Source organism: Orcinus orca, chromosome 13 (assembly GCF_937001465.1).
Source record: "Orcinus orca chromosome 13, mOrcOrc1.1, whole genome shotgun sequence".
NCBI lineage: Eukaryota > Metazoa > Chordata > Mammalia > Artiodactyla > Delphinidae > Orcinus > Orcinus orca.
Window position 1 is genome coordinate 12,342,912 of NC_064571.1, and position 243,793 is coordinate 12,586,704.

General features: G+C 45.0%; 2 protein-coding genes, 1 long non-coding RNA gene, 1 pseudogene and 1 gene segment (V, D, J or C); 3 read left to right on the plus strand and 2 right to left on the minus strand.

The window, feature by feature from the left end:
• Positions 1–70,271: 70,271 nt before the first annotated feature.
• LOC125960873 (mitoregulin-like) lies at positions 70,272–70,598 on the plus strand (annotated as a pseudogene).
• A 1,562-nt stretch (positions 70,599–72,160) lies between these two features.
• LOC125960803 (uncharacterized) lies at positions 72,161–88,101 on the minus strand. The gene is made up of 3 exons (XR_007470825.1): positions 87,801–88,101; positions 85,612–85,718; positions 72,161–72,621 (listed from the first exon to the last, which is right to left on the minus strand). It is a non-coding gene; the product is annotated as an uncharacterized LOC125960803 (long non-coding RNA).
• A 33,970-nt stretch (positions 88,102–122,071) lies between these two features.
• Positions 122,072–172,156, plus strand: LOC101283205 (immunoglobulin kappa light chain-like). The gene is made up of 4 exons (XM_033416309.2): positions 122,072–122,242; positions 122,646–122,955; positions 168,236–168,288; positions 171,637–172,156. The coding sequence occupies exons 1-4, from the start codon at positions 122,194–122,196 to the stop codon at positions 171,957–171,959; spliced, it is 735 nt and encodes a 244-aa protein (XP_033272200.1). The 5' UTR covers positions 122,072–122,193; the 3' UTR covers positions 171,960–172,156.
• Positions 123,023–236,715, minus strand: RPIA (ribose 5-phosphate isomerase A). Of its 5 annotated transcripts, none has more exons than XM_049695891.1 (9): positions 236,398–236,715; positions 230,671–230,731; positions 228,478–228,533; positions 217,834–217,893; positions 215,568–215,632; positions 214,258–214,326; positions 213,313–213,454; positions 211,705–211,804; positions 123,023–124,827 (listed from the first exon to the last, which is right to left on the minus strand). In XM_049695891.1, exons 1-9 carry the CDS (start codon positions 236,668–236,670, stop codon positions 124,760–124,762), a joined length of 894 nt encoding a protein of 297 aa, XP_049551848.1. In that variant the 5' UTR covers positions 236,671–236,715; the 3' UTR covers positions 123,023–124,759. The 5 variants fall into 5 exon arrangements, with proteins under 5 accessions (XP_049551848.1, XP_049551849.1, XP_033272198.1 ...); XM_049695892.1 differs by lacking the exon at positions 123,023–124,827 and adding an exon at positions 149,648–151,112; XM_033416307.2 differs by lacking the exon at positions 123,023–124,827 and adding an exon at positions 160,466–161,601.
• On the plus strand, positions 154,953–155,496 carry LOC105748875 (immunoglobulin kappa variable 3-11-like). The segment is given in 2 exon segments: positions 154,953–155,001; positions 155,191–155,496. Coding segments are annotated over 2 exon segments (355 nt in total).
• Positions 236,716–243,793: the final 7,078 nt, after the last annotated feature.

Below are 243,793 nucleotides of genomic sequence, written 5' to 3' on the forward strand. Positions count from 1 at the left end.
TTTTAAATGTGTCTCAAAACTTGTTATTTAAAATCGCTCTGTGGTTTCAAAATGTCCAGATATTCCACTTCTCTGGTCAGACCTCCTCCCGGCCGCACCCCAGAGAGAGAGGGAAGAAAGGTGCTGGGATGAAAGTGGGCCTTGGTGTAGGTCCCACGGACCCCACAGGCCAGTTTGCTGCTCCGGTGCCTGCCCTGTTGTCTGTAGGGGAGCGGTGGAGTGTGGAGGCCATGCAGAGACCGTCCACCCAGGCTCCCCTCCCACGGCGGAGGCAATGCTCCAGGGTGAGCCTGACGAGCCCTCAACCAAACAGTTCTGCAAACTTCAGAGCGTCTGCCCGAGCTGAGGGGCTGACAGGTACCCATAACCTTGAAAACTGCTGCATCGTTCTTGCCAATGCTTTCCTCCTGTTCAACAAAACAAGGTCCCCTCCTCCCTCCCCCCCGTTTAGCAAAACTTCTCAAAGGACAAAAACAGCAAGTTATCAAGACAGTCAGGTCCCAATTGTGAGTTCATTTTTTAAAAATTCTTTTTAATATGGAAACTTAATATGCAAAAAACACATCCACACACCTTGAGAGCACCCCTTCCCCAGACTGCAGGTGACAGCTGGTGGCCAGTAGGAGACTCCACAGAGAAGTTCTTCCAAAGCCAACAAGCAGTAAGAACACAGGAGCTCCACTGCCTCTTGGTCTGGTCCTGCTTTTTAATTACAGTGGGATTGGAATAGGACCTAATTATTTTCAAGTAAGGCCAAGAGAACGGTTATTAACCAGTATCCCAATGCTTTGCAAATGTAGATGTTGAAATGATACATATATAATTTTATATATATATATAATATATATAAAATTTAAAAAAATGCCTTTTATCACTGTTTTTTTGCAAACAAGAAAAATTCATGATCCTTTTAGTTAAGCATAAACATCTCAAGGCTTCCTTTGATGTAATTAAACTTTCCAAATACATTTAGCATCCTGGCTATGACACTCAGAGCAATGGGAAATTGAGGACATGCTTTTCAAAACGAAAACACCTTCTTCTGCCTTCTTCTCGGATTTGATGTCCGTAAGCCTTTCACGCTGAGACTATCACCTGGCAAGCTGTGATTTAAAGCCAGTTATGATTTTTTAAACTCAGTGTTTTTCCAAGAATATTTAATTCGTTGCCAGTATGAAAATAAATCGAGACGAGAGAGTAAGTCTGGTTTCCTTTAAACATTAGGCAGATCTGCCCACAGATCTAAGTGTTTCTTCGTAGAAATGAAGTATCTTGCAGTTCAACATTCAAAGAGTTTAATATACATCCCAGGTAGCTGCCTAACCCCAGTGAGTATTCTGTGATTTTTAAATTCTAAGTTGATCCACTGAAGCTTCATAAGATGGTCTTTCTTTCCACGGTTCAGCTGAAATCCACCAAACTGGTGGGAGGGTTCGTTAGGGTTGAGACTGAGGACGTTCCCTAGATGTGGGATTTTGGGTGCTAAAATACCGAACTGTCCCAGGGAAACCAGTATGAGTTGGTCATGTTAGCTGACAGAGTTGGGAAGGAAGGGGTTTGGGGTCTTTTAATGAGCAGCTCAGAGTTTACACTGTCCCTGGGCTGGGTGTTCAACTGTGCAGGTGGAATCCTGCCTCCTTCTGGATCAGGTCCTTGACCCTCCGCTTGGTCAGGGGCCTCTCTTTCCCCCTCACCTCCCTGTATCCCAGGAGAGGGAACCCAGGACCTCTTCCTCCCCTTTGATATAAAGTCTCAGAAATTTCTCTCTGCCAACTGCCCAGAGGCCAGCCCTGGGGGAGATACCTGCCCCCAACAGCCTTGGGGGAGATCCCTGCCCCCTGCTTACCTGCCATGTCACCTTCCCCTACATGGTAAACAATCCGGGACTAAAGTGCATCCTTTGGGGAGGAAACAGCAGCTCTCTACCCTGAGTTAGAAGGCAAGCGTTTCAGCCCTGGCTGTGTGAAATGGGACCATTCCCTTTCTCTGAGCCTCAGTTTCCTCCTCTGTAGGATGTGGGTGTGAGTGAGGAGGGGGGAGGGTGAGACCCCCCTCATAGCCTTGTTGTGACGGTGAATAGAATTATGATGGTAAAAGCCCTTTGAAAACTGCAGCTCTGTACAAAAGTTAATTATTATTAGACAACAAAGGCAGGGCGATACTTCCAAGAAGGGTAGAGGTGACACTCCTCTAAAATTTTGTTGTAGATGTTGGTTCCTTTAATCCTTTCCCAGCAGCACCCGTGAGTTCTTCAAACAGCTGTGTGACTGCTGGGTGATGGACAGGTGAGCCGTTAAGCAGGAAAGGGCCAGTGAGCCTGTGCTTGTGCGTTGGGTGCAGGGTGGGGGTGGGAGCTTCTGTGGGACGGGGGTGTCTGTGAGGGGAGCGATGAATAGTCCCTGGCCCAGAAAGAGGGAAGCAGAACCAATGGCGGAGGGGGAGGGCCAGACCCCCCCCCCCCATCTCACCATTTGCCGCAGGCAGAAGCGCTCAGGGCACCACCCTCTCCCCCGACAGACCTGTCCAATTGTGCCCCAGACACACGGGATCTCTACCAAGTCCCACACCTCAGGAAATGGCCGACAGCCTGCCCTGAGGCCTCCTGGCGGCTGTGTCAGAGAATCAATCATTAATTACCCCGCGCTCCTCCCCCCACCCCCAGGCTTTCAAAACACAGAAATAGAAATACAGGTCCTGGCAGGTGAAAGGAAAGTGGAAAAGCAGTTTGGAAAAAGCCACCCGTGGCATCTGTCCAGTGGCTTTTGGAGTTGGAGATGTGTCCTGGGCACAGGTCTCTGGAGATCTTTGCCCACCCCAAAGCCCCTGGTGGCTGCCACCTGGGCTGCCGTTGGGGACCTGGTATTTTCGGGGTGGAGTAAGAAAGAACCCCACTGGGGAAGCAGAGAGAAAGGTAACAGAAGGAGAGGAAAGGAGCAATGTATAGAGGGGATAACACAGGTCAATTGTTTTTCTTTTTTAATAGTTTTTTTTTTAAGTTACAAATAATGACCTAGGCCTCTTGGCAACCCATTTTGCAGATGAGAAGACTGAGCCCCAGGAAAAGTGCGTACCAGATCTGAGGTTACCCAGCTGGTAGGTGGCTGACTCGATGTCCAGATAAGCACTAGAGACCCAGGCCTGGCCTTAATGTTGGAAATTCTGCTCACCCCAGCCTAGTTCCCTCAGTCCCCAGCACCTACCCCACATCCCATCAGGAAGGAAGGTTCTGGATCCCAGGGAGTGGCCAGGGTGAGGTCGGACTCCCATGGCCAGAAAACTTTCCTGCCCCAAGAGAAAAGAGCAGCTTACCAGGCAGGAATGCCCTCCCCTTGGCCGGGCCCCTGAGTCCAGCCCAGAGCAGCGGGGGTCAGGACACAAGAATCCTCTGAGACCAATGGGCCAAGGTGCTGGAGTGGGCTGCCGTCGTGACAGCTGTTCTTGGGGAGATGCCAAGGAAAAAACCCAGGTCCTGGGCTTTGCATCAGACTCAGGGCTGGCTTTGTTCTCTGTGGCCTTGGAAGGCCAGAGGTTCCTGCTGTTGGCAGAAATCACAGAACAGAGCCTGGCAGTGTCCAGGGCCCTGATGAAAGCACCAGAGACCCTGGTGGTAGGGTGGGGGGAGACGGGAGAAGCGGAGGGAGAGAGAAGTGTTGGGAGCTCTAACCTGCCTCTTGCCCCCAGCCTTCACTGCCTGCCCCCTGGAAGGCTTCCCGTATTCTGAGCTGAGTAATCCTGGGCGACTTGCCATGCTTTAGGCCTTGGCTGGCTTCAAAACTCTCCTCCCACTTAGACCTCTTTCATTCTCCCGCAGACCCTATAGCCCCTGCCTTCCCTGCGTTTGGAGGAGCAGGGCTTTGGTCCCCTGTTTTTGTCTCCATGCTCCAGTGTCGTAGCGGTGTGGCCACCCTTGGTCCCCATAAGAGGGTGGACACACCGTCAGGTTGAGGGAACTCTAAACACGGTGTCTCCTTCTAAGAACAACAGCTACCTCTACTATTATTTACTAAGTATTACTAAATGCCAGGAACTGTTGAGTGCCTTCCGTATAAGCCCATTTATTCTCCACAACACCCAGTGAAATTGAGTTTTGAGGCAATACGGGCATAGGGGCTGCTCTGGGTCACCCTGTCGCTGGACGGTAGAGCTAGAATGGGAACTTGGACTCATCTAAGACCTGTGCCAGCATTCTCTCCACTCCCCCATGGGCTGATTACAGGCACGACAGCTGTAATAGCTCCAAGAAAGCTATTGGAACAAACTAGGGAACAAACTAGAAAAAGTGTCTTGTCAGTTTTGGGGGCCACCAGTGGTTTACTGGGAAGCTTGACATCTAGTAATGAGAGTTATCCTTCCGAGGCCCACGGACAGGCCAGGTAAATGAAAGAATGAAAAATAAAACTAAGGTGGGAGTCACAGTGACTGTATTCTCACTCACTCAGCAGAGCACAGACACAGAACACATTTGAAGCAAGAATGAGTTCGTCATCCACCTATTCATTTTCCTTTTTTTTTTTTCTGTTTTTTTCAGCAGTATTGAGGTATAATTGACAAATAACATTGTAAGATGTTTAAGGTGTGCTTTGTGGTAATTTGATATATGCACACATTGTGAAAGGATTCCCACCATCTAGTTAATTAACACACACATCATCTCATTTATTTGTTTGTTTATTTTGGTGAGAATGTTTAAGTTCTGCTCTCTTAGTGAATTTCAATTATATAATACAGTATTATCAACTGTAGTCACCATGTTTTACATTAGATCCTCAGGAACTTATCTAGAAAACAGAAATTGAGTCACAGATGTAGAAAATAAACTTATGGTTACTGGGGGCTGGGGTGTAAAGGGGGGGAGGGATAAACAGGAAGATGGGGATTGACACATACACACTACTATATATAAAATAGATAACTAATAAGGACCTACTGTATAGCACAGGGAACCCTACTCAATACTGTGTAACGGCCTATATGGGAAAAGAATCTTTAAAAGGTGGATATGTGTATATGTATAACACATTCACTTTGCTTACACCTGAAACTAACACAACATTGTCAATCAACTACATCACAATTAAAAAAAAAAAGACCTATACCTTTTCTGAAACTTCTTAAAAACTTCTTTCCATTTTTAGGTACCTCATCTTTACATAAGGTAGCATTTCCTTTTCTTTGTCCTAAACTCCTCATTTTAAACCTCAGGCCGTGCTCTGTGGGCCTGATAATTTCTGTTCGCTTCATCCACGTTCCTGATCTCTTTACAGACAGTCAGCCTGTTGCTCTGAGACTTCAGTTTTCCAGATAGAATCACTTCCCTCAAGCTCACTCCGGAGGATAGAGACCAGAGACCTGGGGAAGGATCCTTTGCCCCTTGAATCCTGGCACCTACCCCTCCACAATGCAGAGAAAGGGTAGGAGTCACCATTCTCTGTGGGGCTGGGAATCTGACGCTCAGAGCTGGAATCCTGGCACAGTCCTGCGCGGGCTGTGCGAACGTGTGCCGAGTATCCCCCTTCTCTGAGCAGAAGTTTCTGAGTCTGAGAAGTGAGACTAATCATGGTATTTCTCTTCTATTATGTTGTGATGTGTAGGTCAGACAGAGCGCTTGGAGCTCAATGAATGCTCAGAAATGGTGAGTGACTGGAAATAAAACTAGTCACAGGGACTTTCCCGGCCATTCAGTGGTTAAGACTCTGCACTTCCACTGCAGGGGGCGCAGATTCCATCCCTGGTCTTAGAACTAAGATCCCTCATGCTGAGTGGTACAGCCAAAAACCAAAAAACTAGTCACAATACAGGTGATAGAGAGTGTTGCTCATGGACCTTGAGGTGGTGTCACTATCACCATACTCAGGACCCCAGGAGACACCGAAAGATTCCACAGGACAGTGGGGCGAGGGCACTGGGGAGAAGAATTGAACTTGCCGGTTCCTGGGACAATCAGAGCACAGGGTCCCCAGGCACTTGTGAGCTGCTTCATCCCTTTCCACCCCGATCTGTGTGTGTGCACTTACCCCAGGGTCCCTGAGATTGCCCACATGGACCAGACCAGCTCTGCTCCCTGAAGGGGCTGCCGAGTTATTTAGCCTGAGAACTCTCCTCCCAGACACTGTTCCCTTGGCTCCGAGGGTGGCGACCAGAACATAAGACATCCTTCCTGGAGGGGCAGGCATGGGCCTCAGCTTCCCAGTGGGGGAAGGTAACTGCCACTTTTCTGATTCATTGAGGAGCCAGAATCTTCTCTAGTTTTCTTTGCTTTTATTTATTTTACTTTTAGCTTATACACATAATAAATCATAAATAAACAATAATGATAAATGTCTCCCTTCTTGCAACCCTTAGCCGGAGGTAACCCTATTATCTATTCAATATTTGTTCTTCCAGACCTTTTCTATTCATACCTTATGTCTGTAACTATAGGAATAATGACCTCTGTTTGGGGGGAGTGTGTGTTTTAAGATGCGTAGCAGCATTCCGGAAGTAAGTTGTGCTCTGCAAGTTGCTTTTATCCACTCAGCAATGTCTGGAACATCTGTGCATTTCAAGACATGTAGCTCTACCTTGTCCTTTAGAACTTCTCCTTCAGAGCCCCAAATGTGAACGGGATAGAGTCCAAGCAACTATCCTCCTTTGGATGGGTATTTCTCTCTCAGCTGTTCTGTTATATCAAAACTGTTCTGCGATGAACTCTTTGTGCACATACGTGGATGTTTTCCTGGAGATATTGAAAATGAGAAATGGGATTGTGGGAGCACTGGGTGGGCACCTTTAAAATAGGGATGAACTAATTGGCTTCCCTCAAGCCTAGTCTGGCTTCTCTTTTCATGACTCTTTTTTTTTTTTTTTTTTTTTTGCGGTACGCGGGCCTCTCACCGTTGTGGCCTCTCCCGTTGCGGAGCACAGGCTCCGGACGCGCAGGCTCAGCGGCCATGGCTCACGGGCCCAGCCGCTCCACGGCATGTGGGATCCTCCCAGACCGGGGCACGAACCCGCGTCCCCTGCATCGGCAGGCGGACTCTCAACCGCTGTGCCACCAGGGAAACCCCATGACTCTTGAATGTCCCTTTCAAGAGGGAAGGTAGGCAGGATGGGTAGAGTGAGAAAGTGCCTGTGAGGTTTCCTCATCCAGGGGCGGTGACCACAGCGTACAGAAGCTCCGGATGGGCATCCTGACTGGGGAATGTTTTCATCCCAAGAGCATTCTGGACTACCTCAGACTAATAAGGGAATAAAGAGAGGGTGGTTTTTAGCCCCCTGGGATCCCAAGGCCACCTTCACAGGTCAAATTGGGTGACTGAGTTTCGTGTGATAGTCTCTCCTTCAAGATTCAAGAGAGAGCTGGACTCCCATGCTTGGGACTCGCCCTCTCCATTCCGGAGCCTGAGGAGTTGTGAGAGACCTGAGTTTATGATACAGTCCTGCTCTGAGCTGTGTGACGTAGGGAAAGTCACTCACCCACTCTGATTCTCAGGTTCTCATACTTAGTAAAAAATGCATATAATATTCACGTCCTATCAGCAGGGTTGTATGAAAGTGATTTGTAAACTGTTAAGAAATGTGAGGGATGATGAATTTGAAGCAATTATCATGCTGAATATAACACCTGGATGACTTCACCAGGAGAGCCCTTTCTCTTTCCCTCGTCTTCTTCCTTCCTTCCCTCCCTACCCCACACCTCACTTCCTCTTCATGTATTTTGTTGTACAAATATTTATTGAACATCTATTAAGTGCTGAGCACAATGCCAGGGCCTGGGAACACAGTGGTGACCAAAACAAGAATCATGTCTTCAGGGAACAAATAGGTTCTGCAGGGAGGTGTGCTCCCTGCTGTGATGGGGTTGGAGTGGAGAGCAAGAGACCTGGGCAGCCCACGATCTGGAAGGCACCTCACAGAATCTTGGCTGTTCAGAAGCGACCTCTAGCAGAGCCCTGAAGGAAGAGGCAGAACCAACCACACAAACAGAGGAAAGGGAGGAAGTAGAATATTCAGGCATGAGCAGGAAAAAAAAATAACACATGTGAAGGTCTGGAGGCTGGGGGCAAGAGGGGAGATGGGGCAGGCACAGCTAGGGAACTGAATTCACTGTAGTGAGAAATAAAGTGGAACTATAAGGGGTGTGTGTGCACACAGGTATGGTGAGGACTGAGAGATGGGACTGGGAAGTGTGCGTGGTTGGATCACAGGAGTCCTTAGGCATGTTGAGGACTGCGGGACTTTATCCTAAAAAGCCAAGGGGCGCGTCTAAAGGGATTTTAGCGGGGGCGGGTGGGGGGGGAGGAATGGCCAGACTCGTGTTCTGGAAAGCTCTTCCTGGTGCAGGGTGAGAATGGGTTGGAGGAGGCCAGGCTGCAGGCTCGGGCAGGCTGTGGTACCATAATTCCCTGCGGGGTAATGGGAGCAGTCAGGGTGGAGAGAAGCTGTGATGGGAATGGGGTGGTGGAAATATTGTCGTGGTCACCTGTTGACTCTCAGTTTCATATTTGGCCTGGTGGTGGTGAGCTGCAGCCCCGTGAGGACCAGATTGAATGTAAGTGCTAGCCCGATCCTATCTTCCTATGTTTTCTGGAGGGCTCAGACCTTGGGTCCCCCGAAGTGCAGGCAGATCTGGCTCCTCTCACCTTGAAACCTCCCAATGGCCACGGGGACGTTTCTGTCTGATGACAGATCAGACAAGAGAGAATGGAGATGTTGGTCCAGGACCCAGGCTGTCATTGATGGGCTGGGGTGGAGGCATGCGTGTAAAGTTGCCCAGGATTTTGGATTTCAAATCCCACCCTGATCTGGACACAGATAGCACCCCTGTGGCTGAGTGACAAAGAAACAGTGACCACGACAAAGGAGGGGGTGGAAAGTTCCACAAGGGGTATCTGCCTCTATGTAGGACAGTAACAAAAGAGGACTGGCTGAGTCAGGAGCTGAGGGTCCCAGACGTGGGACCAAGGCTGTGGGACTTCGGGGAAGTCACTCGGTTTATCTGGGCCTTGGTGTCCCCAACTCTATAAAGAAGGACTAAGTGGGAGGTGGAAAGTGTACGGGCTTTCAAGTACCAGTGCAGAGGAATATCTCCTGCAGATGCGTCCTGAGTGAAAAACACTCAATATCTCTATACCATGTTTTCTCATTTTCAATACGAAGGGCTTAAGGACATCTTCCTTGCTAATCTCATTGACTAGCTCTTGTGAAACAGTGTACGTGGAAGCACTTTGAAACCCTAGAAGTCGTAATAATAGTACAGACTAATACAACTCTGTTTTTTTTTTGAACCCAGCCCAAACCCAGATTGGGACTCCAACCCGCAGAGCCGGGACTCAAACCCAGCCAAAACCCTGACAGGGACTTGAATCCGGCCCAAACCCACAGTCTTCCAACTGAGATCACACACCTGGTTTTAGGACTTAATGAAGCTCAGGTTCTTGATGTCTGAGCGCAGAAAGAATTCAGTGAGAGACAAAGTGATAGGTAAGAAGTGGATTTATTTAGAGAGAAACACACTCCACAGACAGAGCGTGGGCTATCTCAGAAGGTGAGGAAGGCCTGATACAACTCTTTGCAGTGAATAAATGCTACCTTATCCATTATCTCATTTTAATACCTACCTATTGCTATGTGTATCTACTGTATAACAACATACAATACTATGTATAATACATATTATATGGTATATGTTGCTTTATATAATATATATTGCTACATATTATATACATGTATATGTATGAGATTCTAATATATTCCAGTTCACATTCAGTGGCTCCCCAGCTTCTCCAGAGAAAATGACAAAATTCCTAACTGTTCTCTAAAGCCCTATTCTATTGGCACCTGCCCCCCACCACTTCCCTCATACGTCTCCTTCTCTTCCCCTCTTTTATTCTGCTGCAACCACACTGATGTCTTTGCTTGCTTCACCTACGCCAGGCTAGCTCTCACTCTGGACTTTTCCGTTGCTGGTCCTTCCCCGGTGAGCCTGGGGCTTGCTGTCTCACCTCCAAGTCCTGGCTCAAATCACCTTCTCAGTGACCTTTTGTCCAGTCCCCCTACGGCAAGCCCCTCCCCCAACTCGTTATCCTTGTTACTTTGCTTTGTTTCTCTCCGCCATCTGACGTAGTATGTGTGTCACTTATTCATTTGTTTATCACCTGTCTTCCCCCAGGAGCAGGTAACGGGCATGAAGCCAGGGTGTTCCCATCCTTTGGTGTCCTCTGTACCTAGAACAGTGCCTGGCACACAGGGGGAACTCAGTAAACATTTGTGTTAGTGTGAGTATTTGATGGGGCGTATGTGAGCAGCAGGGATAACACAATGACCTCATGGTGACAGCGTGATGCTGGGCACTGGACACACAGCAGCTAACAGGACAAAATCTGGACAAAATCAGCCGTGCGTGCCCCTCATTGGCTCTTGGCAATTAGTGGTGGAAGCAGAAACTCAGTAGCCCTTAACTTTTTCCGTGGGGATGTTGCCTGCCTCTCTCTTCTTTGTTCCGGGCAGCTATAGATCCCCTGAGTAGAATCTGGGTGGGAGTTGGACTCAGGTCCTGGCCAGGGTCAGTGGGAGGAGTACAGGGAGTGACCTCCTTGCCCCCCCATCCCAGGGGCAGTGGGAGTCAGCCAGACCCCCTTCCTCCTCTTTGGCATTCAGTTCCTCCATCGAAGGCTCCAGATCTCTGGGCAACGTCACAGTACCTCCTGCCCAGGGGACATGTGACCATGTGAGAGCACTGCTGGGTTGGAACAAGCCACATTATCAGGTTATTGTGCTAAACATGCAGGTCCCCTTGCCAAGCCACCACACCCCATTCCACCACTGACAGAGCCTTTTGGGGGCCCTAATTTACAGGGGCCTGAACTGGGGAGGGTGTTGTCCCAATGGTCCTAGGGAAGGAGGGGTCTTTTCTGTGAGACCCACGTACTCCGGCTTCCTCTGAGGTCTGGGGAGAAGGAAGCAACAAGCCCACTTTGGCTTCAGGCCCCACAAGGAGTGGCAGACGTCGACAAGACCATGACTGTTTGACTCTTGGGGACCCTTTGGCATTAACCATTGTCCTCCAGCATTTACTTTGGGTGGCAAAGACTGTCGATCACTAACTTTGATTTTTTAGGAAATCCAGAGATGTTCCTCCTGTTGCGACTGTGTCCAGGAATTCCCAAGAAGTCCCCTCCTGGAGAAAGATCTTCCTTCACAGAACTGATCCTCAGCAGGCCACTGGACAAGGATTTGGGGCTACTGGACTCTGGGTGAAGCCTGCTAAGCTCAGGGAGAGTTTGGAGGGGTGGGTTTCTGGGGAGTTAGAGCTGTCAGGGGGGACAGTCCACGTTTCCTACTTTCAAGCTGAGTGGCCTTGGGCAAACTACTTAACCTCTCTGAGCCTTAGTTTCCTCATCTATGAAATGGGGATGATAATGCCTATCGTACATGATTGCAGATGACCTTGAAATGAGATCTGTAAAATATTGACCTGCACAACGAGACTGCGTTTGTTACTGCCCTTCTAGGAGTGAGCGGTCCTACAGGGCTTTGGACCGTGGTGACACTCAGGCAAAACTCACTGTCAGATTTTATTTCACAGGCATTTAGTGACCGTGAGGGATCCCAACCTGCTTAGGCCATCTGTGGTTTTGACTATAAGTGATTCTAAGGGAGAGGGCGTAGCATTCAGCTTGGTGACTGCAGCAACCTCAATGTTAACAGGCAGGTGGATGAGGAATATTCCTTTGCTTAGTGCACTGCAGGATGCTCAAGTGCCTGGTACGTAGTGAGTGCAAAAAAGAGGTGAATCTGGATCAAGGAGCTTGAAGTCATCCAGGCCACCTTGGGTTCCAGGTATTCATGATGGGTTTAGAGATCCCAGGTCGGCTTTGTTCTAATCCTCAGCACAGAGAGGATCTACTCCTCCCTTTCCACAAAGAGAGAGGGAGAGACAGTAACCAGCATTTACCCTTCTCCATCTTACTTTTGCAGGAAAGATGTTGGTCTAGAGGCTGGGGCCCAGGTACCCGAGATATCCTTGCCCATAACCCTGGCTCTTAGGGCCCAGCAGGTGATGTCTGCATCCCATGTTTTGGCTCTCCAGAATCATCCAGGGGAGCACATACTCCCCCCGCCATGTGAAGGGAGGTCTGGGCACGGGATGAAGAGCATTGCAGTTTTTGAGCTCCTACCCTGGGAGCACAAACCTCGTGTCAGGTGCTACGCAGGGGACTGCATGTATGCCATTTCCACTGTTCTCAGTTGCCCTCACCCCTAAAGAAAAGGGCCTGAGACCTTGAACTTTGGAGTTGGTTAGTCTTGGAGGCTCTGCTCTGCCACCAATTGTAGGGCTTACACATGTGATTCAGCCCTCTGGGGCTCTCAGTGGCTGAGATGGGGATAATTAGAACACCTATATGGGTGTGTGAGGATTAAATGAGATAAGAAAAGCATATGGCCCAGGGTTTAAAAGCAAATGTTAAGGACGATGATGATGAAGATGTTGAATAGTGTGGGCTCTAAAAGGCTTCCCTAGAGGTTACTGTTGACCTCATGGCTACTTGGGATTTCCGGCCGGCAGCAGAATGGCCCTGACACTGGCAGTCCTGGGAGCCTCACTCTGTTTCTCACTTGCTTGGTCACTTGGGGCCAATGATTTCCTCCAGACAGTTTTGACTGGGGTCTGAAAGTTTGGTCCTAGGGTGCGGGGCCAGCGGCACTAAGAACTGTTGCAAAGGACAGAAAACCCCTCTCCTTCTCCAGGCGCCCAGGCCTTGGCCTAAGGCGGCAAGGTGATGCCGCCAGCTCTTCTGTTTGCAGAGGAGGGGCCGCGAGCAAAGGGCGAGCCCCGCATGGGCCCGTCTCCCCCGTCCCCCAGCAGCGCGGCAGACTTGCTCTCTTCCCACCGGCTGGGTCTCCAGGTGCCTTCCTTTTAATTAAAGGTACTTAGCCTTCCGCTCCACTGGCCTTCATTTGCATGGGATCCTTCCCTTTATGCAGCCTCAGTATCACAACGAGCCAGGAGGTTAACGGAGCATCATCGCGCGGTGCCCTGGAAGGCGGGACAGAGCCGACTGCGCCCCGGTTCCCTGAGCGTTGCTCCCCGGGCTCCGCACGGCGGGCGGGGAGCTGCCAGCTTTCCAGCCCCTTGGCCGCCGCGCCCGGCTCGGCCCCGGGCCAACGGAAGCAGAGGGGCCGCAACTTGCTAAGCCTGCGCGGGCGTGGCCCCAGCTTCCTTCTTCAAAGGGCCTTTACAGACCGAATCTGCCTTGGTCCCTGAAGCCAAGGCGAGTCCTCTAAGTCTCTGCAGCCTCAGGGCTGGTCCTTGGTGGGCGCATTGAATCCACGAGGAAGGCAGGTGTTTTCCAATCACCCGTGTTTGCCGGCCCCTGGACTGAGTTCCTGCGGTATCTGGGGACAAATCACAACTCCTATCCCGAGGGAACCGATCGCTGATCGGGAGAATTGTATTGGAGGTTACACAAAGAACCGTGATGTCGGGTAGAGGGTGGATGAAACTGCAGGAAGGCTTCACCTGAAGGGCACGGGAGTCCAGAGGGAAGCAGGACGTGAACCGCCAGCCAATGCCAGACACTTCCTGATGAGTATTCAGAAGAAGGTTCTGATGCTTCGAAGCACCAGGTTTAAACTCAGGCCCATCTTTTCTCAGGAAGAGAGGAAGCTCCACCTTGGAAAGACCAGACTCCTTCCGTCTCAGGTGCTTACGCTCTAGTGAGAAGACAAGACACAGACCTGGGAGACTCTAGGTCAAGGCCTTTTCTTCTGACCCCACACTTGCCTCCATCTCATGGTTTCCTCAAGACATGACGTTTTCTCCATAATCTCCCACCAGCCCGCTCGGTGCCCCACTCACCTGAGTCTCCTCCATCACCAGGTCTGTGCCCTGCTTCTCCCTCTGGATGTCCTAATGTCTCAAGGCCAGGGAAACAAGAGCGGGGTCAACCCTCCTCTATGTGGCTGGTCCTATCCCTAAAGATAAGGAAGCAGAGATGCAGAGCAGGCTTGTTTATCTCGGCTAAGTTGTTATCCCTTTTCCCAGATTGACTCTGATGATTTACCTCCCAACTTCTGTGAACCAGCTCTTCCTTTTCTACAAATCCCTTTTCTTTTCCTTAGACTGGGAGACAGACGCCGTGGCGGTGGGATACTGGGGACTGCTGTGATTTCTTCCATGTAGTGTCTGACACAGAGAAGACAACAAACAGTGAATGAATGAATGAATGGGCTCGGAATTAGACTCAGTCTTCCATGTTAAAGACAGAGGAGAAAAGAGACATAGACCAGCATGTGGAAGGGTTCAGAACCTCTTAGTCACTGGCTCGTGTCCCAATAATCTTCCCGAGTGTAAACCCAGGGGCTGTCACGACGTCAGCCCCTCCTGCGATGCTCCGGAGGAAATCAGGCAACATTCCCACTCAATTTATCATGTGAAGCTTCTGGAACTGGGAGCCCAGGGGATTCCTTTGCCTTCTGGAGCCAGCCCAGACGGACAGACAGACAGTCAACACCATTCTAGGCCCAGGGAAGGGCGGGGTAAGCTCAGGATTTCCTTTAGAGGTTTGTTTTCAGTGAAAAAGGTTAGTACCTCATTCCTCTTCCCTACCAGATGGTGAAGCACATGGAAGATAAAAGTCTTTCATTAGCGTTTTCCCAGCCATGCACCTCGGAATGGGGTGAGTGCTCCCCTTTCTCCATCTCCCTTGCCATGTGTGCCTTGCTGAATCGGGACAGGTGGGGAGGCTGCCATGAATGATGACAGCAAGCACCTCCCACAGGGCACTTTCCAGTAGCATAATCTCATATCACCCTCGTAAACAACTGATGAGGTGAGTGTTGATCTGTTTCACAGATGAGCAAAGTGAGGCTCTAATGGGCTTACATACCCAAGTCCCCTAACTATGAGTGTTGGAGCCAGGATTTGGACCTAGACCCTCTGATTCCAGAGACCAGCGGTCAGTGACCAGGGAGACTATCTTAAAGGCAAGCGGCTGGGCAAGACCCTTGAATCTCCAGGCTTTGGCCCTGAACAAAGAACGCTTGAAAGAACAGCTTGCTTGAAATGACCCTCAATAGGTGTCTCCTCTAATGAAGGCACTGTGACTCTAGAGGTGCTTGTCTTGAGAAGAGTGTGACAATGTCAATCCAAAGGCCCATCGGACTTGGTAGCAAACCCTGGGCCGTTCGATTAGCTTACTGTCACCCAAGAAGCGGAAAGCGTGACCCTCAAGGGCTAGATCTTTAGGGCAGGTACAATTTGCAGCAGATGCAGGGCTGACAGAAAGATGATAGTCTCAGGTGGCGTTCGTAATAACAGCACCTCCCAGATAAAAGTGCCGGTATTCCCTCCGCACTCCTTTTGAGTCCCACCATCCCTGGGCTGTGGGTTCAGTTCTAATGACCTTCAAAGGAGGAAGATGAGAAACAGACACAGAGGGGACCAGGGGAGCATAAAGGGACCCTAAGCCACACCTACTGAGGATGAATTAAAAGGATAGAGGATAGTTTACCCAAGAAGAGAAGATCGACGGTGAAATGGAAGGTGTAGCAAGGAGCTAAGCCCCGCCCCCACTCTGCCCATCAACAACCATGTGAAGGAAGTATCTTCCAGACCAAGTCCAACCTTTTTTTTTGGCGGTACGCAGGCCTCTCACTGCTGTGGCCTCTCCCATTGCGGAGCACAGGCTCCGGACACGCAGGCTCAGCGGCCATGGCTCACGGACCCAGCTGCTCCGCGGCATGTGGGATCCTCCCGGACCAGGGCACGAACCCGTGTCCCCTGCATCGGCAGGCGGACTCTCAACCACCGCACCACCAGGGAAGCGCCCAACCTTTAGATGACTGCAGTCCTGCTTGACAGCTTGGCCGTAACCTCTGAGCAACCCTGAGCTGCAGAGCCCCTGGATTCCTGACCCTCAGCAGCTGTGTGAGATGATAAATGTTTGCTGCTCTAAGCTGCTAAGTGTGTGGTACTTTGTTACACAGCTCTGGATAACTAAGACTATACTCATTCTTCTGTCTGCTCTGAGAAATTCTACTCTTGGCCGTAAGAGTGTTTTGTCAGCAGAAGGCTCGGAGAATATTTTCACTGCTAGAGCAAGAAAATAGAATTTCTTCTTCTTTCTTTCTTTGTCCTCAACTGACTTCATTGAGCTTTAAGCCTGCCTATAGCCCTGATGTGGAGATCTGGTGAATTAACACATCAGTTGCTTCTTGGCATTTTAAATGTAACTGTGGTCAAATTCCCAAAGGGAGTCTGTCCTCCCAGAAGCTAGTCTGGAGATATCAGGGATGCCCCTCTCAGTCCAGTAGTTGCTTTATTCTGCGTTGGCTGGACCTTCTGGATGAGACAAGGAGTCATCCTGGGGGAGAGATCACATGGCCTTTCCTAGAGAGAAGTTGGAACAAATGACAGCAATGGGGGTGGAAGGCAGTGGCTGAGGTTGGTAAGGCTCACCTTTCAGAGTCAAGGAAAAAGAGAGAGAAGGTCCATCAGGTATAGAGTCTCTGTCCCTGCTCTTCGTATCTGTGTGTGCATGTGTGTGGCCGTTCATCTTTCAAAGAATTAGAGGCCAGGACCAGCGCTGGACAATTGTCACAAGTTTTGTTAATTTCTTTCTCCTTAGTTCTGATTTCCTTTTACAGGAAATAGAGCTACAGAGTGGGGAACACAGTGTGGGTTGCGGGGAGAGGCAGGGACAGCAAACATGCCGAGTCTCTGAGGACTACGGCAAAGGAAGAAAAATGTCCAGGAGAAGCTGGTCTGGGTCTGTGAAGGAGGTCTGGGCACTTAAAGTGTCCTTCTGGGATTCCCAGACTGTCCTCTGCTGTTTCTTCCCATTGACTAGACTCTACCTGTAATTCAGGTAGATTCCACCAGGTGGAGAAGTGTCTGGATTACAACCTCTTGACTCGCAGGATTTCCCACCGCCATGGGTAACTAAGATGATAGAGAGTTGGACTATCAGGTTCAAAACTGTCCACAAAAAAAGCACAAAATGCTCATTACTGAGGAAAGACTCCTCCACTAACAAGCATTGTAAATTTATGAAATTACTTATCACTAATTCTCTCCAGGACTTTGTTGCCTCACCTCTAAAGTGAAAGAGGCAATCAAAGTGATTTCTAATGTCCAGCTCTGAAATTCTAGGATTCCAGGCACTTCCCTGGTGGCACAGTGGATACGACTCCACTGTCCCAATGCAGGGGACCCAGGTTCAATCCCTGGTCGGGGAACTAGATCCCACATGCATGCCCCAACTAAGACTCCACGTGCCGCAACTAAGGAGCCTGCCTGTCGCAACTAAGAGCCGGTGCAAAGAAAATAAATAAATAAATATTAAAAAGAAAATAAATTCTAGGATTCCATAATATAACATTTGTAATAAGGCTTATCTTAGTTATATTTGATTTCTCCTACTTCCTTAAGGCTGAGGGGTCTCAGCTGTATTCCCCACCCCTTCCTTTCCCATGGTTTACTTGAGCTATGTCTCATCAATAACCATTCAATGTCAATTTCCTCACCTTTTCCCAATAAAATAAAAACAAGGTTCTGTATTTCCATTCATCCATTCTCCCCTTTGTCTTGGTGTACAGGTGGACCTTGGAGATACTGCACGTTCAGTTCCAGACCACCACAATAATGTGAATATCACAAAAAAATGAGTCATACAAATTTTTTGGTTTCCCAGTGCACGTAAAAGTTTATGTTTATATTCTACTGTAGTCTATTAAGTGTGCAATAGCATTATGTCTTAAAAAATGTACACAGCTTGATTTAAAAATACTTTGTTGGGCTTCCCTGGTGGCACAGTGGTTGAGAATCCGCCTGCCAATGCAGGGGACACGGGTTCGTGTCCTGGTCCAGGAGGATCCCACATGCCGTGGAGCGGCTGGGCCCGTGAGCCATGGCTGCTGAGCCTGTGTGTCCGGAGCCTGTGCTCTGCAGCGGGAGAGGCCACAACAGTGAGAGGCCCGTGTACTGCAAAAAAAAAACCAAAAACAAATACTTTGTTGCTAACCATCATCTGAGCCTTCAGTGTGTCATTTTTGCAGTAGTAACATAAAAGATCACTCATCACACATCACCAAAACAATTATAACAATAGTGAAAAAGTTTGAAGTATTGTGGGAATTACTAAAATGTGACATGAGTACACGAAGTGAGCAAATACTGTTGGGAAAATGGTGCCAGTAGACTTGCTTTGATGCAGGGTTGCCACGATAATTTGCTAAAAACACAGTATCTGTGAAACGCAATAAGGTATGCCTATATTAGCCACAAGTTTTGTGTGCTATCTTGGATTCCTCCTTTCTCTTGTTTGGTGCCCATTCCATTCTGAGTCATCCCTCCACTTACGGACTTGATCACACCACGTGATTTGGTGTTTTGGCAGACAAAGACTGAATGGGGCAATCCAGAAGTTCAGGGGCGTTTGCTCACTATTGAATAAATCTTGATTGGTGGGAAATGAGAGGGGGGTCAGATAAATTCCTCTCCTCTTTCAGTGGATATTTCAAGGTTTGATTTCTCTTTGTAAATCTTACGGAGAAGCTCAGCACGTTAAGCAAACATGCCTCATGGGTGCCCCACTGTGTGTCTTCACAGCTTGTTGTGAAATTGCACAATAATGCATTTCATCAAGTGCTTCACATCTTCCCTTCCCTTCCTTCTGATTTTTCCTAAACCTCACTGTCCTGGGCTTGTACATTTCTCCTCTATAAAGTGTGAGCACTTCAATCTTTGCCTCAGGCTCTGCTTTCCATAGAATTGAGGCTAAGACAGTTGGCCTCAGAGACAGATGCCTCCCTCCCACTTTTTAAGGCCAATTCTGTCGCTTGGGTTTTCAATTCAATCTCTTTCTGCCTCCTCTACACTTCATTAACTAGTCTTCCTTTTTTTTGGAGATATAATAGTTACACTAATTCTTTCATTGTTTTGAGTTTCCAACTTCTCCCTCTCTATGGACTCCATTCTCTTAGTCTGTGAACACACTCAAGGATTTCCATGAAAAATGAGCATTCCCTTTGCTAAAAGTGTTCAATTCCGTCTCTTCATGAACAGATTCTTACAGTTATGCTCACTGCCTGTATTTGTCTTCTAAGGCTGCCATACAAAGTGCCACAAATTGAGTGGCTTAAGGCAACAGAAGTCTACTTTCTCATGGTTCTGGAGACCAGAAGTCTGAAATCCAAGTACTGGCAGGGCCATGCTTCCTCTGAAACCTCTAGGGGAGGATTCTTTGCCTCTTTCAGCTTCGGGTCACTCAGGCAATCCTTGGCTTATGGTGGCATAACTCCAGTCTCTGCCTTTATTCACATGGCTGCCTGCCCTCTGTGTGTCCGGGTCTTCACGTGACATTCTCCTCTCTCTTATAAGAGCACCAGTCATATTGGATTAAAGGCCCATCTAACCCTAACCCTAACCCTAATCCTAACCTTAATCCTAACCCTAACCCTAAACCCTAACCCTAACCTTAACTTCATCTTAACTTGATTACATCTGCAAAGACCCTATTTCCAAATAAGGTCACATTCACGGGTACCAAGGGTTAGGACTTCAACATATATTTTGTGGGGACACAAATGTTCTCTCTGCCAACTCATTGGCTTTTTGTAGTTAGGTTTCTTTCCACACCTTGTTACTCACATGGTCCCCCCGAAGGTCATCAATGTCAAATTCAATGGCTTTTCTCAGTCACTATCCTTGTGACTGCCCTGCAGTATTTGTCATGGTTACCTTTTCTCTCCTCCCTGAATCCCTCTGCTGAGCTGACCTCCAGGTACTGTGCACACCTGCAGCTCCTTCTGTCTTCCCTACTGTTGCAGGTATACCATCTTCTATGTCTTTTCCTTCTCTCCCCATCTCCAATTCAAAGTGCATTTTAATGTTGGGGCCTTGGTCATATTCTCTTCTTTCAACTCACTCTCTCTTCTGGCCTACTCCCAACCTTCATGCTTCAGTGCACTCTTCGAAGTAGATAACAAGTATGTCTCTCTGGCCCGACTGTCTCTCGAGCTCAGGGCAAGCATTGTTGCTTGGAAATCACTGAAGAGCCTCAAAGGTAATAAATCCCAAGCACAACACATTCTCTTTCCACACACACATCACATACACACAATCACACACACGTCACACACACAATCACACACATCGCCTGATCAAAGAAACAACTGTTTCTCTTCTTGGCTTCCCTGTTGCTGGTAATGACACCACCACCCTCCTGGTCTTTATTTTCCATGCATTCATGTCAGTTTCTGTGAACTTGTTCTGAGGTTTCCAGAAATACTGTGGCACTTTGAATGTGGACAGGCTCCCACAAGAGTGGGTGGGACCCATCCAGTGACATGTGCCTTATTGCCATTATTGTGACCCCAGCTCTAGACTCAGGCTATCGAGGCCTGAGAAAGTCTGGTCTACACTTGATTCTGCAGGCTGGGACTCTCACGGTGACAATAGCAAGAGCATGTGTAGCAGACAACCTAGGCATATAGATAACTCTAGGCCTGGTTTCAGATGCAATGAGGCCCAAGGGCACCCTCTCTCTCATATGCTGTTTGTTTGGGGATATATGATTTCCACACTAATTCTAAAATGTTTTCAGAATCTCTGGTAGAGAACCTCACACATTGCTCGCTTCCTATAAATGTGGTTGAACGATGGAATCTGCCCGAGCGCTTATCTCAGCCATAAAAGTCAATACACTTGCACTCAAGGATCTGTAAATAAGCAGCTGATGCTACTTCTCTACAGCTCAGCTCCCCAGAGTCTTCATTCCAGGCACAGCCAGGGAGCATAATAATGGTGATGTTTAAGATTCAGGGCTGGAGAAGACTGGAAGACCTTTGCTTCATCGACAAGGAGGCAGACGTTCTGAGACATTCAGGGACTTCCCTGGGGCCCCCTGTGTGGTCCCCTTACATGCTACCTGCTTTTATTTACTTTCTTTTTAGAAAGGATAGCATTGACCTCTGCTGACCATTCCTGGGATGGGCAGAGGGGGCCTCAAATGAGCTCACCTGCCTGCAGTGTGTTGTGGGGGGCGGTGAGGTGCTGTCCCACACTGTACCATGGAAATACTGCCTGGCAGCAAAGCATCTCGGGATAACTTTAGGGATATTGTTCCGGGGTGGATGCTTGGGGTCTGGAGGGCTCAGTAGAGGGAGGAGGGAAGGGAAGGAGTGTTCAGGGGTTGTCATGTGTTGGGAAATATAAACCTTTGAGCATGTCCCGGTTCATAAGGAGCCCAAGTATATGTTCTGTTCTCAAGGACTCTGCTGGGACCTTATGGCTTCTTTCAGTAAAGGAAGCCTCACCCAATAGCTGAAAATTTGGTCAGTCACATGTTCAGCACTTCTTTGTTGGCGGCCTATTGCTGCGCCTTTTCTTGACATAGCAGTTCATACACAACAAGACAGACCAGAAGTGCAGGCAGGTTTTGCTTTATCTGATGTAATATAATTTATTTTATGAGAGTGAGAGAGAGAGAGTATGGGATGGGTGCCTAGACGTGACCTGATGTCCAGGCTCTGCACAGGAAGCTGACAGCTCCAGGAGATGCTGTGTGGTCTGGGAAGGTCTTCAGAATCTGGGAGCCAGTGAACAGGCTTGGGCAGAGGTGGAGTCCAGGCAAGGAGGAGGCAGGCTGCGAGCATCACGGAGGAGCGGGGACCACATGTCGCCAACATTCAGGTCCCCTGTTCCATGAAGCCTTCTTGGTCTCAGTGACCTTGTTCTCTGACACTTGGTACTCACTGCATATGGCTTCATTGGACCACTGTCACCTAGGTTGGGGCGTCAGAGGGACTTTCAGGATACAAGGGAGGAAATGGAGGGTTAGCCAGATGGAATCATCTACACAAAGTCCCACACGTGGATGCAGCAGAGCCAGGGTAATACACACTGAGGCCCCCCCAAGTACACATCCTCCCCTGGGCTGCCTTGCCATCCCCTGCACCTGTCACCTGTCTCTTTCCCATCTAGGCTGGCGGTGCCCGCGGCCGCAGGGTCATTTCCTCCAGCTCTGTGCTGGAGATGAGAAAGCAGGGAAGCTGTCTGGCTGTGGACCTACTGCACACCAGGTGCTGGCTAAACAGCACCTCATTTGATCCTCCAACAGCCTTACGAGGCCGCCCAGGTTTCTTAACACTGCAGTTCAGAGTGGTGTCGCGTGTCCTCAAGTTACCCAGTCACTGGCTGGGATGCAGCTCCCAGGCGCCTGGGGCAGGCAAGTGGAGACTGCACGGCCTGCGAGTGATACATGGAGAGCGTCACCTCCTGCCTGACAGGAGGAAGATAAACAGCTCCCCGTTAAATCTCACTTAATGCTGATACTTATAAATTTATTCAGCTTGTGTTTACTGAATCGAGAGAATGCCTAATAACATCGCGTGCTTCATCTCACATGTTCCTACTAATGAGAATGCAAGCATTGCTTAATTTTTTTTTTTAACGTTTCATTTGCTTTCTATTCCCCCCACTTCTTCCTCTAGCTGTTGGCTTGGATTTTCCTCTGTTGCCAAATTCTGGAAAGTTTGGGCTTCTTGGGTGTTGGTGAGGAGAGGGCCAAAGTGGGCCCAGGGCAGAGGGCAGGGGGATAGTGCCCTGGGCTCTGGAGAGACAAAAAGAATGGTTGGAATGACCACGGGAACATTGGCAACGTTTGTGGGGTTGTGGTGTGGCTGTGTGTGAGTGTACGTGTGTGTGAGAGTATGTGTGAACGTGTGCAAGTATGTATGAGTCTTTGTAAGGAGAGAGAGAGAGACTCCACTTTTACCTTAGTTTGATCTGCTCATTATGGGTTTGTTAAAATGAAGGCCTCCCTCTGGCTGTTTATCCCACTAAGGTCAACTGTCTGGCTTCTGAGAGGGCAGTTATGGGATATACTGGGCAGCCCTCACCCAGCCAGCAGGAGCTCCAAGAACAGGGCAGGGAGAGAATGCCAGAGGTCAGCAGAGCTCAGGAGGGCATCTGGAAATGGGGTGAATGTGGGGAGAGCTGGGTGGTCTCATCTGGGCTTCCTTGGGGTATGCTGGGTGGGAGGGAGAGGGGACGGAAGGGCGAGCTGTCAGGCCTTGGTGTCCTGAGGGGAGGGGGGTGCCATGCAGAAGTCTGGAATTAGGGTGGGGTGTGCGGGGAGCTGGAGTTTGGGAGGAGGAAGGCTGGAGAGTTGCTGACGGTGGGTGGGGCCGGACCAGGAGGTCTCCATGCAGGGGGCACAGGTTGAGGGGGAGAAGAGAGGGAGATGAGTCTGATTCAGGGCACCGGAAACAGGATCTGGGAGAGGAAATGGAGAAAGGAGACGGGATGCAGGCCTTCTGGGGCCTTTCCAACTGCATGTTGCCCCAAACTGGCTGCACTCTGGTGCCTCCCAACTCCAGGCGGACTCCGCGTACTCTTAGACGTTTCTCTTCTCGGCAGAGCGGGGGTCTGGCTCGGACCGTAGCAGCTCTGGGGGCAGCACTCTCTGCTTTCCTCTCCTTTGAGAGGCTGTCTTCCCTGGGCCTGGCATCTTAGCAGGGCTCATGCCTTTTGGCATCATCCAGGAAGCTGGATGATGGGATCTCGGGAACCTGGAGAAGTCTGCGGCAAGGATAGAGGCCCCAGGTGAATGCTAGAGGCCCCCAGGCCTTCTCCGCAGGGCAGGAAGTTCCAGTTCTGCCCCTCACTGGGTTTGTACCCTACATGGAGTCCTCTTCCTGTCTGGGTACCATTTTCCCTGTCCAGTTAAAGGCAGGTGGTCACCAGCTCTATCTATGGCCTAATTCCCATGGCCATCTGCCCAGGCAGCCCTAAACCATGGTGTCCTTTCCCCTACCGCCCAGAGCAAGGCAGGCAGGTAACGTGGATATCAGAGGTCCTGGGTAGCAGACACCTGCTTTAGGAGGGAGTGGGGAAGCCCTAGGCCCAGCCTCTGCCACCTCCTCCTGTTTCCGGTCGCCCAGGTTTAGTCCTCTCCCCGTGCAGCCTGTGTCCCCCTCTGTTCTCCCACCTCCAAGGCCCATCAGGATGGCCAGCCATCCCAGGCTCCTCTCTGCTCTGCAGCTGCAGCAGGAACTTCCTCTTGACACCCCCCATGCCTCCCTCTGGGCCCAGCTCTGTTCGGGGTTCCTTCAGGAGGAGGGGGAGAGGGATGGGGGCTCATCCCTGTCTTTTGTGCTCTCTTTTCCTCCCACTTCCGCTCCCCTCGCTGCTCCGGGTGACCTTTCACCCCTCCCTTGGATGTCCCTCAAAGGCAGCTCCTGTGGTTAATAACTTCAGCTGGCAGCCCCACACAAAGCCGGGGCCGGAAACCATTGTCCTGGGGACAATGGCCGAGCAGCCCAATAATGAGGCGGCCACAGTGTTGTCTGACATCCTACGTTGCCCTGGCAAAGGAGGAGGGGCAGTGGGGCTCGCTGTGCCCTCACCTCCTGGAGCTGAATTATTCCCCTGCACATGGCAGTTCCTCTTCCCGAGGAGGCACCAGGCACCTGTGCCCTCCCATCAGCTGCATGTCCCTGTGATTGCAAGCTGGGTAGCTGTCCCCTGGTGACACCCCAACATACACCACCACTGCTCTGGCTTATTTTGCTGCTCCCATGTCCTGAGTCAGGGCACCACAGAGTTTAGCAATTGATTGGTTCTGGCAAATTGATAAGGTTGGGGAGATCTCAGCCTGTACCTGGTGGGAAGCATGACATCTGGCCTGGGTTCAAGGCCTCCTTCCTCTCTTCCTAGCTGCATGACCCTGGGGAAGCCACTTAACTTCTCTGAGTCTCCACTTACTCATCTCTAAAAGCAGGAGTGGGATGGGAGCCAAGGGGAGGGCGCTCAAAAGTTACCTGACAGGTGAGTACCTGCCACATCCAGGGGCTGCCCCGCCCTTGTCACCCCTGTGGGGGACAGTTGTGGGAGTGACCCTGCCTCAGTTACAATTTCACTTCTTTTTTATGCAGCCCCCTGTCTTGCATCTCAAACCAGATTGTAAATCACTCAGGGACATGAAGTTCCACATGCTTTTCCCCCATCTCTCCCGCTTCCTCCGTCTGCACAGTGTTGGGTACTCAGGGTGGTGTAGGGATCCCACTGAAGCCACAGAATTGGCGGCTGACACATGCAAGAGGATCTAGAGTGGTTCTCAGCCCTGCTGTCCACTACAATGACCTGGAAAGGTTTAAAAAATACCCAGAAAATTTGAACTAATTGGTATGGCCTGGGGCATCGGGACTGTGTGTGTGTGGTGCATGTGACCGGTGAGAATATTTTTAAAAACAGGTAAAGAAACACTGATTTGTCCCCTTGGAAAACATGCCACCTCACATTCATGCTTGAGCATAGCCCTTCTCTAGAGGAAGAAGTGGACGATGTCCTGAGACATTCTTGATATCCTTGAATAGTGTTCTTTCTTACAGCTTTACTGTAAGTAAAAGATTTAGGTTTAGGGATAGTTTCCTTTTTAATTCAACTTTACTGAGACATAATTTGAATCTAACAAAATATACATATTCAAAGGGCACAGTTCACGAGTTTAGACAAATATGTACCCATATAGAACCACTGACCCAATCAAGATACAGAATAAGTTGTCATCCCAGAAAGAACCCTTGTGGACGTGAGACTTTAAGACCTTCCCAGATGATTTTGGGGTGCAGCAGCATTTGAGCAGTGCTGCGGGCCTGACACTCATGTTCTGACAGTTTCTGCTTTGAAGTCATAGAGAGGTTGTCCAGGGCAGCATTACTCATGCTTCAGGACACACAGCATCACCTGGGATCTGGTTAAATGCTGATTCGGTCCTGGGAGTAGGCCTGGAACTCTGCATTCTTAATAAGCTCGGCCCATCCTTTGAGACACCAGTTGCAAGTGTCTCATTTTGCAGATGAGGCTCAGAGTGTGGATGTGGGTGCCTTGAAAACCCTGTTTCAAAGCTCCTGGCCTAATGACAATCATGTCCTTTGTCTCCCAATCTCTTTTTTATCTCTACCCAAACCTGAATCCCAAACAAGTGGCATAGCCATGATAAGGGCTCTCTCCTCTTTCCCTTTGTGTGTTGTCACCCCTTCCAGCCCTGGACACCCTTGAGTCACTTTCCTGCGAAAAGGCCTCCTACTCTGTCTCTTTCTGAATGATAGACCCACTCCTTATCAACATCTACCTTCCCCATTCTATTCCATCGCTCGATATGCATCAATTCAACTTAATGAGCAAGTGTTTATTAAGCAATATCACTGGGCCAGACCTGATCATACCTTTAAGGAGGAAGATAAACCAGAAGCTGTGATTTGGTTAACCCAGAAGGCAATTGATTAACAGCATAGATGGGCTGGGAGAGACCTGAGTGATCGCCCCTTATTTTACAAATAGTGTTTAGGAGAAGCCACCCACCCGTAATCCCAAGTGAGGAGCATATAGCATAGACCTCACGGAAGAGGAGGGATTTGGGAAGGACTTTGAAAAAAGTATAGAAGAGGCTGTGAGAAGACAAGGCGGGGTGTCCTGGCCGAGGGTAGGAGGGAGACACTGCTGATGGAAACTGAGCCCCATTTTCTAAGAAAATTGGGAAGAGGTCCTGTGGACTTGGCTGCCCAGACAGCTGGCATAACCTCAGGCTGCCAGGATGGTCATCACCGCTGGGACATGGAAGGTGACACTATGCTTCTCCCCTATTCAAGTTTCTTCCGAGCACTGTACGTGGGGTTTCCCTTCCAGGAGCTTAACCAGGGTGTGTGCTGGAGGTGGTCTGGGGATCAGGTCCCATGAGCACTGGGATCTGGGGATGCTTGGACACAAAGAGAGGAGATATTTGGTCTGGAGGTACCTGGGGTCACATTTAAACATTAGCAAGGCTATCCCGTAGAGTTAATTAGTACTGTGGACTTTGGAGAGATATGGGTTTCACTTCACCCTTGGGCAAAACTAGGTTCTAACACCCCTCCCCTGAGATAGATGGAGCCACATGGGGAGCAAGGGATCTTCAGTCCCTGAATGTGGACAGCTGTCAGACATCTAAGCTCCTCTGCCTGAGGAGCTCCTCTCTCATCTAAGCTCCTCTCCCTGAGCTTCCCCCAGGGGATGCCGGTCATTCTGGTGGCCTCATGTCTATCTTTGTGTCTGAGGTGCAGCCTGCACAGCAATCCCCCTGTGGCTACCTGGCTGCGGCCAGAGGATCAGGTACCCATTTTCTCCCAGAATAGATCCACACCCAGAATTTAACGGTTACAGGCAGGAACACAGATGACAGTATAGCTTTAGGAAAGAGGAAGACAACAGGGTTCTATCATGTGCATCTGAGGGATCTGAAAAAATAGCTCTGGAGTTTAAATAAGAGGTTGGTGCTGATCCTGAGGAAAAGGAACAAAACTGGAGGCATAACCCTTCCAGACTTCAGACAATATTACAAATCTACAATAATCAAAATAGTGTGGTACTGACACAAAAACAGACATATAGATCAATGGAACAGACTAGAGAGCCCAGAAATAAACCCACACACCTATGGTCAACTAATCTTCAACAAATGAGGCAAGAATATGCAATGGGAAAAGACAGTCTCCTCAGCAAGTGGTGTTGGGAAAGCTGGACAGCTGCATGTAAATCAATGAATTTAGAACACACACTCACACCATACACAAAAATAAACTTAAAATGACTTAAAGACTTAAATATAAGACATGACACTGTAAAATTCCTCAAAGAGAACATAGGCAAAACATTCTCTGACATAAATTATAGCAGTATTTTCTTAGGTCAGTCACCCAAGGCAAAAGAAATAAAAGCAAAAATAAACAAATAAGACCTACTCAAACTTATAAGCTTTTGCACAACAAAGGAAACCATAAACAAAATGAAAAGACAACCTACGGAATGGAAGAAAATATTTACAAACGATGTGACTGACGGGGGATTAATTTCCAAAATATACAAACAGCTCATACAACTCAATATAAAAAACAAACAACCCAGTCAAAAAATGGGCAGAAGACCTAGACATTTCTCCAAAGAAGACATACAGATGGCCAACAGGCACACGAAAAGATGCTGAACATTGCTAATTATTAGAGAAATGCAAATCAAAACCACAATGAGGTATCACCTCACACTGGTCAGAATGGTCATCATTAAAAAGTCTACAAATAACAAATGCTGGAGAGGGTGTGGAAAAAAGGTAACCCTCCTACACTGTTGGTGGGAATGTAAATTGGTGCAGCCACTATGGAAAACAGTATGGAGGTTCCTTAAAAAACTAGAGTTACCATTTGATCCAGCAATACCACTCTTGGGCATATATCCAGAAAAGATGAAAACTAATTCTAAAAGATACATGTCCCCCAATGTACATAGCAGCACAATTTACAATAGCCAAGACATGGAAGCAACCTAAGTGTCCATCACCAGATGAATGGATAAAGAAGATGAGGTATATATATGCAATGGAATATTACTCAGCCATACAAATGAATGAAATAATGACATTTCCATCAGTATGGATGGACCTAGAGATTATCATACTAAGTGAAGTAAGTCAGACAAAGACAAATATCATATGATATCGCTTACATGTGGAATCTAAAAAATAGTACAAATGAACTTATTTACAAAACAGAAACAGACTCATAAACATAGGAAACAAACTTATGGTTACTAAAGGGGAAGGTGGGGGAGGGATAAATTAGGAGTATGTGATTAACAGATACACAATACCAAATATAAAATAGATAAACAACATAGATCTACTGTATAGCACAGGGAATTATATTCAATATCTTGTAATAACCTATAATGAAAAAGAATTTTAAATTGAATATATATATTCTTTTTAATATATATTTAATATATATGTTTAATATATATAACCTAATATATAAATTTTATGTGTATATATATATAAAACCGAATCACTTTGCTGTACACCTGAAACTAACACAATATTGTAAATTAACTACGCTTCAATTAAAAAAAAAAAAGAGGTTGGTGCTGAACATACAGAAACGAGGGTTAAGACAGCAGTGAGGCTTATCTAGGAAGATCACGAGGGTCCAGATTTCTGTGGATTGAATGTCTTGCAGGGTTTGGGGAGGATCAAACGGGAGTGGAATGTGGCCATGACCAGCCTTGCGAGTCAGCGCAGCCTTGCCCCAGCCAGCTGTGTGTCCTTGGTTATACCAAGGGTAAGCTTCCTCTTCTGCATGATGGTGAGATTGCCCTCAAGATATTTAAGGTTTCTTCTAGCTTAGACACACTAGAATTCAGTGGTTTTAGGGATTCAGTCCAAATTCTCATCCAGAAGTGGAAATCAAGGCTGAGCTGGACCACCTCAGGGTAGTGGTGGGGTCCGTGTCCAGCAGTGCTGGTCATGGGTACTCTGGGAGGGCCCGGAGAGAGAGGGGGAAAGGACGATTAGGATGATGTGAGATGGGGAAGAGAGCAGTGCATTGTCCTCAGTCCCTCCAGCCAAGCACTGCAGAAGCTTTGCCTGCCCGCCAATTGTCTGCCAATCAGACTTGGAACGTCCCCACAGGACGCTGCCCGGGGTGGCCTGGCCCATGTTCCACAAAGCAGCAACAACTGCTGCTTAATTATGCAGACACAAGGTGAGGAGAACAGCTGTCTTTAGAGCCAACTCAAAAGGAGCTGCAGTTTCTGCAATCAGCTCCCGGCCACATGTGGGGAGCTGGCTTTTCAAGTCCCAGGGGAATAGATCCACAGGGCTTGTCCATCCCACACCGTGCTGTACACTTGCTCTCTGCTGGGAGGGCAGAGCTTGCTCCTTTTTCTGGCTCCATTGCCCAGGGAGGGATGGAGCAGACAGTCTGGGCTCCAGCACTTCAGCCCTTTGCTCTGGTCGTGTGTTCATCTCTCCAGCTCAGATATTCACCCCTGAAAAAGAGCCTAGACCTTGGCATGAATGCGTTCTTAGCAGGCAATGAATAGCTGGAGATCAGCAGACCTGCTGACCAGCAGACCTGAAGGATGCTAGGATGCAGCCTTCGAGATGGAAAAGCCAGGATGCCAAACACCCACCTCTCTCCCTCCCGGGTCCCAAGGCATTCTTTCCCACTGCTCCGCATTGGCCCCAGAATACGTCTTAACACATGACTCCAGTCAATGGGATTGCCACATTCAATGAACACTTGACCATCTCTGGACTAGAGGGTTAATCCTGAAACTGGCAAATGACTTTGGGTTTACTTATAGGATATGTTTCCTCTGGCAACCACACAGAATCATCTATAAATATCACCTCTGCAGGTGGATAGGTGCAGCATGGATAATATAAAATATCCGATGGTCCCACTGCCATGATACCTGCACCGAAGTAAATTCACAATTTCTTCAGAAATGGATTACAAAACGTCACTCATTATCACCTTTCTAGTTAATTTCAAAGTCACATAGGGAGGGGCTTCCCTGGTGGCGCAGTGGTTGGGAGTCCGCCTGCCAATGCAGGGGACACGGGTTCGTGCCCCGGTCCGGGAAGATCCCACATGCCGCGGAGCGCCTGGGCCCGTGAGCCATGGCCGCTGGGCCTGTGCATCCGGAGCCTGTGCTCTGCAACGGGAGAGGCCACAACAGTGAGAGGCCCATGTACCACAAAAAAAAAAAAAAAGAAAAATCACATCGGGATTCCTACAATTTGGGTTGACAGTCAAGTAAATGGCACATAGCAGGTACTTATCAAGTACTTTTGAGTGAATGAATGAAGAATGAATGAAATTAAAGCTCTTCCAGTTTTTCTCAATGTCACCAATGCTCTGTATTTCTTGCTGCAACTTTACAATAACTTTGGTAACTTTTGTCAAGTGAAAGCCTTCTCTCTATAAGCTGCAACATGTAGGTGCTGAGTTTTTGCCATGGAAACATTTTCCACCCCCGCAAACCAAGCCACCACCCTCTTTTTCTGGAAGCACATCTCTCTCAGGGTGAGACTTTGCAAGAAGGGTGCCAACCCCCCAGGAGGTGAGAGTTACAGCTGCTTTACCTCCCTGTCGCCCCACACGCCAAGATGCATGGGGACGAGGTGGGAGGCCCTACCCAGGGCAGAACATGGGGACATTAACTTTGCAAACTGACTTTTGGAACCACTGTAGTCTATTGAGGTTTGGCATGTATTCACTTAACTCTTTCCCAGTATGTGTTCTCTCCCAATTGTCTTTGCTTTGACTTGTTGTAGGACCAGGGTGTAGCTCCTGAGATGCTCTGCAGGATGAAACAACTGACTGTGTTGTGAGGCTTGATAGAAATGGACCACCAGCCGGCACACGGGAGCCAACTGCCTCAGTGCACGCTTGGACCTGCCTGGTGAGGGTTTGGCATCTAGGTAAGCAGCATTCATACATCCACCTGGAGAGAGTCACCAGCGTTGGCTAACGCTACCCATGGGTTCCAGAGACTCTGAGTGACCCTGGGTTTGCTGGCAGTCTTCATCCTCCCTTTCTTGCCATCCCTGGCCTCCGACCTGGGTTGCAAGGACGTCATCCCCCAGGGTGAAGTGTGGAGGCGACAGTTGGTAGGCATGAGGGTGGAGTGGAAGAGGAAGAATACTTTCTCTTGAAGGCACTGGATATCATAGAATTCTACACACCTCGGAGGAAAGGGATACTAATGAGTGTCCAGTCCAGCATCTCGTTTCAAAAAAGAGGAAACCAGACCCAGAGTGGGGGGGTGGCATGTGAAGTTACAGAGCTCATTTTTGAGAAAACCAGGACTGTAATCCAGGTGTCCTGAAACCCTGCTTGTCCCAGGGTTTCATGCTGCTCCAGGATGGACAGTGAATGTTCGTTTGAGGTTCTCTTGAGAGCATCTATAGTCTCTTATGAAACCCTGGGGACTCAAGTTGGGCCAGCAAACTGTGAGGCTGTTGGAATTGGCCTTGGATTTCTGGGTAAACGCCCTTCATCATCACCTTTTCAAGGCTCTGCATTCCTACTGAACTGGAAAATTTCGTGCATTTCAAAATAGTTTACAAATATTTATCATGTCATTTAATCCCTCAAACAATTTTAGGGCAGAGCTATTTCTTCTATTTTGTAGACAAGAAAACTGAAGCCCAAAGATGGGAACTTGTTCAAAGTCACACAAATAGTGAGCAGCTGGGTGGGAACCAGCCATGCGGCCTTGTTCTTCTCTTGCACGGCATCCCGCTAGGTCCCCCTGCACTTGTCAGTTGCATGAGACTTCCTATATAGATGGTCAATGATGGCTTCTCCATGGGGTCGGGGGATAAGGGTTATAATCTCTTTCAAACCTTAAGACCTGGGGCTTCCCTGGTGGCTCAGTGGTTGAGAATCTGCCTGCTAATGCAGGGGACACGGGTTCGAGCCCCGGTCTGGGAAGATCCCACATGCCGCGGAGCAACTAGACCCCGTGAGCCACAACTGCTGAGCCTGCGCGTCTGGAGCCTGTGCTCCGCAACAAGAGAGGCCGCGATAGTGAGAGGCCCGTGCACTGCGATGAAGAGTGGCCCCCGCTTGCCACAGCTAGAGAAAGCCCTCGCACAGAAACGAAGACCCAACACAGCAAAAATAAATAAATAAATAGCTGCTATTAAAAAACAAAACAAAACCTTAAGACCTGATCTTCTTTGGACTTCTCATGGCCTGAAGTAGACATCCTGTTTCTTTCAGGGAGTTTTAGAGTTCAAGGACTGATGGGGGACATTTCATCTTACGCACTGAAAATTAGAGTCTTACTGTCATACTAACGGGGTTGAGACCAGCTCTGCCACTTGAAAGCTGTGTGACCTGGGGAAAGTTATTAAACCTCTCCGAGCCTCTATTTCTTCATACAGAAACCAGCATGTTAGAAGTTTATTGCGGAGAGTTTCTGGGATCATCACCTGAGGCGGAAGGGAAGGAAGCAGGGTCAGACCTGGGCAGAAGCGGACTGCGGTGTACTGCACGCAGAGCTCTAAAGCTGGGATAGCCCCGCAGAGCTGTCCTGAGTTGGGGTGATGGGTCCAGGGCTTTAACGCCCCATATTGACCACTCATGGGATGTGGGGCTTGGCCTTGGGTGAATTTGGCTTTTTTCAGCCAGGTGTAATTCCAGAGAGATCTGAGAGATGACAAATGAGCCCTTCACTCTTGAAGGGGGATCGGGGCGATGCAATACTTTGCTGTGCTGTTCTAGGACTAAATAAAATCATGGGGATATACATAGAGCACAGGGGTGAGAATGGAAGTGTCCAGTTGACATCAAGTCCTTTCTCCTTCCCCAACCTCTTTCACTTGGTTACAGACCCTCTGCCTGTCTTCCAGCTAAACCTACAGGGGGCAGAATCCACAGAGCTCACAGAGACCTCAGAGGACCAGAGGGCAGACACCTCACTGGAGAACCTGCTTCCATTCAACAACCTGGCCTGGACTACTTGCTGTGCGGCGTGGAAGGGTGTGCATGTGCGTACACGTGTGTGCGTGTGTACGTGTGTGTCTGGTGTCTGGGCATCTCTGCCAGATTACCTACAAGCTCCCAGGACAGGAGTCATTTCTATTATTTCATGCTCATCTCCCAAGTAATTCCTTAGCTTAGTGTTGCAGGTCCTAGTGGACATTTGTAAACAAGATTTAAATCTCTTTTTTGTTTATCTGCTTCACAACATGCTATACAGCATACCTATTTACGAGAAAGGGATTTAAATGGTAGATTGAGGGCTACAATATCCAACCACACAGGTATTATAAGACCTCAATGTGGCCACACATACGTAAGCATCCTGCAAGCTGAGGGGCTCAGTGCAGTCCCCGTGAACAGGCTCTTGAAAGCCCTCAGACAATCGTGAATTACAAACCATATGGAAGACGTTATTATAGTCGGTGGAGGGGCACTGCGGGTGATGTAGTGATGGTCACAGCTACCTTGCCAGGTCCAAGGCATCTGATTTTCCTCAATCCTGAGAACCCTACATGGTGGGTGCTCTTTCTATCTACCTTATGCAGATCAGGAAGCTGCGGCTCAGAGAGGTCAAGCCACAAGACCAAGCTGACCCAGCTCATAAGTGGCAGAGCTGGGACCCCCCCCATCTAGCCTCGGGCCATCACTGTGCCCCAACACTTCTTTAGCCAGAGGTTCCCTATTTTGGGGGGAAAAGAAGGTGCACCTGGGCATCCTGTGGAAACAGAAAAAGCAGGATTGTGAGAAGTTAAAATGGCTTGTCAGCCCACAAAGAGACTATAGGGGATGGTGACCCCCCTCCTGAAGTGAGGGTGTGGGATTGGGGGCAGAGGAGAAAAAGTTTAGGAGCTGAAACGAGTTTGTAAAGAAGATTGTGGCTCTCCTTCCCCAGAGACCATGACAAATAGGCCACAGCAGCCATGGGTGGCAATAATCAGTGGTTCGCTGCTCATCAGAAACTAGGGGGGGCTGATTAAAATATCGACTGGGGTCAGCCCAGGCATCCCACTTCCAGAAGGCCTGCTTTCCCAGAACACAAGCTTGCAGCCCAGAATGCCTCGGGGTAGCTGGTTATTTAGTCGTCTTAAATTCCTTTATTCCACTCGTGGACCTTTAACAAGTGAATCTCCCCGGTGCATTTAACATTGAACTTGGGTCATTGATATAACGTCTCAGAGCCCTGACAACTGTATAAAGGTGTGTGCACCTCCATGCTCAGAAGTTGGCTGCTTCTTCCTGGGGGGGGCCGTGGGCTCTGCCTCCTTGGGTGTCCCAGTTGCCCTGAAATCTGTGACATGACCGAATACGTGTGTGCCACACCTTTCCCTGCCTTCTAGCTCCAGACCTATTGGCTGGCTTCCTGGTTATGGGCTGTCACCCCTCTGACTGGACCCCTGATAGTTTTTCTCTAGGGCTCACCTTGGCTTCCCTTCTGTATGCGTGCCGTGCTCGCCATTTGGGCTTGGTCTACTCTGGACTATGTTGTAAAGTACCCCCTTGGATAAGGAACCCAAAAATGTGCACCTCAGCCCCCAGGACTGGGAGAGACAGGAGATGCAGGGGCTTAGAGGGAAGAGGGATGGGGGAGACATTGGGACCTCAGCTCCCCTACCCAGCCTCTGTCATTTAACTTGAGTTTCCTCACCTGTAAAGTGGGGACAGTCATTCCTACCTTATGGATTGCTTGGCGGTGTTTGCAAAAGATGTGGCACACGCTTTGGAGATGCTTAATGAAAGAGGGCTGCCGTTGCTGCGTTGCATTGTGATTTTTATTAAACTGTGACTGCTCCCTTGAGGACTGGGTGGTGGTAAGGAGAGGTGGTGAGAGAGGAGAAGTCACCTCTACCCGGGAGACAGACAGACAGAAGGCTCGGGGACAGGGGTGCCCTCAGGGGGGTGGAGACAGAGTTCCGGAAGTATCATTGCTGCTGCTGCCGGAGGCTTTTCATGAACCTCATTTGTCATGGACCTCAGGCCCTGCACTGCTGGGAGCTCTGTGTAGATCCCGGACCAGAGGCCCGACATTACCAGCACTCTTTTAAAATTTGGGTGGTCTTACCTTCAACAAGTCTTTCCCGTGATCACCAGATTGCTTCCAACTTCTCAGAAGGGAGGATGAAAGTTATGAAGGAGTTCAGGCATCTGGACCTTTTGCATAGAAGAAATAGTGTTCATCTTTCGAATTCCCGCATCAGTCAATCACAGCGTAGCTGAGACCCTGCACATCTACAAGGAAAGGAGCTATCACATAATATGATTGCCATGTTAGTAACTAAACAACGCGTCTGAAGGTTGAATATACTGTATCTGCATTTGCCCTGAATACTGAACTCGGAAAGAAATAGAATTTCCTGGGGAAAGCAGAAGGTGTAAACTTTTGTACGAACTCTGGGGAAGGAGGCGAGAATGTTCGAGGACTTTTCAGGTTGGTCTCTTTATGGCATCTAATTCCACTCTCCTTTTTGTTGATTCTGATGGTTCACTTGCGCACCGCTCTTGCATTTATCAGTCATGATTAAGGTCAATTTTTGGCTCACAAATAGAATGACTAGAGGAGGAAGGGGGTAAGAAAGGGAGGTTTGAGGAGGAGGAAATTCAGATGAGAGAGGGAAGGAGAGAAACACACAGATTTCTTTAAAGACGCTAAAGTATTGCTGATTTGATCAAATGGTTTAGGGTCTTCTGCACTAGCTCCTGAAGGAGAGGGGCAAAGGGGTAAGGAAAACAACATACTCAGGACGAGAAAAGAAATGGTGGAGAAACAAGCAGGAGGTGGACAATTATTCATGCCTGACATTAGGGTGCTGTTCACACAGGACACCCTGGTTGGGTAGATCAGTGGTGGGCAGTGGGCAGCTGGCAGAAGGAATGAAATATTTGTAAGGTCAGGTGTTTATAATGAGTTTATATGTACCTGAAAATAAGGGTCATATGTTGGGGAAGGGCATATGGTGGTGGGCATAAACTGTTCTTCGATTATTATTATTATTAGTTATTAGGTGGTATCATTCCCATTTTATATCAGTTGATTGGCTTTAGTCCTTCACCCCCCACACATTAATTGGGCCTTCCCTATATTCTAGTTCTTGGGGTTCAGTGATGAGTACAAACAGTCAGCCTCTCTTCTCAGGAGCTTACAGTCCAGTGGAGGAGAGGAACACGAATGAAAGCATCACACAGATGCACATACGTCTGCATTAGTGATAAATGCGGTGCTATATGGTCTTTAACGGAAGCATTGGACCCGGCTGTTTCTGCAGTAAGGCTTCTCTAAGGAAATGATGCTTGAACTGAGATCTGAAGGACGACGGATGCCAAGTGGGCTGAGAATTGAGAAAAAGTGAGCAGGCAGAGTGGGCAGCAGGTACAGCAGCCGCGTGGTGGGAAGAAGCCCGGGGTGAGGGACGTGGCCCCCCAAGAAGGTCAGCTCCGCTGGGGTTGGACAGGAGGAGAGTGTGGGGAGGACAGAGCTTAGGAGGCGGGCCCCTTGCAGGAGCTACAGGGGAGGAAACTGAGGCTCAGAGAGGGTAAGCGGTTTGACAACTGTCCCAACTCATAAGAACCAGACCTGGGATTCCATCCTCATGGCTTGGAAAGTCAACGCTCTTTGGCGAACATTTTCACATATTAGGTACTTTGTTCAGGGTGAGGACTTGGGGAAGACCATGCATCTTATTATCCCTCATTAAAACGTTAACAGTATTATGTATTGCTAGTCAAGCATCCAGAATCCACATACAACACCGTGTGGTAATGTCTTATACTAACATGAGCATTGATTGCAAATGTATATATAAACGGTCAAATCCTCGCTTAACGTTCAAACGTAAGTTACTGGAACCTTTCTGGTTAATGATACCACAACAGAAGAATCAGCAGGGCTCCGTTAAGTGGAAAAGCACACCCCAGGGGCATGGGCAGAAGATTGCAGCCACTGCCTGCCATGCTTTGTAAGGTTGGACATTTGCAGACCTCCTCACTCTACACAGTAGACGTGTTCTGGAAAACTCATCTCTAAGTTGAACTCAGGCAACTCAAAACCTGCAGGAAGCCTGAAGAATCCCTTCTTCCAGAACCCAGCTTCAAGCTTTTACACGTTTGTATGACACGCTTCTTTCTTTCTTTCTTTTTTTTTTTTGTATGACAGGTTTTCTTAAAGCGGGACCTACCTGGAGTATTCCAGGGCTGATTGTTGAACATTATACCAACAATTTTACTGTCTTTATGTGAGAAGATGGTAGGTGTATAGATTGCAGGTCTAAATTATATATTTTCCTTTTTCAATTTATTTTTTTATTAAAAAAAGTTTATACAATTTTTAAAGGTTACACTCCATTTACAGTTATTACAAAATAGTGGCCATATTCCCTGTGCTTACAACACATCCTTGTAGCCTATATTACACCCAATAGTTTGTACCTCGCCCTCCCCTCTCCCTGTATTCTCCCTCCCCCACCTCTCCCTACTGGTATACATTTTTCTTTTTTAACCTGGTAGTTACCATATAGGGTCTCTATCTAATGATCTATACGAATGGAGTGACTTTGGCGTTCTTTGCTAAGCTGGGAGGCTTCTTGGCAGAGCTAACATGGGATGATGGAAGCTGGGTGGCTGACCTTCAAGGTCTCCTCCTGTCCAGCCACACGCAGCATCTGTAATGAACGGCCCTCCCCCTGGCAGGATGTGCCTTGTGCTAACCTCTCAGCGCAGCCTCCAGTGTCTCGCACTTGGTTTCATATGCGCTGCTGTGGCTCCTTACCTCCGTGACCTCCAAACCCATTGCTGGCCCCTTGTGGGTTTTTTCTGGGCCCTTTGACTCGCCACTGGGCCAGTCTCTCACAGCAATCAACCTCCACTTTCCTCTTGTCACCATTTCGTCTCTCCCCGTGGACAAGGTGAAGTTGTTGATAATTTACAGCTACCTATCGCATTCCTCCTTGAGGGAGGGCCAGGGTGTGAAAGGGACGGGGTCCGGATGATGCAGAAAGCACTCCGGCAGCAAGCCCACCTGAGTTTGAATCTTTGCTCCACCCATTACCTGTATATGACCTTGGCAAGTTATTTCATTTCTCCGAGCCTCAGTTTCCTTAGCTAAAAAACGGTGAGGACAGTTCTGACCTCACAGGGGTGTTGTCAGGATTTAGCAAGATATAGTATGTAAAGCCATAGTAGGTGGTAACGCATGATAGCTCTCATTTTATTAGGAACAGGGTGGCACACAATAGGACAATTTTGAGGGTGAGCTGAGAGTTCAGCAGAATCCTGGACACTTGTCAAGTCCAAGGGGCAAATGAAGAGTCCGAGCTGAGAGATGGTCCTCAAATCTAAGTGAGGCAGATACTGAGCAGATCAAGCTGCTTGAGAAAGTGTGGGGGGCGGTTTCAGATGAGGCTGGAAGGCAGACCTCAGCCCTTATTCTCTGACCACAGACTGCCTGGCCCCAGGGGTGACAGTGGTGGTCTTTTAAGGACCCAGGAGTAGCCAGACAGGAACACGCTTCGGTGATTTAATTCATTTGCAACGTCCCTTCCCTGGCAGGGAAGGTAGAAAGTTCTAGGACAAGCTAAAAATCATCCTCTATTTAAAAAGCTACCCCCAGCAGTCTTGGGGCAGGGGCTAAATTAAAAAGCAAAACAAAGCAACAGCAAAAAACCCTCAGTGATTCCTAATATGTTTTGAATAGAGTCTTGGCAAGGAGTTGGCCACTGGGTTCGTGACGAAGGCGTGGATTTTGTGTAGCATTGGGGGGAAAAGCCCTCGGGATTCCTCTTTGGGTACCAACCCTATCCCAGAAAGCCCCCTCCGCCATCTGATTGACCCGGGTTCTTCCAACCCTGAGATCGTTTCACGCGTCACTCAGTTTCTCCCTTAGCTCTTCTCATTTCAGCCCAAATAAGTTTGAATCTGTGTCGCTTTGACTAGTATGGCTCCGGCAGTCACTCGTTAGCTCCTTTTGTTTCTAGGACTGAACTTCCGCTTGTCTCCTCAGTAGCATTGGCCTGGGCAGGTCCCAAGTTTCATGCTATAAAACTGTGATGGTTTTATTGACCAATTAAGATAGGTTAATGATGATTGTTTTTATGAAAGGTGGCGGGTCACCCTCTGGACAGCGGGTTGAGCAATGTCATCTCAGTCTTAATCGTAGATCGTAAAATGTTAGAGCTGGAAGGGTCTCAGAAGTCATGTAGTTCAGCCCTCTCATTTAGCAGGGGAAGGAAGTGAGGCCTGGAGAGGTTAAACTCTGGATTTAAAAGGCCAGCCAGATAGCGTGAGTCGTGGAAGCACCAGGAAGGGCGGACTTTTCTCTTAGATGATTTGATAAAGAAGCTCTGATCTCTTTCTTATAATCACAGAACTTAGGCCTTCCAAATGCTAGATGCAAAGATGATGCTGTGATCGTAGTTGTAAGGCTGATACGTGAGGAACTGTGTAATTTAAAGGCTAGGTGGCCTCTAAGATTTTGATCAACTCCGACATTAGAGGGCATTATTTTGTATGGAATGCGTGATGCTGTATACACAATAATTGATTTATTTGCTTAATTTCTTTCTCCTGTAAATAAGCTTCTTAAAGACAGGGCTATGTCACCCATCTTTGTTTCCCTTGTAGTCTTGCTTACAGTATGTGCTCAATAAGACATTTGATGAACGAATGAATGGGTGAAGACATTTTGAACGTGTGACAAAGAGTAACCAGGTTCTTGAGTGAGTTTGAGAGCAGAGTATATTCTCGTTCAGTTGGCAACACTTGAGGAAAGACCAGAAGTATGTGGAGTGGAAGTGGAATTAGTTCTGAATTTAAATAAGGGGTGCAGCCTGAGGTTTTTCTGCAAAAAAAAAGAAAAAAAACACATCTTTCCAAATACCACTGAAGCTTCTTGGCTCACAGAGTCTGTAAAGACCAAAGATGAGGGGCTTCCCTGGTGGCGCAGTGGTTGAGAGTCCGCCTGCCGATGCAGGGGACGCGGGTTCGTGCCCCAGTCCGGGAAGATCCCACATGCCGCGGAGCAGCTGGGCCCATGAGCCATGGCCACTGAGCCTGCGCGTCCAGAGCCTGTGCTCCGCAACGGGAGAGGCCACAACAGTGAGAGGCCTGCGTACCGCAAAAACAAAACAAAACAAAACAAAAACAAAAAAAGACCAAAGATGGGACATGGGACCACCTTGAGTGGGAAAACAAGTTTTCCAGAAGAGGACAAGGTTGGCTAAGTGGTCCAAGGCCATGCTGCCAGCTCTTAGCATCTCTGACACTAGAATCCAAGCCTCTGGCAAAGTCTGCTGCCCCTTCCCGGGCTCCACTCACCTCTGCATTGTGCGGCGAATTCCCCCTTTGCTTGGGAGAAACAACCATGGGAATATGAGGTCCCCCAGTTCTCAGAAACAGAAAGAGATGTGGGAGTCCATTTCCATTCAATTGCACTTCAGCAGACTCCGTGCTTAATACCTCCGGCTCTAGACTCAGAGGCCCCACCTTCCAGCCGTCACCTGGCTCTGTCCTCACCTGGAAGCCCCACTGGCCTCTTGGCCAGAGGACCCTGGCCCCTGGCACTGCCCCTCTGCCCAGCAACCTCCTGTTCCCGAAGGAGGTTGTGCTGATGGATTTCTTCTGTCTCGCTGGATCCTGTTCGAGGTTGCTGATCTGAGCATCTTTTATTTTATTTTTAACATATTTATTGGAGTATAATTGCTTTACAATGGTGTGTTAGTTTCTGCTTTATAACAAAGTGAATCAGCTATACATATACATATGTCCCCATATCTCCTCCCTCTTGCGTCTCCCTCCCTCCCACCCTCCCTAACCCACCCCTCTACGTGGTCACAAAGCACCGGGCTGATCTCCCTGTGCTATGCAGCTGCTTCCCACTAGCTATCTATTTTACGTTTGATAGTGTATATAAGTCCATGCCACTCTCTCACTTCATCCCAGCTTACCCTTCCCCCTCCCCATATCCTCAAGTCCATTCTCTTGTAGGTCTGTGTCTTTTTTCCCATCTTACCCCTAGGTACTTCATGACCTTTTTTTTTTTTCTTAGATTCCATATATATGTGTCAGCATGTGGTATTTGTTTTTCTCTTTCTGACTTACTTCACTCCGTATGACAGTCTCTAGGTCCATCCACCTCCCTACAAATAACTCAATTTCGTTTCTTTTTATGGCTGAGTAATATTCCATTGTATATATGTGCCACATCTTCTTTATCCATTCATCCGATGATGGACACTTAGGTTGCTTCCATCTCCTGGCTATTGTAAATAGAGCTGAGAATCTTAAACATCCAAATGAGTTTGCACCTGTTACTTCTCATCAGAAACACATATTTAGTGCTATCCCTAAAGTGTTGGGTTCCACACAGGGTGCTGGGAGACAGGGGATCTACCCCGAGGGTGACAATTGAAAATTCAATCTACTCCCCAGGTCCCCTTGTCGGCACTTGGGAGGGAGAGGTGAGGTACAGAGAGCCCCCGGCTTTGTTGATAGAGTACTGTTTCCACCTGAGAACGTATCCAAATCCTCCTTCCTTCCCTCCTTCCTCTCTCTCTCTTCTCTCTTCCTTCTTCCTTTCTCTCTTTCCCTTCTCCCTTTCTTCCCTTCAACAAACATTTACGGAGCACCTGCTAAGTACCAGGGGTTAAGTCAAGGTGGATGTTGTGGAGAGAGGGGCTACAAAGGTTGATAGACACTGGCCTCTCTTCGGGAAGAATTTGCACAACTGAACTGCAGAGAGAAAGCAAAGCTGTGCACAGAAGTAAGTGTGCAAAACTCTGGCACAGAATCCACAAAGCGCCCCTGGCAGGTGTACACAGAGTGGGGTGTTTCCGTAGGAGGCGTGCCAGTGCAGGTGGGTATCAGAGCAGCTATCGGGTGGGGCATGGAATTTTAGCTGCTCCTCCAAGGACAGGCACGTTGAAGGTGAGCAGAGTTGACGGTGGTTTCTCTCTGGATTCTCCACATCCAGAAATAGCCTTTTTTAAAAAACTGAAGTATAGTTGATTTACAATGTTGTGTTAGTTTCTGGTGTACAGCAAAGTTTTCAGTTACACACACACACACATGCATACATATATATATATATTCTTTTTCAGATTCTTTTCCATTAAAAGTTGCTACAAGATATTGAGTATAGTTCCCTGTGCTATACGGTAGGCCCTTGTTGTTTATCTATTTAATATATAGTAGTAGTGTGTGTCTCTTAATCCCAAGCTCCTAATTTATTCCTCCCACCCCTGCTTTCCCCTTTGGTAACCATAAGTTTGTTTTCTATGTCTGTGAGTCTATGTCTATTTTGTAAATAAGTTCATTTGTATCATTTTTTTTTAGATTCCACATAGAAGTGATATCATAGTACGTTTGTCTTTCTCTGTCTGACTTACTTCACTTAGTATGATCATCTTTAGGTCCATCCATGTTGCTGCAAATGGCATTATTTCATTCCTTTTTTTATGGCTGAGTAATATTCCAGAAATGGTCTTTTCCTTCTCCACTGCGCTTTGTCTCGTCTCTCTGATGGCATCAGCGGGATTCTGGAGCCGGCTCTGTGGGTACCTTTCCCCTTCTTCCCGAGGCAGGTCTGGCTGCCCACCCCTGCCCCTGCCACCGGTGGCCTTCTGAGTCTTGATTCCCCACGAGTCACAGGGAACTGAGATCTGCCTCAGTGCCTAAAATGCAGTCCGACAGCGATGTGGACTTCTATATTACGGAAGCATAGACAAGATAGCATTTTAAGAACTTTAATTTTTTTTTTAGATAATAAAAATTTTATTACAAATGTTTGGCTTTTATAAAGAAAGACATCCTATCAAATGCAATTAAAATACTGACACAGAAAAAAACTTTAATAAAAAGTGTGAGCCATAGTAACAGGGAGAAAAGTCCAATTTTAAATAGGAGATAAAAATATGTCACACATAGAGAATTTCCAGATAGGAACAGCACCATTTGGGAGGGTTTAGGAAGCAGTCTTCTATCAGTGGGAGAGCTTCCTGGAGGAAGCGGGCTTTAGGGACTGAAGGAGCGGGTTTGGGCTGGAAGGCTGGGTGCTCACGCACTACACCGGAGCTCCTGGAGGGCAGAGACCATGCACACATTCCTGGTTCCTGCAGCCAGTGGGAGGTCCGGCACAGTCGTGAATGAACCATGAACTAATTGTGTGGGTGACAGGTGAAAGCTGGGCAGCATATTAGAGGAAGCTGAGAGTGAGAGTGAGTGAAAGGGGCTGAGAAGATGGTCTGGGATAGAGCCAGGCTTTGGGGGCACCTTGCTAAGAGCTTTGAGGCAGAGGGTTCTATAAGATGGGAAGCCAGTTGTGGGCTGTGAGGAACTTAATAGCCTACCAGGGCTTTGGGTGGGGATAATGGAAAGGATGGGCCCCAGGAGTCCGGGAGTCTAGCAGTGGCTCTGATGGTAGCACCCTCATGACCTTGGGCAGGTCACCTCTCCTCTCCCACCTTGTTCACCACCCCATTGTGGATGGCTGCTGTGTTCATCTCCTCCTTTTTTGTTGTCGGGCATCCTGGGAATCCAAGGTGGCTTTTCACCTTGGTCACGAGGCCAGACCAAAGTTGAGTGGGTGGTTTGCAGGCTGGGAGGAGAGGCACAGCTGAAGGAGGAGAGAAGAAGGATTTGGACTAAGGTACCAGCACTGGAACAACAGAGAAAGAGGCCAGAAGCTACAAAGTTTGGCAACTGATTTATTGCTGAGGAGTCAAGACAAAAATAAGGGGAAATGACAATCGTAGCCCTTTACTGGGTGCTAAATATACCTTATCTACCTTATAAGGTGGTTATTATTATTAACCCATTTTATAGATGGGGAAGCTGAGGCTTAGAGAGGGAAAATGATTGTCTAAGGTTAACACTGTTAATAAGCGGTGGAGCTGGAATTTTAAAACTTGTTTTTTTCATCCTACCAGAGCTCTTAGCCACTGCTTTAATCTGCCTTCTTTAAGTTGATTCACTTACGAGGCTTCATCTGGGTTTTTAAATGGTGTCGTGTCATGATTCCTCATGAGGGGCAGGCTGGGAGGCATCGTGGTCCTCAGGGCTCAGACCATGGAATTGAGGACCGTGTGCACATCGGGCTGGGAGGGCAGGGCCATCGGGAAGGAGAGCTGGGGATCTGCCATCAGGAGGAGGTGGAGAGTAAGAGGCCTTCTCATTTGTAAAGTGCTTTCCAGTTTTTGCCTTAAGGGATTCTCATGACAGCTCTGGGAGTCAGGCATGGATTTTTTTTTGCAATCCCCATTTTCCAGTTGAGGAACCTGAGGCCTGGAGAGGCAAAAATAATTGACCAGGGTCATCTAGCTGGTAAATGGCAGACGGCAGACCCCGGTTCTCTTTTCCCTGGGCTGTGCTCCTTGTCAGGGTTGGACGTGAGGTCCCCAGAGGATGCCCACTTTGCTGGAGGGTTAGAGGGCACGGGAGCAGAGCAACCGTGACCCAGGTCCTAAGAGCTGAGGGCAGAGAGGTTCTGGATTACATGACCTCATCCTCAAAGCCCCAAGCTGGGCAGAGGCCTGGGGTCCCAGTGTCTGTCTGAGAGTGGCATAGCCTGATGCCCAGGGCTAGAAGACGACACCAATGGCACAGTTTCCAGAAAGGAAAGATTCATCCCCAAATGGAGTTCCCTGTGGGGTCCCGTCTCCAGGATCCCAAGGGTAAGGAGAAGACAAGGCAGGTACCACAGGTTTGGGGCTGTCTGCCATCTCTGACCTCGGGTATCAGGAGGCCCTTGATCAACATGGGCTGTTTGAAGAGTAATGTTGATGGGCAGAATGCCTAGCGCTGGGCTGCAGTGGAAGGAATGCGTGCTTTGGAGACAGACTGCTTGGGGGTCAAACCCCAGCTCTGCCTCTTCCCGGATAGGTGATTTTGTGTCTTAGTTGCCCTTTCCATAAAATGCAATAACAACAGCTTCTTTACTGCCATAAAGCGTGAATGAGTGAATACATATTCACGATATTAGATGAATTTCATTCATTTTATGAGCCTACTATGTGCCCTGCTGTGCTAGGGGCTGGGGGTAGTTCTGTGATCCACACAGACAAGAGCCCAGCCTTCACAGTGTGGACCCCCATAGGTACCACTTCCCTCTTCCCGTCCGTAAAGGTACGCAGAGAGTTCTCCCCAAGGTTGCACTGGCGTTGGGGATGCCGTGGAGGGCAGGCAGCTCCGTGGTCTTCCTTATCTGGCTGCCCTTGCACCAGAAGCCCAGAGAGCTTGACAATGATGATCTCACTAGTGTTCAAAGCTTCCCAGGGGAGACCAAAGGCAAAGCAGAAAGCACTGGAGTGTGCTTGTGTTGACAGCTGAAGGATCAGAGTGCCTGGCTGGGGATCACAGACTGCGGGGGTGGCAAGGCGCTGCAGAATCTGAAGGCCCCACCAGGCCAAGTTCACCGACCACAGACACTCAAGGGAGGCTCCTTTTCCTAATCAACAGCCTGTACTGTGCGCTAGATGCTCTTCCACATGGGTAGCGTTTGCCAGTCCTCCCAAGCCTGGAAATAGGGATTAGCGTTCCCATTTTCTAGATTAGGAAACCGAGGCGCATAGGAGTCAAGCGGCTTGCTTGAGGCCACATAGCATCATCATAAGAGTCGGGATGCAGGTTCCCCTCTCCTCTCTATAACACACACACACACACACACACACACACACACACCACACTCAATGCAGTGACTGGAGACTTTCTCTCTAGGCTGGCTAACATAGTGGACCCCAGGATGACCTCACGTGACCTGCATCCTGCATCTGTCCACCTGGAGCAGGCAGCAGGGACAGAGGTGGGAAGAAGGACAAGGAGGGAGACCGCAGGCTCCCCGACAGCGCAGGACACAGAATGTGGAGGAGGGCAAGGGGCGTCTCTGCTCGCCATCCTTTTTCTGGTCTACCTCTTGACCAGACATCTCATGACTCCTTTGGAAATTCATTTTCTATTCATCCCTTGCTCTCTCTTTTCCTTCCCTCCCTTCTCCCCCACCCCTCCTTTTCTGTTTGTTTTTCTTCCCCGGGTGCCCCCATCCCCACCCACCCCTCCCTCCCTCTGCATCCCCACCCCCCACGCCAGGCTGCCTGCATCTGCGCCCGCAGCCCTCCCTCCGCCCTCGGCCCCGCCCTCCCCTCGCCCAGCCTCCCCCCTTCCCTCACCGCTCCCGCTCTCGGTGATTTATTACCTGCCCTGCTGCTTCTGACAAACTATTTGTAGGAAAATGAGATTTGGTCCGCGCTGGATGGCTCCTCTGGAAGGCAGGCGTGGGGGTCGGGTGTCGGAGCCCCCGTGCGGGGCCCCCCACCGGAGCCCACGGCGCTTACGGAGCTCTTTAAGATAAATGAGCAAAATTAAGAGACTCACTGGGGGAAGAAAACACTGGATGGCAGCGAGCGAGAGCGGATGGTACGTGGTTTCCTCCCAGAAATTCATCCACGTGCGCCCCACTGGGGCCTCCCCCATCTGCCGCAGACTCCAGGGAACTCCCTCCCCCAGAAGAACTTTCAGCCTCGGGGTGCCTTTCTTTCTCCCCCCAGGATGTGGCGCTGAAAAGGGCAGAAACCTTCCTAGAAGGGCACAAGCAACAGATTGGGGCTGGAGCAGCAGGTCCCTGGGGGTGCCTGGGAAGAAACCGGACAAAGGCGGAAGGGGTGGGGGGAGATGCAAGAGCGTGGGTGGCAGGTGGCTGTCCGAGGGCACGGGCGGCCTTGGATGGGTGGGTGTGCACGTGGCCACTCGCAACTGAGGTCCGGGCTACTTCAGTCATACCCAGATCCCACGGGAGCTCAAACAGCTTCATGTCCTGGTCACAGGCACCACTCGGGACAGGATAGGAGGCAGTGGGAGGTTTTGGCTGCGGCAAGACCAAGGCTTCACCTCCAAGACAGGGGGTTAACTCCTCTGGTTGTCTGCGCAGCCCAGCCGACTGTAAGATCCCTGAGGGCAGGTGGTAGGTCCTGGGTTTTCCTGCCCTACCTTAGGGCTGCCTCATGGTAGTGCCCAAGTACTATCTATGGAGGAAGTGATTGCACCAACACAAGGATGTCTTGCAAACTCAAGCCTCCATTTTCAACTCCCATGGGATGTGCACTGGGGCCAGTTTTTCAGACGATGTTTTCCCTTATTTTAAAAACAATACACTTATTAGTCTGTCAAACATTAAGAAAATAGAGATAAGCAGGGGCAAGAAAATAAAAATCACTTGTTAATTCTACAGTTTGGTATCTATCCTAGTTTGAAAAGAAAGGTCATGTTGTTTATCCACTGAATATTGTGATACCTGCCTTTTTATGATATTAAATATTCTAAGATATAATTTTAAATGGATACAGTTTATTGATTTTATGTTTGTATGTTCTGTGTACGACTTCTTTACCAAGGCACACATTTTTGTTCATTTCGATTATTTCTAAATTTTTGCTATTATAAAGATATGCCAACCTTAGCATAATCCAAATTACCCTATTTTTATAATAGTCAGTGAGAAAAGCAATGACCTCTGCTCCTTCCTGGCTTCATGAGAATAAGATGTGACATATCTTAGAAGTCAACAACTCCACTGGGCCTGATCTGAGAGCTCACCCTGGATCGGCCCTTCTAGAACTTTATAGGGTTTCAAAGACCACCGGAATCTACAAACCAGGGCGATCTGAGAATGTTCTGCCAGCAAGACAGACAAACAAGTCTCCAGCTTCTCTAAGAACCCACAAAGACACAGTATTTGAAGAAAAAGGGTTGTTTAGCTTGAATCTTTTTGCAAGATTTGCAAAAAAGACATTTGCAAATAAAATGTGAGCCAAATTAATTACGTAATTTAAAAACCTACTAATTTCAAAATGTCCTAAAATGTAAAACTTGAAAATGGTGGGATCACACTAAGAGTCTAGTATGAAGACGGTCTAGTAGCATATGAGTGGAGAAGAAGAAAGGAATTTGAGGCGTAAAGATGTTGCAGAAAATTTTGGAATTCAGTGACCCCATACAGGTGACCCAAGTGATCAGGCACTTTTGAGGTGAAGGTTCATCACCTTTCCTTGGAAAACAAGGTGTCCATCTTTATGTCCGTCGGTCAGCCTGGAGCGTGGAAGGCTGTTTTGAGGCAAAACAATCTGATCATTTGCTCTTTGAGTTCGTGCTGTCACCAGCACTTTTATTATAAACAAATAAAAATTTACATGTCCTGTAGTGACATGTCTACGGATGCAACACTTCCAATCAATCTACTTCTTGGGGCCTTTGAGGACACTTTACATCACTTGTTATAAACTTCAGTGCCCTGAGTGGCTCTCTGAGGCAGAAATATGAGGAGGGAGGAGTCCATGAACTATTTTCAATATTTGAAAAGATATGTGGATTACTTACTATAAAGCATCTCGGGCTAATACAATGTCAATTTCTCTTTGGGTTGATTTCTACCAGCTTATGATACTTCCACGTATTATCTCAAACGGATTGCTCTGATTGACCTTTTTCTAGGTCTTTGATTAATACATGGAAGGGAAAGCCAATTGTTTAATAAACTCGGTCTTTTTTCCCTAATCACTTAGGAGTTCACGGTGGGTAATAAAGGGAGTCTCTGAGGGAACGAGCTTGGGATGCAGAGTACAATGTCATCTGTGGTTCTCTGTGCCACTGCCATTGAGGCAAAACCTGCCAACACAAGAAGATACTCTTGCCGCTGCGGTTGACGACATGGTGGGGATTTCCTAGGAAAATCCATTCAAGTCTTAGATCATGAAAGAGAGAGATGACATCTATGGAGGGTGGGTGGGGCAGAAGGCATCCATTGATGACTGGGGAAGAGGCATGAATGTGACAAAAATAGGGACCTCAGCCAAAAAAGATGATTCATGGCTGATTCAATCTGGAGGCCCCTCACTTGATTTTATTAGTAGGAAGAGATGCAATGGGGGATATGGGGGTGGGGGAGAGAAAAGAAATTAAAACACCGTGGTCCCTTTAATATGGTCCAAGATTTACTCTGCATAATCCAGCCATATTTTTTATAAGAAATTCATGGCTCCTCTGTCCCCAGTAACAGAACGGTGATCTTTATGGGGCCGGCGTGAGGAAGGTGGTGGGCACAGCCCCCGTCACATTAAACTGTCTCATTGAAGAGGCAATTTGTTTGATATTAAGAGTTATAAAAATATCGGTGCAGAGCGGTTATGCCGGGGATATTGCACAAGCCAATCTGAATTTTAATGTAGTGTGAGCAATAAGCACCGTATTTCCCGTGCCTATGCCACACTCCCTCTCTGCAAATATTTGAAGAGAAAAAAATAGAGTTTTTGAGTGTCTTGCCCTTTTCCACTTCTGCCTCGCGCAGGCTCATTCCTCACCAGATGTGTGGGAGCTGGCAGGGGTTTCTGGGTGCCTGGGAGCCAGCAGCATCCTTGAAATTGATAGCAGAGAGAATTAGAAACATGGCCACGTGGACCGGCTTCCCACACCTGCTGTTCACGCCCCTCTCTCACGCAGGTGTCCATCCCGGTCCTGCTCAGGACTCAGCCCTCTCTGTCCACCAGCCTCTCAGGATTGTCATTCCAGGCATCCTTTAGTTTTCTTAATCCAGTGGAATGCCATTTCCCAAGCATCCCACCCGCCTCAATCGTCTAAATCCACACTAAAATGCTCTTCTTATCTTCTTACCATGCCCTGGTCCCATCCCCTCTCTTCAGCTAGCTTCTAGGTGCGTACTTTGACCTCTTCTCTCTGTCTCCTTCCATCAGTCTTCTCATTATTTCCATTTACTGTCATTCCTCTTCCTTCACCTCCCAGTCACCTCGTCCCTGCCTCTTCTCCCATAAATATCCATTCAGTCTTACAGATAGATCTTTCTGAAACATGCTAACCAATTAATTTCACTTCCACAGGGCACCTACTTCTCATCAGGCACTGGGCTTGTAGCTGAAGGAGACACAAACATGAATGACTCGTGGTCTCCGCTCTCCAGGGACACACAGTGCGGTTGGGAGTGGGGCGGGAGGGGCCAGACAAGCACTCTGGTCATTTTCTTTTTTTTTAATTAAAAATTTTTATTGTTAATTTACAATGTTGTGTTAGTTTCTGCTGCACAGCAAAGTGAACCAGCCATACATATACATATATCTACTCTCGTCTAGACTCCATTCCCGTATAGATCATTACAGAGCACCAAATAGAGTGCCCTGTGCTATACGATAGGTTTTTATTAGTTATCTATTTTATATATAGTGTGCATATGTCAATTCCAATCTCCCAATGAATCACACCCCCCCCTTACCCCCTTGGTAACTGTAAGTTTGTTTTCTGAATCTGTGACAATTTCTGTTTTGGAAATAGGTTCATTTGTACCCTTTTTTAAGATTCCACATATAAGTGATATCATATATTTGTCTTTCTCTGACTACTTTACTCAATATGACAGTCTCATTTGGAGCAAAATGACGTAAGATCCCCAAGAGACATCCAAACAAAAGCAACAGAGGACCTAAGGAGGGAAAATCAGAAATACGTCACAGAAGGGTTGGCTAAGCAGCTGGGCCTCCAGAGGGGATGAGGGTGACAGGTGGCGATTGGAGAACTGGGTGGAGAAGAGTATATTTCAGACAGAGCGAAGAAAGGCTTGGTGGGAGGGATTCATGGGGAATTTTTAAGAGATAGTGAGTCACCCAGTTTGGTTGAAGAGGCTCAGAGAAGTTCAGGGGTTTGTCCAAGCTAATGAGAAGTAGAGTACGATCTAGTACCTGGGGTTGTCTGATTCCCAGTTCAGGACACTTTTCAATATACAACAGCAGTGATTCTCAAAGTGTGGACTGGGACTCCGGGACTACCTGAGACCCTCCCAGGGGGCCTGTGAGGTCCACACTACTTCAGAATCGTTTGCTTCTGCCTCGCTCACTTGTTCCCGGGTGTACATGGGTTTTCTATTGTACATTTGGAAGATCTGCAGAGATCAGTGAGCTAACATTTTCCAAGTGACCAATGCGTGATGTTACAAATCACGCTTGGGTGAAACATCCACTCAGGATGCAAATCAGATCGATGCATTTAAAAGTCGGAGGGAATAAAAACCTTGTTGATAGGGTTTCAGACTCGACACTGCAAATCACCTTTAAGAAGGTGCCATTTGTTGAATTGTGAGGTCGTGTCAAAGAAGAATGGCCACGGGCTTCCCTGGTGGCGCAGTGGTTGAGAGTCCGCCTGCCGATGCAGGGGGCGCGGGTTCGTGCCCCGGTCCGGGAAGATCCCACATGCCGCGGAGTGGCTGGGCTCGTGAGCCATGGCCGCTGAGCCTGCGCGTCCGGAGCCTGTGCTCCGCAACAGGAGAGGCCACAACAGTGAGAGGCCCGCGTACCGCAAAAAAAAAAAAAAAAAGAAGAAGAAGAATGCCCACAATTACCTGAAAAGGAGTTAATAAATACTACCCCCCACCCCGTTTTCAACTACATGTCTGGGTGAGGCCAGAGTTTGTTCGATACACTTCAGCCAAAACAACATATGGCAACACTGAGCGTCAAAGCAGGTGTGAGGAGACAGCCGTCTCCTATTAAATCAAACACTAAAGAGATGTGCAAATGTGGATACTAATGACCTTTGGCTCACTCGGTTTTCAATATATATTTTCCATAAAAATATATTACCTATATTAACATGAATGAGTTTATTATTACCTTGAAATGAATTAATAAATATATCTTTTTAAAATGTGCCCGTTTTGACTTATAAGACAACAAATATTGATACCTGTAACCCACATAAACAAGGCTCTTGGGCTGCTCAGTAATTGTTTAGAGTGTAAAGAGACCCTGAGAGCAAACTTTTGAGAACTGTGGGACCAGAGATTGTCTCTGAAATTTATTATTTATCCGTTTGATTGAGTTTGGCTTAGAAATAGTGAGCCCACTCCTTGACTCCCCCTTCCCTGCCCCCTCACCCCTCTCTTGCTCTCATACTCCACCCCCTTCATTCACAGCAGCCCTATCCTTGAACCCCTTCCCTCCTTCTGGAAGTTTCCTTCCTCTCCCTTCTACCCAATTTCCCTTTCACAGCACCTCACTCCTTCACTTTCCCCAGATTCCAGGTCCAAACTATTTACATTCCTCAAGCTTGCCTCCCTTTCTCATCCGCTCTTATCTCCTTCACCTCAAACTCCCTCTCGAATCTCTCATCATTCTTTCGCAGACAAGCTCCCTGTTCCTTCTGGACATTATTGAGGCCATACACGCTCCTCGTATTTCCTCACCAGCTTCTTCTCAAAAGGCTTTATCTGTGGTTGTGAGAACTGTCCGCACCTGTGCTGAGAATAGAACGCATCAGTTTCTTTTTGGAGTCACGTGACATTCTTCCTGCTCTTCCCAGCCTGGCCTCTGGCAAAGGAGGAGGCATGTCTTGGGTACAAGGAAACGAACCCACCCGGGCTTGGAGGGAGATCCCAGCTTTGCCACATATTAACAGGATGCCTAAGAGCAACCAAATCACTCCATCTCCCTGAACTTCAGGTCCTACCTTTATAAAGTGAGGATACTACTACTCACCCTGCGGAGTTCTTTATGAAAATGAAATCAGAATAGACATACATGGCAGAGAGTAAGTCCCCATGAAGACCCACTATCATTATCAGAGTGAAACGTGACAGTAATCAAGAAACGTGACTTTTACAAACTAGTTAATTATTTGTCTTGATAATTATAAACTAAGGTAAACTATAACCTAGATCATTAGTTCTCAGACTTCCACATACAGCAGCATCACTTGGGCAGCTTGGTGGGTATAGGGAGGCGTCCCCAGAAATCCCGATTCAGTAGTTTATGGATGGGGCCCACACACGTATATATATATATATATATTTTATAAATTTATTTATTTATTTTTGGCTGCATTAGGTCTTCGTTGCTGTGCACGGGCTTTCTTTAGTTGTGGCAAGCGGGGGCTACTCTTCATTGCGGTGCGTGGGCTTCTCATTGTGGTGGCTTCTCCTGTTGTGGAGCACGGGCTCTAGGTGCGCGGGCTTCAGTAGTTGTGGCATGCGGGCTCAGTAGTTGTGGCTCACGGGCTCTAGAGCACAGGCTCAGTAGTTGTGGCGCACGGGCTTCGTTGCTCTGCAGCATGTGGGATCTTCCTGGACCAGAGGTCGAACCTGTGTCCCCTGCATTAGCAGATGGCTTCTTAACCACTGCGCCACCAGGGAAGTCCCAGGTATATATTTTTAAACGAATTCTAATGCACGCCAAGCACTGGAGCAGGTATTTCCTGAATTGCTCTGAATCTCATATTTTCTCACTATTTTGCGGCACTTTCCAGTTCTTAAAAATCTGCCCAATTTGTGTTTGATAATTTTTAAAAATACTGAATATGTTTTCATATGCATCATATTTACTGATAAAGGGGCTGGCTCAGTATTTCACCACATTCTCATAACCACCACCACTCCCCACCCCCACCAATTCCATGTTAACAGGTGTGCAGGGAAGCCAAGGCACCTTGGGTATTATTTAATGTCGCTGAACCTTTATTTCTTAGCTTTAAAGTGATGACAGCCATATCTCTTGAGGATATTGTGAGAATTACGTGGACTAGTGGGGACCTCGTGTGATGTGCTATCCAAATGATACTTTTAATTATTTCCTTTTGCGCAAAGCCCATTTGCCCATCGATGAAAAGGAGGAATTGGAGTCACCAGTCTCCAAGGCGTTCACTGTTTTTGGACCACCCTGAGCTCCCCATGACTCTGAGCACAGTGATGGCTCCGGGTGGGCTGGGGGAGAACCAGGGACTGACTTCCTGCTGCATCCTTCCTCTCCCATCCAACTCCAACCAAACTGAGCCTCTGACCAAGCACTGTCTGTACTCAGCTGTCTCAAATGTGCTCAATGCTTTGGAAGCCCTGTCGTCTTGTTTTTCTTTTCTCCCTACTTCATTCTTTGGACTTGTTTGATGTACTTCGACCTGGAGGAGTCCTTATGTAATCTGAATGCTCCTTCGCCACACTGCCTGTGGGTGCAACAAGGTCACAGTGATCCGTGTGCCTGGTTCCTGGTACTGGCGAGATCATTTCTGGGAACTTGAGGCCATCATCCCCCCTCCGCCACCCCCTCACCTTCCCATGGCTCCTCCCATCCATCTCAGGCAGTGCCTGGGGTGTCATGATGCTCTCATGAATCTCTTTGCTCTCGTCATCTGCTGACGCTGCTCGCTTCTTGGCGGCGCTCCCATTGTCACTCTGCTCAGGTGGCTTGTTGAAGTGTGGCCACCACCCATTGCTCTGGATGACTATTTGCTGAGCATCTGCAAAACAGGAAAGGAAAAGGCCCCTCTCTTCTGTGATTCCCTTACAGCATGTTGGAGCAGAGTTGCTTGAACCCTAAGACTTTGCTGCTCACTTAACTGTGCATATACACAGCCCTTTCTCTGTGGAAGAACATCCCAGCCACCAGCAAGGCTGGGCAGACTGAGTGCACAGAGTGGAGGTCTCGCCCTGTGCAGAGTCCTTTCCATCAGCTGCTCAGGTCCCATGTCCAGATTGATTCAATGGTGCCTGGAGTTCCTCACCACAATCTGGCTTCCACGAAGACCCCATCAATGTCACCTGTGTACGTCCAAATCCCAAACTGTTTTCTCAGGAAGAGTCTTAGCCCTGCATACGTCAGTCAAGATAGATAGACTCTGAGTGGTATGGAAGGGGAGAGTGCAGGGAACCCAAAGCCTCATCCTGGATGTACAGTTATACCCGAAAAGCATGCTAACGTGGGCAAAAATCCTCTCTCCCATTCTTCGTGTGAGGAGCATTTTTAGGTAGGTTTAGGGTTGGAGTTTGTGGGTGTGTGGTGGGAAAATGAGCTGGCCTTGCCTCTGGGGAGAATTTTTCCTTTCTTTTTGTTTATTTATTTGGAAGATAGCGTCATAGGATGAACATTGAAGGGAACAGGAACTCTGGAGTGTTTTCTAGACAGAGGTGAAGGAAAAAGCTGGGAAGTCCAGTAGCGGGAGAAGGTGAACGAACCAGACCACCTGTTCCCACAAGCAGGCTGTGGAGATCACCAGTGATTCCCCATCACGGCCCCTTCCGCAGCTGTCATGTGGATGCTACTCCGTGAAGGACAGTGGTCCAGAATCAGGAGAAAGGGACAGAGAGTGGATGGTGTGAAGGTAGGGGAGCAGGGATATGTTTTCAGATTGGTTTTGAGGATGAAAGAAACTTGAAGAACTAAGAAAAGCCTCGAAATTACTGTGTCCACCTTGGGAAGATAGGACAGAGAAGACCCCTCTCCCCAAGGAGAAGCCAGTGTGGGGATCATCCATCCGGCACCCAACACTCACTCTGGAACACACCTGTATCAGGGAACTGGCAATGGAGATGCCCGATGGTGTCGTGAAGGAAACCTTCTGGGGCTCCCAGCACAGAGGGTGCGCCTGGATCAGGAGTGGTGTGAGAGAACGGAGAACTCGGAGTCTGGAGTCCTTGCTGAGAAAGAACAGACAGGACCCAAAGAGGCAGTAAATGCCAAGAAAAGAGAAAAATGAAGAGCGATGACTGTGCCGTCCTAAGGCTAATTGAGCTGCCAGCAGTAATAGGGAAAGTGGAAAGGGGCTCTGGTTTGGAAGGAAAGATAACAAGCTCTGCTTTAGACAAGTTTTGTTGCAGGGGTTGGAAGGTCAAACAAATAGAGATCTTCCATGGACAATAAGAAATATGAGATGGGAGAGGGCCAAGGGGTCAGGGTTTGAGATGGACATTGAACGGCCGTAGGATAATGGGAACAGGGCAAAGCTGCTTAGATCATTCATTTCTCTGCTTAAGAAATATTCCCTGGGTGCCTACTCTGTGCTAAGCATGGATCTGAGACCTGGGGATGTTGCAATGAATCCGGCAGGGCAGGCATCTTGAATGATTTGTGTAGATGAAGAGAGTAAGGGATGTCGACTCCAGGGGAAAGAGCGAGCATCAGACTGAGAGGTCAGCCTGTGACGCAGGAGGCCAGGAGAGGAATGAATAGCATGATGGATCAGGTGAGGCCAGAGTTGACCCACATGTAACATGAAATCCAAATAAAGTGGCCGAAATAAAGCAGGGGTGTATCGGTCTCTCCCAAAGCAAGGAACGTGGATGTGACAGCGAAGCACTGTCACCAAAGGACTCCACCAAGTGACTAAAGACCCAGGCAACCCACCCCTCCAAAGCCATATTGGTAACTGCCCACATCATGTGATCTGAAGGTCAACCGTGGTCCCTCTGTCTCCAACTTCAAAACTCTATATTTCTTCCTTCTGTGGTTTAAGGCTGTGTTTTTCAAAGTATATTCCGTGGAGCCCTAAGGAAATTTGGGGGTACCTCAGGGGCAGCAGAGGGGACTGGTCCTCACACACACTTGGCCACATAAACAATGATATATGATTAGACGTATTTGACACATGCCCTGAGAAAGGAGTGTTTCCTGGAGATAAGATTGCCTGAGCAGCTCTTTTCTAGAGTAAGCAGGGGCTCATTTGCTGAGACCACTACTGCCAGAGGTGTGCTCTACCCAGGCCCCTACTGGTGTGTGTGTGTGTGTGTGTGTGTGTACACATGTGTACATGCATGCTCCTCATGCCCAACTGACTTGTGTGCACTCACCTGTCCACCTCTCAGTGCCATGTGCCTTTTCTCCCCTCAGTGACCTGAGCCCTTACCCATTTGAAACCTGGGTCTTCTTTTAGATTCTTGGCCTAAAACACAGTATCACATTGTAAATCCATTTAGGACTTGCAGTTAAGTGGCATTTGAGGTGGGGCGGGAGGAGCAGAAAGGGAAAAGGAGAAACGTAGCCCAGAGAAGAGACACAGGGTGCCAAGACATGCTTGCTTCCATAGAGGAAGTCTTTGGAGAGAGTTGGAAAAGACCTCAACGTTTGTTGAAAGAGCAAATTCTGTGCCTGACTCTGTTCCAGGGGCTTTCCCATAACTGTCTCATCTTTGTACCAGCTCTGCAAGGTAGGTGATTTTAGGCTCATTCTATAGGCAAGGCAACATGCCTCTGTTTATAGATTTAGTTACTGTGACAGCCAAAAGAGAACACACGTAAGAGAACGTTACAAACCAGAAGTGCTGTCCATGTGTGTGGGTTGTTGGCACTGGCTAACTGTCTAGTTGACCAACTTAAGGAAACTCACTCACCCTCTTTCTGCCTCTAGTCTGATGATTAGGAGAACAAACCATGGAAGGGAGAAGGCCCAGGGTGATGTCTCCAGCCCCAGGGGATAATAAGATGCAAGGGCTACTCTACGGGCCTCCAGACCAGCAGTGTAGAAAGATAGGCAGACTCGGGTTTGAATCGGAGGTACACTGTATACCTCTGGCTGCCTACTTAATCTCTCCAAGTCTTAGTTTTACATCTGTATAATGGGATCTATAATAGGACCCACCTCGTGGGGTTGTTGTGAGGAGTAAGTCAGTGAACGCATGTAAAGAACTTTGTGGTGCCTATCATATCGAGAAGTCTCAGTGGCTGTTAGCTTTGGTTATTATCGTTTACAAGTGGGGAAACTGAGGCACACTTTTTCCAAATCCCAACCTGGGAGAGGGATGCTTCAGCAGACTTTGGACTGAGATCCTTGGAGTTCAGACGGATCCACACCCCCCTTCCTCCCCTGCTTATGGCCCAGCTCACTGGAGCCCCTTCTGTTGTTTACACATGTTGTGTGGGAAGTGTCATTGTGGGAGGGCATGTGAGTGAGTCTTTATGGCCTGAGGAGGGTTTGGAGTAGTGTTTCCCATCCCCAGGTCTCATTTCCTAGTCCAGAAACATTTATTCTACTCCTCACTTTTCTCAGTGCCCCCCTGTAGTCCTCCCTGCCCTCTCCCTTTGTGAAGGGTCTGTTTCTACTCTTAGCTTTGAGACTAACAGCTGGGAAACTTTTTCCATCCCAAATTTCTAATTTTAGTCATTTATAACCATCTCAAAAGTTATCCAGAGGGATGAAATGTCCCTTATTTCATCACAGCCCCCAGATAGGATCTTTAAAGTCTTTCTACCTTTAACTTTGAAAAAAATCCATGGAACTATTTTTGAGGCAGGGAAGCATGAATGAGGGCCTATGACAGAGAGAGAGAGAGAGAGAGAGAGGTGGAGGGATATGTAAGTTTTTATTTATTTTTTTGCCGCTCTGCTTGGCATGTGGGATCTTAATTCCCTGACCAGGGATCGAACCCATGCCTCCTGCAGTGGAAGTGCAGAGTCTTAACCACTGGACCACCAGGGAATTTCCAAGTAAGTAAGTTTCTTTCTTGGCTGATGTACCCAGAACAACCAGACACTATGGATTAGAGTCAAAGTCCTCTGGGGGTGGTGACCGGCCCCAATGTGGGGAACCCCCAGGAGCCGTGAGGCTGAGACACTGACCCAAACCTGACACTGGTCAGGACATAACACAAGAGACATGGAGTAGGTGGGGTGTGTCTCTCAGGGGCACAGATCTCCCAGCAGCTTGGTCATGGTACTTTCCCCAGAACTGAAATGTGCATGTCTCAAGTACCTCCTAGTGAAGAATTTGAGTGGAACTCTCCTGCCTTGGTGACTTCAAAAGACCCCAGGAAAATGTAACCCATTTACTCATATTAGTCATTAACATTTCAACCCAGAAGAGTTTACAGAACCCAGGATATTGGAGTCTGAGACGAGCAGGAAGCAGCGGGGCTGAGGAAAGAGACGGGGCCCAGTCCAGGACCAGGTTTGGAGGCACTGGTGACCCAACGACTTGGAGGAAAGGAATGCTGAACTATTGGATGGACAGATTTTGTATGGTCTTCACGTCCTCCTTGGGCCAGTCCATTTTTTTTAAGACCGAAGGCCTGGAAACGGAGGTGGGTTGGATTGTGAAAGAGATGAGAAGGGAGAGAAATCAGGATATTCTACAAAGGTCAGTATGTTAAAAGGCAAAATCTAGAAGACATAATCCGAAGGAACTCATATTTGATAGTGAAAAGTCAAGGGTTCCAGAAATAGCACAAAGACAAAGAAATACTGGCTGTGCCCAGGCCATAGGAATAGACACTCATACACACAAAACTGGTGCCAAGCCGAGTTCTTGGCTGGACTAACCAGCGACAAGGGGTCTGCCTTCTTCGAGATCCTTTGAAATCTCTTTCTGTTGATGCTGAGGGGCCTTCCAGGAAGGAAGAACAGTTCAGACACCCTTGAGGCAGACTTTGAGCTCTGCCTCCCACTCTCACCAACTCATCCTCGGTATACTTGACTCTCGGGGCTGAAGCCAAGTCTTCCAGTTGGAACCTCTCGCCTTTAGGGGGTGGATGCCCCTCATGCAGAGCCTGAACTTAGAGAACAACACGGCTGTGGGTGTCATGACTTGCATCTGCCAGTGTTATTTTATTTTCTCCTCTCCTGGCCTGCACGATCACCCTCTGTGTTTAAACAAACAAAAAAAGTTAGAAGGACGATGACAACTACAACAACTAAAGAGAGTATTCTCAGTGTCTTGACTCTCACCTGTCTGTGGGTTCAGGTGATGACACCTTAATAATAATTTTGGAGCTTGCTAACTTGGACTCCCACTTCTCCGTGCAATCTTTTCCTTTTCTCAAACATTTCTGTACTACCCAAGGGGTAGTGTCTATAGGCATTTTAGTTTGAGCTGCTATGGTGCTGACTTCTGTTATTTTGGTCTGTCATCTCCGCTGGTCAGCAAGAGCCTTTGCTCTTCCCAGAAATGCCAACACTGGGGGCTCTGTCATCCGAAGCCACTGTTCAACCATTAATGCTCTTAGGAAGTGAGAACATTGTACCCTCTGTGCTCAGTTGGGGGAAATCTCCAAGCAGGGCTGCCTATACCCCCAAAGAATCAAAATTTACTGGAACACCTCTTTCAATTTATAGACACACAGAGCTATTTTTTCCCTTGTGTCCTCAAGGTAGCTGATTTGGGACAAGTTCCTGAAGTAACTCATGCTGCACATGATACCATGACCCTCTAACCCTTGGTGCTGCCATTGAGTCTGGCTTGCTTTGAAAGAGTTTCTTCCTAATCGTGAATTATCTTACGAGGTCCCTGTCATTGCTTCCTACAAACGGGCTTCCAGGGGGAACCACCCAAGAGCTCATCAGACATGTTTGTTTACATACAGACTCCTACAGACTCAGTTCAAGATTTTTCTGGGAACCATCTCAGCTCTGCGCTAAGCAAGGACCCAGACGGATTCTTGGGAGAGATATATTTCTCAAGTCCATCTACCAGATTGTACCAGAGTCTCTGCTCTGGCTTAACTGGGAGACCCTGTTATTCCAGTTAACAGCATTGACTAGGCAGATAGCCCAGGGTCAGAGCTTTCCTGAGGACCAACTCTGCTGAGAACTGGCAACCAAGGAGAGTTACTCTGACTTATCCTGACACCACTGTGAGGCCCAGGACCACCTTCTCTACCCATGGGCTTAATGAATCACAATGCCAGGCAATACACTCTCCCAAGTCCCTGTACCAAGTTAGCCCGTCACTCAAGATCTCCAGCCTTCATGGAAATACTCTCTTCTCTCTTATACAGAAGAGGACCTCAGGGTCCCAGAAGCGAGAGAGATGTTTGCTTCAATCAGCATGACCTAGAATGCAAGGAAGCTGTAACCATGTCCCAGAGTGGATGTTCCTAAGATAAGGCAAAGATCCCTGTCTAAGACCCATGAAGTCTCACAAAGTGCCTTCTTCTTGGTCACTTACTACTTGCAGGCCATGCATATGTCCCTCATCAGTTTCTTGTCATAATACCCTCACTGCCCATGATTTTTCCTCTCTTTTCCTTCCTTCCTGTATCCCTTCCTCCATCCCTCCCTTTCCTCTCCCCTTTCCTACTAATTAAATACTTACTATATACCATACACTCTGCTGGATACTAGAAGGATGAGAGATGGGTAAGACATTGTCCTTGCCCTTGAAGGGCAAGCACATCATACGGTGGGGAAGGCAGATGTGTACACAATTAACTATAATAAAATATGTTGAGTGATATAATGGAGTCCTGCCCAAAGTGTCATGGGAGCACAGAGGAGGGAGTGAAGGAGCTGCCTTAGAGGTCAGCAGGAAAAGCTTCACAGAGAGGGTGATTTCTGAGTTGCCTTTTGAGGAGTGAATAGGAATTTTCCAGATGAACAAAGACAGGAAGGGCATATATCAGGCAGGGGGAAGAGTGAGAGTCTGTCATGGCCAGAGCAAAGCGTGTGGATTGGGTTTGAGAAACATTTTGAAAAGATAGCTGATGATCGGGGTGTGATGGGCTCTGAGTATCATGCTGAAGAAATGGTATTTTATCCAGTATGTGCTAGAAAGCCAGGCACAGGATTGTTCTTTCCAGGACATTTTTCGGTCTGACAAGGCTGACAGAGCCAGACTCAAGGTGGGCAATGACAATGTGTATATACTAGTGGTTAATCAATTAACTGATCGAATATTTATTAATGGTCAGTGTGCACCAGGGTCTGTGTTAGATACTGTGGAAGTGCAAAAGAAGCATCATGATTAGATCATGAGGTCATGAGGGGTTCACACTTAGAAAAATTTGAGGGTAAGAAGAAGGAGTACAGTATGAGATCATGTGGTTGAATGGCTGTGAGTCAAGGGCGGGAGAGAGCAGAGAAGACTGAGTGGGTTTGAAGGATCAACAAGAGGCCATTCTTCACTCCAGAAGCCACATGGGCGAAGAGATGCATTGAGCATGGTGTGGACAGTGCAGAATCTGGCCTGTCTGGACACAGACTTGGAAAGAAGATGGATTCAGACATGAAGTCAGGTGAAGGAGGGCCTTGAAGTCAGGTAGAATAGTCTAGAACCTCTGGGTGAGGAGGAACTTTTTAAAGCCTTCTAGAAAAACTCTTCCTACCTTGCTAATCTCACACGTGGGTCTCTTTTATGATAACCCTACCTGTGATCATCAATCTTTGTTGAAATATATAAAGAGACAGGAGCAGACAATTTCATCCTTAGATGTCTCTGACTGTTGGAAAGGTCTTCTAAAATCTAGCTCATGATTTCTTTTCTTTCTTTCCCTTTCTTTCTTTCTTTCTTTCTTTCTTTCTTTCTTTCTTTCTTTCTTTCTTTCTTTCTTTCTCTCTCTCTCTCTCTTTCCCTTCCTTCCTTCCTTCCTTCCTTCCTTCCTTCCTTCCTTCCTTCCTTCCTTCTTTCCTTCCTCTCCACCACATGGCATGCAGGATCCTAGGTCTCCAGCCAGGGCTCGAATCAGTGCCCCCTGAATTGGAAGCATGGAGTCTTAACCACTGGGCCACCAGGGAAGTCCTAGCTCATGATCTCTTGTGTCCTCTGGTTCCAGACATGTCCCTCTGTGTCAATCAGCTTCTGATCCTCCTTGAGGATTTTCAAATTAAGCTCAAATGTTTAGCCTCCCTTCTTCCAGTTTGGAAACTCTCAGTTTCTTCAACCACTCTTCCACAGGGAGGCTGGAGCCTGGGGTCTCCTCCCAGTTTGGGCTGGTACATGATGCTGTTCCCCCAGGGCTGATTCTTCCTTCAGGTGGGGTCTGCTCGGTGCTGTGCAGTCTGGACACAATTGAGTAGGTGGTGACGAGCCTCTGTCAAATGACTTAGTGGAAATGTTGTTTTGTGAAGATGAGTCTGGCCTCAGAGTTCAGGGTTGGGGGCAGGTGAAACCTGGGGGACCTTGGCAGGAGTCCAGGCATAAGAGCTAGATCAGGGTGATGCTGGGTCAGGGGATGAATAGGAAAGAGTGAAGCCAGGGGACATTTCAAAACTGATAAATGGGAGAAGAGACAATGATGACTCTAAGTTTTCTGATCTGAGAGCTTGGAAAAATGGCAAATGCATGGGCAGAAATGGGGCGGAGGAAGGGCGGCTGACTGTAGGGATGAAACTGAATGTGCCCCAAGAGCTGGGCACCTATACTGAGGTGCTTAGAAGTGGTTGCCAATGTGTCCTGGGAGCCCAGGAGTGTGGTCAGACTAGAGATAGCAGTTTGGAGTCATGAAAGGCAGGAACCTGTATAGGGAGTGAAAACACAGAGAAGGAGTGAGCTCCCAAGAAAGCGCCCATAGAAAGTCTACGGTGTGTAGATGGGAGGGAAAAAAGACACACAGGAGGGATACAGGCAATGAGCTGTCAGAAGTAGAGCAGTGTCAACGATGCCAGAGGAGTAGGGGGCTTCCAGAAAGAAGTGGTCAGTGAGATCAAATGCCCAGGAGGACAAAGAAAATGAGGCCACCCTCTTACCCAGGGGGAGAAGGGGGACCAGCCTCAGTAGGATGGAGGGGGGCAGAGCAGCCCTGGAGGAGATGCAGAACGGACTGGGTGGTTACCCCCTCCTCACACCGTCACACTCAGACGTGCATTTCCCCAACTACCCTCAGCTCACCACCAGCCCCTTTGTCTACCTTCCTGCCTTCTCTCCCAGTTTCCATGCCGGCCCACCAGCAGTTTCTTAGGTGGCATGGCTGGGTCACTTCCACAGGGCAGGAAGCTGGGCTGTCCCACTGTGGGGTGCTGCCCCTCAGGCTGCCCAGCCCCGCTGTGAAAGCAGCATGAGCTGCTGGTGCAGGAGAAGAACTAAGGTGCTGCTCTGGCAATGATAGCCTCGTAGGCCCCCAGGGATGCAGCTGAACTGCCCACATCTATTTTCCTAGACAACCAAATGCTGCAGTTTCCAGAGGGCAGAGGGTGAGCTCAGAGAAGCTCCACCTCCAGCTCTTCCTGGTCAGCCCTGTCCCTCCCAAGGCTCTCCAACTTCACCCTGCCCTCTGCCCTCCCATCCCCCACATCCCCCTCACCCCCCAACCAGTGCCTCCCATTAACGCCCTTCTTCTGTCTCCCCAGCGCTGAGCAGCCATCTTTCCCCTTGTCCATCAGTTTCTTTCTGCCCGGGACGTCATCCCAGGCTATGCCAGGGGCAAATGTGTCTGCTGAGGCTAAGGGGCTATTTTCAAGTTTCCCCGGCAGAGACCCCAGAATTCTCGTGACCAGGGAGGCAGGTTAGGCCAATCCTGCTTCTCCCAGGATGCACTGGGAGCCTGGGAACCAGGAGGGAGGGAGGAGGCTCAGCTGAGGAGCTCAGGATTTAATTCTATGCATCATTAAGTAGTCCTCTGAAAGTAGTGTCCCCCTATACATCATCCATGCTTAGTAAACAGCACGCTGACATTACATTAGCGGCTGGAAATGAATTTTCTCTTTTATAGGGAAATTGAGAATCCGCCAAGAAGAAAGAAAGAAAGAAGAAAAAAACCCTCAAAACCAATTATCTAGGCATTTATGAGTTCCACACTGGTCCCTTTCTCTCTCCTCTCTCACTCAGATGCAAAGAAGCCTTTAATATTTAATATATTAAGAAAAGAAAGAAACTTTGATAGATTATGTGGAATCTGGCATTAATTCCCTCTGCCCCTCCTTACTTTCTCGTTCTCCCCTCCTGAAAACCTACGCCTGATTCTAGCTGACATTTAAATGGATTAAGGTGTTCCAATTTCCTTAATAGTGTTGACATTTTGGAAATATTTCTGCCTTTTCTCCCTCTCCTTGAAATAATAATAATAATAAATGTTGGAATTGATCTTCCCCCTCCACTTGCCACGCGGGCTCCAGCTCTGTCCTGCTCTCTTCAGTGTTGATGAAATTTACATTCCCATTCTTATTTACGAGATCAAGTATGGAGAGAAGTCAAAGTCCTCCTTGGGAGACAGAAGGGGTGAGAGTGGGATTGAGTGTGTGACTGGTCAGGAGGGAATTTCGCTGATTTCCCCTCTTCCTAGGGCTCAGGAAAATTATTTCTCTCTCCTGTCCCCTCTTTCTCTCCATCCCTGGCAGATGGCTCTTCCTTCATGTGATTGCACTGTCCTTCTTGTACGTAATGTGTGGTTTGCTTCATTTGCAGACCTGCCTTCACATGCCAGGTCTTCTCCCACTTGGAAGCATGGCCCTGTACCCTACTAGTTGAACATGAAGAGAAGGACATGAACCTGACTCTGCCTGTCCTCTGTTCCCTGGAGTTTGTGTAGCCTCTCTCGCACTGTGCTGTGGTGTGTTCCCATGTCTATCCTTCAAGGTACCCGAGTGCGGGGTCCACGTTACTTTATCTCTGTATCCCACCTCAAGTGCAAAGCTTATACGTAGTAGGTGCTTGAAAATACTCATGTAATGGAAGGCAGGCAGGAGAGAAAGGAAGGAAAAGGGAAGAAGGGAGAAAAGAGGAAAAGGAAAGAAGAAGGACCACTGACAATGGGAAGTTCTCATCGGCTGACATTCTCAAAGCCCTGAGGCGTCACGTGGTCCCCAAACAAAATTCAGTCAGTCGATGTATTGAGTTTCATGATACCCAGTTCTGTGCTGATTCCTGCCCAGAAGTTTCCCATGATTTAGTGGTGGTTGTTTTTTGCCCTCAATGTGGGTAGAAATATCTGACAATACTTGTAGTCAGCCCAGTGCTCCTTAGAGATGTCTTTTTATGAATATCAGCTGGAAGGAGATTAAATTAGATGGCCCTGGAGACAAACTGCTGCTCAGTCTACTTTATCTCTCAAGACTCAGTTTTCTCATATAGAAAATCGGGTAGTAATCCCGACCTGAGGGCACTATTATGACTGCTACAAGGGTAACGCACGTTCATGGATTAAGATAGCGCCTGCACGTAGTGAGTAGTCAACTGGCCAACAAGTTGTAACCGCCCTGTTTGCTGTTGTGAGGCAGGTCATCCAGTATCTGAACAATAACAGCTTTCACCAATCAGGCTAAACTACCAATATTTGAAAATAGTCCTGAAAGGAAGAAGGAAATAATCATCAGATCCAATTATGAGTTCTAACCTATCTCTTCCTCGAGTTTTGCCTTTCCATTTGGATGCAAAGAAGCATTTAGTGCATAAACAAAATCAAGCAACTTGGATAGATTTTTCAAAGAGGAGTTTCCAGCAGTGTGTGTTAGAAGAATTTCAACTGAGTTTTGCCTACTGCACCAGAATTACTATAGGATCGATGCAGACTGTGGCCTGAGCGATTGGAGGTGTGATTAATTCCACCCAAGGTTCACACTTCTCTGTGCATGACTTTCCACCCGCCTCACTCACCTCGCTGTATTTCTGCACGTCTTCCTGGCCTTGTCACCTGCCCGTTTTTATTTGCAGGGCGCCCTAATGTGTTTTCCAGGGATCAATACCCGAAAGAATTTTCATTTCAAATGCCGTATTTTCACAAAGCTGGCTTCTATTCAACCTTCTCAAGGTATCTCAGCCCAAACTTTATGGACCCACTTTATCCCCTGGGCTGTGTGTGGCCCAGGCTAGGTGTATTACGTGCATCAGATTTGCTTGACTTGAGAGGACTCAGCGAGACTTCAGGGCTTGGTTTAAATTGCTTTTTTACATCCTAGCCATAATCAGCCTAGAGTCTACTTTGTATTTTTACCCTTCCTTCTGACTTTGAGATCCCTACTCTGCTAATCTATTGATACTTGAGTTCTGGAGTCATTGACTTAGGTTCACTGCTTTTAACGCATATCAGGATCTGTTCATTTCAAAAGAAGTATGTGTCCAACATGTGATCTGTCAAGTGCTGTAATAGGTGCAGGATGAACAGGTGAATAGGACACACTTCCCTTCATCAAGCCTACAGCCTAGAAGGGCCGAGAAGGGCATCACGCTTGCAAATCAGTAAAGAATGTCCATAATCAAAGTGCGTTTGAAAGACCGAACAAGGGTCAGGGCAAAGCACGAGTGAGTTGGGAAAGAAGAGGCAATTCTCCAAGCCGACTAGTGAGGGTGGGGTAGTGCCGAGAGGACTGTGTAGAATTAATAGTCAGTCTTCTTTCCATTTAATAAAGAGGGATTCAATCAGGCTTAGGTTAAATTAGATGATTCTAATTTTATCTTATTGAGTGCATTCAAGAGATGAGAGAAAGGATGTTCTGGTTGTGGTTCTCAAGTCTTGTTTAGCATCCTGCTTCTTTCTCCCATTTACCCTCGAACTTCTATTAAATACCTTCATGTTATTTAGGCCCTGAGCTGGCCGCTTCATTCAGTCTTCCATCTGTCTGCCCACCCATCCATCTAATCAATCCTCTACCGTTTATTCCCTCATCAAGTTATCATTATGCATCTGTAATGATCTATGTGCCAGGCGCTGGCTGTATAGACTTCAATAGGAGAACATAGTGTTTGTACTGGGCTGAGGTGTGTCCAGAGCACTAGATGGTTGTCCACTCTGAATTATAAATATTAATATTCCTTGTCTGGGTCCTCTACCAAACTCATACTCACAATATAGCCTTTATAGAATATATAAGGTGGAAAGACTTGCATAATGAACACCAATATAAACATCACACAGCTTGAGAGTTAGAACATCACCTGTGGAACCACTGGAGACCCCAGACCCCTTTCTCCCAGCAGGGGTGACCAGTATCCTAAATTCTGGGTCCATTATTCCTCTTACTTTTCTTTGTAGTTGGCCCTGAATCTATGTATTCCAAACAATAGATTGCTTAATATTTCATAGTTTTGAATTTTATATAAGGGTATCATGCAATATGTATACTCTTGTGCAGCTGAGTTTGTTCTCATTTTGTTCAGCAGATGCTTGTGAGGTTCCTGTGTGTTGATGTTGGCATGTGTACTTTCTTTTCATGGCCGTATGCTATTGCAGTGCAGGACTATGTCAAAAGTTATTCAACCATCTTCCTGTTAATGAACATTTGCTTGGCTGACCTGTTTCCAGTATATTTTTCTATTACAGTAATGCTGCCATGGACATTCTTTTCACTTTCTTGCTGCAAGGGCCAAGTGCCTTTTGTGGTATATATCCAAGAGCATAACTTCAGGGTCACAGGGAACGCTTATCTTCCAATGTAATGGATGATGGCGAATTTTTTTCCGATGTGGCTGTATCAGGGTACACTCCCACCAGTAACAAGACTTTGCTTGCTTCACTTTTTCCACCGACACTTGGTATTATCAGACTTCTAAATTTTGGGGTGCAAAATTGTTTCTCATTGTTGTCTGAATTTTAATTTTCCTGATTACCCGTGAGGTTGAGTGAAGTTTTGTATGTTTATTGGCGACTTGCGTTTCCTCTTCTGTAAAATGATTATCCATGATTTCTTCTGACTATTTTTGTCAAATTGTTTGGCTTTTCCTCAGTGATTTGCAGAAGTTCTCTTCTGAAAATCTGTTGTTGATTATGTGTTGCAAATATTTTCTCCCAGTTTGTGGCTTGTCTTTTTATTTTCTTTATAGTGTATTTCGATGAACCCACGTTCTTAATTTCCACTTAGTCAAAGTTAACAATCTTTTCTTTCTGAGCTTTATTTTTTATATTGTGTTTTCAGATAAAAGTATTTCGTCTCCTGAAGTCATAAAGATAGTCCCCCCCAGTTTCTTCTAAAGCTTTAAATTTTACTCACCACAGATATTAAGCTATCTTAAATTGATTTTATATATGCTGTGAAGTAGATTAAAATTTAGTTTTTCTTTATGGTTTACCAGTTGTCCCAGCAAGATTTGTTGAACTGTCTATTCTCTCTTTGTTGATCTGCAACACCAGTTGTATTCTATGTGAAGCGGTGTCCATCCACATGCAGGTCTGTCTCTGGGTTCTGTAGTCTATTTCACTGGATACTTTGTCTATCTCAGCCCTGCCGACGGACTAGAAGACTCAGTGAAGCTCTTGAGTCAATATACTATGAGAAGGAGCCCCAAATAATTCATTTGGTTCACTGAGACTTTTCTTTACAGGGGTGGTATAGTGAAAGGAATATGGGGCTTGAAGAAAAGAGTTAAAATTCCAGCCCTGATAGTTATGTGTATGACTTTGGGTACATTCTCAAATTTTTCTGAGCCTCAGTCTCCTTGTCTGTTAAATGGGAATACTTATTTCAACCGTAGAAGTTTCATTGAGGATTGGATTAAACTGTGTATTTTAAAGGATGTGAAAGTGCCTGGCGTCAGGATGGTCCCAGAGGATGTGCTTTGGGAGCACTCCCAAACTAAGGCCATATGGATATTTTCTAATAGCTCCAGTCCAAAGTGAGTCAAATCTCGGAAGTACGCTACATGAAAATAAGACGTAGGCTCCCAAATGAATCATCAGTTTTAGTTCACGAAGCGCTCTTCCTCAAACCTCCTGATTTAGTTCCGAACTCATTTTAGAGGGCAAGGGGCTGTGAAGTTTCTCTGCTAAAAATGATTGAGGGTAACTGGCAGAAGGAGACTTGCTATGTGTTACTGAGCTGAGAATGGCAGAGGAGGAAAAATATCATGCAGTGATAGTCATCATCAAATGTTTAAAGTCTAGGCTCTGTAGTCTAACTTAAAGACTTTCTTACTATTTACTGGCAACATACTAACAATAATATATCGTTTGGCCATTTTAGAAGATTGGTCTGTTTTATTCTTGTAACACCACGAGGCGCTCTGAGGTTGGGTGTTGACTCTGGGAGTCTGAGACTTGCTCAAGTTCACAGAGCAAGTGAGGTTCCCAGGACTCAGACTCGGGTTGGCCAACTGGAACTCTTATTGCTACACAATGGTGACTGCCTGTATGTGCTGAACCACTTTCAAACACGTTGTCCCATCATCCTCATAGATACAATTGTAGATGAGATTGCACAGTTCAGTTTGGGGTTCAGAAAGCATTGTTACTAACTGAGCCCAGATTTCTAGCAGAACTGGGGGTGGGCATTCTTCCCGGCAACTGACAAACTCTCTCCACTCTCAAAAATGAGAGAAGCTTTTAAAGTTTGTTTGGTTCTTTTTTTTTACACAGAAATGTTTTCTAATGGATTCCCCCTCATGCATTTACTGTAAAGTTCTAGCAAGGGCCAAGGTCCTCCAGGGTTGTATTGATTGGGGGACAATGGTGAGATTGGTTAGACACCTGTTCACATGACAACATGGCACCAGGAGACCCTGGCCAGGCTTTAGTAACCTCAAGGATGTGTCTGGGCACTGCATGCCCAGCAGCCAATGGTGGACGTGCTCGAGAGGCTGCTGTAGCCGTCTGTGTTGGTGGCCTTCACCTCTGGAGTGCTCCTGGACTGGCAGGCACACCGGCTGCGGTGGCGCTACCTGGACTGGAGAAGGAAGAGGCTGCAGGACAAGCTGGTGGCGATGCAGAAGAAGCTGCACCTGGCCTGTGACTCTGTGTGGCCACTTTGCCTCAGCTGTGGGGCTCCTGCCCAAGCAAGCCTGCCCTCATACTTTCTGCCCACAGTACTGGGCTCTTCCCAGAATCACTTGTTGAAGATGGATATAGAGAACTGGGCAGAGAAAAGAAACAAAAAAAGGATGTAGCCTAGGTCTCCTGGCCCTTGAGTCCTACCCTGGCAGCACCTTGAGAGTAGCATTCTGGGAGCGAAGAGAGTTTAGCAGTTGCCATTACTTCTCCACTGAAATAATTCCAAGTCCCTTTCCAGGCCTTCTGAGGCATTTTCCAGCCCTTCTAAGTAACAGGACTTGACTTTACCTACATTCATTAACACCAAGGTTTCTCAGTTTCTGTAGCTACTTTCACCACCATGCTTGAGCATCTGTAAAGGTTTGTGTTTAACCCTCCACAGGAACCTTCTCAGTCTACCCACTCCCATGGAATTGCCTCCATTTCCTATGGGTGTCCAAGAAGACTCTTCACTCTTTGGTCACATTCTGCCATATTTGGGCACTGTCATGATTCATGTATATCTTGTGCCATCTACCCTGTCTCTGGCCACATAAAACTCCTGCCCTGAGTAGCCTACTGGTTCTTAGACACAGTGGTACTCATTAAGCTCAGAGGAATCAATGGGTGGGCTATTGTTTCTCAGGGTACAGGAGAAGACTGGAGCTGGGCTCCTTTGGACCAGTGCAAACTTAGGCTGGCTACCTTGATGCTTTCAGACAAACTTCCTATTCATTTCTCATTGACCACTTTTCTGCAATTGTGTGCTCAATCTTCTCAGCTCTCCTTAGCCTCTAACACTACTCAGCAACCCACTTCTGTTGCTTCCCTTTTAGAACATGGCCTTGATTCATGCCTTACTGAACACACTGGTACACAGAGCAATAGACTGCAGTCCTAGGGTCAGAAAAAGGGCTTAGAAGTCAGAAAATCTTGGACCTTGGGAAAGTCACTTACCTTTTATGAGCCTCCCTTGTCTTACATGTAAACCAGAGATAGTAATACCTCCCTCTCAGGATTGGTGTACAATTCAATGAGATAATAAACATGGATAAGTTTTGCACCCCATAAAGCACGAAGTGAGGGTCACTACCAGACCCCCCTTCTCTGCACCTTCAGACCTTCCAATATTTCTGTCTCTACCAGCAAATCGTTCTGTTTACCTTTCATCTTGCCTGCTCCCTTCATTTATCCTGGTTCCAGCAGATTCAATCTTCCCCTCTTCATCCTCTCTACTGAAAAACACCCCTCTTCCCACCTCCACGGCAAGTAAACAATGTTTCACGTGACCCTGTTGCCTGCCCCTATTCCCACAAGCCACTGTCCTCCTCCCTTTCCTTTTGTAACATGAAGTCACAGTGCTCATTGCCTGCTCTTTCCATGACTCCTGCATTTTTTTCCCAACTGCTCTCCCCAAGCCAGCAGATTTGTCCATCTTTTCTGTTCTTATCATCCTTAACCTCTCTTCAAAAATCTCACATTGCAAGCCATCTTCCTGTGTCTTTAAACTCCTTCTTCTCTAGGTTTTCATAGCACTTTAAACTTTTACTAGAATGTACCCTTCTTGTATCCTCCCTAACGCTTTACCACTTCATGGTTTCCTGTCTCCTTTTCTGATGCAGTATCACCCTTGTCCCCTTATAAGTGGCTTTTCTTTAAGCCTAGGTGTCTGTCTTCTGCTCCGCCTCAAACAGGGAATCATTATCTCATCTTACTCCATGCTGGTTTAACCACATGTGCAATATTGCCCTTACTTCTAGTATCATCTTCTATGAGAATTATTACAAACTCAGATTTATTCAGCAGGATGACCAAGATGGTGAGGGAGCTAGAAACAGCTCACCTTATGGAACACTTGAGAGAAGGGATATTTAAACCTCAAAAGAGAAAATTCAGCGGAAACACTCCTTGCTGTCCTAAAACATTTGAAAGGAGGTAGAAAAGGTTTTTGTCTCCTGACTTGGTTTCCCACAGAAAACAGAGAAGTTGAAGACAGATAGGTACGAAATCACTAGCAAGCAATGCCTTCCAGTCCTGTGAAGATGTTAAGAGCACAGGCTCTGCAGTCAGATGATATGGGTTCAAATCCCAGTTCTACCACTTCTTCTCTGTATGATCCTGAGAAATCTATTTCATTTCTCTGTGCCTTCATTTCATCATCTGTATAATGAGAGTAGATAATGATAGTCATTGGAACAAAGATTTATTATTCGTTGTGCTAGTTATTGTATAGGGATATAGATACAATCATGCCCACTGATGACTCACAATCTATTGGGAAAGGTATGTGCACACATGGGTCATTAAAATACAAAGCAGATCACTGAGATAGAGGAACAAAACATGATGAGAAAGGGGAAGATCACACTGACTGAGGGGATCAGGAAGGATTGCTTGGAGGAGGCGGAAGCAGTGTGAGTTAAGATCTGGGGATGAGAGAAGGCAGGACTTGTTTGAGGACTGGCAAATACCCCATCAAATTGCACCTCACTTGGAAGCCTTTGCTACGAAGCCAGTACTTTCGTGCTTGTCCTTCTCAAAGCTTCAGCATATACCTCATGCTGCCAGTCAGATTTGCATATCAAGTTAGGAGTTTTTCAACCTACCCTGCAAATAAATCTTTGTTCCCATATTACCTGATCCCAAAAGCCAAACATTTGATCCAGGGGGCAGATGGTAGAAGAGCAGGGGGGAAAAGTCTGAGGAGAGGACAGTGGAGAGCATGCCTACTGACCAGGAAGTCAACCAGAGGGAGGAGCAGGTCCAGGGCAGGCAGGAGACGTCCTTGACCTGGGCAGCTGGAGCATAGGTGCACAGGTGTCCCTCATGTTCATTGTCTAGGGCAGAGCCACGTGGACAGTGGGCTCCCCATGAATGAGTGAGTGAATGAATGAATAAATGAACATACAGCACCATGTAGGCTCTCGTGTATGTTATAGTATATTTTTACATATAATCTGGGTCAAGAAGAGGTGCAGACGTTAGAACAACCTGTGGTTCTCACTTGCTGTTTTCTGATGAAGTGCTTGGCAATCCTCACACATTGCTGGATGTTTAAGAAAATAACACCTTTGCATTCTGATGCTGTAAAATATTGTTTGGATTAAAAGGGCAGGAACACATTGATGGATCTGAAATTTTTTTTCTGTTGGCTTGGAGATGACAGGGCAATCCATCAGACAACTTCCTTGGCTCCCTGTGACATTTCAAGCTCAAATGTTATAGCTTTCTTATTTTTTCTTTTCTCTTTTATTTCACCCCCTGGCTCTCTATTGAACTGTGCCTCTAGGAAATGCATCCTGTAGATGTGGCTTCTCTGACACTTGTCATACACAGGCACTCCGTTGAGGCTTGTCAGATGAGGGCTGGGAATACTCAGACTAGCTTAGCAGGTTGTGCTGAAGTTGAGGTGACTTCTTAATCTACCGGTGATGCTGTCCCCACCTGTGCCCTAGAGCATGCGGCAAGCAGTTCTTAGAAAACAGAGCAGGCCCTAGACAATGACAAAGGATTCAGATGCCTACATAATGTGATTTCAGAAGCTGGATTGTGTGCACAGAGAAAGCAAGTTGCAATGCTTGGCTTCTTTACCTGTTTCTGCCACTATGCATAGTGTAAACTTGGAAAGGCTACTTAACTTCTCCAAGCCTCAGCTTCTCTCCTTTTGAGAGAACAAATAAGTATAAGAATAAAATGAGATAATGATCTGGATACCTTGTGAAAATATAGAACATAAGTAGGTAACATACACTCTCTGTATTAGTTATCCATTGCTGTATAGATATCCCACAACTTAGTGAATTCAAATAACAAACGTCTGTTCTCTCACATTTTCGTGGACCAAGAATCTGGGAGTGGCATAACTGGGAAGTTCTGGCTCACAGTCTGTAGAGCCATTGTCTAGGGCTGCACTCATCTGAAGGCTTGACTGGGGCTGGAGAATCTGCTTCCCAGATGGTTTGCTCATGTGATGTTGGAAGGAGGCTGCAATTCCTCAGCACATGGGCTTCTCCAAAAGACTCCTTGGGTGTCCTCATGACGTGGCAGCTGGCTTCCCAGAGTGAGTGATCCAGGGCAGAAGCCACAATGTGCTTTGTGAGCTAGGCTCAGAAGTCACAAGCTGTGATTTCCTCAATATCCTAATGGTTATACAGGCTAGCCCCCGTCAGCCTGGGAGGGCACTGCACAAGGGCATGAATTCCAGGAGATCATCTTGGAGGCTGACATCCACACCCTCTCTCAGTTTACATGGTTCGCCTGAAAAATGAAGACATTATGGCTGACTGTCTCTAAGGTCTTCACATTATAACTGGGTCCAGATAGCTCTCCTTCAAACCCGCTATGCAGCCGTTCTCCTCTCCCATCTAGCTTAGAATTCCTGCTACACTGTCAACCCCTTGTTCCACACTAAAAATTCAGTTTCAGTCTTCAATAATGTTCTGCAGAAATGGATGTTCATTGCACCTGAGGGAGTTCTCTGGAGCTGGGTTGCACTGGTTTGTCACCCGCTCACAGGTGCAGCCCACCGCAGTTTCCGGAGTGCGGTTGCATCCTCATTTCATGTGACACGGAGCCCCTTCTTTGAGAGTCAGTAAGGAGGTGACCAGTGTGGACAGTGAGGGAGAGGAGAGTCAAGGTCTCCAGCTTTGGCGATCTGCCTTGCATTTTATATTTTCCAAAATGTGTTTGTTTCTGGGCTCTCTACTTGATTCTGTCAACTCTGAAGGAGACAGAGCTGGCGTTGTTTCTTCCATTTTGTAGATTGAACAACTGAGGCTTAGAGAGTCCTAATTGAGTCATTCGCTGAAATAGGGAACATGGGAGGAAAAGATACTGGATGGTTAAAATGTGGAGTCTGGCTTTAAATGTCTTGAACTTGAGGTGTCTGCAGTGTGTTAAGTGAGGTTAATGTACAACCTTGAATAGAGCTTCCAGATGATCAACCGGGCATAGAACAAGATCTAATATCCTGATTATTCTGCTTTGTCTGCAGATTTCTCCACTCCTTCCAGCTGTTCTACTATTCTCTGTCTTCTTGGTCCCAGATGTCCCGGGTTGGTTTCCTCAAAGCCATCCTCCTTAGCTTCATGGACCCCATTGGCCTGGTGGCACATAGCCTCGAGGGCCCTGCAGGGTGACTGGGAGATGCCTTCTAGTGGGGAGGGTTCTGACTGAGGGTTCCACGAGCCCCTTGAAAAGAGAGGCAGAAAGAAGCTTCACCAACCTTCAGCCAAAGCAGTTTTCAACACATAGCTCATCCGTCCATGTGGGCCACCATGTTCTAATATTTCTGTAAGGTCCTGGGGCCCAGGTCTGCCTTTACCGCTAAGTTAGCTGCGAAGTAGAAGAATTGCAAGTAAAGGCACCTTGGGACCAACTCCCACAGACCTGGTGTCAGCTGCTGCTCTTTGCTGGAGCACCCTAAGCTGTGAATCTTAGGATACTGGAGCACCTTAAGCTGTCCCCACCCTGTCAACCCTGGCTTAGACCCCAGACCCCAGTGAACTCTGCTCCTGCCTTTAGAACTCTTCAGAGGATCCCCAGAAGTAGGGTTCCCCGAGGCCGGTCTCCCCAGATGTCCAGTCCCCCAGACCCTTCGAGCAGCTGCGTCTCCAACCTTATCTTCCCTCTGCCTCCACGGAAACCTGAGAAAGACGGAAAGGGGGAAGTGGCCTGGTTTCCCAACACAAATAACCCCGCAGAGCTTTCTCAGCAGTGACCCTTAGCCTGTTGTGTCAGCCTCAGGCTGAAGGAGGAAGGAAATAGACCTTCTATTGAGTATTTTTCTTCCCCTGTCAAGAAGATCAGAGGAGCTGAGACGAGGAAAGAAAAGGAGTCAAAAGCAGCTTGTTACCTCCTTTTTCAGGATTCGTGTTGCTCTTCCCCTCCCCTCTCGAGCTCTAAGTAAACAAACTCCCCAGTCGAGGAAGGCCCCAGGCCCCACTCCAGCCAGGCCATAAATAAGAGCCCTTCAGCCTTTCACTCTCGGGCAGCAGAGAGGGTACTTCTCAGTGGAACATTTGATAGCGGGGGAGGGTAGGGGCAGAGCGCTCGTGTTAATTGAATCCCAATTTCCTTCTCCCAGGACCGCTCTTATCTTTTTAATTATACAAGGCCTTTCATCTTCCTGAGGACTTGTCTCTGTCATTAATGCGTGATCCCGATTAGAGATAGCGGTCTGCTTGGAGTAATGGGAGCCTCGAGCGGAGGCCTTTGGAAACGCTTTTGCTTTTTTGAAACCCTCAGGTTTACCCAGGGCAAATCCAGGTGGGGCGGGAGATGCTCTGGGTTCCTCTCAGCTCTCAGGTAATCTTCCTCTGGCTGTCAGTGTTTGAGATGGTCGACTCTGAGCTTAGGGACAAGGGCCTCTTGAGGCCCGTCTCTGCTGTTGTGGCCCAGCAGGGAAGGGACAAAGGAGCCACTTGCAAGGTAAGCAGTTCAGAGGGAAATCTGTCCAACTGTATTCACAGGTTGCAGGGCACCAAGGTCAGAGACCCAAAGCGTTGGGATATTCTGTATTTCCTAAATGTCTGGGTAGCCACTAAGTGCTTGTGACTGGAAATGGGTTCTCACGGGCTTTTCCTTCACATCACAGAAATGCATTATCTCCAGGTGACAATGGCTCGGGACCCTCCAGGGTTACATTTCTCTTCCACCCCTGCGCTCCCAGCTGCCCTGTCAAATGGCTAATGAGTTGTAAACCAATACTTAGTGGTGCAAAGAACACGTCCTATTTGAAGGCATTTGCCTCGTAGTCGGTGTTCAATCAAGGTTGGCTAAACAACTTTTTACACGCAGGTTCTGAGAGCCATTCCACTTAAAACATGAATTCCCAAGTATTTATGGAGCAATTATAGCTCCTCATTGATAGCTTTAAATTCTATTGGAATTTATTTTTCTGGGCCGCATTGTGGCCTTTGGGGTCCCTTCACCAAGGCAGTCTGATATGTCACATGTGCCACGCTGGCCCCTGGATGTGCAGAAAGATGGGTGAGGCTGAGTGCCTGCAAGGACCTTAGTGCTCAGCTTGGAAACATTCTGTTAGTTTAAAAAATATGGTATAAATATAGGTAAGTAAATATGTATATATTGTATTATATATTATACAACTGTATGTATATACACACTTAATATCAATACATACAACTGTATGTATAACATACATACAACTGTATGTATATACACACTTAATATCAAAACAACTATATATATATAAATATATATATAAATACATTTATATATATATGGATGTATGTATATACATATATATAGAGAGAGAGAGAGATTCTTATCTTCAGATAAGTCAGTTATGATTTCAGCTGTATATCTATATACACACACATAACATGTACAAATATACAGTTGAAATCACGGCCGACTTCTCTGAGGAGGGGAATCCACACAGCACCATCAGCCAGCTCTCCATCCCAGGTGTGCATTCTTGCAGGTTCTGTTCTGAGTCCCGTGTCTCATCAGCTCATGCCTACAACCACCTTAGAGGTTCTGGAGGCAGCCTGGCGGTTACTGATGAAGACCTCATAACTAGGAGGTTTGGGAGTCAGGATTTCAATCCAGGTCCAACCACAGAGCTTGGCCCCCCACCCCTGAGCCCCATGGCCCAAACTTCCCTCCTTGCTTGACGCCACGGTTTGCTCCTGAAAGAGTGCCGTTTTGGTCATAAGCCCGCAAGGCTTATGGGAGACATGATGAACCTGGACATGGTCCAGAGAAGCGCAATTAAAATGCTCAAGGGGAAGGAGAGCCTTCTGTTTGAGGACAGACTTAGAAAAACCAAACAGTGAAGTTTGGAAAGAGGAAGGGTGATCAGGGATGTGATGGGAATCAGTGGGTAGTGGAGGGAACGAAGCAGGAGGAGATAGGTGAGCTTGCCAAGGGCACGCTCACTGCAGCTCAGACGCAGCGGTTTGGGGACAACAAGAAAGATCTACTTAACACGTTCCATAGGTTTGCTGCCTGCTGTGCCATCCCAAGAGATGGCACAGGCTCAAAACATAAATAGGTTCCCAGCCTACGGATGTACTGTTGTGTGTTTCCTACAGAACATCTGGTTTCCCATTGTCTGACTCGGACTACCTCAGTTTCTAATGGTCTAGACCAGGAGTTGGCAAACTTTTTCTGTAAAAGAGCAGATAGTAATTTTTTTTGGCTTTGTGGCAACCCTGTCCCAATTACTCAACTTTGCCAATGTAGTCCAAAAGTAGCCATAGATAATAGGTATAAATGGGCTTGACTCTGTGCTAATAAAACTTTATTTACAAAAATAGGCAGCGAGCTGAATTTGACCCGCCAGCTGTAGTTTGCTAACCCTGGGTCTAGGTAAATTCATAAAATTCATAGGTGGGTCAAATTATACAATTTAAAACTGGGAGGAATTTTGGGGACCACACTCTCACTTTATAGAGCAGAAGAGTGACATCAAGCGATGTCAAATGAGCTCCCCAAGTCATACAGCTAGGTACCCATAGTGGGCTATTCGGGTTCTTCGGTTGTTCTAGGGGAATATATTTATATCCTCTGGAGATGATGTTATTGAGGCTGGCAGTGAAGTGTTCTCCTGCTGGATACAATGGTCCAATTTGGCATTTCTGATTCTCATTAAGTATGTATTCATGGTCAAAGACCGCCTTTTCTTAGAAAATGTTTCAGATGTAGGAGGATCTGGAAATATAGTTTACCTTAAGAAAACTAAAGGCTACTTTTATTTATTTTTTAATTGAAGTATAGTTGATATACAATATCATATAAGTTATGGATGTACAATATAGTGACTCACAATTTTCAAAGGTTATACTCCATTTACAGTTATTATAAAATATTGGCTATATTTCCTGTGTTGTATTCTTGTAGCTTTTTTTTTTCTTTTTTTTGCGGTACGCGGGTCTCTCACTGTTGTGGCCTCTCCCATTGCGGAGCACAGGCTCCGGACGCGCAGGCTCAGCAGCCATGGCTCACGGGCCCAGCCGCTCCGCGGCATGTGGGATCTTCCCGGACCGGGGCACGAACCTGCATCCCCTGCATCGGCAGGCGGACTCTCAACCACTGCACCACCAGGGAAGCCCCTTGTAGCTTATTTTATACATAGTAGTTTGTATCTTTTAACCCCCTACCCCTATCTTGCCCCTCCCCACTGGTAACCACTAATTTGTTCTCTATATCTGTAAGTCTGCTTCTTTTTTGTTATATTCACTAGTTTGTTGTATTTTTTAGATTCCACATATGAGTGAAATCAAACAGTATTTGTCTTTCTCTGCCTGACATTTCATTTAGCACAATACATTCCAAGTCCATCCATGTTGTTGCAAATGGTAAAATTTCACGTTTTTTTTCTTAGCTGAGTAGTATTCCGTTGTATACATGTACCACATCTTCTTTATCCATTCATCGGTTGATGGATTCTTAGGTGGCTTCCATATCTTGGCAATTGTAAATAGTGTTGCTATGAACATTGGGGTGCATGTATCTTTTCTAATTAGTGTTTTCATTTTTTTCATATATATACCCAGGGGTGGAATTGCTGGGTCATATGATAGTTCTTTTTTTAGTTTTTAAGAAACTGCTATACTGTTTTCAACTAAAGGCTACTGTTAAATTCTTGGAACTCAGAAAACAAGATACTCCTTTCCCCCTCTCCTACTCCCCTGGTTCTGAGATGGGAAGACATTTTATTTCTTGACAGACTATGCAAGTGACATTGACCCTCAGAGCCGAGTCCCTTGATAGACTGGTGTCTGTAAATGGAGGTTGTAATTGACCTCCCTTTGGTCGACGGGTGTTCCTGGTGGGGCCTGTCCCCCTGAAAACATTACCCTCTCACATTTGGACCAGACTTTCCTGAAAACAGCCCCTGCTCTCCATGCTCTGTTGGCAAGAGTCAGGAACTGCCTGAATTAGATGACCCTCAGAGCCCTTATAGGGAAGACTCGGTGTGTGTGTGTGTGTGTCTGTGTAGCTGGTGGGGGGAGGGAGGGAAAGGAGCAGCGGCTGATAACACAAGAATGCATCTGTGCTCAGAAAGCCACTATTACATTTGTGGCTTGTTTTTTTTTCCTAGGGCCCATTGAAGGTCTCTCATGAAAATAACTCACTCAAGTAACCCTCTAGAAGTCCAAAGCCTTGAGCGGAGACAGACACATAGCTGTCCCAGATTTCGTGTCTAGAACTTTTGACAGCAGACTCCGTATTGCCCTCTGTGAAAGGGAACTGGGCTCTGTGCTCTTTGACACCGTAGCCAAATGGCTTCAGGTGACTGAGGCAGCAAAGGTGAGGTGAGAAGATAGGATATTTCACATGTGGATGAATTGCCTCTGAGGGTAACTTCATGCTTCATGGATAGAAAAGGAAACTATTCTACATACTTTAAAAGGGAGTCCGTCAGCTGGAGTTTTGATCCACATGAGTGCCCCCCAAGATGCCTGGTGATGGGGTGGGGGGAGAACTGCAGTCTGAGAATCCAGCTGGGTTCCAGCTACTCGCTGAGCAACTCCTGTACCAGAGAGATCGCCACCCTAGGACTTCACAAATCCATGGGAGAAACGTCTCTGTAATAAGTTGCAAGATTTCCTACCTGCTCCTTGATCCCAAGAAGGGATGCAGGCTGGGCGTATAAACAGGTGACTAGAGCAGGCCTGGCTCTTGCAGAGGGAAAAGGCTCTTTCAAACATGGGCTGAAGAGGCAGGAAGTCCTGGATTGAGATCCCAGCTCTAACTGTTACCAGCTTTACCTCATTACGGGAGTTATTTTGTTGGTAGATCTCAGACTTGGAGCACCCTGACTATAGCAGGACCACAGTAAATGTCATTTTCCCTTTTCACCGTTGGTTCCCACACTTAGCAGCCCTCTTGTTCAACCTCCCACCCTGTCCCTTACACTCGATGACAGGGAGGCCTCCACCTCATGGGGAAGCTGGTACTGAGCAGCTCTTGCTGCTACTTCATACGTGAGTCTATCGCCTATTCAGCCCACAACTGCTCTTCAAATTTTGGGGGTGGGAGGGGTGTGTGTCACGCTGTGCAGCATGAGGGATCTTAGTTCCCTGAGCAGGGATCGAACCTGAGACCCCTGCCGTGGAAGCGGGGGGCCTTAACCACTGGACAGACAGGGAAATCCTCGCTCTTCAAATTTCTTTTTTTTTTTTTTTTTTTGCGGTATGCGGGCCTCTCACTGTTGTGGCCTCTCCCGCTGCGGAGCACAGGCTCCGGACGCGCAGGCTCAGCGGCCATGGCTCACGGGCCCAGCCGCTCCGCGGCATGTGGGATCCTCCCGGACTGGGGCACGAACCCACGTCCCCTGCATCGGCAGGCGGACTCTCAACCACTGTGCCACCAGGGAAGCCCCCAAATATTTTTAATACTTCTTCTTCTGATTATAAAGATGATGCATACACATTGCAGAAAACTTGAAAAGCATAAAAAAATGGATATGAAAGAAAGATCACTGATAAATATAACATGCAGCGATAAGCACTGCTAGTACTTTGGTGTATTTCTTCCTATTTGTGGAAGAAATATGCATGTGTTTTACAAAATTTGTATTTCATTATAGGTTTTGTATCCCGCTCATTCTTTTCCCTGACATTGTGAACATTTCTCATAGCACTGAACAGTCTTCGAAGACATATTTTTAACGGTTGCCAAATTGTCTGTGGCATGGCTGTATCACAATGTGTGTGACCATTTCCTTACTGTTGGACACTTAGGTTGTTTCTAAATTTTCGATATTATAAATAACATGGCAGTAAACATCATTGTAGGAAAATCTTTGCCACGTTCTAAGTACTTCTTTGAGCTAAATTCCTAGCAATAGAAATCCTGGACCAAAGAGCATGAGGATTTTTAGGGGCCTTGGTATGGAAGGCCATGCTGTTCTCCAAAAAGCGTGTCAATTTCTATAGACGGGGTGTGTTTCTCAGCGTCCGCTGTCACACCCGGGTTGGAGCAAGCATTCTTCCATATGACTCCGCGATACCGGAAGATAGCTGTCAAATCTCCGGGATTCCTGGCTCTTCTAGGTTAAACAGCCCTTTCCTTAAAAATTCGTTCAAGGCTACTTTCTAAGCTCCTCACCATATCGTTCTACTGATTAGAGAATATTCTGGTTTGTAATTATAGTCTTAAAAATGGGCTACCTAGGGGCTTCCCTGGTGGCGCGGTGGTTGAGAGTCCGCCTGCCGATGCAGGGGACGCGCGTTCGTGCCCCGGTCCGGGAAGATCCCACATGCCGCGGAGTGGCTGGGCCCGTGAGCCATGGCCGCTGAGCCTGCGCGTCCGGAGCCTGTGCTCCGCAGCAACAGAGGCCGCAACAGTGAGAGGCCCGCATACCGCAAAAAAAAAAAAAAAAAAAAAAAGGGCCTGAAAACAGAGCACAACACACCACATATGGCCTGACCCATTTCTACCTGCTGTATTTGGGCTCTTATACTTCTGTTAATGCAATCTAAGGTTGCATTTGTTTTCTGTTTTTCTTTTAGCCGGCTGTTGGCTCAGATAAGTTTGTGGCAAGCTGACAGTTTGCGGTCTCGATGATCTGATTACTGGGGTCTCTTCCGTTTGATTCTTGTTTAGCTGAGTTTTGAGCCTTAATCCAGGACTTGCATTTATCCGACTGGTAAGGGTTCAGTGCCCCAGCCTGTTTAAATTCCAATGCTGCCCACAGAAAGCAGGTCCTTCGTGCCTCAGCTGTGTTTCCAAAACACATTGCCCACTGGACTCCATCTAGGGCTTCTGCTGGCCCTGTTCCTATGCAGAGGTCAGGAGAAGGTCGTGGGCTTGTTGAGGTCTGGGCTGCCTGGCGCCATCCTGGCCAGCAGTCCACTTGCGAGCGTTCTCAAGGGTAACTGGGATCTTGGCTTGAAACAACTCTCATGAAGAGTGCAGCTGATCCCTCGGAGAAGGACTCTCGAGTGACGCTGGGTGATTCCACCAGCAGGGTGGGCCCTCCTTGGGGGCCACGGGACTCTGCAGGTGGGGCACCCACCTGGCTGGGCTTCTCTGGCCGGATCTAGAGGCAGGCCCTGAGACTTGGCCACGACTCTGGCTTTGCCTCTCTTTCGCCTCTTTCCCAGTACAAATAGAATATAATTCCTCAGGTTTATGGGCAGGCCTGGGGCCCAACTTGCCCTCCCATCCCAGCTCTGACCTGAACCCCCAGGGGCTTTGCACACCGATGTGTGGCTGGCCTGGTTCCGTTGCAGCCCTTCCCCGTAACAGCCGCTGTTTGGCCACCCACCGGGCGTAGGCATGTGTATTGGAGCATGGTCCAGGTGGGCAAGGGGCTCCCGGTGGGCTTGTCTCCTTAGCCCCTCAGACTCTTCATCTCATGGGAAGACCCATGGCTTAGGACGCAAGGCCCTCGGAGTCAAAGGGCTTAGGTCAGGGGACTTGGTTGTCCTGGGGTCGAAGGCGGTATTGCTCGTGGGTGAATGGCATTCAACCAGCTTTCCAGTCCCTGTAGATGTCTGTGCTTGTGTGTGTGGAGGGCACACCTGGGTAGATGGCTGGAAGGAGCAGTTGCACAAGTGTAGACAGAAAGCCCAAACGGGAAGGGGCTGGGTCCACATCTAAGATGCTCTGCCGTACCGATAGCGGGGAAACTGCAAGGCCCTGGAAGGATGTTGAGATGGTGGGAAGGACGTTGGCCAGGGGTCAGGAAGCCTGAGCTCTCATTCTGGGACTTGGTCACCAAATGTTCTGACTGCAGCCCCAACGCATTTTGGCTCACCAGAGTCTAGGCTCCCGGGTACAGAAGACCACGTCTCCACGTGGCTCCAGGTCTCCTGAAAGCAAATATTCTCCACGCACAGCACTCGGCATGACACCCACGCCCTACGCTACTGTGCCGTCCACTTCTCAGTCCCTGGGGACAGCCTTTCTCTTTCATCTTTGGAGTCACTGGGCTTCCCCTCCCACCTACATTCAGTGTTTGGTTTCTGTGAGTAGGGATAATGCAACTCTTATTTAATTCAAATCACTTCCATTCCATCCCATTCAACTCTCTCCCGTCAACTACACGTCTGTCTTTTATTGCAATCATCATTTGCTGTTTTGAAGGAGATAAAACAGAAAATATAAATATATGTTAAAAATCAGCCCCTGTCTTATACTTTATATTTGCAAACTGCCTTCACATAAAGTATTTCGTTACAGACTCAAGCAGCTGGCGTCATGAAATATGGTCTCGGACGTAGAATCCAATGAAAATCCAATGAAAAGAAATCCTGAGAGCAGAAGGGAGGAGAGAGCAGGTTCACCAGGCCTGCTGCCCCATTCCTGCTAGGCCTGGGCCATGACTGGGTGCCTGCCTGTGGCCACAGCTAGGTCATCTGTTTGGAAATATCTCCCCTTACTTCTTCAAAAATTCTCCTTTATTTTAAAATGTCTTCTTCCCATTTACGTACTTCTTGGAAATCAGATCTTAAAACCTCAGAGCTGGAAGAAGCTCTATAGTCATCACCTAGACCAGCAGTTCTCAGAGTGTGGTCCCTGGGTCAGCAGCACCCGTCCCATCTGGGAACTTGTTCGAAATACAGACTCAGGCCCCACCCCTACCTGTTGACGGGGTAGGGTCCGGCCACCTGTGTTTTAACAAGCCCACTAGGTGATGACTCTGGTACCCACCCAAGTTTAAGACCACTGGTCCTGACCAATTTCCAAATTTCAAATGGAGGCCCTGTGGGCAGAAGGGCCACTTTCCTTGCCCCACATGTAGTCAGCTACGGAGCCCAAATGAGAAGCCGATTCCCAAACTCCATCCTGCACATGTTGCCCTGCCGCCACGGGCCCTCTGTGGAGCTCTGGGCCATCTCCTCCACAGAGCGGTCCCTGCAGCCTGCTTCCCACTCCACGTCTGCGTGCACAGAAGATGAGCCAGGCTGGTAACCAGTGTCCCCCACGACATCAGACACCAGTGCTTCTTACCAGGCTCATGCCCCGCAACCTTACTGTCCTGGATGGCATGGGACGTTGAAAGTCACAACCTCTGAGGACACCCGATTTCTGAAAATCAGCATATACGTTCCCACCTGCTCCTGGGCCTCCTTTGATCTTTTCCCCGAGACTCCAGCGCTTCCCACTGACCCAGCAGAGTCCCCCCGTTCTCCTCCCCAGGGCTCTGGGTCATCACTAGTATATTACCTTGGGTTATAGGAGCTGAGTAGGCCTCCCCCTCTTCAATCCCTGCCCTGACATGGAGTCCAAAAGATGGCAGAGCTGTGGGCAGCTCGATCCCGGACACCAGCATTCTTGAGGTGGTTTTGAAAACAATAAAAAATATTCCGCGTCAACACAGGGCATGAGTAAGGGGGTGTTTACTGAGCAGCTACGCTGTGCCAGGCTCCACGATAGGCCTTGCCTCTCCCGATCAGGGCTCTGGGTCAGTGGGTCTGCAGGCCTACACTCAGGCCCACTTCTACTCCCATGATGCCCACATCCTCCACCTCTACCCTCTCCGTCCCCCTCCCTCTCGACTGCCCACAGCTGTGCCATGCGGTCTGTGGGTCATCCCTCATGGGATGTGGAGAGGTGCTCATCGAGGAAGGCAAAGTCACCTGCCAGAAAGGAAGGCTGGGGTAGAATCAGGCACCCTGGGAAGCTGGAGAGGGTTTGGGGCAACTCAGGTGAAGAACGTGCTCAAAATGGACACGAGACGATTAAAACTGCCCAACTGAGGAGGGAAAGAGAAAAGGCATGATGGGGCATTTGGTGACGTGACATGACCCAGGGTTTGCAGACAGAGTCTATGGATTTTCGAGAGGCAGGGGTTCCAGCGGGTCAGGGAGGATGGTGACGGGCCTGACCCTGAGGGCCCGGCTGGACAAGACTCAAGCCCAGAGGACTGGGTGGTGGGTGGCCTAGAGTGGTCGGGGAGCCCAGTGAGGGTGCAGAGGCAGTGGGTGGTTGTCAGTGAGGCTGGGAGGAGGAAAGCACGGTGGCCAGAGTGAGGGAGCTCTCGGGGTAAGGCTGCTGCGCAGACGTTACACCCCAGGGATGAGAGCTGGTCGGCAATGATAACTGTGGTAGCAACGTTCATTGAACCCAGGTATCAAATTACCCCGTGATAAGCATTTGGCATGTATTTTCTCATTTACCCCTCATGACAATTTTTCCAGGACCCGTAATGTGCCAGATGCCACCCAAGGTCCTTCACATCCCCATTGCCATTTAGTCCACGTTACGACACCCCAGGTGACAGATGTGGAAAGTGAGGAACAGAAACGTTTTGTGACTTGCCAAGGGGCCACAGCCAGCAGAGAGCTGAGCTGGTCCTAGACTCCAGTTCTGTCCACTGAAAAGCCACAGCTCTTCTGAAAATATCTCCCCTGGCTCTCCTGCTCAGAGAAGCTAGTGAGAGTGACAGCTAGGACAGCCTAAGGCAGATGCCACATGGGCCCAAACTTTCGGTTCCTCCTGCAACCCGTGCAGGAGAAAGGAAGAAGGGAGCAAAGAGCTGGCACTTGTCCCAGAATGCATCAGGCAGAGCCCCTCCCCCTTCCCCTGCATCCCCATCACTCCAAGTGTGGCAGCGTAGAGAGCTCACACGATTGTGCTCAGAAGCTAGATGCTCCCAGATGAGCCTTTTGCATATCTTGGATAACCGCGTGTGCCACGCGGAACCCTCAGTGATGCCATGAGGACCAAAGGAAAGAGAGGCTGCTTGAGGGTGTGACTAACCCCATACAACCCCATATCCCCTCCCTCAATTCGAAAGATGGTGGCTTGTATTTGTTCATCTGACAGGTGTCTATGGACCACCTGTCAAGCCATCATATGAGTGCTGGGGCCAGAGCAATAAGTCGAAGGCGAATCCCCAGTGACATCACAACAATAGCTAAAGGGTGACGAATGCCACAGTTCATGACTCCCTCAAGTCATTTGTAATCCTTGAGTTCACCCCGTCCCCCTCGTCCTAACACTCCAGTCGCAGATCCTGACCAGTCGATACTGCCTTGATTCTTCGATTAAGCTGATTTTACCTGGGATCAACCATCCACAGATGGGGGTCCTCGAGAGGTGGTCTTTTTCTGTAGCTCAGGCCACCCTGAAATAGCCCTGGGGGCAAGCCTGGGGCCTCCCTGCCTTTCCTGCTGATACCCACTGACTTTGCGCTCCTTCTAGAAGAAACCTCACATCTGCCCCTTGTAATAAGACTTCCCATGACTTAAATGACCTCAGGTGTACACACCTGGCAGGGGAAGAATAGTTAACTCTTGCACAAGTTGGGCTATTTAGGCAAATAGAGGAGAGAGACTTTCTCAGCAGATGTGCTCTTACCCGGTCCTGTGTAGTGATCTGGAGAGAGACTTTCTCAGCAGATGTGCTCTTACCTGGTCCTATGTAGTGATCTGGAGTGCGTGGACATTTTACCTAGCCATGAGGCTCCGTTCGTTCTTGGTGTGCACCTTCATTATCCTCTGATTTCCCAAGAAGATGTCCATTCTGGTCCCAGCTCCTCCACCCTAAGGCATCTGGATCCCTTGCTGGAGTCCTGGGCAGAAACAGAGAAGAACTTGAGTTAGAAGATCTGCTGTGTACTGTCCGTGGGACTTCAAGCCAGGCACTTAACTTCTCGAGTCAGAGTTTACTCAACTGTGAAACGGGAATAAAAATATTCAGCCAGGCTGTGTCAGGGTCAAATTAGCATCACCACCAACCCTCTTACCCAAGTGAACGTTGGCCCTGGCCGAGGCAGCATTTATGTGCATTATCTCATTTAATCCTCACAATTCTGATACAGATGCTGGCAGTAATTTTACTTTTTTAAGCGAGGAAATGAATTGCAAAATGCTTAGATAACTTGCTCAAAGCCATGCAGCTAGACGTGATAGGGTAGGAATTTGAACCCAGGCTGGCTGACTTTAGGGACTGAACTCGTAAGCCTCTGTACCGCTTCCTAGGAAGCGGCCTTTTCCTGATTCCCAGTCACTGTTGAATCGTCTCATCTTTTTCTGTCTTCTGCCTTCCATTTGGCTGACTGGATTCAGTTAATACTTCTCTGGATTCAGAGAAGCAAGGTGGCATCTCTTCCGTGCACCTACTTTTTTTTTTTTAACATCTTTATTGGAGTATAATTGCTTTACAATAGTGTGTCAGTTTCTGCTTTATAACAAAGTGAATCAGCTATATGTATACGTACAACCCCATATCCCCTCCCTCTTGCGTCTCCCTCCCACTCTCCCTACCCCACCCCTCTGGATGGTCACAGAGCACCGAGCAGATCTCCCTGTGTACACCGACTCTGAGCAAACTGCTTTAAGCCTGGGACCACATTCAATATGGTGGATACCTGGCTCTTGAGTATCAAATAGCTGGTGAGGGTCACGACTGGGCCTGAGAACAGGAGACAGCGTCTCGTGGAATGAACTCAATTTGCGCACTTTCCCAGGGCATTGGGGAGGAAATGACAGTGACTTGTTGCTTGGGAAATGCCGATGCGTGGCTTGGTATCTTGGGAATGTGCTCTGGCGACCAGGGGATGTTTTTCCAGCCTCTCCTTCTCCTCCCCGTTCCTAGGGTGGTACTTTGGACTCTTCACCACTATTCCCAGGCACAAATCTGAGTCTACCGTTTTTTAATGCTCTTAGTGCTGGTTTAATAACCACAAACCTCTCGTTGCGTGTCAGTGTGTGCCTGATTCAGTGCGAGGTATTCCATGCTGTCTAATTTATCTGCAATTCTAAGAGGTTGCTATTACATGAGGAATCAGAGAGGTCAAGAAACGTCCCCAGAATCATAGAGGTAGGAATGATGAAACCAGGATCCAGACACAGGGTCTGGACTCTTAATCATTAACTTACAGTATTATGACTCATCAGAGTCACCAGGGGCACGTCCCCACAGAGGAGGCGCCCTCCCGGGATGGGCCCTCTTGCTTTTTTGCACGGAGCTTGGTTCTGTGTAAGGTTCCATCGGTTGGTGTCTGGCCGGGGCCAAGTTATCTGGCCTCTGGTCTGCCCATGTGTAACGCCCACGGTCATTACCCGCAAGGACTCATCTCTCAGAGTCTTTGCGAGAATAAGTCAAAGGAAGGTGATGAAATACACTTGCAACTCACCAGGCATTTATTCAGCTCCAACTATATCTGGGTGCTAAATAGTAATGCAGGAAGTGACTCAGGCACAGATCCTGACCTCTAGAGAGTGTCGATTGGGGGGAACTAACAGTATGAACTCAGTAGCTCAGATCCAAGGCAGAGTATCCTGAACTCAAATAAAATACTTAGGAGAGGTGGAGGAGAAAATAATCCCAATATTGGGAAATATTTGGAGGACGCAGTCTGAGCCAGGGCTTTGAAGGGAGGATGATAAGATACTTCCAGATCATCAGGCTAAGAGGAGTGGGGACACGAGACGTGAACGGGTGGTGTGTGTACAGGCACCATGACTCTGTCTGTCTGTCTCTGGGCTGATAGGATAAAGCAGTGGCCAGTCTATGAAGGTTTTCAAGCCATGATGAAGACTTCAACATGTACATTCGAATAAATGAGAAGCTCTTGCTGACTTTGAACAGGGGAGTGACATGATACCATCTATTTGGGGAAGACCCTTTTGGGGTTTCACTAGAGGCTGGGAGGTGGGTGATGGGAACACTGCAAAAATCTAGGCATGGGGTGACGAGGACCTGAGCGAGGGCAGTCTCAGAGGGGATGGAGAGGAGGTGAGGGGCACTGAAGACATTGGAAAGGAGGTGTACAACACTTGGGCAGGGAGGAGAAAGAAAGGGCCTTTTCTGACATAGTATAGTTAATCTCCACCCTGCGGCTCACAGCCAGCTTCCCCCGTATGCTGGGAAGCGTACAGTTGACACCTCGCTCAATTTTGCTGGCCTTCTAACTTTGCTCAGAGCCATACAGCCTCTTCCTCCCTCTGCTTTCCACATACGGATGATTTTCCTTAGAATGACTGTCATAGTCATAACTATAACAATTACGGAGGCAATAATAAGATACTGAATCGATCGAGAGCCTTTTTCCCAAGGATGCTAATTTGTGTGAGGTGGGGTGGAAGGAGTCCTACCAGAAATACGATCAGATCCAGTTTGGTGGAAAATAACCGTTAGCCTTGAGAGGATGTAGCCGTGAGGGAACTGTATGTGGGCTCTGCTCCTGAAGAACTCACCTCCCACCGTAGTAAGGGTAAACTGTGCTCCTGCTGCCTGGAGAGCTTCCCCTGGGGGCACATCTGCTGGTCGTGATGGAGAAGGTTGCTTTGCAGCACTTTGTCTTCCCTCCCCATCTCTGGGAAGCCTTCCCTGGGACCTCTGGTGTACAATAACCCCTCTGTTCCGACTACAGGCTCTCTTATTATTCGACCACACAGTTAGGTTCTAATAATAATAACACATAATATATCCTAGCATTTTATGAATTACAAAGCCCGTTTGAATCCATGACTTCATTTAATTCTCACCACCACAGAAACTAGTATTATTACGATCACTCCCACTTTACAAATGCATTTGTACAAACTGGAGAGCCAGTCATGTGCTGAAACCGGACACTTACTTCAAGATTGAGTGACTGACAGAGACCTAACCAGGATTCAGACTCAGGTCCTCTTTCTCCAAGCCATGTTTTCTTTTCCCTTTCCACACTGCCCTCTTTATTTTTAACCGGCTAAACGACCAAGTTTTAGCACTTTATCGCTGCATGTTTCACATATTAATTTTCTGTACCCAAACACATGGCAAAAATTTGTAAAAAATAAAGGACCCTACAATCGCAATTTATTATTATTATTAAACAATATTTTGGAAGAATATTAATGTGCCCATTATAAAGACAGAACAATTAGGAACAATGTAAAGTTTTAGACTCCTTTACAATGGTTTGATGGCTGGTCTTCACTGCATGTAGGTTCTTCAGACAGGTGTGGAAGCTTGGAAAGCCAGGAAGGCCTAATGGCTGACAATTTCTCCAGGCTTTCTGCATATTCTCCGTGTAAGGTATTATAGAAGAACCTCAGTTGGCCAGGTATGTGCTGCCACCATGTGGTAGAATTTGATATCTTCTGGCCTCACTGCATCTGCACCTCCCACTAGGGGCCAAGCATCCCCTTAGCACGTTATTTGCTGATGGCCAGTTGCACCGTCACGTACTCAATGTTGGGGATGTAGAAGTGAAAGAAAAGAAAGAATTGTTTTCTTATTGGGGCTTACATTCTGGGGTATATGTTGGGGGGTGGGAAATAAATAAATACAGAAAAAAACCCAAGATTACTTTAGTGTTAAGTGCTCTAAAATGGATCAAGACGATGCAATGCGGCGACAGGGAAGGAGAACGACTCCAGCCGGGGTGGGTGGTGGGGATCAGGGAAGGCCACTCCGAGGAGGGGACAGGGATGCCGAGAACTGTGTGATGAGCAGCAGTCAGGCCCGTGAGGGTGGTTCCCAGGCAGAGGGAGCAGAATGAAGGCCCGTGGGGCTGGATCACGGTGTGTGACACAGAGAGGGCTTTCAGGGTAGGGTGGAGAGGTGGGGAGAGGTCACATCACGCAGGGCCTTCCGGGCCATTCCTTGTGCAGTGGAGCCACAGGAAGGTTTTAAGAAAAGGCTGACATCATTTGCAAAGCCACGGGAGGCTTTGCGTGCTCCTGCCCGGACTATCCATTAAACTGAACGAGCAGGTACAAAGGCCATGCTCAGACCTTCCCCAGAAATTGTAAAGAGACCCATGCTGTATAGGTGTACATCTGGATCACGAGGGGAAACTTACAAAATACTGATGCCCAGGTACAACCTATGGGCAATTACATCAGAAGAGCTGCAGGTGTGGCCCAGGCCTGGGTATGTCCTCCAATCTTTTCCCGTGATGCTATGCACCACGAGAGTTCAGAACTGCTGTGTGTTGGGGAAACTTGGCCTTGGCCGAAGGTGGTCAATGAGAGCCTGGCTGTTAAGGTGAGGGCTCAAGAGGGTCTGTGGGGTTTCTGAGACAGCTGACGACCATTCCCATGGACTGTGAAAGGAGAAGGAGAAGAAAACAGGCTTCAGAGCCCTGGGTATTTTTTTTCTTTTTTTAAAAAATTGAAGCGTAATTGACATATAACATTATATTAGTTTCAGGTGTACAATGTAATGATTCAATATTTGTATATATTGTGAAACGATCATCACGATAAGTCTAGTTAACATCTGTCACCGTAGTTTCAAAACTTTTTTTTCTTATGATGAGGACTTTTAAGATCTACTCTCTCAGCAACGTTTAAATATGCAATACAATATTGTTAACGCTTATCACCATATGTGCATTTCATCCCCATCACTTAGGTATTTCGTAACTGGAAGTCTGTACTTTTTTGACCCCCTTCACCCATTTCATCCCCCACCTCTGCCACAGCCTCTGGCAACCAGCAAACTGTTCTGTTTCTATGATCTTGTTGGTTTTTTTAATTTCAAGATTCCACATGTAAGTGAGATCAGATGGTATTTGTCTGTCTCTATCTGACTTATTTGACTTAGCATAAAGCCTCCAAGTTCACCATGTTTTCACAAATGTCAAGATTACCTTCTTGTTTATGAGCGCTGGGTATTGATGAGAAAGATTAGAGGCTAGTCTGGACTGGACTTGAAAAGTGACAAAGTGACGCACAATGACTGCACGATTGAATTCATTACAATGGAGGAAGGAGAGGCACAAAAAGGCCCAGATTGGAAGGGAGCCAGAGCAGAGGCCTGGGGACAGGTGGCCCTGGGCAGGGTTGACAGTGGACTCCGGTGGCCCCTTGTACACTCATCCTGTCTTCACACATCCCACTTCACCTTGTCTCCCAGATGCCTCTTCTCTCCCCAGAAGTCTCAGTCAGAGAAGCTGCTCACAGACCCAAGGCCACGTTCCTGCATTCCGGCACCTGGTCTTATCTGGGAACACCCTTGCAGGTGCCAGGCTCCGATGGATGAATCATCAGCGCTCTAATGGTCGCAAGGGACAGAAAGCCGACCCAGGGCTGCTAAAGCGAAGATGGAGTTTGTCAGTTCAGGTGAGAGTTTAGGGGTGTGACTTCAAATGTGGCTTGATCCCAGAACCAATCAGTATGGCTAAGGGAACGCAAGGCTCTGGTCAGTTTGTTATGACTCATGGTCCCATCCTGGGAGCGGGGGATGGACTCAGTACCATCATCAGAAGAAAAGGGCTGAGAGTTGAGAGAGAACAGTTCCCTAGAAGAAAGCTACCAGGTGCTGTTATTCCAGAATCAGGGGCAGTGGATGCTTATGTGATCCAATGAAGCCAATATTCCCTGCAGTGGTCCCATAAAATGGTAGAGGAATATGGAGTTTATAACCTGTCTTGTCCATTGATCATCTGGGTAACTGTGGACTGGGCTTGGAAATTCAGAGAAACACTGAGGATGTAACCTCATCTTGATTGACAGATGGTAAAAGATACTTGTCATTGAACATAACAGATGATTTGACTGTTCTCCAGTAACAGAACAGATGTAGAGTGGAAAATGACTTGTCTGTTTCTTCCTACCTCAGCCCACACCCCAGTACAGTAATTCCTTAGGGGAGAGCTATGCCCACCCACAGTGACAAGGAGAGAGAGGAAGAAGGATTCCCCTTCCCCAACATGGTTGAGGTGATTTATAGGCACCTGTTATGTAAGTTGGACTAGCGCCTCGTTGTAAATGGTAATGGGGATATGATGCAGGTAAGGAACTAAAATCAGACTGAGAGCCCAGTGACTAAATTAGAAATGTTATACAGAAGGGGAAGCAAGGCTTGGTTCAGTACCAGCAACTAGACTCATCGGATTGAAAAGCACTCTCAAGGTTAGGAGTAAGAACAGCTGATGGAGGTGGAAGCTCGGGGGCCCCGGCTGGGCAGGGTCTGAGTTAAGGCAGGAAGGACACTGGCACAGGGGTTATCATGCAGTGACGCTCAAGCCATCATTATTGACAATAATGGAACGCCTCTGAAATGCTCTTGGTCCTGACTAAATTGGGAAGAAAATGCCTAAATTTCTACTACTCGTATCTATGAATCCAGAAAACTGTGATTAGAGATCAAGAAAATAATTAACATTGAGAGATTTCAACTTGGACCTAGTGAGGGCCCAAGCAAGCAGTAGATTCCTCAGCTCAGGTTCTCCAGGTAATAATAGGCAGAGAAAGAAAAAAAGACAGAAAGATAGGAAGGAAGGAAGGAAGGAAGGGGGGAAGGGAGAGGGAGAGGAAGAGAGAGAACAAGAAGAGGAAGGGAAGGAGAAGAAACAGGAACAAGAGGAGGAGGAAGAAGAAGAAGAGGGAGGAGTGGGGAGGGGGAGGGGGAGGGGAGGGGAAGGAGAAGGAAGGGGGGAGGGTGGTCACAAAAGAGGAGGAGGAGGAGAAGGTGGGTAAGTGGGGGAAGGAAGAAGGAAGGGAGGAAGGAAGGGAGGAAGGGAAGGAGAAAAAGAAGGGAAAGAAAGAACAATTGAAAGGAGAGTGGAAGGAAATCAAGCAAGCAGGAATGTAAGAAAGGAAGAAAGGTTGTCATAGCAGGTTTTTCCAGATGCAGCAGTGTATAATTTAAAATTAAAGTAGACAGGAGAGGACTTCCCTGGTGGTGCAGTGGTTAAGAATCCGCCTGCCAATGCAGGGGCAGGGGTTCGAGCCCTGGTCCCGGAAGATCCCACATGCACAGAGCAACTAAGCCCGGGCACCAGAACTACTGAGCCTGCGCTCTAGAGCCCGCGAGCCACAACTACTGAGCCCGCGCACCTAGAGCCCGTGCTCCGCAACAAGAGAAGCCACCGCAATGAGAAGCCCACGCACCAAAATGAAGAAGAGCTCCCGCTCGCTGCAACTAGAGAAAGCCTGCGCGGCAACAAAGACCCAACACAGCCAAAAATAAATTTATTTTAAAAAATAAAAAAAATAAAGTAGGCAGGAGAGCACAGTGGGAAACCTAGAAGGCGCGCCCCCTCCTCCACTTCCTCACCACCCCACACTGGCTTAGGGTCGCTCTCTCACCCCCGCACTTGCCTGGGGAAGGAAAAGAGGCCGAGGGAGAGGAGAGCTTTGCTAGAGACTACAGCTAGCTCAAGGCATTTGTGCTCTCACCTCTTCTACTTAAAAGCTCTAAAGCTTTAAAGAATTCGTTTCTCAGTAAGGTACGTGATACAATTAGACCCTCAGAGGCACGCTGGGAGTCATTAAGAGCTGAATAAAGGTAACAGGGAACAGACTTACAGAATTAGGAAAAGAGACCAAGCAGAAACCAGCTAACTTAATTTCCATAGTTTAGACAGCAGTGCAATTTAACAACCTATTGACAGCCTCGAACGTTTGTCAGGGAGCAATAACCCCTAAGTTGTAAGAACCCCTAAGGACAGGAAAAATGGAAAGAAGAACAAAATAATTTTGTTTTTGAAAAAAAAATTAACTTTTTCAAAGTAATCAGTTTGCAAAACCATCATCCTTGCCGATTTGTCACACGTAGGAGAGAAGTGCGATAAAGCCGCTGGACCAATGGGTGTTAGCACTTGCCATCTACCTCTTCTTACCTTCACTCTTGCTGTTCATCTAGTGGGTTCTCCACGGGCGTTTTTTTCTACTGTCTGTTCTGCCACAGCTGCCAGTGTTTCTTGCCCCATGGGCCCAGCTGTGGGGAAGGAGTTCCCCAGCAGTTGTAGCTCCTAAATTGACTCTGGGTAGCCTGGCGTGGTGGCTCCCAAGTCTTAGTGGTTGCAAGTGACAGCAAATCACAGGTTAGGGTCACCTGTGGGAGCTGGTCCCACTCCCAGAGATCTGATTCTTGTGATCTCTAATGGGACCCAGGCACTAATCTGTTCAAGGAAGCCCACCATGTGGTTCTAATGGGCACTGAGGTTTGAGAACTTTTCAGGCCCCCGGAGGAAATCTAGTCCTTTTAATTCACAATTGGCGAAGTTCAGGAACTTCGGTGGAGTTTTTTGAGGGCTTTGTCTGAAGATGTGTGGAGAGGCGCTTCCTTTCATTACAACTCAAAGGGGTCTCATCCTAGTGGGCTGAGGAACAGTCTCTCACCTCTCATTGAGAGTCCTCACTGCGAATTCCTGCAGGCAGAAGCTTGGGCAACTGTTTTTGTTGGTTTGCTTGTTTATTTGTTTCAGATGTGGGCATAGTGCAATATCAAATGCTAGCGCACACACACACACACACAATACACAGACAGACAAGGAGAATGCATATCCAGTGACTCCATAATCAGGAACAAAAAGGAGACATGAAACAACTATTTGCAGGGGACGGATATACCAGAGATGAAACCAGTGACTGTACAGGATGCAGGGAAAGTAGCAGCAAGTATAAAATACGTAACATTAATCCAGACTTTAAAAAGAAAAATAAAATCCTCCATGGAACACCTACCTAAGTAATTAAAATAGTTAGAAAATCAAGAAATCAGTCAGCCCTTGCAAAAAACTAATTGTAACAGTGAAAAAAAATTGAAACTGGAAGACATATGAACCCAAGAATGAAAAACCAGGATTTGATTCTTTATTTAAAAACATGACTGAAAGAGGCTGGCTTGAGCAACCAACAAAAAAGAGAAAGAATATTATGAGAATATTAACTTGTTTTAAAAAGGCAATTACCATCATTTAAAAAGGCAATTATCATCGTAGAGAATCCATATTTTTCTTAAATGTTATACATCAGTTCATGTAACCGTAATAGCTACAAACTACTATGCAAATTAAATTAAACTGTTTGAGAATCCAAACTTTCAGAAAGTCTAGCCCTTGGGTCATAAGGAAGACTTATGCTGTCCAAACTAGGAGGTTCCAAGGGCAGGTGAGACCATGCCTGGGGGAACACTACAGTAGATCCCCTACATACGAACCTTCAAGTTGAGAGCTTTCAAAGATGCGAACGTATGTTCGCCTGTCCAATCACGTCAGGTGTGAGTGAAACTGCAGCTTGCCCTCCATCTCCTATGGCTGACGATCCTGCAGTTCTACCATCTCCCGCCTCCCCTCCCTCCTCCAGTCAGTAATTCTTCTTGCCTGTTCACTCGATGCCAGCCCTGTATGCCAGCTGTTGTACTGGACTACTGTACTTTTCAAGGAACTGTACTGTACTATCAGATTAAAATTGTTTTCTTTATTTTTTGTGTTTTTTTAATGGATTATTTGTGTGAAAAGTATTATAAACCTATTACAAGTACAGTACTATATAGCTGATTGTATTAGTTGGGTACCTAGGCTTTGTTGGACTTACGGACAAACTAGACTTACAAACGCACTCCAGGAATGGAACTCATTCGTATGTAGGGTACTTACTGTACTACCATTCCCTCCCACCCACCACAGAGGGTGCTGTTGACCACTGTCCCTTCCTGTCTGATGGCTGCTGGTCTAAGTCCCCATATTGGCCAGGAAGGTTTCTCTGAAGGAGGGTGGCTCTGTGGTGACCCCATTCCCATGGTATTACTAACACACAGGAATATGCACCCAGTACCGCATTTCCAGCTACAATAGTACAGTGGAATTCCCAAGCATAACAGTGCATCCTTCTTTGAGATTCCTAGATGAGATCTGTTTCCTTACATTGATCCAGATATGTCAGTTATCATCCTTGGTTTGTACTGATTGGAGACAAATAATATCAGAGCTTTGCCCTACTCTCTGTTGATTTGACCATAATTGGAAACTATATGCCACTCTGGGCACCACACTTTTAGAGGGTCATAGGTCACCCAGACCTCATCAAGAGGTGAATGGCTAGGACCCTGCATGTGTTTCATTCTCTTGGGGATCCGTAAATAAAACTGGGGATATGTAGACTAATTTCTTTAATCTTAGTTTTATGAATTCATTGTGATTATCACCAGTCTTTATTCAGTCAACAGAATATTTTGAAAGATGACTGCTATGGTCTGAATGTTCAGAAATGTTTAAAATCTATATGTTGAAAATCTAACCCCCAAGATGATGGTATTAGAAAATGCGGGACAAAGCAGAAAATAACACAGCATTGTAAAGCAATTATACTCCAGCAAAGATGTTAAAAAAAAAAAAGAAAGAAAATGGGGGCCTTTGGGAGGTGATTAGGTCATGAGGGTGGAGCCTCATGAATGGGATTAGTGCCCTTATAAAAGAAGCCCAGAGAGCTCCCTAGTCCTTTCCACAGTGTGAGGTTACAATGAGAAGTGTGTGACTCAGAAGAGGGCCCTCACCTGATTAATTGGCACCCTGATTTCAGACTTTCAGTCTTCAGAACTGTAAGCAATACACGTCAGCTGTTTTTAAGCCACCCGGTCTGTGGTTTTCATTATAGCAGCACAAATGGACTAAGATAATGACTATTCTTTTCCTTGCTGTTTCTAATTTATGTGTTCATTTTTAACGATTTTATTTATGTGGGTTCTCATTTTTTCTCCTTAGAATTGCACTCTCTTTCAGTCTTATTCTGTTTTGTTTATGTTCTCATCTTTGGGCTCTTATTTTGTTGAATTAAATTCCTATTGACTCACTCTATGGTGTAAAACAATTGTGAAGAACTTCCTTCAGTTCTTTGTGGCATTATCATTGCGGCTAAGTGATCATCGAGCAGAGTGGGCACAGTGCCCAGGACCCACAGTACTTTTAGGAGCCCAGAGGAATGTATTAATTTTTATTCCTTTTAAAATCAGAAAAAATAAATATAATAATATTGAATACATAATATTGAATTCACCTTGGACTTAAATAGTCTTTACACCATTGTGGTCATAAAATACACTTTTTAATATTTTTTCTATGGAGGAAGGGGTTCACAGACACAAAAGTTTCTAGAACACATAAAAGTTATAATGTGGCCCTGATTTTCATAACTAACAAAATAAACATTCATTCCTTAATATCGTTTATTACGTTGTTCCTAATTGAATTTCTCCAACTATATCATAATTGTTGTTTCATAGCAAGCTTCTGAGCTTGGATCCAAATAAGTTTAACAATTAAATTTGGTTGTCATGACGCTTGAGTCTGTAATCTACAATGGCCCCTCTGTCCTTCAACCCCCTTGCCAATGACTTGTTGCAGACATCAGATTAACTGCCCTAACTGGGTTGGCTGTCTTCCTACTTGGACTTGTCTATTTGCTTCTTTGTGGTGTCATTTATCTTCTTTCTCTGTTTACTATATTTCTTATAAAAGGAAGTTAGCTCCACAGGCTTAATAAATTCATGTTTGACTTCTGTGGCAAAAATACTTTATAGAGGTGCAGTGTGCCTCACGTCACATCACAAAGGAAGCTCCCAATGTCTGTTGTTCCGATTTTCATGATGCTAAGGTTAATCATTACATTCAGGTAGTGACAGATAATGATTTAATGCCTTAGTAATTGTTGCCTGGAAAAATTTTTTTCATTAGGCTTTGAAAATGGTGATTTTTCTACCTCGTTCATTCTTGTCACAGCAGTTTTCCTCATCATTTAGAACGAGTTTGCTCATATAGTTTATATAACTAAGATAGGATAAATGCTGACGTTTTCCTTTGAATTGCCAGTTTTCATATTAAATAGTTGTCATGGTAGTTGCTTTCATTGCTATCCAGTGGATTGTTCTCCTTTTCCTCTAGCTCTCCTGAAAATCTTAGAAGCAATAACAATCTGATAACAATGAGTGTGCCCAGAACCAGCATGTGATCCTCTTAATACTAGTCTTTACTAAAAGGAATCAGAATTTCTTAAAAGAATGGCTGATTCCGGGTCTGGAGCGGGAAATATACAAGATGATCCTGGCATATTTTTCATGCTAGAAAGCTAGGAAGTTAAAGAGTAATGGCTTGGGTCAAAAGACATAGACATACATATGAAGGGGTTCTTATTAACCAAAACTAGAACAACATGAATATCAAAAAAGGATAATGAAAGCAATTGATTAAAACAATTGACTCTATGAAATGTATGAGTTCACTATTGAGAGGGAGAAAGAGAGATAGACAGACAGAAATACATGTATAATGTTTTAGACATTGTCAAATTTCCCTCCATAAGGGTTGCACCATTTGTATCACTTCTAAGAATGTATAAGAGTATCTGTTCCCATATAGCCTCACCGACAGAATATATTGTTGAATTTAATAGGTGAGAAGTGGCATTTCATTGTAGCTTTAATTTACACTTATTATGAGATATGTTGAGCAACTATTCTTATGTCTAAGATCTATTTTCAATTATTTCCCTATGAACTCTGTGTTCTTATGTTTTAAATTTTTTCTATTGGATTATTGGCCTATTCCTCAATCAATTTCTAAGTGCTATTTGTATATTAGAGAGAGTAGTCCTTTGTCTGTGATATAAGCTGCAATATATTTTCCCACTTTCTCATTTGTCTTTTGACTTACCTCTTTACTTGTGGCCATTTTAAAAATCACTTTATTGATGTATGATTGACATACGCGGAGCTGTATTTATTTTGCGTATACAATTTGATGAGTTTAGAGATAAGTATATACCCATGTAACCATCACACCATCAATGCCATGAGCTTATCCATCACCTCCAAAAGGTTCCTCCTGTTCTCTATCTATTCTATCTATCTATCTATCTATCTACCCATCTATCTATTTTTTGTCTTAACATTTAGCATAAGATTTACACTCTTAACAAATTTTTAAGTATACAATACAATATTGTCAATTATAGGCATTATGCTCTAGGACTTAATTGCTTTGCATAATGGAAATTTTGTATCCTTTACCAATACCTCCACATTTCCCTTCCTCTCAGCCCCTGGTAACCACCATTTTACTCTGTTCCTAGGAGTAAAACTGTTTTAGATTCTTTATATAAGTGGGATCAGGTAGTATTTGTTCTTCTGTGACTGGCTTAGCATAATATCTTCTAGGTTCATGGATATTTTCACAAATGACAGGATTTCATTCTTTTTTAAGGTTGTATGTAAGCAAATATCACATTTTCTCAATCCCTTCATCCATTGATGGACATTTAAGTTCCATGTCCTGGCTATTGTCAATAATGCTGCAGAGAACATGGGAATGCATACATCCTTTTGAGATCCTGATTCAAATGCCTTTGGATATAAACCCAGAAGTGGGATTTCTGGATTATATGGTAGTTCTATTATTAATTTTTAAAGAAACCCCCATATTGTTTTCCATAGTGGCTGCACCAATTTATATTCTGACCAACTGTGTACAAGTGTTCCCTATTCTTCACATCCTCACCAACATTTACCTTTTTTTTTTTCTTTTTTTTTTTGCTATGGAGTTGTAGGAGTTCATTATTCATTTTAGGTTTTAACTCTTTATCTGATATATGGTTTGTAAATATTTCCTCCCGTATTACAGAATGCCCATTCACTTTGTTTATTGTTTTCTTTGTTGTTCAGAAGCTTTTTAGTTTGATATAATCACATTCTTTTCCTTCTGTTCCCTGTGCTTTTGGTGTCATATTCAAGAAATCATTATCAAGGCCAATGTCAAGAAGATATTTTCTCCTTTGCTTTCTTCTAGGAGTTTTACAGTTTCTGGATTTATGTTTAAGTCTTCAATCCATTTCGAGTTTATTTTTGTGTATGGTGTAAGACATGGATCCAATTCATTCTTTTGCACGTGGATATCCAGTCTTCCCAGCACCATTTATCCCTTTCCCATTATATTCTTGGTGCCCTTGTTGAAGATTAGTTGACTGTTTACATGTGGGTTTATTTCTGGGCTCTATTTTTTCGTTTGTCTCTGTGTTTGTTTTTCTTCCCAGTTTTATTGAGCAATAATTGACATACATCATTGCATAAGGTTCAGGCTATACAGCATAATGGTTTGACTTACTTATATTGTGAAATGATTACCATAATAGGTTTAGTTAATATCCACCATCTCATAGAGATACAATAAAAAGAAAAGAGAAAAAACGTCTCCTTGTGATAAGAACTTTCAAGATTTGCTCTCTTAACCGTCTTCCCATATATCATACAGCAGTGTTAACTACAGTTATTATGTTGTACATTACACTGCTAGTATTTATTTACCCTGTAACTGGAAGTTTGTATCTTTTGACCATCTTCTTCCAATTTCCCCTCCTTCCACCTTCTGCTCCTGGTAACCACAAATCTGATCTCTCTGATTTGGCGATATTTGTTCTTTTAGATTCCACATGAATGAGATCATGCAGTGTTCGTCTTTCTTTGTCTCAACTTATTTCACTTAGCGTACTGCCTTCAACTTCCATCCATGTTGTTGCAAATGGTAGTTTTTAATGGCTGAATAATATTTTTTTGTATGTACATACCACAACTTATTTATCCGTTCATTTATTGATGGACATTCAAGTTGTTTTCATGTCTTGACTATTGTATATAATGCTATTATGAGCATGGGGGTGCAGATATATTTTTGAGTTATTGTTTTTGTTTCCTTTGGATATATTCCCAGAGGTGGAATTGCTGGATCATATGGTGGCTGTATTTTAATATTTTGAGGAACCTCCATACTGTTTTCCACAGTGGACGTGACAATTTACAATGCCACCAACAATACACAAGGGTTTCCTTTTCTCCATATCATGACTAGCATTTATTATCTCTCATCTTTTGGATGATGGCCATTCTAACAGGTGTGAGGTGATATTTCACTGTGGTTTTAATTCGCATTTCCTTAATGACTAATGATGTTGAGCCGTTTGTATATCTTCTTTGGAAAAATGTCTCTTCAGGTCCTTTGCTGCTTTTTAAAATGGATTATTTATTTTTAACTCTTATTGTATGAGTTCTTTATATATTTTAGATATTAACCCCTTATCAGATATATGGTTTGCACGTATTTTTTTCCATTTCATAGGTTGTCTTTTCACTTTGTTGATGGTTTCTCTTACCGTGCAGAAGCCTTTCAGTTTGGTATAGTTCCACTAATTTACTTTTTATTTTGTTGCTTGTGCTTTAGGTGTGATTTCCGAAAAATCGTTACTGAGACCCATGTCGAGGGGCTTTTTTCTTATATTTTCTTCTAGGAGTTTCATGGTTTCAGGTCTTACATTTGTCCATTTGTCCCTAATTCGTATTGAGTTATTTTTTGTGAGTGATGTACAATAGGGGTTTTTATTCTTTTACATGTGAATATCCAATTTTCCCAGCACCATTTGTTGAAAAGACTGTCTTCTCTCCATTGAGTATGGCTCCTTTTCAAATATTAGTTGACTGTATATGTTGGGGTTTATTTCTGGTCCCTCGATCCTATTTCATTGTTTTATTTGTTTGTCTTTATGCCAGAACCATACTGTTTTGATGACTGTAGCTTTGCAATAAAATTTGAAGTCAGGAAGTGGGATGCCTCCAGCTTTGTTCTTTTTGCTCAAAATTCCTTTGGCTGTTTTTAGTCTTTCTTGTTTTCATATATGAATTTTAGGGTTTTTTCCCCTATTTTTGTAAAGAATTTCCTTGGCTTTTTGACAGGAATTGCACTGAATCTGTTGATTGCTTTGGGTAGCATGGCATTTTGACGATATTAATTCTTCCAATCCATGAACACAGGATGTCTTTCCATTTATAGCTTTGAAAATTTCTTTCATCAACGTTTCATACTTTTCAGTATACAAGTCTTTCACCTCCTTGATCAAGTTTATTCCTAAGTACTTTATTCTTTTTGATGCTAATGTAAATGAGATTGTTTTCTTGATTTCCTTTTTGGATTGTTCATTGTTAGTGCATAGAAGCATAGCTGAAATTTGTATCCTGTAACTTTACTGAATTTGTTTATGAGTCCTAACAGTTTTCTGATGGAATTTTTAGGGTTTTCTAGATGATCTATAAGATAAAGTCATCTACAAACAAATAAATTTATTTCTTCCTTTCTAATTGAAAGCCTTTTTTTTTTCTTTTTCTTTCCAAATTACTCTGAGGAGAACTTCCAGTACTATGTTGAATAGTAGTGGTAAGAGTAGAAATAATTGCTTTGCTTTGGATCTTAGAGGAAAAGTTTTCAGCTTTTTACCGTTGAATATAATATTAGTTGTGGGCTTTTCAAAATGGCTTTTGTTGTATTGAGGTACATTCCTTCTACATGTAACTTATTGAGAATTTTTTTTATTAAAGTGTGTTGAATTTTGTCAAATGCATTTCTAGCATCTATTGAGTTGATCCTGAAATTTTTATCCTTCATTCTATTAACCTGGTGTATCACATTGATTGACTTTCATATGTTGAACCATCCTTGCATCACAGGGATAATTCCCCCTTGTTCATGATGTATGATCCGTAATTAGTTAAAATTAATTAGTTAATTTCCACTTATGTCTCTTAGTTCTCTGAGGGTCATTATTGTCTAGCTCATTATAGAACTAGTACTTGTGGCAATATTAAAAATGATTCAAAAAAGAAATCACTGCATTGTGTATATCTCACCCCCTTGTTCCTAATTAGTGAAAAACTCCTGTGCAGGTGAACATTTAGGTCCAGAGTGAAATTTTCCATCACTGCTGCTGAATGCAGAACTGGAACGTTTAGTATCTGCCAAGCAAGCAAGCCCTTTATCTGTTCCACAGTCACTAGGAACACACCAAGAATGAATGTTCACTACCTTTCATTCGCTGTGACGGTTGCATCGGGTATCCCCTGCTTTTGCTGGGTCCATCAGTGTGGGAACTGCCCTGTACACTTGGAACTCACAACTCATCCATTTTCCCAACTGCTTTGAACTCTTGCATGGTACACAGGCCTACTCTGCTACTATCTGTGGACAGAAAGTGCACCTGCATACACGTTTGCGGGGACATAGGCTCTTTCCGGAAGGTTACTCATGAAACTAGAAGCAGTGGCTGACTCTAAGGAGAGAAGCTGGAGGCTTGGGAACCCCTGTGAATTTTACATCATGTGCTCCTTTCCCTGGGACACATAAATGAATTAATTGAAAGGGAAGAAAAGAAAGAAAGATGGAGAATTATATCATGGGTTGATCAATAGTGACTTAATGGGTGAAAACTGAGTCCATGAGGGTGACTGTACCTTTTATGGCATCTCAAAGGTCTAAGAGATCACTGAGTGTTGACCTCTATAGTAAAAAAGAAATAAAAAATTGAAGACCCATATTTTGACGGAGGCAGATGACATTGTTGTGCTACTCTGTGCTTATCAGATTGCACGAGTGTTATCATGTTCATTTATTCACTTATCCAACAAAAACTCGTTGTGGTTTACTATGTTCTGTGCACTGGGCTGGGTGTTTAGGATAGACAAAAGAGAGAATAAAAATTTTAATAAAACAATCTTTGTCCTCAAAGAGCTTATAAGATGGGATAACCCTGAGAAAGCAGAGACTTCATGAAGACTGAGGGGATGGAGAAGTATGTTCTCCCAAGGCGCCAGCTCTCTCCCCTCTGGTTCCCTGCACATCCTCTTCCTGCTATGTTCTCCTAAAGCCCTAGAGCTCTCCTCCCCACATCCCACCTCTTACTGTTTTCCTATCTCACTCCTTTCAGCTCTCAGTTGAGAAGATGTTTCTTTGAAGCAGCCTTCCTAACCTCTCAAGTCCAAGGAGATGTCTTTTCACGTGTGGCCCAGGGCCCCCTACTTACTCCTATCAAACACATGGCACTGACGGTAACACAGCTGGTTTATGGTTTATTATGTTAGACCCTGAGCTCTGCTCTTTGCTACATGTCAGGATCTGGCACAATTTCTGACCCTTAAATATTAACAGAATGAAGGAATCAATGGTGGCTCTTCAGCTTGGACAACAGAACCCTTGCAGGACCAAGGAGTCATGTGAGCTTGCCTTAAACTTGTGAAGTCCTGTCATGGGCTTTGCGGCAGGAGGCAGAATCAAACTGATGGGTGGAAGTTCAAAAAGGCAGAGTTTGCCTTTGTATCTGGAATGTTGTCATAATCAGAGCTAACCAACTCTACAGTAGGATGTACGAGGGAAGTAGAAGTCTTTCATCACAGGCATTTTTAAAGTAAAGCCAAGAAATGGATGGCGCCAAGGGTGTGCTCAATGTTTGCTGATGCCAGAAACACAGTTATGGTTGATCAGTTATATCTACTGGACAGTTCATGGCAGGTTTTTTGGGTTTTTTTCATATTTGTTTTAAAATACAAGAGTTAATACCAGTCCATACTGAAGAATTTGAAAATCATTAAAAAGAGAAAAATGACAACAACTGATAATCCTATTAACAAGGATAAACTCTCTCAAATTTTGGTTGATTTCTTTCCTATCTTTCTTTATATGTTTATAGTCAATATTGAAATGTAATAATAATTTTAAAGTTATCTTGATCTTTTCACTCAACAATATACGTTTTTCTTATGTCATTATTTTTAGTTACTATTATCAATTTTAGTGAGTATTACTGTTTAAAAGAACCATATGCTTTCCTCTCACCATTCTTTTTTTGAATTCTTGGCTAGTATTTAATTTTTCCCTAATATAAATAATGCTGAGATAAACAGAATATGCAGATTTCTAGTCATTTTTAAGTGAATGTCATGTAAGTAATGCTTAAAGAATGTTATAGTCATAATTAGCCAATACAAGACCTAAAGGGATTATTTTTGAACATTCCTTCTTAAATGTGTTCTCTAGGAGGTTTTCCTGATAAATTATTGTTAAATTGAAAAGGTGACTCTTTCTGACCTTCTCTGATAATCACAACTGATGAGGAAAATGGAAAAATCCAAGAAATTCTTTGCCTTTAAGTGCAGGGAAAGAGTACCTTACAGCGACCAAATAGAAAATAAAAAAATAAATTAAAACCCCAGCCTCTGTAACGATCGCATGTCTTCCTCTAGTGGTCAAAGTGGGTAAGTGCAACTTCTCCAAACACAAGCACTAATATTGCTTAATTTATATTTACAGACTCATGAGATGAAGAATTAGGAGGAATCCTAGCGAGTACATAGTTCAATTTCCTCATTTACAAAGGAGCAAAGCAAGTTTCGTAAGAAGGAAGTGACTTGAGCAAGGCCATACAGACGTTAGGAACTGAATTTAGAACAGAACTCTCGTTTCCAAATGCCGTGGTTGATGCTTCCGGACGGTCCAGCCCTACTCCAGATGCTGCAACTCTGTCTGGTTTCCTCCTCACCACACTTTCTGGACCTGAGGGGTGTGTGTGTGAGTGTGTGTGTGTGTAGCAAGGAGGGTAGGCATTAGGAGTCCTTCCTTGTCAACAATCTGAGCATCGTATAAATAAGCTGCTACCTGCATATATGCAGTTTTCCTAGCTACACCCCACCCACAACTTCCCCCAACGCAACTTCTTCTCCTGATATTGTATTGGGACTCTCATACAATCTGAAAACAAATGTTGCCCCAGAGTCTTATGGTCCTTCCCACGGAATATGACCTGAGCACCAGGCCCTCCCCCTCCCCTCCACCCCCCACCCCCCCCACCCCCCCCACCCCCGCTTCCACCAGCACGAGGAAACCTCAGCGGGGCTCCTGATGCCTCATTCTCACCTGGGCTGCAGAGGTGCTCCCCAGAGGTAGGGTCTCACAAAATGAGTTGTGCGTTCATTTCTCATACCTTTAAACTCTGAAAAGCTCACGTAACTTCTGGCAAGACAGGATTCTAGAGGACCAGAATCTTATTCTTCACAAAGATCATTTCTATTGGGTATTAATAAATCATAATGGGAGACTTTTCCCAGGCCGCAGTTTCCCTGGGAACAGCGGGGCTGAAGTTAATTTTGGAGGATCATGGGTTCCTACACAGAGTTCCAGGTGGATCCTTTGCTGGATCACAAGCACACTCTATATTTAACAGAGCTTTCACATATGCAAGTCAACTGGGCAGAGGAAGAAAGACAGAGAGCTGAGGAGAGAGTCCAGACGTGCCAACATTTAAAGGGAGAGCAGAAAAATGTATTCAGTAAAAGACAGCTAGAGCCATCAGAGAGGAAGCAGGAGAGTTAAGAGAGAAGAGACTCACCCAAACAAAAGGAGAGGATTTGAAGGGGGGATGAGCAACAGTGTCTGATGCTGCAAGCGCAGCAGGTAAGAGAAGGGCTAAGACGTTGGAATTGGTGGTTGCGTGGCCATTGAGGATTTGGCAATGGCGATTTTGCAGTTTCAGTGACGTGGTGAGGGCGGCATTCAGTAGCAGCTTGAGGAGTGAGAGGATGGTGAGGGATTGGAGGCAGTCAGTGTAGACAACGCTTTCAAAAAATGCTCTTTTTTTCCAGTTTATATATATATATATATATATATATATTTAAATTAATTTTTATTGGAGCATAGTTGGTTTACAATGTTGTGCTAGTTTCTGCTGTACAGCAAAGTGAATCAGTTACATCCACTCTTTTTTAGATTCTTTTCCCATATAGGTCATTACAGCATATTGAGTAGAGCTCCCTGTGCTGTACAGCAGGTCCTTATCCATTATCTATTTTATGTACAGTAGTGTGTATATGTCCATCCCAATCTCCCAATGTATCCCTCCCCTCCCCTTTCCCCCTTGGTAACTATAAGTTTGTTTTCTCTATCTGTGGATCTATTTCTGTTTTGTAAATAGTTTCATTTGCACCACTTTTTTTTGGATTTCACACATAAGTGATATCACATGATATTTGTCTTTGACTTACTTCATTCAGTATGACAATCTCTAGGTCCATCCATGTTGCTGCAAATGGCATTGTTTCGTTCTTTTTTATGGATGGGTAATATTTCGTTGTATATGTGTACCACATCTTCTTTACCGATTCCTCTGTCAATAGACATTGAGGTTGCTTCCACATTCAATGGTGCTGCAATGAACACTGTGGTGCATGTATCTCTTTGAATTATGGTTTTCTCCGGATATATGCCCAAGAGTGGGATTGCTGGATCCTATGGTAGCTCTATACTTATTTTTTTAAGGAGTCTCCCTATCTCCATAGTGGCTGTACTAATTTACATTCCCACCAACGGTTTAGGAGGGTTCCCTTTTCTCCACACCCTCTCCAGCATTTATTGTCTGTAGATTTTTTGATGATGGCCATTCTGACCATGTGAGGTGATATCTCACTATAGTTTTGATTTACATTTCTCTGATAATTAGTGATGTTGAGCAATGCTATTAACTTAGAAAGTAAAGGGAGAGAAGGAAAGAAAAGTGTGGTAGCCACAGGGAATCACAAATCCAAGGCGAGCAGGCTGATATTTGAGCATTTTGATTAGCTTAGGAGGAGAGGTCTGTGAGGGGAAGGTTGGAGATGCTGCAAAAAGGGGGACAGTGGATAAGGTAGACCTGGAGGGGCAACGGTGGAGGGACAGCCTTCTTGTGGGACCAGAGAATGGTTGGGGCACTTCCTCTTCTCTAGAATCTTCCATATTCACTTTCCTCACGCAGGACCCAGAGCAGCAGGATACAGGAAGCTCATCTGAGTCTCCACGTCTGTGCTGTTATGTGCCTGAGGCTGATACCTGGCCAGCTGGGCCAGTAAGGATGAGTAGGAGGAAACCAAACAGCCCTTCCCCTACCCCTTAGCTTCTAGTCGGGTGTGAATTGTGTAGACTAAAGAAATCGTTCTTTGATCCTGCTGGTTTAGGTTCAATTTGTCTCCTCAGCTGTGAAATCTCCATTTCCACTCAATTCTATTAACTAATTCACCTCAACTTTGGGGGTCTCATTGTATGGAATTTATCTTTATTAAGTACTTTCACAGGTCAGCATGTTGGTGAGGGATATCATTCTATTTTTCAGGTGATGCTTTCTTCCAGAATATGTTCTATCTGTATTTGGTAAGCATCCTTCTTTTCTTACAGTATGTTTCAAAGTTGCATTTAAAAAACTGGCAAAGAGTGAAGTAAGTCAGAAAGAAAAAAGCAAATATCATATATTAACGAATATATGTGGAATCTAGAAAAATGGTATAGATGACCTTATTTGCAAGGAAGAAATAGAGACACAGATGTAGAGAACAAACTTATGGATACCAAGGGAAAAAGGGAGGGTGGGATGAATTGGGAGATTGGTATTGACATAAATACACTATTGATACTACGTATAAAATAACTAATGAGAACCTACAGTATAACTCAGGGAACTCTACTCAATGCTTTGTGGTGGCCTAAACAGGAAAGAAATCCAAAAAAGAGGGGATATAGGTATATGTATAGCTGATTCACTTTGCTGTACAGTAGAAACTAACACAACATTGTAAAGCAACTATACTCCAATAAAAATTAAAAATATATATATACACATATACATACATGTATATTACACTTCCTATTTATTTTTATTATTATTTTTTTATTATTATTATTTTTTGCGGTACGCAGGCCTCTCACTGCTGTGGCCTCTCCCGCCGTGGAGCACAGGCTCCGGACGTGCAGGCTCAGTGGCCATGGCCCACGGGCCCAGCCGCTCCGCAGCATGTGGGATCTTCCCGGACTGGGGCACGAACCCGTGTCCCCTGCATCGGCAGGCGGACTCTCAACCACTGCACCACCAGGGAAGCCCTACACTTCCTATTTTTTAAAAAGAAACCTGGTATAGCTCTTTCTAATGACTCTCTTGGCTCTGATGCAGCAAATCTTCTTGAATCCCTTTCTGTTATATCTGGATCATTCCTTCCTTTCTAAGTTAAGGTTTGAACTCTGACTATTGGCTTCTGGACAGATTTCTGTCACTTGATGGCATGGGGACAGGGGACAGTTCTCATACAACCTTGGTCTGGGGACCCAAGAGTTGCTTTCCTTTCTCTGTCTGTATGTGGGTTCACACAACCTATGTGGTTACGAGAACTGCTCCAATAGAAGGATAGCCCTGGGGTTCAGATTATTACCTCAAAATCACTTTGGACCTGGAAATTCTCACTTCTACAAGAGGCACACTCCTGACAGTTGGATTTATAAGTTTCACCAATTTTCCTTTATCACGCATGTCTTGTTTTCATGAATTTTTCTTTCATCACACATGTTTTGTTAAAGAAGAATCAGAACTGGGCAGTAGTTAAGTGGTGTAAACAGGTTTTGTCCAGGACAATTGCAATAGGGGAAAAGAGACCTCAGTACAGAGGTTCAGCTCTGAATATAGACAGCATGGACAAGAAGTGTGGCTACAAACTCTGTGGATGAAAAATTACTAAGAGGAAACATCAGGGGTAAGGGGATGGGATGGTCTGGCTAAATCACCCTAACAGAAGTCTTGTTGAAGGAGTCTTGATGAAGACATCACCTGGGGGACGGTGGAAGATGAGGAACCTGATTAGGTATTGGGGATGGAGGATGGGGGATTCTTGCTAAATTGACTTAACAGGATTCTTGCTAAAATTGGATAATGCAGAGACAAACATGGAATCTAAAAGACTGTATAACACAGGGAACTATACTCAGTACCGTGTAATAACTTATAATGGAAAAGAATCTGAAAAAGAATATATATATGTATAACTGAATCACTTTGCTGTACACTTGAAACTAACAACATTGTAAATTAACTATACTTCAATCAAAAAAGAGTTTTTGCAGAAAAACAAAAACAAAACAAAAAATCAGGGTTGAAGAAGGGTTCAGGGGAGCCTGAGTAGAGCTTGGACGAGGAGAGAATCTTAGTTAGTTAGTTACTTAGTTTTATTTCCTATCAGGTTCACTGGCGAGAGTGCTGTGCCGGGTGAGGACAGGGGACCTCTCTCAGCCTCAGGGGAGGAGCAGGGATTGGGGGTGGGGAGACCTGTGATCAGCTTGATCAGTGAGATATAAGGTGAGTGAGGGTGTAGTCAGTGTTTCCCTAAAGAATTGTGAACCCTCATAAAAAGACGAGAGGTGAAGAGCAAAGCCCTGCCTTTAATCCTGGAAGAGTTATGAAAGAACATGACGCTCAGAGCCATTGCAGCCCTCTTGAGTCCATGAGGCATTAAGCCCAAGATCAAAAACCCAATGAGGTGAAGGTGGCCAAGCAAATATATGGAAAGAAACCAGGACGTTTCTGCTGTCACTGAGCTGCTGCATCAACTCTACAAGCTCCAAACCTCAGGCTTCTTGTTATTGCTTAAACGTTTGTTATCATTTTTTAATTTGCTTCTAAATTTATTCTAATTTATACAGAAAAGGCAGGTAAAAGGAAGAGGCTGGCGGGAACTTAGATCTACTCTTTAGTAGAGGAGAGTCATTATCAACATGTGTGTGAGTGCTGGTGGGGATTTGGAGGCATAAAGGCAGGAAACATAATAAGTAATGCTCTCCCAGGCATGTCATGCTATGCCCATGGCTAGAGAAACCCAAACCACTTTGAAGAGTTCACGAATTCTACTCTTTCCCTATCTTTATTTCTCTTTTTATATCTTTAGGATGAAACAGCCTCTTGTTCTCCTTAATCCCTCCATCCTCCAGGGGTCATTCAAATAGAATTGTGGGGCTTCCCTGGTGGCGCAGTGGTTGGGAGTCCGCCTGCCAATGCAGGGGACACGGGTTCGTGCCCTGGCCCGGGAAGATCCCACATGCCGCGGAGTGGCTGGGCCCGTGAGCCATGGCCGCTGAGTCTGTGCGTCCGGAGCCTCGGCAGGAGAGGCCACAGCAGTGAGAGGCCTGCGTACCGCAAAAAAAAAAAAAAAAGAATTGTGGTCAAGAAACAGGAAAAGTTGGAAAAGACCAAGTCTGTGGAATATATGAGTCTCCTCAACACCAAAATTGTGTCCCAGGTTTTCCCTCCATTCTCAGCTGTTTCTGCAGGGGAGACGCTGACTCATCCTGCCATCTCCTATCAGGGTGCCATCTGAGGATTTACAAAGCAAAATTAATGCTCGATTCCTGGGATGGGAAGCAGGAAGATGGTTCTGGATTCAGGATTCACAGCATGGAGGAGTCCAGAGTGAATTCTGAGAGGGGCTATGCGTGTGGGAAGAAAGAACTTAGACCCCAGACCTACGGCCACAGCCTTAGGAGCTGGAAGGTGAGGCCACTGGTCAAAGAGCCTCGGGGATCTGAGTTGGTTCTCATCAGGAAGTCCATTTCAACAGTGGACATGCCCTTTGTCTCTCTTGATCGATGTCTCCACGTGGTCCCCGAAACAATGGCTGTCAGGTCCCTCAGTGGAGGTTGGATGGACCCCTCTGGATGAAATAGGCTTTACCCAGGGGTGTGTGTGAGCTTGAAAGTGAGACCCCATTCAGAAAGCAGATGGGTTGGTGATCAATAGAATAAAATAACAGATGAGCATAGGAATTCCTGAAGAGTTTTTACCCATTGTACTAACATCTTCTAAACTTCAGGAGTTTCCCACTTACAGTCAATCTACTCTGTAGCTGTTGAAATCTAACATCTCGTGTGATTCTGGGCTGGCTAAGAAGAAAAGTATCACAGGAGAGCTCGTTCTTGCCTTTTTCTCCAAGTGTGGTTAGGATAGAAAAGTTCCCTCCTAAATATTTGTTTTCTTTACAAGGGTTGCAGACCCCATCTCAGATCAGAAACCCCACAGCCACAGAGGGCTACCTGAATCCTTTCTTTAGTGCCTCTTCTTTTGCATCCCTCCCCTGTCTGCTGCACCAGCACACCCTCTGCCCAGTCTCTCTGTATGGGTCTGATGCACTCCCCAGTCTCTGAGCACTTCCTACCAGGACGTTACTGCAGACTCAGGGGCAGCTCCTCTGGAGCCTGGCTTTCTGGATAGCAGGTCAGCAGGGAGGCTGTGGGGCAAGACCAGATTAGTAAACCCTCTGTCTTAAGTGAACATGCATGCTCTGTGCATGTCCCCTGCTGTGCACCATGAATGCCACTTTATTATTTTAATTTTTAGCAGTGGGTGGAGACATCATCCTGACCCAGATGCCCAGACATCAGGACAGAGAGTCACCATTTCCTATCAAGCCAGTGCCAATGTACACAGAGAAATATCTGGATCCGAATAAAACTTGGACAAAGGTTTGAGCCCTTTGTATCTCACATCTCTACCTTGGCCCCTGCTGTCCCAGCCCAGCAAAGCAGCAGGGGAAGTAGAACCTACTAAGCCTTTAGCATCAGCGCCCTGGAGCCTGGGGACTCCGGGCAGTGTTACTGCAGGCATGACTGCAGGTAGCCAAACCACAGTGGTGCAGCCTGTGCAAAAAAACTCCTGCTGCCCTAGGGCCTGAGTTTCTAAGGAACCTGCTTGCCACTAGGCAGCCAGTATCCTGTACCAGAGAGATGCAGCTCACATGGAGCTCCTGAGTGAAAATACACATTCTTTTCCAGGTGGATGTAGCGGTTGCTGTTGGTACCCTCAGGCTTTCCACTTCCATGCGCCTCTGCTGACTTCCTAAACCCCCATCTGTTCCTCACTGCTCACTCTGAATAAGGGGGAAACAGCTGTGCCTGCATGTGTCGCAGGCCAGAGGGCCTGGAATGAGCATCTCCTAGGACAGCCCTCAACAGAAGGAGGTGCGTAAATACCTCAGCGCCCTCACATCTCAGGTGGAATAACTCAGGGACATTCACCTTGTTTCCACGGTGGGGTTGAGGTCCAGTCAGCCTCAACAGCAACAGGCCTGCTGATGTGTGCTGTCACGGTCCTTCTCTTCCCTCCTCCCCTGGCAGTGCTCCCTGCACCTCTCACATATGCTGCCTGCATGGACATCCTTGCCACTGGCGACTCAACCTGACCATAGGCAAGTTCTTATTCTTGGAAGGCATCTCTGCTCTGAATTTTTTCCATTTCTCCTTTACTGATGAATAGGAAAATTAAGGAAACATTTAATTTCTCCTTACCGATCTCTCTGAGATTAGATTTAAGCAGCAAATTTCTTCTTCTGTGGCACTAAATCAGAGGGACCTCTGCACAGACGGTTACGCCCTGTGAATTCCTCATTAGAGGAGTCTCTCAATCCCTAAGACCCGCAGACCAGAGGGCCCCTGAGTCTCAGATGCCTCCCAGCTTCATGGCTTCACATATCTGTGTATTGCTCCCCGTTCTCTCTTCCTCCTAGCCATGTGCTTTCCGATGTTCATTTAGGGGAGAACTAATTTAGGTTCTGACAATATTAGAGGGGTTGAAGATCTGAATTATGTCACCCCGCAGTGGCCAAAGATGTCCACATCCAAATCTCTGGAACTTGTGAATGTCACCTTCTATGGCAAAAGGATCTTCGCGGTTGTGATTAAGTTAAAGATCTAAGGGGATATTACGCTGCATTACCTGGTGAGGTGGTGCTAAGTCATCACAGGGGTCTTTATAATCGGGATGTTGGAGAGTCAGAGTTATAGAGAGGAGAAATGATGATGGAAAGAAAGGCCAGAGGGATGTGAGGAAAAGGCCATGGGCCAAGGAAAGAGAGTGGCATCTAAAAGCTGGAAAAGGCTGGGAACAAGTCATTCCATTTCGCTGCCACAAGGAACATAGTGCTGTCGGCCCCTGATTGCCAACCAGGGAGACCCACCCAGACTTTCCCACTCACAGAACTGCAAGGTAATAAGCTTCAATTATTTGAAGCCAATAAGGTCGTGGTAATTTTTTATAGCAGGGAAGTTATATGAGGAGAGGAAACATCTACTGCCTCTCTGGGTGGATAGATATTCTCTGTTCTCCCAAAAATTTCTGACTTTTTATAATTTGGTGTCAATTTTGATAAGAGATGGAGAACATTTTACTGCAGGAGAAGCAGAATTTCTCTTAGGGAGAAAAGTCTCTTGGATAAGACACCTTGCTTAGGGCTTCCCTGGTGGCGCAGTGGTTGAGAGTCCGCCTGCCGATGCAGGGGACACGGGTTCGTGCCCCGGTCCGGGAGGATCCCACATGCCGCGGAGCGGCTGGGCCCGTGAGCCATGGCCGCTGAGTCTGCGCGTCCGGAGCCTGTGCTCCGCAACGGGAGAGGCCACAACGGTGAGAGGCCCGCGTACCGCAAATAAATAAATAAAGCTGCTTGCTTAGCTCTTGTACAAGCTGGGTATCTGAGAGCCTGGGGTTAGCTCCCAAAGCACATGTGAAAAGGGGGAGGTTGTTGTTATCTTTTTTCTTTATTTTTATATTACGCTGGATTATCTGGGGAGGTTTTTATATTTTTATTTATATATTTATAAATATATTTATATTTTATATTTATATTTTATATTTATAATATTTTTATATTACGCTGGATTATCTGGGGAGGTTGAATTTCTTTATAGGACACAATCTTCCCAGGGAGAGACAGAGGTGGAGAAATGGGAAGGACACGTGGAGATGAGGAAGCAATCGAGGCAATGCAAGAAGTGCCTCTTCTCACTGGAATGATGTCACTGAGAGTTTGCAAAGGTTTGGAGAGAGTTGTGCTTTACAGGAGAAACCGCTGAGGGCTGAGTTTACGGTGAAGGTCAGCATGGTGTGGGGCAGGAGCCCCAGGGAGCTGTAATGTAACAAGGTCCTTCTGGTTTTGTCTTTTCTCCTACGTTATAGACCATGAGCTCATTTATGGGATGGATGTGGCCTCATGGAAGGAACAGATTTAATGCCACACAGATTTGACTTTGAATCCCAGCCCAGCACCCGCTGACCATGTGACATTGGCCAAACCACACATGCGCTCTGATGAACTCTTCTCTTATCTGTGAAATAGATCACTACACATGTAAAGGGGTGTTGTGAGTGTTAACCAGATGATGCACCACGAAGTGTGTGTGTGTGTGTGTGTGTGTGTGTGTGTGTGTGTATATTTTGCGAAGAGTACCCAGGTGGTCTATTTTATGCACCCTTGAATATTTTAGAATGAGGATGCTATGGAAGATATTACTAGCCATATATTATCATTTCTACTGAAAGTCATCAATATTATTCCACAAAATAAATACATCCCTCACTGTAGCCTGTGACGTTTCATGTGCATTTTCTCTACCGTAAAATCTCTCTTCCAGAGATTTTTCTTTTCTTTATTTTTCATGAGGAAAAGGGATTTTGAGGGAAGGAGGTGGGGAAGACTATTAGCTTTCCCAGGCAGCAGATGGGGCAGTGTTCACTGCTCATGCTACTTCCCTCTTCCCTAGAGCATCACAGGACCCTTCTTCCCCTCGTCTCCAGAGCCAGGGGTGAGGCTCCCACAAGAATCACCCAAGGGGCAGACTGAACTCCCTTTTTATGCCTCTGTTTTCTAGGCTTTCCCAAACTTTGGAAAAAGTCTGACTCTGTTTTGAATGCTAGGGAATTCCTAAATTTAGATAGATGAGAATCTCAGTTTCCAGTGCTCAGGGCATTTCTTATCAAGAAGGGGATAATTACTGAGGAGCTGTCACCAGACCACAGGCACTGTGTGTAAACCCAGCCTTCACCCTCCTTTCCTGTGTCCCGCAGAGCCTGTCCCATTCCCTGCAGGGCTGGTAGTCTCAGAGCAGTGAGCTTGGTTCACTGACCTCATATCTGGTGGTCAGTGTTGGCTGTTGGCTGAGGGGCCTCAGTTCTCTTCCACATGGCCTCTCATCCTCCAATAGGCTAGATCAGCTTTCTTATATCCAAGAGGGAAGGTGAAAGCTGCAAGGTACTTGAGACCTAGACTCCAGAACTGGCACAGGCTTCCTGTCATCACATTCTGTTTGTCAAAGTGAGACCCTAGACCCAACTTGATTCAAGACATGATGAATTAGACTGCAGTCTCAATCGGAGTAACACATTTTCTGATCTACCATAATTGTCTTATAACTTTAATTATTAATTATAAGTTTAACAAACATAAAAGACCCCAAATAGCCAAAGCAACCTTCAGAAAGAAAAACATGGAGCTGGAGGAATTAGGCTCCCTGACTTCAGACTATACTACAAAGTTACAGTCATCAAAACAGTATGGTACTTACATAAAAAAACAGACACATAGATCAGTGGAACAGGATAGAAAGCCTAGAAATAAACCTATGCAACTATGGTCAATTAATCTATGACAAAGGAGGCAAGAACATACAATGAAGAAAAGACAGTCTCTTCAATAAGTGGTCCTGGGAAAACTGGACAGCTACATGGAAAAGAATAATACTAGAGCATTCTCTAACACCAAACAGAAAAATAAACTCAAAATTGATTAATGACCTAAATGTAAGACCAGATACTATAAACCTCGTAGAGGAAAACATAGGCAGATCACTCTTTGACATAAATTGCACTATCTTTTTTGATCCACCTTCTAGAATAATGAAAATAAAAATAAACAAACGGGACCTAATTAAACTTAAAAGCTTCTGCACAGCAAAGGAAACCATCAACAAAACAAAAAGACAACTCTCAGAATGGGAGACAATATTTGCAAATGAAGCGACTGACAAGAGATTAATCTCCAAAATATTCAATCTACTCATGCAGTTCTACGTCAAAAAAACAAACGTCCCAAACAAAAAATGGGCAGAAGATCTAAATAGACATTTTTCCAAAGAAGACATACAGATGGCCAAAAAGCACATGAAAACATACTCAACATCACTAATTATCAGAGAAATCCAAATGAAAACTACAAGTTATCACCTCACACCAGTCAGAATGGCCATCATCAAAAAGTCTACAAACAATAAATACTGGAGAGGGTGTGGAGAAAAGGGAACCCTCCTACACTTTTGGTGGGAAAGTAAATTAGTACAACCATTATGGAGAACAGTATGAAGGTTCCTTAAAAAACTAAACAGAGAACTACCATGTGATCCAGCAATCCCACTCCTGGGCATATATCCAGAGAAAACCATAATCCAAAAATATATATGCACTCCAGTGTTCATTGCAGCAGTGTTTACAATAGCCAGGACATGGAAGCAACCTAAATGTCCATCAAAAGAGTAATGGATAAAGAAGAAGTGGTACATATATACAATGGAACATTACTTAGTCATAAAAAAGAATGAAATAATGTCATTTGCATCAACACGGATGGACCTAGAGATTATCATACTAAGTGAAGTAATTCAGACAGAGAAAGACAAATATCATATGATATCGCTTATATGTGGAACCTCAAAAAATGGTACAAATGAACTTATTTACAAAACAGAAATAGAGTTATGGATATAGAAAGCAAAATTGTGGTTACCAGGGTGGAAAAGGGGGAAGGCAGGGATAAATTGGGAGACTGGTTTTGATACATGCGCACTACTATATATAAAATAGAAAACTAATAAGGACCTACTGTATAGCACAGGGAACTCTACTCAATACTCTGTAATGACCTATATGGGAAAAGAATTTTAAAAAGAGTATATATATATATATCTGATTCATTTTGCTATACACCTGAAACTAACACATTGTAAATCAACTATATTCCAATAAAAATTTAAAAAAAAAAGCAACTTAATGGTTACCAAAGGGGAAAGGGGGGTGGGGCAAGGGATACACTGAGGTTGGGATTAACATATGCACACTACTTTATATAAAATAGATAACCTACAAGGATCTACTGTATAGCTCAGGGAACTGTACTCAATATTTTTTTATAACCTATAAGGGAAGAGTTTCATATATGTATATATATGTCACTGTGCTGTGCAACTGAAATTAACATGATATTTTACATTAATTATATTTCAGTTATAAAAAGGCCAACGATACTACAGTATAACCACATCCTAATTAACCTAATTATATCTACAATGAATATTTTCCAAATAATGTCATATGCTGAGGTTCTGGGGGCTAAAACTTCAATATAAGTTTAGGGAAACAGTATTGAACTAATAATAGAGCATAAAAACAGTTCTTAAGTTAAAACATGTTAAAAGATTCCTATAAAAGTAGCTTTAATATTTATAACAATTTCTCCATTTTGCTTCATATTTGTTTGTATTTCTTTCAGGTGCTTATCTTTTGACTTCTTTCACTACATGGTTGATTAGAGGGCTGGAATTTCAGGATAGGGGCCTGCCACCTAGTAGAAACACCTATTTGTCTTGGTACCTTCATTAGCCAGGAGTAAAACCCAGAATCTTTTTGCTACTATCATTAAAAAAAAAAAAAAAAAACAGGTCAAGGAAAGCAAAAACTTTAAGAAATAGATAAAATGAAAGAGTAAATAATATTTTGAACAGTGAAATATGGAACATGTGTAATTCTATTTGTACCTCTACACCATGGCTTATCTCCGTTAACGAGATTATTGCCATAGGGTTCAGAGTTTAAAGATGAGCATAATTTTTGCTCGGTTATCTTTTCAGCATTGTTTCAAGATTTTATTCTTGAGTATTTCCCAGAGAATATTCAGACTAGATGTTCTTGTGGAATCTTACATAGTATCGTATTAGTTAATTTGTCTTGGTCAATTAAGTCTGACTTTGGATTTAAATTATCCAAACTTTAATAAGATGGCAAAGTCAACTTTTTCAATTTCTCCAAGGTTTTATTTTCAAGACAAAAGCAATTTGACATTGGCACTATGTTTCAGGAGCTGTTCAATTCAACATGACCTGCACCAGGCTGACACATGAGAATAGTTGTGTTGTTTTCCTATTTAATGAAAGCTGGTGTGACAGACTGATGCCCTGAGCAGTGGTGGTCTGGAACTGTGTTCCATAATGACCATTCTTAAATAAAAGCCCAGGAATGTGTCAATGATAGACATAGGCTACACTGAGACGTTAAAATAAAGGATCCAGGGCTTCCCTGGTGGCGTAGTGGTTCAGAGTCCGCCTGCCGATGCAGGGGACACGGGTTTGTGCCCCGGTCCGGGAAGATCCCACATTGCCACGGAGCGGCTGGGCCCATGAGCCATGGCCACTGAGCTTGCGCGTCTGGCGCCTGTGCTCCGCAATGGGAGAGGCCACAACAGTGAGAGGCCCGCATACTGCAAAAAAGGAAAAAAAAATAAATAGAAAAAAATAAAGGATCCAGTCATTGCTTTTCTCAGAAAGGGCATCTCCTTTTGAAATGTAGACTCATGGCTGTGGCTTCCAACATATTGGCCAGTGAGAACCTTAGGTCCTCACACAGAGCTGACAAGACCCAGGAAACCCTGCAGGACCTGGTTCTACCAGGTGAGAAAGAGTCAACAGGAGATGAGTTTTTCTAAGCACCACTCAGAAAAAATAATATAAAATCGTTGTTTTTTCATTATGTTCCATCATCCCAAGTGAATTTTTTCCTTTGATTAATCTGACATATATATGTGTATATATATGTGTGTGTGTGTGTATGTACAAAACATATATATATAGAGAGAGAGAGAGAGACAGAGAGACAGAGACAGAGAGAGAGAGACAGAGACAGAGACAGAAAGAGACAGAGAGAGATAGAGAGATAGAGACATAGAACTATGATAGATTATTCACCAGAGTAAAACAACTGGTTTTCAGGTATTTCATTTTACTGTCAAGTTCTTGTGATTTAAGTGGTCTTTGAAATATAATTCATGAGGTCTCAGGAAAATACCAGTTCTAACACCTGTTTCTAACATTCTTAAACAGGTAACCTGGGAACTGCACTTACCTGACAGCTCTTGAAACAGCTTAGCTCTATGCAGTTATTTGGAGAAAGTTCTGATGGTCAGTACTAGTGGGGAAGGAGCTGTTCTCTTATCTAGATCAGCCTGGAAGAATCAGAGCAAGATGACTGTTCCCCTCCCGGATATTGACCCTGGACCCACATGTCTTCACTTCAGGGTCTCGTATGCTTTCTTAGAGCCGCAGGCCACGTACACTGGGTTCTTGCAATCAATCCGGACTTTCACGGTGGAATTCTTCTTCCCACTATTCCAAGAAGTATGGATTTTAGATGTTCATTTTATTCCAAACACAGAAGGCCTTTATTTCACTTTGCTCAGAGTTGGGCCCCTCCCTCCCTCCCCCTGGCTCTTTCCACACAGCTGCCCCCCCTCCCCCACCAGGGGATTTGCATGTTGTTCCCGAGGGAGGACCTTCCCCTGCAAGTGTGAGATAAAAGCTCAGCTCCAGTCGTGCTCTGACTTATCAGGACTCATCAATTCCAGCTTCTGAAAATGGGTTTGCCTGCTCAGCTCTTGGGCCTCCTCATGCTCTGGGTCCCAGGTAAGGACGGAGGGGAGATGAGAAGGAGGGTGGGAGGGTGAGCTCTGGGAGCACCACCACTGCTTTTCATGTGTCTTTGTCCACATGTTAGATGCATACCATACCCTCTGCAAAAGACATGTGATGTTTAGTGGTATGAGAATGAGGATGAATCTGGAAGGAACAAGCAGTGTCTGTCCTCTGGTGAAGATGGTGGCATAGAAAGAGTGGTCAAGTGTACATGACGTCTAGAGACCTCTTTGCATTGTAAATCTTGGGTTCTTTATGAAATTGGGTATTTTGGGTATTCTTCGGAATCAAAAAGAAAAAAAAAAATTAGCCTGACGTCAATAACAGAAGACAAATTCTGAAACTGTTTCATAAATTTTGTCCAGAACTTTGTTGTTTTCTTTCATTATTTTAGGATCCAATGGGGATATTGTGCTGACCCAGACTCCACTCTCCCTGTCTGTCATCCCTGGAGACCCGGCCTCCATCTCCTGCAGATCCAGTCAGAGCCTCCAAGATAGTGACGGAGACACTTACTTGAATTGGTACCTGCAGAAACCAGGCCAGTCTCCACAGCTTCTGATCTATGGAGCTTCCAACCGGGCCTCTGGGGTCCCAGACAGGTTCACTGGCAGTGGGTCAGGGACAGATTTCACACTAAAAATCAGCAGGGTGGAGGCTGAGGACGCTGGAGTTTATTACTGCCAGCAAGACATGGAAGATCTGCCCACAGTGGTACAGCCCTGAACACAAACACCCCTCTCCGAGTGGCCCAGCTGCCCACATATGTTGACTGTCTGGGGAGCAGGCAGGCAGATTCTCTGAGTCAGTGTAAGAGGAAGATGTTAGAGAATCAGGGGAGTAGTTTGAAGCTGAGGCCTCTGGACCATGAAAGCCTCCTCTACTCCTCAGACATCACAGGTTAAGGCCCCATCAGCTGCAGAGCCTTGCCTGACAGAACCAGCAGGAGAATGGAAGGGTCTAAGTGCCCTCTGAGCAAACAGACCTGAGGAAGGAGAGGTGAGTGAAAGCGCATCCTACTTCTCCCTCCCTCAGGTACAGGTAGGTGTCAAATAAATGTAGTCAGTGTAACAGGTGGACAACTGAGGCAGAGTTATAGCAACATAATGGGTTTAGCAGTTTTTGATATATTTTTTAAGATAACATGTCATAATATTCAAGAATATTTTTCCCCACTTTCCCCACTTTCTGATTCTCCTTTTTACTACATATCTTCCTACTTTTTTACCATGTTCTAGACAGCAGTCTACACAGCTGTCCTCAGGGGGAGTTAGCTGAGAACATCAGTAAGACTTTGGGGTTATGAGTGTCTAAATAGTCAATTGTAAGTCCATAGTCCCTACAATATCCTAATGCTAAACATATCTGATTTGTCTCAATTACCTTTCACAGAAAGAAAACGTGAGATATGAAAATTCCAAAAGTAGGGATTAAAAAATAAATAAACTGTAGGGCATAGAATTTACCCTGTAGAACACTGGAAGAATACAGAATGATATGAGGGGATTTTTTTCCACAAAAGTTAAGAATTTTAAAGTGTGGGAAGACTGCAGGAATGGAAACACGAAGAGAATCTAGTTGACACACACACAGTTGCTCTTTGGCTTCTATGTGGTGGGATTAAAAATGGTGGTGAGGGCTTCCCTGGTGGCGCAGTGGTTGAGAGTCCGCCTGCCGATGCAGGGGACACGGGTTCGTGCCCCGGTCCGGGAAGATCCCACGTGCCATGGAGCGGCTGGGCCCGTGAGCCATGGCCGCTGAGCCTGCGCATCCGGAGCCTGTGCTCTGCAACGGGAGAGGCCACAACAGTGAGAGGCCCGCGTACCGCAAAAAAAGAAAAAAGAAAATTACCAGATTATAATGGGAAACTCAATCACGAAGCTACTTCACTTCCAAGGCCATGTCTAGCAAGCATCCCTGACATTCTGAGAGCTGATTTTTTAACATTGTATAGTTGTTGTTTTTAATTTCCTGAGGGTGGCATCGTCTTGCCCTAGAACCCTAGAAATCTATGATGTGAGCTCTATTACAGTTTATAGAGTGTACACACAATATCCTTATCTATCACAGATGTATCATGCAACAACATATGTACTGGATCGTATGGCCCAAGTGACACAGCCACTTATATATCATGACCTGAACCTGATGCACAGACCTCTCCTCCCTGCGCCAACTCAGACCTGGCAGCTTTCTGTGTGAGCCACAAATGGGTGGTGTCTTGTACCCAAGTGTGGAATGTATTGTGTCAACATTCCACCGAGCCCACAAACACTCTGCCTCACCATCAGTGGTAGGAGGACAAGGTTCAATTTCTTGTTCTTTAGCCTGGATAACATGTGCCAGTCTGAGATGCCTCAGGCATCTGGACCCCTGCCATATCCACTGATTGGCAGCCCATGAATTTTGGTAGGATTTACATCGTATTGTCTGAAGCACGTATATTTTTACCAGTCATTTACAGTCCTGGCAATTTCTTGCCCGTCGAATCTAATGAACGTGAGGCCATCAATCCAGTCCTGCATTATACGACACGCTGTGGAATGTCCAGACAATCAAAGTTTCTTCAGCCTTCACTGTGACAGAGAACAAGAGAATTAACACTGTCCTGGGGGAGAACTGAGGATGTGAACCGCTTTTACTCTAGATAAACACAAACTATTCCAGAAGACTGTATTCGTTTGTGTGTTTTTATTCTCCTGCTCAGCTCTGCATGTGATCAAGCATGGACAAACCTTTTCAAAATAATGAGTATAAAGTCTCAGCTTTGAGATGAATAAGGTCCAGTGATCTGCTGTACAGCTCAGTTCCTAAAGTGACAGGACCATATAATGAACTGAATTGTTAGGAGGGGAGATTTCAGTATTATCATTAAAAATGAATAAATAAAATAAAATGGGGCTTCCCTGGTGGCGCAGTGGTTGAGAGTCCGCCTGCCGATGCAGGGGACACGGGTTCGTGTCCTGGTCCGGGAAGATCTCACATGCCTCGGAGCGGCTGGGCCCGTGAGCCATGGCCGCTGAGCCTGCGCGTCCGGAGCCTGTGCTCCGCAACGGGAGAGGCCACAACAGTGAGAGGTCCACGTACCGCAAAAATAAATAAATAAATAAAATAAAATAAAATAAAATAAAATAAAATATAAAATCCTAACAACAACAAAATACCCAACGGGATGTGATGAAAATTTTGAAGGAGAACGATATGTCTAAAACTTTGATTGTGGTAAAGATTTCATGAGTGTATGCATATATCCAAACTCACCAAATTGTCTATGCTAAACATGTGCAGTTTATTGTATATAAATAAAGGTTGTAGAAAAAATCTTAACGTGTCTCAACTCTAGATCACCAGCAGAGGGAGACATAATTCACTCAGAGACAGGACAAGGGCAGGTGCTCTCCTCACCAGCACTCCTGACTATTTAATCCAACATGAAATACCCATAATCTGCATGTATCCTTCCTCTTACCTCTGCCTCTCAGAAGAAGGTGAGAAATCATGATAGATAGATAGATAATAGACAGATAGACACATAAATATAGATATAGATAAGAGCTCTTATTTCTCCCATTGTACCAAGTCAGCCATAGTTAACATTTATAACTTTATATTTTCCACTACCCATGTTCCCACTGCCATATACAACAACACCTTCGGTGTATAGTAACTCAAATCTTTTACTCATTAATGGATTAACCAATTTGACATTTATGTATTGTGTTACTGTAATCTTCTATTAACTATTAAATTTTACTTCTGTACCTGAAAATACTAAGGGGCACTCCAAGAAATGTGGCCAGTTCAAAAGATGCATTTGAAAACTCTGCTTTAGATCTACTTCTCACCAACCTTCCAGTCATGGTTAATCCAATCTTCTGACCATTTGGCCAAACTGTTAATCACTGCTCTTGAATTAGTAAAGATCTCTGACACAGGATATCTCTGTGCAAGGCAAAGTGGATTAGAGCACATAACTCCAAGTCCTGCCCACTGAGATATTTTCTTCCTGCACGGTCTTACCCCACTATTTTTTTTTTTTTTTTTTTTTTTTTTTTTTTTTTTTGCGGTACGCGGGCCTCTCACTGCTGTGGCCTCTCCCGTTGCGGAGCACAGGCTCCGGACGCGCAGGCTCAGCGGCCATGGCTCACGGGCCCAGCCGCTCCGCGGCATGTGGGATCTTCCCGGACCGGGGCACGAACCCGTGTCCCCTGCATCGGCAGGCGGACTCTCAACCACTGCGCCACCAGGGAAGCCCCCCACTATTCTTAAAGTGGGCTTCAATGCTATAAAAATCTACTTTGAAAAGATGAAAGCATATATGACATAAATTTGATCTGAATTATTTTCTTCTTCAATCCGTTTGCTAAAGGGAATCCACAGAAGCCTGTAGGTACAGCATGAGAGAAAAGGGGGAAGTCTGCAAGTGTTGGTGCCAAGAGAGTTTGAACAACCTACATGGGTAAATCCTGTGTGCCTGGGGGACAGAATCAAGCCCTGACCTTAATATCCCACTTCTACCTGATGATAGAATGCTCTTTGGCATGCATATGTTTATAGACGAGTGGGTCAGTTACCACTCAATTCAGAAACAGCAACTCAGGTCACAGGACTCCTTTTGGGCCTATAGACAGCATGTAGTCTCTACAAGGAATTAAGAGCAAATCAGAACCCATATCAAAAAAAGGGAATTGGGGGCTTCCCTGGTGGCGCAGTGGTTGAGAGTCCGCCTGCCGATGCAGGGGACGCGGGTTCGCGCCCCGGTCCGGGAAGATCCCACGTGCCGCGGAGCGGCTGGGCCCGTGAGCTGTGGCCGCTGGGCCTGCGCCTCCATACACTGTCCCTATCTAACCCCAGGCACTTTAGCTTCACTGGTCCACTAGGTCATAAAGTCCACTGCAGGTTGTACTTAGTGCAGAGTCTTCTTCTCTTCTGGGACTCGCTCAGAAATGGCAACCTTACAAGTTATTAAGCAATCAGTCCGCTTATAGTCTCCATTTTTTTCAGTTACACCTCCTTATCTATATAAAAAATTGGAGAAAATTATATCCTTTGAGATCTTGGATTACCATACAAACTCTTATCCAAAGGCAGCTTCAACTAAAATTTAATAGACTAGAATCTTTCATTTGGTGCTCGGAATCTTCTTCTGTTCTCCACTCCCCACTTCTCAAGTGACCTAGACTTTCTTACAAGGTCAAACCAAAAATCCTCACATGTAGACAGTGGAAAAAATTATTAAACACCCAGAAAAGCTATGCCTTGTAAGAAGACCATCTTTGGAGTGCAAGGGTCAGCTTTGAGTGAAGATCCCAGAGGAGGTGAAGAACTTATAGGGCAGTGAGAGTGCAGGCAGGCAAATCAATGAAATTATTGTCTTACTTTGTCCAGTTAGTCTGTGGGTGAGTGTGACACAGAACATAGTTTAACATTTACAGACAAAAGTCTTCATCTCCAGCACATGATTTTCCCACTCATCTTATTGATATTTAACTATGGGATTTTTATCTTTATTCCAAGAGAAAGGAAACAAAAACGAGTCAAACATTTAGATACAGATTCTGTCATGAACATGGAGAGTAAGGTCTTGATTCAGAAAAGTCAGGCAGGGAATCAAACCTGCTTCTCCAGGGTGTGAGAAAACTTATAAAGTTGGGATAAATACATTCACAGAGCCATTCCTGAAGTCCCTATGAGCCAAAATGCTTTTCCATGGACTTTGCCCTCTGTGGGGTGAGAACTTGCTGTTAGTTTTGAAAGGTAACCAGCTCCAATCACAGGTGCCTCAGGGCTCAGGGTCCAGTCCAGCCCACCTTCAGCCGGAGAACTCCCTCTACTGAGTGGGCTGATCTCAACTCTCCCTTAAGGACAAACTCTCTCCTGTTAACACAGAGAACAGCCCTTTGGATCCAGGAGGTGAACAGGCCTCCGTGTGTCTCTCATCTTGTCCAAAGCACCATGGGTTTGGGCTGTTTGGGTGGCAACGTCTACGGAACACCCTGCACTGAGTGTGTAACAGTATCACAGTCTCCATCCCGCAGAGAAAGGACAGCAGGAAAACGAACTCAAACACCAACAAGACAGTCTTCCCAGGCCATGAATATCAGACACTGGCTTTCACTTTTAAGGACCTCAGGCTAATAGTATCTGACAAGAGACAAAAGTACAGTGAAGCTGCCTGCCTAAGACCTTCCTCATTCAGTTGACTGTGGTCAAAATTAGAGACTCACAGAGGTCTGCTCCCCACCTGGAAGTCATGGAGGTCACTCATGCAACCCTGAAACACTCTTATTATTCGTGTGTGGTGTGCAGTGACTAGTGTTGACTGCTCGTTAGTTTTGTTTACAGGCCTTAACATGGTTTTGTCACATACACGGGACAGAGAGCCTCTTTTAGAATCAGAAGTCTTATCATTTCTGTCTGAAGGTAGGAAAGGAATATTTCAAAGACTTTCCTGACCAAGAATGAGTTTTTAAGAGATTTTATATTTTCTGTACATTTTAGGACAGTTGGTCATAATACAACAAATAATAATTGGAGACTTTTAAAAGTTTTCTGGTAACTTCACAAAAGAGACAAATTCTCTTTGAAATTCATCCACCTTAAAGAATATTTTTAAAAAGGGGTTTCTGGAAAATTGATTTGTAACGAAAACACAACAGAATTCTCACTTTCACTTTTTCCCACAGTTTACGTTTCCATGTTCATTGCTGGTTTATTTGTTTCTTAAGGCTTCTGTAAGAAAGTACTAGGAATTTGGTGGCCTAAGACAACAGAAATGAATCCTTTCTCAGGACTGCAAACTTGAAGTATGAATTTAAGGTGTTGTCCAGGCCAGGCCCTCTCTGAAACCTGTAGGTAAGGACCCCTCCTTGCCTTTTTTTCACCTTCTGGTGGCCCCAGGTTTTCCCGAACTAGTGGTATCATAAGTCCAATCACTTGTCTTCACGTGGTCTCTTCTGTGTATTGCTGTCTTTGTGTCCTTTCTCCTCTTCTTGTAAGGCCACCTGTCATATTCATTAAAGGCCCACCATACTGCGGTACGACCACATTTTAATTACCTAATTATATCGACAATGAATATTTTCCAAATAATGCCACATTCTGAGGTCCTAGAGTCTAAAACTTCATTATAATTTTTAGGGGAACAGAATTCATTCAGTAAGAGTGCATAAAAACAATTCTTAATTTAATACTTGTTAAAAGAATTGTATAAAACTAGCTTTAATATTTATATTAAATTGTTTGTTTGTTTGTTTCAGATGTTTATCTTTTGACTTCTTTCACTGCATGGTTAATTAAAGGGCTGGAGTCTCCAGGACAGCAGCCTGCTACCTAGTGGAAACCCCTATTTGTCTTGGTACCTTCAGAAGCCAGAAGTAAGACCCAGAATCTATTTGCTAGCATCATAAAAGAGACCAGGTCAAAGATAGCAAAAACTTAAAGAAATAGAATAAAATAAAAAGGTAAATAATATTTTGACTAGTGAGATATGGAACATAATGTACTTCTGCATGTCCTTCTACACCACAATTTTTCTCAGAAAATGATATTATTGCCATAAAGTTCTGAGTTTAAAGGTGAACATAATTTTTGCTCAGTTATCTTTTCAGCATTGTTTCAAAATCTTATTCTTGAGTATTTCCCAGAGAATATGCACACCAAACATTCTTGTGGAATCTTACTAGTTAATTTGTTAATTTGTCTTCATGGTCAATTAAGTCTGGCTTGGATTGCAATTACCCAAACTTGAATAGGACAACAAAGTCTACTCTTTCAACTTCTCCAAATTCTATTTTCAGGACAAAAGCAATTTGACGTTGGCACTATTTTTCTGGAGCCGTTCAATTCACCATGACCTGCACCGGGCTGACATGTGAGAACAGTCACATTGTTTTCCTATTTAATGAAAGCTGGCGTAACAGACTGACCCTCTGAGCAGTGGTAGCCTGGAACCATGTTCCCTATGGACCATTCTTAAATAAAGGCCCAGGAAGGTGTCAATGATAGACACAGGCTACCCTGAGACATTAAAATAAAGGATCCATCATTGCTCTTCACACAAGCTGCGTCTTCTTTTGAACTATAGACTCATGGCTGTGGCTTCCAACACACAGGCAGTGGGAGCTTAGGTTCTCACACAGAGCTGACAAAAATCAGGAAATCCTGCAGGACCTGGTTCTACTTGATGGGAAAGAGGCAACAGGGGAAGAGTCTTTCTAAGCACCACTCAGAAAAATATATTATAAAATAATTCTTTTTTCATATTGTTCCATCATCCCAAGTGAAGTTTTTCATCAAAAAAATCCTTTGATTAGTCTGCCCTATATATTTATATTATATATGGCATATATATATTTTATATATATATGAAGAGAGACAGAGATAGAGATATAGATAGAATTATGATAGAATATGCACCAGACTGAAAAAACTGGTTTTCAGGTATTTCATTTTACTGTCTTAGGCATAAAATTCTTATACCTTTTTTTTTTTTTTGCTCTACGCGGGCCTCTCCCTGTTGTGGCCTCTCCCGTTGCGGAGCACAGGCTCCGGACGCGCAGGCTCAGCGGCCATGGCTCATGGGCCCAGCCACTCCACGGCATGTGGGATCTTCCTGGTCCGGGGCACGAACCCATGTCCCCTGCATCGGCAGGCGGACTCTCAACCACTGAGCCACCAGGGAAGCCCCTCTGCAGATTTTTGACATAACACAAAGTTACAATTACATCATGCCCATGTCCTTAGGTTTATCTACATTCCTTTTCCCCAGACTCCTAATCTCTGATCTGCCAATCTTCTCTTTGATTAACCAGCTACTTTGAAATCGCTGTAAACCCTTATCTAGGGCCAGTTCTCTATGCAGACTAAGATGATAACCAGGGGCACTGCTCATGTACCTGCTAGCTTAACATTTTATTTCAGACCCTGCCATTGATTGGGCTGTAGTGTGGGAACTGTACATCTTTGCTCAGACCAACACATGATACCAGCATAGCCATGGACAAAGCCTGGAGGTTTTTTTTTTCCTCTATGGAATTAGCTGGTTTACCACTCCCATGAAGCCAAAATATAAGCCGATGCAGAGGTGTTAGGGCAAGATTGGAAAGTGATATGGGGACCTGGGATACTTGTCCATGGAAATGAAGTGTGCCTGCTGAATTTGCTCAGGCCCAATCCTAAATGAACCATCTCCTTTCTAAGACTGACTGCGGTTGCGACCCACCCACCCTGATAATTTGATGAGTGTGAAATTACCAGGTTACAGTAGGAAGTTCAATCACACAGCTTCTTAATGTCCCATAGACACATCTACCAGAGGTCTGTGACATCCTGTGAGCTGATTTTTGAATAGTGTATAATATTTTTATTTTTTAAGGATGTCATGATCTTGCACTACAAGTCTACAAATCTAAGATGTGGGTTTATAATAGAGCTTTTCAGAGTGTGCTCACGATATCCTTATCTAATCCAAATGTAACCTGCACCAGGTGATGTGTTAGATCATTTGGTCCAAGCGATGGAGCTGCTCATATTGCTACCTGAACCTGATGCAGAGTCCTCTCCTGCTGTGGGCCTCCTGCGATCTGGAAGCCTTCTAACTATACCTGATCAATGGGATGTGGTAGTCCCCCTACCTCCTAAGAATGTAATGTGCTCTCTCAACATTTCATGAGGCCTACACACCTCTGTGCTTCACTTTCTGTGGCAGGAGACGCAAGGTGCGATGACTTGCTATCTATCTTGAGGAGCATATGCCATCCTGCCTCAGACCTCTGGACCCGAGCCATATTCACTGATAGGGAAGGTCATGAATTTTTTAAGTATTTGCATTCCATCCTCTGACCTTATATATTTACAAGTCACCAAGAGTTCTTGCAATTTCTTGATCATCGGGTTTACTTAAAATGTTTTGATCAGCAGGTAGTTTATAGTGCAACACGCTGCGGAACGTCCAGATGATCAACGTTTCTTTGGTCTACATTGTAACAGAGAGCAAGACGGTTAACACTGTCCTTGGACAAGACTGAGGATATGAGCTGGTGTTCATTCTAGATGCAAGCAAACTATATCAGAGGACCACCTTAGATTGTGTGTCTTCACTCTGCTGTTCTGTCATGTAAATGATCAAGTATGGACAAAATTCTATTAAAATAATGGGTATAAAGTTTTAGTTATGCAAGATGACTGAGTTCTAGAGATGTGATCTAAAACACAGTGCCTATTGTTAAAATTTGTTAAGAGGGTAGACCACATGTTAAATATTCTTACCGAATGTACACATACACACAAACACACACCCACAGCTAAAAGCAGCAACAACAAATAAAATGGATGCAAGGAATCTTTTGAAGAATATTTAATATATTACATTTTTCCCTTTAGGTTGTTCTTTGCTTAACCATTTGTAACATTTTGTAGATTGTTGATACTGGAAAACTTGAAGAAATTTAACAGGTTATCTTATATCCAGCAGTGACCAAGGTGCAGTAAGAATGAATCTTAAGTCAACCTGTGTCTTAATGACCTCTAACAGAGAGATGCACTGTATCAATCACTGAGGAGTAGATCACCTATTCCAACGACCTCCTTTTACACATAAAGACAGAGAAACCAAGAGACCTGCACTCCTTGGAGATAAAAAAATTCACTATTATTTCTTCTCATTGTAAGATGAATCCTGAGGCCTCTTTCATGTCTGTGAGTGCCCTGAGAAATCATTGCATGTGATGTGTTTAGTCTCAATGATATTTGTGATCATGTGACTTTAAAAAAATTAAGTTGCCAGTGGAGACTTGTGCTCACCTAATTTGTAACATCCAGTAAAAGCTTCAAGAGAGAAAGTCACCATCAGCTGCAAAGTATCAACATATTAGTACCCACTTGAGCAGATACCAATGAAAATATGACAAGTCCCCAGTCTTCTCAAACCATACGTCCATCCGTCCGCTGGTATCCTTCTTTGGTGTCATTACAGTGAGTCTGAGACAAATTTTACCTCTGCAATCATTAGCCTAAAGGCTCAAAATGCACCGTATTATTACTACCAACAACATAAGGATTTGTATCTCAAAATGTGACAGCCCTGAACAAAGAGAGTCCACTGATTCAGTTATTTCTTCTTATCCAGGTTACCAATGTCTAACAGGGGAGATCTGGTGGAAAGCTCAGGGAAAGGGACTTAGAAATGTTGTTTATTCCCATCTCAGATGACAGTGGCTGGAACCATACATCCTTCTGTTTTTGCAAGATGTTATATATTTCCAGGTCAGATTAGGACAACTACTAGAAGTTATTTGGTGTGTACAATTAAGCATACTCATTACAAATATGTTTATGGGACATTCCAGGATAACATGACAGCTAGTTTGGAACAGTCACAATAAACATGACCCTCTGTATACAACACGATCATCTATAGGATAAAAGGCAACTAAACATGAGTTGATGCACTATATAAAAGGGTGAGAATTTTATAATTTTATTTCAAGAGATCTTGATATACTTGTTTCTCATAAAAACAATTATGGATTTAAGATATAGATTTGAATTTTGCAGCAAACTGTAGCAAAAGGCAAGTTAAAAGGATAAGTCAGGGCTTCCCTGGTGGCGCAGTGGTTGAGAGTCCGCCTGCCAATGCAGGGGACACGGGTTCGTGCCCCGGTCCGGGCGAAGTGGCTGGGCCCATGAGCCATGGCTGCTGAGCCTGCGCATCTGGAGCCTGTGCTCCGCAACAGGAGAGGCCACAACAGTGAGAGACCCGCGTACCACAAAAAAAATAAAAAAAGGATAAGTCAAATGGAAGAATAATGTTTGAGGAGCGTATCATTTTCTGTTCTTCATCCTTTGCTCCATTGGCAATTCTTCTGCCATAGTTCATCCCCCAATATTGTTAAATGCCATATCTGATCAGTGAGGGTTTTATTTTTTCCCCTGAATCTGAAAATCTAACAGAGAGTGAGGTAGATTCCTCAAATCAAATTATCTATATTGATGTTGACACTAAAAGGTACAGTTTTGCTTATTTAATACTTGAAATAAAGACAAAAATCTTATTTTAAGACTGGGTGTTAGTTTTAGTTGGTACTTATTTCTATACCCTCATTCTCAGGAGCTAAATCCCCATTGGGAAATGAAGTTCTGTCTCATCTATGTCTGTGCATAAAATGACTGAGCTTTCTGAAGCTATGGCTTTGGAGACAACATCTACCAGTGTCCTCTACCAGAGTCTGCATTCCCCTGCCTGGGGTGGTGAAATATTATTGTGGCCCTTAACTCTATTCTTCAGATATATCAATTCCTTATTTTCTTCACTATTGAGTCTTAGGAAACACAGAGACGGTATGAAAGCTAGCTGTGTCTTTGTCATATTCTGCGAGTTAGATTCTCTTCTTTTTTTTTTTTAACATCTTTACTGGAGTATAATTTCTTTACAATGGTGTGTTAGTTTTTGCTTTATAACAAAGTGAATCAGTTATACATATATATATGTCCCCATATCTCTTCACTCTTGCATCTCCCTCCCTCCTACCCTCCCACTCTCCCTATCCCACCCCTCTAGGTGGTCACAAAGCACCGAGCTGATCTCCCTGTGCTATGCGGCTGCTTCCCACTAGCTATCTATTTTAATCCCGACTTGCCCCTAGGTTCTTCTGACCATTTTTTTTCTTTCTTTTTTTTTTTAGATTCCATATATACGTGTTAGCATACAGTATTTGTTTTTCTCTTTCTGACTTACTTCACTCTCTATGACAGTCTCTAGGTCCATCCATCTCACTAAAAATAACTCAGTTTCGTTCCATTTTATGGCTCAGTAATATTCCACTGTATATATGTGCCACATCTTTTTCCATTCATCTGTTGATGGACACTTAGGTTGTTTCCATGTCCTGGCTATTGTAAATAGAGCTGCAATGAACATTTTGGTACATGACTCTTTTTGAATTATGGTTTTCTCAGGGTATATGCCCAGTAGTGGGATTGCTGGGTCATATGGTAGTTCTATTTGTAGTTTTTTAAGGAACCTCCGTACTGTTCTCCATAGTGGCTGTACCAATTCACATTCCCACCAGCAGTGCAAATATCTAGGAATAAACCTACCTAAGGAGACAAAAGACCTGTATGCAGAAAATTATAAGACACTGATGAAAGAAATTAAAGATGATACAAATAGATGGAGAGATATACCATGTTCTTGGATTGGAAGCATCAACATTGTGAAAATGACTATACTACACAAAGCAATCTACAGATTCAATGCAATCCCTATAAAACTACCAATGGCATTTTTCACACAGCTAGAACAAAAAGTTTCACAATTTCTATGGAAACACAAAAGACCCCAAATAGACAAAGCAATCTTGAGAACGAAAAATGGAGCTGGAGGAATCAGGCCCCCTGACTTCAGACTATACTACAAAGCTACAGTAATCAAGACAGTATGGTACTGGCACAAAAACAGAAATATAGATCAATGGAACAGTATAGAAAGCCCAGAGATAAACCCACGCACATATGGTCACCTTATCTTTGATAAAGGAGGCAGGAATGTACAGTGGAGAAAGGAGAGCCTCTTCAATAAGTGGTGCTGGGAAAACTGGACAGGTACATGTAAAAATATGAGATTAGATCACTCCCTAACACCATATACAAAAATAAGCTCAAAATGGATTAAAGACCTAAATGTAAGGCCAGAAACTATCAAACTCTTAGAGGAAGACATAGGCAGAACACTCTATGACATAGATCACAACAAGATCCTTTTTGACCCACCTCCTAGAGAAATGGAAATAAAAACAAAAATAAACAAATGGGACCTAATGAAACGTCAAAGCTTTTGCACAGCAAAGGAAACCGTAAACAAGACGAAAAGACAACCCTCAGAATGGAAGAAAATATTTGCAAATGAAGCAACTGACAAAGGATTAATCTCCAAAATTTACAAGCAGCTCATGCAGCTAAATATCAAAAAAAACAAACAACCCAATCCAAAAATGAGCAGAAGACCTAAATAGACATTTCTCTAAAGAAGATACACAGATTGCCAACAAACACATGAAAGAATGCTCAACATCATTAATCATTAGAGAAATGCAAATCAAAACTACAACGAGATATCATCTCACACCGGTCAGAATGGCCACCATCAAAAAATCTACAAACAATAAATGCTGGACAGGGTGTGGAGAAAAGGGAACCCTCTTGCACTGTTGGTGGGAATGTAAATTGATACAGCCACTATGGAGAACAGTATGGAGGTTCCTTAAAAAACTAAAAATAGAAATACCATGTGACCCAGTAATCCCACTACTGGGCATATACCCTGAGAAAACCATAATTCAAAAAGAGTCATGTACCACAATGTTCATTGCAGCACTATTTACAACAGCCAGGACATGGAAGCAACCTAAGTGTCCATCAACAGATGAATCGATAAAGAAGACATGGCACATAAATACAATGGAATATTACTCCGCCATAAAAAAAAAACACGAAATTGAGTTATTTGTAGCGAGGTGGATGAACCTAGAGTGTGTCATACAGGGTGAAGTAAGTCAGAAAGAGAAAGGCAAATACCGTATGCTAATACATATATGTGGAACCTAAAAAAATATATATATTGGTTCTGAAGAACCTAGGGGCAGGACAGGAATAAAGACGCAGACATAGAGAACAGACCTGAGGACACAGGAGGGGAAGGGTAAGCTGGGACAAAGTGAGAGAGTGGCACTGACATATATACACTACCAAATGTAAAACAGATAGCTAGTGGGAAGCAGCCACTTAGCACAGGGCGATCAGCTCGGTGCTTTGTGACCACCTAGAGGGGTGGGATAGGGAGGGTGGGAGGGAGATGCAAGAAGGAGGAGATATAGGGATATAGGTATATGTATAGCTGATTCACTTTGTTATACAGCAGAAAGTAACACACCATCTTAAAGCAATTATACTCCAATAAAGATGTTTTTTTAAAAAAACTCACAATCAATATTCTTTGAGACTCTGCATTGAAAATTTTATGAACTGCTGTATCGCAAACTGCTGTTAGATGGCAGACATATGCTGAATAAACACAAGACATAATCCTGTTCTCAGAAATACTGAGAAGGTAAGTGACACTGTACCATTTTCAACAGGACCCCCTAAGGCTTGAATAGCTTCTGGCTTGGTGGGGACACCTGGGGAGGAGCTGTCTTCTGCTGAGTGGTGGAGAAACCCTCCTAAATGCTCTGTGCTCTGTGGCTGGAAGCCCTGCCTTGTCCCTCCCCTCTGTGATGGCTGTGTCCCCAGTGCCCATCTCTACCCGCCTCAGGAAGCACCTCGGGAAAATGGGGACGCCAGCTTTTCTCCTCTTCCTCTTGCTGTTCTGACTCTGGTGAGGAAGGAGGACTCAGGCTTCAGCCTCAGTTTCTCTGCATTGAACATGCACATGCCCTTGAAGAGGAAGTTGTTAGTCTGTTATTTTCTGATCAGAAATGCATCAAATGGAATGAGCTACCTACATGCTTCGTTTGCATATTGGGGATGTCAATGTTTGCTCTCCCACTGCGACGCCACTGGGGACACTGTGTGGACACCGTCTCCAGCCTTCCTCCCTGTGTCCCAGGAGAGAGAGGCCCCATCACCTGCAGGGCCAGCCAGAGAATTCACAGCGTCATGGCCTGACATTAGCAGAAAGTAGGACCAACCGCTGAGCTCCTGCACACTGACACTTACCCCTGGTCATAAGGCAGTGGGTCTGCACAGACATCACTCTCCTCACCAGCAGAAGAACTGCCTTCAGGAGTCCCGGGACACTCCTCCTGTCATCACTCTGAGCCCAAGCCTAACCCAGCTTTCTCTCCTAGAGTTCTTAAGCTTTCTGGGGCCATCTCAGGGGAATAAGGCTGGGCCAACCCCCTCTCCTCCTGACCCTCCCTTCCCACCTCCTCTATGGGCACCTCCAGTGCATCTCACCTTCATCACTGAGTGAAGCACTTTGGTGTGTTCTGTCGACCTCCTACTCTGAATTCACTGATTTTAATTCATCTTTATGTCATACACATGCATTCTCATCTTGAGATTTGAGGCCCTTGTTTCTCACATCCTGACCCATTGTTATCCTGTAGTTCTAATTCCACTCCATGAATCCTTGTGGAGGAGTCGTTGTTGGCAGGTTGAGGTTATTGGAAACCATAAAGTAAGATACAAATACTCAGATGCTAGCAATAAGGGACAGGGGAAGACCTGGCCCATTGAGAACAAGAGTCCTGGCAGCCATGAGAAGCAATGAACCCTGGGGCAGGGGGGACATCCCTCCTCACTCCGAGTCAGACCCAAGGCTGAGAACAGGCTTGAGTGTTCTCAAGTGGAGTGGTTTCGTTTGTGTGACTACACTTGCACCTGAGGTCACCTGTGTTGCTCTTAGGGAGGGAAGCCACCAGGGGAGGTTCTGCCTATGGGATGAGCTCTGGAAAGAAATATTTCTCCTCTTGAGTCCCTGGCACACTACATATCTCCCCCAGTGCCTGCAGCTTCACAGGGTCCCCCAGACCTCCCTCGGATCACTCAGAGTCCTCAAAAATGAGCAGGTCCCTGATGACCCATCAGGAACGTGGGTGTGGGGTCCTGGGCTTCATCACCATCAGGCTCTGTAGTGGGGAAGTGGCCATAGAGCAATGAACTCACTGTTGATTTGAAAGGTTCATGCTCATTTTTCAAAATATAAAATCATTTTTATGACCACCTAGAGGGGTGGGATAGGGAGAGAGGGAGGGAGACACAAGAGGGAGGGGATATGGGCATATATATATATATCTGACTCACTTTGTTACACAGCAGAAACTAACACACCATTGTAAAGCAATTATACTCCAATGAAGATGTTAAAAATATATATATAGAATCAATTTTATAATGCAATTTAGCTTATGGTAACTTAGCAAAACAAGGGAAAACAAGAAATGTGTCACACTTATATCAATTAGAGGATGTTGATTTATGTTACTAATGTATGTAACTTTAATTTGATTTAAAAGTCTCAGCCAAAATAAACTTTATTTCCTATAACTTAAAATGTTTATATATGCTGAGAATATAAAACATAGGAAAAAGAAATTGAAGATGATTCAAAGAAATAGAAAGATATCCCATGCTCTTGGATTGGAAAAACTGACATTGTTAAAATGGTCATACCACCCAAATCAATCTACAGATTTAATGCAATCTCTATCAAATTACCCATGATATTTTTCACAGGACTAGAACAAATAATCCTAAAATTTACATGGAACCACAAAACACCAAAATTACAAAGTAATCCTGAGGAAAAAGAACCTAGCTGGAGGTATAACCCTCCCAGACTTCAGACAATAGTACAAAGTTATAGTAATCAAAACAGCGTAGTATTGGCACAAAAACAGACCAATGGAACAGACTAGAGAGCTCAGAAAAAAACCCACACACCTACTGTCAATTAATCTTCAGCAAAGGAAGCAAGAATATTCAATGGAGAAAAGACAGTCTGTTCAGCAAGTGGTGTTGGGAAAGTTGGACAGCTCATCTAAACCAATGAAGTTAGAACACTCCCTCACAAAAATAAATTCAAAATGACTTAAAGCCCTAAATATAAGACATGGCACCATAAAACTCCTAGAAGAGATCATAAGGAAAACATTCTCCGATGTAAATTGTAGCAGTATTTTTTCAGATTAGTCTCTCAAGACAAAAGAAATAAAAGCAAAAGTAAACAAATGGGACCTAACCAAACTTACAACTTTTGCGCAGAAAGGAAACCATAAACAAAATGAAAACACTACCTACAGACTGGGAGAAAATACTTACAAACGATGTGACCAACAAGGGCTTAATTTCCAAATATACAAACAGTTCATACAACTCAATGTCAAAAAACTAACAATGCAATCAAAAAACTGGCAGAAGAACAAAATAGACACTTCTCCAAAGAAGACATACAAATGGCCAACAGGCACATGATAAGATGCTCAACATTGCTAATTATTAGAGAAATAGAAATCAAAACTACAAAGAGCTACATACCAGTCAAACTGGCCATCATCAAAAAGTCTACAAATAGGAAGGAGCTTCAAGATGGTGGAAGAGTAAGACGTGGAGATCACCTCCCTACCCACAAATACATCACAAATACATCTACATGTGGAACAACTCCTACAGAACAGCTACTGAGTGCTGGCAGAAGACCTCAGACCTCCCAAAAGGCAAGACACTCCCCACGTACCTGCGTAGGGCAAAAGAAAAAACAGAGACAAAGAATAGGGACAGGACTGGCACCAGTGGGAGGGAGCTGTGAAGGAGGAAAGGTTTCCACACACTAGGAAGCCCCTTCGCGGGCGGAGACTGCGGGTGGCGGAGGGGGAAGCTTCGGAGCCACGGAGGAGAGCGCAGCAACAGGGGTGCGGAGGGCAAAGCAGAGAGTTTCCCGCACAGAGGATCGGTGCCGACCGGGCTTCGGTTGATGGCAGGGAGAGGACTGGCTGCCTCAACACAGCCTGGAGGGGCAAGAGCCTTTTTCTTGCCTCTTTGTTTCCTGGTGCACGAGGAGAGGGGATTACGAGCGCTGCTTAGAGGAGCTCCAGAGACGGGTGCGAGCAGTGGCTATCAGCGCAGACCCCAGAGACGGGCATGAGACGCTAAGGCTGCTACTGCCGCCACCAAGAAGCCTGTGTGCGAGCACAGGTCACTATCCACATCCCCCTTCCGTGGAGCCTGTGCAGCCTGCCACTGCCAGGGTCCCGTGATCTAGGGACAACTTCCCCGGGAGAACGCACGGCGCGCCTCAGGCTGGTGCAACGTCACGCAGGCCTCTGCCGCCGCAGGCTCACCCCACATCCGTACCCCTCCCTCCTCCCAGCCTGAGTGAGCCAGAGCCCCCTAATCAGCTGCTCCTTTAACCCCATCCTGTCTGAGAGAAGAACAGACACCCTCAGGCGACCTACACGCAGAGGCGGGGCCAAATCCAAAGCTGAACCCTGGGAGCTGTGAGAACAAAGACGAAAAGGGAAATCTCTCCCAGCAGCCTCAGGAGCAGTGGATTAAACCTCCACAATCAACCTGATGTACCCTGCATCTGTGGAATACCTGAATAGACAACGAATCATCCCAAATTGAGGAGGTGGACTTTGGGAGCAACTATATATATATATATTTTTTTCCCTTTTTCTCCTTTTGTGAGTGTGTATGTGTATGCTTCTGTGTGTGATTTTGTCTGTATAGCTTTGCTTTTACCATATGTCCTAGGGTTCTGTCTGTTCGGGGTTTTTTTGTTTGTTTGGTTTTATTTTGTTTTTTTTAGTACACTTTTTGGCGCTTGTTATCATCGGTGGATTTGTTTTTTGGTTGGGTTGCTCTCTTCCTTCTTTCCTTCTTTTTTTCTTCTTTCTTTTATTACTTTTTAAAATTGTTTCTAATAATTATTTTTTATTTTAATAACTTTATTTTATTTTATCTTCTTCTTTCTTTGTTTCTTTTTTTTTCTCCATTTTATTCTGAGCCGTGTGGATGACAGGCTCTTGGTGCTCCAGCCAGGCGTCAGGGCTGTGCCTCTGAGGTGGGAGAACCAAGTTCAGGACACTGGTCCACAAGAGACCTCCCAGCTCCACATAATATCAAATGGTGAAAATCTGGCAGAGATCTTCATCTCAATGCCAAGACCCAGGTCCACTCAACGACCAGCAAACTACAGTGCTGGACACCCTATGCCAAACAACTAGCAAGACAGGAACACAACCCCACCCATTAGCAGACAGGCTGTGTAAAATCGTAATAAGGCCACAGACACCCCAAAACACACCACCAGATGTGTACCTGCCCACCAGAAAGACAAGATCCAGCCTCATCCACCAGAACACAGGCACTAGTCCCCTCCACCAGGAAGCCTACACAACCCACTGAACCAACCTTAGCCACTGGGGGCAGACACCAAAAACAATGCGAACTAAGAACCTGCAGCCTGTGAAAAGGAGACCACAAATACTGTAAGTTAAGCAAAATGAGAAGACAGAAAAACACACAGCAGATGAAGGAGCAAGGTAAAAACCCACCAGATGTAACAAATGAAGAGGAAATAGTCAGTCTACCTGAAAAAGAATTCAGAGTAATGATAGTAAAGATGATCCAAAATCTTAGAAATAGAATGGAGAAAATACAAGAAACGTTTAACAAGGACCTAGAAGAACTAAAGAGATGAACAACACAATAAATGAAATTAAAAAGACTCTAGATGGGATCAATAGCAGAATAACTGAGGCAGAAGAACGGATAAGTGACCTGGAAGATAAAATAGTGGAAACAACTACTGCAGAGCAGAATAAAGAAAAAAGAATGAAAAGAATTGAGGACAGTCTCAGAGACCTCTGGGACAACATTAAATGCACCACCACTCGAATTATAGGGGTCCCAGAAGAAGAAGAGAAAAAGAAAGGGACTGAGAAAATATTTGAAGGGATTATAGTTGAAAACTTCCCTAATATGGGAAAGGAAACAGTTAATCAGGTCCAGGAAGCACAGAGAGTCCCATACAGGATAAATCCAAGGAGAAACATGACAAGACACATATTAATCAAACTATCAAAAATTAAATACAAAGAAAACATATTAAAAGCAGCAAGGGACAGGGCTTCCCTGGTGGCGCAGTGGTTGGGAGTCCGCCTGCCAATGCAGGGGACGCGGGTTTGTGCCCCGGTCCAGGAGGATCCCACATGCCGCGGAGCGGCTGGGCCCGTGAGCCGTGGCCGCTGAGCCTACGGGTCCGGAGCCTGTGCTCCGCAACGGGAGAGGCCACGACAGTGAGAGGCCCGCGTACCGCAAAAAACAAAACAAAACAAAACAAAATAAAAAAAGCAGCAAGGGAAAAACAACAAATAACACACAAGGGAATCCCCATAAGGTTAACAGCTGATCTTTCAGCAGACACTCTACAAGCCAGAAGGGAGTGGCAGGACATAGTTAAAGTGATGAAGGGGAAAAAGCTACAACCAAGATTACTCTACCCAGCAAGGGTCTCATTCAGATTTGACAGAGAAATTAAAACCTTTACAGACAAGCAAAAGCTAAGAGAATTCAGCACCACCAAACCAGCTTTACAACAAATGCTAAAGGAATTACTCTAGGCAGGAAACACAAGAGAAGGAAAAGACCTACAATAACAAACCCGAAACAATTAAGAAAATGGTAAATAGGAACATACATACATATGGATAATTACCTTAAATGTAAATGGATTAAATGCTCTACCCAAAACACACAGACTGGCTGAATGGATACAAAAACAGACCCATATATAGGCTGTCTACAAGAGACTCACTTCAGACCTAGGGACACATACAGACTGAAAGTGAGGGGATTGAAAAAGATATTCCATGCAAATGGAAACAAAAAGAAAGCTGGAGTAGCAATTCTCATATCAGGCAAAATAGACTTTAAAACAAAGACTATTACAAGACACAAAGAAGGACACTACATAATGATCAAAGGATCAATCCAAGAAAAATATATAACAATTGTAAATATTTATGCACCCAACATAAGAGCACCCCAATACATAAGGCAAATACTACCAGCCATTAAAGGGGAAATCGACAGTAACACAATCATACTAGGGGACTTTAACACCCCACTTTCACCAATGGACAGATCATCCAAAATCAAGGTAAATAAGGAAACACAAGCTTTAAATGATACATTAAACAAGATGGACTCAATTAATATTTATAGGATATTCCATCCAAAAACAACAGAATACACTTTCTTCTCAAGTGCTCATGGAACATTCTCCAGGATAGATCATATCTTGGGTCACCAATCAAGCCTTAGTAAATTTTAGAAAATTGAAATCGTATCAAGTATCTTTTCCAACCACAATGCTATGAGTCTAGATATCAATTACAGGAAAAATTCTGTAAGAATACAAACGCATGGAGGCTAAACAATACACTATTTAATAACCAAGAGATCATGGAAGAAATCAAAGAGGAAATCAAAAAATACCTAGAAACAAATGACAATGAAAACACGACGACCCAAAACCTACGGGATGCAGCAAAAGCAGTTCTAAGAGGGAAGTTTATAGCAACACAATCCTACCTTAAGAAACAAGAAACATCTCAAATAAACAACCTAATCTTACACCGAAAGCAATTAGAGAAAGAAGAACCAAAAAAACCCAAAGTTAGCAGAAGGAAATAATCATAAAGATCAGATCAGAAATAAATGAAAAAGAAATGAAGGAAACGATAGCAAACATAAATAAAACTAAAATCTGGTTCTTGAGAAGATAAACAAAATTGATAAACCATTAGCCAGACTCATCAAGAAAAAAAGGGAGAAGACTCAAATCAATAGAATTAGAAATGAAAAAGGAGAAGTAACAACTGACACTGCAGAAATACAAAAGATCATGAGAGATTACCACAAGCAACTCTATGCTGATAAAATGGACAATCTGGAAGAAATGGACAAATTCTTAGAAATGCACAACCTGCCGAGACTGAATCAGGAAGAAATAGAAAATATGAACAGACCAATCACAAGCACTGAAATTGAAAGTGCGATTAAAAATCTTGCAACAAACAAAAGCCCAGGACCAGATGGCTTCACAGGCGAATTCTATCAAACATTTAGGGAAGAGCTAACACCTATCCTTCTCAAACTCTTCCAAAATATAGCAGAGGGAGGAACACACCCAAACTCATTCTACAAGGCCACCATCACACTGATACCAAAACCAGACAAAGATGTCACAAAGAAAGAAAACTACAGGTCAATATCACTGATGAACATAGATGCCAAAATCCTCAACAAAATACTAGCAAACAGAATCCAACAGCATATTAAAAGGATCATACACACACAGCAAAAGAAACCATAAACAAGATAAAAAGACAACCCTCAGAATGGGAGAAAATATTTTCAAATGAAGCAACTGACAAAGGATTAATCTCCAAAATTTACAAGCAGCTCATGCAGCTCAATATCAAAAAAACAAACAACCCAATCCAAAAATGGGCAGAAGACCTAAATAGAAATTTCTCCAAGGAAGATATACAGATTGCCAACAAACACATGAAAGAAAGCTCAACATCATTAACCATTCGAGAAATGCAAATCAAAACTACAATGAGATATCATCTCACACCAGTTAGAATGGCCATGATCAAAAAATCTACAAACAATAAATGCTGGAGAGGGTGTGGAGAAAAGGGAACCCTCCTCTTGCACTGTTGTTGGGAATGTAAATGATACAGCCACTATGGAGAAGAATATGGAGGTTCCTTAAAATATTAAAAATAGAACTACCATACCACCTATCCCACTACTGGGCATATACCCTCAAAAAGCCATAATTCAAAAAGAGTCATTTACCACAATGTTCACTGCAGCTATATTTACAATAGACAGGACATGGAGGCAACCTACGTGTCCATCAACAGATGAATTGATAAAGGAGATGTGGCACATACATACAATGGAATATTACTCAGCCATAAAAAGGAACGAAATTTGTAGTGAGGTGGATGGACCTAGAGTATGTCATTCAGAGTGAAGTAAGTCAGAAAGAGAAAAACAAATACCATATGCTATCACATATATATGGAATCTAAAAAACAAACAAAAAAAAGTCATGAGGAACCTAGGGGCAAGATGGGAATAAAGATGCAGACCTACTAGAGAATGGACTTGAGGATATGGGGAGGGGGAAGGGTAAGCTTGGACAAAGTGAGAGAGTGGCATGGACATATATACACTACCAAACGTAAGATAGATAGCTAGTGGGAAGCAGCCGCATAGCACAGGGAGATCAGCTCGGTGCTCTGTGACCACCTAGAGGGGTGGGATAGGGAGGGTGGGAGGGAGGGAGATGCAAGAGGGTAGAGATATGGGGATATGTATATGTATAACTGATTCACTTTGTTATAAAGCAGAAACTAACACACCATTGTAAAGCAATTATACTCCAATAAAGATGTTTAAAAAAAAGTCTACAAACAATAACTTCTGGAGGGGGTGTGGAGAAAAGGGAACACTCCTACACTGTCGATGGGAATGTAAATTGATGCAACCACTATGGAAAATAGTATAAAGTTCCTTAAAATAAAAATACAGTTACGATATGATACAGCAGTCACACTCCTGGGCATATATCCAGAAAAGACGAAAATTCTAATTTGAAAAGATACATGCACCCCAATGTTCACTGCAACACTATTTATAATAGCCAAGACATGGAAGCATCCTAAGTGTCTATCAACAGATGAGTGGATAAAGATGATGTGGGATATATATAGATAGATATACATATAGATATAGATGAAGGAATATTACTCAGCCATGAAAAAGAACAAAATATTGCCATTTGCAGCAACACGCGTGGACCTAGAGATTATAATACTAAATGAAGTAAGTCAGAGAAATACAAATGTTATATGATGCCACTTGTATGTGGAATCTAAAAAATAACACAAATGAAATTTGCAAAACAGAAACAGACTGACAGAAATAGAAAACAAACTAATGGTTACCAAAGGGGAAAGGGGTGGGGGAGAGATAAATTAAGACTATGGGATAAAGAGATACATGAGGGTCTTAAAACAGGGAAATTATCCTGGATTATCTCTGGTTTACCCCTGCTGGTGAGTCCTTGTTCACTCAGGCTGGGGCTAATGACATTTGATAGGTCCTATAGATAAAAATATTGAAAACTTTAGCCCTTGCTTTCAAGGAAGACACTGCCTTTTGGGGAAGATGATCCCTTAGATATACAAATGATTACAGTATAACTGATTTAGGCTGTGGTTATAGGTAAAGACAAAAGGGACTGTAGTGGAAAAAGGATGGAACACTGCACAAAAGAGACACTGCACGAGGAAAGTTTTTACAGAGGAAAAGGGATTTTCATGGGTATAAGATGGGGACGAGTATTTCTTTTCCCCGGGAAGAGGTTGGGGCAGCATCTCACTGCTGTTATGAAGTCTCACTTTAGGGATGTCCCTTCCCTAGGGCATCACAGAAATATTCTTCACTCTTGCAGGGAAGCCAAGTAGAGGGAGGCCCTACCCTTCTTTCCAAGAACCTCAGCACCCTCGAAGAGTCACACTGAGTTCTTTTTCTCATGTCTCTGTTTTCTAGACTATGACCTACTTTAGGGAAAGGCTGACTCAACTTTGGATGCTGAAGAGTTCCAAAATTTAAATGGTTGAGAATCTGTGTTTCCAGTGGGCATGCCAGCTCTCACATGGGCAATGACCATGGCGGGGGGTGGGAATCAAGGAAGGGACAATTTTTAATTAAAAAGTGCAGTATATATATATATATATATATATATATATATATATATATATTCCATTTTATATACAATATATTCCATTTTATATATTATATATATAATATGTGAAAGGAGGAAAACCTGCCATTTGCAACAACAGGGATGGACCTCGAGCACATTATGCTCAATGAGGTAAGTCAAAAAGAGAAAGACAAGTACTGTATGATATCACTTATATGTGGCATCTAAAACAGTTAAACTTGTAAGAAAGGGATGATCAATCAGGAGTTTTCACCAGGCCACATATACTTGTGCAAACCCAGCCTGCGCCCTCTGCTCCTGTCTCCCACAGAGCTCGTCCCATTTTCCTGCAGAGCAGTGAGGTTGCTTCCGTCACACATAACACATCACTCAGGTCCTGGTCCTGCCCCAACAGGATAAACAGGGCTGGGTATGGAGCTGATGCTCTGCTGACCACTGGCAGGGCTGCCGCAGAGAAGGCTACTGGATCTGTCTGCAGCTCGATGCTGGCTCTGTCTGCTCCAAGGCTCTGGTGCCTGCATGGACTATTCCGTGGAGGTCAGGGTGACATCAGTGAGCTGTCACCTCCATGACCACACAGGGCCACGCAGAACTCCTCCCACTCTCAGACCCCAGGCTCATTTTTTCCATTAAAATCGATCTCAACCTGCTGATTCCTTTCTTTGGTCACTAAAGACGCTTTTGTAGAATCAGCAGAAGTCCCTACCTACAGTGAGGAAAGAACATTCCAGTTCAAAATGCTTCCTTGAATTCCTGAGGATTCTACATGCAGCAGTAACGGGATTGTTCAGCCTGCTTGTTTGCCCAGGTCTCATGTTCTCTGGGAACACGTAGTTCTAAAGTCAAAACGGTCAGAGTGACCACAGGACTGTGTCCTGTCCCTGGGGAACTGCCTACCACCTCATTTCCCTGCTGTGTTCGGTTCACCCCTTATGGTAACTGACAGGGTCCTCCTAAGGAAGGGTGCCAACAGACAGATAGACCCACAGAAAGAAACAAGGGGCCCAGACTAAACCAGACAGGCAGGCGTGCTCCGTGAAGGTGCAGAAGACTAAAGGAGATTGCTGACATCCCAGGAGGTCTTCACAAACCTCACTCCCATAATCATCACTCAGTCTTGTCCATGAGAACCCCAGAGCTACAAACTTGTCCCAAAGACCTGAAAATAGTACAGAGGACTTGATCCGAGACCCTGAGACTCCCCAGCTTACAACACACAGGAGAGAACCCAAGGGCCCCACTGTGGTCTCTGAGGGCAGCAGCACATCATCCTTCCTCTGGAGACGTGGGCTGGACAGGCTCCTGCATTGTTAGGTCAGCAACATATACCCATATGCTGTCAGTATGTGGCTTCCCATATTAACGTTTTCCTTCAGCAACAACTTAATTTTAATTGCCAGTCTTTGTCGGTAGTGGTTGTGTATATTTGGAAATACATTCTCTGTGATGAAGCCTGGCTGACTTGGCTTTCCTGTGATATCTGATTGGCTGGTTTGGTCTTCAATCAAGGGTAAATTTGCAAACTGGTTAGAGCAGAAAGTAAAACAAGCCCCCATTTCTGTAAGAATAGACCCTTGAGTGACCACTCTGCAGGCATCTGGCAGGCTCTGAAGTGAGCTCTGTCCCAGCCTCTGGAGAGGAGCCTGTGAATGGGTCAGCCTCACTGGTACTGCCCAGTCCAGCCTAAGAGTCTTTGGGACCAGAGGCACCTCCCTCACCTCCAAGTCCTCCTGCAGCTGTAGATGCAGTAAGCCTGCTGCCCTCAGAGGGCTCTAGAGAAGAGCTCTGGTCAGGCCATCAGACATGCAAATCAACTCCAAGGAAGCCTGTGTTTATTTAGTCCCAGGGCTCAGCCTCAATTCCAAAGCAATACTATCTCCTGCCCTTCGGTACAGAAGCAACGGATTCCAGGGACACTCCAAGATGAGCTCCCAGATCCAGCTCCTCTGTCTCCTGGTGATGGGTTTTCAGGGTAAGCATGTTTCCCACTGCAGATTCTGAGCTAGAACTTTAGCCCTTGACAAAGAGATCACGTGCTCATAGGGCTTTAGAAATTACAATGCAATATGTAGAGTTGGTTTTTTTTTTGTTTTTTTGGTTTTTATTTATTTTTGGCTGTGTTGGGTCTTCGTTTCTGTGCGAGGGCTTTCTCTAGTTGCGGCGAGCGGGGACCACTCTTCATCGCGGTGCGCGGGCCTCTCACTATCTCGGCCTCTCTTGTTGCGGAGCACAGGCTTCAGACGCTCAGGCTCAGTAGTTGGGGGTCACGGGCCCAGTTGCTCCGCGGCACGTGGGATTTTCCCAGACCAGGGCTCGAACCCGTGTCCCCTGCATTGGCAGGCAGATTCTCAACCACTGCGCCACCAGGGAAGCTCCCTGTAGAGTTGTTTTGACTTAACTCTTATTAGCATCCAAGGCAGAGTCCAAGGTTGACAATGAGGCAGAGGCATAAAGAACCTGGAACCTGTCCTCTTCCCCTGAGGACGATGGAGCCCTCTGTCCATGCCCCCTCCCCATGTCCACCCTCTCCTTAGAGGTGCACCAGGGACCCATTTAGACCAGAGTGAATGGACTCATCCCTCAGCCCCTGAGGATGGGACTGTCCCATGTTCTGTCACCTTTCACAGCTTGCCCTTGTCCTGAGGACATAGCAATAGCCACTTCGATGTGGATTCTGAGTCTTTGGGAAAAGTAACACTTTGTGTTGCCTTGGTGGGGTGTCCTTACAGGCTGCTGGGGACAGATCACACTGACCCAGACTCCAGAGACCCTGGCAGCATCTCAAGGAAGCTTTGTCTCCATAACATGTAAGAGCAGTGTGGAGGTAGGTACCTCCATGGCCTGGTACCAACAGAAACCCAAGGAGCCTCCCAGGCTGCTCATCTTTGGAGCTTCTGCCCGGGCCTCAGGAACCCCGTCCAGGTTCCAAGGAAGTGGCTCTGGCTTTGACTTCTCCCTCGCCATCCATGGAGTAGAGGCTGAAGATGTTGGGGTGTATTACTGCCAGCAGCACATCAGCCCACCTCTCACAGTGACAGGCCCTCAAATAAAAATATCCTTTCTGGTCTAATGATGCCCACTTGGTGAAAAGACACCTGCTTCCTGCAAGAAGCCACAATGTGAGATGTAAGATGTCCATATTTTAATGCCCATGTTCTCAGAGTCTAAGTTTCTGTGCTGGGTGAAGCAGGGGCATGCTGAGACATTACCTCACATTTAAACTGGATCTACATAGGGGAAAGGATGGAGGAGACTGGAGCCAAGCTGTGATCCAGACAGAAGCTTTAAATCGATTTTGTTGTTATTTCCGTTATCAACTGCAGCATAAAAGAACACCCCCCAAATCACAGCTTCAGAAAGCGACAGTTTATTATTTCTCGTGATTCTGTGGGCTGGCTGGGTGCTTTCTCTGCTGCCTTGCCAGGGGCTCACCCATGCTGCTGCAGTCAGCTGAAGGTCACCCGGGCTGAAAGGTCCAAGCTGTTCTCAGCCACAAGTCTGCCTATTGGTTCTGGGTGATGAGTGGGGAGTCTTGGTTTTCCCCTTAGGCACATGTAAGGGAAGTGGAGGTTGGTGAGAGACCTGCACCTCAGGTGCAGGCTCTAAACAGTGAATTGACTATAGAGAATTTTAAATGAATAATAATGATGCTTTTTATTATCACTGTGCACAGAAAATTCTGAACAATTCTCCTCCCCGCAGGAAGGACCAGTCCCACTCCCCTAGCCATCCTTGTCATGCCACTGGATGGCCTTCTCACATGTCTGGTGGTCAGTGCCGGCTGTTTGCCCAGAGCCTCAGTTTTCCTCCATGTGACCTCTCATCCTCTAATAGGCTACATCTTCTTTCTTACGTTCAAGAGGTGAGATGGAAGCTGCAACACTATTTGAGACCCGCTATCCAGAACTGGCACAGGGTTCTTTGAACCACATTCTGTTTGTCAAAGTAAGACCCAAACCCAGCTTGATTCAAGGCTTGATGAAATAGACTGCAGTCTTCATTGCAGAAACATGCAGCAATGTTTTTCTGATCTACCATAACTGTCTGAGTTATACATTTAAGGACAACAAAGAAGAATGGCTGCAATATTTATCAAATGCTTATTATGTTCCAAGAACTGAGCTAAGTCTTGGTATGAGAAGGATGTTTTATTCCCATCGTCCAGTAGAAAACGCGGTGGCAGAGAGAGGTTATAAAATGTGTTCAAGGTCATCCAGATAGTAAGGACAGATTCTAATCAGAAAATCTGATTCATAGAAGGGAGTGAGTATTATGAGAACACAGAAGGATTCTGTGTAGGTAGCTGATTGGAAAGATTCTGTGAGAGGCAAGGACACTGGTACTAGGAAAGGCTCCACATGTAACTTGCTGAGGACAGGGTTTGGGATCTCTTAATACCTTTTTTTTACATCTTTGTTGGAGTATAATTGCTTTACAACGATGTGTTAGTTTCTGCTGTGCAACAGCGAATCAGCTATATGTATACATATATCCCTATATCCCCTCCCTCTTGAGCCTCCCTCCCACCCTCCCTATCCCACCCCTCTAGGTGGTCACAAAGCCCCGAGCTGATCTCCCTGTGCTGTGCAGCAGCTTCCCACTAGCCATCCATTTTACATTTGGTAGTGTATATATGTCAATTCTACTCTCTCACTTCGTCCCAGCTTCCCCTTCCCCTCCTGTGCCCTCCAGTCTGTTCTCTACATCTGCGTCTTTATTCCTGCCCTGCCACTGGTCACTAGGTTCATCAGTACTCTTTTCTTTAGATTCCATATATAGGCATTAGCATACGGTTCTTAATACCTTTTTGTACCTTCATTGACAGTTCTGAAACTAATCAGTGTGACTAACTAAGATGACATTTGATCACTTAGAACCAGAGGGAAAATGTGATATTTTATTTTATTAAGATGATGACCAAAAAAAACCCAACAACAACAAGAAAATAACATACAAGCAATAGAGAAAACACTAGACTGAGGCCTTTTGATCAGAGATTAAGACTCTTAGTAGGGAGTAAATTGACCTTCTCTTTGCAGAAGACAGAGAAAACCGGGAAAGGAGATGTGAAACAAAGGTACAATCTTGGTTCCTCAAAGGAAACCTAAGAGGAAATGATGATTCTTTTTCCTGAGTGCCAACAGGCAGAAGGAATATTCTCATTCAAAAATAAATAATTAAGAGTGATTATAGTTACAGCATACTCAACACAGTAGGCTGGGAATCCTGGAGCAAAGAAAAGTGGACAAACAATCCCAGATCTCCGATACATCCCAAATCTGACCACCCCTGATCACCTCCACCTTCACTGCCCATCCTGGTGCAAGCTTCCACCATCTTTTACCTGGACAAGGGCCACACCCTCCCCAAAGATCAACATGTCTATTCTCAAGTCAGAAGCCAGGGCAATCTTTTAAAATGTGAGTTAAGCTTGTCCTCTGTTCCAAATCTTGCACTAGATTCTGCTTCACACAGAGGAAAAGCTCAAATCCTTACAACGCCTATCAGGTTCCCGCTGACCAGGACCCTCCCTGTTACTTCTCAGACCCCATCTCCTATGGCTCTGTCCACCGACTCACTGAGTTCAGCCTCACTGGCCACCTGGCTCTGCCCTGAACAAGCCACACACAGTCCTGCCCTTGGACCTCTGGTCCCACTGGTCCCTCTGACAGCAAAACTTTTCCTCCAAACACGCGTTGTGTTAACGCCTCATCTGTCAGTTCAGCCCAAAGCTTCCCTTCTCAACGATCACCCCAATCCTGCATGAATAGTACATCCTGCTCCACACTTTTGTTCGAAGCACTTCTCAACTTTACTTATTTCTTTTTTTACATTTTTGGTCACACCCTGTGGCTCGCAGGATCTCAGTTCTCCAACCAGGGATTCCACCCTTGCCCTTGGCAGTGAAAACTTGGAGTCCTAACCCCTGGACTGCCAGGGAATTCCCAAGTTTATTTATCTCTTTTTGATGTTTACCCTTTAGAGTCTGATTTTCTCTGGTAGAATTTCAGCTCCATAGGGTCAGGGACATTCGTTTCCTGTGAGCACTGACGTATCTCAGCGTTACACAAGAGTACCTGGCATATTCAAGGTGCTCAATAAACATCGTTGCATGAAGGTGGTACATTCTCATTAAGAAGAAAAACGACCACAAAGAAAGTAAAAGCATCCCCTCTGAGACAGTGTATCATTAAGGTATTAAATTTGTGCTGTGCTATTGCACTAAAGTAAGCAAGAAACAGAGTAGCTAAGGAAAAGCCCATGCATCTGATACCAGGCAACCTGGTTAAGTCCAGAGTAAGCTAGAGTGAGGATTTCAGAGGTGATATAAAAGCACACGAAAGGGCTTTCTTGGTGGCGCAGTGGTTGAGAGTCTGCCTGCCGATGCAGGGGACGTGGGTTCGTGTCCCGGTCCGGGAAGATCCCACATGCCGCGGAGCGGCTGGGCCCGTAAGCCATGGCCGCTGAGCCTGCGCGTCCGGAGCCTGTGCTCTGCAACGGGAGAGGCCACAACAGTGAGAGGCCCGCGTACAGCAAAAAAAAAAAAAAAAAAAAAGTGAAAAGACCCTAAATTATTAAAAATCTATTTGACAAGGAATGAATAATCCATTCACTACAAAATAACCTAGTAATCTTCCAGAAGTAAATCTGACATATTACATCTTTCTCCTGCATGATAAATAGAGTAATTAACTCTGCCTGCATGGACAGTACCACTGTCTGTCTTCATGTATATGGTATCAGTACACTGCAGGGGGGAGGGAGGAGGGGAGAGCCAGGGTCCTCATCATCTGTGCAGTTGTCGTTACCCTTACAACCATGTTGCCTGGCCTAACCTGACATTACTCTTTCCTAATTCTAGCAAAGAATAAGGTGACTTCTTGGGAAGTGCCCTTGGGAAATAGCACTGTGCTGCAAATGACAGGTGTATCTGGAACATAAAGTTCCTATAAACTTCTCAATCCGTTTTGACCCAAGCATGCACCAAGGGAGACATCTAGGCATAGTGCTGGTAGAAAGAGGAAAACAGAACCAAAGGCATCTATTTTGTTCCCAGCAGGCTCATACCAAACACCATCTCTCTGAATCTAGGTGAATAATAATAATGAAGTGAGAGGACACGGGAAGGAAATTCTGTGACCAGAGGAGAAAAATTCATCCCTCAGACTAAGTCAATAGGCTTTTCTGACTTGACCACCTGGGGATGGGTTGCTCAAGTGTAGAGAAGAGGAGGCACGTGGTTGCTGCAGCTGGAAACCCAGCTCGCCCCATCCCAGCTGCTTTGCATGTTCCTCCCAGCCCGCCCTGTTGCCCAAAGCCCATATCTATGCCTGAGTCAGTGCTCTGGGGAAGATCTGCCTCAGCTCTGCCTCTGAGTGGATCATGGAAGCCCTAGCTCAGCTTCTCTGCCTCCTGTTACTCTGGATCCCAGGTGAGAGGAACATGGGATGGTTGTGCATGTCAGTGAAGATTTTTGGTTCATGCAGTTGGGTCCTGCACCTCTACTCAGCAAGCAAAAAATTAAGGCTCAGTGTAGATCGATGATCCTAGCCCTGTGGGGAAGACAGTAAGTAGGATCTAGATTACATGAGCGACTTTTTTGTTTTATTTCCAATCTCAGATACCACTGGAGAAGCCACGTTGACACAGTCTCCAGCCTCCCTGTCTTTGTCTCCGGGGGAAAGCGCCACCCTCACCTGCAGGGCCAGTCAAGAGTGTTAGCAACTACCTAGCCTGGTACCAGCAGGAACCTGGGCAGGCTCCCAGGCTCCTCATGTATGATGCAACCACCAGGGCCTCTGGCATCCCAGCCCGGTTCAGTGGCAGTGGGTCGGGGACAGACTTTACTCTCACCATCAGCAGCCTGGAGCCTGAAGATGTTGCTGTTTATTACTGCCATCAGTACTATAGCGGGTATCCACAGTGATTCAACGTGAAACAAAAGCCTCCACAAACCTTTGAGGGTTTTTCATTATACCAGCTGTTTCCTTTATAAGCAGCTGCTGTGACGGCTGTGCAGTTTTAGCATCTCTACCTCTGTTTGGAAATCTTAACGTTCTGAAAAGTAACCCCATGACAAGATTTGCACGCGGACTCCTGGAATTTTTCTTGGACTTAAAGGCACAGCCAGGTTTAGGCACAATTTCTCTGCCAGTGGCATTGGATCAGACGCACATGAGTGGATGCCTTTAAAGATACACCTGTCCTGGCCAGTGCAATCAGGCAACAATAACAACAACAAAGAACAGAACTGGAAAGGAAGAATTAAAACTGTCAAGATGAATGGATTGTGTGCAGAGAAAATTCAAAATAATCTATAGAAAAACTACTGAAATCAATAAGAGAAATAGCCAACCACTGGATTCAAGGTGAATATACAAAAAAACACAAAACAAAATTTGATTTCTCTATAACTGCAACAAAGTATAAAAATTAAAATTACAAAACACACCATCTACAAGAGCATCCAAAGCATCATATATTTAGGAAAAAATAACAAAATACACTGTAGACTCCAGAATATTATTCAAAGAAATTGAAAAAAACCTAGTCAAAATCAAAATCTCAACGGGATTTAAAAAAAATCACACTTGCTGTGCCATTCAATAGAGATGAATAAGACCCAGATAGGTAGGTGGTAGGAGCTGTTCAAGGTCATCCACCTAGTTGAAGAGCATCACAGATCATTCTAGTAACTCCATTTTAGGACTAATTTCTTTCTCAATAATTCAAAAAAATGGATAATCTTTAAATGTTCAAAACACATCTCAGAACACAAAGCCCCAGGCTTACAAATAGCTCTTTCGGTTTCTACTACTCACATATTCTTTTTTTTGCGGTACACCGGCCTCTCACTGTTGTGGCCTCTCCCGACGTGGAGCACAGGCTCCAGACGCGCAGGCTCAGCGGCCATGGCTCACGGGCCCAGCTGCTCCGCGGCATGTGGGAACTTCCTGGACCGGGGCATGAACCCACGTCCCCTGCATCGGTAGGCGGACTCTCAACCACTGCGCCACCAGGGAATCCCTACTCACATATTCTTGCTGTTCCTCACCAAAGGTCTCTTCACTCTTGAAACTCTAGACTTTTTGTTAACACCTTTATGGCATTATAATTCATATACAATATAGTTCACCAATTTATCTTGTCCACGATGATGGACTTTAGTATAAGAGTTGTGCAATCATCACCGCAGACAATTTTATATTTTCGAAAAGAAATCCTGTACCCATTACCAGTTACTCCCCATTTCCTCCAGCATCAAACATCCCCAAGTCCTAGGTAACCACTTACTGTCTGTGCCTACGGTGAATATCTCATATAAACAGATCGTGCTGCATGTTGTCTTTCGTGACTGGCTCACTTCATTTACCATAATGTTTGCAAGGTTTATCCATGTTGTAGCTTATTATAGTACTTTATTTCTTATTATGGCCAAATAGTATGTCATTATACGAATAGGCCACATTTTGCTTTTCCATTCAACACCTGATGGACATTCGGGTTGTTCCCACTATTTGGTGAATTCAATGCCTCTGCTACTAACATTCTTTTACAAGTGTTTGTGTGGGCATCAGGTAAACAGAATTTGATTAAGGAAAAGAAAGACACATCTTACTTTCCTTTCAAACTGACAGTAGCAATTTAATGTCTCACCCTTCATCTTTTTTGCCCTATTCTTTAGCTGTAGTTCTCAAGTTTCCACTTTCAAATGCAGCATGTAGTTTTTTCTGAAATGTAGACGGATGGTATACAAGGAAAATTATTTTAGGTTCTACCCAGTACCACTGAGTAGACATGAATTCACTTGAGTCAAAAGAAAAATTTTAAATTTTAATGTGAAAAAATCTCAGTGTAAGTAATTATGGTTTAGGGTAACTAATACGTGTGTAAATGTTGGAACAGAGAGCTGAGTAATCACGGAAGCAAGTGTGCAGTTGGAAACAGCATTACGTAGACACCTCTCTGAATCCTGTATTCAACCACGATGTGAAGTAATTATGGTCCTGAGCGTGTAACCCAAAAAGGGGGACAATGGTTGATGATGTCAGGAGTATTGCCATGGTATCTATCACCCCAGTTTACTTAGCATCAGAATGGCAGCAGATGGAATACTGAAGAGTGCAGAATAATGAAAAGTCTGGGGGCAGAAAAGCAAAGCGGAGGAAGGATGATGCTGTTTGCCCAGGAGTTTAGATTTTACTCACAGCCCTTTTGAGAGTAAGGAAAGCTCTGACAATATCACCATGGACAGCTCATGCATGAAGTTTCACACTCTGCCAGTTAAACACTGCCTGCCCATCCCACCACCACATACCATGTAATTTGCATACTGCTCCCATACATAAGTCCCTCAACATCTCAGAGGCCATAGAATGTGTATTGTTCAACTGGTGAGGACGCTGACGACAAGTGAACGCCGGGCCAAGGCTATGAGCTCCCAGGCTCCCCTCATCTTTCTCCTCCTCTGAATCTCTGGTAAGAGAAATAGTTCCTCTTTTTGCAGCACTTAAGTCCTCTGAATCTTGACCAAAAAATATGGCATTTGTATATGAAATTGGCTTTTTGCATTCTCAACAAACATGATGCTTTTGATTTATCTTTTCTCTTTTCCTCCCTAAACAGAGACCAGAGCAGAAACACCCATCACACAATCTCCAGCATTTGTGTCAGTGACTCCAGGAGACAATCTCACAAAAAGACAAAATAATCAGCAGTAATTTTTCTAAGGCTATAATAGTAAAGACCTGTCCAGAAGAAAGAATTTTCTGTATTTGTCATCTCCTTTCTGTTTAATTATTCCATGTAAATCTAAGTGCTACAATCTCTCTCCCCACCTCAGTCACTGCCTTACTGCTCTGGGAGGTATAAATAGGATGTGGCAGCCCTTGGGATGAAGCCTGCATGGCACTGGGCAGGAGACACCCTGCACCCATCTAGAGAATATTTGATAAGATATGTGGTTCTCCATGTTCTTCAAGGATCTGTACATATTTTGTCAAACCTCATGACATTATGTTACTGCTGTCTGCACAACAGTGGACCCCAGCAGTACTAGTGTGGAGAAAAAAGGAAGGAAGGAAGGGAGGGAGGGAGGGAGGGAGGAGATACTTGTTGATTTATCCATAAACATTCTAATTTTTCTAATTAAATTATATATCCAAGTAGTTTCAATGTGACATATTCCCAAATATACATATTTATCAAATTCAGTTTGAATTTGATAAATCAACCTAGGGAAGAACCAAGATCGCAAAAATAACCACGCACAACGTATCATTGACACTTGTCTCTGCCCAGGATATCATATCTTCCACTTCCATGAAAAAGAATATTCTTCACATCCCTCATTATTTCTTGCATCGCACAGGCATCTCATGAGGGATCGCACCCCCCGCCGCACTCTCCGTGATTAACAAGTGTCTGGCATACACTTGGTGTCCAGTACATGTTTACCCAAATGAATGAGTGAAACGAACAAGGATTGTTCAGCAGTCACGTGGTACTGCTGTGTGTTACATAGGAAAGCTGTTAAGAGAGTAAACCCTAAATTCTCATCGCAAGGAAAAGGATGTGTTTTCTACTTCTTTAATATTGTCTCTGTATGAGATGATGGATGTTCACTAAACTTATTGGGATCATCATTCCATGACGTATGTAAGTCAAATCATGATGCTGTATGCCTTAAACTTACACAGTGCTGTACACCAATTATATCTCAATAAAACTGGAAGAAAATATTAAAAATTTAAATTTTAAAAGAGCAATGGCCTGGGGGGCTTTAATCTGAATATGGGTAGAAAATGAGAAGAATAAACATTCTATCAAACCAACCCTGCCTAACCTAGAAACCCTGGACAAGTGGGTTTCTGGAAAATGAAGTAAGAGGACGAGTCAAGCATGAAGTGAGGAGGGGCAGAGAGAAGGCAATGGTACAGGAATCATGACAGCAGTCAGGGAGATCAATAATCCCATTGCCATAAGAATCTGAAACAGGAAGGGACCACACGTTTGAGAAGCTTCTGAGAATCCTTGAAAAGGTGCAGCCTTCACCAACATGTCACAGGGGGGCCCCCCCGGGCAGTTTTATTTGAATAACAAAAAAGGGTGAATTAACTGATTAATGAATAAACAAAATGTGGTATATCCATGCAGTGGGATATTATTCATGCTACAGCAGAGATGAACCTTGAAAACATTAGGCTAAGTGAAAGAAGCCAAACACAAAAGACCACCTATTATGATTCTACTTTTATGGAACGTTCAGAATGAGAAAATATAGAGAAACAGGAAGTAGATTAGCAGTTGCCAGCAGCTGGGAAGGATGAGAATACTAAGAGGTGATAGAGAAGGAGAACGGGGTTTCTTTTTCGAGGTGATGAAAATATTCCTAAATTATGATGACGGTTGCATTTGTAGTGTGATATGGTGAATATACTAAAAAACACTGAGCTGTGTATTTTAAATGGGTCGATTGTATGGCATGTAAATTATATCTCAATAGCGAGGTTACCCCCAAGTCACTACCAAAAAAAGAAATGGAAAAAAATAATAGTGAGGATGGCCCCAGAAGGCTGGAAGAATGGGGGAAATCCAGGCAGCACGTGCTTTAATTCTTAAAAGCTTTTTGGTATGCTGTAATCTCTTTCTCATTCTCAATGTCTATATGTGTTTTTCTCTTTTTCTTTGGTCACACTGTCCAGAAATTTGTCTATTTTATTGATCATTTTCAAATAAATATCTCTTGGTTTTATTCACCAAAATAGCTTTGTTTTTTATGTGCTTCTGTTTTTATTTTTACTAATTATGTCCTTCTACCTTCTTTTGGTTCATCTTGTTCTGTGGCTAGCTCCTTGAGTTTAATGCTTAGTTTATTATGTTTGATCTCCTGGCTCTTTTTCTTTAATAAATTTATTTACCTTATTTTTGGCTGCGTCGGGTTTTCGTTGCTGTGCACGGGCTTTCTCTAGTTGCGGCGAGCTGGGGTTACTCTTCGTTGCGGTGCGCATGCTTCTCATTGCGGTGGCTTCTCGTTGCAGTGGCTTCTCTCGTTGTAGAGCACAGGCTCTAGGCACGCGGGCTTCAGTAGTTGTGGCGCGTGGGCTCAGTAGTTGTGGCTCACGGGCTCTGGAGTGAAGGCTCAGAAGTTGTGGTGCACGGGTTTAGTTGCTCCGCGGCATGTTAGTTGCTCCGGCATGATTCCCGGACCAGGGATCAAACCCGTGACCCCTGCATTGGCAGGCAGATTCTTAACCACTGCGCCACCAGGGAAGTCCTCTTGGTTCTTTGATCAGTAAAGAAAACACATTTTCATTTGAGACCCACTTTGATTCCATCCCATGAATTTTAATATGCAGTATTAAATACTAAGAGTATTTAATAAATACTTAATATTTAATAAATAAAATACTGCATTTTAATACGCAGTATTCTCACTGTTGTTGACGCTTCAATAATTCGTTGCTCTGTAATTTGATATATTTCCTTTTTAAGATTTTTAGAGTGGTCATTTTTTAATTTCCAAGTCAGTAATCTGTTAGCTGGCTACTTTATGGCTAAGTTCTAGGTTTATTGCGTTGTGGTAAAGATAATGTGTCCAAAATGATTTCTACTTTGGGACAATGTATAAATGTTTCATTCTCTTTTTGGCCCAGTACACAGCTAAATGTTATAAACATTCCACAGGCATTTGAAAAGATTATGTTTTCAATGTTATATACCCAAGTATCTACTGATATATATGTGTGTGTGTATTATATATATACACACATATATTAAAATGAATTGAGACATATATCTCTTTTTCTTTTTCTAATGGGGGTCAGTATGTGGATTATAAAGAACCTGTTTGAAGCTTGTGCTTCTCCACCAGGGAACTTAGACAGAAATATTCTCAGCTACTTTTGGAAATGTGCCTTATTACATAAACACACTTGGGAAAGAGGCAAATAATCTTTAACATGTTGATGCCGGCAAAATGATTTCACACTATTGTCAGTTCTGTTATTCCACACAGGATAGGATGATGGGCCTGGGAAGGAATGAAGAAGGGAGAGAGATTCCAGTTTTCATTGTGTTGGTCCCAACTTCTTTGTCTATATAGAAAGTCTTCTTCTCTGCTACTTACTAAATGTAACCTTGGACAAGTTACTTAAGATCATCCTACACCAGTTTCCTCATCTCTTACATGAAGAAAGCAACTATCTAACAGAATTAATCTCACAATCAAAAACAGTGATATATATATATAAAGCACTTAGCACAATACTGACTGCCAGTTAATAGTTTAATAAAAATACCTATTATTCCCAATAGGCAGAAAAAAAAAAAGAAAGTCTTCTGGTGTAATTGTCATTTTCTCAAGTTCTTACTGTGTCTCTAATAAAAATTTTTAATGTATTTTGATGCATTTTGACTCAGTATAAAAGTCCATCACTATTAAATCTTCTTGGTAAATTGTATCTTTTATCTATAGTCAAAATATCCTAATTCACCAGCTGAGGATTCAAAATACACGGAAGAACAGAGAGCAATGGACATTCCATTTCCTAACTGCATCCTTGCACTTCCTAAGAGCAAACTAACCTCCCCTTTTGAGGAATTACTTCTTTCTGATTAGGTGGAGTCAGCTGAGGATGTCATGGGACCAACACTTCCCTTAGCCAAGGGGTAGCCCTTGACCCAAGCTAGGCTAAACAAACCTCCCCACTTGCTGAATCTTGAGGAAAAGGACCCAGAGACTGAAAGCATTTCATTCTATCTAATCACTCAACCTGAGCGGGCTGTTCCTGACATAAGAACATTTGAGGATGAGCGTGAATATAGGTTAGAGACTTGGAGGCACTTGCCGTGACTTCAAGTGAGTTTTGACCCTCCCCACCTTCCTCACCACCACTGCCACCACCCGCCTCTCTCTCAGCCCCTAATGGTCCCTGAGCCCCAAGGGACACACCCCTCCTTGGGCCCCAAGCCCACCCATTTCCTGTCCTTGGGAAAACTGGCAATCTCAATACCCAGTGCCTTGCTCTCATGCTTTGCAAATGATATTCACAAAAACAGAACAATCTGATAGAAATGTATTTCCCACAGTCTGAGCCCTTCAGTCTCTTTATTATATTTGATTTTGTCCCTGGAAGTGTTCTTTCCTCTAATTCTATTTCTCCAATATTACACATTGTCCTTCCTTCAGTTAGCAGTTGCCTGGCAACCCTCATCCATTGCATTAGTTGTTCCAATCATTTTATGTATGAGTTTTAAATACATCTCTTTTCAACAACATACGGCCAGATTTGTGTGTTACATTCACTGTTCTTGGTCTTTCAGTTGTAAAGTTTTTCTCATTTATATTGTCAAGGTACAAATTTTTCCAAAAAATTTAAAGTTCTCATGCATATATATTGTGAGCATGTGTCAAAGATTCATTTAATTTATTGATGACAGAACCAGATGATAAAGCTGGTGAAAGGAGGTCATAGATACACACACACACACACACACACACACACACACACACACACACACACACACACCTATCAAGGCTAGAATAAGATTGCTAAACAAGATTCAAAACTGGTTAATGTCCTACAGAGCAATAAAACCATAAGGCTTGGAGTGGTCTTCCTGGACAAAAATCATTTGTCATTTTCATGATATCCGTTTTTTCTAGGCTAATATCTAACTTTCTGGAATCCAGTTTTTTTTGTTTTTTTGTTTTTTTGTTTTGCGGTACGCGGGCCTCTCACCGCCACGGCCCCTCCCGTTGCGGAGCACAGGCTCCGGATGCGCAGGCCCAGTGGCCAGGGCCCCACGGAACCAGCCGCTCCGAGGCATGTGGGATCCTCCCGGACCAGGGCATGAACCCATGTCCCCTGCATCGGCGGGTGGACTCTCAACCACTGCGCCACCAGGGAAGCCCTGGAATCTAGTTTTTAATCAGTAATAAATACAAGTCAAACAAACTTTATTTCTCTAGCAAATCAAAGGACCTTGAAAGGACACATAGTGTTGAAGAAAAATCATGTATGACAGTTATTAAAGAATGGTAAGGCTTGGGAATTCCCTGGCAGTCCAGTGGTTGGGATTCCTCTCTTTCACTGCCAAGTGCCCAGGTTCGACCCCTGGTCAAGGCTCCCACAAGCCACGCAGCACAGCCAGAAAAAGAAAATGGTAAGACAGACCCTATTCCGGACCATTACCATCATAAGTGTAGGGACCACCACGCAGCAAAGGGGTTATACAGAAGGGGAGAGAGATTGGGCTTCAAATACAAGGACTAGTGGGGATTTATAGCCAAGGAGCAGGGTAGGGGTCAGTGGATAGACAATTTCTAAGAGGAAACATCAGGGGTAATTCTGATTCTGGCTGAACCAACCTGATGGGAGCCTTGCTGAAGGCAGACCAGGGTCCTCAGACATTACCTGGGAGATGATGGAATATAAGGAACTCAATTAGATACCAAGGAGGATGCAGGATGGGGAATTCTGGTTAAATTGACTTAGCAGGATTCTTGCTAAAACTGGACAATGCAGTGATAAACACAGAAGCCCAAAATTCAGGGCCTGCTTGAGAAGAGAGTTCAGAGGAGCCTGAGTGGAGTTTGGTCAAGGAGAGAAGTTTTCTCAGTAGTCATCATTTTGCCTTACGTTCAAGCTTTGGCTAACTTACCGTTTATCATAGTGTGTTCTATTGGAACTTGGCCTGCCCATCTTATTTTGTGTTTCGGTTTATCATATTTTTCTCTTGATTTTTTTATTTCCTTGTCCTGAATTTTGCTACTTTGGTTTATTAATTTTTTTTTTCTTCTTCTGCTGCTTTGGAAGACTTTTATCCCATTGCTGTTGAATGCCTGTCACCTGACCCCTTTTTATTTCCATCCCTAGTCACATGGCCTGAAGGGCAAGTGTCAGGCATCCCGGGTGTTACTCCACATTCCACCAGCCCCCATCCCACTCCCAGTCCCAGTGTCTTTTAACTCTGAGGTGCATGTGCTTTTCTGAGGGCTTTGTGGCGAAAACTAGTGTTGGCTGCTTCAAGGGCCCCTGCCTATTTTTGTGATGGAATGGAAGATTCTAGATTCTAGTTGCTCCATCATTTCAATCATGTAATTTAAATCTGTGCCGTTTTCCCCCAATTTTTTTTTTTTCCTCCTAACAGGATGCTTTGTGATGCTCCGATCCTGGAATACATTTATTCTCATTTTTATATTTTTTCTGTCATTGCAAAGGGAGTTTGAGAGCGGTGGGCAGGCCCAGCATATTCAGTGTAAAAGCCCACATTACTCCGTGCTTCAGTTGCTGGGCCTCTTGATTTCTCTTCTTGTTTCTTTGCTGTTTGTTTTCTCGCCACCCTGCCCTCTTCCCATCCTTCCCTCTTAGGCTCGGAACTCTAGTCTCAGCCAGCATGATCAGGGCACTTTGGGGTGGAGGGTGCTTTAAGGGGAAGGGGGTGATCTGTGCTTCTTTCCCCAGCACCAGACTAATAGCCCTTAAATGTGATGCTGATTAGTATCGGGAGAGGAGCCAGGAACCAGCCTAGTTTAACCCCACTTAGAACCCAAAGGAGCCAGTTTAAGAAAGATACAGTTTAAGATGATGAATTAAACTCACACATTCAATCACAATACCCCCTTGTTTAAAAACAAAATTAAGGGGCTTCTCTGGTGGCGCAGTGGTTAAGAATCCGCCTGCCAATGCAGGGGACACGGGTTTGAGCCTTGGACCGGGAAGATCCCACATCTCCCAGAGCAACTAAGCCCGTGCGCCACAACTACTGAGCCTGCGCTCTAGAGCCTGTGAGCCACAACTACTGAGCCTGCGTGCCACAACTACTGAAGCCCGCGTGCCTAGAGCCCGTGCTCTGCAACAAGAGAAGCCACCGTAATGAGAAGCTGGCACACTGCAACGAAGAGCAGCCCCCGCTCGCCGCAACTAAAGAAAGCCCGTGCGCAGCAACAAAGACCCAACGCAGCCAAAAAGTAAATGAATAAATAAATTCTTTAAAAAAACAACAAAATTTTTAAAAACCTAAAAATAAATTTTTTTTAAGAAATTATTTTAAAGAAATAAACCCACAGGGAATTCCCTGGCGGTCCAGTGGTTAGGGCTCTGCACTCTCATTGCCAAGGGTCCGGGTTCAATCCCTGGTCAGGGAACTAAAATCCCACAAGCTTCACGGTGCAGCCAAAATAATAATAATAAACAAACCTACAAGGACAAGAAGAACAGAACAGAGTCAACAGCAGCAAAATATTAGGTTGAGTGGTAACCGCCTTAACTGACCCGTGGAGCCGAACAGAAGAGCTGGTGGAACTAGAAAGCAAAGAGACATTGAAATCCTTTTGAAATGGGATAAGGATATACATATTGAGGGAATGAGGCAATGTCGCAGGGTGGGCAGGAAAGATGCAGAGCCCAGGTCCTTAGTCAAGATAAGCAAGACTGGGGTGGGGGGGGCATGGTCAGAGGGGTGGGAGGGGGCACTCAGTGAGGGTCCCTGAGCCAGCACAAAGCAGAGTGGAGTGTCCATAAAGGACCTGAGGATTTTGACAACAAAGGCAAAAAGTGTGAAGAGCCAAACCTGAATTCACGTAACTCCACAGCTGCCTGCGGAGCTGGTCCGCGATGGGTTTCTCTGAGTAGGGTGAGAGAAGACGCAGGGCTGGATGCCAAGCAGACAGACAGGGAGCCAGGGGACTCCAGGGCCGAGCTCAAAGGGCTCATCACTAGTGGAAACCCGCTGCAAACCACAAGCCTCAATATGTAAATCTCCAAGGGTCCATAAGCCCTGGTATGTTGCTGCTGTTGTCTCTTTCACTCTAGAACGTCAAGAAACACCTGCAGCCTTAATGTCCTTGTGGAAACAAGATGAGTGTCTACATTTTCCAGAGTGGGACCAAAATCTTGAGTCACGTTTACGGCACACGCGTTTGCACATGGTTGGGCAAAGGACTTTGCTTCTCTCAGCATGTCTCTCTTCAGAGATGAATGGAAAGAGACACAGCTCCAAGGCAGCAAACCAGCAGCGAGTTCTCAAGTGACCTCCTCTGCCTCCCTCCTTCCAGGCTAATGGAGCCATCCTTGCCCCCTTGGAGACGCAGGGCAGATGTCCATCTGTGGCACTCTAGCCCGAAGACCAGCAATTGATCAGATTCTGAGCACCGCTGAATGTGGACTCCAGAATTTCCTCCTACCCTTTTGGAATATCAGCTTACGTCAAGTACAGATGACAGACAATATGATCCTAAGGAGGGAGGGATCAAACTGAAGTCAAAAGAATCACCTGGGGCTTCCCTGGTGGCGCAGTGGTTGGGAGTCCGCCTGCCGATGCAGGGGTCACGGGTTCGTGCCCCGGTCCAGGAGGATCCCACATGCCGCGGAGCGGCTGGGCCCGTGAGCCATGGCCGCTGAGCCTGCGCGTCCGGAGCCTGTGCTCCGCAACGGGAGAGGCCACAAAAAAAAAAAAAAAAAAAAGAATCACCTGCCTGGGACCCTACTGTGAATGATGAGCTGAAGAAAACCTTTGAACCACAAACTTCAGGATGGATTATCAGACACAAATATTCAGCAGGCAGGTAGGGAAGCCCCCCTCCTTCAACCTTTGTGAAGAGCAAAATTGTGTCATTGTGTCTCTAAAATGCTGGGTGATTTACTCTATGGTACTGGTGGGAGGCAGACCTCTCAAATAGGCTGGTTAATCATGTCAAATAAAAACCAAAAATGGTGTTTCTTGAAATATCAGAGCTGAGGAACATTGATAAGATAGCTTATCAAGAGTTTTCAGGGTGACTTATATACATGCACTTAGCCTCTCCCTCTCTCTCTCTATCCCCACAAGCAGTTTAGAATTTATTCTAAGAATCTAACTTTGTTGCGGGCCACATGGAAAGCAGCTTCAGTGATGAGTTTGTTGGAATTCTCCCCCAAATTTTCTATTTCCATCACTCATGCATAAATCCAAGAACCTCTCAGACTAGTTTATTGACACGGCCTTTCCTCAGTGTATACACTTTGTGTGTATACTTTCGGCTCAGGAACCAAAATAGAGATCAAACATAAGTATTTTTTCCAACCGATTCTTTGCCGTTTCTGTCTAATTGGTTTGCTTTTTGTTCCTTTTTGCGTGTTTTCATTAATTAGGTGTCAGGGATAAAACAAATTTCATTCCCAGATTAGGTACAGAGGAGGGGAAATTGTTCTACAGGAGGCTAACTGATGACTAATTTTTAAGATTTCCAAACCAAAATAACTGAATTGCGGAAGGGGGTTTGCTGCCCTTTCAGGGTAGGGTTTTGTGCGAGTGGAAGTTAAGGGGAATCACCGTGGTTCACTTTCAGCCCAGGGACCACAGTGGAGATTAAATGTGAGTTATCTGTTTTTTGCTCAGTTATCTGTTTTTGCTCAGTTATCTGTGCGGTTTTTGTCCTGCTGTATCATTTGTGCAAATTTGTGACATTTTGGTTAAATGAGCCATTCCTGGTGACCCAGAAGTTAAAAGGCAGAAAACCAGAAGATAGTCAATTTTTAAGCTGAACAGAAAAGTGGATGAATTTGTAAGGAGAGTAGGGTTTGTGGAGAGAAAGGGGAAGAAAAATCTGGATTTTTCTGTGAATTAGCCTTTTTCCTGTGATTGGCTTCAGAGGGAGGTTTTTGACCAGGGGGGTGTGTTAGCTCACTCACTGTGGCTTATACGTTCGGCCAGGGGACCAAGGTGGAAATCAAACGTAAGTGCACTTTTCTACTCCTCTTTCTTATAGAGTCGTGAAATTGGGGGGTTTTCATGCTTGGGATGTGAGTTGAGGTCACTTTCGAAGAGAATGGGATTCTTCTGAAAATGAGATCAGAAAGGGACTGAAAATCAGGTTGTCTCAGAAGAGCACAGAGCTAGTTAGTTGACGTGGCATCTAAATGGCCAGATTTTCTCTGTATCTGACAGTCAAATGACTTTAGCAGCAAAAACAGATTTTTGTTGAGGGGAAAGTAATTAAGTTAACGCTGAGGATCACCTTTGGCCAAGGGACACGTCTGGAGATTAAACGTAAGTAATTTTTCTCTACTACCTTCTGAAATGTGTCTGGGTCTAAATGCCAGTGTTGACTTTTAGAGGCTTAAGTATGAGTTTTGTGGAGATGGGTAAATGAGAACATTTCAGATTTTTTATGTTTCAAAAGTTAAACTCAGCTCCAAACCTGGGTTTGTAGACAAAAAGATTAATCTACACCGAATGACTCAAAGGGAAAAAAAATCAGTGTCGATGAAAAAGGAATCCTTGCACCTCTAAAAGAGTTAAAGCGAATTAATTTTCACTGAAATTTGCCAAATATTGTATTGATTTTTGCTTGTACGTACAACACGGAAAAGTAGAGAAATGTATTTCTTAGTCTGTTTTCTCTCTTCTGTCCGATATATTATTTTATAAGAATAAAAATCAATAGGATGCATTACAAAATCAGTAAGAAGTTAGAAAAGCATATTAATTTGTGTTAAAGGTGCCGCTTAATTGCGAATCAGAAGCACCGTCATTTTTAGAGGCTAAAATGAGTGCTAAACTGTCAATATTTAGAAATTCTATACCTTAACAGATTACTCCTTTTTAAAAAGCCACATTTCTATATTAGACTAAACTGGAAATGATCTCTTATCATAATGGAGGAAAGACGGTTGCCCCCAAAAGCTCAGTTTTGAAGTAATTTAAGTGAAGGAAAATAAAATAATTGCGTTTTTTAGATGCCCACGGACATGTAGAAAAATAGGAAATATTTTAATGAGTATGTTCTTTGTTATTACTTGCTGGTGTTTTTATACTGCAGAGGAGGCCGTGGCACAGCTAGGGTGGTCTGTAGACTTCTTGGCGGTCTCTTTTCGTGATTGAATGACGTTGGCGGCTGGGTCCCAGGGCTCTGGTGACGGCGCACCTGGCCGCTAAATGCCGCCAAAGGCCACGGCAACCCCGCGATCGCCCGTTCCGCTGTGCTGTGGCCCTCTCTCCTGACACAGTGATACAAATAATGTCGCTAACGGAAGAGAACAGAAATGTGATGGGCATGAGTTAACATGGGGAAAACAGGGAGAAACCTGATTTTTATTAGCGATTCCAGAAATGAAATTCACATTATTATATCCTCTTAATAAAAATTTCCAGTAGAAGACTATAAAGAACTTAAAGCTATTTTTTTGCAGTGATATGTAATTTCTTAAATATCTTCTCATCAAATGTATTTAAGTAATAAAGGCTCAATCCAAATGAAATACATATATATACATATATATGTATGTATATATATATGTGTATATATATATGTATATCTATTTTATATATATACATATATATATATATATGTATATATATATATAAATTCTTTCAGGGCAAAATCGACACCAGCAAAAATATAACCGAAGGCCAGCAACAATCTGGCCGTTCAGGTTTTGATCAATTAATTTTTACTGAGTTCAAAATAAATATCATTAAGATATATTTGCTGATAAAAAATCAGATAAATTTGTGACATGTTTTTAATTTTCAGAAATTTAATGGCTTCAGTAGGATTATATTTCAGGTGTACAAAATATCTAACCATATGTAAATGCCATTGATAAAAACTTAATAGAATATATTTTCCAATCCCCACATTCTGTGATTAGAACATTTTTAATCGGGCTATTTTAATTATATACCCTTTAACATAGTTTAGTTATTTGTTATTGTCGTTGTTTACTCCAGGTAATTTCAAAAGCAATACTTGAAAAAGATTATTCTTGGTTTGTGACAACCTGACAGGACTATTTTAGGGCCATTTTAAAACCCTTTTCAAACTATTTAAACCATGTAAGTATTTTAAACTGTTCTAAAACTGTATTTAGGGCCTTTTAAACATCTTTTAATAAATTTTAAACTCCATTAGAAAGCTAGTAAGAGGTCTTACAAGAGTTTCCATATCAAATATGCTAATTGTTTAATGCAAGACAGAAAGTTTAAAGCTATCAAAAATTGACCCAAATAGGAGTATCTTCATAGAATATTTCCTCTCCTTTTTTTCTAGAATTCATATTATTTTGCTACTAAGGCTATTTTATAAAATTCTCTGAAAAAAATAGTGATGATGGTTAAAAGAGAAGAAAGTATCAAAACATTAAAATTTCAGTATCTTATATTAAACTGCTTGGTTAACATGGAGGCTTATAGCTTTATAAAGGTTTATAGCTTTATAAAAATCTCTTCCCTTATCTGTGATTTTCACAGCAAAAGAAGATTCTTGGTTTGTTATTTAACTCATGCTCTCCCACCTGAGGGCTTGAAGGCCCACAAAGGGGATTCCCAGCAGGCCATCTGGCAGCTGTTCATGGTCAGAAGTGAAGCTAGCCAGTTCCTCCCGGGCAGGTGGCCAAAATTACAGTTGACCCTCCTGGTCTGGCTGAACCTTGGCCCCTATGGTGACAGCCATCAGGCCAGGACCCAGGTCTCCCTCTGAGGCCTTGGCGAGGAGTGGGTGAGTTGCTGGCCTGATCACAGAGGGTGAAGTGGCCAATCCCCCCACCGACCCGGGCCCAGACTGAGTTTGGGGCTCACCCTGCCTGGTGGGTCTGACCCCAACACGCCCGAAGGAAGCCCAGGAAGTGAAAGGCAGCCTGATATCACTGCACAGAACTAGGAGAGGCACAGGGGAAACGATCTGTGCAAGTCCTGTTCTCACTTCTAAACTCGGACGGGTCCAATGAAGTGGTTTTGTTTCTTGGCCTGAAGCACTGGGTTCCCTGCAGGAGGCAGAGAACACAGATGAAGGAGAGAAAGGTAAGGTCAGAAGGGCATGCAAAGAGCTTCGAAAGGCTGCAAAGGCTGCAAACAAAACAATTTAGAACTTTCTTAAGGGGTAGGGGCTAGGGGAAAATCTCCAAATCATGGCGATGAGAAATACGCTTCCTGGCTTCCCTAGTTGCTCCCTGGATGCCACAGAATAAGCATGCTGCTCTATGCATGTCTGTCCCTTGCAGTTCCAGGCTCACCCACAAACAATGCACCCAAGTGGAGAACCTCCCTGTTACTTAAACACCACTCCCTATGCTTCCTTCCTCAGGCTCTGATGCTCAGCCATCTGTCTTCCTCTTCCAACCATCCAAACAGCAGTTAGAGACCGGAAATGCCTCTGTCGTGTGCTTAGTGAATGGCTTTTACCCCAAAACTATCAAAGTCAGTTGGAAAGTGGATGGAGTTGTCCAAGACAGCAACATCCAGGAGAGTTTCACTGAGCAGGACCGCAAGGACAGCACATACAGCCTCAGCAGCACCCTGACGCTGTCCAGCTCCGCGTACCAAAGCCATAGTCTCTATACCTGCGAGGTCAGTCACCAGTCCCTGGCCTCCGCCCTGGTCAAGAGCTTCAATAAGAACGACTGTTAGAGCGAGAGGCCTGCAGGCTCGTCCATCACCTGGGCTGGGTCCCAGCCCCCTTCCTCGCCTCTTCAGGCCTCGGGCCCTTTTCCCTATTGCAATCCTCCAGCCCATCTCCCCACCTCACCGTCCTCCCCCTCTTTGGCTTTAATCATGCTAATGTTGGGGGGAAAATGAATAAATAAAGTGAATCTTTGCACCTGTGATTTCTCTCTCCTTCCTGAGTTAAGCTTTTTAAACATTGTTTTTCTTTTCCTTTTTTAACATGTTTATTGGAGTATAATTGCTTTACAATGGTGTGTTAGTTTCTGCTTTATAACAAAGTGAATCAGTTATACATATACATATGTTCCCATATCTCTTCCCTCTTGCGTCTCCCTCCCTCCCTCCCTCCCTATCCCACCCCTCTAGGTGGTCACAAAGCACCGAGCTCATCTCCCTGTGCGATGTGGCTGCTTCCCACTAGCTATCTATTTTACATTTGGTAGTGTATATATGTCCATGCCACTCTCTCACTTCGTCCCAGCTTACCCTTCCCCCTCCCCATATCCTCAAGTCCATTCTCTGGTAGGTCTGCATCTTTATTCCCATCTTGCCCCTAGGTTCTTCATGACCTTTTTTTTTTTCTTTAGGTTCCATATATACGTGTTAGCATACGGTATTTATTTTTCTCTTTCTGACTTACTTCACTCTGTATGACAGTCTCTAGGTCCATCCACCTCACGAAGATATACAGATTGCCAACAGACACATGAAAGAATGCTCAACATCATTAATCATTAGAGAAATGCAAATCAAAACTACAATGAGATATCATCTCACACCGGTCAGAATGGCTATCATCAAAAAATCTACAAACAATAAATGCTGGAGAGGGTGTAGAGAAAAGGGAACCCTCTTGCACTGTTGGTGGGAATGTAACTTGATACAGCCACTATAGAGAACAATATGGAGTTTCCTTAAAAAACTAAAAATAGAACTACCATACGACCCAGCAATCCCACTACTGGGCATATACACTGAGAAAACCATAATTCAAAAAGAGTCATGTACCACAGTGTTCATTGCAGCTCTGTTTACAATAGCCAGGACATGGAAGCAACCTAAATGCCCACTGACAGATGAATGGATAAAGAAGATGTGGCACATATGTGCAATGGAATATTACTCAGCCATAAAAAGGAACAAAACATTGTTTTTCTAATGACCCAGTTTATCTTCCAAGGCAGAGGTCCCCAGTGGGCCGTACGGTAGGAGGTGAGTGGCAGGCAAGTGAGAGAAGCTTTGTCTGCAGCTCCCCATAGCCCGCATTACCACCTGAACCATCCCCAACCCCTCCCCCCGCCACCCCGTGAAAAAATTGTCTTCCACCTGGTCCCTGGTGCCAAAAAGGTTAGGGACCGCTGCCAGCAGTTCTAAGGAACTAAATATTCAGTTGCTAAAAACGACACCATCATTTATAAAAATCATCATCCTCTATTCTACCCTACCATACTGTCCCCTATAAGACGCTCTTCCATGAAACCCACAAGCCGCCTATCTTCCCAGCCCTCTCCTGGGCCATGCTATGACAGGCTTGCCTCTTTTTTCTTTTTTTTAATTTATTTATTTTATTTATTTTATTTTTGGCCGCGTTAGGTCTTCATTGCTGCACACAGGCTTTCTCTAGTTGCAGCAAGCGGGCTTCTCATTGTGGTGGCTTCTCTTGTTGCGGAGCACGGGCTCTAGGTGCACACGCTTCAGTAGTTGCAGTGCACGGGCTCAGCAGTTGTGGCTCACGGGCTTAGCTGCTCTGCGGCATTTGGGATCTTCCCGGACCAGGGCTCGAACCCACGTCCCCTGCATTGGCAGGCGGATTCTCAACGACTGCGCCACCAGGGAAGCCCCCTTTTTTTCTTTTTTAATTGAAATATAGTTGATTTACAATGTTGTGTTAGTTTCAGGGGTACAGCAAAGGGATTCAGTTGTACATATACATGTATCCACTCTTTTTTAGATTCTATTCCCATATAGGTCATTACAGAGTATTGAGTACTGTTCCCTGTGCCATACAGTAGGTTCTTATTATCTATTTTATTGGGATTGAGATGCTTGCCTCTGTGATTCCCCTCTTCAGCAGGCCCTCAGAGTCCTTTTAAGGGTGACGGTTCTTACTATCACATATTCTTTGATCCAGTCGAATCTAATTTACCAAAAGCAAATCTATCAAAAGAAGGGAACAGCTAGAAAAAGAGTCATCCATGTAAAATAACATCTATGTAAAATAACAAAGCAATGATAACGACGTAAGTGAACAAGCAATAGGAAATGTTTAAGTCCATTGTGGCACTTCAACTTAAGGGAATATGATGCCTTCGTTACATTTTACATACAATACGTATTGAGGGCCTTCTATCTGCCGAAGACCATGCTGATTGCTTTCCACAACATAATTTAATTCTCACTACGTTACACGGTTAAAAGCGTTCATTAAAATGTGAGTCAGGTTCTATAAAGCTGAGAGATATTCATACTCTATAACCCAGCAATCCTACACCTGAATGACTGTGTCCCTGTCCACCAAAAGAGCTCATGCAAGAATTTTTCAGAGTAGCTTCATTAATAAAAGCCAAAAACTGGAAACAATCTAAATGTCCACCAACAGGAGAATGGGTCATTAAATTGTAGCATGTTTGCACATTGGAATACTATTCATTAAGAGAACTAATAAACTACAACTGTACCCAACAACAATGATGCATCTCATAAACATGACATAAGCAAAAGAAACCAAACACAAAAGACATGTCCTATATATTATCATCTATATAGAGTTCAAAACCAGGAAAAATACAACTAGAAATTGAGATAGGGATTACTTTTGGCTGGGGGGTGGGGTGAGGTAGTGCCTAGGAGACATGAAGGGGCTTATGAAGTTTTGATAATGCGATGTGTGCCACTTTGTGAAACTTTATCGAGCTGTAAAGTTATGATCTGTGCACATCTCTTTATATACATTCTATTTCAAGATAAGTTCACATAAAGAAATATACTCAATTTACAGATAAGAGAGGCTAAGAGGCATAAGTAATAGGTCAAGGCCACACAGCTGGTAAGTGGTGGTCCAGGAATCAAATCCCTACCTGCCTAATTCTGCTCTCTCTCTCTTTTTTTTTTTTTTAATACTTATTTATTTGGCTACGCTGGGTCTTAGTTGCGGCATGCAGGATCTTTAGTTGTGGCACGAGGGATATTTTAGTTGCAGCATGCGGGATCTAGTTCCCTGACCAGGGATCAAACCCATGCCCCCTGCATTGAGGGCGAGGAGTCTTAATCGTTGGACCACCAGGGAAGTCCCCTAATTCTGCTCTCTTGACACCTATACAATTCTGCCTTCCAGTACTTACACTGCTGCACAGAATAGAGGGTCAAATGCTACCTTCCCAGGGACTCCTCCTCTATCTGGCTAACCAGGAGCATATATACGTAGAAATGGAATGGAACAGACATTCAACAATGGGCAAAGGATGGAATTAACATGGACCAGGTATTGGGATCCCATGTATGAAAGGTTATGTGTTTGGGAAGCGGGGGGCAGGAGGGGCACATATAAAACCAACTTTGACTGTCTTCCCCCAGACCCCAGCCCTTCCCCTCTCATCTACTCATCCATCCAAACATTTACTGAGCACCTTTCTTAGCCTACACCCTGAAAGAGGTACAGAAGTAACTAAAATGCTGTCCTTTCCCTAAATAAATTTATAACCCAATTTTTCTTCTTTTTTCCTTTCCTTTCAGTCCTGGAGCAAGTGGGAAAGAACATTCATGGAAAGAGGTGGATAGAAGGACAACACTGACACTGTACCTCTTGAGAATATTCATTATTATCACGTCTTTGAAATTCTGGGGGTCTGAGTAGAGTTCAGAAAGACTCAGTAATGTCCCTTCAAATGACATAAACTTGCTCATTCATCTCTGGTGGCAAAACTCAACAATCAATGGCACGTCTGATCCCAAGCAAGGGTCTTCTCATAAAGCAAAACTCTGAAACCAGACCCACCACGACCCAAAGAAGTGAAGACAGGTGTTATGGGTTGAATTGTGTCCCTCAAAAAGATATGCTCAAATTCCCAGTCCCTATAAACGTGACCTCATTTCGGAACAGGGTTTTTGCAGATGTGAATCCTGAAACGCTGGTGAAGATGCAGTGAACTGGATCTTTCATACACTGCTGGTAGAAAAGTAAGATGCCTCGGGCAACGCTCTAGAAAATAGTTAGTCAGTTTCTTAAAAAACTAAACAAAATACACCAGCAATTGCATTCCAGGGCATTTAACCCCCCAAAATGAAAAAGTACATCCACACAAAAACCTGTACCTACTTTTCATAACAGGTTTGTATGTATAACTAAAAACTGGAAACAACCAACATGGCCCCCAATAGGTGACACAAAAGGTGACTCGGTAGATCCCTCAACATGATTCTCAGTAGGCTGAACAGATTGTGATACATCCATGTCACGGATGCCGTGTAGCGATAAAAAGAAACAAAGTACTGATACACGCAACAACGTGGATGATTCTGAAGTGTACTATACTGAGTGAAAAAAAGCCAGTCTCAACAGGTCACATAGTATGTGGTTCTTTTTTTTTTTTTTTTTTTAATTGGGGTATAGTTGTTTTACAATGTTGTGTTGGTTTCTACTGTACAGCGAAGTGGAGTTCCCTGTGCTATACAGCAGGTTCTTATTAGTTATCTATTTTACACATATTAGTGTATATATGTCAATCCCAATCTCCCAATTCATCCCACCTCCCCATCCACCACTTTCCCCCCTTGGTGTCCATACATTTGTTCTCTACATCTGTGCCTCTATTTCTGCCTTGCAAACCAGTTCATCTGTAACATTTTTCTAGATTCCACATAGATGTGTTAATATATGATATTTGTTTTTCTCTTTCTGACTTACTTGACTCTGTATGACAGTCTCTAAGTCCATCTATGTCTCTACAAATGACCCAATTTCGTTCCTTTTTATGGCTGAGTAATATAGTACATGATTCTTTTTCCATAACGTTCTTTTTTTTCTTTTTTTGGCTGCACCGAAGACCGCTGGACTGCCAGGGAAGTCCCCTACATAACATTCTTGAAGTGACAAAATTGTAGAGATGGAGAATAGATTACTGGTTGCCAGGGGTGAGGGATGGTGGGGGGAAAAAAGACTGAATGTGACTATGAAGGGAGATCTTGGTGGTAAGAGAATAATCCTGTTTCTGGATTGCAGTGGTGGTTCCATACATCTAGACACGTGATAACATGACATAAAATGATACACACACATTGTACCAATGTCACATTGCTGGGTTTGATACTGTGCTGTAATCATGTTAAGAAGTAACCATCAGGGGAAACTGAGTGCAAGGCACACCAGACCTCTCTGTTCTATCTTTGCAACTTCCTGTTAATCTATAATTTTTTCAAAATAAAAAGTTTTAAGGACTTCCCTGGTGGTCCAGTGGTTAAGGCTCTGCACTTCCACAACAGGGGGTGCAGGTTCGATCCCTGTTCAGGGAACTGAGATCCTGCAGGCTGTGCAGCCAATAAATAAATAAATAAATAAAAGGTTTTAAAAAAAAGTTTTAAAAAAGGAGGTCATTGGGATGAATTGGGAGATTGGGATTGGCATATATACACTACTATGTTTAAAACAGATAACTAATGAGAACCTGCTGCATAGCACAGGGAACTCTACTCAATGCTCTGTGGTGACCTAAGTGGGAAGGAAATCCAAACAAGAGGGGATGTATGTATACATATAGCTGATTCACTTCGCTGTACAGCAGAAACTAACACCACATTGTAAAGAAACTATGCCCCAATTTAAAAAAATAATAAAATAAAATGCAAAAAAAAAGAAAAAGGAGGTCATTTTGGATTAAGGTGGGCCCTAAATTTAATGCCTGGTGTCCTTCTACGGAGAGGAAGATTAGAGATACAGAGACACACAGGGAAAAAGCCAGGCAGAGACCGGAGTAACGCAGTTGCAAGCTAATTGACGTCAAGGATCATTGGGGAGCCACCAAAGCTAGGAAAGAGACATGGGGTGGCTTCTGCTTCAGAGCTTCAAGGAAGAACCACTTTAATTTCAGGCTTCTGGCCTCCAGAACTGAAAGAGAATAAATTGCTGCTGTTTCAAGCCACCCAGTTGGTGGTACTTTGTTACAGCAGCCCAAGCAAACTAACGTAATAGGGATGACAGAGATGAGAGTTCGGTTCGCAACAAACTTCCGTCTGTACTGACAAGTCAGCCTCAGTAAACCATTAATGCTCTTACAGTCTAATAGGACAGTCAAGTGATGCACAAGAAGGTTACACCGGCCCCGTGAAGCAAGAGCATCAGATAGGAGAATGGTTTAGGGAAATGGGAAATGACCAGTAGTCTGTGGACCTGTGGCACCTTCTATGGGAAGATGAAGAGGCCCGGCAGGCACCTGAGATCCCTGGGGTCCGGGGTCTCAAGAAAGAACAAAGAGACTTGTTAGGCTGCGGACACAACGGAAGAGTTAGACCTTGGAATTGTCAGTTCTTAAATGAGGCACAGTGTAAAAAGGCAAACAGGTAAACATCTATCTCCACTTCCCCTTTCCCTTTCCTCTTTCTACTAGAAGAACCCAAGCAAGAGATGGTGCTGCTTTGAAAGTAGGGCTAATAGGACATGCTGACAGTGTGGATGTGGGGAAGGACAGAGGAAACAAGGGTGCATCCAGGGTTCTTTGCCTAAGGAATTAGAAGGATAGAGCTGCTCTAATGAAATAAGAAAGCTTACAGAATGTGCAGGTCTGGGAGAAAAGACAGGAGCTCAATTTTGACCCATCTGGAATTAATTTTGCATATAGTATGAGGTATAGGAGTCAACATACATTTTTTTTCATGTAATATTGTTGTTCCAGCACCATTTATTTTTAAAGACTTTCCTTTCCTTTGTTGGATTACTTTGGCGTATTTGTTGAAATAAATTGACCCTGTAAAGTAGGGTCTATTTCTATGCTTTCTTTCCCATTCCATGGCCTATTTGTCTATCCTGATACCAATAGACATTGCCTTGATTACTGATGATTTAAGAGCTCTATTTTGGACATGTTAAATCTGAGATGCCTATTAGACAACCAAGCAAACATGGCAGGTAGACAGCTGGATATAAGAACCTGGAATTCAGAAGAGAGAGGTCAGTACTAGAGACATAAATGTAGCGTCATCACCATGCAGATGGTGTTAAAAGCCGTCAGATTGCAACAGACTGTGAGAGGGTACCTAGCTAGTGAGCATGGATAGAGAAATCCAAGCGCTGAACTGGGAGGCACTCCAACATTAAGTGATTACTGAGATGAGAAGGAACCAGAAAAGAAGACTGAAAAGGATTGGTCAGACAAGAAGGAAAATCAGGAGAGTAGTGTTGTCCTGGAATCCAAGAGAAGAGATGTTCTAAAGAGGGAAAATTGATCAGTTGTCAACTGGAATGAAAATGGACCATTGGATTGAGTGACGTAGGGGGTCATTGGTGAACAGATAAGAGCAGTTTCTATAGAATGGCAGGCAAAAGTCTGATCTGAATGGATTCAAAAGAAAATCGGAGGAAAGAAAGTGGAGACAGTGGGCATGAACAATTCTTTCAAGGAAAGAGTTGGAAAAGGGAAGGAGAGGAGTGAGGCAGTATCTGGAAAGAGAAGAGAAAATGACAGCATTTTTTAATGTGTCGGGAGCAAAACTTGCCACCCCAAAATGTCTCTCTGGCATGTGGATTATTTTGAGCTGAAAACAATTAAGGCTCAAAAGACTCAGGAAGAAATGTTGACCTTCCCCCTAACTGCCTAAAAAAATTTAGATTGAGGGCCTGTTCCCAGAGTAGAGCTATCACCAGACATGTCTACAAAGAACATGAGCTGCGTGTGGTGGGGAAACTCTCAGAGATCAGAGTCCACTCCATGTCCCATTATCTCTGCCTGGCCCAGCAAACATTTATTTACCCACCATTTACCTTTCCATCTCCATGTGAATTGCCTTCCGCCCCTTTCAAGTCCCAAGCCACTACCCCCAACATCCTCTTTCGTCTTTAGCTGAAGATGGTAATTAAGGTGACGGTTGCAGCCATTTTGGCGAGTTGCTCAGTTTTTCTGGGTCTCTCCCACTTATGCAGGTTATTAAACTGTGTTTTTCTCCTGTTAATCTGTCTCAGGTCAATTTAAATCTCAGACCAGCCAGAAAAACCTAGAAGGGTAGAGGAAAATTTGTTTCTTCCTGACAAATGTTTATGAGAATCATCTAGTAGAGAAAGAAGATCTGGTGCTGTAGGAGAGAGAAGGGAAAACTACTGGAGCATGTCCTTGAGAAGGTGAGGTGGGAAAGGGGGAGCACAGGTGGAGGTGCTGCCCTTAGCTAGGCACACAGACAGCTCACACAGTAAAAGAAGAGAAAGGGGTGTCCATGGGTACTGATGTCCTTGCCTCATGGATGAGGAAACTGAGACTAAGAACGTTATGTCAAGTGCTTAGTATTACAGAGCTCATGCGAGGTAGAACCATGACTTAAACTACGGTTACCAAGCCCAAACCACCATGTCTTTTTCATAGTTTTGCACATGGCAGGTTCTCTGTAGGTTTTCAATGTCATTGGTTTGTAATCTTACCAGTTAGGCCTCAATCAACTCCTATAATACTAGCAAAAGTGTTGGGCTGGATGGTGAATAAGGATCTTCTCTCTCTATGAGTCCTTTTCAAGAAAGTATACAAGTTTTTATTTCATCAGGGGCTCACAGAGCAAATGAGGAGCTGCCTCCAATCCATGACACTGTAACATGTTGATGGTCAAGGTAGGAAACAAAGAATACACAGAGAAGACCTTCTGTAATACTGTTGGTGGCTCAGCACATGTTGAGTTGTAATAGGTTTGTACTCTGTGATAGAGTAATGGATAGTAATGTCTCAACACTGACAGAGATCACGTCACTGAATCCTCCAACAACCCATGGGTAGTTTGTATTATAAGGAAACTAAGACTTAGAGTAAACACTGTGTCCAAGTCACACAATCAGTAAATACCGAAATCAGTTTTCAAACTCAGGCAACCTGATCAAGAGCCCAAACTCTAAAGCACAATCCCTTAATAACCACTATTCACAGCTGCCATTTTCAGGGGCAAAGAATCATTGAATCCTAGAGTGAGAGGAGCTTAGAAATCAAATCTCTCATTAACAGATGAGGAGACTAAAAAGCATGGCATAGCCTGGTCACTTAGAGACAGAATTGAGATTCGAAGCCAGTGTTCTAACTGTTTTGTTTTTACTAAATGTAACAATGAGCTCATTACAGACTTCTCAGGGGGAGGAATTCAAGACCCTCAGCAAAAATGGAGGGTCAGCCAAGCCTAAGACAACTAGGTATGTTGGTCTAGTTTGGAAAAATAACTCATTAACCAAACGTCCCTCTTAGCACCCCCAATGTTTTTCACCATCACAGTGCTGAGGCCCCAAAACCATGCCCAGACCACCCCAACCCCAGATTGGTTCTTACTGAGTTTCATGGTGACTGGCCTGAGAAGACCAAAAAAGTAATGACATCTTACAAAGGAGAGCGCCAAGGACCAAGATAGCAACTGTCATAGCAACGGTCACACTGCTTTGGTCAAGAAGATCTTTTGGGGAACTGAAAACAGAACCTTGAGCACAGCTGCTGGTTTCACTCCCATCCTCCTTCAACAGGCTGGGTGGTGCACTCCACGCCCTTACAGTACTTTCCACGGCCCCCTGCACCTGGGGCCCCCATAGCACCTGGCTAAGTCTGTGTCCGGCACTGCAATGGAAGTAACATGGACCCTAACCTTGTTTAATACCATCCTACCAAACCCCACTGCCCCATCTCCAGTCCTAGAATTCTTCTACTTGAAAACCTCAGCCCAGAATGGTCAGCATCCCCTAAGTGGTCTGATACAGTAATAGAATCTACATACACAGCATGTGAGAAAGAACTTGTGGGCAAGCAGGTTCCTCATGAGGCCCACAGAGGTCCTGGAAGTGTTTGAGAGCAGCAAGAAAAAATTCATGCTGAATAGTTTGGGCATCTCAGGGATAGGAGGCTGGGAAGGATAGGGAGGAGTCACAGCAATATTTCAGAACATATTTCATAAATTTCCTAGTGCCCAGGACAGAAGCATTCTCTGCTATGGTACTATCTCCCCCTTCCATCCATGCGTGTAGCCATCCACACATCCATTCGGCCATCTGTTGGCCCTTACCCTAGGCACAGGGTTAGCTGTTTGCCCTTCTACCCCAAGCAACCCTAACTACTATAGGAACTACCCGTTTGTGCGATTGCATGGATGGAGGCCCACCTTCATTCATTCCACAAACCTTATGATTAGTATCTTCACTACCGGGCTCTGTGTAGCGCTATGTTCTGCAGAAACGTAGTGAACAACATAGAGCTCTCAACCTCAAGGAGCTCCCAGACTAGGGCAGAAACAAGTTAGCAGAAATCCCACACAGAGCAGTGGGATGGAGGGTGGGATGTCTAAAGAACCCTGTGGAACCACAGAGGATGGGCCCATAACACACGTTGGAGGTCAGGGAAGATACATACCTTCATCCTCCTGCCCAAACATCAGTCAACCTGGGATTTACCTGACACCAAGGATATCCTCACAAATCACTCCAGGCCTCCAGCCCTGTGACTGGGAAGCCATAGGCTAAGGACCTCTGACATGGGGACTCATCACTTCAAAACTTAGTTACCTCCTCTTGGTCTTAGGTTCTTTGTCTATACTAAAGCAACAGAAGTAAAACCTCTGTCTCAGTATTACTATGAACATTAAATGAAATACTGTATATAGTCCACTTAGGACAGGGCAGGTCACAGAGTATATGGTCAATCCATGATCTTTTCTGATTCTTAATTATTAACAGGTTCTCGGATTCCATGGCTGCGTTCAGTGGGTATTCTCCCTGCAGTGATTCCACAAAGAAACCTTTTTTAGTTTGGTTTGAAATCTTCATTTCTTCCAATTTGCAATAAAACATCACAGTCCTTCTGTTCCTCTTTACCTATTTGACATGTATAGCAAGAAAAATCTCTCAATCTGAAAAATAGAGAAACTGAGGCATGAAGGAACTATTTGTTGCTACAATGTCTCACCCACAGGCCTAAGGATCAAGTTCAGTTCAGGGTATTTCCTCCCCCAGCGCATCGTTCCTGACACCGTAACGGAACATAAAAAGGTTGCAGGATTAAGGTGGAAGGTGCGTTTCCCAAAAGAACAATATTTCATGCTGAAAAAAAAAAGAAAGAAATGTGCTCTCCAGATATCACCACGTGGTTTCAAGTGTTCCAACCATGCAGCTGTCTTCCTCACCAGAAGGACAGTGAACTAAGAGTGTGTTTATAGCCTTGTGGAAAGGATACTCTGGAGTCTAAGGCATCACCAACTCTTCTTGGACGGAAGACCTGGCTTCCCACCCACTTGGTTCATGGGCAGACAGGTGATGGCTCATTCACTGAAATCCTCTATTAACCGAAACTGGGTTTTTTGCCCTTCCCTGTTGGAAAGAGACACATAACAAGGAAAAAACTAACATCACGGATAGAGAGGAATAAGAAAATAAATAGATAAAGAGCTTGGGGAATCAGAATATATTCAAGCCATTCTCTTACAACTTCTGACCCGACACCTATTCCTGGATTCTTTCGTTCTACAGACATTTATGAGCACTAGGGTCTGTGTCCTGGGGGCTGGGAGGTAGGCGAGGGAAGATGCACCGTGGAGAGGAGTACACAGCTGCCCCTGACCTCGTGGGGCTGCCGCATGACCTACAAACACTCACCTTGAGCCCTTTAAGATCCTCGGTCACCAAACAGAAGCTTAAATCTGTTCCCTGGACCTGAATAAAATGAGGACCTCCTCCTACTCCCATTCACTTCTCTATACTCTCCACAGACTCAAAGATCCACATATGGGTTTCCCACATATATTTTCTTTTTTTGGCCCACAATCCAGACATGAGGAAATTCTGGACTGAGGATCACCAATCCAAACAGACAATCTGCCCCAGGCTTCTACATTCCAGAGAGCTGTTTAAATTCTCTTTTGTTTTAACAAATAGAAAATATTTCGTGTGTGTGTGTGTGCAGTGTTTTATTTAGCAAACTAATGTTTATGATTTTATTCCAAAGCGTGTTGAATTAAAGCCCATTTTGTACAGGACTCGAGGGAAAAGGAAAATAAAGAGAGCTGGAAGAAAGACAAAAGATAACAGAGATGGGAACAATGAGAGAGACAAAAAGACAGAGAAACAGAGAGAAACTGGGTAGGCTCTGAAGACAGTGGTCACCAGGTCTTTCCCCTGAGGGCCCAGCCCAGGCTGCGGGTTTCTGAGAGAGGCTGTGCATTGAGGTGATGATCAGCTGGTCTGCCATGCACTGTATCAGGGTTCCAATGCTAGATGATAATCTAGCAATTAAATAATCTAGCAATGATGACCTAGCAAAGAGTCTCCTATGACTTTACTGACTAGATCAGCCACCCTGAGATGGAAAGATTTCCTCGGATTGCAGCAACTGCGAAGAGAGCCCCAAACCGAAGGGCTGGATGGGACTCAGCTTTCCTGCCCTGATTTGAGCTTGTCTTCTCCTCCCTTCCCCCTCCCTACTCTTTGAGGATTATAAATGCTTGAAGACACAGTGTCTCCTAAATTGACTGTAAAAATCCAAAGTTCTTGAAACAGGAGAAGCTGAACAGACAGATGTGAAAAATGATACAGTGCAACCCTCCTCGCCCCCAACCAACACACATGCAGACCCACAGACACACGCTTCTGTCCAGAGCATTTCTCACCCCAGCCACTGGCTCCCTCCACTCTCAACCTCAACATGGTTTTCTAATATGCATTTTGCTCAGAAATATAGTAACCCCTAATTTTTAGGTAAGAAAAAGGAATGCACTTCTTCCAGTTACTGCAGTCAGAGTTAATAAGTAAAATCAAACAAGCTGTGTTTTCTCTAGGCCTATCTGATATGACAGTTGCAAATAAACCTCTCACCCGTGTTGTCAGATTTACGACACACTCCAAAATGAGGAGGCACGAATGGTTTGTTCAATGGGACAGTATCAAACTTGTTAACCTCATAAGTCATTCGTTATTTATCTGCAGGTATGTCTGAAAATCAACGAAAACTTGGTTCTATTTTCAGCTGACCTCCAGATATCCCCCAGATATCCCACCTTCCCTAAAAGATCATCTGTGAATAATGAGAAACTCTGCTGATTTTACCCAGAGTCTACTCTCTTGATTCCCCACATCACTGTGCTCGGTACATACGATTCATCACTTATGTATTTGATTTGTGTAAGACCCAAGGATCTCTGCCTTTATGTCCCATCAAAATATAAGCTCCTGAAAAGGAGGGCCTTCTGTCCATTATAAAGAAATTGGCACTGTTTTGCTCAAAAACTGTGCACCAAAACAATATTTGAGGATCACAATAGTAGCTGGAGAACCAACTGAAAGTCATTCTTTATTTCCATGCTTTGGTTTATGATTCATCTACCATTTATTAAGGACTTGAACTAGAATTTTTGCACCTTCATTTTTATGCAGTTGTATACTTGTTGCAGTGCTTGGCACAAGGCACAGTGCCTTGGCTGCAAAAGCGTTTGTTGAATAAATAAATGAGTGAATGAATAATGAATTGTTTACGGTTGATATATGTTGGGAGAACTATTACAGGGGTTGTTTTTCTGTATGCGTGGTTGTGTTTGTTTGTTATTTGGATAGACCAACTCACAGGGTGTGACACTATTGCCCCAGTTTACAGATGAAGAAACAGAACCGGAAAGACTGAGAGACTTGCCCAAGTGGAAAAGCCATCTCTCAGATACCTGCCGCAACAGTGAGAGGCCCGCATACTGCAAAAAAACAAACAAACAAACATAATCCTTGCCCCCCCCACAAAATGAGTATAGACATGGGAAAATTAGAATAGTGCCAAATTGAGCGCTATCACCCCGAGAAGAGCCAGCTAAAAGTATCACAGTGATTGGGATTTGGTTTGAATGAATCAAGAAGTTTGGATAAAAGAGCTGGAGGTGAATTCACAGACCACTAGGACTGAAGAGAAGCAGCCAGGAAAGTCGGTCTACCCTCTTTAGTGTAATAAATATGGAGACTAAGCCCTCGAGAGACTGACTGACTTATTCAGCACTTTGTATTTGACTAAGTAGATAACTAGTTAACTTCCAATGACTTAGCAGTTGAAGTTGAGCTGAGACTAGAAGCCAGTCTTGAGGCTCTCTGCCCATTTCTCCTTCCTCTAGCAGACTCAGGCAAGGAGGCCTTGAGAAGTTGGCACATCGAGTGAGTGGAAAAGGGCCCCAGGCTTCCCCGTGGTGGCAGGAAAGATTAGAGGGCAACCTGGGCCAGGCTGCTGTGTTAACTTCTGATTCAGGGGGAATGACTGATCCTCAGTCACTGGCCCAAAACACCCACATGTTTTCTGGACTGGTTAGACTGGACTAGTTTGCATTGGATGGGCTTGCACAGAGTCGAATCAATTTGACTTAAATCGAATTGAAAGCTGGAAGACTACTGAGGGTCCCGGTTGTGTTGCATCTCCTCAGATTCTTCCCCTTAACAAGAACCCTAAAAAAAAAAGGGTCAGGGTTAGGGTTAGGGTTGGTCAAGCTCTAGCAGAACCAGCCCTAAGTATTCATGACTTGACCTACAGGGCAAGTCACTGCATGAAAGCAATGTGTTCCTGAAAGGTCAATATATTTTTAAGGGATATTTATGAGGAATTCTTTTGAAAATAAAGGGTCCGTCTGCCAAAATAAAACATAAATTATCCATTTGCCAAGTTGACTGTCGGTATATTGTTTTTTTCTTGAAGAGATATGAGCCTCTATTGGGGCCGACTGATTCATGGAGGAACCAGACATTTTCTAGAGAAGTAGCAGGACAAATCCATGAAGCTCAAAATCAGAGCTCTCAGGGCCTCTCCCTCCTTCTGGATTCAATATCAGGTTGTAGGGAATTTAGGAAGAATTGTAAATGTAATGGAAGGAATGTAAATGGAAGAGGACTCCACAACCTACTGGATTTATACTTTTTTCTCTTTAAAAAAAAATCAAGTCACTCAAGACAGAGATCACATTGAATATCAGAGAGGAAGTCCTACCCCAGAGCAGGATGGAGCCCTCACCCATGCACTGGTACAATATTCAATCCAAGCCATTATTCAGTATGAAGCTATTCAAAATATTTGGTCTATGTCAATTCTTAAAAGTGAAAGACTACTAAAAAGAATGTTTTTGAAATTTATCCATAAATCCATAACCCTAATACACCTATTATTTTCATTCCTCACATCATATTATTTTCCAATATTTATTTACGTATTTCATTCATAGTGGCAGGGGTAATTCACATCATTACCACAATTTTGTGTTCAACTTCTTTCACTTGCTGTTTTTCCCAGCACTTCTATTTTTGACTTAGATATTATGTTGATCATTGTGAAAGATACACATCATTCTCTCTTGTTGACAGTGCATAATTTTACTTAGCCTTTTCCCCATTGTTGGAACCCACAACCTATGGCCTTGACTCTTTCTTAGAATGGCAGCTATGCTGGCACACCACTCTCCTTGAAAACTTGACTCAGAGACCATCGCTGTGAGAATTTGCCTGGCCTGCTTGGGGCATCTTATCCCCAGAGCAACAGCTGGTCATGTCCTGATTTAAGCTGCTCTCTAATTGTTTCATATGTTTATTTTGTCTCATTAAAATATTGCTAGCTTCTTGAGATCATGGGGCCAAATCAGTAGCTAGGCCAATCAATAGGTAGCACACATGAGCAGAAAAAATGTAACTTATTATCTGACCCTAAGTGAACAAACATTTTCTGTGTGCCTAATATCTGTCAGACACTTCCTAAGCAGAGCCACATCCTTTTCCCATTTATTTCCCATAACAACCCCATGAAGGAGGCATTACTATTCCTAAATTACAAAAACTGGAGAAGAGGACTCAAAGATTAGTTTGACCATCAGGAAAAAAAGCCAGAGGAGTTTTATAAATATCAATTTCTTAAAGTCTAATCTCTTGGGACTTCCCTCATGGCACAGTGGTTAAGAATCCGCCTGCCAATGCAGGGGAAACAGATTCGAGCCCTGGTCTGGGAAGATCCCACATGCCGCAGAGCAACTAAGCCCATGCACCACAACTACTGAGCCCCCGCGCCACAACTACTGAAGCTGGTGTGCCTAGAGACTGTGCTCTGCAACGAGAGAAGCCACCACAACGAGAAGCCCGCGCACTGCAACGAAGAGTAGCCCCCGCTCACCTCAACTAGAGAAAACCCGTGTGCAGCAACGAAGACCCAACGCAGCCAAAATAAATAAATAAATAAAGTCATATTTAAAAAAAAAGTCTAATCTCTTAAGATTTAGAACTTTTGAAAGGAATCTTTAATTCTTATGCCAGAAAGGGAAAAACAGCTGTCATGGAAATAACCCTCCCTGATGTTAAATTAAATCACCTGTTGTTTTCTGTGATCCTATATGTATACATGGGGGTTTATTCAAGGTTTTGAATGGTGCTTGACACTTGTTTAGAGAGGGTTGCTGATGCAGAACAAATGGGAAGTCAAGAGAGTGGGATGATGTACTCTAACCAACAAGACTCATTTGTAGGCCCAGCTACTCCTGCTAGAATAATATTGCTGGGAGAATGAAACAACATAGAGATGGTGAATTCCAAGATCTGAGCTCTCATCAGAAGCACGGACACAGAATATCAAAGCTAGGAAGGATCCTCGAGGTTACCTCTATTTTACAAGTGAAGAAATTAGAAACGTCAACTGACAAACGAAAGGTCCCAGAGAAGTCAGGAAAATGGCACGGTGGAAAACAGATCATCATCATTTCATGAATCTGAACAGCAGGTGAAGGGGCGAGGGGGTTTCCATGTGGCCACGTCACACGGAACAAAGGCTTCTATTTTAAGAGGCCAGCCCTGCACCTGCGCTATCCAGCTGGGCTTGGCAAGAGAAGAAATGAAAACAGGCTTTTTTCACCAGGGGGCCGGCATGAGGGTCCAGCTCACAGGTTGCTTAAGCCACAATGGAGGAACCAAATGTTGCTGACGTGTACCCCACAGTGGAACCTTTTCTCCTAAGACTCCCAGTTTCAGTTACTACAGAGCTTTTCCCCGTAACACCAAGGGGAAAGTAAGGAAAAGTCAGAGAAAGAGACTTTAATACCCTGGCTGATACAGGGGCTCCCCCAACCGCTGTGTGCTGATTAAGCAGGAGAAATGGGAAACAAGAGAAGGTCCAGCCCAGCCATAGTTACAGGAAGAGAAGTTAAGAGCCTGCACATGTCCGGAAAAAGGAAATCATTCAATCTTGGAATAAACTGCCAAGAAAAGCAGAAAAATATTTTAAGCATAGTTTTTTCAGCACGGTAATAAAAGTTCAATGAAAAGATTATGGACTTCAGAACAGGCGGACATGACCTTGAATCCAGCTCTACCATAACTTGGATGACTGGCCTTGAGCAAGTTAGTGACACTCTCAAAACATCAGTTTCCTCGTCTGTAATTTTAAGATACTAACAGAGCACCTCTTTGAAGGTTACTGTAAGAACAGTGACAACATGAAAGCACCTGGTGCGGAGCCTAGGTACAAGTAACCACTCTTGTTCCTTTTATCAACCTACACGCAAGCATGGCTTTACGACTTTCAAGCTCACACGAGGTGCTTCACTGCTGTTTCTTCATTTCGGACCATACGCGATCAATCCCAGCCTCAGGGCTCCACTAATGATACAGCAGCCACTCTCCAGCACCCCCCTCCTCTTCTCAAGACACTGTCATTCAAATTCAAAGGATTCTGGGAATTTTAGTTTAAATCATGTCATTAGACCTCCCTGTTCTATCAAAACTTGATGATATAAAATCTGCTGTGTGTAGTTATCAAAATCCACAAACCCTATTTCTTTCACAAAAGGTGAAAGAAGAAGCATCCAATGGAGGACTTACAAAATCGCCAAAATTTTTTAAGCAACCTCAGAAAATTCCCTGTTAGCTGCCTTACTTAAGGAATGGGTTATTCTAGTTAAAGTAAACAGATTTTAAAAGATCATGACTGAGGTGAAATAAAACCAGTAGATCTGGTTTCCTCTCTCTAGTAATTTTATTTCGTTGATAACTCAGAAGTCACTTCAGAATTTCCCCAAAAATTACTGTAGTACGATAAAGGGGCAAAATGTTGGCCAATTAAGAAACTCAGAAAATAGCAAATAAATTTGATTTTATGTATTCATACTTCTGAGTATGAATTCACACTTCTGAGGGTGCAAGAGATTTATAAACTACAAAGGGCTTCACGGTTGTAAGGGGTTCCCATGATTATGAATATTGTATGCTTCTGATTCCAGAACTAGGGTATTTTTCTTTTTGTCTGCTCTCCTTTCATAGAAGAGCAAACATCAGGTGCTCGTTACACAGGCTTTAAAACAGTGGACTGGAGTCCAAAGATGCGCTGGAGACCCTCCTTAGCACCACTTTGCCAACAATCTAGAGCAAGCCAGTGGGCCCCAGTTTTCCAGTCTGTAGGATGAGCAGGTTGAACTGGGTGTCTGTGAAGTTTCCTTCCACATCTAAGGTTCTACGATTCCTTCATGACAATATGAAGAATTTTTTTTTTTTTTTTTTTTGCGGTATGCGGGCCCCTCACCGCTGTGGCCTCTCCCGTGGCGGAGCACAGGCTCGGGACGCGCAGGCTCAGCGGCCATGGCTCACGGGCCCAGCCGCTCCGCGGCATGTGTGATCTTCCCGGACCGGGGCACGAACCCGTGTCCCCTGCATCGGCAGGCGGACTCTCAACCACTGCGCCACCAGAGAAGCCCAATGTGAAGAATTTTTAAGGGCCCTTCTTTGAACATGACTTGCTAAGTATAATATAGAAATAAATACTTTAATATGAAAAAGAGTCTTTGCAGTATTCCTTTTAGCAAGGAGTTTTAAAGTTTCAGCAGATGAAAAGGCGTATAATGAGGCACTGCTCTAAGGAACGTAACTAGCCAAAGAGAAAGTAAGATAACAGCTCCACCAGAGATGGACTGGGACCACCATGCAGGTTAACCTATGACCCCCTGATGTGTGGGCCTTGTACCAGGCCTCCAGAGACCTTTTAGGAGCTTATCACCTAAAGCAGGCCCTCACCCACATGGGTGTTGAGAATATGCCTACAGAGTGCAAGAGAGAAAGTAGGAGACTACCCAGATGATATAAACAATGCCGTCAGAAGGAAACAAATTAAATCTAGAAATCCCTGAGTATCCTAGTTTGGGTACCCTATCCAATGAGTCAACACTGGACAAAGTTGCCAAGGCAACTGATCTAATTTCCCCTTCATCTGTGCTGGGGATGCAGATTGAGAGATTTCTACCCTCAAATGGCATGTTTTTAATAAGTGGCCTGGGACTTCCCTGATGGCGCAGTGGTTAAAAATCCACCTGCCGATGCAGGCGATGCGGGTTTGATCCCTGGTCCGGGAAGATCCCACGTGCTGCAGAGCAGCTAAGCCCATGTGCCACAACTACTGAGCCTGTGTGCTGCAACAACTGAAGCCTGTGCACCTAGAGCCCGTGCTCTGCAATGAGAGAAGCCACCACAATGAGAAGCCTGTGCTCTGCAACGAAGAGAAGCCCCCGCTCGCCTCAATTAGAGAAAGCCCATGTGCACCAATGAAGACCCAACGCAGCCAAAAATAAATAAATAAACAAGTGGCCTAAGATGGCAATAAAACCTAGTAAAACCACACTGGATTTGAATACAGACTTTTGTACTTGGCTCTGGTTCTGCTCCTGTTCTGACTGCGTCACTTAGTCCAGATAAAATAAGTCTTAGTATAAAATTGAGTATAAAAACACCTTATGTCCTACACAGTGTTGAATAACGGTCACACAAACAATGTTTAAGAAAACTCCTGGCAAGCTTATTGTACCCAGTCTTCTGAACAACAGCTCCCAGGGACAGGCACAGAATTCATTTCATAAAAAGCAACATGGTGCCACTTCCTGCCCCACCGGCAACATGAAACAAAACTGTTTTCTCCATGTGTGGTGGGCTCACAGGCATGCTCTCCTTCCTGCCTCCAGGCCGGGCACTTACTTAGTCCTGAATAATTACATGGGTGGGAACAATTTCCCTCAACTCCTTCTTTCTGGAGAGACACCTGTGATCATAGTCAGAAACAGAAAGTCAAAGTCTCCACTTTTTGCTGATAAGGGTTTGTGACCAAAAACTTACAGAATCGTGCTCTCCAAAAAGACCTAATGCCAGACTTGAGGCCTGGAGCTAAGTGGGTTATCTCTGTATTTCTCAGTGAGATAATATCTATAGAATTTAGCGTGTGAAGCTTAGACATTCACAGTGAACATACGGGTATTTATGTATGTCTAGGTCTTACTTCACCCTCAAGCCAGTTTTTTTGCTGGCTGTACAGGAGAGACACAGATGTGTGTAAATAGACTGTAACATAATTCTCCTATGGTTGAAAATGACACTTGTGAAATACTTAATTGGCATTGTAAATTGGTACGACCTTTTGAAAATAAATTTAGTAACACACATCAGAAGCCACTAAAATCTCATTCCCTTTAACTCAAAAATTTCAAGAAGTCTAAAAACCAAACATTAGAAAACTCTTACATGCCCAACGATAGGAGAAGTGGCCAAGGAAATTATGGAAAGCCAACCCAGTGAACTAACTTACAGTCATTTGAGAGGAGGCTTCTGAAGTCTGTGCAGCAACATGGAAAACTCAATTAATGAGGCATCTGTAAAGTGTGGAACTCTAGATGCCTTACAATTAGCTTTCTGTAAAAATACATGTGCCTACGAACAAAGGCTGGAAAGAAAACGTGGACAAAATGCTAAAACTGTTATATTAAGTCCAAATTTGTGAATTTTCTTCCTCCGAAATTTTTGTTATTAGAATATCATTTCCCAATAAGTAATATTTAGGAACAGGAAAATATTGCCAAGATTGCACAGTGGAAGTCAGAAAGAAATCGTTTTGTTTTCAGATTCAAATAGAACCAATACCTCCTGAGCACAAGCTCTGTGCCAGGCCCTGGGCAGATCATTCCCCAGCTGCGAAGATCCTGCCCCAGCACCCAGGGTAAATAAAGCACTGTTATTTAACCAGACAAACATGAAAGCTTATTGCTTCCTAACAGTTCGGACTAAGTGATTTGAAAGGTTAAATTCTACCAGTTACAGCAAATAATTCTCAGAATCTGAAATCATCCTTTATTGTCAAGTGACACGCGAACTATAAAAATAGGTTCAGTCATTCTGGATTGAGAACTGAAAATACTTTAGGTTTAGACAATTGTCTAAAATAAATTACCAAGGGTATGTTTGGGTGCAGATGCATGCTTTAGTCAATTAAGTTGCTTCTCTCTAATTTCTCACATCCATTTGTCTAGTTCCATTCTTGAAAGTACTTAAAAAGGCAGAAATAGGTTAATGAAAAACACTAAAGGGCATCAAGTATTTCACTGAAAAGTTTTCCATTTGATTGTTAAAAAGGTAATCCATGAACTTGGCAAAACACTCATACAGTACAGAAGAAAAATCATGGGAAATAATTCTCTCTCCACCACTCCATATCCCCCAGACTAATAAATTTTTAATAAAATATTTTAGTTCTCAAGTAGGTTTTTTAATAAAAGTGGACTGAAACCAAAAACTGGAATGTTAGAAAAGACATAACAAGAAGTGAGACCTCAAGGTACGTGCTGTATAAACTCTCCTTACAGAGCAAACTAATTTTTGAACTACTTCCAAAACCAATACTTCTGGAATTCTTTTAGAATTTTCCTTACTATAAAAATTCAAGTTATCAAAGTGTTAATTATTTTAATTACAGAAAAGTATTCAAAAAATAAGTTCTAGAATTCAGTCTCTTATTTGGATAAATATTTGGGGTCATTTACTCATTTACATTATTTATATCTGGTATACAAAAATGAGATGATCCACTGAGGTTCCTGTGGATAGGGGTACACAGAAAATATATTTTGCCCCATGAAATGAATTTATAATTAATGAGAGTAGAGGGATAAATTAGGAATTTGGGATTAACAGATATACACTACTATATATAAAATAAACAGCAAGGACCTACTGTATACCACAGGGAACTATACTCAATATCTTGTAATAACCTATAATGGAAAAGAATCTGAAAAAAAAAAAAATATATATATATATATATATATATATATGTATGTATAACTGAATCACTGTGCTGTACACCGGAAACACTATAAATCAACTATACTTCAATTTTTTAAAAAGAACAAAAAGAAAAAATTATAATTAATGAGTACTTGCCATAATTAAAAACAAAAATCTACAAGGTTACTTAGAGAAAGATTCCTCTTTTCTCCTCAAAACTTTTAAACATAAATGTAAAAATACTTATGCATACATCTTATATAACAGCAATCAATTTTAGGAAGATGAATGCATTGAGGTGAATTTTATTGTAGGTGAATTATATCTCAATAAAAAATAAGAGTGCATTAAATAAAACCCAAGAAAATTGTACTTGAGCGAAAGGAGCTGATCTAAGCCATCAGCCCAGAGGACCCAGCTCTCAGCTCTGCAAAGTACCCCAAGAACTTCCCAGATCAACATTTACAAGCATTATCAGCCTGGATTCATGCTTAATCAGAGACTCAACTTTTCATGCCTAAAATAGTTTACTTTGATGAAAGTATGCTTATTTTTCCCAATTAAAATTGCATCTACCAGTTAAGGGAAAAGAATTTCAAAAAGAATATATACATATCTGAATCACTTTGCTGTACACCTGAGATGAACACACTGCAAATCAACTACACTTCAACTTAAAAAAACAATAAAACTAAAAAAAAAATTGCATGTCACCCTCTTAACACTTACTCATTGTATTTTGCTTACGCAATCTCTTTAATTACATTTCACCAAAGCAATCTTTTCCTTAGAGAAGTTTTAACTCATTTCCCAAAACAGAAACGCATAAAGTTGTAAAGCATTCTATATACTTCCACCTCACTGGACCTCCCTTGGATTTTCCAAGAACACACACACACACACACACACACACACACACACACACACACACAGCCTGGGTGGGACTCCAGGGCCCAGCTCTTACCCCAGAGTTTTTGCACAGGCAGCAGGTTGGCAGCACTCACTGTGGGAGCCCTAGTGGCAGCCCAGGGCGGCTCCTGATGGGGCTGCAGGTGCCTTCATTATCAGAGACCTGCTACATTTTTACAATGTCCACTATTCAGAATTTGACCCCTTCTCCCCCGGGGAAGCTTCCCCACTCCCTAGAGCAATCTCCTGTGACCCCTGGGGACCTGTATATAGGTGTCCAGAGAAGATCATCTGCCTGAAGAGGTCATGGAGTTGCTTCGGGAAGGCAGGAATCCCAGCCCAGCCCAGCCCAGCTTGCACTTCCAGCCATGAGAAAGCTCTGTGTACCCCGGGGAACAGGCAAAGATAAAGGTTAGGTGAACAGAGGTACCTTACTGTCAAGGTACTCATGTTGACCGCCAAAAAAAGTCCTCTGGCCACTCAGTAATGCAGCTCGAACTACTTTTGGCATTTCGCTGGTTAAGCAGCCCAAGCTGGTCTACCAGAATCAGTCACTTGAGGTGAGACAGTTTGAAGAAACAGCAGAAACTGCAAAATATGGAGCCTTGCACACAGCAATTTCAGGTCCACACTCAAGGAAACGCCACGATGGATTCATACAGCATTTACTGTCATATGACATCTAGGGCTGAGAGTCTAACCAGTGACCACTGGCACCTCCAGGAAAGCCTCTTTAGGCCAAGCATAAGCAGTACAGTGGGGCTCAAGGTTCAATGGACACATGTGCCAAACACCCCAAAGGGACAACGAAGGCCCCTCCAGTTCCAGCGGTGCCTGTCTTGGCTTTCTCATGAATCTTGGCAATAGCTTGTCTAAAATGGAAGCGAGGGGCAGCTCTGAGACGGAGGCCTGAAAGAGACAAATCTCTTGGGGCCAGGCTAGTCAACAGAGCAACTCTCCCCTAGGGTCCCACTCGGCAAGGGCCGCCGGAAACCCCAGCCTGCCAGCCAGCCTGTGCACTGGGCTGGCGTGCCCCCTGCTGGCTGCCATGAAGAGAGAACATCCAGCGCTAGGAGGAGCGCTCACTAAAGCCTGGAGCTTAATGCAAGAGACCCAGTATCTAAAACGCTGTTGTCTGACTGCATCACATCCATCCTTATGTACGTATTATCTTTGTAAGAATATCTGGCATCTCCCCTGAATACACTCACCATTGTTCTTAGTAATATTGTTTGGGTTCTTTAGAAAACAAAAAAAAAAACATGAAAGTAAAAGTCATATATAATTCCATCAGCAAAATATTAATTTGAACATCATTTAATAGGCACAATTTTCATCTAGTGGAGATCACGCTCCATCTACTGTCCCAGGCTCCACCGCCGACTGACTTCGGCTGGTTGGCGGATGGGAGGCACTGGCAAAAGCTTAGAGAGTGGGAATTAGGGTTAAAGCAAGGCCTTAGTCCCTCTGCTTCGGGGAGGAATTTTCCAGCAGTGGCTACATCTCCTCTGTGGTCCTAACTTATACCAAGTGCCCAGTTTCCGGGTTCTGGTAACACCACGTCCTCCAGCCCTGGGAGTGCAGTGGCCTGTGGCTGTCACTCATCTCTGAGTTGCTTTAACATAAGGATTGATTCTCTGCCCTTCCATCTCCTGTGAAGCATTTCCCATAATGAGTTCCCTTTGTTTGAAATGCCTAGAGTGGTTTACTTTTCTGACAAGGTCATGACTGACATATGTCACTCACATCTATAATTTTTGGTTAATTTATCCCTCCATATTATTCTATAAAGTTTTTCTGGTATCTTTCACTATTTACAAAACTTTCTTAATGGCTGCATAATATCTCATGACATCACACCTTAACTCATTTGTGTCATTCAAATTTCTAATGTTTGCTAGATTATAACATTGGTATGAACATCTTTGTACATAAATTTCTATTTACATTTATAAGTATTTGATCAGACTAGATTCCTGGATGCAACTAAAAAGGATTGATTCATTTGAAGATTCTTGGTAAATATTGCCCCAAAATCCCCAGAAAGAAAGATTAGACCAGTTTTCAATCCTACCAGAGGTCTAAAGAGAGCTTGTCTCACCTTGCCCTCTGCAACACTGATTACCTTATTTGCTAATTTTATAAGCAAAAAAAAAAAAAAGGCATCTGGTGGTTACTGTTTTATCTTAGATGTGTTTCGTTTTTGTTGTTAGTGAGGTAGAACTTTTTAAATTTAGTTTATTTTATTTATTTTTGGCTGCATTGAGTCTTCGGTGCTGTGTGCAGGCTTTCCCTAGTTGCGGCGAGCGGGGGCTACTCTTCATTGTGGTGCGCGGGCCTCTCACTGCGGTGGCTTCTTTTGTTGTGGAGCACAGGCTCCAGGTGTGTGGGCTTCAGTAGTTGTGGCATGCGGGCTCAGTAGCTGTGGCTCACGGGCTCTAGAGCACAGGCTCAGCAGTTGTGGTGCATGGGCTTAGTTGCTTCGCGGCATGTAGGATCTTCCGGGACTAGGGCTCAAACCCATGTCCCCTGTACTGGCAGGCGGATTCTTAACCACTGAGCCACCAGGGAAGCCCCAGTGAGATAGAACTTTTTTGGGTGTTTATTAGCCATGTGCTTTTCCTCTTTGGTAAACTATCTATTTTACTATTTTACTGTACAGTCCTTACTGATTCTCTTATTGATTGGAGTATCAGGCAGAGTTCTTAGATATAAACAACAGAAGTTGGTTCTGGCTAAATTAGGCAGAAATGGGATTTATTTACAGAGTATAACGCAGCTCCAAAACGGATGGGAAAACTGAAAAATTAGGTTTAGAAAATAGAACCAAGGGTACCTGACACACTGGAAATATGGCCAAGATCTAACCGTAAAATGGTCTGAATAAGATGCTATATTGTTTTTGTTACCCTGAATGTCATTCCTGGCCTTACTGCCACCCACCACTGAATTCTGGATGCCGCCAGCAGAAGAACATCATGTCTATTTCTCCACGTCTGTGAATCTGGGCTGGCATTTTGACTCGCTTTGAGCAATATAAGTGAGAGAGACATTGTACAATGTCTGAGAAAGCCTTCCAGCTTCCACATAAACACTCCTTCCTGGAATCCAGCCACCATGCTGTTAGGAAGCCCAAGACGGCCCAGGGAGAGTGAGCGGCCCAGGCATCTCCCAGACATTCCAGCCTCTGCCAAGCTTCCCCAGCTGCAGCCACATACAACAGCGATGAGCCATCCCCAGCAAGCTCTGCTCAATTTGCAGGACTGAGCAAATGAACGGTGGTGGTGGTTTTAAGCTACTACACCTTGAGGTGGTTTACTATGCAATAGATAGCTGGGACGCTGCCTTAAGGTTCAAGCCTTGGGCAGGGGCAGCCCACTGATCAAGCCTCAGTCCATGCCCTAGGAGCCAGGGAGTAGGAAGAATAGACATTTCAGCTGTGGTAGAAAGGGCAAGACATGCCTCACATCAAGTTCCCACAGTGAGGAATTCCCCAGATATATATAGGGGGTTCAGATGCTGGAGAAGGGGGAAAAAAAAAAAATCTGCTAAACTCAGTACGTGCCTTTTATCTGCCTCTGCATATCTGCCTTTTATATATTGATCTTCCTCTACATTGATGATTGTGTCTCCTTCCCAAGAATCCTATTTCTTACTTCCACTTTATATCTCATCGTGTTTGGGGGGTTCCTAAACAATGGATCATTTTAACGGAAACACTTTGAAGGTAACTGGATTTAGGAAGCGCCAAAGTTCCTGCCCCCAGGGTAACTAGTGACGCTCAGAAAAAGTACCCACATGATATAGACCATTTCCTGGCATCTTGTACAACCCAGACTTGCTGTGTCCTGAAACTGTAAAGAAAACATTCTACCAGCCTTTAAAAAAAAAACACAAAGTCTTCAAATAAACTGGGAAGCCCTTCTGAACATTTTCTATAGACTCATCACTGATTTCTTCGGCCCAGACTCTGCCTTGTTCATCCCACCCTCCTCCCTGCCGCCAGCAATGACGGACCCTAAGTCTCCGCTGCCTAAATCCCCCACTGTCAGAATTAAGACCATAGTCCACTGCTGTGGTGAACATGGCCCTTCAGTAAGTGGTTTCTGCCTTCCCTTCTCTCAGCTCCTCCCCAAAGCCACCATCACCTGTCACCCATACAGAGCTCCTCGAGTTTATCCGTACCCACCAGGTCCTCACTAACCCTTGCCTTTGCACATTCTGTTCCCCCTCCATGGAATGCTTCTTTCCACTCTTCCCCCACCCACCACTGCCTACCTGGTGGTCTTTTACTCTTCCTTCAAGATTCAGCAGCTAGAACAACCACTTTAAAAAGTCACTAAAATATAAACAGTAAAAAAGAAAACAGAAAACAGAGGAATTAGAACAGTAGGCTTTAAAATTTATTTAAATCGAAAGAAAGAAGTACAAACAGACAAGGAGATAACAAAAAACATACATTCACACAAAAACTTGTACATCACTGTTCACAGCAGCATTACTCATAAAAAGTGGAAACAACCCAAGTGTCTATCAACTGACGAATAAATTAAATGTGGCATATTCATACAAGAGTATTCAGCATAAAAAAGAATGAAGTATCGATACACGCTCTAAGAATGAACAAGAACTGAAAACGTTATGCTAAATAAGACACAATGAGATCATATATTGTATGACTCCATTTATATGAAATTACAGAAGAGGCAAATCTATAGAGACAAGAAGTGAATTCATGGGACTTCCCTGGTGGTGCAGTGGTTAAGAACCCACCTGCTAATGCAAGGGGATGTGGGTTTGAGCCCTGGTCTGGGAAGATTCCACATGCCGTGGAGCAACTAAGCCCGTGCACCACAACTACTGAGCCTGCACTCTAGAACCCATGAGCCACAACTACTGAGCCGGCGTGACACAACTACTGAAGCCCACGCACCTAGAGGCCGTGTTCTGCAACGGGAGAAGCCACCGCAACGAGAAGCGCACGCACCACAACGAAGAGTAGCCCCCGCTCGCCGCAACTAGAAAGCCCACACGCAACGAAGACCCAATGCAGCCAAAAATAAATAAATTATTTTGAAAAAAGAGGTGAATTCATGGTTGCCTGGGACTGGGGGGTGTGGGTGGGAGGCACTGAGGGGAAACAGGGAGTTGCTGCTAATGGACAAGGGGTTTCTCTTTGGGTTGCTGGAAATGTTCTAGAATTGTAGCGACAGCTACACAACTCTACGAATATACTACAAACTGAACTGTACACGTTAAGTGGGTGAATTGTATGGTATGTGAATTATATCTCAATAGAGCTGAAAAAATTTTTTTAAAGATACAACTAAATGACCACCTACCCTACGAGGCTTTCCCTGACTTTCCCGAGCAGAACACACACATATACTCACACATCTCGATAATCCTACGTGGTACTTCACAGGGGCACCTAAAATTATTGTAACAATGTTTTCTTTCAGCAAATTCCAGGACAAAAGTTGGCAAGCCATTTTAAGAAAAATTTTATTATGGAAAATATCACACATTCAAAAGCAGAGAGCAGTGAACCCCATGTACCTATGACTCAGTTCATTGTTTCCCCATCCTATGCGCCCCCTAATTATTTTCAGCAAGCTATTTTTGCACGTCCCAATGCTCTTCATTGTGAGGCCCACGGAATCTAGAAAATATAAGCCCACAGCAGTCTAATGAGAATAAAACATTCAAGTGCTTTATGTGCCAATAAGTGCTCTAGGCACTTGGCATGAATTAATTCATTTGATCCTCAAAATTACCCTAAAAGGTAACATTTTTATAGCCATTTTACACTGAGGAAATCAAGGCTTATGAGTGAAATAACTTATCCAAAAGTTAGTAAGTGCAAGAATGGAATTCCAAACCAAGGTTACTATCTTAATCATACTTACCTCTCTCAGCAAAAACAGTATACCTCAACTAAAATAATCATTTAACTCAGAAGCTGAAGGAATGGTATTCTCTTTCCTGGAGTTAAGGCCACTTATAAGGTCAAAAAAGTCATCTGCTTGATGGGAATTCCCTGGTGGTCCAGTGGCTAGGACTCCACACTCCTAATACAGGAGGCCAGGGTTCGATCCCTGATCGGGGAACTAGATCCCACTTGCATGCCACAACCGAGAGTCAACATGCCGCAACTAAGACCCAGCACAACCCAGATAGATAGATAGACAGATAAAGAGATGCCAAAAAAAAAAATTGGGGCAACTGAGTGGAGCCCCTGGGGAGCCCTCTATTTGACTCAATGCTCTGTGGGCTTTAAAAAAAATCTAGGGCCACAGGAGAACCCAGGCTTGCTCCTGTGAATCAAAGGAGGCTTTAAAAAGTCAGAACAAGGACAACACCAGAGCTCCACTTGAATTCTAGAACCTTGTTCCCCAATCCTATAGTCACTATTGAGCACCTGAAGTGTGCCTAGTCCAAAATGAAATGTACCGAAGTAAAACATATATGATATTTTGAAGACTTAGTAAAAAAAAAGAATGTAAAGTATCAACTATGTGTTAAAATAGTAATATTTTGGATTTGCTGGGTTAAATATTTTATTAAAATTAATTTGTCCTGTTTTTTGGTGTTGTTTTTTTTTTTAACCTTCTTAGCGTGGCTACTAGGACATTTAAAATAGCATATATGTGTCTCACATTTCCACTGGGCAGTGCTGTTCTCGACCATACCTGTACTGCCCTGGGTGCCAGAGCTCCCTGCGGGCTCTCGCCTTGTGAATGCTTCCACAAGTTCACAAAGAAACAGGAGGCAGCACCACTGGCACAGGAACATGGGCCAGGTAGAGCTAAACTCAGATCAGAGCTCTAATCTGAATTGAACTCATCAGAGACTGGAGACTGGCCTAACACTCCACTAAGAACAGCTTCTGAAATAAAATGAGGATGCGTGCCACTCTCCTATTTGCAACTCAGGTTGGAACACCCTTGAATCTGGGAAGTCCCTCCAATGTATTTCTGTCATCAGGGAGACATTTGGGGGTCTTATTGCCCATGGGCTGAAGCTGATAGAGATGCAGGCAGCCAGGGCTTCCATTCCCAGAGAAGCTGCTTCCTCTCCCACCTTGCTGCCGAGCAGAGATGTTCTCAGTGATGGAATTTCAACACTGAATCAGGCTGCATAATGCGTTGTCCACAGAACCCTGGGGTGGCCTTTGCAGGGAAGACCTTTCCCTTCCCCTCTGGATTCCACCTTACCACACTGCCCTCATTAACCATCACATTTCCATCCCTCTCAAAGCATCATGAAAGACGTTTATTTGCAGAGGTCAACTTGGGCACATTTGAATGCGAGGCTATATTGGAGTGTTTTGCTGTCCTGCAATACAAGCTGGTTACTAAAAAAGCAAAGGCACTGAACCTGTGTCAAAAACATCATCTGATCACTGGGTTAGTGGAGAGTGAAGGCTGATGCAATCCTAAATCTGGCTGCATCCGCTGCTAGGTGGGACAGGAAGCGAGCAAACTTCATGGCACCAACGACGTCTTTGAAGGCTAGAGTCACATCATAGGGTATCTGTGGCCTGACTCTTCCATCCCAGTGCCCAGGACACTGAAAGTACTCAGTACCTGTTAACCAAAGGGAAGGGAAGAGTAGCTCATAGAACACTCAGGTCTCCAGATCCTGGGGTCAGAAGATCCTGGGGAAGAGAAATGCAGCCCCTGACAGCTGGGAACTGGCCAGGCTCTAGAGCCCAGTCTTGGTGTCGCTAAGAGCTGGCCTGGCACCCCACAGCAAGGCTGCTGTGTTCTCCTGTGCATCATAAACAACATCACAGAACACCATCAGACAAAGCCACTGTGACTGTGAGGACAAACACGAGATGACTCCGTAATCATTTCATGTCTCCATAAAAGAGACAACGAAGGAACGTCATCCAAACCACAAACAGGACCAGACAGCCCCTCCCCTGGCTATTGAGTGACTGCTGCCGATCCCAACTTTAGCCTCACTCCGTTCTTCTTACCTTCACAGTAAAAATTAAGACGCCCGATCACAGAATTCTCCTTTTTTTTTTTTTTTTGCGGTACGCGGGCCTCTCACTGCTGTGGCCTCTCCCGTTGCGGAGCACAGGCTCCAGACGCGCAGGCTCAGCGGCCATGGCTCACGGGACCAGCCGCTCCGCGGCAGGTGGGATCTTCCCGGACCGGGGCACGAACCTGTGTCCCCTGCATCGGCAGGCGGACTCTGAACCACTGCGCCACCAGGGAAGCCCTCTCCTGCTTCTTGATGACATCCATTCCAGTACAAAGCCCTCCCCCAAAGCCCCAGGCATAAACCTAAATCCTCTAAGTCCTAACACCCTTGGACAGACTCCCCATGGCATGTGACATCCTTCACTCAATGGGTCAATAAAACCAATTTTGTTCAACTACATGTTCTGAAGAGTCTTTGGCTACAGGGAACTGACAACCCTTAGCCATAAACATCCTCCCCAGGCTAGCAGTGCCTATGGTTGCCACTGTGCGTATATCTTGGAAAGGGGAGAAAGGAAACAAGCATGGGAGGAGAGAAAATCAGTGATGGCATTAAGGACCAGCTCCTACAAGGGCCTTCCCACAGCCGACCCTAGGTTGTACAATGTCCTGCTCCTTTCTCCCGTTAAAAGAAAGCTCATTAGAGAACAGAAATTTATTAATAGTATAGGATTACCCATGAGTCTATACACATACAGACATACACAATAAACCATTCACTAACTTCAGTACTTTAACAAATTACAAATTACTTGTGATTCAAGTTACAAATGATGGATACAACAATTAAGAACACCAACCCTTCAGAGTCCTACAACCACCTGCAACTATGAGCCAGAAAAGCCTGGCCTGCTTTCCAGTGTATGACCTGAACAAGTTACTTAAACTGAGCCTGTTTCCCACTCCGCCAATGAAAAGAACAGACACCACCAAGTTGCTGTGAGACAACAGGCCAAAGGCCCAGGTCAGCACCTGCACACAGTGAGGACAGGTAGGGCTCTGTCACCAGTCTCACCTGGTAACTTTTCCTACCTCGTGGCCCCTCCTCCTTACTGTGCTGACAATTCCTCTGTCAATCTGTCTCGCCCCAAAGGCTGGAAGCAGCTGGAGCACAGGAGGTGTCTCGTCTCTGTCCCCACCCTCCCCCGCCCGGGCCCCCAACTACTCCCCACTAAGAACTGGCACGTGATGGGGACTTGATTGAAAACACCTGATGACTGAAGAGTATCAAAACTTGATGAGCTCTAGCGGAAACCAAAGTAGAATCGATCTGATTCAAATCCAAGTGATTGTTTTTCCCCTTTGATGTCTCCCAGAAAGGTGGCAGCTTAACTTGGTTATAAACTTTTCCCAAACCCCGGACTTGCAGCTTGCCCTGTGCCCCTCCAACGGCTCACAAGCCTGCAAATTGTGTCCATCCAACAAGATCACATTACTAACAACTTTATTGAAGAAACTTTAATCAAAATTGACCTCTAGAACAAACTGCTGTATGCGTACCTGAAGCACAGCAGGTGTTTTTTTCTTCTTCACGAGAAGAAAAACCTCACATTCACACTTAAGGGAACTGCAGTTGGGTCACAGGTGTGAAGGCGTATGAAAGTCTCTGAGGATTTACACGTACTGTGGAGCGTGCAGGCGTTTTTCAGAAGCCCAGTTTAACTTTGTTTATCTTTACGCCTTTATCTTTATGAATTTAATCCAAGAGCTTTAAAGGATCATTCCAAAAATCAGTTCTATCAAAAGTTTTCTCAGCTAAGACCTAGTGCCCATTTTGTGCAAAAATTACCTATCACCCAGACCAAAAGAGTCTTGGAGAAAAATAAAGCGCTCCTAACAATAGGTCTCCTAACAATGTGTGAGGCAACGATTTTTAAACAGCACCTTAAGAGCAAAGAAGAGAAGGAATTCAGCAAAGAAAGCCTCGTCAGTGCTCAGTCCTGATTGATTGACTTTTTTCCTGCAACTTGATTTAGCAGGAATTCCAATGCCACTAAGTTTGGCAGCTATAATCCAAGCTTCAGAACAGAGGCCAAGGCGAGTGAAATGACTGTCTAAGGATCGTGCGAAGTCAGCACATGGCGGGGGGGAATCAGGGCTCTCAGCACAAACACCTTTGCAACAGGATGGATTCCCGAGTCCCATCTAGAATCATCACTGAGCTGATCACAGCCTTTCCGTTCCCATCGGAGGCTTTCTGGACGGTTCACTGCTCGTTAGGCACACTGCGAAGATTACAGACCGGGAGAACACAGAGAAAAGTCAGGTTACCCACTTTACTGCTTGTCGGCTTCCAGGATCGAAAGTCTGACCGGTGTGAAACTTGGGGATAATTTGTGACTTTTGTTCAGCTGTGTCATCCTCTATTAATAAAGAAAACTAATGTCTTATTTGACAGAGGTCTCTGGAATAAAACTGACATCAAGCTCTCTCAGAAATAAAGGTAATATTTGTCTACTCTTTGGCTCAAGATTGCTTGAGTGAATTCTACCCCTTATCAAAGATCCAATGTAAAGTGGGTGAGCAAAACTGATTCCTATTTTACTGCAAAACTGACAAAAATTCTATAGTAAAGACAAACAGTCAAAACGGCACCATACTGTTTTATTTCAACCTTCAAACAATATAAAGAGGTAACAACTTCTGATGCCGAACCATGCAAATAACAATAAAGGAAAAAAATATTAACGACGAAAAGACAATCATTTAAACGTGTTTCACAGCAGTGCTTTGGCAGTACTGGCAAGTACTTCCAGCCAATGGCTTCCAACAAGAGGGGTCTGAATGAACCCCCTGTTCTCGGCAAAAGAGCCCCCGTATTTTCCCCCTGGTGGTCTACACACTCTGAGTCACACACACCACACCCCTACGCTCACCGGATTTCTGTCATTCACATCTTACAACACGTAACTACACACTGTGCGTCTGTACACAACAAAAACGAAAAATAAAACAGTGTGGTAGAAAAGTAAACAAACTCCAGTGTTTCCAGTAAGGCATCAGGGAATCGCTGCTGGCTGGGCCCTTCATCTCACCAGTTTAAAGAAAAGTTTGATTTACATTTCTCAGCAAACCCAATATTCAGAGGCTTCACCGTAACCAGCAGGCTCAAGGTAAAAGTTTAAAAGACAGTCCTCCTTTTTTTTGGTAAATGTTTCATATAAAACATGAAATCAAGTTCTACTTTATAAAAAAACAACTAAGTATTTTTAATAGTAAAAATATATATGTTTATATTTCTCTTTTTAAAAAGACATTTAATAACAATACTTCAGAAGACCAGATTTAACCCTCAACCCCCCACCCTGCCAAGTGTCCACCTGGCACAGATACATTAAGGCAAAGGCTCCTGGAGAGGCATGTCCGCCTCGGCGGCGGGCTGGGGACACAAGGGGAACACACTCCGCTCCTGCAGGGCCAGTTTAGAAAGGCTTCTCCCTCATGTTCACCGAGCCGTCCTGCATCCCAAAGTAGACTCTCTCCGCCATGTTGATGAACAGGCCCGTGTCCACCACGCCTGCAGGACGAAGGACGGGAGGGAGCATTAAGTTTCAGGTTCCCAAGGCAAGAAGAAAACCAGGATCACAGGGCACGGTCCGTAGGAGCAACTACCATGAACAGCACTGGACAAAGAAATGACAAGTCTAAAGCCCTCCCTCCCTCGTGACAATGAAAAGAGATTCTGATTACTTTTATTTCTTCTTGCAATGCCTCCTCCCCTGCAGTCTTGGCTTTCCCTCTATACTCAGATGTGCAAAGCTTCTCCTGGCCTTCGGGCCTTTGCTCACACTGTTGCCTTAGTCTGGACTGGCCATCTTTTCAGAGAGGCCCCCCAGGACTACTCAAAGTACCCCCACTTCCAGTTATCCTCAATCACACTATCAGCCTTAGAACTTTCTCCCACAAAGGGCTGGAACATATGTGCAATGCATATACCACATCAAAATATATGAACTCTCCAAATCAATAAGACGACAGACAACCTAGTAGAAAAATGGGCAGAAGACTGGAAGAGGGACTCCCCTGGTGGCGCAGTGGTTGAGAATCCTTCTGCCAATGCAGGGGACACGGGTTCGAGCCCTGGTCCGGGAAGATCCCACATGCCGCGGAGCAAAACTAAGCCCGAGCACCTAAGAGCCCATGCTCTGCAACAAGAGAAGCCCACGCACAACAATGAAGAGTAGCCCCCGCTCGCCACAACTTAGAGAAAGCCCGTGTGCAGCAACGAAGACCCAAAAATAAATAGAAAATTTATTTATTTATTTATTTATTAAAAAAAAAAGACTTAAAGAGGCACTTCACAAAAAAGGTTATCCAAAATGGCCAATAAACAGAGAAAACGGTGCTCAAACTAGTCAAAAGAGAATGCAAATTAAAACAAGACACCACAACACACTCACCAGAATGAGTATAATGAAATTTGACTAGAATGCAAAGACACTCCCACACGCTAACAGTAGGAGTAAATTGGCAAAACTACGTTGGAAAATGTCTGCTGGTACATCTTCTAAAGCTGAACATATTCATACCTGATGATCCAGCAATTCTACTCTTTGGTATATAAGGTATATATTAGGTATATATATGGCCCTCAAAAGACGTGTATGAGAACGTTCACAGCAGCACTTTTACTAATAGCTAAAAACTAGAAACACCCAAATGCCCATAAGAGTAGAATGGATATACAAACTTTTTTCCAAACACATAAATATGATGGTATACTATTCAGTAGCGAGAATTAACTACAACTGTAAGCAACCTTCACTGAAAATATTTACGTATATACACATACTACAATGAGATAATACAGCAAATCCCCTACATGCGAACCTTCCAGTTGCGAACTTTCAAAGAGGTGAACGTGCGTTCGCATGTCCGATCACATAAGTTAGTTCACGTGTCTGGCATACATTGCTACGTCCGTGCATCCTCTACAAGTGGTTGTGCTTTTGTGTACTTTACTGTAGAGTACTGCATAGAGTACAGTAGTATACTATCTTTGTTTCAAGCCCGGGATGTCTGGAAGCAAGGGTAAAAGCAGCAGTGATGTAGCTGGTACTACTGTACTTTTCAAGGTCCCGTACTGTAAGATGTTTTCTTGATTTTTTGTTTGCTTTTTATGTATTATTTGTGTGAAAAGTATTATAAACCTATTACAGTGCAGTACTATATAGCCGATTGTGTTAGTTGGGCACCTAGGCTAACTTTGTTGGACTTATGAACAAATTGGACTTACAAATGCGCTCTTAGAACAGAACTCGTCCATATGCAGGGGACTTAACTATACTGTTCAACTATCGAAAAAAAAAAGTTTGGGAGTTCCCTGAGGTCCAGTGGTTAGGACTCCGAGCTCTCACTGCTGAGGGCGCAGGTTCGATCCCCGGTCAGGGAACTAAGATCCTGCATGCCACACAGCGCAACCAAAAATAAATAAATAAAATTAAAATTAAAAAAAAAAGTTTGATGGACCCAGTGTGTAGGGCAATTCTGCACCAATAGCAAAATCAGATACACTTATTCTCTGATCTGGTAATTCCCTTCTGAAAAAAAACAAAAACAAAAAAAACTGGAAACAAATATCTGCTAGTGGGGACCTAGTTAAATAAATAATGTGATAGCCACAAAATGGAATGCCATGCAATTATTTAAAAAAAAAATGAGGAAGCTCTTCTGTGAACCATTACATAATAATCTTCAAGATGGGAAAAAGCAGGAAGCAAACCACTTGTCTAGTGTGCTGTCACTTATGTAAAAGGAGATGGGGGCGGGGGCTGATTTGCGTTTATGAAAGATCAACTCAAGAAGGACACACGACTTTGGCAGCACTGGCTGCCTCCAGACAGGGGGAAGGGCAAAGGGATAGAAGATAGAGACTTTTCACTGTTTACTTTTGTAATTTTGAACTACATATATTAAAAAGGATAAACAAAATTAAAATTTTCAAAGACAGCCCCCAATACATAAACAAATAAAATCATTTACCGGCAATAAAAAGCCATCAGGTAGAGAAAGGAGCTGCTGAAACACAGAGGTCTCCAGCACCACACTGGGCCGCCACAACTGGGGCCTCCCAAAGACATGCCAAGTGGCCACTCAAGACCCATCCTTTGCAAAAATTTTGTAATACAAGGTGACAGCTTCCACCTGATCCAAGAGAAAGCCATACTGGCTCCAGAAAAGACTTCAAAGAAAGCGCAGAGATGTACGGCAGCAGTCTAAGGTCTGATCTTAGAGCAAACTCTCTTCAGATTACTGAGATGCTAGGAGCGACTAACCCATTCCTACCCCCACCCTCCCAATTAGTGGAAAGGGCAGAGATGGCTCAGTGTGAACATGGGGGAAAGAACCTCTGCTCTGCGTGCAAACAATGGAACATCCAAGGGCGTGACCAGCCATGGACCGGTTTAACTGTCCTTTAAGTGTCCTCACATAAATGAACGTACATGGGACAAGGGCAGGGTGACAGGACAGACAGGATAGACAGGGAAACTTGCCCTCTTTTCCTCCCTTGATCATGGTCCAGCAGCAAGTATCTTAAGAGACCAAAGAGGAAGAGAAAAGAGAATGAGAAAGAGAACAAAACCTCACTGATGATCCTGGTGGCACTGCACTAAATAATTTAACATCTAGCTTCTCTTTTTTCGCTTTCTTCATTTTAAGTTCCTCATGAAACTCTGAACTTCTCTAGGATGTAGCGTCTACTTACTGAGGTGGAGAGCAAAGCGTGGGAGAAATCTGCTCACCAAGGAGATCTCAATGTCTCAATACACCAAGAAAGGTCTGAACAGGTGCAACAGAGCTACCTAGTGGGCACTGCAAGAAATCCACCTAGAGAGGAAGAGCACCGGCAATGGTGAGCTGTTTCCTGTGCGTCCCTGGGTTTGTCTGCATTATCATTCGGGGCTAATCCTCCCACGTTACTGACAGCGACCTCTATGGCTTCTCTTCCTCCTGCCTTCTTAGAAGGCTCTTTAGTTCTTCCACTAAAAAGTTAACACTAAGTAAGGGAATAAGGCTTAATTCAACCCATCTTCTTTACATAGTAAATCTGGAAAAAGATTGTCAATAGAAGACTAAAATAGTAGAGTAAAGTAAGGTTGGAGAATTAGCTCTTTATTACATGTCTATATACTTTTCATTTTATATATTTATATGTATTTCATTCCCAAATAGCATGGGTAAATCAGAATGTAATCTAGCAACTTAATTGATGATGAAGACAGTATACTTCCTTCCTAGGGATGTACTCGTTCAACAAATATTTCCACGTGTGCTGAGCACCATTTTAACTCATTTACTCCTCCCAACAATCCTATGAGGTAGGCACTAACAGCAGACTCTTTTACAGAGGAAGAAACTGAGGCGCAGAGATTTAACTGACTGCACAAAGGTCATACTGATAGAGCAAGCCTGGGTTTGGATCCTTACCCAGGATGTCTGCTCCAGAATCCACCCCTAGCCACTACAATCTACTAAACTGACTTCACCTGCCCCATTAGCTTGCTCTGGCCCAAGAATACTTCGTGTCATGCAATATTCCCAGTTGGAATCTTAGTCGCTCGATATCGTAAGACTGATATCTCTCACATCTGCCTCCTCTTTTTAATCCCCTCGTATGAGCCCTCAGTACCACCTCTGGCCTGGACTCATAACTCACCTCAATACTGCCTACCCAGCCTTCACCCAGGGCCCGGATCCCTGGCACAAGGTGGACTGGAGACACCCCACTGCTCCAGATGTCCGTGTCACACAACCCCCTCCTGACCTGGCTCTCGACGAAGGAAGGACTTAGAGTTCAGGGCCTAGAGGCAGACAACCCAGGCTCCCACCTTGGGGCTGCAGCCCTTGAGCAAACCATGTACCCTTCCTCGATCCGTGTCTTCCTCTGTAACTATCTTATTAAATTGGGGGATCAACGAGACGTTTTTCAACACTTAGCACAGTGTCTGGATCACTCTACACTAAGGCAGAGGTCCAAAGTTACCTCTCCTCCATGAACCTCCCCCTGCTTCACAGAAGAAGCAACTCTAGACTCCTGGTATTCCACATTCCATCTTATTTGTAGGCACAGCTCCTAGGCAGCCCCACACAGCTTTCCCCAGGTTCACATCAACTCTCCCTGAGGCAGAGCCCATGTTCTATTAACAGTAGAACTCCCTGTAACACGTGTCACAGCGCTCTGCCTGTGGCAAGAATCTAATGTGTGGGTGACCTGAGTCATTCTCCCCCAGAGAACATGCCAAAATCAAAGAGGCTGCAGTCAAGCTCCTGAAAGGAAAGGCTCTTCGCAGAGAGGGAGGGCTTATTTCAAGGCAGGCCCCATCTGACACCCCATCAGCTCCAGGCCTACCCCAACTGAATGGGTTGTGAAATGCCAACCAACGAAGCTGCTTGGTGAGCAATAACTCTTCTCGGAAGGAAAAGGCAAAGGCGTGAAGTTAGGAATTCCAAACACAGCATGAAGGAAATTCTTTCCAACCAAGTCTTGCAAAGCCCGCATCCATCCACGGCCAGAGGCAGGGGACAGCTACGAAGGGCATGGGCGTCTGTGCTCAGTGAACGCCACTCCCATTACCTGGGATCATTTTGATAGTTGTGTTCACTTCACTCCATTTGTGGACCCGGTCAAACTTCCAGTCCAGGATAAAATTCCCATTATCCGTCACCACAGGACCCTAGAAGATAATTCCCCACACTTACAGAGGCCATGTACATACAGGCAGGCAGAGGAGAGCAGGAGAGTGGAGGTGATAACCAAAGACAAGTATCTTAATTAACCCACTCCAACCAGTACCCCTGCCTCATGCTTTCTAGGAGGCAGGAAGTTGGGAGTCAGAACTGGAGTCTTGAAGCCATCCAGGCATAGATAGATCTCACAGGAGCCGTTAACCTCTGAAAGCCTCAGATTCCTCAATGGCAAAAAAGGGATAATGAAACATACCTCATCAGGCAGCTTGTGGGTAAGCCACATGGGTAACGTTAGCCACAGCGAGTGCTCACTGATTCTTAGCTATGATTAGAGTGAAAAACTACAGCAACAGGACAGACTACCAACACGGCTCAACATTCCCACAGCTTCACGTGAAGAACCATCAGTAATGCAACATAAGACAAGGCTCCCCCAGGTGGGGCAGACCCATCCAAAAGGCAGGGAGCAGAGATGGGTCCTGGGGTCAGACAGGCTGGGGGTAGTTTTAGTTAAGTAATCCAGAATTCCGCGACAGCTCTGTGCATTAGAAAGCGTTTAGCAGCGTAAACGTTGACAGAACACTACAGTCAAAGGCAAGGAAGTGAGGACTCCTCTGCAAACTGGAGAAGGGCTGGGAGCCCAGTGCAGAACCCCACGAAGGCACGATGCTGGGCTCTAGTGTGGAGGAACCCCAGCCATGAGAGAGCACCCCAACAATCTCCTCTTGGCTTTTCAGCTACACAGGGAGCCAGAGTCAGAGCTCTGTACAACCAGTATGATTAGGATTATGATGTTGTAAAAGTCACAAAAACACCAGGCAGAAAACACGTCACAATAAAAGTTCGTCAGGGTAGAGTTACAGATAACTTGCTTTCTCTTCTGTACGTTCCAAACTTTTTATATATAGTTCCGTCTGCAACTACAGTTATTTTTTGGAGTATTGCTGTTGCTTTTTTGTTTATTTAAGTGTAAGAAAAAAAAAGTTCTGTGCAACCCACTTTAGAAGCTGAAGAGAAACATATGGACGAAGTTTCTGGAGTATATTCCTGGGGAGGAATTCACATCTCCCAAGAAACTCTACTTCATTTAACCACAGAATGAGAAAAGAGGAAGAAAAATAAAATTACACCATGAAACCTGAATAACTTTCTGCCCCAGGTGGGCCTCCCAAAACCCATTTTTAGCAGCTGTTAGTCAGAGATCCAGGCCTCGGGTACAAAGACCAGATAACCTAAGGAGCACAGATCCCGAGTGCGACAGAAAATACGCCCATCTGTACAGAGAATATGCATTGCATTAAGTATAGTCTTATCTACATGAGTTTGAATGTGGAAACTGATAAAGCCAGCGCTCTAAAAGTAAACCAATAGGCTGATTAAAAATAAATAAACAGAAGCCACCTGCCCAGTCTAGGCACAGACCTAATGGAAGCAGGAAGGAGGACACAGCCCTGAGAGCCTGGAATGCCTTCCAGAAACCTCCCTGGCCACTTACTGCCTTGTTGACAGCCATTCGAAGTTCAATCACACCCCCAAACTTCTGGGTCACAGCTCGGCTCACTGGGACATAGGCCATCGGGATGACCTCGATGGGGATTCCCTTGTGCCACTGATCCCCGAGGTTCTTTGAATCTTTCCTGGAAAGAAAGAGTCAGAAAGTACAACAAATGTAAATAAGCTCAGGGGTACAGACACGGCAAATTCAGGCATGGGGGTAATAATGAGGTAAGAGGACAAGGGAAGCGAGAAGGGTCGAGTGCACGGGGCTTCAAATGCATTGGCTGTGTTTCACCGTTTAAGAAAAGCAGTAGCTGGGAGGGAGGGAGACGCAAGAGGGAAGACATATGGGAACATATGTTTATGTATGACTGATTCACTTTGTTATAAAGCAGAAACTAACACACCATTGTAAAGCAATTATACCCCAATAAAGATGTTAAAAAAAAAAAGAAAAGCAGTAGCTTTTGTAAGTAAATATGACAAAAATGTTAAAACCTGGATGTGACTGGCTTGTCATATACAGGTGTGAAGAACATCATCATTTACAGCTGTAATTTTTTTTTTAATTAAAATGTTCGCAGGAGTGCCTTCTATCAGACTCCCTGAAGGAGAATCTGAGAGCCTGGTCAAAGACTGTCCACGACACAAGTCACGTGTGACCCCAGAGGCTGCAGGGCCACTTCTTGAGGCTCCTTGCTAGGAGCGAACGAGTGATAAATAAGGACGCGCTCTGTTAACAAGGGTGACGAGCTGTTTCCTCCTCCTTCCAGTGGACACATGAAATAGCAGTACCTAACTTCAGCACGAAAGCAGAGCATAATCCTCCAGGACACGGCCCTCCGCCATAGACTATCAGAAAAGCCCCTCCCTCCTCTGTAATATGAAGCCTGGGGTCCGATCTACCTCCTCAGTGGACAGTTCAGAACACCAAACATCGTACCTGAAATCGGCAATCACGATGAAGCGACTGGCATTGCCAGCCACAATTTTCTCCTGGGTCAGGCAGCCTCTGGGGGATGGGGAAGAAGCAGCAAATGAACACAGGGGTAAGTAAGACAAAAACTGAATTCGGAAACTAAGGTCAGATATGGGAAACCAAAATCCACTCAATTCTGGCACTTAAAGAGAAATTTAATTTTTAATTCTTAAAGGAACACCACCACCGCCCCAACTCCATCACACTGTGCAACGGACTGACTTGTGTCTCCCTGCCCCTCCCCCAAAATTCAATTGTTCAAGCCCTAACCCCCAATGTGACTATACTTGGAAGATGGGGTCTCTAAGGAAGTAATTATGGTTCAATGAGATCATTAAAGTGTGGCCCTGGTCTGATAGGATGGATATCCTTTTAAGAAGACACCAGAAAGCTCTCTTACTCTCCCTCCCTCCGCCACAGGAGGCTGCACTGAGAAGGCCGCCATCTGCAAGCCCAGGGCTTCCAGAACTGTGAGAAATCAATTTTTCCATTTAAGTCACTAAGTCTAAGGTTTTTGTTATGGCAGCCCAAGCTAAGACATGCTGTTTCCAGTAAATGGACTATGGAAACACAGCCTGTGTCTGGGAGAAATGGTTCCCAGTCAGGCAGCGGGCATAATCCCATCTAAGATGCATCTGTCAGGAAGCACTGTGCCTGGGGAGAAGCCACCTGAGCACGGCATGGGGCGGAGGTTCTGCAACTGGAGAAGTAAGGACAAGCTCTGAACAACCTGCCGTATCTGCAGTGTGACAGCCAGGTTATAAAGTGGAGAGAGAGCACAGTGAGATGTGAAGCAAATTCTGTGTCACTCCACAGCCTGCTTGATTATACGAACCAGGAGACCAGGACTTCACCTCCTTCGACTCACCACTTCCTAACCCCCAAAATCAACACCTAAGAAACACCCAATAAATGTTTTCCAAATCAATGAATACATACATCACTAACTGCTCAGAGCCCACAGACCTAGTAATCTAGTCCCGGTAATATGTTTGCTTTAGCCCGTACAGTTTTTAAAGTTGGAATCAGCAGAAGGCAGCAAAGAGAACCCTTTAAGATGAATAATTTCATTGAAGAGGCCCAGGTTCCTGTCACCAGACTGCTACTAACAACCAGAAATGCCAGGCTGGTTCTACAGCCTTATGCTATCCACATCCAAGCAGAGAGACAAACCCATGTACATCACAGCGGCAATGTGTTTATTCTGTATTCCACTTTGCTTTGCTAAGGATTAACCGGCAGATACTCTGCAGAAAAATCCCCACAACACTCACCCTCCACCCTTGATGAGATTGAGATCAGCATCGACTTCATCAGCACCATCGATGGCAAGGTCAATCTGTGTTGAGGGTAAGGAAAGATATAAAAAGCACTAAGCTTGAACATGCCATAGCTCATCAGGTCCCAGCAGCCCTATTAGCCAGCACAGTTCTTCCTATTTAGCCAGTCAGGAAACTGAGGCCCTGAGAGGTTAAGCTATTCCACTAAGGTCACCAGGAAACAAACAGGGGAACCACACCTGGGCCCAACTCTGATCCACCACTTTACACTCCCTTTACTCATTGATGGGCTTCTCTGGGGATGAGCTGGAATTATTGAGAGCATGCAATCTCAACGTGAGTAACTTCACCTCCAAGTACAGAAGGAGGTATACAGTATACCTGTGAGATTAAAATTTCATTGGGGGTGGGCATTAATGGAAAAAAGGCTGAGACACACTGATTCAGAAGTCTCCGTACTAATGTGGCAAAAATACCAGCATGCTGACACACATCTGATGCAATACAGAACTGGAAATTTTCTGAGGTACCCCCGCTATGACCCACCAAGGCACCTGTCTGGGCTGGCCCACTCCCTTTACAGGAAGCTCCACTGCCAGGCCCAAAAGCAGTGGGAATAGATTCATTCATGTTTCAAAATTTGAAATTAAGAAAGGGATGTACTTCTTGTCACTCCTGGTACTCTGCAGAGACAAGGCGGGAGCCTCAAGTATGGTCTTTAAAAGAGCAGTATAAAACCTCAGGGCGCAGATTCAGTTCAAGCTGCAGTTAGAAGCTGCTTGGCCCAGGGCCTGCAAAGCTTCAACGGGGCATCCTCGCTTCCACCCTTTCACAAGGATGGAGGTACAGCCTGCAATGTTCCTCCCCTCTCTGCACCATGGCAGCTCTCTGGGGCCTGGAAGGCGGCAACCTTTTCTGTCTGGGTTTCACGCCCACCTTCAGCCCAAACCACTCTCCCCACAGAGCTGAACAGCTGATTCAGCCTGTGCCCTGGCTTTACCCACAGATATCTCTGAACAAGCCCTTCCCATGGTACTTACTAACCCATCTGTGGCCCACATGTCCCATGACACAGTGGATTAGCAGACCACCATCAAGTCTGTTTTCAAGCTGCCGAAATCCCACCTCACTCTTCCAATGCAGCCTTGCCCTCTCCTCTCCTTCTCCCTCTCCCCCTCCCCCTGCTGTGCACAAAGCCATTCCACTCACTCGGTCCTAGACACCCCAGCCAGTCTCAGCACTGCACACATGCCAGACTGGAACCGCTCCCATGGTTCCCATCTACCCCTCTCTGGAATGCTCTCTCCTGCCCTTGCCACCTAGCCTTCACAGCTCTGCTCAAACTTTACCTCTTCCCACAACACCCTTCTAAGCAGCATCCTCTAGAGCCAGAAGCACCTGGATTCACTTTCAGGCTCTGCCACTTACAAACAGCATGGCCTTAGGCAAATGCCTTGCCCTCTCTGTGCCTTTCTCCTATCTGTAAAATGAGGTACTAATGGTACCCACCCTCAAGACTACTGGAGCTTAAATACAGCTGACCCTTGAACAACATGGGTTGGAACTACACAGGTCCACTTATACAGATTTTTTTCCACTAAATACGTACTACAGTACGTGACCGACGGTTGGTTGAATCCACAGATGCTGAACCGCAGATACAGAGGGGCAACTACGGGACCTGAGCATCTGCAGATTCTGGTATTCGCAGTGGGTCCTGGAGCCGCTCCCCAGCAGATACCCGGGGACGACTGTGGTTTAATACAGGCCCGGCACTTAGCATAGTAACTGGCACACAGTCAGGGCTCAGTAAACGACAGCCGTGAGCACGCTGCTCGCTCTTCAGTCTCCTCCAGATTGTCCGTGTGTTTAATCATCTTTACCACACAACTTCACTTTAATCTGTTTTCAAAGACCCATGGCTGCCTCAGATGATGCTTCTTATCTCCACTTAGTTCTGAGGGCCGCCCTGCTTGTATACGTATGCGTCTGTGTGAGGGCTGCAGGAAGCCCTGGGTCCCTGAGCCCTCTCGGTTAAACCACAGGGAATGTCCTAGAAATTCATAAGCTCTTCTCTTCTGACCTCAGCTAGGATTAATATTCAAAGTCCTAGGAGAAAAGCTAGTATGACTAACTGACTCTCTCTTCTCCTAGACTCAACAAGATATCCAGAGCCCATGAACAAGTGACAGCTATTTAAAAAAAAAAAAAAAAAAAAAAAAAAGGAGACCAAAAAACCCAGCAGCCTCTCTCTACTTACCTCTGGGTGTCGGTCCAGGTCACTGAGAGTTAAGCCATACTGCAGGATGAGCTGACGGGCCTGTGGAGGACAGGAAAAACCACCCTTAATCATTAACTCTTAGTGACGGCAATAATCCCCAGAATCCTCTTGGATTTAAGTGTCAGACACTGAGTCCCACCAAGGCTTCCTCTCAAATCCAACCTGGTCCACCACGAGGTAGGAGATCTAGCCCCATGAACAGCAAAAGTTAATTCATTCCAGAAGCTTGAAGAAGGTAGACAGCACATAGTGAACACTGCTCCAGTGCTAGGCTGGGAGTTCCTCCTCAGTGACCTGTTACTTAAGATAATGTCAAGGGGGACTTCCCTGGTAGCACAGTGGTTAAGAATCCACCTGCCAATGCAGGGGACAAGGGTTTGAGCCCTGGTCCGGGAAGATCCCACATGCCACGGCGTAACTAAGCCAGTGCGCCACAACTACTGAGCCTGCGCTCTAGAGCCCACGAGCCACAACTACTGAGCCCGTGCACCACAACTACTGAAGCCCGTGCGCCTAGAGCCCGTGCTCCGCAGCAAGAGAAGCCACCACAATGAGAAGCCTGCGCACTGCAACAAAGACTAGCCCCGGCTCGCCGCGAGAGAAAGCCTGTGTGCAGCAATGAAGACCCAATGCAGCCGTAAATAAATAAATAAGTAAATAAATAAATAAATAAAGGTAGCGTCATGGCCTCCCAAAGCCTCTGGTAATACAGTACCAGTAGTTCCCTCCCCACCACCACCCCCTCCCCCACCACCACCACCCCCTCCCCCACCACCACCACCCCCCTCCCCCTCCATGGCCATTCAAGGTTTCACTTTCCACTGTTTCAGTTACCCAGGGGCAACCTTGATCCGAAAACATTAAATGGAACATTCCAGAAACAAACAATTCACAACTTTTAAACTGCACGCCATTTTGAGTAGCTAGCCCTCATCCCTTTGTCCTGCGTATCCTGCCTATTTGTCATTTAAAAGCCATCTCAGTTATCAGATTGACCGTCACAATACCACAGTGCTTGTGTATCAAGTAACCCTTACTTTACCTAATACAGGCATACCTCGTTTTATTGTGCTTCAGTTTACTGCACTTTGCAGGTACTGCATTTGTTACAAGTTGAAGGCTGTGGCAACCCTGACTCCAAGGAGTCTAGGGGTACAACTTCTCCAATAGCATTTGCTCACTTTGTGTCTCTGTGTCACATTTTGGTAATTCTCGCAATATTTCCAACTTTTTCATTATTGTTATTATATTTGTTACTGTGATCAATGATCTTTGATGTTACTACTGTAATTGTTTTTTGGCATTTTTAGCAATAAAGTCTATTTATTTATTCGTTTATTTATTTATTTATAGCTGCATTGGGTCTCCACTGCTGTGCGCGGGCTTTCTCTAGTTGCAGAGAACGGGGGCTACTCTTCGTTGTGGTGCGTGGGCTTCTCATTGTGGTGGCTTCTCTTGTTGCGAAGCACAGGCTCTAGGCGCGCAGGCTTCAGTAGTTGTGGCACGCAGGCTCAGTAGTTGTGGCACACGGGCCCAGCTGCTCCACGGCATGTGGGATCTTCCCGGACCAGGGCTCGCACTTTTGTCCCCTGCACTGGCAGGCTGATTCCTAACCACTGCACCACCAGGGAAGTCCCTAGCAATAAAGTATTTTTTAATTAAGGTATGTACATTGCTTTTTTAGACATAATACTACTGCACATTTACTAGACTACAATGCAGTATAAATATAACTTCTATATGCACTGGGAAACCAAAAAATTCATGTGACTCGCTTTATATCATACTCACTTTATTATGGTGGAATGGAACCAAACCTGCAATATCTCCAAGGTAATGGTCCCAAAGCGCAATAGTGATGCTGGCAATTCATGCCAAAGACAAGCCATAAAGTCCTTTAAGTAAAAAAGTGAAAGTCCTCAATTTAGTAAGTTAAGAAAAAAAAGTTACATGCCGAGGTTGCTAAGATCTATGGTAAGAATGAATTTTCCATCATGAAGTTAAAGAAGGAAAAAGAAAGCTGTGCTAATTTTGCTGTTGCATCTCAAACTGCAAAAGTTACAAGACTACAGTGCATAAGTGCCCAGTTAAGATGGAAAAGGCATTACATTTGTACAGTAGGATATTTTGAGAGAAAGAAAAACCATATTCATGTAACTTTTATTATGGTGTATTGTTATAATTGTCCTATGTTATTATTTGTTGTTGTTAATCTTACTGTGCCTAATTTATCAACTAAACTTTATCACAGGTATGGCTGTATAGGAGAAAACACAGTGTATACAGGATTCAGTACTATCTGTGGTTTCAAGCATCCACTGGGGGTCTTGGAACATATTCCTCCTGGATAAGGGGGAACTAACATTTTTTTTAATTTCCTAAACTAAGAGCCAAATCTACAAAATATTAGAAACGTCTCTAAAAAAATCTAACAGTATGAAAAAAGACTGTGGAAGATCACTACAAATAGATACATACTGATTTCCAGGCTACACTGTTGAATAAAAATAAGCAAAAGAATACATACACTCAGAAGTATATGTAAAGGCTGGACCTCCGGAATGGCTAGGTGAGAGCACCTGAGAGCACCAGACTGGGAAAGATTTAGGATGTTTGTAGGAAAAGTCAGCACCACCGACTCTATGGACATGCCTTTCACACAGGCTGACTGAAGGGGAGGGTTACCACCACCACAGGGCCCAGAGCAGAATTTGTTGCTGGAATAAATGCACCATGAACCTTTGAGTCTGACCTCTCAAGTTCAAGTGATAAGGATCTGTGTTCATGCCACTGCTTACAATACGCAGAGGAACTAAAGGATGGAAAACTTCTTTTCAAAAGCCACGTCTTGAAAATATTTTCTGCTTAAAGTCAAAAGCACCTGAAATGTAGGATCCGAAGGTCTCGGTTCTAATCTTAAATGAACCAGGCACATGACCCCTGGCAAGTTTTCTCATCTATAAAAAGATGCAGATGGGTAATGACCAATGTCAATCTTCAAATCCAAAATCCTAAGACTCTAACAATAAAGTACAAAGACCCTGGAATTTGCAATATATGGGACCTATTTGTATCCTGATTCAAACAAACTGTAAAAAAGGATAAGACAATAGGGGAAATTTGAATCCTGGATTTTTATTTGATCCTATTAAAGGTTATCGTTTGATTTTTTTAGTATTGTTGAGATGTTTAAAAGTCTCCCTACTTTTCAGAGAGACATAATAAAATACATACAATGAAATCATACTATGCCTGGGATTTGTTTCAAAATAACAAAGGTGAAGGAGAATGAGATGCAGATGAAACAAAATTGGCCATGAACTGATAACTGTGGAAACTGGGTGATGGGTCCGTGGAAGTTCATTACATTATTCTTTATCCTTTTTGAAGTTTGAGATTTTCCACAATAAAAAGCTAAAATAAAATACTGACTGAAAAAAGTTCAAAAGAAAAAAAAACATGATTTTGCTCCTATTAAAGAGAAATATATAATGAAGGGAGAAAACAACAATAAAAATGGTATTTCTGGATTATTTCTCAGTTCCTAGGTTTCTCCAAATGTAGCATTGGAGGAACCATACTAATTCCAGACCCTAAGCCTATAAAAACATTTGGAACGTCTGGAAGATGAACCCCCAAAGTCCCCCACGCCTCTTGGTATTCGTGCCTTTGGGGAATCCCTGCCCACAACGTCCCAAGGCTGTCCTGTGTTACCAGTGGCACACAGCAGAGGAGACAGCAAGACACTTCTGCGATTAGTTTATAAAGAAGGGGGGGCGTGCTCCCACAAGATCCTTCCCTCCCTCCCTCCTTCCCCCTCACCCTCGCTCTCTTATCACACACACTGGGGGAAACCAGCTGCCACGTCCTGAAGACATGGAGACAGCCCTGGGGACAGGCCGCTACCCCACAGGCTGTGAAGAATTAAGGCCCAGAACACCCACAAGTCGGAGCTGGAAGCCCGGGCCAAGAGCTTAACTGCAACCTCCCCGGAGACCCGAGGCCAGAGCCCCCCAGGTAACCACTCCAGGTTCCTGCCCCTTGGAAACTAGGAGCTAATAAATGTTTGTTTTAAACTGCTAAGTTTGGGGGGGTAATTTTTTCCAGCAAAGATATCTAATACAGATGGTGTTGGAATAATGCTGTGAACTGCATAAAGTTCAGTGTGATATTCTATCATGCAAATAAAACTGTTATATACTACGGTTCCTGTTAATTTTATGTACTACTTTAGAAACAATACTAAACTGCATTCAAACGTATTACATGAACACTGGGCGTCAGGAAACTGTTCTATCATGATTCCTATAGGGAAACATCCTGTACATCATTGTAATTTAACATTCAAGTGTTAAGACTGCCTGCACCACTTGGCAGTGTTACTCTTTCATGAGGATGTCCTGTTTGTCCATCTAGATTGTAATCAGAGAGCACATTTCACATACACTTTTCACCCTATAGCAGTTAGGGTCAGTTAAGCCAATAGTTGAGTGAATAATTAATTATTTTGAGTTCAGTCAAGTTACCTAGTGCAAACTCCTGTTTTAAGAAAGAAATGGATGCCCAGAGAGGTCCAAGTGCTAAGTTAGGGGCAGGGCGAGGACCAGAAATACAGTCTCCTGCTCTCCTGCCCTGTCTAGGGACTAGGAAGGAAATCAGAAGATAAGGCAAACAAAGGGAATGTAGAAGAAAAAGGAAAGGAGAGGATGGCCTCTGCTTATAAATGGAATTGACGTCATCTTACATAATAATACTATGCTATTAATAACGTTTTTAACAATAACAATTTTAAAGGGAGTTCTTTGGCATTCCCTCCTCTACCTGAAATGCCCTGCCTCCTCCCAAACTCCAGCCCCTCACGCCCGGCTTTCCAGGAAGCCCCCAATCCCCTGTGCAAGGAGTGGGCTCTCCTTCCTCCAACAGGCACGTTACCTCTACTTCTTCTCTACCATATATTTGTCAAACATGACACACATAAATGTAGCATTTATTCATCCAACAGGCAGAGTGCCTACTAAGAGCGAGGCACCACACTGGGCACGAGCACTGCTGAATAACACCCGCCGTGCACAAGGAGCCTCGCACCCCTTTGAAAAGATAAACCCTCGGTGATCAGTACGCTGACTGAAATCTGCCTCACCACCACCACCAGCTGCCTGTCTCAACACCCGTCCAGAGTCCACACACAAAGGAAACCAGCAGATACGTTTGTCTATGTTACGTGGCTGGGAGGCCACCCCAACTTCCACAAGCCCCGTGTCCTCCCAGACAATAAGCAGTAACGTAAGGACAGGATCTGTTCTGCCTTTAGATCGTCTGTATCCCCCCCTTCACAACGTGGAGGACCCTGTACAATGACCTCAAAGAGCCCACTGGGGTCGGACCCTTAAGTCCTGCTTCCATCAGCAGGTCCTCCAACTCTCCCTTCTCCCCATCTTTGAGCGGACTCCGCACAAGACCCCTGCGGATGGCCCTGCACACAGAGAGAAGTCATCATCACAGGTGGCATGAGCTTCCTCCTCCCTGAGTGTTATGGGTTATACTGTGTTCCCCTACAAAAAGGTACGTTGCAGTCCTAACTCCTAGTAACTCTGACTGTGACCTTATTCTGAGATTGGACCTTTACAGAGGTAATCAAGTCAGCATGTCATGAGGGTGAGCCCTAATCCAACGGGACTGGTGTCCTTAGAAGGGCAATTTGTACACAGACAGAGGCACGCCGGGAGAACGCCACGCGAACACGAAGGCAGAGGGCAAGGATATGTGCCTACAAGCCAAGCAGTGCCAAAGACTGCCAGCAGACCACCAGAAGCTAGGAGAAAGACAAAACAGATTCTCCTTCACAGCCTCTAAAGCAATCAACATCTAGCCTCCAGAAATAAGAGGCAATAAATTTGTTTTTTAAGCACTCAACTTGTGGTTCCTTGTTATGGCAGCCCTGGGAAACGAATCCACTGAATTCAACACCACAGCCCTACTGTGGAGATATGGACCCATCACTGGCTCAGCCAGGACTAACGCAGACACAGGTGCTCAACTGAGATCAGTACCTGCTAGACACCAGACACTCCAGGCTCACAAGCTAAGGGGCTCCTGAGGGTGTAGAGCAAACAGCTGTCTCTTCCAGCTCTTAAAAGTGCAGGGAGCAGGAAAGCTAATGATTAGCTTGTACTTTTGAAAAAAAAAGACAGGAAGCAATGCCTTCTCATTGCAATGCCACAGCTGGGGCCCCCAAACGCCTCATGTGATCAAGGACAGTGGCATGTGGCAGGCTAGCAGTCCTGTTTTTCATCAATTTCACAATAATACCTGAAAACGCTGCACTTCCCCTTCTATCAACTAACAGAGGTAGACTGAAAGCCAGCATGGGCAAACACTGTTTTTTTTGCCTAGACCAGATCTGGCTTTTAAACCCGTTTTTAAAATTTTCCTCTCCCAAAAGCTTTTAACTTTAAAGGGAAAATCTAGAAAAATCCTTTAAACACCTATGGGTTTACTTGTTTAAAAGGCAGAACATGAAATATCTTGATTTCCTTTCAATCATTTCAGGAAGATTGCGGCTAGCTAAACTTAACACAGAATAAGTTTGGGTTTGATGGGGGGGAGAAAACAAAACAGTAACTCTGGACAAGTGAATTTTTTAAAGTCCTGTGAACTATGAATGACTCCTCTACCTGATCAGCTGGAACTGGCCAGCATTTTCCAGTCTGGGTACACGGTTATTACTAACCACCACAACATAGAGGTGGGCTGGGAGGATGCTGTCTTAAAAACACAGATCAAACTTCCAATTAAAGATAGCAATTGAACACCTGTATTTAGCTCAGCTCTTTCCCTAAACCTCTCTAAATCTATAGTACAATAAAGGAATTTTTCTCAATGGCATAAACCAAAAAGAGGAAAAAACAGCAACCAACTTCTAAAAGCTAGATCACTGATCGACAATGGTAAATGGCTGAAATGAGAAAGAGAAATCCTAAGCCAGTATCCTAAACCAGTACTGGAAAAAGCTAAGAAGTGACCAAATAAATGGCACAGAACCTCCCAAAAGGTTCAAGGACCAGCAGCCCTGGGAACTTCAGAAAACAGACACCACGGTGGGAGTGAAAAGCATCTTGCTCCACTACTCCCAAAGCAGCACGTTCATTCTCTGGCGGTCAAACAGCAGGTGTCAGGACTGGCCTGCCAGGCGCAGCTGAAGATGGGGTACTGCATCAGCAAGCTTTGGCTGTGCAGCAGCTACCCCAAGACTCAGAGGCTTAAAAGAGCCTCTCATCCTCCAGAGGAGGAGCCGAGGCCTGTTCACATGGCCGCAGAATGGTTTCAGCAGCAGAAGGGCCAAGCCACAAAGCAAAAGCACTCACTGTTCAAGCCACTGATGGCCTGCCATTAGGTCACATCCCATTGGCAAAACACGTCACACGATCAGGCCCAGAGTCAAAGAAATACTGCAACGTGTAGCAGGCACTTTTTCCCCGTCTACCACAGGCACTACGCTGAAAACGGGGGTTATGTCCCAAATAATGACAGACATCTTCTAGCCCTCTTCTCTTAACTTGGCTCCTGGGACACAGGCAGCCACGCATACCCGTCCTGAAAGGGCACTGGGCAGTCTTCTCCAGGAAACCTGACCAGCCAGAGGAAAAAAAAAAATGATCTGACACTAGGGGTTCCCCAATGATCTGTCTGCCACGAGTGCTCTTGGCAGACAAGCCGAGAGCAAGGACCACCCTCACCCCGAGAGCTGGTCTCCGGTCAGCTTCTTAGTCCACTAGTCTTCAAAATGAGCTGCAATTTTTAAAAAAAGAACAAAGCATTCTAACAATATTTGACTGTGTTGGTTGTTACATGACTATGTCAAAACTCAGAATTATACACTAAAAAGAGTAAATTTGGGGGCTTCCCTAGTGGCGCAGTGGTTAAGAATCCGCCTGCCAATGTAGGGGATACAGGTTCGAGCCCTGGTCCGGGAAGATCCCACATGCCGTGGAGCAACTAAGCCCGTATGCCACAACTACTGAGCCTGCGCTCTAGAGCCCACGAGCCACAACTACTGAAGCCTGTGCGCCTAGAGCCTGCGCCCTGCAACAAGAGAAGCCACCACAATGAGAAGCCTGTGCACCACAACGAAGAGTAGCCCCTGCTCACAGCAAACAGAGAAAGCCCGCACGCAGCAACAAAGACCCAACTCAGCCATATTTAAATAAATAAATAAATTTTTATAGATATTAAGAAAAAGAGTAAATTTTCTATGTAAATTATACCTCCAACAAACTGTAAAAAAAAAAAAAAAAAAAAAAACTTTGAGAAAAGAGATACAGGAGAAGAAATACTAAAACAAAAACCAAAGTATTAACATCCTCAGGGAGCTAAGAGAAGAAATTGAAAAAAACTGCACCCATAAAACAAAAACAAACAAAAAAACTTTTCAGAGAACAAAAAAAAAAGAGTTATTTGAAATTAAATACATGAGAGCAAAGAAAGCTCAACAGAAGGGTTAGAAAAAGGTAAAGCTGAAAAGACAAAAGGACAAAACAGGCCCCAAGCACCAAGGAAATAACAAGTACCCTAAAAGGAAAGACCAGAGCCAGAGAAAACAGAGAAAAGAAAATTAAAGGAATAATAGGGGGAAAAATCCCCAAAATTGAAGAGTGTGAATTTGTAGAATGACATGTCCCAGCAAGCACCCAGCATAGTGGACAAAAATAAACCCACACCAAGACACAGCATGGTGAAATTTCAGAACACTGTAGACAAAGAAAAGATAATATAAGGGAGAGAATGAAAAATAGATTTTATACAAAGGATCAAGAATCAGAATGGCTGCAAGCTTCTCAACAGCAAATTGAAAGCCAGAAGAGGGAATTCCCTGGCAGTCCAATGGTTAGAGCTCCGCACTTCCACTGCAGGGGGCACAGGTTCCATCCCTGGTCCGGGAACTAAGACGCTGCAAGAAGGAAAGTTCCTGACCACAAAGGGAGATCCCAAGACAACAGCCGAGGGCAGCTGCTACCAACCAGAGTACCAAGAAGATGAAGCTGATGGGAGTAGAATATCCACTGGGCCAGAATGAGGTGAGATTTTCCATCCAAGTAAGAGTTTGGGGTTGAATTAGTAAGAAGTCCGCAGACAACCAAGGAAATGGAAAAAACAAAGGCATCATTTACTTAACTTTCAGGAAAACAAAATAATGAGCAGGCACGGAAGCGTAATCATAGCTGAGTGCACAGCTGTAGCTTGGACATCACAATTCTGAGTGGGGCCTCACCAAAACGTAACTGTACTGCACACCAGGAGAAGGGTGTCTGACCTGTGAGAGCAGGAGGGAAGAGAGAACCGAATGCTCGTCTTCCCTGCATCCATTGAGCGTGGAATTATTACCTCAAGTTGAAAAAAAAATTTTAAATGGCAAGAAAAGCATGTAGTTTCCAGATTTTGGAGCAAATACCCAATCAGCTAAAAGAGTTTTAAAAGTATGTCCATCTAAAGAGCAAGAAATGGTGGTGGTCAGGAGTGGGGGAGGGTGTGAAGGGAGTGTCTTATTTTTTAATAAAATGACTTGAATTGTTTGATTCTTCAATCTATGTGTATGTATAGCTTTAATTAAAAATAAGCACCAATATGAAATAATTTTATTAAACAAGAAATAAAAATACTAGATGATCAAGTCACTTGGAAAAATCAGACACTTCGCTTTTTCAAGAGCGAGGCAACCCATCACAGCCCCTCTGACTTTAAGAGCATCTCCTCAGAACATCAGGATTTCCAAAGCAAGAAAGGCCAGGTAAAACCACTCCTTTTCTAGCCTGAAGCAGGAATTATGGTATTGTCTTCAGTTCCCTGGGTGTCCGGGCAGCTTGTCAGAGCCTCCAAGAGATTTAACTTCAAAACAGCTCCGACAGCGTGCACGATCCTTCCTAACTTCCTATTCTGCCTACCTGGAATCCTTCCTCCACTCCCTACTCTGACAGGCTGGGGCACACACCTGACACATCCTGCCTCCAGGACTGAGAGTTTCTTAAGACCTAGCTGTCCAAAACGATGTCCACAACATCACAGGAGCACAAATCACCAGCAATGCCAACCTTTAACCCCAATTCACAGGATCCCTGCGACGAAGCCAATGAGAGACGACACACATACCCTCCCCACAACAGCCAGGTGAGGCATGGGGCTCTGTCTCGGCACCTCTCTTCCCTCCTTTCCTGAAGTCTACTATTCCCTTATCTCTCCCTGTGTTTAACTGGCTCCACTGCTTTCCTTCACCAGCCCCTGCTATTTTATGGTGGAGCAGCATTAGACATGGACTCAAACTACTGTACTTGCATTTCTAATGCATCACTTAACGCCCTTTAGCCTCAGTTTTTTCATCTATAAATGGAGATAATACTCCTTGAGGACGGAGACCATGTGGTTATCTCTGCGTACTCCTAATACAAGATACACTAAAATATTCACGTCTAAACCATGCTTCTGAGGAGCCATCTCCAGTCACCTGCGCCCCCGCTCCTGGCTCTCTCGCCCAGAAAACCCTGGGACACACCCAGAGCCACACCCCTACATCCTCAGGGACCCAGAAGATTCATCCAACTGCCAAGATGCAGAACGGAAAGCAGGACATACCTGGAAGGAAGTGGGAATACAGACGAGGTTCAGATTCTCTTGCTTCACTCTTTCAGCTGTGGAGACAAAAGCCGCGTTGGTGGTTTTTCTCTCTCCTCACCTTATTTTCCTTGTACTCACATTTGCTCAAATCCCACAGAAAAGGTCCAACCCCTCCCCCCACTGAAATGTCCCTTTCATTCTATGTCCCCACCCTTGCTGAAAAGTTGGTAAACAGCCTTCACATGTCACTAGACAGGGACAAAAAAGCCTAAGGAGGTAAGTATTAACCACAGAAAGAGCAACGTCAGGGTTTGCTAGTATGTGCATGGCAATATTCAAAGAATTTTGTACACATGACCTTTTAATCCAGTAACCCAAAGATAACTTACAATTACTATCCCCACTTTACAGATGAGGAAACTGAGGCACAGAGAGGCAAAGTAACTGGTACACAGTTAACAAATGGCAGAACTGGGATCTGATCCCAGGCAGTCTAGTGCCAGTCTTAACTACTTCTCTATATAGGCTTTTACAGAGAAAAGCTAGAATTTGACTTTTACAGTCAGTAAAAAAATATAATCATTTATAGACCTCAGGGGGTGGTTAAAGAGGGTTTATTTATTCACTTTGGATTTGTACCTTTCGGGAAAACTCGATTTAAACAAAAAGAAAAGTCTTGGGAATTCCCTGGTCGTCCAGTGGTTAGGACTCAGTGCTTTCACAACCGGGGCACGGGTTCAATCCCCGGTCAGGGAACTAAGATCCTACATGCCGACGATGTGGCCAAAAAGAAACAAAAAGGAAAGTCTTAAGGGATGCACACAAAGAACGTCTACTGTCATTTCAGTAAACAAAGGATGTCGCAGCCATCAAGCCTTCAGCCACTGCAGCTGCCCCCAAGCGGTGCACCCCTGAGAGAATTCAGGACGGAAAAAACAGGATACTGGCTCTAGATTAGGTGCACATCAAAGGAATAATTTCACTGAGCCCAGACCCTTGCATCTTCCACACACAGGAAAGCACTACATTCATTAACTTGAGATGTCTGGTTTTTCTTTAATTAACTGTAATCTTTTGATGTTTGACTGCTCGGGGTTTTTTTTGCAAAAACTCCTATATATCCTGGCTCCTCAACAGTCCCTCAGAGCTATCTGGGAGGCTGTATCCCAGGCTTAAGTCCTCAGTAACACCCCCAAATAAAACATAATTCTTGGGCAATTCTCTGGCGGCCCAATGGTTTAGGACTATGCGCTTCCACTGCAGGGGGTGCAGGTCTGATCCCTGGTCGGGGAACTAAGATCCCACGTGCAACACAGCATGGCCAAAATAAATAAATAAATAAATAACACATACATACAACATAATTCTCAACTTTGAGGCTGTGCATTTTTTTTCAGTCGACAGGGAAAAACCGTCTTATTAAAAATTTCAAGTCTCCTTAATCACTGGGTGTACGCCTTGGGAGATTCAGATGCCACTATTATGAAACCCACAGTAATCCCTGTGCCCTAAAATCCTTCACATACTCAGTGCTGAGGCAGAAAGGTGTGCAACGCTGAGTTTTTCAGAAGCCATCACACCCGCACCACAACCATTCCTTAAAGACAAAGCATTCCTGCGCTTTGTCCCCTGAGCACAGCCCCTTGGCACCTGCCAGAGGAGATCCACATTCAGGCAAGCCTGGCCTCTGGGCTCTGTTCTCACAAACAAGAGCAGGGCTGTCAAACCTGTCCAGCAGCCACCGGGGCTGATAATGCTTGAGCCCTTCCTGAGCCCAGAGACACCCAAATCAGAATGAAGTCAGCATCTGCAGAGCCAGCCACCAACTGCAGGGTCACGGACAGGCCGCGCCTGCGCTGGCCCCGCCGACCTCGGTTTGTTTGCTTGAGAAACCGCAGGCTTTAGAGGGTCTGCCTGCCTCAGGACCCACGAGGCCACACACACACACACACCACTGATGACAATTAAGATTCTGTGGAGACCTCACCCTAAGTCAGCTCCTCACCCAGCTCAGCAGAGCAAACAAAGCCAGGGCAACCCCAAATCTGGGTGAAGAGGCCCAAGAATCCCACTCAGAGAAGAGCAGAAACACTCACCTGGCCACAGGCTCCACAATGCTGGTGCCAAGCTGTGCCCTGCTTCCTCCCTCTCCGCTATGCCCCCATCCCCACCACCCCACACAAACATCCAGGAGTCAGCCTGAAAACATACCTATTCGCTGCACAGCGTGGACAATTGTAGAACCACTCCCAATTCCCAGCACTTGGTTATTCTGCAAAAAAAGGAGGAGGGAAATCCAAGACTTATTAATACCGTGTTTCACTCCCTTCTCCAGCCCACTTCCTAGAGCTATAAAATTATTAGGAACAGCAATTCACCAACTTGGGTGCAAGGTACTGTGCCCACAGAAACATAATCACTGAACCTCAAAGCTGTACTATGTCCTGGTGCCCAGTGGCAATTTTCAGCAGAGCCCTCCTCCTTTCATCCCTGACAATGACATCACCATTTCCTCCTGTAAAAAGATAAACTGAAGCCTATTAAAAATTTTAAGCATTTATTTCAGCAAAAATCAGTTTGAATTGGGCAGCACTCAGTCTAGCAGGCAGAAGGGAGCTCTGAGGAGCTGTACAAAATTAAGACTTTTATAGCAAGAATTAAGCGGGGACAAGGAAGTTATATTGGGCAAAAAAGCAAGCTGGTTACTGTAAGGTTACTTCCCTTTAGGGGACGGCAGGGGTCTACCAGGCAGATGACCTCAATAGTGCTGATAAGGTGATTCCTGATTGACTGAGCTAAGATTCCATTTCCGGGAGAGCCAAAAGTGTAACTAGGTATTGTTTGGTGATGCGGCGCTTGGCATAAGCGACTCCATTTTGGGTCTGTTGTCTCATTTTTAACACTCCCTACCTCTTATCAACACAAAAGATTTGGCTTATTTACAACATAGAGCAACTTAAGTCAGCCTCACAGAAATGGCCTGCAGATGAACGCTGAACGATTTTTGGCCATCCCCAGGAGCACGATCAGAAAGGAAAGACCCTAGGAGAAAAACAGCCTAGCTGAACGTTAAGAGCAGAAAACAGAGGTTTCTGGCTTCAGCGACTTTTCACACAAGTTTAACATCTACACAGTCCCCATCAAGTTGGTGGCATCACAGCGAACCTCAGAGACACATCAAGGCTACCATCCAGAGCTCCAACCCAAGTCAACAGAAGAGAGTCTGAAGCAACCTTGAACAGCAAATCACGTCAACTCTGTCCGACTGATCCCAAGGGGTCCTCATTTTGCACAAGCCTGCTTCAGACAAAATGGTGAGAGGGTGAAGGCTTAGGTGGGAACATGAGAAACAGTCTTCATCTGCCATACAGGAAGCCACTCCTTGAGTACAACGGAGAAGTAACAGGCATCTTACTACTGAGCCTATTATCTTAAGAAAAGGGGGCAGGTACCTCAGAGTAGACCAGAGGCAGAGTAGGGGCCCAGCCAAGGTCAGTTAGACCACAAACGGCAAAACAAGGTCAGAGTACAAACAGTCAGGAACTAATGTGAAGCTTGGTTCTTAAGCAACTTCCTGGGAGTAATCTCCTGCCTGTTTAGGGCAAAACAGCTACAAGCCAAAGCTTAACATCATCTGTTAAGCACCTACCAAGAAGATTCATAAATGTTAATATAAGTCAAATCTCACAACAACCCCTTGTGACCTCAAGGCCCTCAGCCTCACTTTAGAGATGAATTCAACACCCTAAGGAAAAATTTAAGACTTAGAAATGAGCAAGAGATTATTAGACATACTTTCAATGAAATGCTGGAATCTGCAGGTAGTATCTGATCCTACAGGGGTGTGTGCCTTTGCTCAAAGTTTCAAAGTCACCAAATAACACCAAGGGGCCCTAAAACAGAGCTTGTGCTAGGTCAGGATTTCACCTGTGATGATGCCCTCAAGAAGGCAATGCATCCAATAGCCATTTAGCTACTTGGGCAAACCTCAATCGCAAGGTCTTCAAGACCAGTAAATGCTACATCACAACACAAAACAGCTGAATATCAGAAAATGTACAAACCTTAAGTAACGAGGAAATATCTCGACTAGGTAGGCTCAACCTGACCTTCACACCCCTACCTGAAGCTGTGAGCTCTAGCTATACAGTAATTCAACTGTCAGCTTCCTCATTACCATACTCTGCCATATACTCACGTCACCCAGCAGGCAGGTGGCACACAGATGAACTTGGGTGAGTCACACAAGCTCTGTGCAAGGCTCCTCCCTTGGCTTTTGAAAGAGGCCAGGAATTGCACAGGCCTGCCAGGCCCAAAGCTCCTCAACCCTGTGGTCCTGCTACCTTGCAATCAAACGACTGGCCAAGAATCAGTGCACCAGCCAAAGCCAAACAGATGTGGCCCAGCAGCAGAAGGCTGCCAGGCAGGCTCTGCCGTAGGAGCAGGCCCCTCCTAACGGCAGTACTTGACAACAGGTTGTACGTGCAACATCACAACTTGGGTCACCTTGTCCAGTAGGGTAATCTCTTCTGTTGACCAACTGGAACCACTGCCCACCAACTCCTTCAAGCCAAGCCAGCCAAAAAGCTAAGCCCAGGCTCCAAAGAGAACAAAGGAGGCTAGGGACCTTCAGGAGAGCATGGCCCTGCACGGTGACCCATCCTGCAACAGGCACATCTGAGTCCCGGGTGGCTACCCAAAGGCTTCAGCTGAGAACTCGCCAAGTTTTCCACCCACCCAGAAATGCAAGTAGTCACCAATGGGCTAGGGAGATTCACCCCACAACCTCCATATTCGTGTCCACACTCCGCATAATTCATCAAGCGTTTACTGGGAAGGCCCCACTGTGACCAACACTGAATGAAAATAAGGTTAACTACCCTCCAGAAGCTTACCCTTCAGGGAACTGGGAGACGCCCATACACGTAACTAGACCATAAAGACACCTAAGAGGCATAAGGCACCTAAGAGGTGTGGAGTGCTACAGAATTCAAGGGGAGAACTGCTTCCCCTACAAGACTAAGGAAAAACGGAAAGGAAGAACGGCCTTTGAACCAAACCCTGAAGGACATATATGATTTTAATAGGCAAAAGCAGCGAACAAGAAAAGGCACTCTTGGTCAAGGGTTTTGATATTAAAACACACACTCTATGCCAGTAGTCTGTCCTTTCCAATGTTCTGGTACATGGGAGAGAAGGGAGCAGAGAAGGAAACAAGACTGTGGGCGTAAAGACAAGAACTAGAGCCTCTCATCTGTGTATCCCCTCCACCTGCCTCAGTACTGGTTTACAATAGATGCTCCTGATGTGTCTTATGGAGGTTAGGATGAGGCCACCTGAGGGGCACAGTGACAAGAGTAGATTAAAGCTTCAGAAGATGATAGTGCACCACTTGGGTGGTCGACAGAGGGGACGAGATAAGGGCAACTGCAATCTTCTGGCCACGAGGAGAGCCTAAACCAGGAGAGTTGGCAGGCCAACAGGAAGGGTCAGTTCTAAGAACATTCCAAAGGTGGAACCAACAGGACCTCGCACACAAGCTAGCTTGATAAACTTACACAAGTGAGTATGAAACGGAGCACGACCCTATGGCGTCCTCCCGTACAAATCCCTTCCGTGTCTTTCGCTTCCTGTTTGTAGGAAATAGGCTTCTTTCAGCCTCCTTGACCTCCCCTGAGTTCCAAAGGGCAGATTCAAACAGTTGCTAATCAGGGAAGGAAGGGACTGCAGAAACCAGGGAGGTGCAGTCAAGAAGCAACGGTGCTGCGACAGGCAAGGTCCCGGTTCCTTCTCAAGGAATATACAAAACAATACAACTCTGAGTTCCTGTACGGGAACTAAGGCCCCACCCAGGTGGAAGATGGGAAATTCAGGCTGGGCGCAAGACTTCCGGCTAACCATCACCCAGTTACCTCACCATCAACCAATCAGAAGAAAGTCTGCACTCAGTGGAAGATAAGACTCTGAACGCCCCCTCCCCAAACGATTAACTGCGATTAACTTCCCCTTTCTCCCCTGGAGTTGATCCTTGGAGTCTGCCTTCTCCCCAGGTTGCCGGCCTCCAGAATAAAGTAACCTTTTCTTTCCAACCAACACTTGTCTTTGGAGGGGTGAGCAGCCAAACCTGGGTTGTGTAAAAAGTAAACAATTTCAAGACAAGTGCTAAAGGAAAACTCGGCCTTAGATGGAAAAAAGGATAGGATACCCCCTGGAGAGAGCAGCTAAGCCTTGACGGTGAGGTACGGGACTATGCTCAATAAACCTGCGGCTCTGAATTAAGTTATCTTGTCTGCAAAGTATCCAGGACCAGCCTCTCCTCCTCCCTTTAGCCACATTTCTGACCACCACACCAACTACCTACACATAGCAGGCACTCAACAAATACCTGCAATGAATGAAACAAAGTTACAAAGCAGAAAATACAAAATTCAAGTAGTGTTGGCATCTCAGAAAAGAAGTTTGCAAAGGAAAGTGCGTGTAACAGATTGGGGTGAGTGCCCCCAAAAGGCCTATGACGATCTCCCCAGGATTGCCTGGTAACTTCACGCAATAATGTGGCCAGAATCCAGTGTTTTGCGGCTCTGGCCTAAGGTGGGAGCTTGCAGATTGTAATTTAACCAAATACATAATAATAAAACAATGGTCAGGGAGGGGCGTGCCACCAAACAGGAATGCAAATAGGTTAACAGGAAATGTAATACATGGGTCTTTTCTAATTGTATAGATCTCATTTATCCATTACATTTATCCATTACGACTCACTTTATCCAGGCATTTTGGAATTTCAGCTTACCGTCCCAATTTTGCAGCTGAGGCACGTGAATCCCAAAAGGAGAGCCAGATTACACATTTTACATTATCTCTGTGAATCCCCACAGAAAATCCTATTGCTAACCACACTATTAAACCAGAACAGAGCAGCTGTGTAACAGGTGGAAGGGCACTGGAACGGAAGTCACTCGGTTTGGGTCCTGGAGGATCCTTGGTCATTCCTCCGACAGAACACGCTGAGCCAAAGGTTACCACACTCGCCCCTCCCACTTAGCCAGGCGGTGGGAGGATCAAACATCTATCTAGGCAAAATAACTTTGTACACGAAAGCATTACCAAATGTAAAGAATAAAGAACCATCACTAGAGAAAAGGGAATCTGATACCACTTTCCAGGAAGCAGAAAAGAAAGACTAAAAGCCAATAAAGTCAAGGAAACTCCACCTAAGGGTAGAGATACTCCACTTGGCCGCCGGTATTACAATTAAGGTAACTGACTGCTGCCAGCAAATGTGCTCGGGTTAAAAGACTCCACCCAAGAGGACCACACCCGCAACACAGCAAACAAGTAGGGCCACGACCTCGCCAAGTAAGAGCTAAACATCTCCACATCCCGACCTTAAAGAGGGTCCTCCAGACTTCAAGTGTCAAAAGGAGGAGGTTTAAAGCCTGGGTTTCTCCTCTGGCTCAGTCTCCTCTTCCCTCCAACAAGTACACTCAGGAGCGGGTGCGCGCCCAGCTAAGCACTTTCTTGGAGTAAAATTTCAAAACACTTTTAAAATCAGCTCCCCCCCCCCACGACTTCCCAGGGCAGTGAAGCGAGTAAAGACCTCTCGCAGTCCCAGTCTCTTATTTGTTGAAAAGGAAGCCACACGCTAAGTCCCTACTAACCCCACTCCAAACATCAGACACACACCACCAGGCTCCACTTTGCAAACTTATCTGGCCTGGACAAGCAGTCTTTAGATAGCACAACTTTAGGGAACGCGACCCCAACCGATTCCACATCTAAAAGGCCTTGAAGGAGCAGGTCTCAAGGAGGGTGAAATGCGTACCCCCTCCCCTCTCACGCAGCTCCCTCCCTGCCAGGAACTAGGCGCAACCGGCAGTGCCCAGAGCGCGAGCCCATCAGGCCGAGCACGGGCGCCCCACGTCCTGAGCTGCTCACCCTCACGTGGTTCTCCACGGCCGCGCGGCCGGCCAGCTTCTTGGCCTCCTCGGCCTTGGACATCGTGGAGGGGGCCGGGCAGACGCTGTTAGCGTCCCCGCCAGCTGTACTTGTGCTGCCAGCGCCGAACTGCGCGCGTCCCGGCAACTGCACGTGGGAACCCGGAACGCCCCAGCTGCTCCCTCCTCCGCCAGAGGCCGCGCCCCCGGCCCGCCCGGGCAGCGGGGCCAGGACCCGCCCGTAGAGGGTGCTGAAGGGCCCGGGTCGCTGCATCCCGCCGCCCCGCTCCAGCCTCCGCCACGGTCCCGCCCCCGGCTCTGCCGGAAGTCTGGTAGTGACGTACTAGGTCCGCGTCTGCTGCAGCGCGGGGCTTTCTGGGAAATGTAGTTCTACGGCTTCAATGGCCTAAAGCCGTGCCCCAGCCTGGACTACCAGCCCCACAATGCTCCGCGACCAGGTCCGCAAATCTCGGCGACAGGCATTGGCGCAACGGCTTGTACCGCCCAAGTAGCCCCGGTGGGGTCAATCCTGGAGATTTTTCTCTTTGCTCCAGCATCTGCGAAGGGAGTGTTAGACGTGACCCTGTTGTTTTTTCTAGAAGTAAGAACGTGGCGGTGGACGAGGCCTGAGGGCAGTCGCTCTTCTAGAGATGTCCTTTTGGGAGTGACTTCTCTAGACTGACGCCACAGGGAAACGCACCTGGGGGCACCGGCCCCCACTTTAGTCCATCCTTAGGCCCCCCCCGCCCCCCACCGCAGGCCCAAGGCTACAAATTAGAACGCCCAGCCTTAGATGTTGTTCTGCATTGGGCAGCGTTGGAAGGCACGGTTTCCCTCCAGATGGAGCCTGGCTGGGAACATACGTGTGCCCTGCAGAAACCCTGCAATACTTGTTGACTTAAAAAGGGCTTTCACTGAACCTAACAGCTTTCTCTTTTCTTCTCTACCTTTGAAGTGTCTTGCTGTAGGTGTGGACGAAAAAAAACGCACGACGTAAGGGCAGTGACTTTCAGCTTTATTCTGGGACCTTACTAGGGACTCTAGCCTGGGAGATAAACCTCTCAGCTATGTGGAACTATTACGAAGAGAAAGGGGAGGGGCCAGTATATATATATATATATACACATATGAATTTTTGATCTAGGAAATGTAGTTAAGCATACATCTTGGTAAAAGATGACTGCTAATCATTAAAAATATATATATTGAATATATCTCAAGTTAATGATTTTAGTGCTTTCCCAAATATGGGAAGATCCAAGAATCTAGGGTCATTGAAATTCTTCCTTAGATATGCATCTTAACTATCTAGGGGCCATGTATCCAAAACACAAAATGCTTCATACTGTTTTTCTTCATCCTGAATTCCCCTCAGGGTGCACTGCTGGTGGGGCAACTGCAGGATTGAGACTTAGCTCTTCGTGTAACTGGATGATGAGTGAGACTCTTTGTCTTTTTGTTTGTTTGTTTACAGAGGGAATAGGGAGGGTCAGAGAATTCTTATTGTTCCCATTTTACAGGTGAGAAAGCTATTGCTAACACCAGCCTTATAAACTACTTAGAGGTCTTTAAAAGGCACTAGCCTTTGTGCTACTCCTCCAAGTTGGTGGAATCCATTCTGTCTGCCGTGAATTCATCTCCTTCAAAGTCACTTCAGGTCTTCTCCCTCTTCTGTGTGCAAGGCACCGGTAAAAGTTGTGTTATCGCCCTGGTCACCTGGATTCTCTTTGCCATGACCCCTGAGGCTGTCAGCCCCTGGACCTGAAAGGAAAATCAAAATGGAGTCGGTAAGAGAGTTCTCTAAGATGGAGTCAGGAGGCCGTTGGGGAAGTGTGATTTATGCACCTTTAAGCTGACCACTTTCTGTCTTAAAGCAGGCATTCAGGACATCTGCCAGAAGCTCGGGATACTTATCAGACCCTTACCCTAAAATAACTCCAGACAGCCTATCTACTTATTGGGACCCTTACCCTAAAATAACTCGTGACAGCCTAGTCTTTCAGGACAAATATTTTCTTACCTGCATTGAGAATCAATTACAATTCTTGCTAGACAACTCTAATAACCTTGTGGTTTTGTCCGTATAAGCTCCTGGCTTTTTCTCCTCCCCAGAACACTCTTGAGTTTTACCTGAATCTGTGTCTCCCGAATTGCAATTCTTAAGACCCCAAATAAAGCTCCTTCTGCTTGACAGCCTCGATACTGATCCCACTACAATCGCCCACCAATAGTTCAACCACCTCCACCTTGGCCTGCAGGAGGAAAAGTTATTTGAGGTGATACTTGAATCCTACGTTTTAGGCAGAATTTGGAAATTAGCGCAAAGTTCTGGCTGAGATGCAGGAAAAAAGAAAAATACGTGCATCTTCACTACAGTTGGTCTCTACAAACTTGTGGCCTCTCCTGCATCCTCTTGGGGGCAGTCTCCCCCCCTTCAGATTTCTCCATCAAAAGGTTACTGGAGCAAATATCAGTGCCAATCTCTGCTTTACCCACCTCACTCCCCACCGCCCCCAGCTGCCCCCAGTCTCCAGCATTTGAACTGGGGCTTCCCACCATCTTGATTGTTCTGCCTGTCTGTCTGCCCCTCTCTGCACAGCCAGCTCCATCTTATTCTTTAGACTCAGCTGAAATCCACCTCCTTAGAGAAGTCCCCCTGACTACCCTATCTAAATTGGGTTCCCACCCACCCATCCTCTATCACTTTACCAGTGTTTCCTTTCATTCATAGAACTTTCCTTGATTATTTATGTTTACTTGGTTTTGTATTTGTTTGTCATCTGTCCTCTCTGGAAAATAATATTCTGGGAGTTCCCTGGCGGTCCAGTGGTTAGGACTTCAACACTTTCACTGCCATGGCCCTGGGTTCAATCCCTGGTAGGGGAACTAAGATCCTGCAAGCCGTGTGGCGTGGCCAATAATAATAATATTTCTGAGAAGAGGGAATTTGCTTTTTTTCCTCTACAGTATCCTCCGTGTGTCCATAACAAATACCTAAAGCATGACTAGATAACGGATACATTTCATGCCTAACCCCACACTTCACCTTCAGCTGTACAGAATTTCAATTCCTGCACACATGCTCTTACCTCCATGTCTTGAAAACACTGTACTCTTCTCTCAGATGTTCCTAAGGTCTCCACTCTTGTACATGTTACTCTGTAACCCTGAACCCCACTGCTTCCGGGGTTGGCTGCCCGGAAGTGGCTGCTTCCACTCACCTCTACCCTCTCTGTGATAGTTCACCTTGCTCTATTCATGCGACTGTCTCTCTCAAAAGATTGTGAGACTGTGTCTCTGGATAGCACAGACAGTCTATTCCTCATAGAATGAACAGTGCCTGGCTCACTATTTTGGGAGTAAGCAGTGTTCTAAAAGGTCCACCTGTCTGTGCCTCTGTTTTTGTTTTTTTTCTTTCTTTCTTGTCTCTCTTCTCTCCATCTTGCAATCATTTCTCATTCCTGCCTTCACTTTTAGCCCTTCTCCTTAGGTCTGCCAATGGTACCCAGTGACTCTCATGGCCAATCTGAAATTCCGCTGGCGGCTCTTGGGGCTGAGATTATGCTGACCCTTAGAATAGTTTGAGTATCGTGTTCCTATGACGCTTTGCATTTGTATATGTATTAATAACAGTGCCAGGCACCATGCTAAATGCTTTGCGGACGTTATCACATTTAATTTTAACAACTCCAAGAAGTGGGTACTCTTATCCCCATTGTTCAGGTAAGACATGAAAGAAGTCCTGACTGACCCAAGGTCACACTGCTCATAGGTGAAGCTGGGCTGCAAACCTTCAGTGACTCTAGGATCAAACTTTGATCTAACAGAATCACCTAGATGGATGTGTATTAATTGCCTTCCCACACACAGTATAGCCCTAAACTTTGTATAAACCACACAGGTAATGTTTTTTCTCTTTAAAGTCACAAGTAATAGCAATGGACCTTAAGACAAAAATAGTTAATAAGGGAAAAAAGGAAGGAAAAACTCTATAAATGAAGAAGTAGTAACTGAAGGGAAGTCCAAGTTTTGGCTGCTGGACCACTTTCAGGGTCTCACAGAGGGGGGATCAATCTGTGTTATAATCTTAACAAACCACTAAAAATTCTATTTCTTTCTAGATTCCTCGCACTGGCAAGAACCACATGGGGCTCATTTCCCCCTCTTTCGTGGGCCGTAATGTCCTTGGAAAAGAGTTTTCAGGGACAGAATGAAGGATCACAGAGCCTATTTTCCAGCACTATTATTGATGGTGGGAGGGAGGGCCTTGAGCACCTCACCTCCTTGATGACTCCAGTGTGGTCCAGTCTGAGAGGAAACAAGGCACCTTGACCACTCCCTCAATCCCAGGACGTAGGCTCCCCCAGGGAGATACACAGCCAGCATGCGTGCCTGCCTGGGCTTCAGCAAAGCAAGAAAAACTCTCTCCCTCCCCACTTCCCCACCTCCCTTTCCACTCCCTTCTCCCTCTCTTTTTCTTCAGTGTGTTCATTTGGAAGGGGACTCCCAGGGAACACTGTACAGATGCTGGGATGGACCTGAGGATCCTGACAGAGACTGGCGTGGGGCTAGCTCCAATACACCTCAGGCTAGAGTTCGGATTCCCCTAGTTTTATTCAGGAGTTAGACTCATTTAGAAATAGCTCACATTCTCTTAGCATCCAACTCTCACAACCTTAGAATGGGCCTTTGGAGCCCCAACTTGTGTCCTGACTTCCTTCAACCCCTTTCCACAAGAACAGGTTTATTGTCTACTAGTAATTTTGACTGAGATTTAAAGCGTTGGAAGAGTATGAGACCTTGTTATTTCTGATGGTCTAGTGATCAAAATGAGCCGTGGTTAATATACCAGTGTTCTGACCTTGCTAGACACTTAGCACTAGAAGGAAGCGTAGAGCAGGCCGTTTACCAAAAGCAAGTCTTCCTTCTGGTTGACCACATGGTCAAAAAATATGTATAGGACCATTTCTTACTGCTGTGTGAAACCATTCCTTGCGTAAGGATCAAGCTGCCTCTTGAAATCTTTACAGCAATGGTTGTCAACTCGGAGTGATCTTGTGCCCCCCACCAGGGGACATTTGGCAATATCTGGAGACGTTTTTAATTGTCATGACTGGTGGCTGCTACAGGGCAGAGGCCAGGGATGCTGCTAAACATTCCACATGCACTGGTAGCCACAGAGCATTTTCCCACCCAAAGTGCCAGTAGTGCTGAGATTGAAAAACTCACCTTAAAGCATCCTCAAGTGCAAGTTCACAGGTGGGTCTTCTACCCCAGGCAGTTTGTTTCACCTGCTTCATCTACACCCAGAACTTTCACGTGATCGGCCTTCTCCAGTCCATCCTATCGCCAAACGTCTACCCACCTCCTATCACCACCACCCCTTTTGGTTGTTTCCTGTTCCCCAGAGTGCCCTCAGGAATTCACCTCTTCTCTTTGGTCAAGGTCGTCGCTCAGTTCCATTGTTTTTCTTCCTCTGGATGGAGCTGGAAGAGGCTTCACATCCCTGTGAGTTGAGGAGGGGTCGGAGGACGTGAAGGAACACAAGCTTTGCCTGGCGGGCATGGGAGGTGGGGGGAAACATCCACGAGAAGGTTCATCCTTTTCACACTGTCAGAGAGATCAGCTCTGGCCCTAATGCCTGCACTATCACCCCAAGAGCCTGTGTCTGTTTAGCCTTGAGCAGCACCAGCCTGGCTTACCAGGTACCCGGCCCCAAAGAAGGGAAGGATTTGTGTCCTTCTTCAAGAAGGAGGCTGGGGACTTCCCTGGTGGTCCAGTGGTTAAGACTTTGCCTTCCAGTGCAGGGGGTGCGGGTTCGATCCCTAGTCGGGGAGCTAAGATCCCACATGCCTTGCAGCCAAAAAAACCAAAACATAAAACAGAAGCAATATTGCAACAAATTCAATAAAGACTTTAAAAATGGTCCACAGTTTTCAATGTGGTCCAACAGGTCCAAAATAACCTGTTCTGCCACTTCAATGTATAAATGAGTCCTCCAGAGGAATCAGGGGCACTTTCTAAGGCTGGACCACACATTTTAGCCATGGACCTTCACTCTCCCTCAAGTTCCTGCCCACTCCCAGGTCTTCCCTGATCATTTAATAAAGTACCACTGCCCCAATCCGCAGCCCTCCAATCCCCACCTCGTGCCCACCAGATCGTCCTATTCTGCTGTAACATCATCTCATTAAGTAATCTGTTTCCTTGTGTATTGCCTGTATCCCCTATTTGTAGAATATAAGCAGAAAACTTGTCTTTCTTATTCACTGCTGGATACATGCACTTGCAGAATGAATGAATCCACAGCCCTTGGCCCCTCCTTTCCCCTCATCCCCCCAACTCCCCACCTTCAGCCTCACTGATGTGGAATAACCTCCCTCTTTATCAGCTTACAAGAATGTTTCAGAGTGTAACAACTACTTTTACCAAGAAATTATGATAAAACAATGGACCAGGATAACTCCATCCCGAATGTTTCTCCTGCATCTCTGGAGCTGTTTGCTGCGTATGAAGCACACAGTAGGCGCTGCTGGATGCTCTGCACAGTGTCTCCGATGTTTTTTACAGTAACTGTTTCCTTGCTGATTTCCCCGACTCAAGGCCCAGCCAGAGCTCAGAGGGGAGGGGCTTCTGGTAGAGACTGCTGGGCCTTGGTGTCACCACACATGTGCGCGGTTCAAGCAGGAGCTGAACAGACCTGAGGTCAGCCACTTCTGTTCTCCCCACTAGAAAAGCAGGACACCATGTCTTGAACACCATTTAGAGTGGCCGGACATACGTTCTAGTAATGAAAAAGGGAGCTGCAGGAAAGGAGCACTGGTTTTATTATTACCGGGAGAATAAAAGCAAAAACGAGTTACTAGTTTTCTGAGCATGTTTTTCTTAAGTTGGTTAGAAAGTCCATGCTCTCCCAAGCTTCAATTTCTTCTAAATTATAATCTAAATATTTATTGGGTTTATGAATAACATGTTTTGATTATAACTTTTAAAACCAGACTTTATGTTTTAAAGCAGTTTTACATTCATAGTAAAATTGAGTAGAAAGTAAGATTTTCCACATACTCCCTGCCCCCCCGCACATGCATTACTTTCCCCCATTATCAACGTGGTAATAAATATATGGTAATCCCACACCAGAGTAATATATGTATTACCATTGATGAAACTACATTGACACATCATTATCACCCAGAATCCATAGTTTGCATTACGGCTCACTCTTGATGTTGTACATTCTATGGATTTGGACAAATGTATAATGACATGTATTCACAATTGTAGTATCATATAGAATAGTTTCACTGCCCTAAAATCCTCCGTGCTCTGCCTATTCATCCCTCCTTCCCGCCATCCCTGGCAACCACTGATCTTTTTTTTTTTTTTTTTTTTTTCTT

Excerpts from the sequence above, each read along its gene's own strand:
- RPIA (XM_033416307.2), bottom strand. The coding sequence starts at position 236,670 with ATGCAGCGACCCGGGCCCTTCAGCACCCTCTACGGGCGGGTCCTGGCC. Across the intron at positions 230,732-236,397 it reads CCGTGGAGAACCACGTGAGG|AATAACCAAGTGCTGGGAAT; the intron begins GTGAGCAGCTCA and ends CTTTTTTTGCAG. Across the intron at positions 211,805-213,312 it reads GAATGGCTGTCAACAAGGCA|GGTCCTGTGGTGACGGATAA; the intron begins GTAAGTGGCCAG and ends ATTATCTTCTAG.
- LOC101283205 (XM_033416309.2), top strand. The coding sequence starts at position 122,194 with ATGGGTTTGCCTGCTCAGCTCTTGGGCCTCCTCATGCTCTGGGTCCCA. Across the intron at positions 122,243-122,645 it reads CCTCATGCTCTGGGTCCCAG|GATCCAATGGGGATATTGTG; the intron begins GTAAGGACGGAG and ends TCATTATTTTAG. Across the intron at positions 168,289-171,636 it reads GACCAAGGTGGAAATCAAAC|GCTCTGATGCTCAGCCATCT; the intron begins GTAAGTGCACTT and ends TTCCTTCCTCAG.